The sequence below is a fragment of the Neoarius graeffei genome, chromosome 1 (genome assembly GCF_027579695.1).
Source record: "Neoarius graeffei isolate fNeoGra1 chromosome 1, fNeoGra1.pri, whole genome shotgun sequence".
Taxonomy (NCBI): Eukaryota; Metazoa; Chordata; class Actinopteri; order Siluriformes; family Ariidae; genus Neoarius; species Neoarius graeffei.
The window spans coordinates 10,344,398-10,599,990 of record NC_083569.1 but is presented as its reverse complement, the minus strand read 5'-3'; the positions used below and the strand labels follow the sequence as shown (position 1 = coordinate 10,599,990).

The 255,593-nt window shown below is 43.1% G+C and overlaps 5 protein-coding genes across 8 annotated transcripts; 1 reads left to right on the top strand and 4 right to left on the bottom strand.

The window, feature by feature from the left end:
• Window positions 1–29,882: 29,882 nt before the first annotated feature.
• Window positions 29,883–42,745, bottom strand: otomp (otolith matrix protein). The gene is made up of 9 exons (XM_060921673.1): window positions 42,670–42,745; window positions 38,491–38,627; window positions 37,998–38,100; window positions 36,122–36,307; window positions 35,011–35,185; window positions 34,795–34,862; window positions 33,101–33,285; window positions 32,036–32,207; window positions 29,883–30,026 (listed from the first exon to the last, which is right to left on the bottom strand). Exons 1-9 carry the CDS (start codon window positions 42,743–42,745, stop codon window positions 30,016–30,018), a joined length of 1,113 nt encoding a protein of 370 aa, XP_060777656.1. The 3' UTR covers window positions 29,883–30,015.
• Window positions 42,746–46,428: 3,683 nt separating this feature from the next.
• Window positions 46,429–79,399, top strand: acvr1l (activin A receptor, type 1 like). Of its 2 annotated transcripts, none has more exons than XM_060929556.1 (11): window positions 46,429–46,500; window positions 47,167–47,244; window positions 68,871–68,950; window positions 69,409–69,660; window positions 70,935–71,146; window positions 71,316–71,415; window positions 74,662–74,808; window positions 75,042–75,317; window positions 75,411–75,608; window positions 75,802–75,932; window positions 78,967–79,399. In XM_060929556.1, the coding sequence occupies exons 3-11, from the start codon at window positions 68,884–68,886 to the stop codon at window positions 79,099–79,101; spliced, it is 1,518 nt and encodes a 505-aa protein (XP_060785539.1). In that variant the 5' UTR covers window positions 46,429–46,500; window positions 47,167–47,244; window positions 68,871–68,883; the 3' UTR covers window positions 79,102–79,399. The 2 variants fall into 2 exon arrangements, with proteins under 2 accessions (XP_060785539.1, XP_060785527.1); XM_060929544.1 differs by lacking the exon at window positions 46,429–46,500 and adding an exon at window positions 46,940–47,055.
• Window positions 79,400–84,105: 4,706 nt separating this feature from the next.
• On the bottom strand, window positions 84,106–109,817 carry d2hgdh (D-2-hydroxyglutarate dehydrogenase). The gene is made up of 11 exons (XM_060929532.1): window positions 109,721–109,817; window positions 101,754–101,858; window positions 100,693–100,860; window positions 100,338–100,395; window positions 98,039–98,178; window positions 97,688–97,881; window positions 97,424–97,592; window positions 86,647–86,790; window positions 86,029–86,171; window positions 84,652–84,817; window positions 84,106–84,571 (listed from the first exon to the last, which is right to left on the bottom strand). The coding sequence occupies exons 2-11, from the start codon at window positions 101,854–101,856 to the stop codon at window positions 84,309–84,311; spliced, it is 1,548 nt and encodes a 515-aa protein (XP_060785515.1). The 5' UTR covers window positions 101,857–101,858; window positions 109,721–109,817; the 3' UTR covers window positions 84,106–84,308.
• A 5,418-nt stretch (window positions 109,818–115,235) lies between these two features.
• znf622 (zinc finger protein 622) lies at window positions 115,236–122,879 on the bottom strand. Of its 2 annotated transcripts, none has more exons than XM_060929508.1 (7): window positions 122,794–122,879; window positions 119,375–119,950; window positions 119,000–119,254; window positions 118,602–118,764; window positions 118,183–118,298; window positions 117,894–118,037; window positions 115,236–115,721 (listed from the first exon to the last, which is right to left on the bottom strand). In XM_060929508.1, the coding sequence occupies exons 2-7, from the start codon at window positions 119,943–119,945 to the stop codon at window positions 115,588–115,590; spliced, it is 1,383 nt and encodes a 460-aa protein (XP_060785491.1). In that variant the 5' UTR covers window positions 119,946–119,950; window positions 122,794–122,879; the 3' UTR covers window positions 115,236–115,587. The 2 variants fall into 2 exon arrangements, with proteins under 2 accessions (XP_060785491.1, XP_060785501.1); XM_060929518.1 differs by having other exon boundaries at window positions 119,000–119,251.
• A 12,137-nt stretch (window positions 122,880–135,016) lies between these two features.
• On the bottom strand, window positions 135,017–218,267 carry zgc:110158 (uncharacterized protein LOC553590 homolog). 2 transcript variants are annotated; one of them, XM_060929485.1, is made up of 18 exons: window positions 218,057–218,265; window positions 205,522–205,594; window positions 203,787–203,848; window positions 195,836–195,920; window positions 162,096–162,185; window positions 151,444–151,527; window positions 149,810–149,869; window positions 145,729–145,795; window positions 145,544–145,611; window positions 145,267–145,331; window positions 145,078–145,123; window positions 141,715–141,750; window positions 141,325–141,379; window positions 140,733–140,803; window positions 140,162–140,240; window positions 140,004–140,032; window positions 137,320–137,421; window positions 135,017–136,253 (listed from the first exon to the last, which is right to left on the bottom strand). In XM_060929485.1, exons 1-18 carry the CDS (start codon window positions 218,110–218,112, stop codon window positions 136,224–136,226), a joined length of 1,158 nt encoding a protein of 385 aa, XP_060785468.1. In that variant the 5' UTR covers window positions 218,113–218,265; the 3' UTR covers window positions 135,017–136,223. The 2 variants fall into 2 exon arrangements, with proteins under 2 accessions (XP_060785468.1, XP_060785477.1); XM_060929494.1 differs by lacking the exon at window positions 151,444–151,527 and having other exon boundaries at window positions 218,057–218,267.
• Window positions 218,268–255,593: the final 37,326 nt, after the last annotated feature.

Here is a 255,593-nt window from a genome sequence, read left to right as displayed (position 1 = left end):
TTCAAGAATTCTACAGCGCCGTGATATATTACTTATACTGTACACTCACCAGCAACTTTAATAGGAACTTGTTCTTGATTCTAGATTCCTGTTCTTGGCTGCAGGAGTGGAACCCAATGTGGTCTTCTGCTGTTGCATGCTGAGATGCTTTTCTGCTCACCATGGTTGTAAAGAGTGATTATATGAGTTATTGTATCCTTCCTGGCAGTTCGAACTGCTCAATCTTGGCAATTTCCTCTGACCTCTCTTATCAACAAGGCATTTGTTTCCACCCACAGAACTGTCCCTCACTCAACTTTTTTGTTTTTCGCACCATTCTATGTAAACTCCAGAGACTGTTGTGTGTGAAAACCTCAGGAGATCAGCAGTTTCTGAAATACTCAAACCAGTCCATCTGGCTCAAACCAACACCCATGCCACAGTGACAGTCACACTTTGAGATCACAATTTTTCCCGTTCTTATGTTTGAAGTGAACATTAACTGAAGCTCTTGATTTGTATCTGCATGATATGATGCACTGTGCTTCTGTCAAGGGATTGGCTGATTAGACAACTGCATAAAACAGCAGGTGGATGGATGTTCCTAATAAAGTGGCCGTGAGTGTATGTATGTGGCAGCGGGGGCATGGTCGAGCATCAGTTGTGGGCAGCGATGAGTCAGGTTGAGCCAGCAGGTAGCGTGATGAGTTTCACCTGCGTTTGTTGACTGGCAATTTACTTTTGTGTGCTTTATGTGTCTGTGTGGGTTTCCTCCGGGTGCTCCGGTTTCCCCCACAGTTGAAAGTCATGCGGTTAGGTTAGCATAGGGCAGCCTTGGGCTGAAGTGCCCTTGAGCAAGGCACCTAACCCCCAACTGCTCCCTGGGCGCTGTAGTATAGCTGCCCACTGCTCTGGGTATGTGTGTGTGCTCATTACTCACTTGTGTGTGTTTGCATGCGTGTGTTCACTGCTTCAGAGGAGTTAAATGCAGAGGACAAATTTCACTGTGCTTGAGTGTGACAAATAAAGGCTTCTTCCTCTTCTTCTTCTTCTTCTTTCAGGGAGAAGCCAATAATCAGAGAGAGAGAGAGAGAGAGAGAGAGAGAGAGATGAGCTTCCCAGCACCGTGTGTGTGTGAAGAGAAAATAAATCAAAGTCACTGAAAAGTGAAATTAGGAAAAACAAAAATGCACCTTGAGTTGTCAAGCCTGTCTTCCTGTTCCTCATTCCCTAACCTGTGAGAGTGTTACTTTATCATAGCATCTTTTATCTTTTTTTTTCCTATAAATAATTTATTATGCAGATCTGTATTGGCATGATTTTCCACATCATCTCATACTGTATGCCTATCCACAAAATTTAACTATACGGTGTGTTAATACCAAGCTAAAAGATCATGATGTTCCCCTCTAAGCTAGAACAAGAAGCTGAAATAACCATCAAGCCTGTTACTTAGAGGGAGCAAGTCTCTATACAGCTCTATAACACCATGTATTCTTGCAAATTACAGGATATCTTTGTCCAATAGCAAACACTCTCACACACACACATGCACTCCATCTTGAAGTCTCATTCACTCTCACTCACTTTAAGGCATGTGTCAGCTTCCTTCTTCACCCCATTTACACTCATCACACACACATCACTCTTCTGTGATCTCCCCAAGAGACGATCAGAGCTCAGTGTGTGTGTGTGTGTGTGTGTGTGCATGAATCGACTCGGGTTCACAAACATATCCAAACTGAGAGCAATGGTCCAGAGATGCATGCCTCCCATCTCTTTATTTATTTATTTGTTTATTTATTTTTATAATGAGCCAAAACAAATAGCTTTTAATAATGACTGATATGAAAATTCAATAAAATGGCCGATATACTTTAAACTATTTTTAATTAAATAATATATTAATTGTTTTCGGGCGGCACGGTGGTGTAGTGGTTAGCGCTGTCGCCTCACAGCAAGAAGGTCTGGGTTCGAGCCCCGTGGCCAGCAAGGGCCTTTCTGTGCGGAGTTTGCATGTTCTCCCCGTGTCCGCGTGGGTTTCCTCCGGGTGCTCCGGTTTCCCCCACAGTCCAAAGACATGCAGGTTAGGTTAACTGGTGACTCTAAATTGACCGTAGGTGTGAGTGTGAATGGTTGTCTGTGTCTATGTGTCAGCCCTGTGATGACCTGGCGACTTGTCCAGGGTGTACCCCGCCTTTCACCCGTAGTCAGCTGGGATAGGCTCCAGCTTGCCTGCGACCCTGTAGAACAGGATAAAGCGGCTAGAGATAATGAGATGAGATGAGATTTCTACACATCCTTACACGCATGTGCTTTGAAGAATCTGCTTGTGAGGCCACAATTTGATTGAAAACCGATTCATATTTGTTCATACTGTCTCTCTTGGTGGTGCGTGCTGTCAGGCTGAGTAGTGATGAGTCATGATTACTGTGTGTGTGTGTGTGTGTGTGTGTGTGTGTGCGTGCATCGCATCCCACTGCCCAAGTGGTAATGGGTTCTGGTAATGAGAATGCAACACAAATCCTTGTACACCTAACTAAATGGGGGGAATGCAAAAAGAAAGAAAGAAAATGATGAGACAAACAAAAGGTGACACGTACTAAGCAATTATACATGGTTTAACAGAGTTCAACTGAGGTCCAGCAATCTGCTTGTGAATCAGAGCAACGAGATAAATAAGGATTCTGTTTCTCAATCAACAAAGGAGCTCACTGAATGTGTGTGTGTGTGTGTGTGTGTGTGTGTGTGTGTGTGTGTGTGAGAGAGAGAGAGAGATAGAGAGAGACCTAGTAATTAGATCAGATTCAAGGAAATAAACAACAGATCTATATATTTTTTTTTTAGTTCCAAATGCACTTGAGCTGGTTAAAGCCATAACATATTCATCATATCATACCTGCTCTTCAATAGTCATTTTTTAAATACCAGTTATACAGCTAAACAGTGGTTATCAGTTAAATAATAGCATGGACTAACTTGTTTAGTCGACATTCCACAACATTAACTGCAAATGTGAATAGACAAAAAAAAAAAAAATGCAATTGTGTCGATGTTGCTGGTAGTGTTGTAGTCAAGACCACCAAGACCAACAGCCAGTTGTATGGACACCAAGACAAGACCAAGACTTTGAGTGGTTGAGATGAAGTCAAGATCTCAGACCAAGACCAAGGCAGGGCGAGACCAGAACCAGACCAGTGTGTGTGAAGGTGGGCGGGGGAGGGGTGACATCCATTAACAGTAATGAAAATTTCAAATTCGCAATCAGTCAGGTTATTGGTTGCACTTGAAGCAGGAAATTTTATCTCCAATTACAGTAACAATGTTAACAAATAAATCAGACAATGCACAGGCAATTTAGTGAAATCCCCACAGTTGTGGTCTTGACCGGTTTTGAAATAAAATCCCAAGTCCTCTATCACTACGTTCACACTGCAGGCTGAAGTGACTCAAATCCGATTTTTTCGCCCATATGTGGCCTGTATCCGATCTTTTATTGACAATATGAATGACACAGATCCGATTTTTTCAAATCCGACCCAGGCCGTTTGGATATGTGGTCCTAATTCCGATTCCTATCCGATCTTTTCATATGCGACTTCAGTCTGAACCACCAGGTCGCATTCATCCGACTTACACGTCATCAACAAGCCACAAACGTCACTATTCTGCGCTGAAGTAGGCGGCGGGTCTCTCAAAAAAAGTTACAACAACATGGCGCATGACATCAATGCGACTCCGCACCCACACGTTCCTTTGAACGGAGGTTGCAGTCACTACCCCGCAGAACGCCTGAGCCAAAACCCTTGCCCTCTTCCTTCTCAACCTCCTCCTTAACATCAGGCTATTGTGCATGTTCTGGCTCCGTCGCAACAACAACTGCATCATCGCCAGGTACTCCATGCTGGCTACTGTCATACACAGGAAACTTTAGGTTACTTCCGTAAACACTGGCCATGTTCACTGCGTGTGACGTCGTCGTATCCTGCAATGCGCATGCGGAACACTTTTAGGTTGCTTTTCGTTCATACTGAGGATCACATACAAGTCGCATATATTTGTTAATGTGAACGACCTCACAAAAAAATCGGATTTCACAAAAAAATCGGAATTGAGCATTAAGCCTTGCAGTGTGAACGTAGTGTATGTCTGAGACCGAGACAAGTAAAAACATGGTCAATTCCGAGATGAGACCAAGACCTTCAAAAAGTGGTCTTGAGAGCGATCATGAAACCAAGACTGTTGTATTCTCGAATTTGACTACATCAGTTGGCATTAAAGCTATACGGCCTTTCGATTTCATAAAATCTGTGAAATTTATTTCCCTCTGAAATTTGGTCATTGTGATACATGTTTATTTCTGCAATATCTAAAAAAAAAAACAGGCCATTCTGTGGCTGGGAAGTTATTTAATTTGAGGGGATTCCCAAGCAAATAATGTGCATGAAATTGCTTGCCTCACGCAGTCAAGCAGACAGAGGAAGTCCATGTGCGCATGTGCAGGTTTACCTTCTTCTTCTGTTGGGTTTTACAGCAGCTGGCATCCACAGTGTTGCATTACTGCCATCTACAGGTTTACCTTTGACCATGCACTGACAGTTACATCGTTCTGTCGCTAAATGAACAGCTGATTACACCGAGGTGCTCTCTGACCACCAATATTTATTAGTTTGGTTTTGCGTTTCCTTTCCTTCGCAACATAGCATCTTTTCTTCTCGCTTTCCGTTACTGTAGTTGGTCTTTCATGTTTTGTTCGCATCCTCCATTTTTCTCTCCTGTTTCAAATTTGTATCCCACAATGCTTTGCATGCACATGGAAAGCCCACCATGTGATGCATGACATAGTATCTTGAATTGGGTCATGGTGAAGCAGGAAAAAATAGCGGAGAATTTAGGGCCATATGGCCCTAAATTCATTACGTGTTCTATTTTAAAAATAAATAAAAAAACTAATAAAATTGGAAGTCTGTGATTCAAATTCAGTAGCTTTCGGTCCACTAAACAAAAATAATTAGGTGTCAGGGAAGATTCTTTTTATGACCTAAACTTGAAAAATATGAAAGGTAGTCTACCTTTAATACACTAGTTTTAATATGTAGCATCGATTACAAAAGGACTTGGATGGTGGACATTCCACATATAATGTACTGATAATGTAAAAATCATGTGTAATCATTGAGATGGTGAAGTTGATCACTAAGGAGGGATTTATTTGGTATTTTTGAAGGAGTCTCCAGTGTCAGCATTTTGGAACATTTGTACAAGCTGTAACTTTGAATTGTCCAACATAGGCAAGATTTCACGATAGAGGAGTTTGTCTTGCAGTGTCTTGGTAACAAGACAAATTGTGTTTTTATCTTATTGATGAAATAAATAAAGAATACCAGTGGACATCAATGTGTTTTATTCCTTACTTCAAGCACATACTTTTGGTTAATTATATTTTACAGGGCCTGAGTCCTTTATGGTTCATGTGGTCTTTATGCTTTGAAACCTCAGAGGGATACTTCTAGGGTTGATCCTGAGTGCAAGATGTTGATTATGTGTGCGGAGATCAGCAATGTGTTGACTAGAAAGCATCTAGCTGATCTGTGTGAGATTCAAGAGAGAATGTTTGGGTACAGTTTCGGGTTAACAAAAGTACATTCCCTGCAAACTCACCAAACACATTTATATTATTCAGGTCCTACTGGGCTGTCTGATGGAGCTGCTAGGATTGGTGTCTTTGGTTATGTGTCACAATTAAGTATAAATTAAGTATATTAAAGTAGAAATAAATTTCTTGCATATTGGCAGTGCATTTAAATAGGAACAGTTATGTCCTGAAGAACCTCAGCTTGAATTGCGCAATAGTGGGTGATATGGCATCACTAACTGAAATGTATCCCTGAGACATTTTCTGTATTAGCTTGGACTTGTCTTGGTACATATGGTTTAACCAAGAGTTAGTAAAGGCAAAATGTTCATGGTGTCTTTTCCTTTCTGATGCAAAAGTTTAACAATAATTAATTGATTCCTTCTTCTAGAAAATATAACCTAATTATTGACACAATGCACAAATGAAGTCAACTAGCTAAATTAAAGGCTTGGCTTCAAAAATGATTGGATGGTGCTCAGTCTCAATCCTGACTTGGCCTTGACCCCATAAGACTTGGTCTTGACTCATTCTCAGTCTCTATCCTGACTTGGCCTTGACCCCATAAGACTTGGTCTTGACTCATTCTCAGTCTCAATCCTGACTTGGCCTTGACCCCCATACAACTTGGTCTTGACTTATTGTCAGTCTCAATCCTTACTTGGCCTTGCCCCCCGTAAGACTTGGTCCTAACTCAATCTCAGCTAGTCCTGGTCTTGGATTTGTCATGGACTTGCCAATGGCAGGCTTGACTACAGGCCTACTCTGAAGATTTAGTTTCAGAACTAGCCTCAGCATTGTTTGGTGGCTAATGGGACCAGTTGAAGGGGGTAGTGATACTTGACAGTGACCTGAAGTTGGAGTTAGTCTCTGATTTGAATTTTGTGAAGTTAAAAGTTTGATAAAGCCTTGTTGTAGGGCCCTTTTAAACTCCACCATGGGCCACTGGTTGGCCAAAGTATTGCCAAACAAGAGCACAAACAAACTACAGAGTGGACATTGATGAAATATGTTACTGAAACCAGCAATACTTTTCTAAAGTGCTCCTAAGCATGATGACAGAAGATCTTTCCAGGTCAGATGCCTCAGTGGAGAAGCAAGGTGAAGAAGAGGTCAGGATATGAGCAGCAAAAATGAGTGTTGGACAAGAGCAGGGTCAGATATGACCTAGGATTAAGGCTTCTGCGATGATCGATGAATTAACTTAATAACTTTCAGAGGAGTGGAATACTCAGAGGGAAAGCCAGAGTGTGCTGGAGCTTTGCTAAAAACAAAGTGGCAAATGAACCCCTTCCAGGTTGTTTGTCTTCCGACTCTGGCAGGCTGCAGCTCCCAGCACACTACAAGGTCATCTGTAATGAAAGCAGCAAGCGAAAGGGGAGTTAGGTTGTAAGGTTGTAAGACAGTCTCAGGAGGTACCAAGGTAGATTGAGGGATGAGGATCCTATTAGGTGGACTCTTCTTCTTCTGACTGTTCCCTATTTGCAGCTTAACAAACAATGGGTCTTATATATCAGTCTTTTAGTAAAGTAGTCTCCTGGTCAGATTTATAAATGTTTCTGTAATATTGATTTTCTTTATGCTCACATGCATATGTTGATAAATGGCAAGTTTTTAAAGAGCAGGAGCATGACATACTGATTTATATACACTTCCATTCAAAAGTTTGGGGTCACTTTGAAATTTACTTATTTTTGAAAGAAAAGCACTGTTCTTTTCAATGAAGATCACTTTAAACTAATCAGAAATACATTCTATACATTGCTAATGTGGTAAATGACTATTCTAGCTAAATTCTACTAAATGTCTGGTTTTTGGTGCAATATCTCCATAGGTGTATAGAGGCCCATTTCCAGCAACTATCACTCCAGTGTTCTAATGGTACAATGTGTTTGCTCATTGCCTCAGAAGGCTAATGGATGATTAGAAAACCCTTGTACAATCATGTTAGCACAGCTGAAAACAGTTTAGCTCTTTAGAGAAGCTATAAAACTGACCTTCCTTTGAGCAGATTGAGTTTCTGGAGCATCACATTTGTGGGGTCGATTAAATGCTCAAAATGGCCAGAAAAATGTCTTGACTATATTTTCTATTCATTTGACAACTTATGGTGGTAAATAAAAGTGTGACTTTTCATGGAAAACACAAAATTGTCTGGGTGACCCCAAACTTTTGAACGGTAGTGTATAGTGATGCCCATAAAGCTATGTAAGACAAAACTCAGAGCTACAATAGACAAAATAGGAAAGGTTGTTTTGATTGCTTTCTTTCAAGTCAGCAAGTAATATGAAATGACTGACTTTCACAAAATGTGTGTAATTTTAAATAAATAAGCTCAGTAATCTAAATTAAAGTTCACATGAGTGAATCTACTTTTATGTAAATTTACACAAACTCAGGAGCTCTTGTTGTTGCGAATCTCCCATCTTTAAAATGGGTTTATCTGCTGTCTTTTCTCTATTTACTCTAGATTCTCAGAGCTTGCTTCTAATTCCTTCATGAATCACTTATCACGTTGTAAGGGGGCCACTTACACACTGCTAGAACTGCCCCTGATTCTGTCTTAAGATTCTGTGCATACATTTGCATACCCTTAGGACAGGATCAGGGATGATTTTACATGAGGAGGGCTATTATATTTTAAGTGGGCCAAGCATGACCACCCATTCTGGAACTGCTTCTGTTTCTGTCCAAAGGGTGTGCAGACTTCTGCACTTGACTCCATGTGTGCCAAATATGCAAACAGAAAGGAGAAGGATAAATAAACCTGCTATTTACAGTAGTAATGAGTGCTTTTCCCATGCTTTTTAGCCTGATGCTATTGTTTGCTTCCTCTTATTGATAAATGCCAATCAATTCTAATATAGTAAATAAATAAAGTGCAGTAGATGGAAAACAACTGAAATGGGATTGATGAATATAGTTACAGTAAGTCAGGTTGTGCTTCATTAATTCGAAAATATGCATTGACTGAGTTTCCTAGAATGCCATGAAGAAAGATTGCATAACTTCATGCTTCCTGAGGCCCAATGCAGCTGTGAACTGGCTAACACTAAATTACAGGACTGTGGTAATTGGGTGCATCCGAGATCGTGGAATAACAGTGGAAATTTCCATTGTTAATGATTTAATCCTTGGTGTGTGATAATGATGGTCATTTCAGTGCTTCAAAGTCTGATTGATTGTCTCATTTGGCCTGAGCATGTCATATAGTGAAGATGCAAACAAGCACACATAGTGAATTAGTCTTCTCATTGGACTGAATATTGGGTTCGTGTGTGTGTGTGTGTGTGTGTGTGTGTGTGTGTGTGTGTGTGTGTGTGTGTGTGTGTGAGAGAGAGAGAGAGAGAGAGAGAGAGAGTGTCATCAAAACTGGGACTAGTTCAGGCCTGTCTGGTTGGTTCTATCCCAGCTCTAATGCCCAACACAAAGACTCTCAGTCTCACACATGGTTTGCCAGCTAGCACATAAGCAGAAACATAAAACTAAAAAAAATTGCAAGCTTAATTCAGAATAAATCACACACCATATGTGGGCCTTAATGTCCTGGCTTGCACTTGCACACTCCAACACACACACACACACACACACACACACACACACTGGCTCCCGTGTAATAATCAGTGATGTATCCACCTGTCCAAATCTCTTCTCCAGTCCCATCAGTGTTTCTTTGTCTCCTCAGGCAACATCATATATATTTATATACTAGTACGTGAACATGACATGAATCTCTGGTGTCCTTTTTATTTCTTGTAAGGACACCAGAACTAATGAACAGAAAAGCAGTAGGCTGTAAGTTTTTTTAATTAGAGGTGATACATCAGCAAACGTATGACATGTAAGAGCTTTAAGATCCCACTGAGCCACACCACTGACTTCAGCCTCTTCAGTATTACCATCCAGTGTGTGTGTGTGTGTGTGTGTGAGAGAGAGAGAGAGAGAGAGAGCGAGAGAGAGAGAGAGACAGAGAGAGAGAGATAAGCTAGCAGCCAATGAAGTGAGATTGCCAGGCTTGGTGTGAGCTCTCGAGGAAGTATGGCAAACTAGTGCCATCTAGTGAGAAACCATTCATTGGGTACTCCTGTTTGATGACATGTTCTTTTTTCTAATATTCAGTCACGATTCTGTTTCTCTACTTGTGATATTTACTGATAAATATTTCAACAGAAGCTTCAAATATTAAAGTCGTGACCATTTTATGACTAGCATGATCTCTGTTTCTTTTTTATAGCTTTTCCTGATTGGGGTTGTGGCAATCAGGTAACAGGCTGAGAAAGTCAGCCCAGACTTTTCTACTTTTCCAAACATCCAGCGAAGGGATCCCGAGACATTCCTAAGCTAAATGTGAGATATAATTACTCCAAGATCCTGTGTCTTCCTCAGGGTCTCCATCCTGTCAGACATGCTTGATACAGCTCTACCAGGACCCCATTAGCTGACTATGGGCACCCCATGTAGAGTGCCCAAACCATCTTAACTGGCTCCTCTCAATTCAGAAAAGCAGACACTCTACTCCAAGATTCTCTCATATTGTTAGGTCTGCATCTGAACACTGAGTATAAGCCCAGTGACCTTGCTGAGGAGTATTATTTCTGTAGCCTATACTGGGAATGACATTGCCAGAGTTCCAGTACAACAAGTTGGAAAATCAATACCAGCAATTAGCAATACCAGATGATAACAACACATTACACGGTATTTTGTACATACAAATACCATAGCAACATGTCCACAGATAGAAGTTGGACAGTACTGCATGTATGACTGATTTAATGAAACACAAATAAGGAAGAAACAGGATATTACTACAGCTTTCACTATTCTTGATGAGTGGAGCAGCCAGCTTGGATTTTGAAGTTGAGGTTGTTGAGGTTCCGCCAACTTTCCAAGTCGGAAATCCGACTTCAGGGGCATTCTAGTTCACATTTCCAACTGGGACCTCAAAAATCCCGACTTCCCAGTAGAAATGGAATGCATCATTAGAGCCTAAGGTACTTTAACGCCACCATCAAGGGCACTCTTCTAATATGAAGGGAGCATCCAACTCTATAAATGTCACCATATGTACTATTCAGATGGGATTTCTGGACATTATGTCTATCAAGTAATGTTGCTCAAGGACTACTGGAGTAATTGTTATTCATTTGCACTGGATCAGCAATCTTTCTATGGTAACTCTCAGAGATGGGAGTGTCGTTATGATATACAAATGGTTGTCATGCTAAAAATCCCATGTGTAGTACAGCACATGCACTTGATTATTAATAGGTCACACATTGGTAGTTGATCAATCTGAATATTTGTCTCATTGTTTGCTTAGTTCGTAGAATCCTGCATGTTCCATTAGGTCTTTGTCATTTCAATGTAGAGAATATGGTGCTGTTAATTCTGTCAATCACCGAGTTTGGACTACACACACACACACACACACATACATACATACTTCTCAGTAATACGGCATGATGAGCACAGCACATGTATGAGTGTGAAGCTTGTTATTGTGACTTGAAATGTTCCAAAGAGAACATAAGTTCCCATCTTAATGAGAAAAATTCCTGTATCTCCTTTCTCATTAAGAGCACGGCCAGATGCTTGCTTGAGGCCTTCCAGCTCTGGATAGCACATGGGACAGCAGGAGCTCAAATATAAATGCCAGGGCTTGACAATGTCTCACATTAGCACCATAGTGAAATATTTCTATTCAAGAAAAGTTTGATGTTTCCCTGAATGAGGCAGTTGCCTGAGTAGCCATATCCAGGTGAGATTAGCCACTGAAGCAAGGGTAAGACCTGGGAATTTTTCATCAAATTAAATCCTTTAATTTGTCCATGTGGGATCCTTGAATTTGTCTCATGATGCTGTCATTTTAGTCAGGCTTCAGAACAGGGTTTCACACAACAGAAGTGTAAAAACCTGGATTATGGTACTCTCATGTGAATGAACGCAAAACTTCTTCAACCCTGGAAACAGAGGTTATAAACTAACTAACCCATGCTGTTGGCAGGTACAGTGGTGCTTGAAAGTTTGTAAACCCTTTAGAATTTTCTATATTTCTGCATAAATATGACCTAAAACATCATCAGATTTTCACACAAGTCCTAAAAGTAGATAAAGAGAACCCAGTTAAACAAATGAGACAAAAATATTATACTTGGTCATTTATTTATTGAGGAAAATGATCCAGTATTACATATCTGTGAGTGGTAAAAGTATGTGAACCTTTGCTTTCAGTATCTGGTGTGACCCCCTTGTGCAGCAATAACTGCAACTAAACGTTTCCAGTAACTGTTGATCAGTCCTGCACACCGGCTTGGAGGAATTTTAGCCCATTCCTCTGTACAGAACAGCTTCAACTCTGGGATGGTGGTTTCCTCACATGAACTGCTCGCTTCAGGTCCTTCCACAACATTTCGATTCAATTGAGATCAGGACTTTGACTTGGCCATTCCAAAACATTAACTTTATTCTTCTTTAACCATTCTTTGGTAGAACGACTTGTGTGCTTAGGGTCGTTGTCTTGCTGCATGACCCACCTTCTCTTGAGATTCAGTTCATGGACAGATGTCCTGACATTTTCCTTTAGAATTCGTTGGTATAATTCAGAATTCATTGTTCCATCAATGATGGCAAGCCGTCCTGGCCCAGATGCAGCAAAACAGGCCCAAACCATGATACTACCACCACCATGTTTCACAGATGGGATAAGGTTCTTATGCTGGAATGCAGTGTTTTCCTTTCTCCAAACATAACGCTTCTCATTTAAACCAAAAAGTTCTATTTTGGACTCATCTGTCCACAAAACATTTTTCCAATAGCCTTCTGGCTTGTCCACGTGATTTTTAGCAAACTGCAGACGAGCAGCAATGTTCTTTTTGGAGAGCAGTGGCTTTCTCCTTGCAACCCTGCCATGCACACCATTGTTGTTCAGTGTTCTCCTGATGGTGGACTCATGAACATTGGCCAATGTGAGAGAGGCCTTCAGTTGCTTAGAAGTTACCCTGGGGTCCTTTGTGACCTCACCAGCTATTCCACGCCTTGCTCTTGGAGCGATCTTTGTTGGTTGACCACTCCTGGGGAGGGTAACAATGGTCTTGAATTTCCTCCATTTGGACACAATCTGTCTGACTGTGGATTGGTGGAGTCCAAACTCTTTAGAGCAGGGGTCTCAAACCTGATCCATAAAGGGCCGTGTGGCTGCAGGTTTTCATTCCAGCCATGCAGCAGCACCCTGATTTGGCTTATTCAATCAACTGACACACCCACCCTTTAATCAAGGGTGGGTGTGGCTGCAAGTATTTGACTGTGTGAAGACAGTTCAGTTGATTGAATGAGCCAAGTCAGGTGTGCTGCTGCATGGCTGGAATGAAAACCTGCAGCCACACGGCCCTTTATGGATCAGGTTTGAGACCCCTGCTTTAGAGATGGTTTCGTAACCTTTTCCAGCCTGATGAGCATCAACAATGCTTTTTCTGAGGTCCTCAGAAATCTCCTTTGTTCGTGCCATGATGCACTTCCACAAACATGTGTTGTGAAGATCAGACTTTGATAGATCCCTGTTCTTTAAATAAAACAGGGTGCCCACTCACACCTGATTGTCATCCCATTGATTGAAAACACCTGACTCTAATTTCACCTTCAAATTAACTGCTAATCCTAGAGGTTCACATACTTTTGCCACCCACAGATATGTAATATTGGATCATTTTCCTCAAGTATCATATTTTTGTCTCATTTGTTTAACTGGGTTCTCTTTATCTACTTTTAGGACTTGTGTGAAAATCTGATGTTGTTTTAGGTCATATTTATGCAGGAATATAGAAAATTCTAAAGGGTTCACAAACTTTCAAGCACCACTGTCGGTGTGTGTGTGTGTGGGGGGGGGGTCTGAAAGCATTGTGCTGCCTACCGCAGCTATCAACCCCCTCAACCAAGCAACTATCTCTTGCTTGGACAAAATGTGATGGATGGTATAACTGCGAAACGTTGTCATCTACCAATTGGCATCTCTGTGAGTGGATAATAGGTTTGAAAGGAGTTTTGTATCCCAACATGTTTTTATACGACACAGCACTATTCATGATATGGTTTGTCACTTTTAGTCAAAACAAATTTACATCATTGGGCTGAAATAGTGTCCTATATTTATTTGTCCCCTGGCAGCATAGTGTCCAATTTGCTCTCCTCAATCTTGTCTTAACTATATAAATGATGACATACACTTTATTTTTGGTTTGGGATGTTGCACTTGGGCCTCAGTTTAATTTTACTGGAATATATTTCCGAACACAGCGGTAATAGTGTCCTACACAATTATTAGCACTGTATATACAAGATCTCATCAGTCGAAACCACTTCTCATTAGCTGACCATGTCTGAGAGCTCATAATTGACAAATGACTGGAATTATAGATGGGGCATTTGCCAAGCCATATGGGATCGCCAGATATTCAAAGTAGCCATGGTGAACACAGTTCCCCCTCTACTTATTTTTCTCTTTGATATGTACAAAGTTGTACACACTCCTCAGGTTGGGTTTAGTGAAAAATTTAACTCCATGCAATTGTTTCTGTGTAATCTGCACCAAAGGTCTAGGTCTTGACACAATCTCTTTTTGTCCTGCTCTTGGACTTGACAATGGCAGTCTTGACTACAGCCCTATAGATAGGATCTCATCATGCAGAGAGTTTTTCACTGTCTCCAGATCTAGTGCAGTTATGACGTTAATTATGTTTCATTGTCATAATGTCACCTGGTTTCGTCTTTGGTAATGGATACAGAGTCCTTCATCCCTTTTTCTCCATGTAGAAGCAGCAGTCTGTTTGAGAAAAGGTTGATGTGAGCATCCCCCTAGTAAAAGGTCTATGGCACAATGTCAAGGCCAATGTTGTGGGAGTGTGCTTGCTGTAAACCTTTGCCAGCTTATAGTATTCAGTGCAGACACTCCTCTCTTTTGCCTTACTTGCTGGCATTTCAAGGGAAGTGGACCTAAACTAGATCTGGAGATAATTAAAAGCTCTCTGCACAATGAGATCCTATTTATAGGGCTGTAGTCAAGACTGCTATTGTCAAGTCCAAGACCAGGACTAGAAGAGGTCAAGTCAAGAACCAGACCGAAAGAGGTTGCGGACAAGTCATGACTGCATCCCAATGAACAGTCAAGATCTGGTTCAGGTTCAGCATGCCTTAGCCCTTAAAAGCCCATAGGTGCTTTACTTGATGGCCATAGAAACTAAAACCTAAAATAGTGAAAGCGGCTTCACTCCACAATTGACTTGAAGGAGTTGCTGGATGGCAGTCATTGGCTCTCCAGAGCAGACACCCTTTAGATGGATCTTGGATTTATTTCTATCAGGGTGTCCAGCCACCCTCCTCACCATACTCCAAGGAATCAGTGGGGGGAGACAGTTTAGTCACCGACAGCCCAACCCTGCAGCAGGTAGTATGGGATTACAGGATACCAGTAGCATGTAAATCCTGACCTGACCTGACTCTAGAGTCAAGATAGAGACTAAAATTTTTAATTCAACTAGTTGGCATTCGTGCACTGTGCCAATGATTCATCTGTTTTCTATAGATAGATTATTTCTTGTCAAGCTTTGTGCCTGTGAAAATGAAGATTAAGCCTATTCTATCTCATTCAAGACCAAGACTATATTTGGCGACATGCCCAAGAGCAATCCCCAAGACCAAGACAAGTCCAAGAAAACATCTCAAGACCAGACTTTCTCACTCTAAGACTGAATATAATAATAATAATAATAATAATAATAATAATAATAATAATAATAAATGATGACTTGAATAAATTATTCAAGTCTCATCCACATAGATGGTTGGGACTTTTTGTTGGCTTTGTGGGGTTTCAGTCGTGTTACATGAACGGATCAGAATTAAGCCTCTTGCTCAGAGTTAGGTTTCTGTGCTATCAGAGAGACATTGATTAATGAGATCTTGGTGTCTAGACAGATAGCTTGTCACACTGCTATGCTTGCATTCTCTGTCATTGTCACTGAGTTACTACTCCTGTGCAACAGCTTGCTATATATGTCTTTATTTGGAGTTGCAGTTTGGCCTTGTTTTGGGAGTGAGTGACGATCATTTTTCAGGCCACAAAGCATTTGCAACTCCAAATATTTGCTGCATTTATTATGTCTTGATTTTATGAATTCACTAGTGATATTGTAAATATTTCCATCCATCCATCCATCCATCCATCCATCCATTATCTGTAACCACTTATCCTGTACAGGGTTGCAGGCAAGCTGGAGCCTATCCCAGATGACTAAGGGCAAGACTTGTACACCCTGGACAAGTCGCCAGGTCATCGCAGGGCTGATACATAGAGACAAACAACCATTCACACTCACATTCATACCTACGGTCAGTTTAGACCCACTAATTAGCCTAACCTGCGTGTCTTTGGACTGTGGGGGGAAACCGGAGCACCCAGAGGAAACCCACGCAGACACGGGGAGAACATGCAAACTCCACACAGAAAGGCCCTTGTCAGCCACTGGGCTCAAACCCAAGACCTTCTTGCTGTAAGGCAACAGTGCTAACCACTACACCACCATGCTGCCCACTGCAAATATTTTATCATGGAAAACTATGTACAAAAACCTCAGCCTAGCATTAGTGGATCATCTCATCTGCATACTGTAGATTTGCATCTATAAACTACTTCTATAATCATAAGGACTGTTCTGTTTTCATCCCAGGAATCTTATTCACAATCTGCTCATTATGATCATCCTTTCAACACTGAGTCTTTACTGTATGTCTTTACTTGTATAGTTTAATAATATATAATCCAACTATTCAGTGTCACCCAAAAGAGCACTGGTTCCAGTCCCCAGGTTTCTTCCTTATATTGTGTCAGGGAGATTTTCCTGAACACCTGCCCCCCCGTCTGTCCCTCTGAGTTACATGTCAATCCTGAGACACCAGTAAGATACATTACTGCTCCTCAGACCTGCCTGATCCATCCTGATGCCCTACGTCTGGCTGGAGTCTCATCACATCGCTCCTGTGGAGGAAGGCCCCATACAGACAGACAAAAATCACACTTGGAAGATGGCTCTGGGCACTTACAGTAATAAATTTATGTCTGAGGACTACAGTTGACTTACTAACTTTAGGACTGCAGTTGTTATGAACAGTTTTGCACTCAGGTTTCTACCAGTGAACAGTTTATAACTTCAACAAAACAGACTTCATGTTAAAACTATAATGATTTTCCTGTTTTCACAGTTATACTTTGTGACTCTATAGGACACAGTTATAGAAGCGAGTTATTTATAATCATGCTATCTGTTATCACCCAGATGAGGATGGGTTCCTTTTTGAGTCTGGTTCCTCTCAAGGTTTCTTCCTCATGTCGTCTGAGGGAGTTTTTCCTTGTCACCGTCACCACAGGCTTGCTCATTGGGGATAAATTAGGGATAAAATTAGCTCATGTTTAAAGCTTTTAATTTTCTGTAAAGCTGCTTTATGACAATGTCTATTGTTAAAAGCGCTATACAAATAAACTTGACTTGACTGGCTTGCTCATTAAGGATCTCTATCTACATGTGAATTTCTGTAAAGCTCTTTAATGAAATGTCTATCATTAAAAGGTTTATACAAATCAAATTGAATTGACTTGGTATGTTAGATGGTATGTATTGCTCTCCTGTAATAATGAACCATCACTGGTGATGTCAGCTGTCATGTGTGTATGTCATGTGTGTATTTGTGCGTTAGGCAGCTTCTACTGTCCATCAGAGCCTCAGCAGCAGTTCCTGTCACAATGCTGTCAAAAATGTGATCATTATAATGGCTCTGTCTCTCACCGTTCAACCTATGAAAAATAATCTCATGACAAAATCATGACAAGTGCCATATGTTCTGTGGACACAAAGACAAAATAACTGACTTGAATGCATTAGTGAGCTATGCCATTTGCAAACATCTTTATTATTGTTGTCATATTTATGTATCTTTGCCAAAAGCCAAGAAATTCACACCTTCCTGAGCATCTGGGTTACATCCCCAGATAAACTGTGGCCTGTTCACTATTTAGTGCACTAGTGTGCGCATCCAGTGCATTCATTTAGGGAATTCCACAACACAGTTCAGTTAGTACAATGGTTTTGTTACATTCCAACTTCCAGGTAGTTTACTGGGCACATGACACTCATAGTTCTGAAGCATACCCATCCATTATCCATAACTGCTTATCCTGTGCAGGGTCATGGGCAAGCTAGAGCCTATCCCAGCTGACTATGGGCGAGAGGCGGGGTACACCCTGGACAAGTCGCCAGATCATCGCAGGGCTGACACATAGAGACACACAACCATTCACACTCACATTCACACCTACGGTCAATTTAGAGCCACCAATTAGCCTAGCCTGGATGTCTTTGGACTGTGGGGGAAACCGGAGTACCTGGAGGAAACCCATGCAGACATGGGGAGAACATGCAAACTCCACACAGAAAGACCCCCCTCTGCCACTGGGCTCAAACCCAGAATCTTCTTGCTGTGAGGTGACATTGTTAACCATTACACCACCGTGCCACCCCAGTCCTGAAGTACTGTATATGTGTATGTAAAAACTTGATAATACAAAAGTTCTCCAATATTACTAAGATTCTACAGATGATTGTGTCTTTCACCTCAGCAAAATGGCACATCTTGTCTGCTTTAATCCATTCATCTGTGATGTTTCTACCTCAAAGTGAAAATACATGTTAGTGTTTCTTCAAATTGCACTAGTGAAGCCTAAAAGTCAATTTGAGGACCAAGCTTACATGAGCAAATTAGTACGACCAGGGGGCAGGTGTTAAATTTGCAGCAGTCAGATTCCATTGGTAAAAACAAAGTTATACTATTGATATAATAATACACTCACCAGCCACTTTAATAGTGTAGCGGTTCAGTGTTGGTGGGTGGAGCACAGAGGACGGCAGGACAGAGATCAGGTTCGACAATCGCAATTATTGCTATACTTTTCAGTTTAACAATCTTTTCAAATAGACACACACACGACTGGCATCTTGTTCGGGGATGAGCTCTCCTCTGCTCTCTGCTCTCCCTCTTTAAATAGGGCGCGGTCACTGGGAAGACACACACAAACACAGGTTAACTGACGTCAGGTGTAGTGATTCTGCCACTTACCTTCCCTGACTCCGCCCTCCTGTCACAGACCGGCGCTTGACCACGCCCCCGCTGCCACAAATAGGAACTTGTTTTTGATTCTCAGATTCCTGTTCTTAGCTGCAGGAGTGGAACCCAATGTGGTCTTCTGCTGTTGCATGCTGAGATGCTTTTCTGATCACCACGGTTGTAAAGAGTTGCTATGAGTTGCTAAATACTTTGTGGCAGCAGGGGCGTGGTCAAGCGCCGGTCTGTGACCGGAGGGCAGAGTCAGGGAAGGTACGTGGCAGAATCACTACACCTGATGTTAATTAATCTGTGTTTGTGTGTCTTCCCAGTGACCGCGCCCTATATAAAGAGAGAGAGCAGAGGAAGAGAGCTCTCTCCTGAACCCGACGACTTGTGTGTGTGTGTGTGTGTGTGTGTGTGTGTGTGTGTGTGTGTGTGTGTGTGTGCGCGCATGGAAGAGAGCGAGTTTTGCTTCTGAAAAGAGTAAAATAAACAAATGATTGAACTTTGTTCTGGCCTGCCGTCTTTTGGTGCTCCTTCCCCTTCTATGAACTGCTACAGTGGTGCCGAAACCCGGGAATCAAGCACAGGAAAAGAACAGCCCCATGGAGTCCTCCCCCTTTGCAGACCTGGTCCATGCCCTCGTCACAGCCCAGCAGAGCCAGCACCAGGCGCTAGTCACCCTCCAGCAGGAGCAAGAGCACCGGTTCGAGGCCCTGGTGCTGGCGCAGCAGGAAGATCGACAGACGTTCCAGCACCTCCTCGCGTCGGTGGGGTCCACCATCTCCACCGCCGCGGGCCCTTCTTCCCTCACCCTAACTAAGATGGGCCTGCATGATGGCCCCGAGGCCTTCCTCACACTCTTCGAGCAGGCAGCAGAGGCCTCGGGCTGGCCAGTGGAACAGTGCACGGCGCACCTCCTCCCCCTGCTAACGGGCAAGGTGCAGCTAGCCGCGCTACAGCTCCCCGCCGACCGCCGGCTGGCCTACGCGGACCTTAGCCGGGCCATCCTCCAGCGGGTGGGGCGCACCCCTGAACAACAGTGACAGCGCTTCCGCGCTCTGCATCTGGAGGAAGTCGGCCGGCCATTCGCGTTTGGCCAGCAGCTCCGGGACGCCTGCTGGCAGTGGTTGAGGGCCGACAACCGCGATGCCAAGGGAATCATCGATCAGGTGGTGCTGGAGCAGTTCATCGCCCGCCTACCAGAGGGAACCACGGAGTGGGTCCAGTGCCACCGCCCAGCATCACTGGATCAGGTCAGTGAGTTGGTGGGGGACCATTTGGCGGCTGTTCCAATGGCAGGACAGCGGACATCCTCTTCTCTCCTCTCCTCTCTCTCTCTCCCCCTCTCTCCTCCTGTGTCTCGTCCTCACCCTGTTCCCCCACCGCGGAGGCGGGGGCCGGCCCCACTCCAGCCGGCCCGTCGCACCCGTGGTGCCCTCCCGTTTTTCCCTTCTGTGTCTGTCTCTTCCCCCCCTCAGGTGAGTGAGCCCCAGAGCACCGGTGCAGAGAGGAAGCCCGGGCCGGTTTGGTGGCGCTGCGGGGAGCCAGGCCACCTCCAACAGCAGTGCTCAGCAATGGAAGTGGGCATGGTGGTTCGGATCCCCAACATGCCAGGAGCCGCCCTCGATGGGGCTGGAGCGTATCGCATACTGGTGAGTATCCAAGGGGATACATATCAGGCGTTGGTGGACTCTGGCTGTAATCAGACCTCAATTCACCAAAGCCTGGTGCAAGACGAGGCATTGGGGGGAGCACAGGGGGTGAAGGTGTTGTGTGTACACGGGGATGTTCACAGCTACCCTTTAGTGTCAGTCCACTTTTTTTCAGAGGGGAAAAATTTTAAGTAAAGGCGGTGGTTAATCCTTTCCTCACCCACTTGATAATTTTGGGGACTGATTGGCCAGGATTCGGGGAGTTAATGAGTCATTTAGTGAAGAGTGGGTCCTGCTGTAGTTCAGCAGGGGGAGGTCCCGGTGTTGCATTGGCAGGAGCAGCTGTCACAGAGCCGTCTACGTCATCTCCACGTCAGAGTGAGGAGCCGCAGGCTCCTCCTCCCTCTCTCGGGGAATCCCTTGCGGATTTCCTGTTAGAGCAGGCGCGAGACGAGACTCTGCGACATGTGTTTGACCAAGTGAGAGTAATCGATGGTCAAACGCTCCAGCCAAACGCCACCCCGTCCTTCCCCTATTTTTCTATTATGAAGGATAGATTATACCGAGTGACGCAGGACACTCAGACTAAAGAGCAAGTCACACAGCTTTTGATTCCAAAGAGACGCCGGGAATTGGTATTCCAGGCAGCTCACTTTAATCCCATGGCTGGACACTTGGGGCAGGATAAGACACTAGCCCGGCTAATGGCCCGGTTCTATTGGCCAGGGATTCGCGGCGATGTCCGTAGGTGGTGTACGGCGTGCAGCGAATGCCAGTTAGTAAATCCAGCGGCCATTCCAAAAGCGCCTTTGCGCCCTCTCCCATTAATCGAGACCCCGTTCGAACGAATTGGGATGGATCTCGTCGGGCCATTAGATCGGTCAACACGAGGGTACCGCTTTATTTTAGTTCTGGTGGACTATGCAATGCGATACCCAGAAGCAGTGCCTCTTCGCAATATCTCAGCACGCAGTATTGTGGAAGCGCTCTTCCGCGTCATCTCCCGAGTTGGAATCCTGAAAGAGATTCTGACTGGCCAAGGCACCTCGTTTATGTCACGTACACTGAACAAACTGTATGGATTATTAGGTATTAAGCTGATCCGCACCAGCATGCATCACCCACAAACGGACGGTTTAGTTGAACGGTTCAATCACACCCTCAAGAATATAATTTAAAAATTCATAAGTGAGGACGCACGTAATTGGGATAAATGGCTCGAACCCTTGTTATTTGCAGTGCGAGAGGTCCCCCAAGCCTCCACGAGGTTCTCCCCGTTCAAATTATTATATGGGCGTAAGCCACGCGGCATTCTAGATGTGCTGTGAGAAAATTGGGAGGAGGGACCTTCACCAAGTAAAAACAAAATTCAATATGTTATTGACCTGCGCGCAAAACTCCACACACTCACACACCTAACCCAGGAGAATTTGCAGCAGGCCCAAGAACAGCAAACCCGCCTGTACGACAGGGGTACGCGCCTTAGGGAGTTCGCACCAGGAGATAAAGTACTTGTACTGTTGCCCACATTGAGCTCCAAATTGATCGCCAAGTGGCAAGGACCCTTTGAGGTCACACGGCGAGTCGGGGACGTCGACTACAAGGTGAGGCAAACGGACAGGGGTGGGGCGCTACAGATTTACCACCTCAATCTGCTCAAACTCTGGAATGAGGAGGTCCCCATGGCATTGGTGTCGGTGGTTCCGGAGAAGGCGGAGCTGGGGCCGGAGGTTCAAAAAGGAGCATTGGCATCGCGTACCTCTCCGGTCCCCTGTGGAGACCACCTCTCCCCAACCCAACTCGCAGAGGTTGCCCAGTTGCAGACCGAGTTTTCGGACGTGTTCTCGCCCCTGCCCGGCCGCACCGACCTCATAGAGCACCACATTGAGACGCCCCCAGGGGTGGTAGTGCATAGCCGCCCTTACAGGCTTCCCGAACACAAGAAAAAAGTGGTTCAGGAAGAACTCAAGGCCATGCTCAAAATGGGCATTGTCGAGGAGTCCCACAGCGACTGGAGCATGGCTCACTTTTACTCGACACTGGATTTGACAAAGGGTTATTGGCAGATCCCCTTGACTCCATTATCCCGAGAAAAAACGGCTTTTTCCACACCGTTCGGCTTACACCAGTTTGTCACACTTCCTTTTGGGCTGTTTGGGGCACCCGCTATGTTCCAGCGGCTGATGGATAGGGTCCTCCGCCCCCATGCCACCTATGCAGTCGCATACCTCGACGACATCATTATTTATAGTAATGACTGGCCGCAGCACCTACAACACCTGAGGGCCATCCTTAGGTTGCTGAGGTGAGCGGGTCTCACAGCCAACCCGAAGAAGTGTGCGATTGGGCAGGTGGAAGTACGGTATCTGGGCTTCCACTTGGGCAATGGGCAGGTGCATTCCCAAATTAACAAGACAGCAGCAATTGCGGCCTGCCCGAGGCCCAAGACCAAAACGGGGGTGAGACAGTTCCTGGGGCTGGCTGGCTACTATTGTAGGTTTATACCTAATTATTCGGAAGTCACCAGCCCACTGACTGATCTCACTAAAAAGGGGGCACCAGATCTGGTCCAGTGGACGGAGCAATGCCAGCGGACTTTCTCTGAGGTGAAGGCTGCACTGTGTGGGGGGCCACTGTTACACTCCCCTGACTTTTCTCTCCCTTTTATGTTACAGACGGATGCGTTGGACAGAGGGCTGGGGGCCGTTTTGTCCCAGGAGGTGGAGGGGGAAGACCGTCCAGTGCTGTACATCAGCAGAAAGCTGTCGGTATGCTAGGGGCACTGCAGCACCATCGAAAAGGAGTGCCTCGTGATCAAGTGGGCGGTCCTCGCCCTCTGCTACTACCTGCTGGGACGCCCTTTCACCCTCTGTTCGGACCACACGCCCCTCCAGTGGCTCCACCGCATGAAGGATGCCAACATGCGGATCACCCATTGGTATCTGGCACTCCAACCCTTTAATTTCAAGGTGATCCACAGGCCGGGGGCACAGATGGTTGTGGCGGACTTTCTCTCCCGCCAAGGGGGGGGGAGTCGTCTGCAGGCCTGAGTCGGGTGGTGGGGGTATGTGGCAGCGGGGGCGTGGTCAGGTGCCGGTCTGTGACCGGAGGGCGGAGTCAGGGAAGGGAAGGGAAGTGGCAGAATCACTACACCTGATGTCAATTAACCTGTGTTTGTGTGTCTTCCCAGTGACTGCGCCCTATATAAAGAGAGAGAGAGCAGAGGAAGAGAGCTTTCTCCTGAACCCGACGACTTGTGTGTGTGTGTGCGTGCGTGCGTGCATGCACATGGAAGAGAGCGAGTTTTGCTTCTGAAAAGAGCAAAATAAACAAATGATTGTACTTTATTCTGGCCTGCCGTCTTTCTGTGCTCCTCCCCCTCCTATGAACTGCTACATACTTCCTGGCAGCTCTGCCATTTTCCTCTGACTGCTCTTATCAACAAGGCATTTGTTTCCACACACAGAACTGTTACTCCCTCAACTCAATGTTTTTTGTTTTTCGCACCATTCTGTGTAAACTCTAGAGACTGTTGTGTGTGAAAACCCCAGGAGATCAGCAGTTTCTGAAATACTCAAACCAACACCTATGCCACAAATGAAAGTCACACTTTGAGATTGCAATGTTTCCCATTCTGATGTTTGAAGTAAACATGAACTGAAGTTCTTGATTTGTATCTGCATGATTGTATTCAGGGGCGGCACGGTGGTGTAGTGGTTAGCACCGGCACCTCACAGCAAAAAGGTCCTGGGTTCGAGCCCAGTGGCCAACAGGGGCCTTGCTGTGTGGAGTTTGCATATTCTCCCTGTGTCTGTGTGGGTTTCTTCCAGGTGTTCCGGTTTCCCCCACAGTCCAAAGACATGCAGGTTAGGCTAATTGGTGGCTCTAAATTGACCATAGGTGTGAATGGTCGTTTGTCTCTATGTATCAGCCCTGTGATGACCTGGCGACTTGTCCAGGGTGTACCCCGCCTCTCGCCCATAGTCAGCTGGGATAGGCTCCAGTTTGCCTGCGACCTTGTACAGGATAAGCAGTTATGGATAATGGATGGATGATTGTGTTCATTGTTAAGGGATTGGCGAGTTAGAGAACTGCATAAAACAGTAGGGAGCAGCATGGTGGTGTAGTGGTTAGGATTGTCGCTTCATAGCAAGAAGGTTCTAGGTTCAAGCCCAGTGGTCGATGAAGGTCTTTCTGTGTGGAGTTTGCATGTTCTCCCCGTGTCTGTGTGTGTTTCCTCCGGGTGCTCCGGTTTTCCCCACAGTCCAAAGACATGCAGGTTAGGCTAATTGGTGGCTCTAAATTGACCATAGGTGTGAGTGTGAATGGTTGTTTGTCTCTATGTGTCAGCCCTGAGATGACCTGGTGACTTGTCCAGGGCGTACTCCGCCTCTTGCCCATAGTCAGCTGGGATAGGCTCCAACTTGCCTGCAACCCTGCACAGGATAAGCGGTTATGGATAATGGATGGATGGATGGATAAAACAGCAGGTGGATGGGTGGCCATTGACTATACATATATCACAGTCGAAATAACAAGTAAACAAGCTAAATTACCTAAATTATGCCATGTCAGGGCCATGATTTGCTGTGCTATATGAAGATGTGCACATTAAGCACCTCTAATGGTTTGTGAACTGATGTTAGCAAACGTTTGTGATGGCTTTTACCAAACAGAATGAGGCTGTACCTTCATAGTAAGATAGTAAGTTACTTGACTCATGGCTACTCTGATTCTCCAGTGTATAAAACACAGCACTATATAGTATAGCCAGAAAAGAAAGTGGGAAAATCTTGAATACAAGCCTCCCAAACGTGGGTCATATGAGCTTTGGATGGTTCCAGTGGGACTGCTCAATCCCACAGCGCTTTGTGCCATGCTTGAGTGCCTACACCCTTCTCTGTATACATGTATTGTGCTAGTTTGACCTACCATGACCCCAATAAGTCAGTGCAATGCGATCATGGGGAGTGAAAGGGACCCGAGTCAGTGTTTGTGCCATCCAAGAAGCTGTGCAGGATCAGAAGAGGAAAGATTATATCAAGGTATAGCAGGTTCTGCCAGGACCTCAATCCCTCTACTTGTGCAGTTGCCAGCTGGCTCAGTGGACCGAGGCAACTCTTATAGGTAGCGCGGCACACACTCTTTGTGTGTGGTGTGTGTCTCAGAGAGGATTCTAAGGATTACTGCATGTTTTATTTATCTCAAAGGCCATAGGTTGATCATAATTACAAGTAGATAGATACCATATAAAGAGGTCTGATTATGCTTATGAATAAAAAGCCATCCATTCTTTTAACTGTAGAAAAATAAATCAGATATACACTCACCAGCCACTTTATTAGGAATCTGCTGTTTTTATGCAGTTATCTAATCAGCCAATCCCTTGATAGCAGCACAATGCATAAAATAATGCAGATACAAATCAAGAGCTTCAGTTCATGTTCGCAATGTTCAAACATCAGAATGGGAAAAATTGTAATCTCAGAGCGTGACTTTAACTGTGGCATGGGTGTTGGCTTGAGCCAGATGGACTGGTTTGAGTATTTCAGAAACTGCTGACCTCCTGGGGTTTTCACACACACCAGTCTCTAGAGTTTACACAGAATGGTGTGAAAAACAAAAAACACTGCGTGAGTGAGAGGTCTGTGGAGAGAGGTCAGAGGAAAATGGCCAGAGTGGTTCAGGCTTTTTTGCCAGGAAGGATATAGTAACTCATAATATAATCACTCTTTACAACCGTGGTGAGCAGAAAAGCATCTCAGCATGCAACAGCAGAACAACACATTGGGTTCCACTCTTGCCAGCCAAGAACAGGAACTTAAGAATCAAGAGCAAGTTCCGATTAAAGTGGCTGGAGAATGTATGATTTATTGTCATTGTGATTGTGTAATTTAAAGAATTGACTAAATGTGAACTTTTATTTTGTTTTTTTCTTGTTGTCATTTTTTGCTCCCCAATGTGGGCGTCTGTTCCTGTGCTGCATTCAACTCAACTCAGATGTTATGAAGACTGAACTTGGAATTATCTTATGGCATGTTTGAGCTCCAAAGTGGGAAAACACAGCACATGGAGACCTCAGTGAAAGCTGGCATTAGTGATCATAGGTTAATGATGTGTTTATGATCTCAAAACGGTGAACTGTCCAGTCATTGTTATAGATTGAACCAACTAAAGTGTCGATGTTGAGTGCTCGAAAGTAAACACTGTTATAACCTCTTTTAAAGCAGTAAAGTGTTATTTTACTGTTGATGATGCAAGCAGCCATGTCAACATAGTGTCATATGCTGAACTTCTCAACTTTCTATGTAGGAATTCCAAGTTGAGGGGGTGTTTTCTTTGGGTTTTGGTTGGGAATTGTTGAACACAGCATTAGTTTTGTTTTTATACCCACCTGTTTGTAGAGTTTATCCTGAGCTGTTACTTATTTCCTTTTCCGTGCACATTCCAGCCACCTATTCATTAACTCTGATCAAGGACTGTCCTGTTATGATATCGCCTTCATGTTCATGTTTCATGTTTATTGACCCCTGCTATCGGTTTGTGATGATGATTATTGGTTTACCCTTAATAAAAAATAAAAAAATGCTGAGTTTACGCAATTGCATCGTGCTTCATCAGCAAATTATTTTATTCAATTTATAACACGGCAATTTGTCAAGGAATACAATTTGTCATTTATTAATAGAATGTTGTACTTTTTATCCATTTGTAGTTACGTTTAATGTTGATAAAGTTCCTGTTATCACTTACTTACTTACAGTGGCTATAAACATTCATTCGCTCACCAGTCTCTATTTTTATCCCCCACCCAAACAAAGTTTGGTGGGGGATATAGAAACGGGTTCCGTCCATCCGTCCAGCTGTCCGTCCGGTCACGTTTTCGTTTCTGAGCCATATCTTTAAAACTACTGAAGATATCTTCATGAAACTTTGCTTCCATATCAAGCAACATGTGAACTGGTGCCTTTTGCTATTTTGGATTTTTGAAAAATAAGTATTTTTCAAATTTTTACATAAAAAATAGATTTTGACTTAATTTCTAAGAACAATGTTCGTTTCCGGAGCATATATCCAAAACTATTTATGATACGGATTTGAAACTCGGTATACATGTTAACAAGATGATGTAGATATGCCTTTTCATACTAGGCAATTTGAGAAATTTTAATTTTTCATGTTTCCATGGAAACAATTTCAGACTTAGTCTCTCAGGTTAGTCTTAGGGATAGGTTTTGTTTCCGGAGCAGAACTTGAAAATTATAAGTGGTATGGTCTTGAAAGTTGGTATATGTGTTGATTAAGTAATGTATATGTGCCTTTTGATACTAAGAAATGTGAGAAATTAAAATTTTTAGCTCACCTGGACCAAAGGACCTGTGGGCTTATGCCATGGGCTGCTGAGGTCAGTGTAAAGAGGTAGGGTTGGTTTCCTGCAGCAGAACTTGAAAATCTCATCTCATCTCATCTCATCTCATCTCATCTCATCTCATTATCTCTAACCGCTTTATCCTGTTCTACAAGGTCGCAGACAAGCTGGAGCCTATCCCAGCTGACTACGGGCGAAAGGCAGGGTACACCCTGGACAAGTCGCCAGGTCATCACAGGGCTGACACATAGACACAGAAAACCATTCACACTCACATTCACACCTATGGTCAATCTAGAGTCACCAGTTAACCTAACCTGCATGTCTTTGGACTGTGGGGGAAACCGGAGCACCCGGAGGAAACCCACGCGGACACGGGGAGAACATGCAAACTCCGCACAGAAAGGACCTCGCCAGCCACGGGGCTCGAACCCGGACCTTCTTGCTGTGAGGCGACAGCGCTAACCACTACACCACCGTAGCTGCCCAACTTGAAAATTGTGACAAATAATATCTTGAAACTTGGTATATAGTTGGTATATAGGGTGGGGGATATAGATGACTCTGTCTTCTTGTTCTCTCTCATTTTGGTCTTAATAAGTCTTGCATCAACACAAAACAAGCACTTCATGACATGATTTTGTTTCTTTCTCCATCTTTGTCCTCAAACTGTTCCCTAATGTGTGCACCTGTTCTTAGTCCTGTTCCTTTGTCTTGTCATGAAGTCTCTGTTATAGAAAACTGATTCACACCACCTTCTGTCAGTCAGAATCAATAACTTATCAGCACTGTAGTGTAATGGCATTTTACAGTCCACACTCTCAATAGAGGTTAAGGCTCAGATGAATAAAGCCTTACAGAATTAAGGCTACCCATTTACGTTTTCCCTTTTTGTTCCAAGTACTCTGCCATCTTTTGATTAGTTTTCACAAAGCATAACTGAATCCAGTAGTGTTTAACATGGCCTTTCATTTAAAAAGCAATACACTTATGACATCTCAGAGGGGAAAAGGTTAATTACAATTTCCCAAAATGTCGCACAATGGCACATAATTAATGTTAAACTGTGAAAAATAGGCCGCTCAAGAAAGTACATGGTCGAATGATAATTAGATATGTGTGCTGTCGACATCAAGGTCATTAGGCTGCGTGTGCCCAACAAATGCTTAATTAGCTCAGAATCAAAATCGCTAATGTTCATTAGCTGTGTTGCCATGTTGAAAACGATCCATTAGGACCCTATATTAGATGTCATTATCATTTATAATACATTTGTGTTGTCACGGCAAAGCATCTCATGAATAAGCTACGCTCATCCGTGCTAGAGATTTATTAATGCTGCACTGCTGTGTAAAACTCACAAAAAAAGTATTAACTGAAGTGCAAAAGAGTAAACAGGGCTTATCACTTTTTCGTCGCATGTTTCTTTTTTATTGATAATAGGTTATTCATGTAAATCTGTTCTACAAATTAAAGAAACAAAAGACTATTTACATGGGATATTGTTCAAGTCCTGAAGACAGCGTTATATGAGCACCTGTGTTGAGATCCTTCCAAAATGGGTTGAGTATTTGTGACCAGAGAACATTTTCCAGGAGAACAAGATTTGGTAACAGTTTTTGATAAAAGATTCTCTAGAAGATTGTCTATGAGAGATAACTCTGTTGCTATCAGACCATCAAACATGGCATACAGGATCAAATGACAATTAATGTCTAAGTTTTTCATTATTACCGCTTTAAGCACTTTTTTTTTTCAGCTGTTGCTAGTATACAAACAACCTGGGCTAATAGTGGCATGCTAGACCAATGGAGTCCAGATCATGTTGGGTTCTTTTTTTCCCCCTAGACTCTAAAATCATAAGGTGACTTAACCTCTGGCAATGAAGCCATGGATGGTAAAGGGCAACTCCACTAAGCAGACCCCATTAGCCCAGGGTATGTATCGAATTGCATGGATTTAACACAGTATAGGCTCAATAGAATGAATCCCTTCACAGCATGAGGCAACCTCATCGGCCTTCATCCTCAGTGAGATCGCAGATTGAATAGCGAGAGGTGTGAGGCAAGTCGCCGATGGAGGAAAGAAGAGAGGAGGAAAAGCATGAAGCTTGGGAATGAGAAGGCACTTGGCAAAAGTGTGGAGGGATAGGAATATTTGAGAGAAGAAAGGATAGGTGGAGGGTGAGAAAGAGAAAGAGTGAGTGAGAGAGAGAAGTCTTAATCCCATCAGCACAAACCTGTGGATGAGAAGGAGAAGGTCAGCACTGTGATTTGTTCATTTTGTATGTACTTCCTAGCATAAGGAATGTAAGTCTGGAATTGAAATAAACCGTATACTGTAATAATATCATGAATATGGAATGAAATACTTTAGTGGCATGCTGTTCCAGGAAAATAATCAATGATGATACAACGACTGATACAAGGAAGAATGACTTTTACCAACAACCCGACATCGATTTCCTGAAATGGTTTATTCCTCTTGTAACTAGGGTGACCAGATTTCCCTAGTCTGAAACCGGGACACTTTTGTGCGCAACCATGCTCGTGCACGCACACCTTTTTTTTACGTAAACATGACACTCAGAGAGGTGCTCTTATCATTTTGTTGAAGCTCACATTTATCAACATCTCACATGAACTAATACAAACAGGCATTTTGTTATCTAGTAGCATAGTGGTATACAGATCAGTTAAATTATGGTCAGACAACAGATTTTGTAATGGCTGAGAATAGGCCAGGCTATGTCCATAGGCCAAATTTAAACTGATTTATTTCACCTGTTTGTGAGAACACCAAGAAGAATGCATATGCACATGTAGGCTATATCTCTAAAATTGTATGCACTATAGCATGAACTTAAAAAGTAGATATGTGACCTCAACATAGCCTAGGTCAGAATCAACCTTACTAACCATTCCCCACAACTGAATGAATAAAGTAAGAAGATGTGTACAAAAGTGAACACTTTAATGGAAGCTGCAACAAGCTGTTCAACACAGCAATATGGCCAAACTGTCAGAATGGTATGTTAAACAAAAACAAAAAAGAGACAAGTGATTTGAGAATATATACTCAAACAAAACAGCAGTAAAGGAGGAGAGGGGCGACAGCCTGAGGAAAGCCCCCACAGGAGCGCACAGCATTTGCAACATAGGCTACCCAACTCCATACAAGAACAAAACACAGGAACAAAGCTAAGGCGACTGTCAATCCACCCACCCGAAACAAAATGCATTAGCCTATGTATATTTACAAGAAGAGTGAATCTTTTCCAGTTTTAATGTGATCCTGTATATCGGCGTTACCACCGTGGGCTACGGAGAAGGAACACTTACAGTGTGTGCAGTAGGCTTCGTGCGCATTGTTCTGCACCTCTCGGAGGAAGGGGTAGGTGCCCTGTAAATCTTTGGAAAAGGTACATTTTCTTTTCGGCATAATTGCTGCGGCATTACTGCTGCTAGCTGCTAGACAAAGAACATTCGTGCCAGTTAATGTTTATTTTATTGTTGCATGGCAACACGTTCTGTTGTCTGGAATAATGTGGCTAAATAAACACCCATGCCACAGGGCCAGGGGGCAGTAACCAGGAAAGTTTGCGATTCCTGTCAAAATAGTAAATGCAGACATTTCTCCGCTAATGATTCCCACGCTGCTCAGTCGCAAACGTCGCGAGTGGTGAAAACCGGGACATATCCGTGTCCCGACAGACTTTTGTCGGGACTCGGGACACACAACCCCAAATCAGGACTGTCCCGGTAAAACCGGGACGTCTGGTCACCCTACTTATAACACAATATTTTGCCAACAATTTTTTTATTATTTAAAAAAAAGATGTCAAAATGAACTTTTTATCCATTTACAATTACGTTTAAAGTTGTAGAAATTAGTTTCCAACAATGAAGTTGGATTTATGTTCATCGCTATAAACATTTGCTGTCTCATCAGCCTCTTCAGCTACAGCTTTATTTCTCACACTGGAGACTCCTTCCATGAGTCAAATGTTGAATAAACATCTCCACAAAGCCCTGATATTTAAATTAGCACGTGATTGTTGCATCATATCGGCACTCACATGTCTTTGGGTTTTATCTAACTTCTCACTTGTGCACATCGGTCATTTTGGCATCACACTCAAATACATGATCTCTATGCCACTGTCATTTACAATTCAAACCCTGAACCATAGCATGACATGACATGACAATCTTACTCAGTTATTTAGAGTGCAGACAGAGTTTTTACCTTCACACTCGAATGCCTGAAGCATAGTGGTGTAACTGTGTCCCAGCCATGATCGGTAAGTTCCCATCACCCTCATCAGCTTCACGGTCGAGTCACTGAACATGACGTCAGGCTGTCCGTACCCCATCGAGCTAAAGAGTGAGAAGCCCTGTGTGGCATTGGTAAATGTATTCTGGAGGAAAGAGCACAAACAGAGTAAAAATGCTGAGCAACGTAACGCAATCAACAATATAAATCTATATAAACCTATCAAACTACTGTTCGAGATGATTTTGATATGTGCTACACTTTCTTACGACATCTTTTAATGGTCATTATTCATTATAAGGGCCATTTTCACAGCTAATTAGGTTCAAAAGTAATGCCAATGTTTACATGTAGAAAGTTATTCAGAGTTGGGTTACACAGCCACTTAGGTCAACTTTCTACGTCCACCATTTAGATTATGCAAATTTTTAATCTTTCTGAGATTTACAGATATTTTCTTCAATAGAAGCATCCAAGATGGTGTTTCTCATTAGTGTCTAGAGCACCATAGTTAAATGTGCATTAAAAAAATGGAATAGAAAATACAGACTAAAGAAGGAAATAGTGTTTTACTTCTTTGTTGTCAAATGGAGAACAATGTAAAATGAAATCAAAAAAGAACAATCAGAAAAACACTAATATGATCATTTGAATGTGAATGAGAAGATGGTAAGCATTGGGATAAACATCTAATAACAATTTCGTATATACAGTACATTGGAAATAAAATAGTACTTACTTGTTGTAATTATTTGTTTATGAATGAGAACACAGTTCATCACAGGCCTGTTTGTCAAGTTAATATGTACACTCTATATTTGTTATCACCTATAGACAGGAGATGATTATGTCTTCCATCATCTGGTGTGTAATGGATCGTGATTTTTTTTTTTTTTGCAATAGATAGATACATTAAAGATAACGTCAAGCGTTTTAATTATCCTTCTCCGAAATCATCTGAAATTTTTCCATGGAAAAATACCAGTACTTTTCCTCCCACTGAATACGAGTGTGTGCCAGATGGCACAAAACACTGACCTGAAGCCGTTCCAGGAACTTGTAAACGCGGCATTTATCCTCCAGGCGCACCACCACAGCGTTGGCGGGCACCAGAGCCAGGTGGCATCGCTCGTGTTCAGAGGGAGGCGCTTCAGTTCCATCTGGGCAGAGTAGCTTCAGGTCCTCCATCTCTATGTCTAGAGCCCATGATTCCTGGTTCTTACCTTAGACATGGATACAAGCCTTGGATCATGAGTTCTTAAGACGCACTTTCGCGAGCATGCCCGACATATTTCGGAGATTATATTTAACGCTAAATTTGTGTGTATCCTGTTTGTTGTCTAACAAATCAACTTGGGTGTCAGACATCAAGCTGTGCTAACACTGCAAAAACATCTTTCAGAAATGACACCTTTTTTTAATGTTACTGGGCTTAGTTCTGGTGAATGAGTTGTTACTATAGAAACTATAACCTATTAGAACAAGCACATTAATATCAATAATATGAAAATGAAACTCGTTTGAATAAGAGCAGCAACACCACAAAAAGTGATGTTTCAACATTATTATTATTATTATTATTATTATTATTATTATTATTATTATTATGATTATAGTTCTTTGTATTCCTGCAAGAGGTGACTTCTACAGCTTGAAATATGTTCATTATGATTTGCATGACAAATCTACCTTGTAAATATCGAACTACCATGTGACTCTGCTCCAAAACATGAGTCAGATCAGAATTCACACCATGGATGATGCTTGAAATAGGCAGGCATGGTTTAGTCAGACACCTGGACTTGTTTTTTTTTCTCAGGATCGAGAGCTACAATGTTATAAAACACTGCCCCCTGCTGGAGACATTTTGGGTTGATAGAACATATTCCTGGACATCTTTCTGTTTTAGTCAGCATTAACTTTTTCAGCAGTTTGTGCTACAGGAGCTCTTCTGTTCTTCTGGACTGGGCCATATGGGCAAGCTTTCATGCCCCGTTTGAATCAATGAGCCTTCGACACCCATGACCCTGTCACCGGTTCACCGGTTGTCCTTTGGATCCTTGGGCCACTTGTTTTTGTAGGTACTAACCACTGCATACCAGGAACACCTTACAAGATGTGCCATTTTGGAGATGCTCGGTCAGACCCAGTCATCTAGCCATCACAATTTGGCCCTTGTAAAAAAAAAAAAAGTCGCTCAGATCCTTATGCTTGCCCATTTTTCCTACTTCCAACACATCAACTTCAAGAACTGACTGTTCTCTTTCTTGCTGCCTCATATATCCCACCCCTTGACAATGAGATAATCAATGTTATTCACTTCACCTGTCGGTGTTTTTAATGCTATGGCTGATCAGTGTAGGTTGACAACAGCTAGGATGCTAGACACTCAGATAAACCTGACCGGAAGAACAGGTTCAGGTCCTACAACATTCATTCAAGCCAGTTACCTGACCCCATCCACCCTTATGAAATAATCGGAATATTCCAAAAATCGACAGGATGTTGGATCATCCAAATTTCTTGATGATCATGCAAAGAAGAAATGTAAGTACTGTAATCAGAATCTCTTCATGACTTTAGTATGGATGCTAGTTCATGATATGCTTTAAAAAACCCTTTCTATGATTAATTTCAGAACAATCTTCATATATAATAGAATCATGATACAACAGGAACATAATTTTTTTTTTTAATTTGGATCAGAAGAAGTGTTAAACAAACCAACATACCATTGAGGTTGTCAAAGACAGTGGTGTGTTTCACAAAGGCCACATCCCCGAGGTTCTCTGCCACGCATCTGCAAATCACAGAGCGCTAAGCAAATTGTATTCATCCAGGCCATGTCTTGTAGTGCTGTAACTTGTACCTTTGAAATACATCTCACCATCATCCCTAATACTTCCTGCAACTCTAAAAAAAAAAAAACCCAGAAACCCACACTGTACCTGAGAGCTCCTGCTTCGCCGTAGTGCCGTTCCCTAGGATTATTGGCGCAGATGTGCCGATCGTTCTCATCACCTATGCAGGCCTCACAAAGGTTTCTGGGATTGTTTCCTTTGGGGTCATGTTCCTTGTCTTTTACCCCTGGAACACAGCTATACCCGAAGAAATCTCCCACCGCTATGTGAGAAGGAACATAAAAAAAAACCCACACATACAGAGTTGTAAATCTGTCTCTGTTGTGTATTTTATTTGTATTAGTGAAGCTCAGTAATGCTACACCTACACCGAATCCTAATCCTAACCATAACCTTATTTACCAAACAGGAAGCTTTTGTCTTTTTCAGGTTTTCACATCTTGGAACTTGAAAATCAACCATCTATGTCTTTATGAAACATTTTCTACGAATGTATTTGAGTTAGTTTGGATTATTTTTCAGCTACAAGCGAAAGAAAGAAGTCGCTCAGTTTGGGTATCATACTGAGTTAATGTTGTATTGGAAAGTGTACATTATCCTTAGCATGAAAAATGTAAGTAATTACAGTATCAATTCATTTTGCACTTTTCATGAAAAAATATCAAACTACCAAGTATCAAATACCCAGAAAACACAATACAAGAACAAACGGAAATTTTGTTCATCAGTTATTTTTCCACATTTTTTTCTTATTATCGTCTCTTTTCCTAGCAATTTTAAAAAAAATCTAAACCCGAAACTGTTTTCGTCCCGTGCATTATCTGAAATTTAGCAACTTTGTCCAAGCTCCGACCAGTTCACAATCACATCATGTCATAGTACAGTATGTACTCGTGAAAAGCTTCTCAGTTTATGTGTCTTTATCATGTGCAACGTCAATCGATCTCTTTTATAAACCATGATAACACATGCATTTGTGTTTATTTGAAATGAATTTTCCTCAAAATCGTTTTCCCAAGTAAAAATCTCAGTTTCTAGACCACCTCCGTTCATGAAAGGTTATATGTTCTTAGTTAGAAGTTAATTACAGAAGGATTTCCTGAAATGTTCATTATTGTTGGATTAACATGAGATTTTATACTGAAAATGGTATTTTTTTAAAATGTTTACCTTCAGTGTTTAATGTTCTGCCACTCACCATGAGGGAAGTTGCACTGCTCGCCCACGCTGATCTGTGACGTGTTGACCAGGAAGCCGATCGGCACCGTCCAGCCCACGGTGGTGCGGATTCCAGGGTGGCATGAACTGCGCTCGTGCATCTCCAGCAGGGACAGGTCGCCAGAGGACCTGCGTGCCAACGCCACCACGTAGTAATTAATGCCATCTGAGGGAACAAGCAGACATCGATCAGACACTCAAAGTGTATTAGCATTAAACTGGGTTTCAAATCAAATTTCTGGGTTAGAAGCGAATTATTAAAAAATGATCTAAATGATTATATTCGGCTTCAAGCCGAGACAAGAATTTCATCAAGAATGAAAAGGTAATAGAATTTTGTCCAGTTTATTTAAGAAAGTAAAAGTATATTATACACAACTAGATTGATCAGTCATAAACACTTTTGTGATATCATTTTTAAAAATGTATGACAAACATTAATTAAACATGATATTCAGATACATTTATTCTCATCAAGACTATTGTTATTATCATACTACTGATAATGATACTGAATAGCAATAAAAAAAAATTTAATGTATTGATTTCCAATTTGTCAGTTCACTCAGATTTCGAAGTGTGGGTCTAGTTTACAATTTAGTTACAAATTTGTAATTCAGTTTACAAACAAATTTGAATAAATTATATATATATAAAATTTATTCAAATTTGTTTATTTGTTTGTAAACTGAATTACAAGTTCAAAGAGGAAGGCTGTTTGTGTGTGCAGGGCAAAATTATCTGGACGACCGCCAGCATCGGATGAGACGGTCGAGCGGGTTCACGAATATTGAAAATTTGTGAAATCATTCATGGAATCCACATACCTTTGAACTTCTCATTCAAATTTGGAAGAATAAATCTTATATTGCTCAACATTAAGCCTGTTCAGTTTCATTTGCCTGGACTATGTAGTTTCTGGGATATTTACATCTCAAATAATATCAAATTTTTTGAAACACCCTGCATATTATAATTATTATTTTTAAATGCATATTGGTTTTCAATAATTCATTAGTTAAAAACAAAACTGCCAGTTCACACAAATTTCTGAACCCTGCTTGAATAGGGTACAGAGTACAAAAGTTTGTATTATGGTTATTAAATCTGAGAGAGAGAGAGAGAGAGAGAGAGAGAGAGAGAGAGAGAGAGAGAGAGAGAGGCTGTATTTTACAATTTGGCTACAAAATATTTTTTTTTCTGACAACCAAATAGAAATCTATAAATGAATAAAACAATACAAAATAAATCAGCTATGAAGAAAGGAAGGAAGGAAGGAAGGAAGGAAGGAAGGAAGGAAGGAAGGAAGGCACAAGATAACAATCCAAAACCTAACATAGAATGAACCAAAAAGATATTTTGACCCTCCTGTTTTCTAAACTTTACAACAGATACGTCAGGGGAAAAATATTAAGATCGAAAGAACACCAAAAAGCTGCACAGAAAACAGAACACAAGTTAAACATAGTTATTTAAGGCTAAAGTACGTGAAAAACTACACATTCTTGGAGGACATTTATGCAAACTTTTAAATTTTGAGGGTTTCCTTGTTACTTGTCGTAGTGAAGAACCATCTCAAGAACCCAACACTCAAAAAAAAAAGTCCTAGGGGTGTACAAACTTTTGAATTTTGAGGTTTTCCTTGTTATTTGTAGTAGTGAAGAAGCATCTCAAGAACCCAACACTCAAAAAAAAAAGCCCTGGGGTGTACAAACTTTTGAATTTTGAGGTTTTCCTTGTTATTTGTAGTAGTGAAGAAGAATCTCAAGAACCCAAGACTCAAAAAAAAAAGTTTTAAGAGCGTAGAAACTTTTGCACTCAACTGTATGTTTTAATGACTGTGAAATAGTGCTAACCAATTCCGTTGTGTGATTCTCCTGCTGCGACGTCTAACCCGAAACAAACGCCAGCGGTGTAGATCTCATCAGGAAACATGGAGGCAGCGTCGGCTGTGCCATTCTGTTTAAAGAAAAAAAACAACAGCAGCAGCAACAACATTTGTTTTCCAGTTTGTTTCCCTTTAAAAATAGATTAGGCACTTATTTGGATGTGAAAATGACTTTCATTCACACTTCAACTGATTACTTGTTTTGTAGACGTTCCACAACATTGAAAGCAACTACTGTATAAATGGATTAAAAAAAAAACCTGGTATGATTACATATTTATCATAAATTGACAAATTCCTGTGGTATATAATGAGGAATAAAATACTTTAGAATATGCAGTTACAGGAAAACAATCAACTTCAGGGTGATAACAGGAAGTCTGCCTCATTATCAAGCTATATCACACCATCCCGTCCTTAATCATTTTTCCAATAAGAGCAAAATAACTACACTTTCTCACCTTAATTTTCTGCATGCAGTCTGTAGCACTGTGACCCAGCACACACTGCAGCTTCCCACGGAAGCTCTGGCCCGTCATGTTACTGGCCAGATCCAAACATTTCTGCTCTTCGAGCTCGGTAACTGCACACCAAGTGACTGTGCAAAAACAAGCCAAGCAAATTTACTGCAGAATTCAAATACATATGGATATGAATCCATTTTTTTTTTTTGCCAACACTTATTTGTTTATTATGGAAACAATTTCCGATAGATTCTCAGCATATTGCATTTGACAGCACATTGAAAATCATATTCAAAGCTGCCAGTTTGGGACAGAAATATGAACCTAGAAGGACTTTCGAGTTATTATGAACTAGTCAGTTAGTTGTACTGAATGTAAATACTAAATGTAGAGAACCAGCTGTTACAGAATGTCAAATGTGCCCCAACATCATGACAAAACCTTTCATTTTTCATTAAACTTAGAGTTAAACTCAGGATTTTAGCTCTCATGGACAGTCTTGAACGTTCTCATTCTTAAATAATACATTTAATTACTGCTCACACTCTTAACCTAGTTTTTATTCTCTGTATTTCAGCTAAACTTTAACATTTTAATTGTTGTTCTATTTTTTTTTCACTTTTCTTTTTGAAATATTTGCTCAATTTATTTGTAAAGTATCTCAAATTGCTTGCATTACCTTGCTTCCTTTACCTTCACTTACCATGCCTTACTTAGTAAATAATACTCTGAGTAAATAATACTTTTCACATTTTACATTCAATTGACAAAAAAAATTAGTCTTCATTATTATTATTCTCATCTCATTATCTCTAGCCGCTTTATCCTGTTCTAATTATTAGTATTCCCCCACAGCACTTTGTATACCTGTTATGAAACAGAGTTACTGCAAAGCGGATAGTAGATACTCAGCAATTTTATACTTTTCCATACCGGATTTTAACACACATAGTATGTAAAAACTGCTAGTCTTGCAACAACTACTGAGAATTTAATAAGTAATAATAAAGTACTTAATAAATAATACCCTGTGTACACTTTTCAGGATAAATACCGGTATGTTTTAAAAAAAAAAAAAAAACAAGGTAAGTAACTTCTGGTACATGCTGTACATTGATTTTGGTCATTTGTGTGAAAACTTCAAGGTTTTGGACAACAGTGCTTCAAGCCACAATGCCCTAATTCCTTAACTTAATACATATTAATGTAGTACTTAATATAGTAAATAATACTTGCTGGTATATACTTTGCAATTTGACTATTTAAGTAAACAATAAGCAACTTGAAAAATGCAATGTATTTTTCAACTCATTACCCTCAGAAGTAACATAAAAGTAATAAGTACTACCAAACTCAACCTGTAAGCGAGGATATCAATGAACATGAGAGGGAAAAAAGTGTAATTGTAGTGTTATATAATTATTAAACATTCACACAAAATATTTTTGCAGCACTTTATACTTCTCATATTGTAAAATATCGTAGTTACAACAAATAGTTAACTACTATGTAAGTAATTACATACATTTCCGTATTGGATTTTCAAAAAACACATATAAAGTGTACATTATCTGAAAACTATTATTATTTTTACCCCCCAGCACTTTGTATACCTGTTATGAGACAGAGTTGCTGCAAAGCAGTTAGTAGATACTCAGCAATTTTATACTTTTCCATAATGGATTTTAACACATATAGTATGTAAAAACCGCTAGTCTTACAACAACTACTGAGAATTTAATAAGTAATAATAAAGTACTTAGTAAATAATACTTTGTGTACACGTTTCAGGATAAATATGTAAAAAAAACAAATAATAAAATAACAAATATGGAAAAACACAAGATATACTACAACACATAATGTATAACCAAAGTACTTCCACAAGGAAGTATATAAGTATAGGTAAAACATCATTTTAATGTTACATAATTATTCAAAATTCACTTGAAAGAAATTAATGATAGTCACTATCCAGTTTTGCAGCACTTTATACCTACCATACTGTAAAATCTCATATTTACTAGGTAAGTAATTTCTGGTACATGGTGTACATTGATTTTGGTCATTTGTGTGAAAACTTCAAGGTTTTGGACAACAGTGCTTCGAGCCACAATGCCCTAATTCCTTAACTTAATATGTATTAATGTAGTACTTAATATAGTAAATAATACTTGTTGGTGTATACTTTGCAAGTTGACTATTTAAGTAAACAATAAGCAACTTGAAAAATGCTATGTATTTTTCAACTCATTATCCTCAGAAGTAACATAAAAGTAATAAGTACTACCAAACTCAACCTGTAAGGGAGTATATCAGTGAACATAAGGATGAAAAAAGTGTAATTGTGTTATATAATTATTAAACATTCACACAAAATATTTTTGCAGCACTTTATACTTATCATATTGTAAAATATCGTAGTTATAACACATAGTTAACTACTATATGTAAGTAATTACATACGTTTCCGTATTGGATTTTCAAAAAGCATATATTAAATGTACATTATATAAAAACTGTCAGTCTTTAGGACTTACAGACGCAATGCAGTAATTACTGAAAATTTCACCAGTGGAAAAAAAATGTAGTATTTGGGGCAAACTTTGCAATTTGAAACTCTAAGTTAAAAAAATGTAATACAAAAATTATTCGGTATACTTCAACATAAAAGTAACAAGTACTCCTTCTGTAATAATCTGCTTCTGTAATAGAGTATGTAAGCAAAGTTGTTAACAAATGTCTGATTATCACTATATATAATTATTCAGCACTCAACTGAAAGAAACTGCTTGCTATTTTTTCCCTCAGCACTTTATAATTACTTTCATGTAAAATATTGTACTCAGGTGCGAAGATAGTATTTACCGTGTAAATCCTTTCTGGTACATATTCTACATTTGCATTCTATATTTGATTTTGATCATTTGTCTCAAAACTGCAAGGTTTTGGACAACAGTATTTGGATCTTTGATGCAATCGCTACTGAATTTAATAGATAATAATGTAGTACTGTACTACATAAACAATACATTGTAAAAAAAACTTTTTTTATGTTGAATATGTACAGTAAGTGAAATATTTTTGAACAGTACAGTCGTAAATACGGCCAAACTGCTTCTGCGAGTAATGGGATTTTTAGTCAGGATTAAATTTGCAGCACTTTGTACTACAAAATATAGTCTTCTGGTATATTTGTGGTTTGTGCAATACATATTTTGTTGGTAATTTGTATCAAAATTGCAAGGTTTTGGAGCCACTTTGCAGTAACTACTGAGAATTTAACTGGTAATAGCTAGCTAGAAAGAAGAACTTAGTATAAAGTAGTGCTTTAATAGGTAGCTAATAAAGTAGTACTTAGTAAATACAGTAATACTTTCCAAGTAGAATATGTAAGTAGAAAAAAAACAACAAATATGGGAAAATTGCAAGTAATAATGCTTCAAAATAAGACTCAAATAACAGACTTCCATGAGGTAGTACATAAGTAACATTAAAATGTGTTACTGTACTGAGTTATTCAAAGGAAAGAATGAAATTCAAATGAAAGAAAACAAAGGTAATGTCCTGCCTAAATGTGGCTCTTATAAGACACACCACACTAATCGCTAATAATGGATCGTGTCTAATATTTGTACATGTGTGTAAACTGGCTTGCATGCCAATCTGTTGAAGAATGAAAACAAAACAGTGATTTAATTTAATAAGAATACGAAGCTACAGTGGATACAGGCTCACAGGCCATTAAAGATCGGGGGGGGGGACATAGCCTGGTCTTCTTCCTGTCCGGTTTGAGTGAACCTGTGCCCGCTGGAGCCTCAGATTCATGTTTTGGCTGACAGGATGTGGTCTTCTGCTCAAGGTTTGATGTGTTGTATGTTCGGAGATGCTTTTCTGCTCATCACGGTTGTAAAGAGTGTTTATTTAATTTACTGTAGCCTTCCTGTCAGGCTGAACCAGTCTGGCTATTCTTTCCTCAAAACATAAGAATGACATATTTCTACGACATATTTATCCAACAAGGTCTAAGTAATTACTACTCTGTAGCCCTTGTACGTACTTATAGGTTCCAACCGATGTTATTGTTATTTAATAGATTAAATAGTTATGTAGGTATGTACTACCAGTACCAGTACTACCAATTATTTTATTTACACTGATTTATTGAATACTCACTGCTTTGGATGGTGGCACCATTGACCATTGCGACCAGGAGGAAAGCCAAAACCAAGCGCCCTGCTGTTTGTTCCATCTTGCCTTTGAGCAGTAGAGTCTCTGAAATGCTCACAGAAGTATTGTGGGAAGTAACATAGATATTTTTTGAGAGACACTGAGAGAGAGAGAGCTCTGAAGGCTCACATTGCTGCTTTCTCCCACCACCTAGAAAGCTGAAGCAGGAGCGAGACAAGAGGCGAGCTGTTCCATTAGTTAACACTGGGTGGTCATTTTCCACTTAGTGGTCTAGTGTTTCTCTTTCAATCCTCTGAGACCTGATGGCATGCAGCATTTTTGCACACTTCACCTCCCCTGGTCAGGTCATAGCAGGGGTTATAATTAAGCTCGGCACAATGGCTTTTTGTGGATGGTCACTAAAGCCTTCTGGGGATTAGAAGTCTGGCTCTGGAGCGAGCCAGGTTTGATTGAGAATACTGATACAGAGGAGAGGCACAGCAGATTCTTTTGTCCAAGCAACAAGGCTGCTTGAAGAAGCATGTAGGCCACTTGACACCAGATCTACTTCCTAATTCCCTTGTTGCCTACCCTTTAATCAATGCGCTATTGAAAGAGACACAAGTTGTAGGAGATTGTTGTTGGTTTTTTGTTGTTGTTGTTGTTGTTGTTGTTTTGAGGGGGGGCTGACCACTGGGAAACAGGGGGAATATATTATATTATGTTATATGATATTATACCCTCAACAGTACAACATATATTTCCAAATATGGCCAACTCTAGAGATTGTGCCTTCTTTTTTCTTTTTTTTTAGAATGTATGCAGGTTTTTTCTGCCATCACTTATGCCTTTTTAACTTAGCTAGCCCGTAGCATGAGTGACAATATCACCGATGACAATCCGCTCATATCTTAAACATAAAGCAGCTAGCAATGTGACAGCTCTGTAATGTTAGTGTCACCTCTGATGCACTAGCTGCATGTTTATTTCATCAAATGATCAAAGTGTGATATCCAAATTATGCTAACATGCAGCAGAATGTTCACACATTTTTCTACACTTTTAAACATTTTATGTCCATATTGTTGGGGCCATATAGATGCAAAATAAGACATATAATGAGTTTATACGCTGATTATGTATAAGAGAAAAGAAGAAAAGCCAACAGATGCAAAAGGTTCAGATAAAGAAGTGAAAAGAAGAAGAAAAAGAACCAAGAAGAGAAATGATAACAAGAAGGCGGCATGGTGGCGTAGTGGTTAGCGCTGTTGCCTCACAGCAAGAAGGTTCTGGGTTCCTTTCTGTGTGGACCGTAGGTGTTAGCAGCCGAGAGGGTTGTTAGGGTGATCATTGAGTGCAATTGAATACATATCCACACCAAGACTCAGCTGACTTTAATGGCTCACATGATGGCAGAGAGAGCATCATCATCATAGTTTCCCGTCCGGCGCATTTCCGGCCTTGGAGCGCTTCTGAATGGATGGAGGTGGAAATCTGACATCCATCAGTCGGAGGAGGGCTGCCTTTTCCATCATGGCTTTTCTTGCCTGTTGGGCATCAACTCCCAGTAGCTTTTCAACATTCGTCCATGCTCTCCGAGACGTTCTTACATCAAAGAGTGCCTGTTTTTGCAGGGCATCATTGTCAAGTTGGCAGATATGGCCAATATACTTCAAATGTTGGCGGTAGCAGAACTTGCAGATAGGTAGTGTGTTGGTGATCTCCCGCAGGCATTGGTTTGAGATTGTAAATCTCCAATCTATCTCTTCTTCAAGCTGGACATTACTCTGTTCTTTAATGCTTGGGGCGTTTTTACACTGGTATCCACCTTTCACCATTTTTAGAGCCGACAGACCCACAGATCACCCTAACGACCCTCTAGGTTTCTAACACCGTTCACACCCGGCCTCCAGTGACCCTAACAACCTACAGGATGATTGAGAAGGTCAACGACCCATGTGACCTCAACAACTCTCTTTAGGGTTGCTTTTGGTCCTGGAACTCCCCACTAGTCAGACAGAACTGAAGAAGCCTTTCGGATGAGAGCTGAAACGTCTTCAAGGATTTCAAGCAAGTCCAGTTGCCTTCTTTAGCACCTACGGTTTACGATGACCTGGGTGACTGAGAACCTTCACGGACATATTTCTGTATGGAGTTTGCATGTTCTCCCCATGTCTGTGTGGGTTTCTTCTGGGTGCTCTGGTTTCCCCCACAGTCCAAAGACATGCACTTAGGTTAACTGGCTACTCTAAATTGCCCATAGGTGTGAAAGTGTGTGTGAGTAGTTAAGAGGAGAAACCCTCTATAATAATCCAGTAGAAGGCAACAGGAAACCACGACTGTAATGTTCCCTGGAAAGAAGAAGATAACAAGAACTGATCTGTGTCGTGGATGTTTGAAAATATTAAATGTAACTATAAATTGATCAAAAAGTATGTCATTCATTAATACAATTTAATTGCTGTGGTAAAAGTGGAATAAAACACTTTGGGTCATGCTGTTAGAGAAAAATAATCGCACCACTAATCACGCCACCAATAATCGTTGGTTATTTTACTTTAATAGCACGCCCACATATTTTGTTTTTATGCCTCCGCCACTGTAAGGTGCAGGAGGCATTATGTTTTCGTGTTGTCCATCTGTCCGTGCGTGCGTGCGTCTGTCCCGAGACCTTGTGAACGCGATACCTCAAAGGCAGATGAACGGAATTTCACCAAACTTTCACCATTTGTGCAGTTAGGGACAAAGATAAACTGATTAGATTTTGAGATCAAAAGGTCTAAGGTCAAGGTCACTGTGAGGTCAAATGTCTGTCCGAAAACCTTGTGAACACAATATCTCCAAGGCAAATGAAAGGAATTTCACCAAACTTTCACCATTTGTGCATTTGGGGACAAAGATAAACTGATTAGATTTTGAGATCAAAAGGTCTAAGGTCAAGGTCACTGTGAGGTCAGATGTCTGTCCGAAAACCTTGTGAACACAATATCTCCAAGGCGAATGAAAGGAATTTCACCAAACTTTCACCATTTGTGCAGTTAGGGACAAAGATAAACTGATTAGATTTTGAGATCAAAAGTTCAAGGTCACTGTGAGGTCAAATGTCTTTCCCCAAATCACAACTTAATAAGGCGTGTAGTCTACCGGGCGGAGGCATCTCATCTCATCTCATTATCTCTAGCCGCTTTATCCTTCTACAGGGTCACAGGCAAGCTGGAGCCTATCCCAGCTGACTACGGGCGAAAGGCGGGGTACACCCTGGACAAGTCGCCAGGTCATCACAGGGCTGACACATAGACACAGACAACCATTCACACTCACATTTACACCTACGGTCAATTTAGAGTCACCAGTTAACCTAACCTGCATGTCTTTGGACTGTGGGGGAAACCGGAGCACCCGGAGGAAACCCATGCGGACACGGGGAGAACATGCAAACTCCGCACAGAAAGGCCCTCGCCGGCCACGGGGCTCGAACCCAGGACCTTCTTGCTGTGAGGCGACAGCGCTAACCACTACACCACCATGGGCGGAGGCATCTATCTAGTTAAATTTTTCTAATAACTCTTACACTAGAAACTACACTACATGCGATTCAACTCTCATTGATCACCCAAAAGATCCGATTCAAAGAACCGACTCTGTTAAAAAAACCCGGTCCAGATATGTGAGTCGACTCTCACGAGTCACTTAAAAGAGTCGACTCCGAGAGCCGACTCGTGCAAGAATGACATGGGGAAGTTGTAATTCTGTGAGTGGCCAGCAGGGGAGTTTGTATTCTGTTTCACACCGGGTGGGTGGCGCTCCATCTGCTATGTTGTGTTTGCCAACAGCCAAGTAAGAGCTAACAACCTTTTTCAAAAAAAAAAGAGAGCGCAGAATTTGAAATTTAACTACGAATATATTAATTCTGCTGTTGAGGTAACAGCAAAATAAATATATTGTTTTTTTAATTAGATAGTCCGCTTGCGAAGCGTGCATATAGCAATGTAGGGCGCAACGTTGGTTGGATCCCAAATGATTGTCTGCTTAGTGATCAAGTGAACTACATAGGAGATGAAATAACGATGTACAAAGCGAGTGTGTAGTGCACTACATAGTGCGCAGGGAGTGATTTGGTATCCAACCATAGGTTGGTTTAGTTAATGTTGCTAGCAATGGATTGTTTTATCTGTTATGTTTTTTTTAATTATTGTTTCTTTATTTTTTCCAATACTAACGGGTTATTATCGTAATATGATAGTTAATAAAATTATTTTAGCGAGCAAACCATAAATAGTACAATATATACGCGGTTTGTTTTTAGCCAGCTAAGTTAGCATAACTTAGCTAAGCATTTGGATGTTATCTGGCTAGTTAGCATGTTTATTAAAACCACAATGTTGTTGTGAGGTGAAATATTTGTAATATATAATTTATTTCAGCATTTGTTACCACAGATAGCAAGTTAGCCTTAGCCAGTAAAGGGCAAAATCAAATCTGTTTTTTCCTCCTGTTTTTCAGGAAGATGTCTGCTCTGGAGAGATGACTGGCTATGCAAGGGTTTAAAGACTGTTAAGAATCATATCAGGATTTGTGCAAGTAAGTCGACTTTATTATTATTTAGTTCGCAATATAACTACAGACTTGCACCTTTTTCTTCCTCAGGAAAAAAAAACAACTTCAAAATCAGATACAAGAATAAAAATGTCATCTGCATGATGACTCAGAAATGGCTCATGTACCACAAAATTCACTTTGGCTACGTTCACACTGCAGGCTGAAGTGACTCAAATCCGATCTTTTCGCCCATATGTGACCTGTATCCGATCTTTTATTGACAATATGAACGACACAGATCCGATTTTTTCAAATCCGACCCAGGCCGTTTGGATATGTGGTCCTAATTCCGATTCCTATCCGCTCTTTTCATATGCGACTTCAGTCTGAACCGCCAGGTCGCATTCATCCGACTTACACGTCATCAACAAGCCACAAACGTCACTATTCTGCGCTGAAGTAGGCGGCGGGTCTCTCAAAAAAGTTACAACAACATGGCGCATAATCACGGGCGCAGATAGAGGGTGGGACGAGTCAGATTTAAATTCACCTCGTTCGGTCCCCCCCACTTATAGGGAGGAAAAAACGTCTATGCTGTCTTTCTTTGCATAAGGCAAACCTCACGGAAAAATCAAAAGACTAATTACCATTCGGTTTATTGAGGTGCACAGCAGTGTATACATAGTTGCAACAACTCACATAAAACAAAACAAAGACTGATATTCGGTTGGTTGAGCTGTGCAGACTGTACAGGTTGCGAGCTCGAGCTTGGTTGCTATGGTTACTAACAACAAGTTTGACAGGCATATCGGGGTTGGGGTTGGTTTGCTGGCAGCTTTGTCCCCCCCAGTTTTTTGTCCCTCCCAGTTCAAAAAACGTATCTGCGCCCCTGCGCATGACATCAATGCGAGGGACGCTTCGGGCTGTGAAGGTTCTGAATCTTCTCAATGGAAGGACGCAGAGGTTAGGGAGCTGATTTCCATTTGGGGGGATGCAGCTATTCAAGCTAGATTGGATGAGTCATACCGCAACCGGGCGGTTTTACTTCTGTAAACACTGGCCATGCTCACTGCGTGTGACGTCGTCGTATCCTGCAATGCGCACGCGGAACACTTTTAGGTCGCTTTTCGTTCATACTGAGGATCACATACAAGTCGCATATATTTGTTAATGTGAACGACCTCACAAAAAAATCGGATTTCACAAAAAAATCGGAATTGAGCATTAAGCCTTGCAGTGTGAACGTAGCGTTTGAGGTCATAATCCGGATATTTTAGTTTGCGTTTACATTTCCAAACAATTCGGATTTTCTTTTTCTTTCTTCTCCACCTCAGACTTCTGCTCCGTTATTGTTGTGTACATGGAAACAGCTCGGGGATGGTTTTTCCCACGTCCGATACGGGTCATTATTCACATTACATGGTTTTCCCCAAAGCGTTTTAGTGTGTCGGGCCCGATATGCTTGCTCTGCCTGCCGATACACTTATACCCTGTCCACACTAGGGATTTTGTACCGATACGAAACTACTTTCGTACCGCAACACCTGTCCACACTAGCAACTATAGACCCCTTTCACATGACGTCACCGCGCCGCAAGATTTTGTTAGGCGCCATATTGGAAGACCAAGTACATGCACTCACAATATTAAACAAAGTACGAGCGAGAGTAAAGTGACACGATGGCTGATAATTCTGGTTATGTGAGTACATTACCAGCTGCAGAAAGGGCACGGTATGTGGAGAAACTGGCTGTGATTGATGGGTTTGACCCATATGATAAGACTCGCGGCACGGGAGAATGGAAACATAAGGAGGACCGGACACCAATTCTGCCATCTGTTTGCTACCCAGACATTGTAAACTATTTGTTGTTTACACCCAGTGCCTACACTCAGTGTTCGAACTATGCCGATATTTTCGGGGGGGTCTCTTTTTTTTCCCTGGGGGGGCGCTTGCGCTTGTCTCGGAGCGCGGATCTCCAAACGCATGAGAAGCCTATCTTACGCACATATCACGCGGACTACACACCTCCACACACGCATCGCGTCTGAAGTCATAACTCATCAGGGGAAATCGTGTCCGCATTGGCATGTTCAAAAAACAACCTCGCGTCAACAATGATACCACACGCGAGAAAAAAAAAAAACAGTCAGGCTACTCAACAACCAACCTGGCAGCAGCAAGCAAGCCCCAAACCATCCTAAATTATTATTATTATTATTATTATTATTATTATTATTATTAAATTGTAGAAGTCTGGGAGGCTTGCTCCTCATACAGTTATCAACTTGGGGCCAATTTAGCATGTTTTAAATCTGAATTTCTTGCGTTTGCTTACCTCAAAGTGTCCGCAGATCATGCACAGACATCCATTATATCCACAGTTTTTTGCCAAGTCTCACACAGGTTTCTTTCAAGTCTACTGTTGGGCCAATAAATCATAAATAAAACAGCTCAGATTTGTTTAAGTCGTTTGCCACTCCACTTTATTCTCGTGGGTTCACATACCGCTGCTGTTATTTCCCCCTAATCACAAGTTTGTTGGTCTTCCAAAATGGCGCAGGGTCTGTTTACTTCCGGTTTCGGGTGACGTCAGTGAGAAGGGTCTATACCGGTACTGTAGCGGTATAACTGTATCGGTACGAAACCCACAAACGTATGGGTTTCGTACCGGTACTGTAGCGCTTCGATGTAGTGTGGACAGATGAAGCGGCTCTGTATCGATACAAATATAATGCGCATGCACAAAGTCACACACCTCAATCGATGTCTTCGCTGAATAAAATAGTGAAGAACGGAGATTCGTTTTCTTTGTTTCTTTCTCAACTGCCTCGCGCGTTTTATACGATTCGACTGAATAAATGACCACCAGAAATACAGACTGTACATTGACAACAAAAAGCACACACACATTGTTTCATCCGCCATATTCTCGGAAGGAAGTTACTCGGTAACCACGGAAACATTTCGCGCACGCGCATTTCAACTACCGTGAAAGAAAACCGCAAACATTTCTCGCTAGTGTGGACAGATGCACTAAACTGTACCGGTATACTTTGTATCGATACAGTTATACCACTTTCGTACCGGTATAAGTGTGAACACAGCATTAGTCGCTTTAGATAAAATCCGATACGTTTAGATTTCCTACCCACAAGTAACTAGATACATAGGAGAGCAAATAACAGCTCCATTTACATATTGATTGATATTTGTGTCAAACAAGCGGTCTTTTTTTTCCCAATGTTTGTGTTGATTCTGTCAAAGTAATATGTCCGCGTGGTATGATGTAAACAAACTAACCTGTTGGCTGTGTCAAGATCACGTGTTCAAACCGTCCAATAAAAATATCGAAAGAAACCGTCAGACATCCTGGAAGTTTCTGATTCATTATAAGCGATCTCATTGGCTACCGATGTTGTCCCCGACCAGACGGACAAAGCCGACTGATTTTAATCACAAAAGTTTGACCTAGTCTATTATAGTCTAGTCTCTGATACCCCTTTTCCACCAAATCAGTTCCAGGGCTGGTTCGGGGCCAGTGCTGGCTCACAACTCGTTCAACTTGCGAGCCAGCTGAGAACCAGTTTGCTTTTCCATAGCTCGCGGTGCTAAGGGAAGCCACGTCATTACGTCGCTGTATACGTCAGTTACGTTGCTACGTTTGCATAAACCTTGGCGCGAATATCGAAGCAAAAACAACACGGAAGAAGCAGCAGCAACAACAATAATAATAATAATGGATGACTTCGCGTTTGTACAGCTGCTGCTTCTCGTTGCTTAAAAATGGCGATCTTTCGCGGTCTTGTTGTTGGCCTTAACAACTCCGCCCCCCCGCTGACGTAAGCGGTTCTTTCCTCTGGCCCAGCAGAGAGCTGGTGCTAGCCTGGAACCGGTTTTTCTGGCCCCAGAGCCAGTTCTTTGTCAGTGGAAACAGAAAACCCGGTTCAAAACTAAGCACTGGCCCCGAACCAGCCCTGGAACTGATTTGGTGGAAAAGGGGCATGAGATTAACCACAGGTGCCCCTAAAATCACTGAACCATTGAAATTGAAAAGGATACCTCCACCGGCACTCTCAGGTGATCATGTCAGGGCAAAACTGGCCTTTGGTTATTTACTCTTTACATTAATGTTATAGACAGGGTTTTTTCTAGAAAAATTTAGTGCGAGGGAGCGAAGCGGGGGGGGGGATGGTGCCGGTTGTGTCCCCCCCCGCCGTGCAAAGCCTTTGAAAAATGCTCCAATGGGACATTCTGAGGCTGTCTGAGAGGGAAATTGTAACAAATTGTCTGTCAACATTGAAAAAGAAAGAAGTAATCTTCTTCTGCCCCGGACAGTCTTTGGCTTTCTTCCGCTTCGTGCCGTGGGATGACATCTTTAAATGCCAAAGTGTCAACAAAAACAACTCGCGAACTACTTCTGTCAAAAGCTCCCGCGCCGGTGGGTGAAAGGTCATTCAGTCTCGAGAAATCTCGCTGTACAAGTCAGCTGACCTTGTATGTAACCCATGTCAAATCTCGCGAGAGCAGCCGCGACAAGTAAACAACTAAACAACATGGCGCCTCAGTCTGGAAAACGCCAATTCGGATTGTTTTTGCACCGTCTGGCGGTGTATCTACTATGATTGGAATATTTTTGGAGCAATTATAACGTATTTGATGATCAGACACATTGTCACGTAGTGTTGCTGGGATGTTTTCACGGAGTCGGTAAGGGGGCGCACGCCGAGAGTAAGAGGGCGCAGCGCCCCTGTTCCCCCGTTTAGACGAAAGCCTGATAGAAAACATATTGCTCTCAGTGGTGCATTTTGCCCATGTTCAGGGTGGAAAATAAAATAGAAAGATTCGAGTAAGACAAGACAAATTGGTGTTTTTAAAAAGAAGGGATCATGGAGAATAAAGAAAAAAATATTTTAAAAATCTGCGCACATTCCCACAAGGTGTTACGGTGCTCTGAAAATGACATCCAAAATGATTTGTCAGACTTGAGGTCTTCTGTTCAAACACCGATAGAGTTTCCTTTCTGTTTATTGCTTTTTTTGAGTGTGTTTCTATTTCTCTCAATAAGGGAAAAAAATCAAGTGTCTATGTTGAGTAAAAATATGTCTTCTGAAGGCCTAAACAGAGCACAGCCAAAAACTCCAATAAAATTTTGATCATCTTTGAGGGAGTGCGATGACCATGCAGGATCATCCAGACCCAAAATGACAGTTTTGCTACATACTATTCGTATTTATGTACCAGCATGCAAAATTTGAGCCTCCTACATGGTTTTGTTCTTGAGCTATGGGCTTGTGAACTTTGACAAAAAAAAGCGTGAACAAAATTGGCACCCCCCTCCCCCAGTAAAACTGGCTGTAACATGGAAAGTATACGGTACATCTTACATTCAAATAAATTTACAGTGTTTCTCCTAGGTAACATGGGTACATCTGGTGATTTTTTTTTTTTTTCAGAATTTTTTGAGACCCAAGTGCGCGGGCCCCGGTTGAATTGACGTGGGATGACCCTATTTAGGTCAGAAATCATTGAAACAGTGGTAAAATCTATCCTATAATCATGTATCTAAAACATCTCGGAGACCCTGAAAATGCACCTGAGAGCATCTATTTTCAAAAAAAAATTTTCCGGGGGACATCCCCCCGGACCCCCCCAGTTTCATTTTGCGCTGTTGGCGCTCAATTGTCTGTGTATTATCATGCCAGAATTTAGGGCTTTAATTTTTTTCTGGGGAAAACACTGCATTACTCAAGATAAGTCTCGAGTCCCCGGTGTTCGCCATTAAAAAAAATTGAGTCGAGTCCGAGAACAAAGCTCCAACCGCACCATTTGACGGTGGCTGTTTTAGCGCCATGAACATTAGTTTGTTCCTGAACATGACGTATGAACAGGTGAATGTGCATTCTCTTTATCAGGGAGTGTGAAGTATTCTGTCAGAGATGGTTGGGAGACGGATGTCAGTGCAGAAGGTGTGTTTATTAATACAAGTGAAGGCAGGCCAATAATCCAGAACGGCAGGCAAAATCATAAAACGGTGAAACAAGCAATAGGTCGAGCAAGGCACAAACAGGCTATCGTAGACTCAGCAGAAAATCAAAGACGAGAAACAGGTAATCAGGAAACCAAACATGTAAATAAGGCTTGGTAATGTGTCAGCAATGCGACTCAATACTTCGCAAAGTAAGTGCATTTTCACGGTTTTTATATCAGCGCGCTGATTGCGCCTTAATCCTGTGCAGGTGCGAGTCGTTTACGGTGCACGTGTGAGAATTCATTTGGCACGAGTACAAAATGAATATAGATATAAATATCTTATGCCAAATTATTATGGTATGTTACAAAAAATAAAGACAAAATAAGAGTCCTCGTCTCCAGTTTACGAGTCCGAATGCAGTTAATACACGAGTCCTTAAAATTAGGGCACGAGTTGGACTCGAGTATGACAAGCCTGGCCTGAAATCACTCAAAACTTACAACATAAGAATGAAAAACAATGGGCTAATGAATAAATGTTACACCAGTGCCTCATAGGATAACAGTAAAATTAAGTCAACTGAAGCACAATTCTGATTTTTGCGCAGATTGGATTTGAAAAGATTGGATTTGGGTGTGTACACAGTCCTGAGGGAGAAAAAAACAAACATCTTGGTCTCGTCGAGGCCAAAAAGCTTATCTGTACCCTGGGGGGCAAGTGGGGGTTAATTTCCCACTTGCACCCACCCCAATATTATCACTTTCTCCCTATTTTGCGAATACTACCATTTTATTTTTATATATATATATATATATATATATATATATATATATATATATATATATTTATTTATTTATTTTAATAAAGGAAAACCATAGAATAGTTGTGAATTGCAACATAAAATGAAGATTGCACATTGAATTGAAGTTTGGTTATTGATTAAGTTTATTATTAAGTTTGGTTATTGGTTACTTTTTACTTGTAATGGACAATAACAATTTTATGCAAAATAGTTTTTCCTGCCTTAGTCGATTTATTTCCATTTCACATGCATGCAGCTGTTGTAAAGTTCAGTGTGTTTGTGGAGAACTCTCTGACTGTAGGCTCATTACTCGATAATGTGGAAATCATAAAAGAGAAATCTCTAACAAAGTTAGTATGAAGAAAACAATAGGGTGCCAAAACTTTTGAACAGTACTGTGTTTGAGAATATTTAGATTTTTTTTTTTAAATCATCCACCTCTAGGTTTAAAAAAAAAAAAAAACTGTGCTGCATCATGACAGACAAGATAATGTTTGAGTTTAAAATTTTGTTTAGTGTGTAGGTTGTGGGTGTTTTTATACAGACCTGGCAGCCTGTAAATGAATCAGTGCAGCCGGTCTGTCATGACGCAGCGCGGGACAGGGTTTTTTCTAGAAAAATTTAGTATGAGGGCGCTCACCATGGCGAGGGAGCGAAGCGATGGGGGGATGGTGCCGGTTGTCCGCCCGCCGCACGAAGCCTTTGAAAAATTGAGGCTACAATGGGACATTCTGAGGCTATCTGACAGGGAAATTGTAACAAATTGTCTGTCAACATTGAAAAAGAAAGAAGTAATCTTGTTCTGTCCCGGACAGTCTTTGGCTTTCTTCCGTTTCGTGCCTCAGGATGACATCTTGAAATGCCCAAGTGTCAACAAAAACAACTCGCGAACTACTTCTGTCAAAAGCTCCCGCACCGGTGGGTGAAAGGTCATTCAGTCTCGAGAAATCTCGCTCTACAAGTCAGCTGACCTTGTATGTAACCCATGCCAAATCTCGCAAGAGCAGCCGCGACAAGTAAACAACTAAACAACATGGCGCCTCAGTCTGGAAAACGCCAATTTGGATTGTTTTTGCACCGTCTGGCGGTGTATCTACTATGATTGGAATATTTTTGGAGCAATTATAACGTATTTGATGATCAGACACATTGTCACGTAGTGTTGCTGGGATGTTTTCATGGAGAAAAGATCGTTTTGAGAAAGATTGCATGTTGTGCAGTAGCATATAGCCTAAGTGCATGGCCTAAGTGTGACTTGGGGTTCAATCGGCATTTCGGTAAGAGGGCGCAGCGCCCCTGTTCCCCGGTTTAGACGAAAGCCTGCGGGATATTTTGTTTTTTTTGTTTTGTTTTTTACCTATATAGACTGGTACCAAAATTTAAAAAAGTGCTTATTTAAGGAGTTAAAGGCATTTTTGAGACAAAGTCGGCAAACAGTCTTATTTTGTCAATTTGGGTGTGCCGAATTCAAATCTGCAATATGCCGAGCTCTATCTGACCTCTGTTGACCTCTAGAGGTCATTGAACTTTGGGCCTGTAAACGTCTCAGCTGAACCCAGTTTCTCAGCTTTCTAAGGAATGAAATGTACTAAAATGATTAATGAAGTTAGCAAATGGCCTTGTTTGTTAAATGTTTGGGTGCTGAATTCATTTTTCATTTGTAAAACGACATATGACCTCTGATAACCTCAAGGTCATTAAACTTGGCCTGTAGGCCTATGCATTTAACGGCATTTTTAAACTGACTTTACTCCCCCAAAAAGAATAGGAACAGACAAAAAACAAATAGAAAGGAACAAATACAACATTAAATGCCAGTCCATGTACATGTGACTTACTTTTCACAATGAGAATGCCTAGGCGATTCTCACCTTACATAACATTGCATTACATTTAGCGGTTATTGTTTATACAAAGCTACTGAAAAAAGGACAGATTCAGCAGCATACAAAATGTGGGGGCATACAGGGTATTGAGGTATTTCATCCACGTGACCAAGTCATGTGATGCTGCCATATTGGACGGCACGGCTCGAATCAGTTTGAACGCGAGGAAGGCGACAAACGAAAAACATAAAAGAAAAAGGAGCGAGATGCAGAAAACACCTTCACTATCCAGCGACGTAGGGCATTTACAGGGCGAGCAGAAGGAGAGGTATTTGCAAAAATTGAGGTTAGCAGGCGTAGAGAACGACGTTTACCTGCTTCCACCAGGATTGTTCACTGACGTACGGAAGTACACGAAGCCCTCGTCTTTACCTGACTTCGGCCCACATGATCTGTATACCTATGTCGTTAAAAACCCATCGCCATACACAGGTATTGATCTGAAAGCGTATAAGAGTTTGGATGCCTACAAATATTTTGTGTCAGGCTGGGTAACATGCCTACATCAGCGGGTCGTCCCTGGAGCCGGTGGTCGCCATCTTATTACAGCTAAGGTTTGTTCACATTTTCATTTACTTTCGGTCCTCAGGATAAACAAAATGTTATTAAACGCCATTGAAATAACTTCTTAGTCTGTTGAGACATGGCAAGTTATAAATTTGCTGTTACCAGACAATGACCAAGAACTGTATTATTAGGGTCGGTGTCTGTGTTGTAGCAGTGTATTAGCAGCTAGCTGTTAGCACTAGCTAATGTCAACAACATCATAGCTGGTATGTTACTGTAGCAATGTTTACGTTCAGTCATTTGGATGACTGTTAAAACCTTTCAGTCTCAAGTTTTTCCTTTACTGGATTTACTAGTTTACTGAGCTAGCGCGCGCTAGCCGGCCGGCGCGCGCTAGCTCAGTAAACTAGTAAATCCAGTCAAGGAAAAACTTGAGACTGAAAGGTTTTAACAGTCATCCAAATGACTGAACGTAAACATTGCTACAGTAACATACCAGCTACTGTTGTTGACATTAGCTAGCTTGACGTTCAAAATGGCGGACACCGGGGCGTCACGTGACCCTGTGACGTCAGGTGAAATACCTCAATACAGGTTAATCAGGGTTAGTATATATGAGTTTTTTTCTTTTTTTTTTGTAAAGGCTTTACCCCGTTTAAAACAAAACAAACAACAAAGAAAAAAACTCTCATATATACTAACCCTGATTAACCTGTATACCCTGTATGCCCCCACATTTTGTATGCTGCTGAATCTGTCCTTTTTTCAGTAGCTTTGTATAAACAATAACCGCTAAATGTAATGCAATGTTATGTAAGGTGATCGCCTAGGCATTCTCATTGTGAAAAGTAAGTCACGTACATGGACTGGCATTTAATGTTGTATTTGTTCCTTTCTATTTGTTTTTTGTCTGTTCATATTCTTTTTGGGAGAGTAAAGTCAGTTTAAAAATGCCGTTAAATGCATAGGCCTATAGAGATCTTGCAGTCACGTGACCTGAAAGTACACAGCCGCCATCTTGTCAGTAAAAAACACCGCTGAATACTGCTGCACTCGTGTACAGAATGGATCAATTTCAACCGACGGACTACACGGCTCATTTTTCTAATGAACAGATAACTAGATATATGTCTAAAATGATCTACAGATTAGTGACCCTTATGGCTTACCGGACGTAGTTTTCACGACCGTGTCAGTGGATTTTGAACTGCCAGCGGAATACCCAGACGTGTATAATTACCTCATTAACTTTCCCTCGCTGTTCAGTGGTGAAGCACTGCGTGCTTATAAATCTCTGGACAGTTGTCTTTACAGAAATTCAGGATTTGTCAGCGACTCAGATGTGTCGTCTTGTAAACAAGAAAATAACAATCCTCATTGGATGGGTAAGTCACTTAAGTATTGAGTATAGCACTGACCAGCCGATTATAGAATAGAATAAGGTAATTCCAGCTGTAATTCCAAATCGTCCGTCTTGTTTACCATGGATCTGGCGTTGGAGAGATAGAGGCTTAGCAGTGGAGATTTGAGTGGCTGTTTTCTGAGCTTAGTCAACAGGCTGGCTCTGCAGCCTCGCTTTTGCTTCCGCTCCCGACGCCGCCTCCTTCGCTTTGCTTCCGATAACAATCCACGGAGACCCTGCTGGTCTCGCTATCTCGTCCGGAATGTTGTGCATGCGATGGAAATCGCTACAAACCGTCATTTTCTGCTGGAAACCAATGTCCAGTAAGTCCATACGGTTGTAGTGGATATTGAAGTCCGGTACAGACGAACAACACGCAAAAATACACACAAAAAACGTGCACAGGTAGGGAGAGCTTGTAGCCGCAGCCGTTGTAGTAGAATTGTATATAGTAGGGTTTTCCATAAGAAAAGGTAGAAGCAGAATGAAGTAGAAGGCGGAAATATGGCGTTTGACCGACAAGATGGCGTCTGTCACAATCTGGATTGGCTGTGACGTCACATGCAAGTGCTCCATAGGCCAAGTTTAACGACCTTGAGGTTATCAGAGGTCATATGTCGTTTTACAAATGAAAAATGAATTCAGCACCCAAACATTTAACAAACAAGGCCATTTGCTAACTTCATTAATCATTTTAGTACATTTCATTCCTTAGAAAGCTGAGAAACTGGGTTCAGCTGAGACGTTTACAGGCCCAAAGTTCAATGACCTCTAGAGGTCAACAGAGGTCAGATAGAGCTCGGCATATTGCAGATTTGAATTCGGCACACCCAAATTGACAAAATAAGACTGTTTGCTGACTTTGTCTCAAAAATGCCTTTGGGTGTCACAATTCTGGATTTTGGTACCAGTCTAATAGGTGGATGATATAACAAAAAAAAAAATGATATATATAAATATTTTTCACAGGACTGTGTTCCTCTGATAACGGAAACAAAGCTCCAGCTCTCTCTGCTCTTAATCTGTTCTGTTCTTTCAGGATATATTGCACATGTCACTCCTTGTTGAGTTTTTTTTTTTTTTTTAAGGCCCGAGTTGTTTGAAACCAATCTGGGTTTTCTGTGTCGAATAAGGAAGCGGCTTCAACTGTAAGAAAATCAGACGCTTTCATGAAGGAGCAGAAAAAAAATAAAATGAGATTCTTAAGCAAACTATTCCATACTCACTTCCAGCTTTGTTTTTGTAAAATACATTTTAAACACAATCGTGAATTTCTCTGGAATTTTCAGGCTGAGCTCCTCTCGTATTCTTCTTTCACCATTCATTTCCTCGTTGTTCTTGAAGCATTGACTTCTGAGCAATTCCAGCGTTATGGACGTGACACTTGAACTCAAAATGGCAACAAATGACCCAGTGCATGTTTTATTGTCTCCCAGTATTTAAACAGGTGTTGCATATTTTTAGGCTGTACCATACTGGAGAAGTGATAGAACAAGAACAATTCCCATAGTACATCTAGGGCATGCCAGAAAATGCCAATAAAAGATGCGTTATGGATGTGACAGAAAAAGTATCACTTTTCTTGGGTGACTGTACATTTTTATCAAACTCTGTGAAATTGTAAACCTAATGTCGAAATGGAGATATCCATTTGATAGAGGGGTCCAAGGTGAATATTAAAAAATCTTTGTTTAAAATATTTTGTATTTCATGCAGAGTTTCGGAAGGAAAAGTCAGCGTTATGGATGTGACGAAATTCCGTTATGGATGTGACGCGTCTGAAATAGACATGGCATATGTTTAGAAAAATCAGCAATTTAACCACCATAACCCTTTGAAAAACTCTCTAAATATCAGCTAAAACTATCAAAGTTCTTAAATAATATTTAGGATGGCTATTGTTTTGCTGTTTTGTGGATTTTAGCATACATTTCTGTGGCTTGTGGGAATAATATAGAATTGTACATGATCAAAGTTGATTTTAGCTTGGGGTTTACATTATAAGAAAGAAAGACTGACAGTGACATATTAGGTTGGTTACAAATTGGTTCAACTTATTCACATCTGTAAAATACAGGCCTAGGTGAGATCTCTGGGAGTGGTTTTGATGTATTACATGTTGCTTTATTTTTGCATGGTGAGGTTGACATTTACATGGAATTGCCCTTCTATTTGTTAACATTTTTCTTGATAGCGGGCGACAGTAATGCCTTTTATCTATTTCTCTGTTTGAACAAGCAAAAACAGCGCAAAAATTAACCATATTGAAGACAGATTAAGCCTTGCTTGCATGAAAGACAGTGTCTGTCTGACCCCAGCTGTAATTATCACGTGAAGCGTGACGTCATGCACAAGGGGTCCATAAACAGTACGCGTACCATACTACAACAGCAAGGGTATATAAAATAACTTGCAAAGCAGTAAATGAAACCGAGCCTAAGAAAACAGCCAAGACATAATGGTGGATACGTAGTGAGGAATGCTTTTTAGGAACTGAAATAAAAGATCAAAAAGCCTAATTTTTGTCGTGCTAGTTCGTAATATATGCTCATTCCAACTTGCCCGGTTGGGCATGTCGGGGACATACACTACCGTTCAAAAGTTTGGGGTCACTTTGAAATGTCCTTATTTTTGAAAGAAAAGCACTGTTCTTTTCAATGAAGATCACTTTAAACTAATCAGAAATCCACACTATACATTGCTAATGTGGTAAATGACTATTCTAGCTGCAAATGTGTGGTTTTTGATGCAATATCTCCATAGGTGTATAGAGGCCCATTTCCAGCAACTCTCACTCCAGTGTTCTAATGGTACAATGTGTTTGCTCATTGCCTCAGAAGGCTAATGGATGATTAGAAAACCCTTGTACAATCATGTTAGCACAGCTGAAAACAGTTTAGCTCTTTAGAGAAGCTATAAAACTGACCTTCCTTTGAGCAGATTGAGTTTCTGGAGCATCACATTTGTGGGGTCGATTAAATGCTCAAAATGGCCAGAAAAATGTCTTGACTATATTTTCTATTCATTTTACAACTTATGGTGGTAAATAAAAGTGTGACTTTTCATGGAAAACACAAAATTGTCTGGGTGACCCCAAACTTTTGAACGGTAGTGTATCTCACTTGCTCGGATGCATGTTTCACTTGCCCCGGGTAATCGGGCAGTCCTTAATGTCGAGCCCTGTGTACACAAACATGTCTTGCATCAAAATGCACACAGCTGATTTTTTTTCTGTTAAAGGTTCAGTAGTCTGTATTTTTCTTTTCTTACTAATGCAAATATGAACAATTACATAGAAATAACCAAACTTAATAGGTTACGCTGTTGTCTCAGAAAACGTGTGTTACATAGCTTAAAAAAACCTGCTTGTAAACCTGCCTGCAGGTCCAGTATCCATCCATCCATCCATCCATCCATCCATCCATCCATCCATCCATACATACAGTGGTGGGCAAAAGTTTGCATACCCCAACAGAATGTTTTGTTTCTTGGCTATTTCTAAGAGAAATTGAATGATAATACACAAAAACCTTTATTTCACTTGTGGTTAATGGTTGGCTGAAGCCATTTATTGTCAAGAAAATGTTAACTCTTTTTAAACCATCATGACAACAAAAAAACTACACAAATGACCCTGATCAAAAGTTTACATACCCCAATCCTTAATACTGTGTATTTCCCCCTTTAACATCAATAACAGCTTGAAGTCTTTTGTGATAGTTGTCAATGAGTCTCTTTATCTTTTCAGATGGTAAAGCTGCCCATTCTTCTTGGCAAAAAGCCTCCAGTTCCTGTAAAGTCTGGGGCTGTCTTGCATGGACTGCACGTTTGAGGTCTCCCCAGAGTGGCTCAATAATGTTGAGGTCAGGAGACTGAGATGGCCACTCTAAGACCTTCGCTTTATGCTGTTGTAGCCACTGACAAGTTGATTTGGCCTTGTGTTTTGGATCATTGTCGTGCTGGAATGTCCAAGTTCGTCCTTCCGGGCTGAGGCGTGTAGCTTTTCCTCCAGTATTTTTTGATAAGTGACTGCATTCATCCTGCCATCAACTCTTACCAAATTTCCAGTGCCTTTGTAGTTCACACATCCCCAAAACATCAGAGATCCACCACCATGTTTCACTGTGGGAATGGTGTACTTTTCATCATAGGCCTTGTTGATTCCTCGCCAGATGTAGCGTTTAGTGTTGTGCCCAAAAAGTTCAATTTTGGTCTCATCACTCCACACAACTTTTTGCCAGAAGGTTTGGGGTGTGTCTCTGTGCAGTCTGGCATATCGTAGACGGGCTTCTTTGTGGCATTTGCGTAGAAGGGGCTTTCTTCTGGCAACTCTCCCATGCGGCCCATTTCTTCTCAAGAGTCTCCTAATTGTACTCTTTGAAACATCCACATCAACTTGTTTCAGAGAATCTCGAAGTTCACCAGATGTTATTTGGGGCTTCTTCTTTACATCACGCACAATTCTTCTAGCAGTGGTGGGTGAAATTTTTCTTGGTCTACCTGAACGGGCTTTGGTGTCTACAGAGCCCCTGACTTTCCACTTCTTGATTATTGTTTGAACAGTGCTGACTGACATTTTTAATTGCTTTGATATTTTCTTCTATCCCTTCCCTGATTTATAAAGTTCAACTACCTTTTCACGCAGGTCCTTTGACAATTCCTTTGATTTTCCCATGGCTCAATCTCAGAGATGACGTGCAGCGCTGGATGAGGGATAAAAGGTTCTCTCAAAAGTCCAGCAATTTACTGACTTTTTTATTTTCACCCACTAATTAGAAGAAAACAGATCACAGGTGAAGGTAGTTGCCTTTAATTGCCATTCAGTCCTGTTTATGTCAAATTGTGTACAGGTTTTCAGGCCAATTCACAGGGGTATGTAAACTTTTGATCAGGGTCATTTAGGTAGTTTTTGTTGTTTTCATGGTTTTCAAAGAGTAAACGCAGTAATGAATGCAATAAATAGCTTCAGCCGACCATTAACCACAAGTGAAATAAAGGTTTTTGTGTATTATCATTCAATTTCTCTTAGAAATAGGCAAGAAACGAAACATTCTGTTGGGGTATGTAAACTTTTGCCCACCACTGTATGTGTTTGTATTTAGTCCTCTTGTCAGTCATTTTATAGACACGCCCCGAACACCTCTTTTATATCCTCACTAATCGTTACAAGAACCAAACTCTTGCATGTTTAGAGTTGAGAAGAAAGGAGAACCACCACCACCAATGCCCTCCCTCCTCGAATGCCTGGAATGTCAAGCATCACTCTGTTCGTGAAAGCAGGCGAACGTCCGGTGAAATCACTGGCAAGAGTGAACACGACCCTCCTAGACCCGGCCCGTGACTGGGAAATGCAGGTCAACCTTGACCATAAACGTGTCTTTCTGACACCGATAGTAACAACTACTCTCAGGCCAGACCTCGTCCTGTGGTCAACTTCCCAGAAAATTCTATACATCCTGGAACTGACGGTACCATGGGAAGCTGCTGTTGAAGAGGCATACGAGCGGAAAAGCCTGAAGTATGCTGAAATAGCAGCCCAGGCAGAACGACGCAACTGGCATACCAAGGTGTTCCCAGTAGAAGTTGGGTGTAGAGGGTTTGTTGCCAAGACTACAACTAGGCTCCTGAACAGAATGGGAGTGAAATCACTCTCGGAGGCTGCGGAGCGAAGCAGCAGCTGGCTGTGGATCAAGAGGAAGGACTCCAGCTGGGCTGTGAGATGATCATTGAGGGGTAAAAACAGAGGGGGGCACACCCGGGACGCCAGGTGTCGCCGTTGAGCCCTCTGGAGGTGTCGTGGGCCTAAATCAATGAAACGTCAAGGAAGGAGGGTGCCCACCTGATGATCCCAATGAAGTTTTACCGCTCTCTCACTCAAGACAACAGGCAAGAAGCAGTGCTGATTATTCAAGGGATTGTACTATCAAGTCCTACTGTAACTCAGCAGTTGAATGTCCTGATCATCCTTGCCGATAACATTGCTAATTGAAATGGCATAAGTGTTGTGGGCAGAGCTTTGTGCTGAAGAATGTGTGGAAATGTGAGTGCGGGCTCAAAAAGTAATCTATTTAACCGTTAAATACTTTTTTTTTCTTCCCCTGCCCACAAATCTTACCTTTTACTAATGTACCTTTTAATTCTGAAGTTAATGTGTTTTTTAAATATTCAGTGACTGGCTAGACCAAAATTCATCATTTCAAGCACGGAGACACATCATCATGGAGGGACGTCATGATGAGTCAGAGCATAGCGGGATTACAACCATGCTTAGGCTTGAGTGATAATTAATTTGTTCTCTGTTCACATTTAACATCGTCACGAAAAACCTTTTAGGCTATGGTCACACAACAGCTCGCGATGGGTTTGCGATGAAAAATTAGTAGCATCGCCACCAATCACAACGCACGGCGAATGTTCTTCGGGATGGGTTTGGGAATACTTCCTGAAGCTCAAGGAAGCGTCGCCACCAAACACCTCATTTTCATCACTAACTCATCGCAAGCTGTAGTGTGACCGTAGCTTTCCATACCTGTTGACTCGAGCCCACAGTGCTGATCTTGTTCTCTTCCAATCAAAGTGTTTGAACAGGTCTGAGCAGCACAGGCGAGCAAAAAAAAACCCGTCCTGTAGCATATGCCCTGAGTGTATATATAATTTTTTGACTGGTGACTCAGACTAACATTCTCAAGTGTTAAACTTCCATGCTTCTTAGCAAAATGTGTCAAGGTTGGCAGATCTGGTTATGTAATATATTTGGAGTAAACATATAGATGTCTACAAGGCAGTGGCGGCTGGTAGTCTTTCAGACAGGGGAGGCTGGTCGGTTACGATATTTCCAGATTTTAAAAGAAAAAAACACATCAATTTTGCCCATACTCTTGCCTCTGATCTGTCTGATTGTTGGCAGCGTCACAAACTGTGAAATAACAGGTTCTTTTGGCCCGTTAGCCTACTGTCCAATATACATGATGGCGGTGTTGGGGGGGAGGGGTATATTTTAACATTTTATATTTTAAAACTGTGGCATGTTGTTTAAAAATTGATCATTATTGAAAGCAGCTCTTTGTCAGGAACCTCAGCAGTAACAGCAGAGTGTTCTGGAATAGGCACAAGCACTGACCTTGGGGAGCCAAACATAGAGCTGGGTGCCACACATTTCATTCAATGACACTTTCCCTATATCTTACTTATTTTGACTGAGAAATGTTTCACTGACAATTTTGATAACCCTTCACTTTTAATCCAGGTCTGTAGTGTGAAATGTTCTCGGCTGTGTTTTTGTTTAAAAATGTTTTCCAAATTGTAGCTGTGTTTAATTCATATCCAGAGAAAAATATATTCCAATATAATATACTCAGCATAAACATTTTAAATAGATTCCATATTTTTGGTCCATCCATGACATATTACTAAAGTAGCCTATTTACTGTTGTTGATGTGGGTCACTTGCTGTTAGCCAATTCACTTTCTCGTACCAGGAGAGCTGAAAGGAACGAGTATTATTCCCTAGTCTGGCTAACGCGACTTCAAAGCTCTGCAAGCATTGGTCTGGCATAGATATTAAGCCCAACTGTTTCCCAAAGTGCGTGGTTGACCCGCCTCCCTGAAATGCCTCAGTTTGCTACTGGTCGAAGCCAGAAAAGGCTGTGACAAAGCTTAAACCAATCACATCATTCTTTCCTCTGACGTATGTGACGCAACGGAAACTGCTTGAGTAACAGGAAGAAGAAGGAGGAGCTGAAGAGGACGGTAATAGCGCGATCAAAGGCGAGACGACCACAACGATAGGATTCTCGCTGAGCCCCATTGATTTGGGTACCAGCCGGGCTAACTGGTAGATTAAACTCTTACCGAAGCCGGTCGGGAGCAAGGCGAAAACGTCCTTCCTTTCAATAAATACCTCCAGGGCTGCTCTTTGCTCCGTTTTCAATGAGAACTTCCCGTTGAATGCTTTCAATACAGCATCTACCGCTGTGTCAAAGGCTTGCCGCTGCTCCATGTTCGTAATGTTTCTAGTGAATGAAGCGCTTCCGGCATAGATTCTGTAAACAATCTATGGCTTCCGGTCGCAGTTCTACTACGTCACTGCCTTGAACACGCCTCTACCCAGGGCCGTTGGAGATGCTCAAAGTTGATTGGGTACCGATTTTTCGGGAGCTTGGAAGAGCTGGAGATAGCTTGCCTTGCCAGACTAAGTTCGCAACAGCCCCCCCGTGTTGCGTCACACTTAGGATGGGCGGGCCCAGGCTAATTATTCCCTACCTTTTTCACCAAGTCAATTTGAGGCGTTGGTCTACCCTGCTCTTAATTTTAATTTTTTCCTCGAAAGGAAGACTGGCAAATGGCTTCGCCAAAATTAAATCAGCAATGCTTGGCATCCGTGTGCAGCTTTCTTGCTAGCTAACTAGCCCCCTCAAGTTCAAGTTCAGTCACTCAAATAAACGAAATTTCTGGAACTAAGATAGCAAACTTGACAACACTATATTTACAATGAAAATATATACAAACTAAAAAAGCTGGTAGAAACCGTATGTAATGAATGAAATCGAAATGTAAGCTGATCTCTTACAATACACCACAGCACTTGCGAATCCGCATGGGACTGAACTGAAATTCACCGCTGCCTGTCTATATTTGAAACGAGCTGTCAATCAAAGAAAATATCCAGCCGCTTTCACCAATCACCAGTCTCCTCACGGAAACTGCCATGTCCCTCGCACTGTGAGGCTCGGAGTCCGTGGGCGGGCATTTTCGCAGTATTTGTCCAATAATCGTCTTGCATTTTGATATTGAAAAGCGCAGAGCTCCCAAATGCCATTGAAGTCCACTGAGGCTGGGCTGCATCGCGCTGTCACGAGGGGGAAAAACTCACGCACATATTAGGCGAACTGGGGAAAGTTATAACGGAATGATTTCGCACTGTAGTTGGGTTGAGCACATATATTTCTATGATTCTGGATCTGAAATAGCAACGTTATAAGGTCGGCTATAACATAAGCCTCGCGCAATTCATCCTACACGATGTTCGTCATTTTTAGAGGAGGCTGAGCCTCCCTCGTTGTCTTAGAGCAATCGCCCGTGCTACAAGGACACCTCTTAGTCCAGTCTGGCTCCAAAGCCAGCGGTTAAATGAAAAGCTTTGACGCTAAAGATCACAATCATTCATCCTTTCTGCTAATATAGTGATGCTGCTGGTAAAACCAGCAGAACGCATGCAACCAGGAGGCACAGCATGGCAGAATTGTGCACTTTGGGGTGTTTTTCCCTTTTCTTATTTTATTTTATTTATTTATTAAATCTGATGTTCTGTTCCAGTCACTTCAACCTTTCCTGGTTGCCATGGAGACATCGCCAGAGTGCGTCAGCATGTCTGCGTGTGTCCAAATAACTCCAAACCACTGTGTAAACATCTACAATCAGTCTTATTGAAAAATGATCAACTCCTGGTCACACCACCCCACCCCACCCCACCCCATCACTGATTATTTTCCTGTGACTGCTGATGATACTAAGAGGTGACTGTACTGAGATGGTACTTGTGCCATCTTCACTTCTTCAGAGGCTCCACTCAGCGTAATCAGAGGAGTAGAGTCTGTAAATACAACCAGTATTGACTAAAACGGATCATACCTTTTTTTTTTTTTTTCTTGACCCGTACACAGGGCTCAAAATTAACTTTTTTTTCTTTGTGTCCCCCAGTGGTCCCGAATTCTGTGTTGTATTGTCCCGAATGGAAGCAATAGTGTCCCCATTTTTTTCCTCTCTGAAATAACCAGTGGTTAATATCATATGAAGTTACTATTATATTTGTAACTATACGATTTTGAACCCTTTATATCATTTTTACAATAAGTCACAAAACACAAGTGACACATGTCCAATACATCATCTACTTCAAAATTACAGTTATAACAGATATCTGTTGGCATATATAAGGCCAACTTATCATTTTCACCATTACCGTTATCCATTTTTATGTAATATACCTGTTGCCCCATTCAGAGATGCTTTGAAAGCCATCAGCCATACCATCAATGGATGAAATGCACACCCATGTTGCAAGCAGTACAATAGAAGGTTTGACCCAAAAAACGAAATATTTTAATCCAGTCTACAGTGTAAAATAAAGGAAAAACGCCATCCAATCATTTCGAGGTACCACCTCAAAATGATTGGATACTGACACGTCAATCAGACTGAAGCCCGCGAGCAGCCCGGCCCTTCTGTGTGTGTGTGTGTGTGAGAGCGAGCAGAGTGTCACACAGAGCGCAGGATTCTCTCAGTGCGCTCCTTCCAAACAACGGGGATTTACACGAAAACGGAAGGAGATATTCACAAAATTCTTTCACAGTGAGCGCCACAAGGCTTTCCTGAACACACGGATGTAATTTTTTTTGTCTGTTGTGTAAAAAATGAGGTCACTAGAGCGAGTTAAAAACGAGTGACTTTTCTGCCACGTTTATAATGGGAGTCTATGAGGCTGCGCGGCTGTGCTCTCCTTACTTTCAGGCTTCTCATTCAAAAACTGTAAATCCTATCGCTCAGGTAGACACATTGTGTGAATCAGGACAAGTGTGGATACTACTTTTGAGAAAATTATGTGTGTGGAGTGAAAATTGGGGCTGAAAACACAGTTTAAATGAGAAAGTTTGAGCTGTTTTTCCAAGCTCTTTACACTCTAACTTAACGAGCTCCACTAGTGTGTAACGCAATAGACACCCATTATAAAGCCGGAATTTCTCAGGCTTTATAAGGGGGAGGAGGGGTGGAGACGCGGGGGTGGGAGTGTTTCTTGTCAAAATATGGCTTGCGGGAACCGTTATTCCAAAATCTTGTACTGCACCTTTAATGTAGAACTTTTTTTCTAGATCTATTTTTTTTCCCATTGTCCCGGGATTGTCCCAGATATGATAATTTTGTGTCCCGATGACATTTTTTATGGTCCCCGGGACGTCGGGACACCGTTAGTTTCGAGCGCTGCCCGTACATGGACTCCACAAGCACGTCTCTAAAGGAAGGCTTTCCCTCGCTCATGCCTCAGTCTCCGATGGGCCCACAGTTCAGATCATCTCTAACTCTGCATCTCTCTTTTTCAGTGCAGTGAACCAAATGGGTCACCGCTGCGCCCGGGTCCTTTTCCTCGTGCTGCTCTTGGCGTTGCAGACGTTAGCTGAAGGTACCCACATTTCCACATTGATGTCAACTAAATACTGCATTCTGAGGCTGAGAGTTGTGTTTTTGTCACTTGATAGATTGGATTTTACATCGATTTGCATTCGAGTTTTAATTTGGCAGGGCGCTGTTATCTAAGGAAGAGTCCAACCAGGCAGTTTAAAGAAATATTTCAGACAAAACCAGAAGAAAGATTTTCTGTTTGATTCAAATCTATTCAGTCACGGAGACGTAAGAGCTCCTAGAAGAACAGACACGGAGGCAACATTTTTTTTTTAAATCTATTTTGTCTGGAAAACTAGTGACTGATGCTGATATTTTGATCAAGCTTGTAAAAATGAAATAAGAAACTAAAAGCTGATTTTAGTCTTTGCATTTGCACACTGGGGTTATCTCCCAGGAAAGGATTTAGAGAGAAGTATTATATCGTTCCATTCAAATTCATTTCCTGTCTGTGTCCAGATGTCTCCATCGAGTGTGTGTGCATGGGCAGTAACTGCATGGCACAGCAGTGTAAAGGCGATCAGTGCTATTCCTCCGTGACCGTCAGAGATGGCGTGCGCTCATTCCAGCGCGGCTGCCTGATTGGCCCCGACAGCAGGAGCTTGACCTGCTCGGCTTCTCCTTCGACCAGTCACGTGATCGAATGCTGCGCTCGGCCCATGTGCAACGCCAACGCCTCACAGGACTCGCTCGTTCAGCTGTTGCTCAGAAGTAAGGAGGATATATCGCATAATTATAACACAGTGCTATAGTCAACAGTGATGTGTAAGAAGTACAGAAACTAGGGCTGTAACGATACACCCAACTCACGATTCGATTCGTATCGCGATTTTTGACCTACGATTCGATACACCCACGATTTTTTAAAAATGTATTTTTAAAGTCGTAAATTTGACTTATTAACATTTACTTACTTACATTAACTATTTAATAACAAATAATTCAGACCACTGCAGAGAATGAGTAATATGTATGCAAAAATGAACAAATGTATATCCAAAGATTGTTTTATTTCTCAAAATAATACTGTTGAGCCGGAAGCTCTGGTTTTTTCGGTTCTGAAAAAGTCATTTTTCCAAATCGTGTAAATCCGTTAAGATTTTTTTTGGGGGGGTGGCTCTCTCACTGTCTCACTCTCATAGGGCCAATGATTTTCTGTGATCGCGGAAAACAGATGGAAATTACGGAATTTTTATGGTGAAACATTGCTCGCGTGTCAAACTGTAACTACTGCAGAAAGCTTCCGCCCAAGCAGACATGCCTTCAGTGTTGCCAGATATTGCTAACGTTTTCCACCCCAAAATATGTTCAAAACCAGCCAAAAAGCACCTAAACCCGCCCAATCTGGCAACACTACATGCCTTTCCGGTCAAGTGATTGTGGTTGGCTTGTGGCACACCTAGCCAGCCAATGAGCTGCTTGTTTACAGATTCGCTCCCCGCGTCGCAACCAGAATGGCGACCGCTTAAAAGAAATGAATGCTCTGCCAGTGGCGAGTGTGGACGTTGCGTGACTCGCAGAAGATTGTCGCAGGTCGGGAAAAAAAACGACTTACTAATAGATATAAAAAATAAAAGTAATTTAAGTAAGTTTAAAATGTAATTTAAATAAAAAGTAAAGTATTCGTAAATTGAAGTTTGGAAGCGCCTCTGTTTTTGGGCTGAGAAGTTTGAAAGGGTGTACCGCGATTCTGCCTTCTTGTATTGCGACATGGATCGTGGCTCTGCGTATCGCGATTTCGATTTCAATACGCATATTGTTACAGCCCTAACAGAAACTAAATCGCACACGTTGCAACATTATTAGGAGTATTTAAAAAAAAAAACATAATGAAGGAGGAGCAGCATCCAGTTGCACAAAATCAGTCCGGGAACTATTTTTAAAAACTTTAATAATTGAATGTTATACAGTCATTTTCAGGTGGCAATAATTTTGTTGGTGGTAGTAAATAAGTTAAAACCAATGTTCTTTTGTTCCCGGTGCAGATCCAGAAGGAGAACCCATGCGGTACAATGTGGAGACCCTGGTACTGTTGGTCCTGGTTCCTTTTGCTGTGTTGGCACTGCTCGCCCTGCTGGCTGTGCCCGTGTGCCGGCGCCTGCACCCACGCCAACTGGAGCGACTGCACGAGTTCGACACGGAGCAGGGAGCCATTGACGGCCTCATCGCCTCCAACGTGGGCGACAGCACCCTGGCGGTACGGACTCTGACTGCTATAACAGTAACTTAATGGTCATGGTTAAGTGTTAACCTCTTAGCAGAGGCAGCCGTATTAAGCCTGATTGAGTTCTGTCCAGGGATGCCAGAAGGTTTTATGATGACATCCCTGCGATACTATTAAAATGTCTGGCTCCTCTGTTGCGCAGGACCTCCTGGATCATTCCTGCACGTCAGGCAGTGGCTCAGGTCTGCCGTTCCTGGTGCAGAGGACAGTAGCGCGGCAGATCAGCCTGGTGGAATGTGTTGGTAAGGTCACAGATAAAACGCAGCTTGTTAGCTGGTGTTCCAGGAACACACGCAGCCGAGCCAAAGCCGCTTTTCCAGCGGTTTGTTTCGCACACCTTTGGATATCAAGATTTGTAAGATTTCTCCACAGAAAAATTACATTTTAATGCAAATCACTTCATCAGATCTGAGACGCTTCTTAGGCAAATATAACCCCTCATGAAGCATTGTACCAAAGCACACGGTGCAAGAATGCACTTTCAGGGAAATTATGTCGCAGCGACTTGCTTCCGTCCGTCTGTCCAGGGAAGGGTGCTCACCTTCTGAAATCGACTCCTCTCTCAATTTTTGGAGGAATTTCAAGAAACTTGACTGGATTTTTTTATATGTCGGTAATACGCATATTGTAATTTTGTTAAATCCGGTCACATTTTACCAGAGTTACAGCCCTTGATTAACAAAATTATAATTTGACAATTTCATAAGAGTGTGTTTTCCTTATGAAATCAACTCCTTTTGGAGGAATTTCGCCAAACTTGGCAAAAGGCATTGTTGTATGTCGGTAGTACGCATACGGTATTGTTCAATTCGGTCGCATTTTACCAGAGTTACAGCCCTTGATTAACAACCTTGTATTTTCACAATTTCATGAAGGTATGCTTGCCTTCTGACATCAACAATTTTTGGATGAATTTCTCGAAGCTTGGCAAAAGGCCTTGTTATCTGACGGTAATGCACCTATTTAATTTCGTTTGTGAAAATTTCACCAGAGTTTTGATGCTTGATTAAATAACTTGTATTTTGACAATTTCATGAGGGTGTACATTTTTCTGAAATCAGCTCCTCTCACGATTTTTGGAGGAATTTCACTAAACTTGGCAAAAGGCTTTGTTACATGACAGTTATACACAGGTTGAAATTTCATTTAATTTGGGCAAATTTTTACCAGAGTTAGTCAAGCCGGAAAGTCTGCACACCCCTTTCACCTTCTCGACATTTTATTACGCTTCAGACTTATTCTACAATAGATTGAGTTAATTTTTGTCACAAAATTCTACACAAAATAGCCCATAATGATAAAGTGAAAGCAGGTTTTTAGAAAACATGCAATTTTATTTAACTGACAAAAATAGGTTATTTAGGGGTTACATATCTGTACACACCCTTGGCCTAATACGTGGCTGATGCACCTTTGGCAGCAATTACAGCTTCAAGGCGTCTTGGGAAAGAAGCCATGAACTTGGCACACTTGTTTCTGGACATTTTTGCCCATTTCTCTTGGCATATCCTTGCAAGCTCCATCAGGTTGGATGGGGCGCATCGGTACACAGCCATTTTCAGCTCCTTCCACAGATGTTCAATTGGATTCAGGTCTGGGCTCTGGCTGGGCCATTCAAGGACATTCGCAGACTTTCTCCAAAGCCACTCCTTTGTTCTCTTGGCTGTGTGCTTCGGGTCGTTGTCATGTTGGAAAGTAAACCTTCGCCTCAGTATGAGGTCCAGAACACTCTGGAGCAGGTTTTCTTCAAGGATCTCTGTGTACTTAGCTGCATTCATCTTTCCCTCTATCAGGACTAGTCACCCTGTTCCCACTGCTGAGAAACATCCCCACGTCATGATACTGCCACCGCCATGCTTCACTGTAGGGATGGCATTAGCCAGGTGATGAGTGGTGCCTGGTTTCCTCCAGACATGATGCTTGGTATTCAGGCCAAAAAGTTCAATTTTGGTTTCGTCAGACCAGAGAATCTTGTTTCTCATGGTTTGAGAGTCCTCTAGGTACCTTTTGACAAACTACAAGCGGGCTGTCATGTGCCTTTTACTGAGGAGTGGCTTCCGTCTGGCCACTCTACCATAAAGGCCTGATTTGTGGAGTGCTGCCTGGATCTTCTGAAAGGCTCTGTCAGAGTGACCCTCGGGTTCCTGGTCACCTCCCTGGCCAAGGCCTGTCTTCCCCGATCGCTCAGTTTGGCCGGGTGGCTAGGTCTAGGAAGATTCTTGGTGGTTCCAAACTTCTTCCATTTACGAATGATGGTGGCCACTGTGCTCTTTGGGACCTGTAAAGCTGCAGCAATTTTTCTGTACGCTTCTCCAGATCTATGCCTTGACACAATCCTGTTTCTGAGGTCTGCAGATAATTCCTTTGACCCCATGGCTTGGAGTTTGCTCTGACATGCACGGTCAACCGTGGGACCTTATATAGGCAGGTGTTGGCAATGTCCAATCAATTAAATTTACCATAGGTAGACTCCAATTAAAGTTATAGAAACATCTCAAGCAGTATCAGTGGAAACAAAATGCATCTCAGCTCACTTTTAGGTGTCCTATTAAAGGGTGTGCACACTTGTGTACGGATGATATTTTACGTTTTGATTTGTAATAAATTGGCACAAATGTCTAAAAACCTGCTTTCGCTTTGTCATTATGGGCTATTTTGTGACAAAAAATGAACTCAATCTATTGTAGAATAGGTCTGTAACGTAATAAAACGTGGAGATGGTGAAAGGGGTGTGCAGACTTTCCGGCTTGACTGTATGCCCTTGATTATTACCAAAGTTGTACTTTGGCAATTTTATTACGGTGTGTTTGGGAGGAGCTTGGAGTAGAGCCGCTGCTCCTCCACATCGAGAGGAATCAGCTGAGGTGGCTCAGGCATCTCTTTCAGATGCCTCCTGGATGCCTCCCTGGGGAGGTGTTCCAGGCATGTCCCCCCGGGAAGAGGCCCCGGGGAAGACCCAGGACATGCTGGAGGGACTGTCTCTCTTGGATGGCCTGGGAACACCTTGGTGTTCTTCCCGAGGAGCTGGCCGAGGTGTCTGGGGAAAGGGAAGTTTAGGCTTCCATGCTCAGACTGCTGCCTCCGCGACCCGGCCCCGGATAAGCGGAAGAAGACGAGACGAGACAAGTGTTTGCTTTCTGAAATCCCCTTCCCTCACAGTTTTTATCCCCCGCTGGCCGAAAGGGGATTATGTCGTGGCAACAACACAAGAAGGGAGATGTCAGCTGTTCTGAGATGGTTTGATTGTAGTCTGAACTGGATATGTAGTGAAACAACTTTTAAAATCATTTTGGAGTGTAAATGCAGCCTTGCATTAGACATTTGAGAACATGCCAGAGTTACACAGCTAACATGACTATGGAAAATAAAATAGCTCACATTTTACTAAGGGAGCTTTATCGGCTCCTTTCAAATAGAATTTGGGCCGAGTTGCTGTGCTTTCTGATGAATGTTATCCAGAGATCTATACAGATACGTTTCTCCACCAGGGAAAGGACGGTATGGAGAGGTGTGGAGAGGACAGTGGCAGGGAGAGAATGTCGCCGTGAAAATTTTCTCCTCCAGGGATGAGAAGTCCTGGTTTCGGGAAACAGAAATCTACAACACGGTTCTGTTACGGCACGAAAATATATTAGGTGAGTGAGGGATACCCTCCCGCCGTGTATCTCTATCAGTTGCTGTGTAAGTAGTGTATGCAAGTTCAACGGTGTTGGTTTCTGCACTGTCCAATAAAAAGAATTTGTATTGTGCCAATGAAGGTAGAATCCAACCCAAGCAATCCTTAAAGCTTCAGATGGCGCTTTTAAAATATTGAATCGGACTTGTCGGGTGTAGCTTGAAGTCCAAGATGGTGATCATGTCTTTTCAGGGTTCATGGCATCAGACATGACGTCACGCAACTCGAGCACACAGCTGTGGTTGATCACGCACTACCACGAGCACGGCTCGCTGTACGATTACCTGCAGCGCACCGCAGTGTCCGCGTCCGACGCCCTGAACATGGCCGCCTCGGTGGCCAGTGGCCTGGTGCACCTGCACGCCGAGATCCTGGGCACTGAGGGCAAGCCAGCCATCGCCCACCGGGACCTCAAGAGCAAAAACATCCTGGTGAAAAAGGACATGCACTGCTGCATTGCTGACCTTGGTATTATTAAGATGCAAGATTATTATGAATTCTATAAGTTTTAAATTTGATCTGAAGTTTCAGTTTTGTTTCCGGCCTTTTTTTTTCCCCCAGGTCTGGCAGTCACTCACACACAAGCAGACAATCAGCTTGATGTAGGTAACAACCCCAAAGTGGGCACTAAGCGCTACATGGCCCCCGAGGTGCTGGATGAGACGATTCAGATGGACTGCTTTGATGCCTATAAGAGAGTGGATATCTGGGCGTTTGGCTTGGTGCTCTGGGAGGTCGCCCGACGCACCTACAGTAACGGTCAGCCCCATCAAAAACACACATTCTTTCGAAGACTATATTTTTAAAACCCCTGTTGATTATAATTCTTTATATAGCGATTATACGTGGTGCTAATTCCGTCCACTTTAACACTGCCTTGAAATTGTGTGGCAGTCTGGGTAAACCCATCAGGCGGAATTTGATCTTTTTGTTTGTTGTTGACTGGCTGCAGGGATCGTGGAGGACTACAAGCCTCCGTTCTACGACCTGGTACCGAACGACCCCAGCTTTGAGGACATGCGCAAAGTGGTGTGTGTGGAACAGCAAAGACCCTTCATCCCCAATCGCTGGTTCTCTGATCCGGTATGTACTAGCGCCACACGCTCAGCATCAAACAGTAAATGGGGGAGAATTTGTAAGTGAGGAACTGAAGAAATATTGGTTGGAATTTTGACCCAATCCTAATCATGTGTATTTACTGAGTAATTCTTAGTTTGCATGTTACTTGCAAAAATGAATGCAGAGTTAACTGCCTGTTAATGTACCTGACTGTCCTTGCTGCAGAACCAAAAGTCCAGAAGGTGGAGTCGGATCACTGATCTCTACGTAAAAAAATCTGGATGGCTCCTTGGCCATTCCCCGGTGTCCAGACGAATAAAGCCGTCTGGCTGCCGTATTACCACGCACATCACGAATATTTGATTTGTCTTTAACTGTCGTATCCGATCAAATTTTCCCCCCCAATTTATGTCATTTCCCAGTCAATGAAATAAGCCATTGATGAGGAAATATGACCAATCCTGATTTAAGAGTACTTCTCAATATAATTGCACTCAATTTAACCGTCTGAGGGTATTCTCTGGCACTCTAATGATTGTCAATTTCAACAAATCTGAGCAGTATTTTCAAAGTCATATGATTCCTTTTTTTTTTTTGCATTCAGCACAAGTTCAGCTACAGTAATATGTCATGATTGTACTTTTAAAAAAACAAAAATGAAGGTGTTGGAACATGTGAAAAAACATGACCTTATCCATTCTGTCAAACCGTTTTGGTCACTTGAGGTGATTCTGTTCAGTCTTAGGAATGCATCAAACACAAAAACTTAAATCTGCACCATTGATTTGGACAATTAACTGGCCATCAAAAAATTGTCCCCTCTTGTTTTGGGATAAAGGGTTGGCAGTGGGAGGGGTATTCTGAGAAGAGTAAAAAATTCCATTCCATTCAATGAGAAGAGTGAAAACCCTTCATCCCATCAGGTCAAGTAATCAAAACATAGGGCTGTGCTCGTTTGCCATCAGTTGCTCACGATATCGTACCATATATATCGAGTTAATCAATGAGTCTCGAGACGAGGCCATGGAGACATGGGGGACATAATTAGCGGCTTGCAGCATCTGTAGCAGAGCGCCTAATTTCTAGTGTGCATGCCCTGAGTAACTGGAAGCGCCATTTGTAAATAAAAACGTTTTTGGTTGGAACAGGTTGCAAGCATGAATTTCTGTCGATTTCTGGCATGAAACATGCTTTAAATCAAGTGAAAATTGATGACAACTTGCTACAGAACCGGGAGATATGCATGAAATATGTCATATATGGGATTTTCAAGTGAGTAAACGATATCGTATCGTACCCCCGAAAATCGTGCATCACGAGCTGTGAACACAGCCCTATCAAAACAACATTTATCTGGTATTTGACTTTCTTTTTTTTTTCCCCAGTGTGTCTTGAAATTAACTCTTGTACTATTTTACTCTCTTTGAGGAAAAATCGCTCAGTCATTTTTCCTGTCTATGCACTACAGCGCACGCGTATCAACCAATCTGCTTGTAATAAATAGAAGAAATATTTACACTTACTCAAGTTGATCTTTGGCTGAATCGAATCGCTGTCCTGAATCATCCGAAGCGCATAAAATCTTGCGTGCCACCCCGCAACAAGTTTTACATTTCATCTCATTTAGAAAACGTAGTACTATTTGGCAGTGGGCACAGATGAAAGTGTAACAACGTTTATCATGCTTGTATGATAAAAACGTTAAGATATTTATCTAAATACATGAGCTTCGCCAGTGAAGCTCTCAGCCCCAGAGGGTTAAACTAAAATCATGCCCATTTTGTCAACTGTGCTTAGCCTTCGGTAGATGGAAAATAACTAGTGCTGTCAAGCGATTAAAATATTTAATCGCGATTAATGTCGCGACTGTCATAGTTAACTCGCGATTAATCGCAATTTAATCGCACATTTTTGTCACATGAAAAACCATTGTAATTCTCTTATCAGCATAAAAAAGTGAATGTGCTTGCTTTGTACCAATGTTTTTTTTATTGCAAAGCATAACACGTCTTGACACAGCCACTGCAAAGTGAAACCTAAGCCAAGCACCGGTGCTAGCAAAAGAACCATGAGTGAAGTGATCTACTGCTTGAGTTAGTCTACAACTCTAATCAGAGAGACAGGTTACACAGTGACGGTAGGCTTGACATGCTTGATTATAATATAAAGTACACTATTAACTTTAAGTTGTTCGTTGATAAATATTGCATTGAATCTGATCTTTACTGTTTCAGCTCACTTAACACACTTTCTGCCTGTTGATGCGTCGCGCTGTCCAATCAGAGGCGGCCAAATTTGCATATTACAGGAAGGATTTCTGGGATAGCATTAAGTTTACAGTTCAGAGGGATCTGGCTTCTTTAGACGCTGTCTTCTTAAAACTGAATAAATATTTAAAAAGAGCCAGAATGAGCCAGTCTTTTGAACGGCTCTTTTCAAAGAACGACTCACAAAGATGCGGATCCCATCAAAGAGCCATAAATCCCATCTCTACTAGCGCGCCCTGCCCGCGCTGGTTCTTTTGGGGGGGGCACTCTGGCTGTCCGGGGCGTGGCATTACAGTCTAGCTGCTATCGTTTTTCTAAGCGAAGTCTCTGTTCCAAGTTCCTGGCAGTTTCAAAAGCTTATGAAAAACCTACATCATGTCACAGAGCGTTAATCTCACGATAAAAAAATTATCGCCGTTAAAATTGAGTCAAGTTAACGCGTTAATAACGCGACATTTTTGACAGCACTAAAAATAACATCTCTCTCTTTGTATCCCTCAGTTATTTCTGCCTAAGGCTATGATCCTTCTTTCATTGAGGCTAATTTACTGAGTTCATTTTTCTGTTTGAATTTGAGCCCTCACATTCAATATCAAACATGTCTAAACTTTTGATCCAATCTGCGACATTTCCATTGAAAATCTGACACAGTCAGTGTTCATCCCACGTATCAATGAGATGTATTTTTTCCGCTCTGATGTGCGTGGTAATATGGCAGGCAGATAGCTTCTAACTGCTGACACACTCCATGGACTTTTTGCGGTACGAGTTACTTTTCTTTGTCCCCCCAGACACTCTCAGCCCTGGTGAAGCTGATGAAGGAGTGCTGGTACCAGAACCCATCGGCCCGCCTGACAGTGCTACGCATTAAAAAGACTCTGGATAAAATTCTCAGCTCGTTAGAAAAGGGAAAACCGGAGTGCTGAGCCCAGACTTTGGAGCATCGTCGTTATTCTGGACCCGATTTGGGATCATCTCCCTCGAAACATGTTCTGTGGAGCCCAGGGCTTTCACACTTCTGCTCCAGCTTCCTGGGAAGGATTCAAGAGGAAACGTGAGAAGTTGTTCGTCCCTTGTACTGAAGCAGCTGCATAGTTATCGGGGAGTGGAGCTGATCCTAGATCTGTTTTTAAAAACTGGAAAGACAGACAGCCTCGTCATAGGAGTGTGAAACGCAACGCTGGATAAATGCTACCGACTTGAGCAGCTTTTTTTTTTTTTTTTTAGAAAGCGAACCAGTGACTAGATTTCTTCTTCCCTATGCCTGCATGATAGAAGCCATCGGAACGCTTGCGCATCTTGCAGCAGCCTGTCTCTCTTACTCTCAGTTGACAATCACGCACTGCTCAATTGCTCCTGCACTATTAGACAGCTTTTTTTTTTTTTTTTTTACACGAGTGCTGTGTCCTGATGTTACGAGCGCTCCTCTTCACCATTTGTGGCACGTACGTGATACTTTAATGTTCCCGGTTAAGCGTGAAGCTTATAATTTGTACGATGCCGCATAAGCGTTTTTAGGAACAATGCCTCATAAAGCTCTAGAATAGTACAGCACTAAGTAAATCATCTTCAATGGCTTGTACAGACTGCGCTTTATTTTTCTATCGGAGCTTTATGTGGCGAGTTTACTGAATCTGGACAGAGTTATCAGATAGAAAAGTTAGATTGTGAGAATCAAGGCAAAGACGTAGGACTACCACTACACATCCTAAACTGTGACTGAATGTAATAGGAATACTAAGAGTAGGACATGACCTGCTTTGGTTTTGCTGCATTTCCTCAACACTACTTCCCCTTATCAGCATTGCTTGGTGGGGGGGACCCCAGCCCCCAATCAATACCTTAAAGGGATAGTTCGGGATTTTTGACATGAATCTGTATGGCATCCCCATCAATAGTGTCGTGCAAACACACTGACTTACCCCTGACAGCATCCTGTGAGTCCAGTTCTTGTCCAGTTTTGGTCCAGACGAAAGTAGTCCGGCAAGTTTGTTGGGGTCACGAAAGTAAAACGTTTTTCGTCTCAAAACAGTGATATATTTGCATCACAAAACCGTTGCCAACTAAAAAGTCAGACCTCGAAATCGCTTGGCGCTATTTTCTCTCCCTTCTTATCACTGCGCGCTGCTGCCAGGTGACAGCCACGGCTGTTTCATTCATTGTTTACTAGTGATGGGAATTTCGGCTCTTTTTCGGGAGCCGGCTCTTTTGGCTCTTCTTACTATAAGGAGCCGGCTCTTTCGGCTCCCAAACGGCTCCTGAGATTTTATTTTTGATTTAAAGGAGTACGCCACCCCCAGATGAAATTGAGTCAGTCCCTGCAGTCCCTAGAGTTGGATGAGTGAGCCAAAGCGTTTTGTAGCCGACCCAGCCATTGTCCTGATCTATAAACGCCCAGGTTAGCTTAGCTTAGCGTAGTCGCTGTAATCCGGCGTGTCCAGCTAGCATTGTCGTTGCAAAAGTGAATTAAATAACTCAAGATTTTTTTATAATTATTTCTCATGACTTGTACATTCACATCGAGTACACATATCAATGCAAATTAACACGAAGGGATTTACTAGACCAATTTATATCTGGAACTATTTTCAGCCACAGCACAGGCAAAGCACCGCTGCAGGCGCAAAGACACCACGCAGCGCCTGAAAACCCGTTTTCAGGCGCTGCGCGGTGTCTTTGCGCCTTCCTTTTCCTACCTATTCCTTTAATTGCTGCAATTAACTAGTTAATTCTGATTCTATTTCTCCTCTCAGTTATAATCTGTCCTGCTTTTGAAAAGATCCTCTCTGGGGGGACAGATGCTGCCACTATACACATCCTCCGTGCCATCACGTGTGTAAGCCGTGGATAGAGTGCAGCCTTGGTCTCCCACCAGCTTAGTGGGTCTGCGTTTCGCTGTCACCTGGCGGCAGCGCGCAGTGATAAGAAGGGAGAGAAAATAGCGCCAAGCGATTTCGAGGTCTGACTTTTTATTTGGCAACGGTTTTGTGATGCAAATATATCACTGTTTTGAGACGAAAAACGTTTTACTTTCGTGACCCCAACAAACTTGCCGGACTACTTTCGTCTGGACCAAAACTGGACTCTACAGGATGCTGTCAGGGGTAAGTCAGTGTGTTTGCACGACACTATTGATGGGGATGCCATACAGATTCATGTCAAAAATCCCGAACTATCCCTTTAAAGGACATGGGACATGGATTTTTTTCTGGGTATAATTATGTATAAACGACATAAGAAATGCCATCTAAATCACTGCAGGGTGTCAAAAATGTGAAAATCATCACATTATTCAACTTTTTTATACATCAGCGTAAAACAATGATTCGTTAATGAGCTAGGTGGTCACGTGACGTCACAAAAACTTTCCAAGGAGCCAGCGCTTGGGAATCTAATGTAAACAGGTTACCGAAATGGACACCATTGACGGTGACATTCCCGATGTTTCACAGAGATGTGAAGTTAGACCGATAGCTGGAAATTCACATGAACATGGATCTTGTCTTTACTCTGACGGGTCAGATGATTCTGAGAGTGAGAGTTCATTCAATCCCCATGAAACTGAAAGCGGTCGGCTCGATAACACTTCCTGGTAAGTTAAAAACAATTCTGCTCAAAGGCTAATGATCTGTTGAAAGAAGTATTATTTTTGTATCATACATTGAAAGTTCATCATAGATCTAGCTAAAGTCCGTTGCAAGCTAGGTTTTTTTTGCTGATATTTTTCGAGATTGATTGAGATACAATGCTTCCAGAGTCCGAGATGAAAACATTCAAAATGGTGAAACGCCATTTGGCGAAAGAGATGAAAATTAAGAAAAGTTAAACAAACTTACCAACATAACATTTATTTAAAGGGCTGATGACACGAACATGACTCTATGCAATTTCTTAAATAAACTATACAACATGGCAAACATGTTAGATTTCTGTTATAATTACATGAAAAGAAGCTGTTATGCGAATATCCAACTTTTAATTGCACAGCGCAAGAAAACTGGGTCCGTGGCTCGCGGCCATGTTGTGAAGAACACGCTGCGGTTCACTGGCTGTTCTACTCTGGTTCTACTCAATGGAAATGGCGCATGAAAACGACGGTGAACTCTCTAGTGCTAGCTCTTCCTCTTCTGGGAGTCTAGAATTGTGTTGATCTCTTCCGAATAGAATCTATGATAGCCTACCCTCTTTACCCTTTGCCTCTCGTTGCTAGGCGGCAGTTACATGAAAGCCGCAAGCTTTCACAAGCAAATATATGACTGATATCACGCCGACTTTATGATTACATTTATGATTATCATGTAGAATCTATAGCTCTACGTACCTTTATCTTATGTCGTTTCACAACACATGTTCTGACAGGAGGACTGTCTTTGGATCCGGCATAGCTACTAGTAGACCCCCTCCGGAATACTGGCAGTGTTGCCAGATTGGGAGGAATCCCGCCCAGTTGGGCGGTTTCAAGTGCCTTTTGGTGGGTTTTGAACATATTTTGGGCTGGAAAACTTCAGCAGTGATACTGCTGAAGTTTTCCAGCCCAAAATATGTTCAAAACCCACCAAAAGGCACTTGAAACCTCCCAATCTGGCAACACTGTGTAGGCACTGCTGATGGTAGTAACATGTTTGTGCTGAACTGAACACCCAAGAGATTCTTTTAAGCTGGGAAGGGTGTCAAAACAATCCAAATCGAAGTGTTCAGAGCACAGGACGGATGTTGGTGAGGGCTCCCACTTGTCACGAGTGCGCCTGACTTGCTTCACCCACTTCGCATGCAGCTCGGGATCTCTGGGAAACTTGAATAAACTTACCCCATCCTTGGGGGTTTTGGAGCAAAAGCCGGCAACACAACGCGAAGGCATAATAACTAATATATATAATGACAAACTGAACACCTGTCGCATCAACAACAAACTGGTAAGTGAGGAGGAAGGTTCTTTCGCTGACGTCATATAGCTCCTCCTCCTCTTTCGTCTCCTGGGTGCTGCAGCCCCGTCAAATTTGCCCAAATAGCCGCGTTTATCATAACTTGTAAAATAGGCGTCTTCGTGAATTAATATATGGATCATCGGGAATTACTTTTTATGTTATAAAACATCGCCAAAGATGTCAAAAACGTGTCATCAGCACTTTAAATGTCCATTAATGTTACAGGATTTCTTGACTGTCTCTACAGTTGTAGGAATGTTAGGCCCTGTATATTATGGCGCTATCACTGCCTCCATGAACCCGGCTATACGGCCTCTTAAATTTGGCTTGGCAATTAATATCGCTCAGTACCTGAGTATTAATGTTGAAAGAATCCTCAGTGAAATGGTCCGAACACAGTTTGTGGGAAACAGTAGGTGCAAAGTTTTTTCTACGGCAGTAGTGAGCCCACACTTTCCTCAGCTTCGGGTCCTTGGGGAATGCAAAAAAAACTTACTCCAGGGCATTTCCCATTGGAATTATTGCAACCATAAGCAGCACAATACACCATGATGTTCAATGTACGTTAAAGACTATAAAAACAATTTTCTTGTCATTCACTTCTCCATATTCATCTACCCGCTTGTGCTGTGCCCGAAAGTTTTTGTGACGTATGATCACGTGACAGCGGCTCTTCCGGTTGTAAAATATGCATATCAGAGCTCGAGCAGAAATGCCATATAATCATCACGAATATAACGATTTTGCTGAATTTAATAGATAATTTTGTATTTGTTGATGCAATTAATTCATATTTTTAATGGAAAGAAACTGATATAGCGTGCATTTACGTCCCATGTCCTTTAATTGTGTCCTAAATGAAGTTAGCACAGGACATACCCTAGCTGCGTCTTCAAGTGAAACCCTCTCGCTGAGCAGCAGCATCCTCCTTCTACAGGATTTTAGAAGGGAACACTGATGGATTTTTTTTAAAGGATGTGTGAATTCATTATGAAAGAAATCCTCCACAATAATTCCCTTTATTGCCTAAAAAGTTCCTTGGTAAGAAAGACACAATCCATTGTATTTACATAAGTTACAATAAAATCTCACGCTGGGTTTAAAACAGCTTAGTAGTGCTTTCTGGTTCTCCCGTCCTTACAATTTGTACAGTAAATTACTGCAGTGGTGGCTTTTGGTCCGGTTAGGCTCATTCTGAGATTTGTACATCAGCGGACCTCATCAGGAAGTGTCTTATATGGATTGAGAATCCCTTTGGGGTCCAGCATGTTCTTAAAGTCCCTCATGAGGCGTACAGTTTCCTGAGATTTACTGTAGTAGATGTAGTTTCTCTTCTTGAGCCCGAGGCCGTGCTCGGCGCTGATGCTTCCCTGCCATTTCCGTGTCCACTCGTACACGTATGGCTCGATGGCTGCCAGAAGTGCTGCGTCTTTACAGGGAGACACGACGTTCAAATGAAGGTTGCCGTCACCTGAAAGAAGTAATCCGAGATTATAGATTGAAACGTTGGCATGAGATCATTTAAGGTCCGAGTTAATACAGGGATCCTACCGACATGGCCGTAGCCCACTACGTTCTTTGCTCGGTTTCCGAGGTGCGCTCTCATGTCGGTGACGAGATCGTAGATTTTCTCCAAGGGAAGAGAGATGTCGTATTTGTACGTGTATCCATCGTGCCTTAGAGCCTCGGTGATCCTCTCTCTTATAGACCAAAGCGCCTGTAGATATATAAAATATACTATCTGCTATTAGGCCATTATTAAAAAATGTTCTGTTTCCGGTCCACCGGCCGGGTGAGTGCCGTTTGTGCGGGTGAAATTTTTTTTTCGGGTTCGTAAATCTAAAATCGAACTTGACATTTCCGCTTTCCACTAATGCTCATACTAGCCAGCCATGACAAATAAGTAGCCAGCCGGGGGGGGGGGGACACAAAATAAACTCCTGTGCACGCAGTTCCCAGGATTAAGTGCATTTTCCACAGACCATTTATTTATTCACTTTACTCACATACAAAGTAAAATGGCAGTAAATCTTCTTTCTTTTCTTGCGTATTGCATCATGAGGCGTTCCTGGCTTGTAAATCTCTTATTTTCGGTGCATGACACATTCACGGAACTGAGCATGCGGTGTCGGGGCGCGGATGAGTTCCTCTCCCTTGATCAACGGTTCAGTTTGACATTATTGTCAGTCCGTTAGATAAACATTTAATTTTCGATTTTAATAAAATTAATATTTAGAGCCTGTGGGCTACAAAAATAGTCATTAAAGTAGCCAGCTGGACTTAATTGTGTGGCCGGCGCTTGTGGAAAGCCCTGTCGAATCAGCTCTGCGCATGCGCCGTGCGGCACAAAAAAATAGCAGCCACCATGAAGGAAGCAGATCCGGAGTTTTCAAACATTTGCTTAAGTGTGAAGTCGCAAAATGGTATTCTAGCGAACAACAAAATAGTAAAGATTCAGAAAAACAAATCATTCAGTGATCATTTTAATAGTGTAATCTCATCCGAACTAGGCCTAACGCTCGATTTAGAACTACAAAAAGTCCGTGTGTCGGACATTTTAAGTACCTTTGTAAAAGTTTTGCAAATGTTGCAGTCAGCATTTAAAATGCTAACTTAGTTTTTGTACAAGTTTCAGTTGATTTAACGGTCATATATTTTATTAAATGTGTCTGCTTTTGTAATAAAAAAAGTACTGAAAGAAAAAGCAAACACAGCATTGCGATTTCTTATCCATCCATATATAATAAAAAAATAAAAAAAAAATCCCTCCCTCCCGACTGAAATTTTTTTTTTTTTCCCACCCGGTGGACAGGAAACGAATTTTTTTTTAAGGATGGCCTTATTCCACAGCGCTCTTAACCAATCAGATTCAAGAGTTTTGTTTTAAGTGAAATTGATGGACAGTTACTAAAACTGTGAATCAGCTACCTTTATTTTAGCCTCCTCTGTTACAACGGTACCATCTGCAACCAGTGAAGACGCCGTGACCTTTTCTAGGAAGTCGTGCAGTTTCTCCGCATCGTGTGCCGCGTTGGATCCAGCCGTCTCTAGGACGATGTAGAAAGGGCTCTCTGAGAAATTAAACGAAGAAAGCTGTTCTCAGATAGCGATCAGATATTTGGAGCATCACATTAGGATGACATTTCTGGTAAGCAAAAATACACATTTATACATGCAGTGTAATCCATCAGCTATGTTTGGTGTCTGATTATCGAAAACTATTAGCACTAGAGTTATAGTCAAGATGTAATAAATATCACTTACCCTATTTTTTTTTTCCTTTCTATAAATCTAAGCCATGATCTGCTTCCACGTTAATGTAATATGGATTGAGAGACAATATGATAAACTTGAATAAAACTTGATTGGTAGTCGTACCATGGGGCAGCCCTCTTGGATGATGAACATTTACACACACAATTCTAGAGGAACCTCTGTTAACACTGTTGAAAGTGGTGTAAATTAACTCTCTTCCCCCAAAATACTCCTTTAAATAAGGATAACTTGGACTAAACAGAATGTTGTGGTAATATTTCACTCCCATACCAGTGATGGGGTTGGCAAGCTTGAGATGTTTCTCCACAAGGCTCATGCAGGAGGCGTCTAGGAACTCAAAAGCCGAGAGGATTTCTCCCAGCATCCTGCAGCAAACCTGAAACGTCTCCAGAAGGTTCTGGAAGCTTGAGCAGCCTGCAGGAACCAGAATATACACACCACAAAACATAGAATGAAGAAGAAATAATGGTGGTCGATTTCAGACTTTCAGTGGAGTACTGAATCACCAGCTACAATTATTAAAGGTCCCATGGCATGGTGGTTTGTTGATGCTTTAAACAGGCTCGTGGAGGCTTCCGGATGTTATATCCGCAGCCTTTCTCGAAATGAACCCTCGGCACGTAAATATAGCCTCCTGGGAGAAAGCCCCATTTCGGCGCTTTTCCCAGTGCGTCGTTTTGCTAATGAGAAGCAGGAGGCGGGGAAGGGTAGAGGGTGGGGCTTGACCAAGCTGCACGCGCACACATACTCGCTGCTAAGACAAAACCCCGTTCTCCCTCGGACTCCTTTCGTAAACTCAACGTGACACAGAGAGTGAGAGTGTTCTGAGTGGTAGTTTACGAACGTATAATACCCTAGGCTTGAACACGCACTCCATAACCAAAGAGGAAAGAAGCAGCAACTTCAGCAACATATCGCTTATCCAACAGAAGACATGCATTGCGGAGCAATAGTCAAACATAAGCTCATAAGTTACAGTCAATTTCCAGACTAAACTCAGTTTAACAGAGCATGCTGCATGCTCTTTAGTTTTGTAGCGCAGATTACCTGGCTAACTGCAGGAAGCGGTTAGCTGCACAGCCAATGTAGCCATTGCTAGGCTAACGCACCGATTTTAAAACACGGCAAAACGACTTAACAGTTACACACTTACTTGTTCGGTGTTTGTTGCTGATGCGGCAGGGATGCTTGGTACGGACCCAGGCTTCAGTGACAGTTGATGTGCAAAACCTGCCCTGTACTGTCCCAAGTTGTGGAAACATTCCTCAGGAAAATGCTTCCGACAAACATACACCGTCTTAGGTAGACTCGACGGCGTATTATTGGAGTAAATAAAATTAAGCCACTGCGTCTTCAGGGGCTCTCCCGTCGGCAGTAAAAACAGACTCTTTTCTGTGTTGTCACATCCATGTACAGCGCAATTTCCATGTTTCGCTCGCTTAGGTGATGCCATGTTGTTGTGTCCTCCCTCTATGGTCTCCTCACTACAACTGGGCAGGCAATCCATAAAGTGGGTGGGAATCCAGAGGGGGGGCGTGGGGATCATCTCCCTTGCTGACGTAGTAAAGGGAAGAGCTTTTTGACGCGCCATTCTCAAATGTTGGGCATAGTTTGGTTTACACATTATGAAATTTCTAGCCACTGGGGTGACTTAAGAAGGTCAGAGGAACTCATTTTAACGTTAAAAAACCTCAGAAAGTGAAAATTTCATGCCATGGGACCTTTAAGTCACTAATCCAGCGATAAACCGCAGTGTAGTCCTTACTATAGATTTCTGTCCAAAAATGTCCTGGATGTTCGGTGTACTTCATTTAAAGTAATACAGACACCTAAATAAATTCCCTCTGACTCCATGATCATTTTCACCCACAATGTGATTTGCGAATAATAAACCTTTGATGATAAAGTGAAGAAGGAACTGCGGTGGCCATGTTGCGACGTAGATCAGGGAGTCTCCGGAAACCAGAAGTGCACGCATATCATCTCAGAGATGCCGACCTTCAGCTTCAATTTTCAAATTTTGGAAATTGGTGCTTTTTTAGGGCCATTCTGAGTGAATACAGGTGACTAAAATGAACTGGGACATGTTGGTTTTGGGGGAGAAAATTGTTGATTTTTTTTTTTTTTTTTTTTCAATTATCAAATAAAACCAAACCACATTCACACAAAGTAAAGACTTCTCTGGTAATTTGTATACAATCAACTTTCAAACAGTGAATATTATTTTCTTAACTTTACTACACAAATGCAGATTACATACCATCAGTATTTATAGATAACATACTGGAACACTCAATTAGCAAATACTCAAATAGTTTACGAAACAAATGCAGATTACATGCCATCAATGTTTATAGATAATATGCTGGAACACTCAAATAGTTGTACTGGAACATGTCTATTTCCTTTTTATTCCCATGATTAATGTCAAGTCACTTTGATTACTTTTAATCTCATCAATATCAAGTCAGATTACTTATTCAGTTCTGATTGATTTACTTCAGAAGACGACTGGTTCAGTTCCAACACCCAGACAACCCCTCAATACCTAGTGACATGGGCTGCTCGACATTCCATCGCGGCATCGATAATTAATTCGCGCATGCGCAGAACGCTTGTCAACAAAGATGGCGGCGCCCATCGAAGCAAACTTTGACCATAAATACAGTCAACATATTGAATTATCAAGCGATAATTGGCTTCAAATGTACCGAACACCGGCAAAATATCGTGAACCCTGATAGATTCACGTGTTTCGAACCGCATCCATGCTAAAATCGTATGAATCCCATATAAACTGAATAGACGGTCGTAGCATCGTAGTGATTGGCATCTCTGTCATCTTTCTGCTTGACACTGTCTAGCAAGCTCCCAGTTCTGCCGTGAAATGCTAAAATGTTGCGTTGTTGGGGGCTGGAGCAACACCCACAAAAGATAGCATTTCACTCTACGAATTTGCGTGAAGAACAAGGAAGGGACTGGATATGGCCGGGGCCACACAATGTCATGTGTTCTGCCCGTTTCAGTAACAAACTATTACTATGATAAAGTCAGGGTTTTAAAAGCTTTCTGTATTATTTTTTTTCCCTGTGATCTTTCCAGACATCCTCTCCTGCAAGAGCAGTCTAAAGAGTATTTGGTAAAGACAATCCCCCACAACACTGGGTCTGGGTAAATTTTCAATGGAAAGATGGATTTTAAATCCAAGAAAGTTGAAAATCACTTTTGAAGACTAATGGCGTATTCACACCTACGTTGTTTGGTCCGGACCTTTTGGTTTGGTCTGAATACAAACCACCGAACTCTGGTCCGGACCAAAGGAACCCTGGTGCGGATCTTTTGGAGGTGTGAAAGCAGACCGGACCTAATCCGACAGTTTTGCTTTTTTGTACCTCGGGAGCTTCCGTCGTTTGTCGAGCATTATGGGAAATAGAGTCTTGACACTCCACCGCAAAGTGCAAACACTGTTTCGGTTGTCAAGGGAACCTTACAACAGTCGTTCATTCATTCAGACCAGTGGTAGGCTAGACTACAAAAAATGAGTAGGGGGCAAACATGGGCCGAGGAAGAAACGCGTACCCTTGTGGATATATGGGCAGATATCCACATATCTGAGCTTTTGGAGAGAACACACAAAAATGCCGACGTGTTTGCTGTATTCAGTGAGAAAATGAAGGAGAAGGGGTTCACGCGCTCCCCAGAACAATGTCGGCTAAAAGTGAAGAAACTCCGTCAGACCTACATTAAAATCAGGGACATTCTTTCAAAAAGTGGAAGTACTAGCGACGCAAAAAAGAAATTCATCTATTGCGTGAAGAGCCAGAACTGTCACAACATGATGTGCGCTCATCAGCGCTATCCTCCGTAGCCGCCTTGCCCTTTGTCGTCGTCGTTGATAAATTACTTGTACAACAGCATAGTAATCGCACAATTGTGAAAACAGTAAAAACTGGAAAAAACATATAGATGACATTAAAAAGAATAACAGCACGGAAAGCCTCCATGACTACTTTTGAACTTAACGCTTTGTGCGCGTGTCGTCTCTGACCATTAGCTGAACGACCTCAGGGCGCGTGGCTTTGTTGACGGATTTTGGTCCGCTTACTAAAATGTACAGTGTGAAAGCGAACCGCACCAAAATGAAAAAATAAAAGAAACATTTGGTTCGGACCAAAGCAAGTGAACTATCGAACTATCCTGGTCTGAATACACCCTAAAGCTCAGTCTATCAAACAAATACCCGCAAATGTTATAGATGTTGAAGTTTTCGGCAGTAAAGGGAATGGATTTTCACTACCAAAATTCAGTACAGTAATTTATGACATCTCAAATTTTGGGGTGGGTATGCTGGCGGCTCCCAGTAAGACGAGCCATGGCCCTATCTGGACTTTTAAACATAATTTTCCATCACTACCAAAAGGAATACAGACAAGCCTAGTCCCATAATAACATGGCAGTTTATTTTGAAATATTATGGTATTGCTGGGTCTCATGTGACATCATGTCCGCCTTATTAGTTATTCAAAACTTTTATCTGATTGTCTACCAAAGCTCAGTTGACAAAGCGTTTGTACGGAGGAGGTGCATTGCTTGCATGAAACTGAGAAGTTTCTTCAGGGTTCCCCATGAACTAATAAAAAAGGGTGAACGAACACAAGATTTCACAAAAAGACATTGAGAAAGCTGGCTTTTGAACCTCTCACTGAAATCGAAGGGAGCAGAGTCAAAGCATGTTTGAGTTTGCATGGATTAAAGCAAAAAAAAAAAAAAGCTCCATGTCGTTGGCCCCTACCACGTCAGCGATGCGTCAAATTTTAAACGCCGTGTTGTCCATTATCCCCTCGGCCCCTACTTATAGTACATTTACATAATTTTAACAAATGACTAAAGCTAAGGCAAGACTTGACCATTGTCATTACTGGCTATTCATGATGAAACATCAAGTTTTCAGCACAAAGTGCAAATTTATTTCAACAATACTTTAGTAATGCACAACAGTGGTTAAGAGAAAAGTGCAAGTGCAGTCGAACTTGAACCATGCTTTCAAAAGAGTGGAACAGAAAGAAAAATAAGAAAATCTGTTGAAATAAAGCCAGGAAACAAGAAAAGTAAAGTGAAAGTTCACTTTTTCTGCTTCTTCGCAGTGAAGCCAAAGGCATCTAGTTTGGCAACACCTGATGCCTGTTTTTGTTTCTTTTTCCTTGGCACAGCAGCAGGAGCTTGCCATTATCGCCCATTTCATTTCGCCAAGCACATCTCCACTTATTCTTTACCGTTTTGTCGATGTCTGACACATCTGTGCCTTCATTTAAAAGAAGCGCGTCCATGCTGGCAAAACCGAAAGTAATTTGACACGCTCTAGTAATGGAAATCGAAGGGCCTGTGTCCGGTGAAATATGGCCTTATACGCAGTACCCGAGTTGAGGGGGGATGTGGGGGGAGGCATCCCCCTTCTGAAATAAAAATCTCAAATCATCCCCATTATAAAAACGGCCATCCCCCCAATCACATCCCTTGTGCCATTTTACCAATTAATGTGGAAATTAGCCTACTATTATTTTAACAAATATTACTACCATTTCAACATTAGAGGCTTTGCGCAGTGATAGCCTACATGTAGCCGGATAAAAAAGACGCATATTTATTTATTCGGTTGCACCGCTCATTCACACCTATACGGAGGTTTCAGTCACTGAAAACAGCTACTTTTGCAAACTCTGGGCAGAGTGGAGATTTCTGAAAACTCCATCTTCAGACACTCGTGTAAATCGGGAAAACAAAGCAACAGTGGGCGAGAGGGCGCGCGCGAATATAATGAGTCGTAGGTGTGAATCTTTCACTGAATGCCAATTGTCTCGGTTCTTCATGAAATCGCACGCGCACGCACAAATTCATTAGGTTAACTTTCAAATAACTGTTCTTGTGCACTTGCGACACCGGAGCCACTTTCCTGAATTTTGAGCTTTGGAGTATTCGCTTCTTTATCTATTTAATCAGTGAATTTGTCACATACATTAAATTACTAATGTAAAACATTAGTAGCCTATTTAAGCAATCGCTGTTTTCTCCACTGTTTTCCGACCTTTTGTGCTTAGTGAATGAGACACTTCATTACACTCCACTGACCGACTTCCAATTCCGGACTTTTTTGAAAATGTAAAATATAGGCCTACGAGATGTTTTTTGGGGACTTAATTCGCGTTGCTCCTTCACTATTAATTTTTGAGACTGACGAGGCACTAAATACTGTGGTATTACTTTCTCCTTACTGTGAAGTTTGGCATCTTAAACAAGTGTCGGGAAATCTTGCAGCCCGACTCTGCAGCCTCCAATGTTTAAGCGAACTGCTGAAACCATAATGTTTAAAGATTAAATCGTAGGCTAATCAAACCAAAGAAAAACACAGCCTTTCCAGAACATTGTCTGCCGAAGCCTGTTTAACCTACAAAAGACTTAATAGCATAAGTCTCGCTGTGGCTTCAACAGGGCTGTTTAGATTTTTCACCTGATCACCTTTCAATAGGCAAATATCATTATTATTATTATTATTACTACTACAATAGGCCTAGTATTAGTAGTAGGACAGATTGTTTCATCAGTGGAGCCGCCGTTAAAAGGAAACTGATGCGGAGCGCTGCGGCTCGCCTCGGGGTGAATCGCGTCCCGAGGCGCGGGGCTGGCCCACCCTGGCAGCGCTAGTTCGTTGGGGAGAGGGCAGAGGTCGCTGGCTGCCAAGTTTGGAGAGGCTGGGACCTCCCCTGGCCGAGTTACGAGCGTGCAAAGTCGGGCTGGAGCCGCCGATAGAAACGAAACTCAAGCCGAGCACCGCGGCTCACTGCCTACGCCCAGCCTCCCTGGGACTAGACAGTAGCGTAGGCTGTATTTATTTATTTATTTATGCCTATCTAGCGCAACAACTTATTCCTTTACATATACTCAAACATAGCACAAGAAAGGGTTCAACAACAGGCAATCACAGCAGCTTGGTGAAGTTCTAAATCACATCGGTGTCAGACCTATGGGCCTACCCCCCCTTTATTTTTCCTCGGATCTGCATCACTCTCATTATTGACCTTTAGCGCTCCCAGTTGACGGAAATCCGTCGTAGCGACGGAAAACTTTAATCCATGAGTTTGCAGTGATCACTTCATGAAAAGTTTGTATTTCCCTCTCAGCTCTGTCCTTAGTGTTTTCCAAGTACTTTTCTTGCTGGGTGTCGTTATTTTATGGTACTTTTTTTTTTTAGTCACGAAGCACTAAAGTCCCCAGCTGTTTCTTTGTTTACTCCTCACAAAATCCATATGCATGAAGGTCTTGACAAAATTCTTCCCCAGCCGTACAGTTACAATGCGCTGTGATCACTTCTCTGTCTCGTTTAACTAAGATCCAGGCCTTTAAAGGGGTTTCTGATGATCTTTGTGAATGATTTACCTGAGCGATAAGAGCCAACACAAGTGAGAATCACTTGTTCGAACGGTTTTGTTTACACTTGCAGCGCTTCGTTGTAAAGACACGACTGAAAAGCTTACACAGGCAAAAACAATACAGGATTCATTCGGCGGCGACTTGATACTGAGGTCCTTTACCCAGCCACGTACAAAAAAGTTGTAAGCCTCCATACTCTTCTACCTGTTTTCCAGTGTAGAAGGACGTCTGCAACACCAGATAGTTCAAGATGTCAGGGAACTCGACTGAAGGGTAGTTTGAGATCGTATGACAAATCCTTCTTTCCCAGACCATAGGGGTCGATTCCATTGCACATAGCAATCTTCTGAATATATCTAAAGCGAGCAGGGGCTTCTAGAATACGAGTATACTCTGATAAGTTATCGCTAGTTGTTTGCACTACACCAGCCGTTTAGACCACCAGCTATTTCACTTCCGGTAAAACCGCCAAGAGAAAAAAAAAAGTCACATGACTGAAACCAAGCAATTTATAGAGTTGACAATACCAAAAAGGTTTTAAAGTAATACGGACACCATTACTCAAGTCTGAAAATATGATACATGCATGAAATTATCTGTTGACCAATATTGTCAGCTGAGGTAAATTAATAGGGCCCCCCCCAATTGTCATTGGTTTTTCATCAGGGATTTAACTTTTCTTTATTTTGGTTCAGTAGTTGGTTGGAAATAATGACGAGTGCTCTGAAAAAACAATATCCCCCGCTGGCAACTGTGCCATAACTCTAGTAAACTGCGACTGAATTGAACGAAATTGCAATATGCATATTACCGACATGTAACAAAGAATCCTGCCAAGTTTCGTGAAATTCCTCAAAAAATTGTGAGAGGAGTTGATTTCAGAAGAAGAGTACCCTTCCTGGGAAGGACAGACATCGCCACGACGTAATCCCCTTTCAGCCAGCGGGAGATAAAAATTGTGAGGGAAGTTGATTTCAGAAAGCAAACGCACTCTGGTAAAATTTGCCCAAATTAAACAAAATTTCAATCTGCGTATGAGTGTCCTATAACAAAGCCTTTTACCATGTTTGGTGAAATTCCTTCACAAATGAAGAGTTGATGTCAGAAGGAAAACACACTCATGAAATTGTCAAAGTATAATTTTGTTAATCAAGGGCTGCAACTCTGGTAAAATGTGACCGAAATTACAATATGCGTCGTACTGACATATAACAAAGAATCCTGCCAAGTTTCGTGAAATTCCTCCAAAAATTGTGAGCGGAGTTGATTTCAGACGGACGGACGGAAGGAAGGAAATCGCCATGACATAATCCCCCTTCAGGCCTTTTGGCCAGCGGGGGATAAAAACAGGCTTGAACAGTGGGTAGGTACTCTTCAATAGCTGGGAAAATATTTGATTTTAGCATTCAGGTAATAAAATAAGTAGAGTAAATCTATACTAGCACTGTTCTGGTACACTGGCTGCAGTCTAGTGACTACTTTCCACTACAGTTCAGGGTTTTTTCTAGAAAAATTTAGTATGAGGGCGCTCACCATGGCGAGGGAGCGAAGCGGGGGGGGGGAGATGGTGCCGGTTGTCTGTCCCCCCCGCCGTGCAAAGCCTTTGAAAAATGCTCCAATGGGACATTCTGAGGCTATCTGAGAGGGAAATTGTCACAAATTGTCTGTCAACATTGAAAAAGAAAGAAGTAATCTTCTTCTGCCCCGGACAGTCTTTGGCTTTCTTCCATTTCGTGCCGCGGGATGACATCTTTAAATGCTCAAGTGTCAACAAAAACAACTCGCGAACTACTTCTGTCAAAAGCTCCCGTGCCGGTGGGTGAAAGGTCATTCAGTCTCGAGAAATCTCGCTCGACAAGTCAGCTGACCTTGCATGTAACCCATGCCAAATCTCGCGAGAGCAGCCGCAACAAGTAAACAACTAAACAACATGGCGCCTCAGTCTGGAAAACGCCAATTCGGATTGTTTTTGCACCGTCTGGCGGTGTATCTACTATGATTGGAATATTTTTGGAGCAATTATAACGTATTTGATGATCAGACACATTGTCACGTAGTGTTGCTGGGATGTTTTCACGGAGTCGGTAAGGGGGCGCATGCCGAGAGTAAGAGAGCGCAGCGCCCCTGTTCCCCCGTTTAGACGAAAGCCTGCAGTTGTCTACACTAAGCGACACACCTCTGTGCCACACTGCGCTTTTGGGAGGTTGGTATTCAGTAGGTGATTGCCGAATTTAAACAAAATTTATTTTATCTTGGCCTGAGGTAAAACTTATTGACAGGAATTACACTAACAATTACTTCAGTAAAAGATTCTAACAGCAGCTGGTGTTGGTAATTATTCATGTAAACAAGAACAGGTGGTCTGTTAGACTCATCCCTCTACCAGGTCCGCTTGCTGAGATCTGAGTGGCGGTCACTCACCTCATTGTGGTCATCAGTGAGACGGTCCTGGTACGGCTCTATCCCGAGCCCTACATCCTCTCTCTCTCCTACCCCATCATACAAGACCACCCACATGTTTTCAGCCATGTTCTGTCGGTGCGCCTTCCAGGCAGGGGTTCACCGACCTGTCTCATTTCCGGTTTGGGCCATTCTCAGAGGAAGGGATGGGAATTCCAGGCATCGCTTCGTGGCGGGAGGTTTAAATATTTCAATTTTGTTGCGTTTTCATCTCCACACCTTGTGATTACATCGAAAATTGAACGTTCGTGTTAAAATCTATAAAGTGACACCGAGGAGACCTGTTCGTGTCGGTATTACTTTAACTTTTATGACGTTTACAATAAGTGTCAATATTTATTCGTATGATATTAATGAATCAATCAGGGTTTTTTCTAGAAAAATTTAGTACGAGGGCGCTCACCATGGCGAGGGAGCGAAGCGACGGGGGGGGGATGGTGCCGGTTGTCCGTCCCCCCCCCGCCGTGCGAAGCCTTTGAAAAATTGAGGCTACAATGGGACATTCTGAGGCTATCCGAGAGGGAAATTGTAACAAATTGTCTGTCAACATTGAAAAAGAAAGAAGTAATCTTCTTCTGTCCCGGACAGTCTTTGGCTTTCTTCCGCTTCGTGCCGCTGGACGACATCTTTAAATGCCCAAGTGTCAACAAAAACAACTCACGAACTACTTCTGTCAAAAGCTCCCGCGCCGGTGGGTGAAAGGTCATTCAGTCTCGAGAAATCTCACTCTACAAGTCAGCTGACCTTGTATGTAACCCATGTCAAATCTCGCGAGAGCAGCCGTGACAAGTAAACAACTAAACAACATGGCGTCTCAGTCTGGAAAACGCCAATTCGGATTGTTTTTGCACCGTCTGGCGGTGTATCTACTATGATTGGAATATTTTTGGAGTAATTATAACGTATTTGATGATCAGACACATTGTCACGTGGTGTTGCTGGGATGTTTTCACGGAGAAAAAAATCGTTTTGAGAAAGATTGCATGTTGTGCAGTAGCATATGTGACTTGGGGTTCAATCGGCATTTCGGTAAGGGGGCGCACGCCGAGAGTAAGAGGGCGCAGCGCCCCTGTTCCCCGGTTTAGACGAAAGCCTGAATCAATTATAAGTTCATCCCCATTTCCAGCAGCACAATAATATTCATTGCAGTGTTCATGAGTACCTAAGAAGGCCACGTTTACAGATTTGGGTTTCCGAGGACAGAGGACGGACACGGCAGTGATCACCCCAAGCGTTCCTTCAGAACCGATGAAGAGCTGCTTCATATCATAGCCCGTGTTGTCTTTCCGCAGTTTTGCCAGACAGTCCAAAACCCTGCCGTCAGCCAGCACCTAGAGGCAGAACACAGTGCGACAAACTTGTGTGAACATCGCAATCACTTTTCTTACTATGCTGGAGCAAGTTTGCGTTCCAGTCTCTCACATACCACTTCCAGGCCCAGAACTGTCCCTCGGAGGGAGCCGTAGCGCAGTAAGCGAAGTCCGCCCGCATTGGTAGACACGTTGCCGCCGATGTGGCAGCTGCCCTTTGCCCCCAAATCCAGAGGCATAATGAAGTCACGCTCTTCCACGTACTGAGACAGGCTCTCCAACACGCAGCCCGCCTGGCAGGTCAAAATCCCTGTTAAAAGAATTTACATTCATTTCGACAAACTTCACAGGAAAATTTGTACCCCAAACAAAGTGGTTTATCGCCTCCATTTCTGGCAAGGTTTTTTTTTTTTTTAAAATAACCATTATTGGCTGCTTTTGACGTGTTAAAACAGCCAGGTTTTTACCCAAGATGCTGTCAAAGGTGAGGACTTGGTTCATAAGTGAAGTGGAGAGGATGATCTCGTCGAACACGGGAACGCTGCCTCCCACCAGCCCTGTGTTTCCACCCTGAGGACTCACAGCCAGGTTCCTCTCATTGCAGTACCTGTGGTCAAGACCATAACAAAGGAAACCATTTATACAGTGAAATTACAATATACAGATGGGTGAGTGTCATCGAACACTTTCACTGCAAATATCAAAAATAAACAAAGAGTGCTTGGAGAGCACAATATCCCACTGGCAACTGTGCCATAACTCTGGTAAAATGCGACTGAATTGAACGAAATTGCAATATGCGTATTACCGACAGAATCCTGTGAAGTTTCATGAAATTCCTCCAAAAATTGTGAGAGGAGTTGATTTCAGAAGGCGAGTACCCTTCCCGGGACAGACGGACATTGCCACGACGTAATCCCCCTTCAGGCCTTTCAGCCAGCGGGGGATAAAAACTGTGAGGGAAGTTGATTTCAGAAAGCAAGCACACCTTGATGAAATTGCCAAAGTACAAGTTTGTTTATAATCAAGGGCAGAACTCTGGTCAAATTTGCCCAAATTTCAGTTTGCATATAACCGTCATATAACAAAGCCTTTTGCCAAGTTTGGTGAAATTCCTCCACAAATCGTGAGAGGAGCTGATTTCAGAAAAATGTACACCCTCATGAAATTGTCAAAGTACAAGTTATTTAATCAAGGGCCAAAACTCTGGGAAACTTTTCACAAACGAAGTTAAATCGCAATATGCGTATCACAGTCATATAATAAGGCCTTTTGCCAAGCTTCGAGAAATTCATCCAAAAATTGTTGATGTCAGAAGGCAAGCACACCTTCATGAAATTGTGAAAGTACAAGGTTGTTAATCAAGGGCTGTAACTCTGGAAAAACGCGACCGAATTGAACAATACCGTATGCGTACTACCGACATACAACAATGCCTTTTGCCAAGTTTGGCGAAATTCCTCCAAAAATTGTGAGAGGAGCTGATTTCAGAAAAATGTACACCCTCATGAAATTGTCAAAGTACAAGTTATTTAATCAAGGATCAAAACTCTGGGAAACTTTTCACAAACAAAGTTAAATCGCAATATGCATATCACAGTCATATAATAAGGTCTTTTGCCAAGCTTCGAGAAATTCATCCAAAAATTATTGATGTCAGAAGGCAAGCACACCTTCATGAAATTGTGAAAGTACAAGGTTGTTAATCAAGGGCTGTAACTCTGAGGGAAAAAATGCGACTGAATTGAATAAAATTACAATATGCGTATTACCGACATGTAACAGTGCTTTTTGCCAAGTTTTGTGAAATTCCTCCAGAAATTGTAAGAGGAGTTGATTTCAGAAGGTGAGTACCCTTAGTTAGGAAGAAAGGTAGGTCAGAAGAAAAACAAGGATGTAAGGAAGGTAGGTCGGAAGGAAACAAACAAGGAAGGAAGTAAGGAAGGTCAGTCGGAAGGAAGTAAGGAAGACCGGTTAGAAGGAAGGAAACAAGGAAGGAATGAAAAACAAGGAAGGTAGGTCTGAAAGAAGGAAGTTCGGAAGGAAACAAACAAGGAAGGAAGGAAGGTAGGTCAGAAGGAAGGAAACAAGGAAGGTAGGAATGAAAAACAAGGAAGGTAGGTCTGAAGGAAGGTCGGAAGGAAACAAACCAGGAAGGTCGGAAGGTAGGTCGGAAGGAAACAAACCAGGAAGGAAGGTGGGTCGGAAGGAAGGAAGGTAGGTCGGAAGGAAACAAACCAGGAAGGAAGGAAGGTAGGTCGGAAGGAAACAAACCAGGAAGGAAGGAAGGTAGGTCGGAAGGAAACAAACCAGGAAGGTAGGTAGGTCGGAAGGAAACAAACCAGGAAGGAAGGAAGGTCGGAAGGAAACAAACAGGAAACAAACAAAAATAAGGAAGGAAGAAAGGAAAGTCGGAAGGAAGGAAATAATCCCCCAATCCCCTTTCGGATATTTTGGCCAGTAAAGGATAAAAATGTATCAGAATTTGGCCAATTTAGAAGGTTTAAACACCCACCATGCATCATGTCTATTCAACTAAGTGTGGTCTGAGCAGGCAGGGTTCATTTCTTGAAGGGGGAAGGGGGGGGGGATTTTATTGCCAATTAAGTGGTCCATCTGCACAATCTCCAGTCTCAACATGATTCAGCATTTTTGGGATGCTGCAAGGAACACAATCTGCTACTTCATAGGTGTACCTAATAATCTGGCACAGAACATCGGGAGTTGTGTGTGCATTAACAAAAACTAATAAGACCGTGTTATTACCTGAGGATCTGAGAGACCTCTTCTGTCGTCTTGGGCCGTAACAGAACCTCACTACTACCTGCACATAAAAAGGTGACCGTTTCTAAGCTTCCAAAGCTTACCAGTTGAGTTACTTAAAAGGATTGAGCAACACATTAGTAAAGATTCATCTCTAACTCTGGACACAGGATCACTGCGGCGAACAGGGCCTGGATACCGTAGTGCACGCTGAGACCTTCTACGAAGTGACCACATTGTTTTATTTGCTATAAATAGAAATAGCATAGCCATCTTCTCCTGGAAGTTTTTTTTTTGCTCATCCTGATTGACATCTGTTTGTTCACAGAAACAGTTACCTGAAAAGCTTTCCATTCACCTTTCACTGCCTTGAGCCAGTCGACGTTACAGGACTCCAACACGTCCGGGTCTGTGATGGTTCTTCCTGGGAGAAGTTCACTGAAGAAGCTGATGTCATCAGGTGTAACTCGGGAGAAAGGTCGCCGAGTCGGAGCAGCATCGTGTGCATGTCGTTGCTGGATCCTTTCTGCCGATCGATAAAATAAAATGGAGCGGGATCCACTCATTAGGGGTGTTCACACGGCACATATTTGCATCGATGCTGCACCGATGTATTTTGTTGCGATATATCTTACACCGGTGTAAATTTTGTGGAGCGTTCAGACGTCACAAACCTGCTTACTAGAGAGAAGCGTGTTAGCACCGGTGCAGCCCCACTTGCGTTCACACGGCAGTTTTTGCGATCGTGCTATACGATAGTAGTAATGCGTGAAAACGTACTTCCTTTTCCCGGTTGTCATGGCATCACCAAGCGCCGGGAAAACAAGTGTTGCCAGATACTGCTGACATTTTCCAGCCCAAAACATGTTCAGATCCGCCAAAATGCACTTAAAACCGCCCAATCTGGCAACACTGGAAGACACGCAGTTCTGTTCTTGTTGATATTCGCCATTTTGGAAGCGCAAAATACCAGGATGCAAATTATGCAATGCCCGTATGTAAATCAACTCTCCTCATGCGTAGCGAGTCTACCCCTGTAGCGTTCAGATGTCCCATTTTATAATCGGTGCTGCCCCGCAAACTAGCATTTACTCCGGAGTAAATTTCTTAAACCACCTCCCGAGCAGGGTTAGATTTGCACCGGTTTAAACAGCTTTCAGGGGCTACACCGGTATAACTTTGTACCGTGTGAACGCTCTACCGGGGCAGCCCCGGTGCTACACCGGAGTAAAAGTTGCTGTGTGAACACCCCTCTTGAAGATTTGAGATATTTTGCTATTCACACGCTGGTCATTTTTCGAGAAATATACAAGATGACGACATAGAAACCAGATTCACTTTGTTTAATATTGTAAGCAGACATGCACAGCCCTGCTATTTTGTCCATGACTGTTGTGTTTGTGAAAACCAATGACTGACCTGGAACAGTTTTGGGTGCGGTCACACTGCAGGTTTGTGGCTTTAGCCACCTGGATACAAACTGCAGTTTGTGGAACGGTTGAACTCTCCGAAACACCACCATAGCTGTTTGGGTAATGGAGGGGGGAAAAAAAAAAAGCACGAGATCACTCACTCATTCATTCATTCGATATTTAACAGTTTTCCACTGGAGATGCCCTAATATTATCTCACCAGAGCCCCATGTGTGGTGTAGTTCCAAGCAGAGGCACTGCTAGAAATATTGCATACATGTCAACCTATACGGAATGTCCGTATTTTATACGGATTTGATTCAATAAACGTAGTATACGGGCGTATAAATAAAGTTATACGGATTCTTTAAAAAAACTTCAATATTTATTTAGAGCTATAATCAATTCCCACGATGATAAAAGAGCGCATAACATTTACAAACGTACTGTACACCACAGACAGCCAGTAAAGAGTCTTATGAAATCGCGTGTTATCTTGTGGTAGCGAGACTTCGTTCCACTTTTGATTATGCGCACACTGCATTGCGAGAATCCCGCCAACCGTGAAGTCCTAGACATATAAACATAGACGCCGCCTTCTGCGTAGAATCATGCGTCATCCTCGCCGCCATATTGGATGTGGCAAAGTGGAGATTCTTCAACCGTCTCTGGTATAGCCGAGAATAAAGATGCCTCATTCATGTGCTGCGTTTAACTGTACCAACAGGTTTACCGTCCAAACGAGATCACATGGGATTACCTTTCACAGGTGAGGCTGGAAAAATACTTTTCATTGTATTTGGTCATTATAACGTAATTTTACGAACAGATTTTCCTGACTTTGTGGCTAATATGAAGTCTCGCGCATAATAGCCGCTCGATGAAACCTGTCTCCAAACAACGAAGTATTTCCTTCGTAACTACGCTGATAACACTGTGTTTTTGTCGAACATTGGAGCTTTGTATTCATTCTGAAGGTTTATCGTTATTAATATTGAATAAAAAGTAACTGGGATATATCATTGTTAATTATCATTCAAATTTTAGGTAAATTATTTTAATTTGCATCTTATACGGATTTTATAAGGGAAATACGGATTTTGGAGGTTGGTTATACAGGTTTGATTGACCAAAGGTTGACATGTATGATATTGGGCCCCTTAATAATAATAATAAATTTGTGATGGTTCCTGTCATTGCAGGGCCACTCGATCAATCCCTGCCCCTGGTTCCAGGATATCCTTTAACACTCGCGCATCTCTCCAATCGAATATTGGCTCTTCCAAGATGGCGGACATAGACTCGCATCTCCTCAGACATGCATTTGCTTGTTAGCGAATCCTACTATTCTGACAAACTGACAAGTCCTACCAAGAATTTCTGCGTGTTTTCTTGTGATAAGGTAGACAAAGAGCACAAGAAACTCCATGGTACTGTTTCATGAAGACCTACAGTACGAAAGTACAGGATATACTTGTTAGAACACTGCATCTCAACTATGGAAGCCGAGAACGGTCATGCATTTTAAATGCCGTTTTCTCGTGAGATATTATATATAATTGATCATTAATTCACGAGAAAACGACATTAAAAATGATTGCAAGCGTGGTCGTTCTCGGCTTCTGTAATCAAGAGATTTGCGCCATCCCTTCAACTCTTGCCCCTTCCACAGGCATCCCAAGTCTCCTGGAAGTTCCGGGAATCTCCTGCATATTGATAGCGGCTCCCTGATGCCCGCAAATGACATACAATCTCACGGAATCTCAAGCAAGCTTCATCCCGAACCGACCAGATGCAAACTTGTGTACTTCACAATAGCAGGCCTGTGGTGTTGCGGCACATGACTGAGTAGGATTAGCACATGGGGCTAATGATTTTTGGCTATTTTTTTTTTTTACCCCCAAACCATTAATTTTATCAGCAAAAATTTGCAATTTATTTGGAAATAAATTCCCCTTCTTGGTGGACTCCCAGGTGAAAATGATTAATATGGTACAAGAGATGACGGGGACGAGGCATCTAGTCTTCTATGTACACTGATGCCATGTACACACGTAGCCGGATATTTTTAAAACCGAACATTTTCCCCCCCTCCGTTTATAAAAATGTTTTATCCACACCACCTCGTCTTCGAAAAAAATCCCTTCCACACATAACCGAACATCTGCGTTTTCAATCACATTCATAAGCATTCCAAACCTGTAGATGGCTATTTCCCCAAATCCTACCCCCTAATCACATCGCCTGTGCTCTTGGAGCAGTAGTTGGGCTTCTAAAATTAAAGATGTAAATAGCACCTGCACAATAATTAACGCTTTCAAGGCACTACTCCGATCCATTACTCTTTAGTTAGCCGCACACTACGCCGATTTTCAGCGTACCGAGCCAACTGAAGTCGCGAGTCAGGCATAAAGACTAGTTTTCGATGGTACCGACTCATCTCACAGCCGATTCGAAAAACTAATCGGGAGCCAGACTGATCGGCGAGAGTCGCTAGCAATAGCCAATCATATCTTTCGCATATAACATGTGACATCATTAAACACAATTTCTAGCGCGAGAAATACGTGTTGGTAGCACCTAATGCAGGTATATACTGTAATTCCATAGACTGAAGCTTTATCCATAGACACAGTGGGCTGGAAAGCCACTCTGCTCAAGTTGTGTGGCTGAATTCCAAATCGCTTTAACTCCCCTATACAAGTGCACTATTTAAGGTTGGGAATAATAGCTCATGCAGCCTAGATAGTGCGCTACATATTCCATGTTGTGTCATTTGTAATTCAGCCTGTAGCATCTTCAAGTGTTGGATTTAACAGTAACTATATCCAATAGCCAATCACAAAGCTATTAAGATGTCACGTGTCGCTTCAATCGCGACTGCACTCGTCAACAGTCGGGGGATATGTGCGTGCCCTGTCGGGAGTCGGCTCGGTACCGCGTGGATCGCCGTGGTGTGCGGCTAGCTTAAGTCCATGCTTAATCTGGCTTCTGCAGTAAACAAAGGTCGCACGTTTGACGTCAGGGCAGATTTGTTGTCATTTTTTTGGCACAGATTGTGACGTTCTAAAACGCAAAACTCCGGTTATCTCTGTCCACACGAAAAGGCATACACGGAGTTTTCAAAAATCTTCACTTTGCCCGGAGTTTTTTTAAATATTCGTTTTTGATGTGTTTTCATGTGGATGACAGGCCAAAACGTAGAAAAATATCTTCGATTTAGCAGATACCCGGCTACGTGTGGACGGGGTCTGAGTAACTTTAAAAACGTACATTGATAAAACTTGCTGAATTCGTGCTGAGTTTATCTCAAGAAGAAAAGAAATATATCACAATGGAAAAATAACTTCGTTCCGCCCGAATAAGTTCCAAATCTGTGCTCAAATCAGAATTTAGGGGAGTTGTACTCAATAACGTACAATATGACTCGGGTAGTCAATGACATGGACAGGCTTTAATTTTCAAACAAATTTTGCATACACTGTACACACACAATCTTGCCTATAAATACCCGGGGGAAATGATGGGAAAATTGTCATTATTGAAGATGCCACGCCTAAAGGGCCCCATACACGTTCAAAAAAGTCGTCAAAATTTTGTATCAAAATTTTGATACAAAGTTTGATCGTGTGTAGGGTGTTTTGATGTCAAAAATTTGATGTCAAAATTTTGAACCCAAATTTTGACATATCAAATCACTTTGATATTTTTTGAAGAGTCGTCAAATTATTGATGCGTGTGTGGGGGGCTTGATGGACAAGCGTTCACTTGGTGGTATAGATGAACGCATCACAGTGTCTTCTTTCAATATCAATGGCTTGACAAGGTCCAATAATTCATCGAAGGATGGGGCATCCATCCTAAAGGGCCCCATACACGTTCAAAAAAGTCGTCAAAATTTTGATATCAAAATTTTGATGTAAAATGTCCACACACGATTCAATGTTTTTTCTATCAAAAATTCAGTATTGTCAAAAACTTTGACATGGACGCAGCAGTGGCTGTAGCACTTGTGTTCGCTTTGGACAATGAACCGCCTCGGCATCGACGGAAATGGTCGAAAGACTGGTTTTTGAAACGGCGAACGTACGGTCACGTCAACCTCCTCAGAGAACTTCGTCTCAAAGAACCAGAGGACTTCCGTAATTTCCTTAGGATGGATGCCCCATCCATCGATGAATTATTGGACCTTGTCAAGCCATTGATATTGAAAGAAGACACTGTGATGCGTTCATCTATACCACCAAGTGAACGCTTGTCCATCAAGCCCCCCACACACGCATCAATAATTTGACGACTCTTCAAAAAATATCAAAGTGATTTGATATGTCAAAATTTGGGTTCAAAATTTTGACATCAAATTTTTGACATCAAAACACCCTACACACGATCAAACTTTGTATCAAAATTTTGACGACTTTTTTGAACGTGTATGGGGCCCTTTAGGAAATTACGGAAGTCCTCTGGTTCTTTGAGACGAAGTTCTCTGAGGAGGTTGACGTGACCGTACGTTCGCCGTTTCAAAAACCAGTCTTTCGACCATTTCCGTCGATGCCGAGGCGGTTCATTGTCCAAAGCGAACACAAGTGCTACAGCCACTGCTGCGTCTAGTGTTGCCACCTGTCCCGGTTTTTCCTGATTGTCCCGGATTTTCATGGTCTGTCCCGGAAAAAAAAAAAAAAAATCCGGGACACTGAATGTCCCGGTTTTTTGTACGATGGGCAAAATGTGTATTTCAACTTGCGAGCCAGCTGAGAACCAGTTTGCTTTTCCAAGCTCGCCGTGCTAAGCGGAGCCACGTCATTACGTCGCTGTATACGTCACTTACGTCGCTGTATACGTCAGTTACGGCGCTACGTTTGCATAAACCTTGGCGCGAATATCAAAGCAAAAACAACACGGAAGAAGCAGCAAAAACAACACGGAAGAAGCAGCAGCAACAACAATAATAATAATAATGGATGACTTCGCGTTTGTAGAGCTGCTGCTTCTCATCGCCTAAAAATGGCGATCTTTCGCGGTCTTTTTTATTGTTGTTGGTCTTAACAACTCCACCCCCCCGCTGACGTAAGCGGTTCTTTCCTCTGGCCCAGCAGAGAGTTGGTGCTAGCCTGGAACCGGTTTTTCTGGCCCCAGAGCCAGTTCTTTGTCAGTGGAAACAGAAAACCCGGTTCCAAACTAAGCACTGGCCCCGAACCAGCCCTGGAACTGCTTTGGTGGAAAAGGGGCAATGGAGGATGCTTGGACTGATAAAAGAAACAGACTCTCTGTTGCAATGGTGAAGGCTGAGCTTCAAGTCAGGCTAAACTTTCAGTTGTCCTGTACTGAGTTCAAGACATTCATTGAAAATCAGCCAGGACTCATAGCAGCAGCAAAGAAAAACACCAAATATAAATGGAAGATTAGGTAAGGTTTTGGTGAATTAAATGAAATAGTGTAGTGTAGTGTAGTACATACTCCTGTATGTGCCCAGTTATATCAGTTATATGTCCTCCTATGTATTTGTTTAGCCAAGAGCAGCAGAGGCACAGGCAAGCACAAGCAAAGCACACACCACACTCTAAGCAATCAGGTAAGCTGTTTGACACTACACCTTACATTGTTACATTCAGGTATTCTTAGATACAATGAAAAATTAGATTATTTATTTTTATTCCACATAAGCAAACAAACAGAATTTAATTACAGTATGTATTCCCCTTTTACCTGTGCCCACTACTGCCCCCAGGTGTCCACAACCAAAAACTGTTGGAAATAAACCAAAATAATGAAGACCTGCTATATTATGTAAAGCAATTAACTAAACAAATAACTAGCAAAAGCGTCATTTTTACTAATTAGAGCAATACAATTTCAGCATAGAAGGGCGATTTTTGTCTTGGGTTAGATGTGCGAAGGGCGCCGTTGCTTACAAGCAAAAAGGTCGATTGGATGGTCGAAATGTCCAGGATTTTTGTCAGACACAGGTGGCAACCCTAGCTGCGTCCATGTCAAAGTTTTTGACAATACTGAATTTTTGATAGAAAAAACGTTGAATCGTGTGTGGACATACAAAATTTTGACGACTTTTTTGAACGTGTATGGGGCCCTTAAGCCAAAATCAACGTGAACAGGCCATCGGGATGTTGCGTGCCGGAAGTACACAGACAGAGGTCGCCCGGCACTTCGGTGTTCATCATTCGACCATTTCCCGTTTGAGTCAGCGTTACAGACAGACAGGGAGCACCAGGGATCGTCCACGCCCTGGTCAGCCTCGAGTCACGACGCCAGTTCAGGATCAGCACATCAGGCTAGCTCACCTCCGTGACAGATTCCTAACCCCCTCAGTCACTGCTGCTGAGACCCCTGGACGACACAGACCCAGAATCTCCAGCATGACGGTCCGAACATAGACCAACTGTCACTTTGAATTTTTTTATTGTGAATTAATTCTTGAGTTTGACAATAAATGTCCTTTAGGCTGCTGGGCCATAGAAGATTCACGCTGCACGCTGCACGTTCACGTGAAGAACCGGACCCTGGGCCATTAAACTTCATGCTTGGATGTTCACGTGTTGCGTCTGTTCTACTTTGACCGAGTAATACAACAATAACCAACAATATGGACTCTTCGGATGACGACGATTGCCTCATTCTGCTTTTACTGAGACAGAGGAAGAGAAAAAGGAACAGAATTTGGAGCCGAGAACACTTCCTTCTGAGAGAAACCCGTGGTGAATTTCACCGAACATTCTATAATCTGCTTGACAATCCCGATGAAGAACTATTTTTCAATTATACCATTCAATTATATTTTTTCTGAAGTTTTCCCCTGAAAGCATAGAGTTATCTCCCTAGACCCGTTCTGATTGGCTGGCGCGGCGGTGACCGCATGCATTGACTGGAATTTCCATCTTCACGCCTAGAAAAAAGTGTGCATGTTCATTTCATGCTTCACGCGTGAAGCGTGCAACGTGAACGCCGTTCTATGGCCCAGAGCAAGTCATGCTACGTTTGTCCACTTTTCTTTACACGCGTGTAGCGTGCAGCATGCAGCGTGCAGCGTGAACCTTCTATGGCCCAGCAGCCTTAGGCAGCTGGGCCATAGAAGGTTCACGCTGCACACTACACGCGTGTAAAGAAAAGTGGACAAACGTAGCATGACTTGCTCTGGGCCATAGAACGGCGTTCACGTTGCACGCTGCACACTTCACGCGTGAAGCGAGAAATGAACATGCACACTTTTTTCTAGGCGTGAAGATGGAAATTCCAGTCAATGCATGCGGTCACCGCCGCGCCAGCCAATCAGAACGGGTCTAGGGAGATAACTCTATGCTTTCAGGGGAAAACTTCAGAAAAAATATAATTGAATGGTATAATTGAAAAATAGTTCTTCATCGGGATTGTCAAGCAGATTATAGAATGTTCGGTGAAATTCACCACGGGTTTCTCTCAGAAGGAAGTGTTCTCGGCTCCAAATTCTGTTCCTTTTTCTCTTCCTCTGTCTCAGTAAAAGCAGAATGAGGCAATCGTCGTCATCCGAAGAGTCCATATTGTTGGTTACTCGGTCAAAGTAGAACAGACGCAACACGTGAACATCCAAGCATGAAGTTTAATGGCCCAGGGTCCGGTTCTTCACGTGAACGTGTAGCGTGCAGCGTGAACCTTCTATGGCCCAGCTGCCTTATCGATGTTTCAAGATGTGTGTGTGCATTACATACAATATCATAAATTTCAAATATACGCATGGATCTAAAGTGATATCGTGTTGAATTCCATTGTGCGTTTTTAAAGTTACTGAGTGTGTATATATATATATATATATCTGTGCTAAAAAGCACCGGCGCATGTTTACATCAAAATGCGTGTGCGTGCACGAGTATCACGGTCACGCGCAAAGTGTCCCGGTTTTAGACTCGGGAAATCCGGTCACCCGGCTGCAGCAAACCGGAAGAAGATAGCCGAGAATTATGTAGAATTAAAAGAGTCACTTACTGCAGGATTTAGCTGCAATTATCCATTAATTTCGACAGGTGATAAACACGTAAACCATAAAGTGATTGACAAACAATCTTCTTCTTCTTCTTTTTAATGGCAGATTATCACAATTTGTGTATACCGCCACCTACTGTACAGGAGTGTGTGAAGGGACTGGACAGATTCTGTCAGATTACTAGTCTACCAAAAAAAAAAAAAAAATTATATTCTTTTCATTAGACCTGTATCATTAAGATAAATGATTAGTGCTTTAATTCTATTTCGCTGTATTCCTTCTTCCTTTAGTCTGAACCTGCTTCAATTGTCTTAGTAGTAAATCCTTATACAACCCCGATTCCAAAAAAGTTGGGACAAATTGTAAATAAAAACGCAGTGCAATGATGTGGAAGTTTCAAAATTCCATATTTTATTCAGAATAGAACATAGATGACATACCAAATGTTTAAACTGAGAAAATGTATCATTTAAAGAGAAAAATTAGGTGATTTTAAATTTCATGACAACAACACATCTCAAAAAAGTTGGGACAAGGCCATGTTTACCACTGTGAGACATCCCCTTTTCTCTTTACAACAGTCTGTAAACATCTGGGGACTGAGGAGACAAGTTGCTCGAGTTTAGGGATAGGAATGTTAACCCATTCTTGTCTAATGTAGGATTCTAGTTGCTCAACTGTCTTAGGTCTCAATTGATGCAGTATGTGGTTTGGCATTGTCATGTTGGAAAATGCAAGGTCTTCCCTGAAAGAGACGTCGTCTGGATGGGAGCATATGTTGCTCTAGAACCTGGATATACCTTTCAGCATTGATGGTGTCTTTCCAGATGTGTAAGCTGCCCATGCCACACGCACTAATGCAACCCCATACCATCAGAGATGCAGGCTTCTGAACTGAGCGCTGATAACAACTTGGGTCATCCTTCTCCTCTTTAGTCCGAATGACACGGCGTCCCTGATTTCCATAAAGAACTTCAAATTTTGATTCGTTTGACCACAGAACAGTTTTCCACTTTGCCACAGTCCATTTTAAATGAGCCTTGGCCCAGAGAAGACGTCTGCACTTCTGGATCATGTTTAGATATGGCTTCTTCTTTGAACTATAGAGTTTTAGCTGGCAACGGCGGATGGCACAGTGAATTGTGTTCACAGACAATGTTCTCTGGAAATATTCCTGAGCCCATTTTGTGATTTCCAATACAGAAGCATGCCTGTATGTGATGCAGTGCCGTCTAAGGGCCCGAAGATTACGGGCACCCAGTATGGTTTTCCGGCCTTGACCCTTACGCACAGAGATTCTTCCAGATTCTCTGAATCTTTTGATGATATTATGCACTGTAGATGATGATATGTTCAAACTCTTTACAATTTTACACTGTCGAACTCCTTTCTGATATTGCTCCACTATTTGTCGGCGCAGAATTAGGGGGATTGGTGATCCTCTTCCCATCTTTACTTCTGAGAGCCTCTGCCACTCCAAGATGCTCTTTTTATACCCAGTCATGTTAATGACCTATTGCCAATTGACCTAATGAGTTGTAATTTGGTCCTCCAGCTGTTCCTTTTTTGTACCTTTAACTTTTCCAGCCTCTTATTGCCCCTGTCCCAACTTTTTTTGAGATGTGTTGCTGTCATGAAATTTCAAAATGTCTCACTTTCGACATTTGATATGTTGTCTATGTTCTATTGTGAATACAATATCAGTTTTTGAGATTTGTAAATTATTGCATTCCGTTTTTATTTACAATTTGTACTTTGTCCCAACTTTTTTGGAATCGGGGTTGTAAATATAAGGATAAATCCTTATAAGGATTTATAAATAAATATATATGCCATGTATGATTTACTCCTGAAAGTGGCCCCTTTTGCATTTTCCTCATACAAATTTTTTATGAAAATCTAGTATGTATGAAGTGAACATTGTGCATGGTTTTTACAGATAATGTGTATGATGAATTACACTGTCTTTGTATGCTTCATGTAATGTTTGTAGTTTTAAATTATATTTTACAGTTTAAAATGTATATGCCTTTTATATGTAAATCCACACAAACATATATGTTTTTGTTTGAATTGTGGATGTATCGTAAAGGTATTCTATGATGGCTCTCTATGTTTTTTTATATGTCAACCTACTGAAAAAGACAGGTTTATTGTATGACTTCTTTAGGTTTATAGATGTTTTTATATGTCGATCAATTACTATAAATGTAAAAATAGAGGGTTTTTTGTATGAATTGTTCAGGTTTATCTATGTTTTTAAAATGTCAACCAATTACTGTCAATGTAATGTTGACACATAAAAAACATCATAGAATACCTTTACGATACATCCACAATTCAAACAAAAACATATGTTTGTGTGGATTTACATATAAAAGGCATATACATTTTAAACTGTAAAATATAATTTAAAACTACAAACATTACATGAAGCATACAAAGACGGTGTAATTCATCATACACATTATCTGTAAAAACCATGCACAATGTTCACTTCATACATACTAGATTTTCATAAATTTGTATGAGGAAAATGCAAAAGGGGCCACTTTCAGGAGTAAATCATACATGGCATATATATATATTTATTTATATATATTTATAAGGATTTACTACTAAGACAGTGGTAAATTCTTATAAGTTCTTTACTGTTTTTTTTCGTATGGGGCAAGCTCCAACCATTTCTGTCTTTGATAACTGTATTTACTACAATGAAATAAAACATGCTCAACATCTTCCTTAACTCTACATCCTTGACAAAGACCATCACTTTTACCTAATATCTGTAATGTTGCGTTAAGACCTGTGTGTCCCAGTCTTAATCTTGTATATACTACCTCCTCATTTCTGTTAAATCCCATTGACGTTATTCTTTTCCCCCATACCTGACTCTGCATATTAAAGTATTGTCTACCTTTGGGTTCTGATTCCCACTCTTTTTGCCATCTTTTCATAATCTCTGTTTTAATTAAGGCTTTAGCTTCTCCTTTTCCCAGTGGAATATGAATGTCTATCTGTTCTTTATCAGTGGATTCTTTGGCTATGTGGTCTGCTATTTCATTGCCTTTAATTCCTATATGGGCTGGTATCCAACAAAACTCAATAGTAAGTCCCATATTCCTTATGTGAGCTAAGAGATGTTTAACTTCAATTACTAAGTCTTCCCTTGTTGAGTTACCTGATAAAAAACTTTTGTAAAACTGACATTGAATCTGTACATATAACTGACTTGAGTGGTTTGACAAACATTGACACGACCTCGCCTGTTTTCCTTTTTCGTGGCCTGTGTCGATTATATACAAACAGCACCACCTACCGGCCTGGAGGAAACACCTAGCTTAACACCATTCATTATAGCACAAACATTACAGTTGAAAAACACCTAAAAAAAAAAAACAGACTGTCATGTAACAGAAAACATTCTCACTTGTTTTGCAAAAAACTTTTAAAAATGAGACTTTATTATAATTATTAACTAACTATTCATTTTTCCGTACTGTAAAAGCGTCGACTCCAGGAAGTCAATTTTTTTTGCATTTGGCCCTTTCCTGTTTCCCTGCGTAAAACTACAACCCTGATTCCAAAAAAGTTGCGACAAGGCCATGTGAGACATCCCCTTTTCTCTTTACAGCAGTCTGGGGACTGAGGAGACAAGTTGCTCGAGTTTAGGGATAGGAATGTTAACCCATTCTTGTCTAATGTAGGATTCGAGTTGCTCAACTGTCTTAGATCTTAATTGATGCAGTATGTGGTTTGGCATTGTCATGTTGGAAAATGCAAGGTCTTCCCTGAAAGAGACGTCATCTGGATGGGAGCATATGTTGCTCTAGAACCTGGATATACCTTTCAGCATTGATGGTGTCTTTCCAGATGTGTAAGCTGCCCATGCCACACGCACTAATGCAACCCCATACCATCAGAGATGCAGGCTTCTGAACTGAGCGCCGATAACAACTTGGGTCGTCCTTCTCCTCTTTAGTCTGAATGACACGGCGTCCCTGATTTCCATAAAGAACTTCAAATTTTGATTCGTCTGACCACAGAACAGGTTTCCACTTCGCCACAGTCCATTTTAAATGAGCCTTGGCCCAGAGAAGACGTCTGGGCTTCTGGATCGTGTTTAGATACGGCTTCTTCTTTGAACTATAGAGTTTTAGCTGGCAACGGCGGATGGCACGGTGAATTGTGTTCACAGATAATGTTCTCTGGAAATATTCCTGAGCCCATTTTGTGATTTCCAATACAGAAGCATGCCTGTATGTGATGCAGTGCCATTTAAGGGCCCGAAGATCACGGGCACCCAGTATGGTTTTCCGGCCTTGACCCTTACGCACAGGGATTCTTCCAGATTCTCTGAATCTTTTGATGATATTATGGACTGTAGATGATATGTTCAAACTCTTTACAATTTTACACTGTCGAACTCCTTTCTGATATTGCTCCACTATTTGTCGGTGCAGAATTAGGGGGATTGGTGATCCTCTTCCCATCTTTATTTCTGAGAGCCGCTGCCACTCCAAGATGCTCTTTTTATACCCAGTCATGTTAATGACCTATTGCCAATTGACCTAATGAGTTGCAATTTGGTCCTCCAGCTGTTCCTTTTTTGTACCTTTAACTTTTTCCAGCCTCTTATTGCCCCTGTCCCAACTTTGAGATGTGTTGCTGTCGTGAAATTTCAAAGTGTCTCACTTTCGACATTTGATATGTTGTCTATGTTCTTTTGTGAATACAATATCAGTTTTTGAGATTTGTAAATTATTGCATTCCGCTTTTATTTACAATTTGTACTTTGTCCCAACTTTTTTGGAACCGGGGTTGTAAGTGGTTGTACAAACTTTTAGCACAATTAAAGTCAGACTTAAAAGGGGGAGAAAAGAGGAAAAAAGGAATTACAACAAGAACAAAAATGTTCAACACACTATACTGTGGGCGGCGTGGTGGTGTAGTGGTTAGCACCGTCACCTCACAGCAAGAAGGTTCCGGGTTCGAGCCCAGGGGCCGGCGAGGGCCTTTCTGTGTGGAGCTTGCATGTTGTCGGCGTGGGTTTCCTCTGGGTGCTCCGGTTTCCCCCACAATCCAAAGACATGCAGTTAGGTTGACGTGGGGTGGCCTTGGGCTGAGGTGCCCTTGAGCAAGGTACCTGACCCATGACTGCTCCCCGGGCGCTCTGGTGTGGCTGCTCACTGCTCCGAGTGTGCGCACGCATGTGTTCACTGCTTCCGATGGGTTAAATGCAGAGGATGAATTTCACTGTGCTTGAAGTGTGCATGTGACAAATAAAGGTTTCTTCTTCTTCACTACACCATGCACTTTCTTTTCCAACCTCATTTCAGGAAGAGGCTTCACAGAGTATTAACTGTACAGTGGTGCCAATAATAATAATAATAATAATAATAAGCGGCACTAGTTACAAAGAAAGTGTTAAAACTACAATTCAGACATGGCCAGTTTATATACTCAGGATGCCAATACATTTGGAGTTGTTTCTACAAAATAATATTGTCTCACAAATTTTGAAGTCATCCAACAAAAATATTTTATTTTATAACTTGGTGTGCAGAAAAGATTTACAGTTCTCTCCAGAGTTGTGATATTAACGTATTCTATAGTACAACAACAACTTAGCTGATTTTTAAATCATAAAAACTTCCCAGCCATCTGGGTTTTAGTGAGCCGATATATTTATAACTGGTGAGTTAAACTAAGTAAGTGTTTTTAAGCACTTATGGACATCCTGTTCATGTCATCAATGCATTTAATTTGTTCAGAAAGTCCAGGTGGTCATTAAACGGAACCAAACTTCTGCAGGACCACAGTGTCACCGAGGATCCGAAACTCATCAAGGAATCATTCGAAACAGGGTTTAGAATATGACCTGGGCCCTGAAGTGGGGCTGCTTGGTCAGGTTGTTGCTCATTCCTGTTGTCAACATCCACTTTGCCTTCATCCTCTGGACATACTGCATGTCCTTCTGCTGCTGGACTACCGAGCCTTTACCTGGAGAAAAAAAAAAAAAAACAGCATATGCAAATACCAGCCACATCTGTAAGCAATGATAAGTCAGGAACAAGACTCCTGGGAGCACGTTGTTATCAGAAAAATAATCAATGACTGGGAAGTGGTGTCATTTTTTTTTCATGAAGATTTGACCCAATTTGTAGGAGGAGTGGCCTAGAGCCCTGCACTCCCGCGGGACTCGCGGCAAAGCAGTGCGGCGTGGGACAAATTTTGAAAGCTCATTGCAGGCGCGGGCGGGACCGGGAGTGCACATATGCGGGAGCGGGAGTGCACATATGCGGGCGTGGGCGGGAGCGGTGATAAGCTGCAGTCCCGCTAACTAAAAACGTGTTTAAAATAAAATTTATAAATTATTAATTTATGTTTATCATATATAATTTGTGCTGGATATTTTATTTGGCATTAATAAAAACATTTTAAGATGCCTAAATTTGCAGAGAGAGTCAGACTGAGTGAGGAATGGCATCTTAAATTTGCCATTGATCACCCTAACGGGAAATCCTTTGTTCACTCTAATGACTCGCCGTTCACACCCAGCCTCCAGTTACCCACACTAACATGATGCCTTAGGCCAAGTTTACATTAGACCGTATCTGTCTCGTTTTCTTCGCGGATGCACTGTCCGTTTACATTAAAACGCCTGGAAACGCCGGGAAACGGGAATCCGCCAGAGCCCACATATTCAATCCAGATCGTGTCTGGTCCGGTGCTGTGTAAACATTGAGAATACGCGGATACGCTGTGCTGAGCTCTAGCTGGCGTCGTCATTGGACAACGTCACTGTGACATCCACCTTCCTGATTCGCTGGTGTTGGTCATGTGACGCGACTGCTGAAAAACGGCGCGGACTTCCGCCTTGTATCACCTTTCATTAAAGAGTATAAAAGTATGAAAATACTGCAAATACTGATGCAAATACTGCCCATTGTGTAGTTATGATTGTCTTTAGGCTTGCCAACCTTCCACTTGCAAGTGGTAAGTGACGCGCATGCCCGACATGCACTGAGAGCATACACACAGCGGCTCAGTCCCGAATCACTGCTCGTGCGCTTCACTCGCGCGCTCTGTGAGCTACGCAGGGCCGGAGTGCGCACCCTCCAGAGGGCACTCGCTGTTCAGGGCGGAGTGATTTGGAGTGCAGGATGCCTGTGGAGGCGAGCGTATCCGTGTATTGGCGTTGCTGTGTGCACGCGAATCGTGTATTGGCGTTGCTGCGTGCACGCTAATCGTTTTAAAAACGTTAATCTGATGATCCGCTGATACGGTCTAATGTAAACCCAATGACACCTTAGATGAGCTGGTCATCAGAATTCTGATTCTGATCCAGGAGAGGATAAATAACTCTTGTACATTTCTGATTCCTTTCCTCTTCCTTGTTTGAGATCTCCGATCATGGCAGAAGAGCAGAGCTCCTTTACTGAAGCTCACAGTGCTTCAAAAGTAAGTGCTGCTTACTTTTTTTATCGCGTGATTAACGCTCTGTGACATGATGTAGGTTTTTCATAAGCTTTTGAAACTGCCAGGAATTTGGAACAGAGACTTTGCTTAGAAAAACGATAGCAGCTAGACTGTAAAGAGTACGATCCATCTCTCCTTTCACACTAATTATTCATAGGAGACGCACCACGGGAGAGCGCATACTTAAATGATTAGCCTACTTAAATTATTATTATTATTAGGTCTACATGCTGCCATTTCAACATTCCGAATTCAGAAACAGGTAAATAATAACAAACGTGAACGTGAGCTGTAGACATTTATGCTCAAATCCATTCAAAGTAGGGAGCGGGGCACCATCACGCTGTGTCAAGACAAGAACTTTCCTGAGAAATCACGCGAACGTCTGCATCATGCGGGATTTGCAGGCGGGAGCAGGACAAAATATGGCAGGCGCGGGCGGGAGCGGGACTGAAAATCATAATTCTTTGCGGGTGGGCGTGGGACTGCACAATGCGGGCGCGGGCGGGGGCGGGACTGAAAAATCCGACCCGCACAGACCTCTAGAGTGGCCAAAAAAAAAAAGTCCATATTATACAAATTGAAGCGGGCAGAGCTTAGTGGTGGATTACATCATAAGTGGTGCATTACAGCAGTTTGTGCTTGGACCAATAATAATAATAATAATAATAATAATAATAATAAGTTCCTCACCAGATTCTCCACCCCAGCCCAGAGCCCGGTACTGCTTCAGCACTCGCCCCACCGCACGCTGGTTGTGTACGGGTACCAGCTCCCTCTGTGTCCCGAAACGTTGCCTATAGTAACGCATCAGCGAGCGGTGACCAATCTTCGCCCCTGCAGCGGCACAAACACAAGCATCAAACACAAGCAGGACAAACAGTGCTGCAGTAAATGTCTCCTCGGTATATTTGTTTTTATGGATGTCCGTGAAATAAAGACATCACTGAGCTCCTCTCTCTCATAGTGACATCATACGCACCGGACGGCAGCGTGAGCTCGAAAGTATCGTCGTCAAAATCCACCGTCCTCTCATCGGGAAGCTCTCCGTCCTTCATTTCTACATCAGTTCCATCGTGAGCGTCTGGGTAGCTACTCCTGATATACACACACAACTCTTAGTACAGCATTGCTCTCTTAAGTTTAAAAAAAAAAAATCTTCACGATATCAATGATTTTTTTTTCTCTGTTCAAAAACAAGAAGTTCGTAATTCTGTTTATTATTAGTCTTAGGTTCAGTGGTGCGATTTTAACGTTACTACGGAAACGAACCAGGATTACTGTCAAAGCTGCCGACCAATGAGAATTGAGAACGCAGCAGCAGTGTTATAAAAAGCCAAATGATCTGTATTGTAACGGGACAAAACCGCAGTTACCTCAACGACACAAGAGAAACCGTACCTGAAGTCGTAGAAGTCGGCAAACTCGAGCGCTGCGTCTCCGTCGGTGTAGAGTTTGCAGTGGCTCTTGTCGTTCATGTGCGCCTGCACCGCTTCAGTAGAGTAGAACGACTTCCCTTTTTCGTTACACCATAAGCACACTTTGCCGAACCCAACCTTCTCTCCTGTAGGATAGTGAGAGAAAAGTAAACGGACATCGGCGAATAAAGGCGAGTTGAAACAGTCGGTCGTTCACTCAGTCTTGAAGTCGTGTTATTGAGAAACCATGAGGACTCTCATGGTGCAAAACTGACTGTTTACCAAAAAAAAAAAAAAAACATCACGTAAGCTGTTACTATGGAAACAAGAATGCTACATTCTCCTACGATCTGTTAAAGAATATCAACCAATCAGACTCACCCAGGTACGCAAGGAGTCCTCTTAGATCCACCAAGTACTCGATGTCGGGGATGAAGAAGCTGTGCTCTTTGGTCATGTGGGCCACGTTTTTGCTCAGAGTGTGTGAGTGGTGCGAACAGAACAGACAGTTGGTCACAGGGATGGAGCCTGCAGCAGGAGTGGGCGTGGCCACACTGCCCTCCTCCATCTGCTCCTCTTCATCAGCCTCCATATCATCATCATCATCATCATCAATATCAACGTCTTCCCATTCTTCTTGAAAAGTTGTCAGTACATACATAGCTTGTCATAGTGTTGCATTCGTATTGACCCCCATAAACATTTCCACATTTTGTTTGTTTAATTTGTATTTAAAAAAAAAATCAAATCACCTACCTTCATCTGCTTCTTCTTCTTCCTCCTCCTCTTCAGTCTCGATCTTCCTTGCTTGCCGCTCAAACCACTCCAGCCTTGGCGCTTTATCCGGCTTCTTCCTAACCTGCCTGTCTGTGGGCGTGGCTTCTGAATGGGCGTGTCTCTGTTTCTGCCTCAGCCCCTCCCTCATCGCTTTCTGAATCGCCTCGTTCTGAGCGTCCTTATCCAGCTCAGCTCCTTTCTCCAGGTTCTTCTCGTTCATGCGCTGCACCGCCTCCTGGGCGGCAGCCATGGCTTTCTTCTCAGCTTGCTGGTGCTTGTGCGACTGCAGATGGTTGTTGTAGGCGTTGGCACTCGAAAACTTCTTGTTGCAGGTGTCGCAGGTGGTGAGGCTGTGCGCATCCGCCAGCTGCTGTTCGGCAGCTGCTCGCTGGGCCAGCACACGCTCCTGGAAGTTCTCAGCGGTGACCGGGGGCATGCTGGCTACCTTGCGCTTCAGGTTGTAGCGGTGCCAGTCGGTCTTGTAGTGCGCACGCTGGACGTCAGCGTCGGCAAACTGCACACGGCAGCTGATACAGGTGTATGCGGACATCACGGCTGCCAAGAGACACAAAGTTTTATTTCTATATCTGTGAGAGATCATCTGCTGGTAATCAAGGGTTTTAGTCTTCAGTAATTCCAATATGGAATAACGTTCAACCGAGTCATTTTTTGTCAACCTTTTTTTTTTTTTTTCTTTAATGGCTTGAGTCTTTAGGACCCACTTCCCATTCACACACCAAATATCCTATGGTCATATTTCTGTGAGAAGTTCCTCACATTCATTCCTGGTCAAAAAAGGACCCATAGTACTCTTAGTACCTCAAGGATTAGAAGTACGAACACAGTGGCCTTGTTTCATCCATAATGACTCTTTTCTGTCATGTCTGCATCCTGTATAGGATGTAGAACAGGGGTCATCAAACTGCGGGCCAATTCCGGCCCGCCACCCAGCCCCTCTGCCCCCCCACCACTTGAACCGGCCCTATGAGGCAATCCCCAAAAGTGGTCATGGCCTATTTTTTTTAATTGCTTTTTGGCAAATAATAACATGTCTGCATCTTGTATTTTGTTGATTTTTATCAATTAAAATTGATATTTAGTTATAAAATGAACTATTCATATTTTCCGAATTTTCGTCATATGCTCGCGATCAAGCAGTGACAGGCAGCGCATGCGCAGAGAACTGTCAGTGTTCAGGACAGCAAAATGGCTAGCAGTCAGCGAAAAGCTGACAGAGAGTGCAGAGTTTTTAAAGAACACTGGACCACCGATTATTTTTTCGTTCAGTGTAAGGACCGTGCAGTTTGTCTTGTATGTAAAGAAAGCGTGTCAGTTTTCAAAGAATATAATCTGCGTCGTCACTACGAAACCCGCCACAAAGAGTATGCTAGTTTGCAAGGGCAAACAAGAGAAGACAGGATTCGGAGGATGAAATGCGGACTGGCTGCACAACAGAATGTATTCCTTCACCAAACCCAAATCAACCAGGCTGCTGTCCGAGCTAGCTATAAGGTAGCTCACCTACTAGCTACCCATGGAAAGCCGTTTACTGATGGGGACTTTGTTAAAGTATGCATGCTTGCTGTGGCCGAGGAGGTGTGTCCCGACAAGAGGTACAAATCAACAAGTACAAATCCAGCTCACCTACATATACTACTGATTTTGATTCCCATTATTCTGTATTATGCTTTAGTTTTGACCTGTAAATGGCCGACTGCTCATTTCATTTTCACCTTGACCTAAAAAACGTTTACTGAACATGCTCAAATGGATAGGCATAAGAGCTGGCTAGTTGATCTATTGCTCATATTATTATAATTTCACTGGTTTTTTTAAATGTATTTATTTTCTAGGCCTATTTATTTGACCTTTATTAAGTGCTGCACACAATTATTAATAATATCAACAGGCCTACCTACAATTTATAATTTTCCACTCACCTTTGCCAGTGTCAATCACCTCAACTAGACAGATGTTTCTTACCTTGACAGCTTTGATGTTATTTTTATTAGAAAAGAAATACATTGAATATCTGTGGTATTTCAAATTAAAACAAAGTGTGAAGACTCGATTACTCATTCGTTACGTGTAGCCGCTTTATCCTGTTCTACAGGGTCGCAGGCAAGCTGGAGCCTATCCCAGCTGACTACGGGCGAAAGGCGGGGTACACCCTGGACAAGTCGCCAGGTCATCACAGGGCTGACACATAGACACAGACAACCATTCACACTCACATTCACACCTACGGTCAATTTAGAGTCACCAGTTAACCTAACCTGCATGTCTTTGGACTGTGGGGGAAACCGGAGCACCCGAAGGAAACCCATGGGGACACGGGGAGAACATGCAAACTCCGCACAGAAAGGCCCTCGCCGGCCACGGGGCTCGAACCCGGATCTTCTTGCTGTGAGGCGGATTACTACTTTTGCAAACCACTAGTAAAGATAAACAAATATATGCCAGGAATCAAGTATTGATATAGTAGTGGGGATGGCTGTGCCAGGCTAGTAATCTCTACTACACAACGAGGCCTGCTGGTGGTCAGAATTGTCTGGGTCATACAATTCTATGTTATATATCTGACCCGACCCCCCATCACAGTCAGGAACGACAATGTGGCCCCCAGAGAAAAAAGTTTGGTGACCCCTGATGTGAACATCTTTCTTCTCTTTACTTCACTCAGGAGATGATTATTTTTCTCTAACAGAACAGAAAAAGGAACCACAACAATTCAACACAACTCCATATCTATGCAAACTACACTACCGTTCAAAAGTTTGGGGTCACTTTGAAATGTCCTTATTTTTGAAAGAAAAGCACTGTTCTTTTCAATGAAGATGACTTTAAACTAATCAGAAATACACTCTATACATTGCTAATGTAGTAAATGACTATTCTAGCTGCAAATGTCTGGTTTTTGGTGCAATATCTCCATAGGTGTATAGAGGCCCATTTCCAGCAACTCTCACTCCAGTGTTCTAATGGTACAATGTGTTTGCTCATTGCCTCAGAAGGCTAATGGATGATTAGAAAACCCTTGTACAATCATGTTAGCACAGCTGAAAACAGTTGAGCTCTTTAGAGAAGCTATAAAACTGACCTTCCTTTGAGCAGATTGAGTTTCTGGAGCATCACATTTGTGGGGTCGATTAAATGCTCAAAATGGCCAGAAAAATGTCTTGACTATATTTTCTATTCATTTGACAACTTATGTTGGTAAATAAAAGTGTGACTTTTCATGGAAAACACAAAATTGTCTGGGTGACCCCAAACTTTTGAACGGTAGTGTAGATTCTGTAATTTCTTTAATATCCAGTTAACAGCACCACTAATTCACAACACACATATAAATATATTAAACAAATAAATACATATTTTAGGACTAAATCCTGTCTCACCTGGGTTCTAGGTATCCACTGTTTAAACTCGAGTTAAATCCACGTTCTTACATGACCAAGGAAAAGCAAGTGTAACCTTTGAACCGGAAATAAGAATCCGGAACTCATATCCGGCGCGATGTGTGGTTTCTGTCGCCATCTTGTGGTGAAGTAAAGCAGTGGTTCAAAGGGCGTCACTCAACATAAACATATCAATTATAATGTAATAAAAATTCGATGTTTTTTATTTTTTTTCCTACATTGTAAATTAATACTGAAGTCATTCAGACTATGTAGCAACACGTAATCGTTTAGTAAACTTTAAAATATTAATCAAACCAAAATATATATGTTTTAGATTCTTCAAAGTAGGCACCTTTTGCTTTGATTACAGCTTTACACACTCCTGACATTCTCTCAATCAGCTTCAAATGGTTTTCCGACAGTCTTGAAGGAGTTCCCAGAGGTGCTGAGCACGCGTTGGCTGCTTGGCCTTCACTCTGCGGTCCAACTCATCCCAAACCATCTCAATTGGGTTTAGATCAGGTGATTGTGGAGGCCACGTCATCTGACGAAGCACTCAATCGCCCTCTTTCTTGGTCAAATAGCCCTTACGTAGCCTAGAGGTGTGTTTTGGGTCATTGTCCTGTTGAAAGACAAATGATGGGCCCACTAAGCGCAAACCAGATGGGATGGCATGTCGCTGCAGAACGCTGTGGTAGCCATGCTGGTTAAGTGTGCCTTCGATTTTGAATAAATCGCCAACAGTGTGACCAGCAAAGCACCCCCATACCATCACATTTCCTCCTCCATACTTCACTGTTGGAACCACACGTGTAGGAACCATCCACTCACCTTTTCTGCATCTTACAAAGACATGGCGATTGGAACCAAAAATCTCAAATTTGGACTCATCAGACCAAAGGAGAGATTTCCACTGGTCTAATGTCCATTCCTTGTGTTCCTTGGCCCAAGCTATTCTCTTCCTCTTGTTGTTCTTCCTTAGAAGTGGCTTCTTTGCAGCAATTCGACCATAAAGTTCAGATTCACGCAGTCTTTTCTGAACAGTTGACGTTGAGATGTGTGTGCTACTTGAACTCTGTGAAGCATTTAGGTGGGCTCTTATCTGGGGTGCTGTTAACTTGCGGTTTCTGAGACTGGTAACTCCGATGAACTTATCCTATGCAACAGAGGTAATCCTAGGTCTTCCTTTCCTGGGGCGGTCCTGATGAGAGCCAGTTTCATCATAACGTTTGATGGTCTTTGTGACCGCACCTGGGGATACTTTCAAAGTTCTTGAAATTTTTCAGACTGACTGACCTCCATTTCGGGCGGCACGGTGGTGTAGTGGTTAGCACTGTTGCCTCTAATTCCATATATATTTCTTCATAATGTCAATGACTTTAGTATTAATCTACAATTCAGAAAATTTTAAAATAATGAAAAACCACTGAGGGTGGCACAGTGGTAGTGGTTAGCGCTGTCACCTCACAGCAAGAAGGTCCGGGTTCGAGCCCCGTGGCCGGTGAGGGTCTTTCTGTGCGGAGTTTGCATGTTCTCCCCGTGTCTGCGTGGGTTTCCTCTGGGTGTTCCGGTTTCCCCCACAGTCCAAAGACATGCAGGTTAGGTTAACTGGTGACTCTAAATTGACCGTAGGTGTGAATGTGAATGGTTGTCTGTGTCTATGTGTCAGCCCTGTGATGACCTGGCGACTTGTCCAGGGTGTACCCCGCCTTTCGCCCGTAGTCAGCTGGGATAGGCTCCAGCTTGCCTGCGACCCTGTAGAAGGATAAAGCGGCTAGAGATAATGAGATGAGAAAAACCACTGAATTAGAGGGCGTTTCCAAACTTTTGACTGGTACTATATATACCCCATTTCCCTTCAAAACTAAGCATTTAAAATACACAAATATTCATCAAAAGGAATGAAATTCCTAAATGCTTCCTAATACCTGAAAAAGTTCATCATACAGGTTGAAGTTGAAATGTGCTACATGACAGGGATTACCAAAAAAAAAAAAAACCCAATATCGAATTCATAATACAGTATTTAGATTTTTATCCAAGTATTACTAATATGAATGATTAGTATTCACTGTTTCCAGCGTCCCAAAAAGCTCTGAATGTGCACTACAAATCCCTCAAACATGATCATCTAGTTTTAACTCTTTCAGACTTAAAGCTAGACGGCCTTTCTATTTCATAAAATCGGTGAAATTTAGTTCCCTCTGAAATGTGGTCATTGTGATAAATGTTTATTTCTGTAATATCTCACAAAATATCAGGTCATTCTGTGGCTGGGAAGTTATTTAATTTGAGGGGATTAAAACAAATAATGTGCATAAAATCGCTCGCTTTGTGCAGTCAAGCAGACAGAGGAAGTGTGTGTGTGTGTATATATATATATATATATATATATATATATATACACAGTATATATATTACACACAGTGTATATATATATATATATATATATATATATATATATATATATATATACACACACATACATACACACACACACAGTGTATATATATATATATATATATATATATATATATATATATATATATATATATACACACACACAGGTTTACCTTTGACCGTGCATTGACAGTTCCATCATTCTGTCGCTAAATGAACAGCTGATCACACCGAGGTGCTCACTGAGCGCCGATATTTATTAGTTTGGTCCTGCGTTTCCTTTCCTTCGTATATAACAATGTCTTTTCTTCTCGCTTTCCGTTACTGTAGTCGGTTTTTCACGTTTCATTCGCACACTGACGTCCTCCATTTTTTTCTCCTGTTTCAAATTTGTATCCCACAATGCCTTGCGTGAACAGGGAAAGCCTACTACATGATGCATGACATAGTATCTTGAATTGGGTCATGGTGAAGCAGGAAAAAATAACTGAGAATTTAGGGCCATGTGGGTCCGTGTACTTTTTCGTTCATTCATTATTCTATTTTGGAATGAAAGATGAAATTTAAAAAAGGGTGCAGCTTGGTGTTTTATTTGAAACAATGCAAGCAGAAATGGCTCTATTTTGTTTTCGAAATGTATTGCCATCATCAAATAGTAGTATTAGAAAAGTGGACAACATTTCTGATCGTTTTCTTATTTTGTAATATTCATTTATTGAATTTCATATGCCTCCATATGCGGCTAGCCCCGCGCCTCGGGACGAAGAACCACGGTGCTCGGCTTCAGTTTCGTTTTTCCATCGGCAGCTCCAGCCCGACTTTGGACGCTCGTCACTCGGGCAGGGGAGGTCCCAGCCTCCCCAAACTTGCCAGCCAGTGTCCTCTGCCCTCTCCCCAATGAGCCAGCGCTGCCAGGGCGCGCTAGCCCCGTGCCTCGGGACGTAATTCACCCCGAGGCGAAACCTAAGCAGAGCGCAGCAGCTCGTTTCTATCGGAGGCTCCAGCCCGACTGTGGACGCTCGTAGCTCGGGCAGGGGAGGTCCCAGCCTCCCCAAACTTGCCAGCCAGAGACCTCTGCCCTCTCCCCCAATGAACCAGCGCTGCCAGGGCCGGCTAGCCCCGTGCCTCGGGCTGTAATTCGCCCCGAGGCGAGCCGTGGCGCTCCGCTTAGGTTTCGGTTCTTTCAGTGGCTCCAGCCCGACTTTGGACGCTCGTAGCTCAGGCAGGGGAGATCCCAGCCTCCCCAAACATGCCAGCCAGAGACCACCGCCCTCTACCCCAACGAAGCTGCGCTGCCAGGGCCCGTCAGCTCCCAGCCAGGGGACGTTATTTCCCCCCGAGGTGAACTCCGCTCCGTGCCTTAACAAGAGCCACTGATGCAGGGAGTATTCAATTAAATAAATAAATGACTCACTCCCACCCACGGCACGCTCTCCCTTGACCCCGCAGCGACTTCCGCTCCACCCCGCTTGGGACCCTAACCTGGCGCACCAGTAGGGCATGGGCACCCACACTTAAGGCCACCCCAACCCAGGGGCGGATTAAAAACCTTCTGCCTCGCGGGCCTCCGAGTCGCGCTGGCCCCTGGTAAAACTGAAAGTTGGGACTTTGCCGTTTTAACGCCTGATGGCCATGGTAACACTAGGCAGTGGGACTTTGCCATTTTTCCGCCCTGACGCCCATGGTAAAACTGAGCAGTGGGACTTTGCCATTTTTTTCTGAACCATGGGAATATGCCTCCAAAGGCACCACGTCATCCGGATGAGAATAAACAAACCATAACGCTCCCAACCCGCCCACAAGCTTAGGCTTCCAGGTCACCCAAAACCTAAGTTCTAAATAAACTAAAACGCAATTCAGAACGGCATTTTTCAAAATTGCTTTTTCCCTTTTTCTGCTGTTCAATGACTCATTTTCAATAACTAAAAATACATCAAAACATGGCTCTGGATTCCATTTCACAAGTCATACACAAGTGTAAAAATTCATAAACGAGTCCTTTTTCATTTCTCATGTGACTTCCAAAATAGAATAATGAATGAACGAAAAAGTACACGGACCCATGTGGCCCTAAATTTTTAATTGTTCGATTTAAAAAATAAAAATAAAAAATAAAATTGGAAGTCTGTGATTCGAATTCAGTAGCTTTCAGTCCACTAAACAAAAATAATTTGGTGTCAGGGAAAATTCTTTTTATGACCTACACTTGAAACATCTGAAAGGCAGTCTAACTTCAAGTTTAAAATACACCATTGAGACCGGGCTGTACCCAAAAAAAAAAAATTAAGAAAGAAGCTGAATTAAATGTATGTATTTTCAGAGGTGGACAAAGTACCCAACTTCATTACTTAAGTCAAAGTACAGATCCCGCTGGTTAAATGTTACTCCGATACAAGTGAAAGTTGTCCAGTCAAATTTTTACTTAAGTTAAAGTGCTTGCTTTTAAAAATACTTAAGTATTAAAAGTACATTTTCTGTCAACACATTGTCGTATTATTGTCACAACACTTACAAAACCTCGTGCCTTTGAAGCAACCTACTGGATTATTTTGTGAATTCACAAAACGAACACATGCTGTGCCATCATGGCGGTTTAACGTTAAGCTAGCTAGTCAATGACGCTCCAACTGACATGCTAGCAAACTCTTTTCAAAGTCATATTGGGTATCTAACATTACTAGAAAAGAAATATTTCTACATTGTTTATTTGGCAAGATTATGCTAAAACATTTCTGAAAGTACTTCAGATAAGTTGACGTTATTCAGGTTAGCGTAACTCCGTTTTTACATGCTAACTAACAGTGTCCAAGTTAACTAGCTATGTGTAAATGTTAGCTGGGGACAAGGCGATGGTTACTTGGCAGGCAAATCCATAGAAAGTCATTTGACTAACCAGACTGCATAGCGATTGCAATGTTATCGCTAGCTCTAAAAGCACAGACAACTTCGATGCAAGCTTTCTCTTGGAATAAAATGTTTATATACCTCAATATGCTTCCACAGGTCGGATGGTGAGATTTTGTAGGCCGTGATGTGGTTTGTTTTTGACAAACAAAGCAAACGTTTAAAATGAAACAAATCTTTAATCCTTTCAGAAAACTGAAACATGGGTTCTAGCTATAGCCATGGGTGCATTCATTCCCCAGAAGAACCGCCTCCGTCCATTCTGCCATCAACTGATCGTGTTCAAATAATGCTGCTGAGAAATCACTGAACTTGATTTTATCCAGTCTATGGATGTGACGTGACCCTAGTGATTACTGATCGGCTGTCTCAGTGTCACCTGCGAAAAAATCAATCGCATTTTAGAAAAGAAAAGGAAAAAACATCCACTTTCAAAGCCGCTTCATAGTAACGAGTAACGAGGACCCTGACAGAAATGTAGTGGAGTGAAAAGTACGATATTTGTCTTCCAAATGTAGTGAAGTTAGTCATAAGTTTAAAAAAATACTCAAGTAAAGATACTTTGGTGGATGAATCCATCAAATCCCGAAAATCCCTACTGTCTGTTAACAATATCGATATCAAAAACGTAAGGGAATTTAGGTACCTTGGTCATCTAATTACTGATACGGAGAAGTCAGCTGCTGCTCTACATTCTCAAATAGCATCTGCGTTTCAAAAATGGGACGAGCTGAAACAGTTTCTGACCGATAAAGAAATCTACATAAGTACTCGTATGAAAATTCTTCAGGCGTGTGTTAGGTCACGGCTTCTCTATGGTATCCAAACTCACGAGCTATCTTCAACTGAACTTCAAAAGATTGACACTATCTGGAATGGCTTCTTAAGGAAAATGGTCACGGGGATATTCCAGAAAAAACACACCAGCCCGTTCTAAGCGAAAAAAAGGGATAGATCCAGCAACCCAAGTCGATGGAGAACTTGACTGGTCGTTTCGAATCTCGAATGAGCAACTATGGAAAATTACCAAATCTTGCTCAATAAGGGACTTTTACCTTGCTCAATCTCTCAAATACATGGGACATGTTTGCAGGATGGAAAACAGTTCACTACAAAAACGGGTGCTGTTTGATATCAATACATCCAAGAAGACCTGGACTAATGTGGAGAAGATATTAGGCACAGATGTCTCCCAGGCACGGAGAACACTAATAAGCAAATCGGAGCTGAACCGACTCCTAAATATAAGACTCAACCTACAGTCGGTGCCCTAAGGCCAAGCTTGGCCAATAGGGAAAACGTGATGACGACTCAAGAAGTGTACTTAAGTACAGTACTCGAGTAAATGTACTTTGTTACTGTCCACCTCTGTCTATTTTTGAATTTTTTTTTATTACTGTTTTCATTTATTCTCCCCCAGGATAGGACACACCACCATTCACCTCTAAAAAGTCAATTTACCATCATCCATTTACCGGAACGTTTTTGGATGGTAGAAGGAAACTGGAAAACTCAGAGTAAGCCAAGCAAGGATACAAGTGCAACGTTTGAAGAGACTTCACACACCAAGCTGAGGATTGAACCCGGGGACCGTGGCACTGTTGCCCCTTTTCCACCAAATCAGTTCCAGGGCTGGTTCGGGGCCAGTGCTTAGTTTGGAACCGGGTTTTCTGTTTCCACTGACAAAGAACTGGCTCTGGGGCCAGAAAAACAGGTTCCAGGCTAGCACCAGCTCTTTGCTGGGCCAGAGGAAAGAACCGCTTACATCAGCGGGGGGCGGAGTTGTTAAGACCAACAACAATAGCAAGACCGCCAAAGCCAACATAACACCGGCTAACATTAGCTCATAGCAAAGGCTAACATAACCATCTCACATTCAGTGTAAGTAAGAGTCGGTAAGGTTATTACCTGTCTCCTAGAACGTAATCGCTGTCCACTCAAAACCTGTCGATCAACACAAACACATTGGATCTGCCATTTTCTGATCCCAATGAAGCACCGTAAAGCCAGAAGCAGCAGCTGTACAAACGCGAAGTCATCCATTATTGTTGTTGTTGCGTCGATGTTCAAGCCAAGGTTTATGCAAACGCAGCGACGTAACTGACATATACAGTGACGTAATGACATGGCTTCCCTTAGCACCCCGAGCTATGGAAAAGCAAACTGGTTCTCAGCTGGTTCGCAAGTTGAACGAGTTGTGAACCAGCACCAGCACTGGCCCCAAACCAGCCCTGGAACTGATTTAGTGGAAAAGTGGTATGTGAGGAAGAAACATGACCCACTTCACAGAAAATTATTTTTTTCTGATAGTTTTTACTCAAGATTTATAGAATAGCATTGCTGCTGTTTACTTAAGACTGGAAAATCTATCATGGCAGCACTTAAGGTTACATCCAGTATGTAACCACCATCGTTGATGCCTTCTGAGACTCACCTGGATGTCTGTGTGTGCATGTGCACCAATGTCGAGTCCTGTCAAGTTACAAAAAGACACACTATGGTGTTTCAAATATATAAATACACGCTAAAACACCGCCATCTTTCCCTTTCTTTTGGACCAAATGTACACCATCTCCTCTTACACAGCCATCAGTAGTTCACCAGTTCTCTCTCCAAACTTAAGTGGCTGTTGGTCAATAAATGTCATTCATCTCTCATTTCCCAAATATCTGTGCGTGTGTGTTTTGGTACAATGCCAGTTACAGTGGAATTCAGGATTCCTCAGCGTAAGGGATTTATTAACACCGTGCCACCAGATTTTAAGTGAATAAAAAATTAGATTATTTGTTGGGGTTTTTTTTTTGTTGTTGTTTACAAATTTGAACATTTCTGCTCTACTTCCGTCAAATTTATAAAATTTCATTTACAAAACTGTAGGTACTAAAAAAGACAACTGGGCTTGTTTGAAATCCTTGAAGACGTTTCACCTCTCATCCGAAAGGCTTCTTCAGTTCTGTCTGACTGGTGGGGAGGTTCCAGGTACGTACAGTATTTATCCTCTAGTGGACCAAAAGCAACCCTAAGGAGAGTCGTTGAGGTCACATGGGTCGTTGCGTGATCCTGTAGGATGTTAGGGTCACTGGAAGCCGCGTGTGAACGGTGTTAGCAGCCTAGAGGGTCGTTGGCTCTTTCTGCCATCATGCGAGTCAGTCAGTGCGTTTACATGCACATAGAGAAAATTGAATTTCTGCCGTAGCTCGACTGAAATCGAAGTTCTAAATGGCATGGAAACACCTTAGCTCGGCTGAAATCGAACCGAACTGGATTTCTCGTAATCGAGCTACGCGACCTAGATTATGCGATTGTAGCCGAGCTACTTAGTGCATGTAAACCCTATCGAGCTACGTAGTCGAGCTACTTACTTCAGCACTGCCCCTTCCAAAGTGACGAGACCACAAGCGGGAAACACAACAGCCTCGGTCGGCATGACAACAGTAGTAGTAGCGAGCAGCAGAAGAGGTCAGGAGGAACAACATCTCTCGATGTTGCTGTCCTCGTCGTCGTTCTTCTTGTGAACACGGAACTGATAACTTTGTTTATACTCTTGAATAGCTCTTCTTCATGATGACAACCGGAAGTGTACCAACACGATGGGGCGTGTAGCGCCACCTGTGGCTCGGGTGCACAATGTACCTCACACAATAGCTCGATTTCCTTGTGTGCATGTAGGATTGGATTTCTCTGGCACCCCTGCTGGGACCCTTAGCTCGATTACCGACAGTAGCTCGATTTGGATGTGCATGTAAACGCACTGATTGAAGTCAGCTGAGTTTTGGTGTGGATGTGTATTCAGTTTTCTGGGAAGTGTGCCAAGGACTGCATTGTAGGTGGCTGATAAGTGGTGTCTCAGACCACCTCCTGTGTTCAGTGATGATCGTTCCAGGTTGACGAAGATGGGTTCTTTTACTCCTCTGGCTAGAATGCGTACATTGCAGTCCTGAAACGAGTGTCCTTTGGTATTGAGATGGAGCTAGGCTGCAGAGTCCTGGCCTGAGGAACTGGCTCTCCTGTGTTGAGCCATGCGCTCGTGAAGTGGTCGTTTCATTTCCCCGATGTACAGGTCAGTGTATTGCATTGAATTGCGTACACTACCTTGTCCTGTTTGTGTCTGGGTATTCTGTCCTTAGGGTGGACCAATTTCTACCCCAGTGTGTTACTGGGTCTGTAATGTACAGCAGTGTACTTTTTTATTTTTAAGTACCTACAGTTTACTATGACCTGGATGATTGAGAATTTTCACAGACGCTTCATTTACAAAATGAATTTCACATTCAAAGTTTGGAGATATGACTAGCTTCAATATCAAATCAGTAAATAGTAATAATAAGTTCCTGTTTTTAACGAGCTTGACTTGTCTATTGAGCAAATATTTCTTGAACTAAAATTCAGAAGCATGAACGTGAACTTTATACAGCTGATTATCCTCGATCGAGTATTTAAAGTCAATATTTGGCTTCCAAGTCGAGCTCGGTTACTCTCCACCCGAAGTGCAGACAGTTTTTGGAACTGGATTTTGAAATCAATTGCAATATTTGGTGTGCGATTTTAATATCAAGTTAAAAACAGTTGCATTTGACTTTATTTTGCAAATCAAATCAAATCGCGGTGGCACAAGCAAGACATCCACGACTTCCTAGTGAAGGGGTGCGGAGTTAACATTGGGGTAAAGGAACCGTCACCTCTGTTGGAGTGGTTGTGAAGTTGACTTTGATGGGAAACTCAACCCCGAGTTGATCAAGAGGAATAAATCCAATTGGAGAAAAGTTCGTTTTGGAACGATCTTTAAAAGTACGTTAAGATACTAAGCAGGATTTAAACAAGACAAGGTTGATGTAAGAATGCTGAAAATACTATGTGTCACACAGTCTGTCAGTGAAGTTAAAGATTTACGTTTTATCCAAATGTTAGAATGATTTCGATGACAGATTTTTAAGACAAAGAAAAGGCAAGAATGCAACTTGTTTAATGAACAAAAAGCAGGCGAAGCAGGAGGCCTTGGTAAAAGGGATTACGTTATTTTTTTATTAGTCTTAAATTTGTATCTACAACGAAGGGACACGAGCAAAAATAAGTGACGACTCCATGGAAAAAAAAAGAAAAGAATTACATTTATTATTGATGCATTTTTTTTCCTTTTTTTTTTTAGGTAAACGACTTTTTTTTTTCCTTTTCAGTCTAAAGAAATTTTTTACAATAGAAAGAAACATTAACTACACGAGACACAGAAAAAGTCCCTAGAAGACAAGGAGCCAGTCTAGTCTAATGTGAAATCCAAAGCAAAAATCGAAGGAGGTCGCTGCTTCATACTCAATACTGCTTGTTCCGTTTCTCGGGGAAAAAAAAGAACCGAGGAACGACGAAGCTCCCTTCCGTTTCTCCTTAATGTTACATTATTATACAGCGTCACAACAGTAGTACAGAAATGGTCAATGGGACAGACTTTAGATGGCAAACAGGGCGAAGACAATGGCTGAATCCCAAACTGCTCCCTACTCCCTAGGTAAGTGCACAAACAAACAACTACATGGGGGTAAAAAAAATGTACATCACACCCCGAGTAGTGTCCACTTTGGGATCTGACCCTAGAAAATCTTTTGACACAGAAGAAATGCCTCCCCCCCCCATCACGTCTTAAATTTTTTTTTTTAATTTTTTTTTACACATTTTTTATTTTAAATAGATAAAAACCCTTCATCACAAAGTCTGCTTGTATCTCTGGTCCCTTGACATTTCTGATTTGAGCCTTGAAACGTTCTCATTTTTCTAGAAAAGGACACAAGTGGCCGCCCTGCCCGTCTCCGCCTGTCTGTCTGGGGCACGTGAAAGCCAAAAAAGGGATCCTGAGCACTCGGTCAAGTTTTAAAACAGAAGGAGTGTGTTAGGACTGCTACAGAACTGCCTCGTCATTCATTTAACCTGTGGATTAATCAATCAGTGCAATAGGACGCGTTCTTTCCTTTTCACCGATCGTCGAAAAGCTTCTTGCGGTTTTTGTTTGTCCCCCCCCTCCCTCCCTCAGCGGGAACAGAGCTTCAGCTTGAAAGGTTGTTTTCTTTACACTTCCCCCCCGTCCCCCTCCAGTGCTGTGTTCATTTGTCGGGACTGGAATATCAAAAAACATGTCAATGATATCAAAATGCATTTTACAGTATTTACAAGAAGCAAAGGATAGAGAAAGGAAGAAGAGAGTGACATCGTGTACACGGCGGTGTGGTGGGATTAGAGTGTGGGAGGCAGGTTAGCATTTGGAAACCCTTAATTAGTTCACAAATTAAATAGCAGTGGCTGATGGGGAAACATCCAGAATGGAGCCCCCCAAACAAAAAAAAAAAAAACCACAGTTCAACAAAATATATATATTTTAACCAAAAAAAAAAACCCACTGGTGAATCCTGCTCCGTAGGCTGCTATGGAAGTTAAAGATGAACCTCCGTGTTGTAGGACTCCACTGAGACACCGTCTCGGCTTTCATAATCTCATGGTGCGAAGCTCCATCGGGAACGTCTCCGTGCCGTTTCCAAAAAGCCCAACAAGCAGCGTTCGCCCAGGGTTCAAGACGAGGCTTCTTTCCGACTCGTCTTGGTGCGCGGTTACGTGGGAACAGAATTCGACGTGGTGCTTCACGTCACCCGGTGTGCTGAAGAAGAAAGGTGTTTGAGAAGCCGACGCCTTTTCCGTGGGAAACGAGAACGCACGGGAGCGTGTCTCGACGGACGGTTGTTCCCCCTCCGCCCTGTTTCAGGAACATGCAGGCGGCACAGGGCTCGATTCAGCAGGAGGTATCTTTCGACTGGCGTTATTTACATGTTTACAATGTCCTGAAGCAAGCTGCGTGTTGCAAGACATACACATGTGAAGGAGGGTGGGGAGGCAGGAAAATAAATTTATAAAAAAAAAAAAAAAAAAAAACATGAGCCAAGCTGAGAATATTTAGTACCACAATTTAAAACAGAAAAAAACAGGGTTTTTCGACTACAAGAGGAAATGATTCTTGTCCCCCCCCCCCCGTCTTCACCGACGAGTGAAATGATGACATGCGGCACAAAACGCTGTTGGCTTTCGAACTGTACTTGCTGGACAGAGAGCATAATAACACAGCAACAGCAAAGAGCTCAATCATGGAGTGAAGTTTACTAATATAAACGCTCTACGCCTGGTTGTGGAGCTTTGGGTCAAATGGCTACATTGTGTAAAGGGGAATAAAAACGTCACGCAAAAGCCATGAGGAAGAAAAAAATAATAATAATAAAATAAAATAATAATAATAATAATCCCAAGCTCAAAATTTCCCGAAAAAACATTAAAATAAAAAACAGACTAATTCACAAAATAATAATAATAATAATAATAATAATAATAATAAATCAAAGTTTCCACTGGGTATGGTGAATATGTGCTTACTCTGACGATTTGATGGTTACTGAGATACATGTGCCCTTCGGAGAAAAAAAAAAAACTCAATCAATCATTACAATATTAATACAAAAAAAAAGAACAATAATTATTAATAATACAATACATACACAGAAATAATGGGAACGTTCATAGCCCGTCACATCTTCATGAGTGTTTAAAAATGTACACGTTAAAATGGAGGGGAGGGGGGGAAAAAAAAAAAAAAAAGGGATCACGTGTCCCAGAGTGAAATCTAGCACAATAATAAGGAGTAAGGGGAAAAAAAAAAAAAAAAAACACTTAGAAGAGATGATGATGATGATGATGATGATGGAGTTAAAAAGAGCTGAGCCAAGGACGCGCGTTCCTGTACTGTCCAGTCCATCTGTGTGTCTTCTTAAAGCCCCTGCTTTCAAATGTCCTGAGCCAGAGAGGAAGGCAGAGCAAGACAGTCAGCAGGCTCTTCCTGTGGCTCGGGGGGCTGCTTCCTGTCGCCGGCGGCCATTTTGGCGCAAGTCCCGCGAGGCTGCACGGCCCGGCACGGCCCAAAGCTCCGTGAGGCATGTCTGGGGTGTGGTGTGGTGTCAAAAAGAGTGCGGGGTAAGGAAAATAAACAATAATAATAATAATTATTATTATTATTATTATTATTATAATAAAAAAAAGAGAGAGGGGAGAGGAAGAGAGAGGACGGGAGGAAAAAGAAAAATATAAAGGAAAAAATAAAATCACACGCTCATCGTCATGTTGGGTGAATACTGGAACGAGAAAAAGGGAGCAGGGGGGAAAAAAATTACGTGAGAAGACGAATAACGGTCATGGTATTATTAGTTCAGGAAAATACAGGCTCGGGTTTGCATTGAGGCAAAAACCAAACGCGTGTCAGGAAATGCTGCTCCATCACAAGGCGAGCCATTTTTAAAATCATAAGGCCAAATAAAAAAAAAAAAATAGTGTGTTTCCGGTAAACCGACCGATCGAGAATTTCCGCGTCGAAATTGCCGACCGTAAAGTTTTTATTACAAATTTCCCTCGATATTTTAGTGTAAGCGGCGTTAGTTTGTCATAATTTTTTGTTTCAACGCATTCAAGTTGTGAAAGAAACGATAAAAAGTAAAATGTTTCGCCACTTCTATCAGCCCTCCTGCATAAACATGGAAGCGCACTTGTATACTGAAGGAGGAAGGAAAACTGAGCCGAGCCGCCATTTTGAATCCTCGTTCACAGCTGTAATGCAAATTGCTTCCTTTTCAGTATACAAGTGCACTTCCATGGCAGGGAAAAACACTACGTTTTGCCGCCTATGTAGTCCCCTATTTATACAAATAGGAGTCATTCAGGATTCAGCCATGTTTTTGCTCGGTGTTTTTGCTCGACCCAAGTTCTACAGTAGGCTAGGCTAGGCCGTCTGCTTTTAATGGAAGTAGCCTAGCCTAGGACGTTATTTTCACGTTATTTCTTGATGAGGTGTTTTCACGTTATTACATGAAAATATCATGAAATATCGCTTCCGTAGATCATAACTCGAACTCTCGCGATATTTTTTTTTATTCGTTTAAAGATTTAAAACACTTATTTTATTATGATGTGTGGTATAAAGGATTCTGTGCCAAAATACTATTTTGTAAGATGTTTACCTGTGTTAATTTTTTCGAACAAAATAAAAAAAAATTAAGAAAAAAAAAAAAATTTCCTACCTACCGACCTTATTTTAGTATTTCATGTTACCGGAAACACACTATTTTTTTCTTTTTTGGCCTAACGCTGACAAAAGTCACTGATCTGGTTTTATCCTTTGTCCCCCCCCCCCCACCAGCTACTCACACTTTCGCTTTGGAACGGGTTTAGGAAGTTGCCGCCCATCTCGCCATCGTCTCGCGGTGTGCCCGGCGGGTTATTCATGCCTGCCATGTTGCTGGGTGAGTTCTGTGGGAGGGAAGGACTTATAGATAAATAAACAAATAAATGCAGCATGTTACCATTGTGTTAACAAGCGTGTCGGGGTCACGGTGCATCACTCGCTCCTTTACACCTGGGGCAATTTAAACGGGAGCGCCAATCTACTCCATTTCATAACATCAATAACGATTCTTCTTTCCTTGTGCCAATTTAGAGTCGTGAGCGTATCTGGTCTTTCTTTTCCCTCCTTTCTTCCTTCTAACAATCGCCAATATATTCAATCATCTTTATTAAAAAAAAAAAAAAAAAACTTCTTTAGACTATACAGGCACACAAGTATACTTTCTTTTTCCTTTCAGTTTAATGAATTATTTTGTAGATTTTTTTTCTTTCATTCCCCCCCCATTCTCTTTCTTCTTTCCTCCCAGCACCTGGTTACGAATACAGTCGTATTTAACAATATTTTTAAAAAGAGAAACTCGGTTCCTTTCATCCTAATTCCTCCTTTCTTCCTCTGTCGCTCCCAGCAATCGAGTTGCCTAGACACTCATGGATAATATATAACCTATAAAACAAAACGTTCTTTCTTTCCTTCTTTTTCTTGCGATTGACGTGCACCATTTAATAAAATAAATAAATAAATAAATAAATATTATTTTTCCCTTTGCTTACTTTTCCTTTCTTTGTGTCCTTCCTTCCTTTACTGGTAATCGTTGTTTATATACAGTGGTGCTTGAAAGTTTGTGAACCCTTTAGAATTTTCTATATTTCTGCATAAATATGACCTAAAACATCGTCAGATTTTCACACAAGTCCTACAAATAGATAAAGAGAACCCAGTTAAACAAATGAGACAAAAATATTATACTTGGCCATTTATTTATTGAGGAAAATGATCCAATATTACATAACTGTGAGTGGCAAAAGTATGTGAACCTTTGCTTTCAGTATCTGGTGTGACCCCCTTGTGCAGCAATAACTGCAACTAAACGTTTGCGGTAACTGTTGATCAGTCCTGCACACCGGCTTGAAGGAACTTTAGCCCATTCCTCCATACACAACAGCTTCAACTCTGGGATGATGGTGGGTTTCCTCACATGAACTGCTCACTTCAGGTCTTTCCACAACATTTTGTTTGGATTAAGGTCAGGACTTTGACTTGGCTATTCCAAAAACATTAACTTTATTATTCTTCAACCATTCTTTGGTAGAACAACTTGTGTGCTTAGGGTCGTTGTCTTGCTGCATGACCCACCTTCTCTTGAGATTCAGTTCATGGACAGATGTTCTGACATTTTCCTTTAGAATTCACTGGTATAATTCAGAATTCATTGTTCCATCAATGATGGCAAGCTGTCCTGGCCCAGATGCAGCAAAACAGGCCCAGACCATGATACTACCACCACCATGTTTCACAGATGGGATAAGGTTCTTATGCTGGAATGCAGTGTTTTCCTTTCTCCAAACGTAACGCTTCTCATTTAAACCAAAAAGTTCTATTTTGGTCTCATCCATCCACGAAACATTTTTCCAATAGCCTTCTGGCTTGTCCACATGATCTTTAGCAAACTGCAGACAAACAGCAAATGTTCTTTTTGGAGAGCAGTGGCTTTCTCCTTGCAACCCTGCCATGCACACCATTGTTCAGTGTTCTCCTGATGGTGGACTCATGAACATTAACATTAGCCAATGTGAGAGAGGCCTTCAGTTGCTTAGAAGTTATCCTGGGGTCCTTTGTGACCTTGCTGACTATTACATGCCTTGCTCTTGGAGTGATCTTTGTTGGTTGACCACTCCTGGGGAGGGTAACAATGGTCTTGAATTTCCTCCATTTGTACACAATCTGTCTGACTGTGGATTGGTGGAGTCCAAACTCTTTTGAGATGGTTTTGTAACCTTTTCCAGTCTGATGAGCATCAACAACGCTTTTTCTGAGGTCCTCAGAAATCTCCTTTGTTCATGCCACGATACACTTCCACAAACATGTGTTGTGAAGATCAGACTTTGATAGATCCCTGTTCTTTAAATAAAACAGGGTGCCCACTCACACCTGATTGTCATCCCATTGATTGAAAACACCTGACTCTAATTTCACCTTCAAATTAACTGCTAATCCTAGAGGTTCACATACTTTTGCCACTCACAGATATGTAATATTGGATCATTTTCCTCAATAAATAAATGACCAAGTATAATATTTTTGTCTCATTTGTTTAACTGGGTTCTCTTTATCTACTTTTAGGACTTGTGTGAAAATCTGATGATGTTTTATGTCACATTTATGCAGAAATATAGAAAATTCGAAAGGGTTCACAAACAAAAATTTAATTTCTTTCTTCCTTCCTTCCTTCCGACTCTCAGCAATTTGAGTTGCCAATATCATTTCAGAACATTTAATTACACCCCCCCCCCCCCCCCCAAAAAAAAAAACAACCTCATGCTTCCATCGTGTGAGCTGCTCGATACAAGATAACGAGCGGGACTCGAACCGTCCTCCCTGCTGATGGTTTGTCTCGGCTGATCAGTGTGTATGAAAAATAATTTACACTACCGCATGACGGATTGTAGGCAAGTGATAGACATGTTAACGAAAGCTTGAAGTTATTCACCTTTGGCAACCCATCCATGTCACCGGACCCTACAAATCACAAAAAAAAAAAGAAGTTGAGAGAGAGAGAGAGAGAGACATGACACAACCAACAGGGGGCGCTTTAATACAGCGAATGAATGTTTGACGTGCTGGATGATGCCATGGTCGCGTGCTCACCTAATGATCCGTTCATATGATGAGGCTCCATGGAGCCCATTCCTCCCATCGGACCGTCAGGGCCCGGGCCCATCGGGAACTGCGAACACACAAACGTACGTTTAAGCAGCGGCCACCTGCTACAGCTGGAACATTTTAAAACGTGACAGGAGGAGAAGTAGTAGACGGCTTCATTAGCGCGTGAGGGGAAATTAAATTCAAATCAAGCTCAGCTGATCAAACGCTTCAAGCTAAAAGCGTGGAAATTAATCCAAAGTATCCTTCCATCGTTATAAGGACCACTGAGTGCCTGTTGGGCCGTGAGGTCTTTCCTGCTGCTCCAGCTTACTTTCATGGTCAGATTGCGAACATCATAATCGATGAATATCAACCATTTTTGAACCTTTAGTATTCACGCAACACCGTAACAGCAAAAGTGCTCATGAAGGTGAGTTTATACCAGAACTGGGTCGAGATCGATGCCAGTCCTCTATTCGGAAATGTCCTGGAGCGTTCTAGTGCTCATTAACTCGTTAAGAAAAGTTTTTTTTTTTTTTTAAATCCAGTCCACAGTTTTAGCGAGAGCACTCACGTTGGGTCTGTTGCCTCCAGGGCCGATGGGGTTCATCATTGTGTAAATGTTTTCGCTCGAGTTCGTTGAATCTGCAGAAGACAGACAAGACAAAGCTCAGTTGGGTTTTTTTTTGGAGGGGAAAAGAAAAAAAAAAAAAGATACAAACAAATGAAACTGCAAATGCATCTACGAACTCATCCCACAGGTCAATTCCACCTAATATAGTCTCGCTTATATAATAACTGATCGATATGAAGCTCAGCCAAAGCTTAGCTTGATGCCCGCGCTGTGCTTCTTTAAACATTCACAAGCCGGTGAAGATGGCCATAATGTCCGATCCCAGGAAGCAGGTTAGGATTACATCATTCTGAATGGGGGATGGGAGGAAATGTAGTGTGTGTGCGTGCGCGTGTGTTTTTCCGCTCTCTGTGCTGAACCACAAAGGCAGTGCAGCAACCTTGCCGTGACATTGGCTGCCGAGACCGAGGGCGAGTGGGAAGCGCTGAGCATCATTCAGTGCGACTGGGAGATTATCAGGTTCGGCTGATCGCAGGAGCAGGTCAATGTGTGTGTGTGTGTGTGTGTGTGTGTGTGTGTTGATTTTACACACCTCCTGGACTTGGCATGATGGGAGTTCCTGGAGGACCGCCTCCCCCTGGAGGACCCTGAGAAAGACAAGCGCACACACACGGCGTTCATTTTTAGGAATGCTCTATAACGCTATTCTCAGCTCCAGAAAGGCCGGAGGAGAATTTTTTTTTTTTTAAACAAAGTTGCAGTAGACACAGGGGAGATATTATGGCAGTATGATTAATGCCCACATATTCTGCTTGTCCTAATACAACGCCTGGAGCAAAACAGAAGAATATTGTAATTGCTCAAGAAAAATCAATATGTTTAGAGAGTTAAATATGTGCTTAGGCAGACTTTTTGTTTCCGGAGGAAAGCATTAACTTGCGTTCGTACTATAGGCCCACAAAGTGGTGTGACTGTTGCTTACCACATAGTTGCCCGGAGATGAAGAGGAGTACGCTATCTGTGAGTAGAGAGAAGAAGGAAAAGCAAAGATTAGCTCAAGTTTTAATGTCAAAAGAAAAATAGAAACCCGGATGTCGGCCATGTTGGTGGATATACAAATGCGGGGTCAAGCGACATTCCATGTGTGCACGACTCTCTTTTGCCGCTTTTCCACTACCAACGCGGCTGAGTTGGGCTGAGCCGTGCCGTGCTGAGTTGGGCTGAGTGGGGCTGTTGGAGTTGCATTTCGACTACAACCGCGCTGAACCGTGCTGGCTGGAAGTGGGTGGACACATTGGGTGGAGTTAGCGAAAGTGGGTGACCGTCACGTGATGTCGTTAGGCGGCGCAAACAGTGACATCAGTGACCTTTTAAGCGGTAGTCTCACGACCCGGATAGTAAACAATAAACATGGAGGACATGGAGTCGTTAGTGCTGCTGGTCTTGGTGCTGTGGCTTGTTGTCACCGACAACGCCAACAGATACTGGCAAGAGCGTATAGATGAGGGGAGGCGCATAAGGCTTCAGAAATTCTCGCAATTCTTCTTCTTCTGGGTTTACGGTATTTACAGATCCCAGCGTGCTCGCGGGGCGTGTGTGGGCATGTGAGGACACTCCTCCTCACCAATCAGTGCACAGGGGAGTGTCTCCTCACGCCCCTAGCCCCACTCGGCTCGGTTTGGCTCGCTTCAGCCCTACTCCAAAACCGTGCGAGTTTTGGGTGCTGAGTAGGGCTGAAGCAAGCTGAGTCGTGCTGCTCTGAGGTAGTCGAAACGCGAGCCGTGTCGGGCTGAAGTGAGCTGAAAAAGGGTAGTGGAAAAGGGCCATTTGTTTTCCCACTGCTTTAAGCATTCTTTTCAGTTGTGGTCAAAAGTTTACGTACAGTGACATGAATGTCATGGCTTTTTTGGGCTTTCAATGGTTTCTCTGAACTGTTCAGAACGCCACGGGGGGGGCACACCTAGAATCTGGTGCACAATTTTCTGCAACAGAGTGGAAAAATTTACATACACTCACTTAGATTATTTATTCAGAGGTGCTGAAACTTCCAAAACGTCTCTTATCTTGCCAAGGCCGAGGTCTCGTAACTTCTTGTTAGTGACCATGATTGACTACAGCTGGTAGCTTCTCTGTGCCTTCATAAAAAGGGTTTGTTTGCAGCGCTCATTGGATTGACCAACACACAGTAAAATGGGAAAGTCCAAGGAGCTCGGTGCAGATCTGAGAAAGAGGATCGCAGATGTGCACAACTCCGGAATGTCTCTTGGAGCCATTTCTAAACAACTGCAGATCCCAAGATCAGTTCAAACAAAATGCATGCAAGTTATTGTGAGGTGTAGTCACTTTGCCAAGCCACTTTGCTTCAAGAAAACCCAAACTGTCACCCTCAGCTGAAAGGAACTTTGTTCGGATGCTCAGGAACAACCTGGGAACCACCATGGCACAGCCCTGGAAGCTGATGGATCACTGTCTACAGGTCAGTGAGTTTTAGATCACCATGGACTAAGAGGTTGCTATCCAAGAAATAACCCCCCGCTCTAAAATTGGCACCTTCAAGCTTAACTAAAGTTTGAAGCTGAACACACAGAAAGAGGAAAAAAAAGCCTTCTGGAGGATAGCTGTATGGTCAGATGAAACAGATATTGAGTTGTTTGGCCACAATGACCACCATGTACAGAGAGACACTGTACCAGGTAGTGGTGGTGGTAGGATCATCATGCTCTGGGGCTGTTTTACTGCCAGTGGAACTGGTTCATTGTACAAAGTGGATGGAATAATACCTCAGAATTCTTCAACCTAACCTCAAACTACTGAAAACTTGAACATGACTGGGGGTTACAACAGGACAATGAACCCAAACACGCATCAGAGCTGGTTGTGGAGGATAAAGCAGGCTAACATTAAGCTTAAAACAAGTCCTGACTTCAACCCTATTGAAAATATATAGACCATGCTTATAAGTCGAGTCCATGGCAAGAAGAAAAAGAAAGAAAGAAAAAAAATGAATACATTACTTGAACTCTACCAGTTCTACCATGAAAAGTCTTGAAATATCCAACCAGAATTCTACCAGAAGCTTGTTCATGGTAAACAAAAAATGTTTGGTCAAGGTGACTCTTACGAAGAGACATTTTACGCAAATATTAGGTGTGCTGTATGTAAATTTTTGACCATGTATGTATACTGATTTCAGAAAACCCAAAGAAACTTGTGCAAATATTGCCATGACATTCATGTCACTTTTTTAGAATTCCGTCCGTGATTCGGAAAGAGGGCGAGGAAACTCTGAGGCTTAGTACGGACAGGAGACGAGCGCGGCTGAACAGCATCGGCAGGGCTGATCTAACAGAGGCTAAAACCAAAACAGCTCGTGTTTGCAGTAATCATTTTATCTCAGGCGAGATTCAAAAGCTTTCTCGATAATATCATGGAAGAATCTTATTTCGTGTTGCTAGAATTTTGCTATAAAATGAGCGCTCTCTCTTGTCGTGGTTCACTCGGTCGTTGTTATAATTTTAACGCGTTACCATTTCGCTTCTAGGAGCGCCAACAAAATTATACGATAGAAACAATCCAGACTGGGCGCCCACTCAGAACATGGGCTATGCTTCATCCAAGGTCAGGCTTGATTCTTCAGCAGCCGAACCAGATAGGAGCGTCTCGTCTTCATTCACCCGTTCAAACCGTGGCAATACTGAGAAAATTCAGCATTGTTTAGACGCGTTTCCTGGTTGCTTTGTATATCTACCATCATGGCGGACGCTCACGACGTAGCACATTCTGATCGCGTGGTTGCAAGTCATCGATCATTGGATAGGATTTATGTTACAAGACAAGATGGTGCACGTCACTCAATAGCATGACGACCTTAGTTCACCAGATCATGTGCATCATTTTAGTCCGCCTGATGATGTGAATCGCTTTTGTCGGTTTGAGGATACGAGTCACTTGACATGGTGCACTTCGGTTCGCTTAACGACACGAAATCACTGAACCGTTTTATTAAACTTAATGACGCGAAAGACTGGTATACGTGATGAAATGAAAATCACTTTGATTCACTTCAGGAAGTCTAGTAAAACGCTCTGGTTCACTTGATGAATTGAATCGCTTGAAACTTTGTTTTTACTAGACTCCAAGATGAAGAATCACTTTGAACTTTGTTTTTACTAGACTCGAAGATGAAGTGAATCACTTTGATTCATTTGAAGAAAATCACTCAAGTTTGTTTTACTCGACTTGATTGCATCCTTCACTTTGGTTCATGAGACAAGGTGAACCACCTTGAACGACAGAAAAGGTTCTGTAGAAATGCAGATGGGTTGCGGGGGATGGTCAAACTTACCGAGTTAGTGTTGGGATTCGGCCAGGGACCCCGTCCTCCTGGACCCCTGAGAGAAAAAAATAAATAAACGGATGAGTGGGAGGAGGAAAGGCTAAGTCGACCGACACCATAAACTAGCTTGTCCGACATGTGTTTTGCCCAAAGCAACGACGCCGATGACGATGATGGAGGTTTGTGGTTGCTACTCACATGTTCATTCCTGGCATGCCTGGCCCACCCAGAGAGTTCGGAGGTGGCCTCATTGCACCATAGTTCTACAAAGAGGTGAAGGTTTATCCTTTATTAAAACGCATAAACTGGCAGCAATCGTTGAAAGAGCAGAGTTGGGATGAATTAAGGTACACATTAATAAAAAGCAAGCAGATACTAGCTTTCATACTTCGTATCACTTTGGAGTGATAAAGTACCGCTTGAACTGAAAAATAAGAGGACATCAGGGTCTACACACACACAAACACAGACACACCTGTGGACCCATGCTGCCCATCCCTCTAGGCGGATTCATCCTCATTGGGCCGCCCATGCTGGGGTGTCCTGAATAGGGGGGGAAGCCAAACAAGCAAACTTAGGATTATTAAAATCTGACAAAATGCTTAAAACACGATCACTTTGTGGGTCCTGTTTATATGTGTGGCTCATCCAGAGTAATACCTTGCGGTCTGGTGGGGTCCAGATTGTTTGGCAAGAGTGGCTGTGACCCAGGAACCCCGACAGGAGGCTGTGGGCCAAGAAAAGGGGGAGGAAAGAAAAAAAAAAAAAAAAAAAAAAACACACACACACACACACACACAAGGAAATAAGAAAAATGAAACCAAGACAAGCCGAGTGAAAAACATGGTGCTGTTGTGAATTAATCTGGAATCTGCTTTGACTTGTCTGCTTAATCTCAGACAAAAAGGTGTGTTCTCAAATTGTGTCTTCATACTCTTGGTAACATTTCATAAACGCAATATTACTAATTTCTTTCCATTTTGGGGCATTTTATATGAGCACACTCCCACCAACAAGTGTATCTGATGCCCCTTTTCCACCAAAGCAGTTCCAGGGCTGGTTCGGGGCCAGTGCTTAGTTTGGAACCGGGTTTTCTGTTTCCACTGACAAAGAACTGGCTCTGGGGCCAGAAAAACCGGTTCCAGGCTAGCACCAACTCTCTGCTGGGCCAGAGGAAAGAACCGCTTACGTCAGCGGGGGGGCGGAGTTGTTAAGACCAACAACAAGACCGCGAAAGATTGCCATTTTTAAGCGACGAGAAGCAGCAGCTGTACAAACGCAAAGTCATCCATTATCATTATTGTTGTTGCTGCTGCTGCTTCTTCCGTGTTGTTTTTGCTTCGATATTCGCACCAAGGTTTATGCAAACGTAGCGATGTAACTGACGTATACAGCGACGTAACTGACGTATACAGCGACGTAACGACGTGGCTTCCCTTAGCACCGCGAGCTATGGAAAAGCAAACTGGTTCTCAGCTGGCTCGCAAGTTGAACGAGTTGTGAACCAGCACTGGCCCCGAACCAGCCCTGGAACTGATTTGGTGGAAAAGGGGTATGTATAGACTCCAATCCATCAAATCTCAGCCTGTGATGCTCCACCCACAGGTCAGTGTCTCACGTTTGTTGTACACTTTTCTGGCCACAAGGTTCAGAATACTCCCTCTCTCTCTTTTGCTCCAGAGAGAGAAAGATATTGTGACTGGCCTGAAGGTATTCACTGAACACAAGTTATAAAAGAATTTTGCTTGAAGCAAATAAAATAATCAAGAAAACGGCTTTCTTTGGTCCTCTGCCACGTCCGTTAACCCTCTGGGGTCTGAGGGTATTTTGTTGTCAATTTCAACAAATCTAAGCAGTATTTTCAGTCATATGACTTTTGTGTGTGTTCAGCACAAGTCCAGCGACAATAATATCTCTGTGGTCATGATTGTACTTCTTAAAAAAAATAACAAATGAAGATGTTGTAAAAAGTAGGGTGTTGGAACGTGTGAAAAACAAAACAAAACATGACCTTACCCATTGTGTCAAACCGTTTTGATCACTTGAGGTGATTCTGGTCAGTCTTAGGAATGCATCAAGCACAAAAACTTAAATCTGCTCCATTGATTTGGACAATTAACTCGCCATCAAAAAATTTATGTCCTATTGTTTTGGGTTGGCAGTGGGGGGGGGTATTCAATGAAAAGAGTAAAAAATTCCATTCCATTCAATGAGAAGAGTGAAAACTCATCCCATTGCCAACTCTTCATCCCATCAGGTCAAGTCACAATGGGTAAGGTCATGGGGTCCCCCCCACACACACATTCCAACACGGTTCTAAAACTGCTTTTTACAACAGCTTCATTTATCTGGCATTTGACTCTATTCAGTGGATCTTGAAATTAACTCGTACTCAGTTCAGAGTCACAACCAACTCTGTAATTTTGCTCTCTAAACTCAAAATCAAGTAAAATTAACTATTTTTGAGGAAAATATACTCAACAAAAATAAAAACTTTACACTCGTTTCAAAGTCAATAATTTGAACATTTTGGAAAATAGGTTTGAAATAACGATTGTATTCAATTATCTTGTCATTAAAGATGCTATAGCATACAGATCATGTTTGTCATGGAATCGGTTCCACCGGAAATGCGACGACAATGTCCATGATCAAAAACTGTGAGTCACAACTTAATGAAATCATGTCAATATCGGGTGTGTCCTCCATGGGCGTTCACAACTGAGATACAACGTCTCCTCATGGATTGGATGATGCGTCTGAACACAGCTTGGGGAATGCGCCGCCATATTTGTACCAACATGGCACCAAGCTCCTGCAAGTTCTGTGGAGGGTTCCAGTGGTTCCTGTGGTGCCAGTTTGATGGAGACGTGTCTGGAGATTATGGATGGTCTGTCGACTGCATCCCATAACCCTCGCAACGTCAGTGACGGATGTTCCCGTATTCAGCATGCCAATGGCACGTTCACGCTGAATGTTTGACAGTCGTGGCATTGCAAATTAACGAATAATTAACCATAAAACCTTGTTTTTCTGAGATGACACTCTACTCTGCTACCGTGAGATCAATTGCACGTGTATCAATAGGTCACATCACTTGTGTCACGTGGAAACGTGATTTTAGCGTGCAGTGCTCTTGCACGTGCTACGTAGGCCCGACCAGTAGAATGAATGTGTGACGTAATGCCCTTGACAATGCATTTAACCATAATCACAACAAGAACTCTTTCAAGAAAAGTTTCTAAACACTATTTGAAAAATAATGAGTGTCAAGTTTTTATTTTTGCTGAGTATACTTTTAACTCTGGGAAAAACTGCTCAGTCATTTTTCCTGTGTATGCACTACAGTGCGCGCATATCAACCGATCTGCTCATCAAAAATACAAGAAATATTTACACTTACTCGAGTTGATCTTTGGCTGGATCAAGTCGAAGTTTAAAAAGAAAAAAAAAGGGGCGCCGCGTCGCAGTTCTCAAGATTGAATCGAATCGCTATCCTGAATCATCCGAAGCACATAAAACCCGCGTGCCATCTCGCAACAAGTTTTACCTCCAAATAGCCTACACTATGGCTGACAGATTTTGTCCTGTTTACGGTGGGCGTTCCCACCGCAAAAGAGAAACCAAAAGAGTGAAAGTGATTATCTTGCTGTTACCATGTGAACAATCTTTTATGAATGCGCAAGTGCGCGCTCAGTGCGCCGAGTCCGGTGTGACTGAGTAAGGTGACAAGTTTTACGTTACGTCTAATTTAGGTAATTTTAAAACTAGTATTATTTGGCAGTGGGCACATAGGAAAGTATAAACTTTCTGTCGATATGTTTATCATGTTTTTATAATGATAAACCCGCAAAAGATATTTATCTAAATATGTAACCTACTCATTCTAAACCTGTCGAGCTTCGTCGGCGAAGCATTCTGTGAAAGCAAGTCGTTCTTGGCAACGTTTGCTGACGAAATCTCAGACTCTCTAGTGGTGATGTTCGAAGTCTAGCTTGCTACACGAGGCTTTCATGATCCCAGACAGGACAAAAGCCGAAGGAAAGCACAAGTACCAGGATATGAACACGTGTATGAGAGAGAGAGAGAGAGAGATCAGGAACCCTGGGTTTTGTCCAGGGGATTTGACACCAATCTGCAACACTTTTTTTTTTTTAAATACTGGCCACTTCTGACATATACTCATTTCTGTGTTTAGGAAACATGAAAAAAACTGTCCTGTCAGATTACCCGTCAATTATTCACAATGTTTGATTTTTATCCAATGACTGGCTGAAATACTGCGCTGACATTCAGCAAGACTGACATCCTGGAAAGCTTTCGCTGGCCGTTTAATACTTTGTGTTCATTATTTCTCTATATTACGTCCGTCAAAGCGCACAAAAAACATGCCAAGCCACTGACAAGAAGGCTTAACTGAAGTGGTGGCGGGGGGGGAGACGTGATTACATCACACTAAAGACGAATTTTAACCAAATATCATCGAAGTCAGATAAAACTACATAAAACAGCATTCCTGTCTCGTCAAGACAACTTTATTGTTGCTCGAGTAGGTTTTTGAACGAGTCGCAAATATTTACTGGTGGAACGTAAACATGCTTTCCCTCGGGCATCAACTGGAAGTGAATTTTCATTTTCTGTCACCAGGAAACGTGACCGATTTACTGCTGGCGGTCATCACGTATCCATGCCGAAATACCAGAACGTCGTCTAGACATGCGGACACAACTGGAATCCGTACCTGGTTTGGCATGCGGAGGGACGGCCGAGGTCCACCCGGGTACCGCGGAGACATGAAAGGCTAGGGACAAGGACAGAGGAGAGAGAGAGAGAGAGAGAGAGAAAAAGAGAGCATGGTTTTTCTTCCTTGTTGTTAGCACCACACGGCTGTCTACAGTGACACAGTGCAAAATAAAAAGGTGCGGCTAAATGAATGGCAGCAGCGAGGCCAGCTGGAGCAGGTGGAATGCAGGCAGGCAGGCAGGCAGGCAGATGTACCGAGCGACAATGGGGATGGCACCAAATGCGACATATAAATAAAATACATTTTAAAAAAAAAAACATCCAGCCTTCTGACTGCTGCTCTCACGTTCCACTCACACAACACACACACACTTTTCAGGACAGTCTGATATTGACCACCATGTCGAGATTTTCTATACAGACGGAACAACGGGTCATAATCAGACCACACCAAGACCACAACAGGCTCGTTCCGATACCCGAAACCGGCTGGACGGAACACGAGCCACTCCTGTGGTCCGGGATTCTGGCTAAGAGCTCCGTCAGGCAGGTAAAAATGACAGTGTAGAGAAAGAGAGAAAGAGACAGCCACAAAGGCTGGAATGTGTGTGGACCAGTAAAAAGAGCCGGACAGGGCAAAGTGAGCGCGCGCGTGTGTGTGTGTGTATGTGTACTGATTCGCACGTTTCTACAGATGTTCCTCGGTCCTCATGTGTACGAGGATATAAAACAAAACAAATCGATATTTTCCACTCATGTGCAGCCAATTATCCAAGACAAGTTTTGACAAGCCGTGAAAGAGAACGCCCACCAATTAGCATGATGCCAACGCAGCAAAATCGCAGCGCAAGCCGTGATACTAACGGGGGGGGAGGAAAAAAAAAAAAACCTCCATGAGCCATTAAGATAGCATGGAACAGCTGTAAAATACCGACGAAAGCTTCAGAGTCCATGTTTTTTTGCAGTGCGACAAAAACTGAATCAAATTCCAGTTGTTTGTTTGTTTGTTTTTTTTACCCCCTCCACTGCGTCCAGAAATTCTCTAATCCAAACTAGTTTTATGGAAATTAGATTTTGGCATTCGAGTGACATCATGCTAACTGGCAGACATTTCTTTTCAGCTCCAGCGCAATTCTAAAAAAAGATCTGACTTCTCGTCTGACTATTCCTTTAGAGACTGTGTGCGTGTGTATATGTGTGTGTGTGTGTGAGGGCATTCTACAGCATCGGGCTGTGCAATATTAATGTGCTATTGATGGTGGGTGGGAGCGAAGAAGCCTTTCCAGCAGCGGGGAGGACCGTGAATAATTCATCCCGCTCTAGGGGCGCTGACTCTGGGCATGGAGACACTGGGTGTGGGCTCCGAAGAAGGAAATATGGAGACGGGGGAAAAAAAAAAAAAAAAAGGAGGTGCAAAAATAACGTCCTCGTCCGATACGCTTAATGTGGTGACGTTTCGATGATTAACCGGTCAGGTGTGTGTGAATTTGAGGGCCGATTTGGGATTTCCAACGAATGCATTAATTTCGTGTGCCTTCATAGGGCCAATTCAAAAGAGAAAGAAAGAATGTGTGTGTGTGAGAGAGAGACAGAGAGAAAGCGTGTGCGTGTGTGCGTGTGTACGTGTCTTACCTGGCCGTGGGGTCCCATCATGGGGTTGCTGGGGTTGTGTGGGGGAGGCTGTGCGTGGGGAGACGGCTGCGACCCGGGAGGGCCCTTTAAGAGAGAAGAGGCAGGTGAGACATGAAACGGGGGGCGCGCTGCCGAGGCCTGCTGCTGCTCCGCCGACACACACACACACACACACACACACACACACACACACACACACACACACGAGGTAGAACCTGCTGTAATTCCTTCACTAGCAAGAGTCTGATGAACTTTCATAGTCAACAGGCGTTTCTTTCTCTGTCCGTCCTCGTATTTAAACCTGCCGTGGGCGTTGAAGAGGAAACGGCAAGAGGACGTGGGTTCGATTTCCCAAAAAAAAAAAAAAGCGTGTTTTAAAGCCTTATTTAAAAGCACCGTGACCCTGACTAGGCAGCTCCTAAGGATGGATGTACAATGAACGATGTAAACGTAGCTCAAATGTGGACTTTGCCCTCGGACAGCATGTATGAAATCCTAAATCATAATAAAAATCACCTGTATTCGGTTACATTCCTGCAGCATCAGCTATCTTGCTGTGGGTGTTCTCTGCATTCAAATATATTAAACATACTGTACATCAAGAGTAAAACAAAAAAAAAATCCAGGAACCTCCAAACTGACCGCTACGACTTTAAGAAGTCCGAACACCGCAGACTTGAACACCGAAACATCCTGTTTCAGCTCTAGCATGACAACCCCTCCACCCCCCACCCCATCAAGTCGCCTATATCTCTCAATGAGAAGCATATGGCCTTCCAGGGATCTCCACAACCAGAGGAAACTCACCACTGGGCTCTGAATCCACTCTCAAAAACACTCTTCTCACACCGTCCCATTCTAATATCCAGCGACTTCATGTCAGGCTTTATTCGTAATTCAGATGATCTGCATGCACATGCTGCAATGGCGAGGCTGTGTCACTTGGGGGCACTGTTGTCAAGAAAGAAAACGAGGCCGGAGGTTTTTTTTTTTTTTGGTGCAGCCATCCTTCAGGTAGCAGGCAAAAAGAAAATGAGCCATGGAACTGATTAAGGAAGAAAAAAAAAATGCGCCGAATGACGCAACACAGCGGCAAATCAAACGGCTTCGTTTACGAGATCATCAGAATTGCGAAATCGCGATATTTATAGAATGAGGACGTTTCCAAAGCCAATAATCGCTCTGAGGTGTCAACAGAACCCCAACGCGTAACCGTAACCCTAACGCCCTTAACCACAACCCGAGTGTTTTTATTTGTTCGTAACAACGTGATGTCGTCATTAAAGATGACCGACCACGCAGCTATGGACGGACAGCCGGAAAGGAAAAAAAGCCTTCATGAATTCATTTTTTTTATTGAACACTATTCCTGAAAACGTGAAGATAGTTTCTCGTTGTGCTTAATCTACGGCATCAAAACTGAATTACAAATAAATTCGTGAGCTGAACTTCAGCACTTATTGGCCGTATTTCTCAGAAATAAACACACCAGGTAGGTATACGAAAACTATAACTGACCGTAGCCACACATCTGGTCCCAAGTTATGTGCTAGCGTAACCATGACAACAAGAAGCGCCCGAGTCCGGTTACCGCACTGGGTGTTTTTAAATCGCGCTGCTTGTTTTACTAAATTGCGAATTGTTTCCATCTCAGAAAAAAATAAATAAAATACAAACGTAAAACGTACAAGTAATCTATTGGTAAGTAGTATCGACCCTGACCGGCCACTTTAACAGGAACTCGTTCTTGGCCGGCATGAAGTGGAACCCGATGTGGTCTTCTGCTGCTGCAGATGCTTTTCTGCTCACCACAGTTGTAAAGAGTGATTACATTATGAGTCACTATATCCTTCCTGGCAACAAAGCCCGAACCGATCTGTCCGAGGCGTTTGTGTCCGCCTCACTCAACTCAGTGTTTTTTGTTTTTCCGCACCATTCTGTGTTGAGACCTGTGTGTGTGTGTGAAAACCCCTAGGAGATCAAACCAAAAACACCCATGCCACAGAGAAAGAAAGAAAAAGAAAGACACGCTTTCAGATCACAATTTTCCCCAGAACTGCATCAAATAAAACAGCAGGTGGATGGATGGGTGTTCCTAATAAGAGTGTGTCAGACAATGAGTGTACGACACCTCGACTCATCTTTGAACATTAACGTCAATTTATACGTTTTTGGAAAGAGACCGAATTCGGGGTTCCTTTTCCTCCTAATCAAACCTCACGATTATTCTCAGCAGATTCGACGGACCGGGACTCGAACGCTCACTCACGCCGATCCTGAAAGCGAAAGTAATCCGACGCAAAGGCTTTCGCGAGCGTTGTTCTTCGATTCGGCAGCTCTTTAAAAAGACAGTCGCCACGAATGGAACTGGAAGGCGTGTACGTGAACGTTATCGGGCGGCATGCCAAATGGACTCGGAGCGCAGATGAAGCTGTAGGATCGGCAGCGGACGCGTTCGGAGACGAGAACTTGGAAGCGTGTGGCGTTAGGAGTCTGATTGCAGAGAAGTGGGAGTGTGCTGAGAAGGTATGTTGTGGAGCCGAGTTCAGATTTAGCCCTGACCTGTCTACGACCTCGCAGAGAGAGAGAGAGAGAGAGAGAGAGAGAGAGAGAGAGAGAGAGAGAGATATCTGCAGGGTCTGATGCTCAAGCTGTTCCACTGGCTGTCCCAGAAACAGCACAGATACTACAGCTGTGTGTGTGTGTAGCCTACGTTACTCAGAATAAGGCTTGGAGGAGTGTGCCGGTACTCAAGGCCTCTAAATTTTTCGCAGCAACGAGGTCACAGCCGTTCATTACACCTCATCACGCAAACACACACTTCCATCTCTCCATCTGCTCAAATGCCACACATCTCTCTCTCTCTCTCGCTCTCTGTACTACAATTCAATATATTACTCATTATCTCTCCTTCACATGTCGGCCTGTTTGTCCGTTATACCTTCGTATTCGTAAACCATCATCAGGGTTTTTTCTAGAAAAATTTAGTATGAGGGCACTCACCATGGCGAGGGAGCGGAGCGGGGGGGGTGCCAGTTGTCCTCCCCCCCCCCGTCGTGCAAAGCCTTTGAAAAATGCTCCAATGGGACATTCTGAGGCTATCTGAGAGGGAAATTGTAACAAACTGTCTGTCAACATTGAAAAAGAAAGAAGTAATCATCTTCTGCCCCGGACAGTCTTTGGCTTTCTTCCGCTTCGTGCCGCGGGACGACATCTTTAAATGCCCAAGTGTCAACAAAAACAACTCGCGAACTACTTCTGTCAAAAGCTCCCGCGCCGGTGGGTGAAAGGTCATTCAGTCTCGAGAAATCTCGCTCTACAAGTCAGCTGACCTTGTATGTAACCCATGTCAAATCTCGCGAGAGCAGACGCGACAAGTAAACAACATGGCGCCTCAGTCTGGAAAACGCCAATTCGGATTGTTTTTGCACCGTCTGGCGGTGTATCTACTATGATTGGAATATTTTTGGAGCAATTATAACGTATTTGATGATCAGACACATTGTCACGTAGTGTTGCTGGGATGTTTTCACGGAGTCGGTAAGAGGGCGCAGCGCCCCTGTTCCCCCGTTTAGACGAAAGCCTGATCATCATAATCAAATCACCGCGAGCGGCAAAGTACAAATCCTTAAATTCGGCTGCTTTGTAAGCAGGTGCACTGGAAGTGTGTGTGTGTGTGGCCTCTGCCATTTCCTCTCTCTCACATCTCACCTCTACCTTATCACAAACAGAGCCAAATGCCAGGCCTATCTGTCACTGGGCAGAGGAACCAGTCAGGATGGCAAACACTCTCTCTCTCTCTCTCTCTCTCTCTCTCTCTCTCTCACACACACACACACGAACGTTTGTCATGCTACCCTTACGAGAACTTTCCACTGAAATCCGTCCTCATGCAGCTATTCAATGCTCCACCAAACCTCACCCTAACCCTGTCCCTACAAGGTCAAACCTCTCAGACTTTCCCGAATCCTTATGGGGACACGCAGGTCCTCACTAAGACAGAAAAAAAACCCCACACACTATTATTATTTAAAAAAAAAAAAAAAAAAAGGGTAGCTGCTGCGAATCACGAGTCACGGGATTGGTCAGGTATGTGCATGGGCATGTTTGGCGCACACACGTGTGTGTGAGAGACAGACAGAGAGAGAGAGAGCACACGAGTGAAACGTGCTGCTGGAACAGAAGACGCAATTCGGTGTTCGAAAAGAATTAAAGCTCGGTAAGAAAACCGGTTTAAATCCAGGAACAGGTAGCTTTTCATGCCAAATCCTGAGCATGAACCTGAACCAGTGTGTTGTTATAGATTTATCATCACCACCACCACCGTCATTATCCATGGTGGACAAATCCTCAGTATATTAGCGAGAGCACCGGGAAAGTAAAAACATCAATGTTTGTTTGCCTGGAAACCTGACTAGGATTTAAGCGTACACCCACGCTCTCGCTCATACCAGAACGCAAGCGGTCGAAGGACTAGGACGCTTATTGTGAATGCTGACTTCAACGAATAACGAACCCTGAAACAAGCAAGTAAAACGCAGTATTCTCCCCAGGGATTTCAAATCGCATCCGGGTAAACCGTCATTTTGAAATGGCGTCAAAATCCACCCTGTAAATGCGTTCAGTCGGTTAAACAGGAAGTCGACGTGCGACAGACTTGAAAACGGGACAGAACCCCAAGCTGAAGTTTGGTACCGAGCGGCTCTGATTTGTGCTTGCGGAGGAAAAAGGGCGTTTCGGATGGACTGACGGACCAGCATAACCCCCTTCGGAAAGAGGGTGTTTATATTAAAAAAAAAAAAAAAAAAAGTCGTGTGAAACGTACAACCCCGATTCCAAAAAAGTTGGGACAAAGTACAAATTGTAAATAAAAATGGAATGCAATAATTTACAAATCTCAAAAACTGATATTGTATTCACAATAGAACACAGACAACATATCAAATGTTGAAAGTGAGACATTTTGAAGTTTTATGCCAAATATTGGCTCATTTGAAATTTCATGACAGCAACACATCTCAAAAAAGTTGGGACAGGGGCAATAAGAGGCTGGAAAAGTTAAAGGTACAAAAAAGGAACAGCTGGAGGACCAAATTGCAACTCATTAGGTCAATTGGCAATAGGTCATTAACATGACTGGGTATAAAAAGAGCATCTTGGAGTGGCAGCGGCTCTCAGAAGTAAAGATGGGAAGAGGATCACCAATCCCCCTAATTCTGCGCCGACAAATAGTGGAGCAATATCAGAAAGGAGTTCGACAGTGTAAAACTGCAAAGAGTTTGAACATATCATCATCTACAGTGCATATCATCATCAAAAGATTCAGAGAATCTGGAAGAATCTCTGTGGGTAAGGGTCAAGGCCGGAAAACCATACTGGGTGCCCGTGATCTTCGGGCCCTTAGACGGCACTGCATCACATACAGGCATGCTTCTGTATTGGAAATCGCAAAATGGGCTCAGGAATATTTCCAGAGAACATTATCTGTGAACACAATTCACCGTGCCATCCGTCGTTGCCAGCTAAAACTCTATAGTTCAAAGAAGAAGCCGTATCTAAACATGATCCAGAAGCGCAGACGTCTTCTCTGGGCCAAGGCTCATTTAAAATGGACTGTGGCAAAGTGGAAAACTGTTCTCTGGTCAGACGAATCAAAATTTGAAGTTCTTTATGGAAATCAGGGACGCCGTGTCATTCGGACTAAAGAGGAGAAGGACGACCCGAGTTGTTATCAGCGCTCAGTTCGGAAGCCTGCATCTCTGATGGTATGGGGTTGCATTAGTGCGTGTGGCATGGGCAGCTTACACATCTGGAAAGACACCATCAATGCTGAAAGGTATATCCAGGTTCTAGAGCAACATATGCTCCCATCCAGACGACGTCTCTTTCAGGGAAGACCTTGCATTTTCCAACATGACAATGCCAAACCACATACTGCATCAATTACAGCATCATGGCTGCGTAGAAGAAGGGTCCGGGTACTGAACTGGCCAGCCTGCAGTCCACATCTTTCACCCATAGAAAACATTTGGCGCATCATAAAACGGAAGATACGACAAAAAAGACCTAAGACAGTTGAGCAAATAGAATCCTACATTAGACAAGAATGGGTTAACATTCCTATCCCTAAACTTGAGCAACTTGTCTCCTCAGTCCCCAGACGTTTACAGACTGTTGTAAAGAGAAAAGGGGATGTCTCACAGTGGTAAACATGGCCTTGTCCCAACTTTTTTGAGATGTGTTGTTGTCATGAAATTTAAAAATCACCTAATTTTTCTCTTTAAATGATACATTTTCTCAGTTTAAACATTTGATCTGTCACCTATGTTCTATTCTGAATAAAATATGGAATTTTGAAACTTCCACATCATTGCATTCCGTTTTTATTTACAATTTGTACTTTGTCCCAACTTTTTTGGAATTGGGGTTGTAATAACATGTAGTTAGCTAGTTAAACTGCAGTAATACAGACTAACAACAACAAACGCACATAAAAACACATGACTGAGGTAAATTATTCAATGTTGTAATTTTTCTCTTTAGAGTATAGGTCAGCTTTTGAGATTTGGAACAAAGAAATAACACAAGTGCTCTGAGAGCGCAATATCCCCAGCTGGCCATAACTCTGGTAAAATGCGACTGAACTGAACGAAATTACAATAGATGTATTACCGACATAGAACAAAGAATCCTACCGAGTTTCATGAAATTCCTCCACAAATTGTGAGAAGAGTTGATTTCAGAAGGTGAGTACCCTTCCCGGGACGTCGCCACGACATAATCCCTCTTCGTTCCTTTCAGCCAGCGGGGGAAAATCGTGAGGGAAGTTGATTTCAGAAAGCAAGCACGCCTTGATGAAATTGCCAAAGTTTGTTAATAATCAAGGGCAGAACTCTGGTAAAAATTTTGCCCAAATTAAATGAAATTTTAATCTGCGTATAACCGTCGTATAACGAAGCCTTTTGCCAAGTTTGGAGAAATTCCTCCACAAATTGTCAGAGGAGCTGATTTCAGAAGAACCGACACCCTCATGAAACTGCCAAAGTTATTTAATCAAGGGTCAAAACTCTGGTGAAATTTTCACAAACGAAATTGAAGTTGAACTGAAGTCATTTTTAAACTTGCTTTATTTCTTAATTAACGTGTTATTCAATTACGTTTTCAAATTCAAATACGAAGTATTGCACAAAAACGAGTTTAAAGGACGATTACTGCCTACTTTCTTCAAACTTTCCTGACCGCCATCAAAACAAACACAACTTCCGGCTTGATGATGTCAGCATTCGAAAGAGGGCGAGCACGCGTCTTTTGACAACGTTGGCAGATGTTGGTCGCTTTGATTTCCGCTGTACGATTTACTTCCGTCCTACGACGTCTCGACCAATCTCGTTTACGGCCGTCGCTTTGACATATGGACTGATATATTACGTAGCGTATTTCAAACACTTATAACTTGCTATAGCAGCGACAAAATGGCGATCAAAAATGCAGTCCTACATTTAATAACATAAGAAACAGAATTTCAAGAATAATAATTTAAAAAAAAATTGCCTTCAATTCTCCTGTAAATCGTAATATGCGTATTACCGTCATATAACAAGGCTTTGTGCCAAGCTTCGAGAAATTCGTCCAAAAGTTGTGAGAGGAGCTGATTTCAGAAGGTGAGCACCCACCCTTCCACGGACGGACATCGCCACGACATGATCCCCCTTCGGGCCTTCAGGCCAGCGGGGGATAATAAACTAACTGCTGACGCGAAATGTGATGACGCTAACCGTTTAGCACAAATTAATTAATTAAGTGTAACGCACGGGAGTCGTTTGGCTGTATTACTGTCGCAACGACACGTCTCGAAGACTGCGTTCAACTCAAACTCCTAACCTTGGGAAAACCGCTGCCACAACCTACTCGCAAAGTCTCAGCTGCTGCTGTATTCGCTCGCTCAATCGATACCGCTGACTGGACAGATCCTGTCACTCATCGGCTTGATTTTCCCCACATCCACACAACCGGCCTAAAACGTTTTAAAGCATTCACAGCATCCAGCAGTCTCTGGAGAGTCTAGAGAGGTTCGATGCCCAACCGATCACACCACAGCACATACAGTGGTGCTTGAAAGTTTGTGAACCCTTTAGAATTTTCAATATTTCTGCATAAATAGGACCTAAAACATCATCAGATTTTCACACAAGTCCTAAAAGTAGATAAAGAGAACCCAGTTAAACAAATGAGACAAAAATATTATACTTGATCATTTATTTATTGAGGAAAATGATCCAATATTACATATCTGTGAGTGGCAAAAGTACGTGAACCTCTAGGATTAGCAGTTTATTTGAAGGTGAAATTAGAGTCAGGTGTTTTCAATCAATGGGATGACAATCAGGTGTGAGTGGGCACCCTGTTTTATTTAAAGAACAGGGATCTATCAAAGTCTGATCTTCACAACACATGTTTGTGGAAGTGTATCATGGCATGAACAAAGGAGATTTCTGAGGACCTCAGAAAAAGCGTTGTTGATGCTCATCAGACTGGAAAAGGTTACAAAACCATCTCTAAAGAGTTTGGACTCCACCAGTCCACAGTCAGACAGATTGTGTACAAGTGGAGGAAATTCAAGACCATTGTTACCCTCCCCAGGAGTGGTCAACCAACAAAGATCACTCCAAGAGCAAGGCGTGTAATAGTCAGCGAGGTCACAAAGGACCCCAGGGTAACTTCTAAGCAACTGAAGGCCTCTCTCACATTAGCCAATGTTAACGTTCATGAGTCCACCATCAGGAGAACACTGAACAACAATGGTGTGCATGGCAGGGTTGCAAGGAGAAAGCCACTGCTCTCCAGAAAGAACATTAGCAAACTGCAGACAAGTAGCAAAGATCACGTGAACAAGCCAGAAGGCTATTGGAAAAATGTTTTGTGGATGGATGAGACCAAAATAGAACTTTTTGGTTTAAATGAGAAGTGTTATGTTTGGAGAAAGGAAAACACTGCATTCCGGCATAAGAACCTTATCCCATCTGTGAAACATGGTGGTGGTGGCATCATGGTTTGGGCCTGTTTCGCTGCATCTGGGCCAGGACGGCTTGCCATCATTGATGGAACAATGAATTCTGAATTATACCAGCGAATTCTAAAGGAAAATGTCAGGACATCTGTCCATGAACTGAATCTCAAGAGAAGGTGGGTCATGCAGCAAGACAATGACCCTAAGCACACAAGTCGTTCTACCAAAGAATGGTTAAAGAAGAATAAAGTTAATGTTTTGGAATGGCCAAGTCAAAGTCCTGACCTTAATCCAATCGAAATGTTGTGGAAGGACCTGAAGCGAGCAGTTCATGTGAGGAAACCCACCAACATCCCAGAGTTGAAGCTGTTCTGTACGGAGGAATGGGCTAAAATTCCTCCAAGCCGGTGTGCAGGACTGATCAACAGTTACCGCAAACATTTAGTTGCAGTTATTGCTGCACAAGGGGGTCACACCAGATACTGAAAGCAAAGGTTCACATACTTTTGCCACTCACAGATATGTAATATTGGGGCATTTTCCTCAATAAATAAATGACCAAGGATAATATTTTTCTCTCATTTGTTTAACCGGGTTCTCTTTATCTACTTTTAGGACTTGTGTGAAAACCTGATGATGTTTTAGGTCATATTTATGCAGAAATATAGAAAATTCTAAAGGGTTCACAAACTTTCAAGCACCACTGTAATTATCCCTGACTTCTGTATGGACAAGGTGGCAATCAATCAGGAGCGACAGCAGCCAAACGAAGAATTGGCACTAAAAAAAAAAAAAAAAAAAAAAAAAAAAAGAAGTGATAGAAAAGACTAGCATCTTGTCTCGATGGCTACACTTCGCTTCCTGCTCGCACTAACGCTTCTAATCCCTGCAAATCAACTTTGTTTTTCCTGGTGCTTGGCCCCCTGATGTCGCTTCCCACTACGGCACGTTCGTCTTCGCCAAATGGACGGCTCTGTGGCATAGTGCAGACCGAGCGCACGCTGAAAAAGTGACAACAGTGATGGTGCACGATGCAGAGCGTAAAGACACAAAGCATCGTGCGTACTAGACGGAAAAAGTGCACAAAGAGGGACTGCTTGCTCGGGGGAACTTAACGAAGAGAGCTCTCTCTCTCTCTCACACACACACACACACACACACACACACACACACACACTCAGGAGTTTAATCTCCATACACTAATGGCAAGCAAAGGTTCCTGAGAAACCAGCTGTCCATCTTTACCTTCTCTAGTTTCATGTACTGATCAGGAAAAGGTGCCAAAAAAAAAAAAAGGAGAAGAAGAAGGAGAAGAAGAAGCAGCAGCGTGCATACTGAACAGTTTTCCATGATGCAGGTGGCCTTGTGTTCACTGAGAGCATTCCTATCAGAGCAGCACACACAGCGACAGCAGCCAGACCCAGCCACAGAGAGACACTGATAGTTATAGGAAAAGAGAGGGAGAGGGAAAGAGAGAGACAGAGAGAGAGAGAGAGAGAGAAGCATGAGGATGAGTGGGAGGCATGAACGAATGCAGATCTGCGGCGGGAGGCCATGAACAGGACAGATGTATAAAATAGACAGAGAGAGAGAGAGAGAGAGAAAGAAAAAGGGGGTGGTGGTGGGGTAGCTGCAGCTCTCTTACCTGAAAGAAGCCAGGGGGCATGGGTCCACCAGGCATGCCATCATTAGGGGGCATGTTCCCCATTACAGGGCTGGGCGCCGCTGCTGCACTCTGGAAGACAGAAAGCAAGACGGGTCAACACACACACACACACTTCGGAATCACATCCAACGAATGCCCATGCTTCATCATCTCCCTGGTCATTTTGCCACCTGGTCATATCCCCCCCCGTCCGTCTGGACCGCGGTAACTTCCGTCTTCTGCCGAGCTCGTTCGCGACTTTATCGGACATCATGACATGACTGACCACAACTAAACCAAAACAGATCGGACTTTTTTTTGGGGGGGGGGGGGGGGGGTGGTGTTACTCAGCGCACCACCTCGGCTTCCTTCACGGCTTCTCACTCTCTCGCTCTCTATTATATCCATTATGACTTGCCTGCAGGTTCAAGGTTGCCAGTTTTGATTATTTTCTTTCACAAGAACAAAAGCAGCATCGTGAGCCATTTTTGGATCAAGGTGATTAACAGTAACCCCAGCCACAGGAGGCAGAACCTGACCGAGCCCCACACACACACACACACACACACACACACACACACGCGGTGCTGTTGGGTCTGTGTGAAGTGGCGCAGGAGGAGAGCGGACCGGTTTCTAATTATGACCCACACCAGTCCAGTCCAGTCCAGTCCACCAAAAGTTCCTGGTGTTAGAACTGACCAGAATGGTACTGGAAGCACGAGGCCACTGACTAATTAACGTCATCGTTTATCTGCAAGTGCGTGCGCGTGCGCAAAAAGGACCGAGAGGAGAGAAAGGGAGAAAAGCGGAGCAGAGAAGAAAGGAGAGAAGGAGAAAGGAAGACAGGACAAAAAAAGATGAGAACAAAGAAGAGAAGAAACGAGAAAAGTGGAGAGGGGGAGAGAAAAAAAAAAAAAGAAGAGAAAAAGAAAGCAGAGAAAACTGGAAAGTAGAGGAGGGGGGGGGAGGAAAAAAAAAAAAAAACCAACAATCATTGTGTCCCACATAAAAATATATAGCTGTGTGTGTTCAGGCACACATAACCCTGCTCCTGGAAGTAAGACTCCGCTCAGATGCAGGAACATGGATGGAGGGAGAGAGAAGGGGGGTGGGGGGGGCCTCCATCGCCTTGTTGCCATGACAACCCCGACCTCAGCTCTCCCTCTCTAGTGCCATTAAAACCCTCAGGCCGTCAATCATCCGTCGTGCGCGCGCGTGCGTGTGTGTACGCGCGCATTGAGAGAGAGAGAGAGAGAGAGAGAGCGCGTGAGCGAGTGAGCGAGAGAGCACCGTGGTTTTTCAGATCTCGTCGTATACCACACTGATTACTGCCATCATCTCATCAAGCCATTAAACAGCACCTCTATTCACTACAGTTCCCCTATAAAGCCTGCTCAATAACGCTTAATACATGCCGTGCGCGCAATTATAAACACGCCCGCTGCCAAAACGCAAACACACACACCGGCAACACATTCAACGCTCACTCGTGTTAATGTAAACAAATATTAGAGCACTCTTATATACGCACACACACACTTTTATGAGGAGGGGAAAAGAGCTACGTAACTAATCTGTCGTAATAAACGGGATACATCATCTGACTCGAGGATGTTCAAAACAAAACGGCAAAAAATAAAACATTTTAAATTAATAACCAAAGCAGCCATTAGAGGGCAATGTCAGCCCATGTGAGTGTTGAGGTCAAAAATGATTCAATCAAATTTACAATAGTGCAGGAAAGGATCTTCACTTTATCACAACGCTGAATTGTGAACGGTGATTTCGGGCTGATTAACTCGGAAGACGTAGCACATATAGGGTGAACGCCGTATAAAGAATCATTCGCTCGGATTTGTGATGGTCCTGTTTTTGGGGCTGCACCACCGGGGCGATTATTCATCCCGAGCAATAAGCGTGACACAAACGTAGGCAGAGATTGTGTGTAATAAACAGAGATTGTGTGTTTAGTGCCCTTTTTTTTTTTTTTTTTAAATAGTTGTTGGGTAAACACCCAGCCATGCAAGATGAACCTGTGGAACCGGTACTGAAACAAGGGGACTGAAAAGTAACTTTATTTGGTCGAAATTTTGAAAGATTTTTCAGTATTCCAGCACTGAGCCGACCTCAAAGGTTCGCGTGTTCACCAAGGGAAAGGACAACGTGTGTGCAGCTTCTCTCCATCTCTCACACACACACACGGATCATCACGACAAACAATAGCACTACTGTTGAATCCAGCCAAAAGCGATGCCACGAGGAAGAGGTTTAAAATGAAAGTGGGGTGTGGTTTTTGCTTTTTTGTTGTTTTTTTGGCCAAGCATCATCTCAGCACAAAAAAAAAAAAATCTGAATTAAATCAATAATAATAATAATAATAATCCAGTTAGCGTGAAAGACCAGCAAAAAATAGTTGGGAAAGAATGTTTAATTTAATTAAAAAAAAAAAATCAATCAAAATCAGGTCAGGGTGAAAGACGTGCAAAAAAAAAAAAAAAAAAGTTGGAAAAAATTGTTTAATTTACCAAAAAAAAAATTTTTAAATAATAAATAACCCACACCCCAACCCACACTTCAATTATTTAAAAAAAAAAAAAAGGGAGGTGGTAACACCATCAAAACAGAAAGGGGAAAAAAAAAAGCCAAGCAAATAAATAAGAGAAGATTCCAAGTGGATTTGACATGTTCTTGACTTGTGCCATCTCTGATTTACGTTAAAAAGCACATAAAAGGTGGTTATCCGTAATAACATCACTAATGATCGGGATTACAGGGATCACCGCCACCTCCGCTTTAACACTAATATCAACATTTAAAAACCAAAACGAAGCTTCTGGTTTGCGAATTTCAAAGTGTGGTCCACTAAATAGCGTCAACTTTTTTCCTGCCTTAGCTACTTAACTGTGTAGCAGTGGGCGGGGTTAAAAAAAATTTATAATAATAAAATAAGTTTCCATAAATCAATTTAACTCGAAGATCAGTCGTCTCAGATTCGCTCAGTAATACATCGTGTCGCAAAGAAGAAAAACGTCTTTGCGTTGAATTTATGCAAAAAAAAAACCTCAAGTCGTGTCGATAACGGTAAACTCGTACTAGCAAGTAATTCATTGCTGGTATCGCGTTTTGGTTGCGTCAGATATATAGTAGTACATGATGGGAACAAATTTACATGGGGAAAAAAAAAAAAGTTCGACTCCACCTCCTTCTTTAGTGCTCAAAATCACTGCATGCCACTTTGTTTAGCGAAACAAAGTAACGCTTTCTATATAAAACAGAAAACCTTCATGCGTAGGTTGTTTCTAATGCTATGATGATGATGATGCCGGCAAGACAGCTAGTTGGGTTAAGCCAGTATCTCACTGGGCTGCGACAGCCTGCGACTAGTTGGAGACAACAATTGCGATAAAATATGCGAATTAGCGACAATTTTCACTTGGGATCACACTGAATTGATATTCGCATATTTTACCGCAAGTGTGTCTCCAACTAGTCGCAGGCTGTCGCAACCCAGTGAGATACTGGCTCGCACTTCCTGTCTCACGGAAACTGACTTGAGAAGGGTTCGTGACGGCTTTGCGACACCAGCGACGCATTTGCGGCTATTTTGAGAGAAGTTTTGTCACACTAATTTTTTGAACGTGTTCAAAATTTCAGCGACGAAGGAGCGACACTTTACAACTCATGCGAGGAAATTGAGAAGCCCTGCGAATGTTTCAAGACACTTTTGAAACTCTTTCGCGAATGACGTTCGCAATTTGTCGCAAACTATCGCAGCCCAGTGAGATACTAGCCTTAGCTAGCTCTGCTTTGGCACCAACCAAGTTCTGTTAAAACTATTTGTCGTAAGAACGATAAAAATGACTTGGATTTTGTCGCTGTGCCTTGGGTTTCTTTAGGCTGCGAGTTATCCCCGAATTGACTACTTTCGCATTAACCATAATGCTTTGTGCCTGGGGCGGGGGGATGGAAAGATGGACGGACAAACTAAAACACAGCGTTGCACACTGACCGTAATCATTCAACTTTAAAATCTCCCTAAAACCTTCAAAGAAGCGTCAAAACTAACTAAACCAAAGTTTGAAGAAATCCGCAAAGCCTTTTCTGTGGACTTTGAGAAACCAATCGGTAAAAAAAAAAAAGCGCTTGTAAATATCGTATCGAATGCTTTGAACATCTCTACTCCAGGTGACAGTGAATCAGCAGCCTTCTTTGTCTGTCGACACGGGTGTTCCGACAATTACTGACCTGCAGAAGTTAAAAGATTGTCAGAAGAGCTTCGAAACAAAAAGGACAACACTGATCATAGAAGAATTCACAGTGAAATGGGTTTTGCTGGGCGCTGGTTACGACGAAAAAGTCGTAAGAAGATACAAAACGCTTCGTGCATGGGAACACAAGCAAGGAATTCACTCAGTCAAGTCAGTACTGCAAACACAGCAGAACTGCCAGATTCATTTTAAAGTTGATCGAGTTCCTTCACTCTGATTTGAGCTCATACGCTACCAGATTACGACAATCTTTGGGCTGTTACAGGAAGCTGTTAGGACTACAGGGTCAAAACGCTACATTCGATCTCCCTCCATAAACACTAAAAGGGGAAGGACGCGTAAGCTTACTGACACTGCATCGTTTGCGCTTTGTTTTGGGAGTTGATCCTTCAATAAACTTGTCCTTGTTTTTCACACTTTTTATGACTAAACCCAAAGACAGGAGGGGTTTGTAGGCTCCGTGACTTGGATCATCAGACTCCACTCCATCACTGAGGTGTGCAGAACACAGTCGCGTGTTGTCTGTCGGTGTAAAAGTTTGACGGCGTAAAAGTTTGATGGCGAATTCTGTCTAACCACGCTTTTCGATGCTTAGCCTCTTTAGGTATTCGATAAAACAGGAAAAGTCGTTACCCCCCCCCCCCCCCACGTGAATTCAAAGAAATGACTGAGGTTCTCGGACTTCGTAAAATATATATAGCGCCTGGTTACCCCCCCAAAATCCACCAATGACCCCGTTCATACCGTAACAAACCCTAAAAAAGATCAACATGGTGGCTCCAAGTCAAGTGATCTACAGCGTTATACTCCAATCAGCAGGAATACATTCACACGTTAGTTTTGGGAAACTGGAACTCAGTCTTGCGTGGGCCTTTTTGAAACCCTTCTCACCGACATCTAAATTAGAAATTCTGCCAGCCTCCACCAAGTGATTGATTTTTCAAAATTTCTACCTCATCCCAATTCCCCGTCTCCCTTTCACTCAAGTTCTTGAGTCTATAAAGATTAGCAGCGAAGACCTGCATGCATAATCAGGCTGCCCGTCTGTTCAGTCAGTACGAGAGGCCTGGACTTGCTACAGCGCTCATGTGACCACTCCCATCAACGTCCACATCGTGGAGACTCCATAGCTGGTGAAATCAGACCAGGCTGTGGGCTTCAGCTTGCTCGACAAGACGTGGTCCAAAAGGATAAAGGTTTCACGATTTTTACGAGGCACTAAAACCTGCACAAGGTTGAAGAGGATACTGCATCGAGAGATGGTTGTTTTGCAGCATGCAAGATGTTTTGTGAAGTTCCTTACATCTTCGTAAGGCTGACTGGTTCACACCCCTCACCTCCAGCCAAGAAGTGCAAGCGTCAGAATTCAATTTCAAAAGAAAGCCGACTACAAATCTTCTGCACTTGGTTTAGATCAGCGGTTAAGGTCAAGGTTAGCGTATATATGCAGGACTGATCCCTGTATTACTGGCAGCTCGCATGCTGCATGGAGTTCCTCCACGTTCTGGTACAGCCGGAGCATTCAGGACTCAATTTTCACCTTGAGAATGTGAGCGAGCCTCATTCTTTTCAATCTCCTTATCTCCGGCCATCAAAGGTCAGTATTAGCATTCATCAGCCGCCTCTGAATTTTCGTTATACGACACCTTTAGTGAAGGAACGGCTTCGGGTTGTCTGTGGAGCAGCTCCAGACCGAACTCGGTACATTCGTGTTGCTCTGGTAAAACACGTTTTGTGTTAATCTGATAAGTGGCCTAGGGTGAAAGCAGGGAGTGTGCATTACCCAGAGAGTTAGTTAGATCTGCTTAGTCAGTGCCCTGAAGCCATTCCAACCCAAACAGGCCACTGTTCTGATGTCTGTACACACAAGCCTGGCAGGCCGCGCTCGCTGAACAGCCGGTGTCCGCTTGCTGTCACCTGAAGCGAGCCTGAGACATGGCAAGGGCTCTCTCTCTCTCTCTCTCTCACACACACACACCCTTCTTTACTCACTCCTACTAACATAGAGCAAGAAAGAGAGGAAAAAGGGCGAAAGCCTAGCCTGGTTGCCTTTCATTAGGCCAGCGACAGTCCCACAGGGAGAGTAGCGTGTCACGGAGCTCCGTGAAACAAAAGGAACGCGGGACATGAACGGCTGCCAAGACCACGCTGCTAATTGGAGATAATTAATGCCATTAATTAGGCACCAGGAGGAGAAGGGGGATATGCTAAAGAGAAAGGGGAGACAGATGGGGACGAGGCCGAGGAGGACACGGACAGATTTGGTGTGTAGCCACAGTATCCGATTCTTGTCCATGTTCAGGGCCTCAATCCTGGAAGGCTCTTCTGGGATAGGCTTGGCGCAAGTAGGGAATGCACAGTATGAGAAATCTACCGGTGACCAGCCATGAGCTTATCACACACCAGTGCACCTTCAAAAATGATACCATCAAGCAGACAATGAGGAGAAAATTTGGACCAATCATTATTATCTCATGGCTAAGTCGCCAGAGCAGTACTACTTGAAAATCTATACACCAGAGCTCTTAAACCCAGAGAACCAGAGCAAGACATCCACCAAATTTGGGACTTTTGCCAGAAGAGTTATCCTCTCCGACTAAGAGGTTACCATGGACTACTAATACTCCTTTTTGACCAACAGGGAACGGGTTCTGTTTTGATTCACACACCAAATTTTAAACCATTTCGAGCATTTCAACCAAGAATAAATTGGTTCCCGAACTGTCGCGGGTTTTTCCCGGCATGAACCCTGAATAACATCATTGGCCGTGGCATTACTTTGGAAAGGAACCCGAGCACAGCAATGGAGAATGCAACAGGGAAAAAGAGTACATCTTGAGGAAAAAAATGGAATGAAAACATCTGCAATAACAAAAACACTTGGCGGTAATCAGTCAATCAATGCACTCCGCCATCTTGCTGCTACTGTTTACTCTCGTTGTGCATTGTGTTGCAACACCCTCTGTTCATGACGCATCCTTGATTACAACAGTTCCTCTCAAAACTGGCGAAAACATGGGCTGGCACCAAGTTTCAAAGAATCCTGAACAGAACCGGTTCAACAACCCATTCCCTGTTGGTCAAAGAGGGGTATCAGAGGCAACCAGCAAATAAATAACCAACAATGTCGTAAACATTTCCTCCCCCCCCCCGCAAGTAAGGAAACCTCTCAAGATCTGCCGCGTACCTCGTCGAGTTCCCTTCAGCGACGGCTGAAATCATTCCAGCGGTACACGACATGAGGTTTTGCTTCTACCACAAACCTCCACCTGACTCGTGTCAAACAGTTAGTGTCTGATCTAATACGGTGGAGGAGAAAGTCTGATTTAAACCCGGTAATAAAGGTTCAGCGAGTGGATGCTAGGACAGATCTGGGGTTTGTAGGTTTTCCGTGCCAAGCGCTGCTCTAATGCGGATAAGTCTCTGCGTCTCTACTTTGACCGACGGATTTAGCTAATCAAATCTTCTGTCAGGACACGACCTTCCATGGAGTTAATTAAAAGTGAAGAGCATTTCTGGTAAGTTACACTCAAAAGATTATACGAGAGTAAATATAAACAAATTATATACACAAAGTGTTTGAAAAAAAAAGGGGGGAGAGACATTCTCTTCGTCGATCCTTTCCAACCGTCTCTCGCTTTGTTTACTAACGAGCTGTACAGTGCCTCAGAGGATCACCATTCATATTCAAAACCTCTGGTGGAGAACTTTGCTGATTTCTGTTGACAGGGAAGGCGACAAACAGACAGACAGACAGACAGACAGAGAGAGAGAGAGAGATTGTGTTGTATGCAAGTGAGAAGGGAGATAAACTCCCGTGTCAACTCGTGACTCCGCAGCCTGACAAGACGATGACTTTTCCACATCCATATCAGTCTCATTTATTCGCCAAACTTGTTATAAACAGCTACATGAAATAAAAAGCTGTCTGAACCAGTCGCTCGCAAACTCGAAGGCACATTGGCAGCAGATCTGCTTCAAAAACTACAAGTTACAATGAGGATCAAAAATCACTCCACCCTGAACAAACGAATCTTGATAATTAACACGTGATCTTCAGCGGTAACGCAAGTCTGAGTTTCACCGACACGACGGTTTCTATTCCATTTTCGCTTCGATCGTCAACGCCGTGACGGCGACGGGCTGAGATTTCGACCTTTAGAAAGACAACGATGCAGCGACGCTTTAGTCCTTTCGCCTGTTCAGCGCTCTTAGGTGGTGTTTACATTAGACCGTATCAGCGGATCATCAGATTAACGTTTTTAAAACGATTCGCGTGCACACAGCAACGCCAATACACGGATACGCTAATCACATGACTAATTAGACGGCACGTAAGTTGAAATGTGTCAATGCGGCTCAGCGCTTCCGCTCCAAATCACTCCGCCCTGAACAGCGAGTGCCCTCTGGAGTGAAGCGCACGAGCAGTGATTCGGGACTGAGGCGCTGTGTGTGCGATCCCAGTGCATATCGGGCATGCGCAAGTCACTCACCACTTGCAAGTGGAAGGATGGCAAGCCTAAAGACAATCATAACTACACAATGGGCAGTATTTGCATCTTACCATGAACAACATTAAGAATGACAAAGCAAAGCATTATATTCATACTTTTATACTCTTTAATGAAAAACAAAAAGGTGATACAAGGCGGAAACAATAGCAGGAAGTGAAGTCCGCGCCGTTTTTCAGCAGTCGCGTCACATGACCAACGTGGCATGAACAACGCCAGCGAATCAGGAAGGTGGATGTCACAGTGACGTTGTCCAATGACGATGTCAGCTAGAGCTCAGCACTGCGTTTCCTCGTATCTCAATGTTTACACAGCACCGGATCAGATACGAACTGGGTTGAATACGTGGGCCCTGGCGGATTCAAGTTGTTCCGCCTGTGGAGGCGTTTCCCGGCGTTTTAATGTGAACGGATAGTGCATCCGCGACGAAAACGAGACAGATACGGTCTAATGTAAACACCACCTTAACTCATCGGTTTTCAAACTTCCGGCTAATACAGCAGCACGTCGCAAATATTTACGCGGAAATGCACGTGGGAGTTTTCCTTCACGACTTGCCACTTGGCCAAATTAAAAAACAAGTAGCAAATGACGCATACACAGACGCGTCTATATGCAAATGAGAGAGAGCTCATTTGATTTGGTTTGATACGATTTGACATTTACGCTCGAGGAAAAGCGGATATGCCAGCACTTGACCTCTTGTGGCGAAGCCGCTCGGATCCAAATGAGAGGAGTGAAATTTCAGCATATACACACACGATAATAATCAAACGCCATTCAACTTAAAGAACACGAGAGCAGCTGGTCCAACTTTCCTCTGCATGATGATGATGGCGGCAACGTCCCTTAATCCGTTCTCAGCCAGGTGACGAGCCCCTTTATGAGCGCTGGGCACAAAGAACGCTTGCCGAGTTGCTACGCTGCTGAAGTTGGGGTCGAGGAAGAGTTCCTTCTCTTTCTCCGCTCGCGTTTGTGACTCGAAGAATGCCCGATCCGTGTTCAATTAGCTAAAAGCTTCTCCTGGAAGCCGGTCGGTTCTGATGAGGCACAACTTTTGATAGTTTGACAAATGCTCAAGCGTGTAGGGCGTCTCATTAGGAATCGCATTATCCAATATTCAGTTGGCAGACATGGAAATAACGAGCGTTGAACTATGATTCACTGCCTACGGCTGTAATTCGCTACTCTGGAGGAGTTGGGGTACGGCGTGGGCTGGGATGCAAAGGCGCGCTGGTCTTTGGGGTCTAGCACCGGCATTTCCATGAATAAATAAACAAGGCACCTTGAAATACTGCTTGGGCCCCTTTTGCCACACTCCCAATGTCATGGAATTTCACCCTACCCCCTCTTCTCTCTTTCTCCCTCTCTTGCAACAGAAAGAGGAGTCATGGAAGCGGGACACGGGTATTAACCGGGTGTGTTCAACCCCCCGTTCGCTTGGCTTTTTTTTCCCCTCCTCTACAAGACTTTCCAACTCCCGAAAACCATTTCGCCCCTGCCCCCACTTTTTTTCTCTTACAGCCCAGCTTCTGGATTTGATTTGGGGTGTGGGGCCCGTCTAGGGTAGTAGACATGTTTGCATGAGCTCCTGATGTTTACACACACACACTCCCAGAACACTGCCATACACACTCACTTCACTTGTTATGCAACATGGTTACAACACACTTCAACAATCAACAAATCAAACATGGCGAAAGTGTCGGGTTAAAAACGACCAAAACAATTAAACTCCCGCTCAATTCTGTTTGACACACACACAAACACACACACACACATACGCAAGTCACGTGATGCTAAAAACAAAACACGACAATGACTGTGCAGTACATTAGGCAAGTCGCTGACCTAGAACAAGGAGATTGTTTAGGACCCTGGGGAAGTCCTAGTCCCTCACCTCTCGCTTTCCTTCACATACATACACACACACACAACCCAAGCCCTCCCCCCTCTCGCTGTATGCTAATTCTGCACGCAAACGCACAGGCCACTGAGTCCCAGGAGGAGAAATCGTGTGGCCTGTGTGTGTGTGTGTGTCTCTCTCTCTCTCTCTCTCTCTCTCTCCTTCCCCCTCCCTTGCCAATAAGGGATGGGTGTCAGCAGCCTGCAGAAGCTGTTGCCATGGAGACGGGTCCTGTCTGCACTCTGTCCCCCAGGCATCCCGGATCAAGACGAGAGAGAGAAAAGCTGCAGCAAATGATGGCTAGGATATGAGACAGCAAAACATCAACCCCACACACGGAGAAAGAATAGCAAGTATATACCCCGTTCTCCTCTTCCCTCGCGCTCTGATCCAGCGAGTATCAAACGTCTTCACGCACCAAACAGTCTGTCCTGACACCCCATACCTACACTATATCTCGTACCATCGTCTTCATCGAGCCCAGTGTCTTACCGCTAGGTAGCGCGAGCCGAGATCCAGCGCCAGTCAAGAGGGCTTTCCTTTGCTCTACCTTAAGAGAACAATGTGTCAAAGTGAGAAACGAGAGACGTCACGTTCACGCGTACGTAGGTGCGTGCGCGGGACAAGGTTTGGCCTGGGGAATAATAACAGATGTCTTTCTAGACCATCGTTTTGACGGTCATTACTTAAACTGCAATTCTCAAACCAGCGGCCCTTAAGGGGACAGCGAGACACGTTATTTAGGAGAAAGCCGTACACATCACGGACTTGTGGTGTGTGTGTGTTGGGTATGGACTAATCGGGACCTCTGCTCCACAGTCACCTTCTCCAACACCATGGAAGGAAGGAAGGAGGGAGGGAGGGAGGGAGAGAGAGAGAGAGAATTCCCTCTGCGTCTGGGCCAGATTAAACTGGCTTGGTAATCTGCTTGGTTTTCACCCTCTTGTCCTCAGCTCCGTGTGTGTTGAGAGAAAGCAAGTGCTACACTTGTGTCGGGGTCACTGACCCGCACAACTGATGCAGGTGATGAGTTGACAAAGCGAGTGCTCCAGACCAGAGCAGGATTGAAACAGAAGGGGAGGCTGGATTGAAACACGAAGGCAGGTGGAACTGTGTGTGTGTGTGTGAGAAAAGGTGGCAGGAGGAGGGGAGGAGCCGGACAAACTCGTCCATTCAGCCTTAAATAAGCTAATCACGCCGACTAAGCCAACAATTCCAGACAGACAGACAAGGCTTTTCCGTGTGCCGTCCAAAATGGCCACCGATTCAGCGCAGAGTCTCATCGAACACACACACACACACACACCTGGCTCTAATATTCATACACCACCGTCCTAAATACCACGCTCACGTCTCAAGGCCAATTTATGCTGACAACCCAGTCCTCGCAGACGGCGTCGCGGACAGTGTCTGCGTAGCCCCCCCCACCTTCGCAGACACTCTGCGCGCACCTCCCAAAAATTGTGACCACTGCAGAAGCCTCGCAGACAGCGTTGCAGACAAGAGGGCTCTGACTGGTCCACTCTACATCTGCTGTACACGCACTTCCGCTTCCCTACTTTCCCGGTTTGGTTTGTTTTCACGACCGGCATTTTTAAAAACACGAGCGAAGATGGAGCAGCACGAAGAGCGGTTGATCGAGGAAGTGAGGAAGTACGTACATCTATTGGCCCTTTTCCACTACCCTTTTTCAGCTCGCTTCAGCTCATTTCAGCTCACTTCAGCCCGACACGGCTCGCGTTTCGACTACCAAAAAACAGCACGACTCGGCTCGCTTCAGCCCTGCTTAGCCCCTAAAACTCGCACGGTTTTGGAGTGGGGCTGAAGCGAGCCAAGCCGTGCCGAGTGAGGTTGGGGGCGTGAGCAGACACTCCCCTGTGCACTGATTGGTGAGGAGGAGTGTCCTCACATGCCCACACACGCCCCGCGAGCACGCTGGGATCTGTAAACACCGTAAACCCGGAAGAAGAATAATTACGAATTACGAGAATTTCTGAAGCCTTATGCGCCTCGCCTCATCTATACGCTCTTGCCAGTATCTGTTGGCGTTGTCGGTGACAACAAGCCACAGCACCAAGACCAGCAACACTAACGACTCCATGTCCTCCATGTTTATTGTTTACTATCCGGGTCGTGAGACTACCGCTTAAAAGATCACTGATGTCACTGTTTGCGCTGCTTAACGACATCACGTGATGTCCACCCACTTTCGCTAACTCCACCCAATGTGTCCACCCACTTCCAGCCAGCACGGTTCAGCGCGGTTGTAGTCGAAATGCAACTCCAACAGCCCCGCTCAGCTCGACTCAGCTCGACTCAGCACGGCACGGCTCAGCCGCGTTTGTAGTGGAAAAGCGGCATATACGACTCCAGTTCTAGTCATTATAAGTAACCGGAGGATAAACACTCCACTAACCACACCCACCAACTACTCCTAGCGACTTCGCGCCCCCTTGCGTTGTGCCGGTGAATAACATCGCGTACGCCTATACTCCCCGCTCAACAATAAATTACAACTGTCTGCGAAAAGCTATCTGCGAAAGCCTTGTCGCACGAGGATGCAGAGGCCTTCAGCCGGGCATCGTTGTACGCCGAACTGCAAACTTTCTTTCCGATCCGCTGCATTAAACGTTTAACCGCGTAACGTGTCGGGAATTGAAAAACGTCAAATATTCACGACGCAGCGAGAACATGGAAACGTCCGAATAGCGTTTGGCATGTTACGTCATTTAAACAGGCTTGACAGCGCCGCCGCTGCTGCTCTGACGACCCTCGCGTACTACGTTTGTACAGCAGATTTTCGTTTGGCCTTCAGGAAACATTTCAAAGCGTTTCCATAACACTAGTGTCGATTCAAGAACAAAACGACACATACGGAACATATCGTTAAATTTTGCGCAGGTGTTGCGATGAGCTTTTACTTTAAGCGTCTTTTCACGCCATCTTGGGTTATTCGTCACCGGCCCACATGTTTCGTTCTTGCTTCCTTCCAGCTCGCTCACTGTTCGTTCAATCAGCTTGAAACTCGTGATTCCCACCTAGTGGTCGACGCGCTCGTGTTTACTTGTTTTTCCAAATCAATGACGTCTCTAAGTTTTTTTTTGTTTGTTTTAATGGAGAAAAAATGAGGTGGTGGAGAAATATCAGCCATACTGTTTTGAAGAGAATTAACAAAAGGTTGAGCCTCTTATACACAGCGCATACGAGCACCACCATCATTAGTCATGCTCGGTGTCTATGATTTAAAGTGAACATACCCGCTAAAGTCTGGCTTTTAATGTTTAAACGCAAAGGATGGACCAGTTTCATTGATGCGTTACTTTTAAGCCTTCTAGGTGCAGAATTGTGATCGACAAGAAGAAGAAGAAGAAGAAGCCGCCTTTATTTGTAATTCTTACCCTAATACTCAGACTTCTAAATCTCTTTATTTTTGTATTTTTGGTTTATTAATTTCTGATGGAGGTTTTTTTCCTCATGAATGGAAAAATGGAAATAAAAAAAAACCCTGGATTTTCACGTTCATAACTTTCACTCTCTTTAATTTGATACGTTACACAGCACTATGACAACTACTTAAAAAAAAAAAAAAGGGGCCCATCGCTGCTCATTTAAAGCAAAAATATTTGTCGAACCAACCAATTCGTTCCCTTGCTTTAGTTAAATAGTGACCATGCAGGTTCCGGACTGTCCGTACCATCAGATACGGATGTTTTCAGTGGTCTAAAGGAGAGCCGATGCATTAACAAAGAGCAGGCCGTGCTATTCAGGACGAATTAGTAAAACACGGTCACGATATACTGGATTTTCTTTGGGGTTGGTTTGATTTTGGATGTATTCCATAAACTAGTCTTCCTGATCGACTAAACAACTTAAAAATAACAAGGTTGTGTCATTCAGGAGTTAGCAATTGTTATGAAATCATCCAAATTGATTATCTCTTGCCACTTTATCCTGTTCTACAGGGTCGCAGGAAAGCTGGAGCCTATCCCAGCTGACTACGGGCGAAAGGCGGGGTACACCCTGGACAAGTCGCCAGGTCATCACAGGGCTGACACATAGACACAGACAACCATTCACACTCACATTCACACCTACGGTCAATTTAGAGCCACCAGTTAACCTAACCTGCATGTCTTTGGACTGTGGGGGAAACCGGAGCACCCGGAGGAAACCCACGCGGACACGGGGAGAACATGCAAACTCCGCACAGAAAGGCCCTCGCCGGCCACGGGGCTCGAATCCGGACCTTCTTGCTGTGAGGCGAGAGCGCTAACCACTACACCACCGTGCAGCCCCTATTTATTTACTTATTTAGCAGCTAGCTGTCACCGTCACTTCTCTGAATAAAAGTATACATCAGTGAACATCATTTGGTTAGTACTGGAGCTGACCTGCAGTCATGTGCAAAAGTCTTAAAGTGCCATTCCAACATTGGATGTATTCTTTGGCATAAAATACGACAACATATATAAACAGTATCACTAGATAGTAGGGCTGTAACGATATGCGTATCGAAATCGAAATCGCGATACGCAGAGCCACGATCCGTATCGCGATACAAGAAGGCAGAATCGCGGTACACCCTTTCAAACTTCTCCTCAGCCCAAAAACAGAGGCGCTTCCAAACTTCAATTTATGAATACTTTACTTTTTATTTAAATTACATTTTAAACTTACTTAAATTACTTTTTTTTAATATCTATTAGTAAGTCGTTTTTTCGCCGACCTGCGACAATCTTCTGCGAGTCACGCAACGTCCACACTCGCCACTGGCAGAGCATTCATTTCTTTTAAGCGGTCGCCATTCTGGTTGCAACGCGGGGAGCGAATCTGTAAACAAGCAGCTCATTGGCTGGCTAGGTGTGCCACAAGCCAACCACAATCACTTGACCGGAAAGGCATGCAGTGTTGCCAGATTGGGCAGGTTTAGGTGCTTTTTGGCTGGTTTTGAATATACTTTGAGGTGGAAAACGTTAGCAATATCTGGCAACACTGAAGGCATGTCTGCTTGGGTGGAAGCTTTCTGCGGCAGTTACATTTTGACACGCGAGCAATGTTTCACCATAAAAATTCCGTAATTTCCATCTGTTTTCCGCGATCACAGAAAATCATTGGCCCTATGAGAGTGAGACAGTGAGAGAGCCACCCCCCAAAAAAAATCTTAACGGATTTACACGATTTGGAAAAATGACTTTTTCAGAACCGAAAAAAACAGAGCTTCCGGCTCAACAGTATTATTTTGAGAAATAAAACAATCTTTGGATATACATTTGTTCATTTTTGCATACATATTACTCATTCTCTGCAGTGGTCTGAATTATTTGTTATTAAATAGTTAATGTAAGTAAGTAAATGTTAAGTCAAATTTACTACTTTAAAAAAACATTTAAAAAAAAAATCGTGGGCGTATCGAATCGTGGGTCAAAAATCGCGATACGAATCGAATCGTGAGTTGGGGGTATCGTTACAGCCCTAATAGATAGAGAAATCTTTTAGCTTCAAAATGATATATCAAACATAATTTTTTGACAACGACAAGTATATTAATTTTGCGACCAAAGTCACCTACCCTTTTAATTTCCGCGCGGTAGTGAAACGTGATGTCATCGGCAGGTTCCCCTTCTTGTGTACCACGTGACGTATCCTACCTCTTGGATTTGTCCTACCAAGCCTACTGCGCGTGCGCAAAATCGCCTACTGCGCATGCGCGAAATCCAGGAGGGTAGGAAAATTTAACAGTAGTAGTGATGGGAACTTCGGCTCTTTTTCGGGAGCCGGCTCTTTTGGCTCTTCTTACTATAAGGAGCTGGCTCTTTCGGCTCCCAAACGGCTCCTGAGATTTTATTTTTGATTTAATTGCTGCAATTAACTAGTTAATTAATTACATTATTATTTATAATTTATCACTAGGATGTTTTCCATTTTAGTTTTTTAGTTTTTGTAGCCATTGTAAAGCTTTGTAAAGTATAGCAGTATAACAATGTTCAGTGTAACAATGTCGCAAAATTAATATACTTGTCGTTGTCAAAAAATTATGTTTGATATATAATTTTGAAGCTAAAAGATTTCTCTATTTAGTGATACCGTTTATATATGTTGTCGTATTTTATGCCAAAGAATACATCCAATGGTGGAATGGCACTTTAAGCACACGTAAAGAAGGGCTGCAAACCAAAAATGGCTTTTAAAAACAAAAAAACCCACAAACGGTAATCAGTAAGCTGTAATAAATGAAACAAAGTCAATATTTGGTGTGGAATAAAATTCTCTTTGCTTTAAAAAAAAAAGTCTCGGATACAATGAGTGCAGTTTTATGCGGAAATGATCTGTAGGTTTTACTGCGTATCTTGCAGAACCAGCCACAGTGACACAGTCTGGACACTTGGACTGTCACACTTGCTTCCTCATTTTGCACCGAAACCCAGCAGCCTTCTTTACGTTTTCTTTTTAATCTGAAAAGAGTGCTCGCTTATGGAACATGCTGCTCAGATACAAACATTTGTCTGTCCCCCCCGTACCGTTTAATTTTGTGCTGGGGAGAAAAGAAACACAGGACATTTGGAACTCTAAAATGTTTCTGTACTGACTTGATAATGTAGAAGTCATAAAATAGAAATCTATAACAAATTCTGTATGGGGGGGGGGGGGGGGGCAATACTTTTGCACAATACTTTATATAATCATCTTATGGAAGAGGGGGGAGGCAAAAAAAACCACCGTCTACAACAGGACGCTGCGGTTACGCTGTGTGCGTGTCTACACCTTGGTCAGCTTCAGGGGTCAAATGTCGATGTACAGGACCTTGGGGTCTAGAAGACGTGACTGGCTCCTCACCTCATTAACGAGCAACTGGCACCTGGCCACTACTGACCCTGTGGCACGCACTGTGGAGCAACGTGTAGGTGAACACACACACACACACCATCTTGTATAACTATTCTTCCTGCAGCTGATTAATACAACTCACCTAAACACCTACGAAGACTCGAGTGCGATCCGGACGTAGTCTGGCTAACGCGACTTCAAAGCTCTGCAAGCATTGGTCTGGCAAAGATATTAAGCCCAACCGTTTCCCAAAGCGCGTGGTTGACCCGCCTCCCTGAAATGCCTCAGTTTGCTACTGGTCGAAGCCAGAAAAGGCTGTGACGAAGCTTAAACCAATCACATCGCTCTTTCCTCTGACGTATGTGACGCGACGGAAACTGCTTGAGTAACAGGAAGAAGATAAATACCTCCAGGGCTGCTCTTTGCTCCGTTTTCAATGAGAACTTCCCGCTGAATGCTTTCAATACAGCATCTACCGCTGTGTCAAAGGCTTGCCGCTGCTCCATGTTCGTAATGTTTCTAGTGAATGAAGCGCTTCCGGCATAGATTCTGTAAACAATCTATGGCTTCCGGTCGCAGTTCTACTACGTCACTGCCTTGAACACGCCTCTACCCAGGGCCGTTGGAGATGCTCAAAGTTGACTGGCTCCCGATTTTTCGGGAGCTTGGAAGAGCTGGAGATAGCTTGCCTTGCCAGACTAAGCTCGCAACAGGCCCTCGTGTTGCGTCACACTTAGGATGGGCGGGCCCAGGCTAATCCGGACGTGGAATCGACATCAAACAGGAATACCCCTTTTCCACCAAATCAGTTCCAGGGCTGGTTCACAACTCGTTCAACTTGCGAGCCAGCTGAGAACCGGTTTGCTTTTCCATAGCTCGCGGTGCTAAGGGAAGCCACGTCATTACGTCGCTACGTTTCTATAAACCTTGGCGCGAATATCGAAGCAAAAACAACACGGAAGAAGCAGCAGCAGCAACAATAATAATGGATGACTTCGCGTTTGTACAGCTGCTGCTTCTCGTCACTTAAAAATGGCGATCTTTCGTGGTCTTGTTGTTGGTCTTAATAACTCCGCCCCCCCCGCTGACATAAGCGGTTCTTTCCTCTGGCCCAGCAGAGAGTTGGTGCTAGCCTGGAACCGGTTTTTCTGGCCCCAGAGCCAGTTCTTTGTCAGTGGAAACAGAAAACCCGGTTCCAAACTAAGCACTGGCCCCGAACCAGCCCTGGAACTACTTTGGTGGAAAAGGGGCAGAAGAGAATCTCAGCGATTTGTTGCGTTACTTCTGCGAAATCCGAAGCTAAAGCACAAGGGACAAACGGAAACAAAGGACCGAGCTGCAGTACTGCAAAAATACCACGTGTTCAGTGGGACAAATAATAAAAAAAAATTTGAAAAAAAAAAAAAAAGGCATCCCGAACTGCTGAATACGACTCACTAAACGTCTGAATCCGGCCGATGTACTGACTTTGAGCTCGTATTTATTTCAGATTTCTTAAACATTTTTGTTTTCTGTATTTCTGGCCAGAGTAAGAGCTTGCTATTCGCTTTGTGCACTTAAATAAACTAAAAGCGGGTGTGTGTGTGTGTGTGTCAGAAAAGGAGCAGAGCTGAAAACAAACAAGAAATTTCTCTTTTTATTTATTTAACTGATTAACAAAAAACCTTTATCATCATGGGAACGTCCCAATAATGTCAAAACGGTCATCGTTTTGTCCCCACCAAAGTGCTAAAAACCTGTGGCCGTCACGTGGCCATGAATAATTAAAACGTACAATGAAGACAAATGTTATGCGCGTGCGGTCAATAACACGGCTGGATGGCTCGCATTCAGCGCCGCTGATCAGCGATACAAGCTCGATAGTCATTTCAGAAACGCAAATGGCTTTGATCAATGCTACTTAAAAGATTATCGATCACGGGCCTGGACGCTTTTTCCCCCCCTTTAAAGACGACATAGACGTCTGGCGGAGTCGACCTGTGAAAGAAAAAGGACAGGCCTTGAAAACGCTAACGAAGGAGCATTTATAGGGATCGGCTGGCGCAGTCAGGTGTCTAACACAACAGCTTTCACTCGTTGTTAGCATCAGGTGGGCGGCGCTGGGCCGCTCAGCTCGGCCCTGTTCTTCACGCGTCTATCCGACTTTTATTAGAAGCGTGCTCGTTTACTGACTCGCTCGCAGGTTTAAACTAAAGCTGGTGTTAAAATCGAGAGTACTCAGGACTTTCGGGTAACCGAAATGACTTCCAGATCAGTGTTTATGACCGACGGCGCAAAAGATTTAGGTTTTAATTAAATTTCACTTCCACACCTTCCCGTATTTCCCACAATACCGTATTCATAGCAGCGGACAGACAGAGGTAAACCAGTAACGGGTATTATAACAGCTCGTTTCGTTTTAAATTGTTTGCCTGAAACGAACCACATCATCACGGCCTTCGAAAACTCGCCGTCCGACCTGCGGGAACATATTGAGGTATGTAAACGTTTTATTCCAAGAGGACGCTTGCAATGAAGTTGTTTGTACTTTAGAGCTAGCGATAACGTTTGCAAACGTAGCTACGCAGTCTGGTTAATCAAATGACTTTCTATGGGTTTGCCCGCCAAGTTGCCACAACCTTGTCCACGGGTAACGTTTACACAGTGTAAAAACGGACTTGCGCCAACACGAATAACGTTAACTTATACAGAAATATGTTTTAGCGTAATCTTGCCAAATAAACAGAACGTAGAAATTTTTTTTCTAGTAACGTTAGCTACCCAATATGATTTCGAGTTTGAAGAGAGCTTGCTAGCATGTCGGCTGCAGCCTCGCTGACTAGCTAGCTTAACGTTAAACCACCATGACGGCGCAGCATGCGTTCATTCTGTGAATTCACATTTCTGTCTTTGGTAACGTCAAAGTGACCTTGCATAATTACTATAGCTACGACGTCGCCAAAGAAAAAAACTAGCTAGTATTTTATTGACGATTCCGCTCGGTTGTAAGTTGCGTTTCATTTTGCAACATTCTACCCGGTGTTTATTCGACAGGTTGTACAAGCTAGTCAGTTGCTTCAGAGGCGTTAGGTTTTGTAAGCGCTGTGGCAATAATACAACAACGCGTTGACAGAAAATGTACTTTTAATACTTACGCAAGTACTTCAGTACTTGCGTAAAAATTTGAAAGCTTCCAAAGCTTTCACGCCAACCCTGCTCGTTATTTCATATCGATTGCTAATGGTGCGTTCCAGTTGAACTGGAAAGCCTGAATTTCTGCGTTCCCAGTCCGGAATTCCGATTCGCAAAGTCGTTAGAACCGACCAACCCTGACCTCCAAGTCCAAGATGGCTGCTCCACGGGACAGCTAGCAAAGCCTCCGCGGCACTGCATTCTGGGAATTCGAGTCCGTCCATCATTCTGACGAAAAAGTTTACGTCGGGCTTCTTATGTTTTCTGAAGCCGGCTGTAACCCATGCCGATCGAGGTCGCACAAATATAGCGCTGCGCAAGAAATTAGCGCCGGGATGGCAACCATTTCGGCGTACACATATTTACTGTGCTTCAGGGTGGAGATTCTCTTAAAAGACAGCTCTCCTTATTCATCTGCTCTCAGGGGAGTAACTGCTGCCAAACATTCTTGCCTACCCATGGAGCCTCCTCCAGAATGGAACATGAGGGTTGTGCAATATGGTGAGGTGTCCGTGTTGACAATACTGCACGCTCAAGATTTCGCAAAACATCCAAAACTGATTATGAGGACGTGCTTAATGAAAACACGACTCCCATGTACAGCCATCTCAAATACAATCCAAGCGCGCACACATACACGCTGCCCTTTCTCCGTCGTTCGACCCAGCCAGTAAATCCGAGACTTTAATGCAGTCGCTCAGACACAACCTGGGGCGCATGTGTGTGTCCGCAGGATACGGAAAAATTTCAAGAAACACACTTTGAGAGAACATTAAACCAGAAGGAACAAGGACAAAAAACACGCAAGGGCAAGGTTTGCGATATGCACATTTGTGTATAACCATGTACGTGTAGTCTTTATGACTACGAAGGCTGAGGTCACGAAAGAAACATATCCATGTTGATCTTTGATCTGCACAGAGACGACGAGAAGGAAAAAACGGACCAAACCATTACATCATTTGTTTGCCTGTCTCTATAAATAGCCGTTATTTTAGATTGCATGCTCAGACTCACGTATGAAGGAGTGGGGTCAAATTCCTTTCATAAGAATAAGAACAACAACAACAACAACGGTAATAGCAAAAAGAGTCAAGTGATAATTTCTGGATTGTTTTATTATAATTTCAGACAACGCTTCGTCTTTACTTTTTTTTTTAAATCAAACAAAACCAGAAAAAGGGAATCTTTTTAATCAAAAACGCTGACTATCTGTGAACAAATAAATAATCTGAAAAAGTTCTCTCTCTCTTTTTTTTTTTTCCCCTCTTGGCTCAGCTTCATCTCCAAATCTCAGGCTACCCTGATCGACTTTACGGACGGAATTTGCTCTGGAAACCCAAACACCCAGCTCTGAAACAACGGGAAATCTACGCCGCAACCGAAAGCTACGCTGCTTTCAAGTGCTGATATGAAAGTGACTCATATTTATGAATCACGAATCAATGGAACGACTCCCTTTCTAAGAGCATCCTCGTATCGAGGGCATTGAGATTCCCAGCTCCGCGCTGAACAGGAGCTGGGCTTCTGCAAAACATGACACCATGTCTGCTGGCAGTCTGAGGAGAACCGTTCTATCGATATAGAAACTGACTCATGCGGCGCGGCGTGCTGCTTGCAGACTGGTTATACCGATTATGACTGGACGAGCTGCGCTGGGAAGCTCTTCTCCAATCCACGGGTCAAATTTTTACACAAGTTCAGACGAATAGTTCACGAAATTGTATTTGATATAACTCAGTCATGCTGAAAAGTTCCGGGCTGGAAATTACGATGAAACGTCATTCAAAGTCAGCGTTATATTTAACAGTTATTCCATGAAATCCAGTCGTACATGAGCTGATCGCCAATGAGGCACGTAGCACCTGTTTTAACTGTTTTATTCTATCCACGTTTAAACTGGATTTTGAGTGAAGGCACTGTTTTTTTCCCCTCGCAAATTCGATACATAAAAACTTCACACAAAACGTCCGGCAAAATCATTTCCGCTTAGAACGTAAACAAACCGGCGAAATGACGGTAGCAATTTGTGAAAAATAAGATACGTTCTTAACATCAAATACTTTCATTCCATGTTGGTTCAGCAATACGCGCCGCCATTTTGTTTTTCTCTACTCACGGAATATAAGCTGATTGGCTACTCTACTAGTAGGCTATCAGAGCGCACGATTGCTCATATCCAGTGAACGAAGACAGAATAAACATACAGCGATGCTTGAAAGTTTGTGAACCCTTTAGAATTTTCTATATTTCTGCATAAATATGACCTAAAACATCATCAGATTTTCACACAAGTCCTAAAAGTAGATAAAGAGAATCCAGTTAAACAAATGAGACAAAAATATTATACTTGGTCATTTATTTATTGAGGAAAATGATCCAAAATTACATATCTGTAGGTAGCAAAACTATGTGAACCTTTTGCTTACAGAACAGCTTCAGCTCTGGGATGTTGGTGGGTTTCCTCACATGAACTGCTCGCTTCAGGTCCTTCCACAACATTTCAATTGGATTAAGGTCAGGACTTTGACTTGGCCATTCCAAAACATTAACTTTATTCTTCTTTAACCGTTCTTTGGTAGAACGACTTGTGTGCTTAGGGTCGTTGTCTTGCTGCATGACCCACCTTCTCTTGAGATTCAGTTCATGGACAGATGTCCTGACATTTTCCTTTAGAATTCGCTGGTATAATTCAGAATTCATTGTTCCATCAGTGATGGCAAGCCGTCCTGGCCCAGATGCAGCAGAACAGGCCCAAACCATGATACTACCACCACCATGTTTCAAAGATGGGATAAGGTTCTTATACTGGAATGCAGTGTTTTCCTTTCTCCAAACATAACGCTTCTCATTTAAACCAAAAAGTTCTATTTTGGTTTTATCAGTCCACAAAACATTTTTCCAATAGCCTTCTGGCTTGTCCACGTGATCTTTAGCAAACTGCAGACGAGCAGCAATGTTCTTTTTGGAGAGCAGTGGCTTTCTCCTTGCAACCCTGCCATGCACACCATTGTTGTTCAGTGTTCTCCTGATGGTGGACTCATGAACATTAACATTAGCCAATGTGAGAGAGGCCTTCAGTTGCTTAGAAGTTACCCTGGGGTCCTTTGTGACCTCGCCGACTATTACACGCCTTGCTCTTGAAGTGATATCTGTTGGTCGACCACTTCTGGGGAGGGTAACAATGGTCCTGAATTTCCTCCATTTGTACACAATCTGTCTGACTGTGGATTGGTGGAGTCCAAACTCTTTAGAGATGGTTTTGTAACCTTTTCCAGCCTGATGAGCATCAACAATGCTTTTTCTGAGGTCCTCAGAAATGTCCTTTGCTTGTGCCATGATACACTTCCACAAACACGTGTTGTGAAGATCAGACTTTGATAGAGCCCTGTTCTTTAAATAAAACAGGGTGCCCACTCGCACCTGATTGTCATCCCATTGATTGAAAACACCTGACTCTAGTTTCACCTTCAAATTAACTGCTAACCCTAGAGGTTCACATACTTTTGCCACCTCACAGATGTGTAATATTGGATCATTTTCCTCAGTAAATAAATGACAGAGTATAATATTTTTGTCTCATTTGTTTAACTGGGTTCTCTTTATCTACTTTTAGGACTCGTGTGAAAATCTGATGTTGTTTTAGGTCATATTTATGCAGAAATATTGAAAATTCTAAAGGGTTCACAAACTTTCAAGCACTACTGTTAATTAAAACCTGTATACACTATAGCCACTTCAAAACAAGAGAGTCATCAGGAGATGACGTATCCCCCTGGCCCCGACATGAAACCCCTACTCCAAATTTTTCTAAGTTGAATGGCTGCCATGGAAATATGGAAAAACAAAAAATCACAGAGATCCCAAAATGTCAAGTCACTTAACATAACCGTCAGGTTTTGTGAAAGAATTCCTAATAGTTTTTAGAGTTATGCTCCGGAAACTAAAATGTTTACAGACCCGAGCGATAGCGATATGCCTTCCTCACTATAGGCTGGGGCTGGATAATGAAAAAAATCATTTATGGTAACATGAAATACACATAGCGGATGAACGCTCGGTCAGCTTATCCTTCAAACGGAGAACTACGACAAAACAGACTTAAGGGTCAACCATCAAGAGAGACCATCCCGCCGCGACCCAAATACGAATAGCTAAAGCTAGCTAAACGAGTGGTGAGCTTAGCGAGCCACGTTGACATTGAACAATCTATTAAATCTCGTTAGCATAGTGGTGCTGCCGAGGGCCGTCCACCCAGACAGGGGTAGAGCGGATCTGACCAGCGCGGCTCATCTCCTCACGACGGATGTTACAGGAAGACCGCTTTCATTCAAGTCAGAGAGATTCTCGACGTTAGCATCGACTGGTATGGAAGATCCAAAGCAATCCAGGCATTCAAATGGTTAAGATGTTGGGATTTGGATTCATGAGCTTTTGGACATGGGGTCCAACGTCGTAACTGTTGAACTTCCACCTTTCAGTTGGCTTTTTCAGCACGACGTCTGTTTTTCCTTCATTACAAACGTTTGCACTTTGACAAAAGGCAGAGTTTGTGGCTTCAACTGAAAGAGGTCCAGGTGTTCTTTTTCTGTTGCTCTCTCTCACACACACACACACACACACACCAGGTGGTGGCGTGGTCAGTAGGGAAGCTGTAAGAAGTCGCAGGGATAAAAAATAGTAATTAGGGAGCAGGAGCATATATGAGAGAGTGTGTGTGTACACCAATTTCCCTGTTTGATTACCACTTTGATTGATCCAATATTTACATATATTTCACACTGGAACGTTAAGAAGGCTCTCCCTTTAGCTTGAACTTTGCCCAAACGTTTTTACAAATCACTCAGTACAACCGTGGTGAGCAGAAAAGCATCCCAGATTGCACACGCTGATTTATTAGCCCTCGAATACACACTCGGATTTCAAATAAATTGAGATCATTTTCAGCCAAGAGGAACGAACACATTCTCTGCTCGCATCATTTACGTCCTTGTTATTACAACACTTGCTTACTTTACAAGCCATTACGCGAGATCAGAAACGTCTATTCGCCTCGGAAATTACTTCCTTTTACTCGTCCCCCCCCCCCCCCAGGTTGCAAAAGTATCTGCGACTCAAATGTAAAACATGGCGCTTCATCTTTTTTGCTCGTAGACTTATCGTTTTGGCAAGAGAAGGTGGTTTCTTCACACGTTAGCGAAGTGTGTGAATGTGGTAAACGTTAATTCCATATTAATTCGCCTCCCCAACCCGCACGATATTCAGCTTCAGGAAAGCGAGCCCAGGTAGAAGGCGACGGATTTGCTCGGAAAGAGCAAGGGGCGCGCTGGTTTTGGGGACGAGAACGTGATGAACGTTTCGAGTGTGTCTGAACGCGTCGAGTGGGGTGGGAACAGATGTAGAGTGTTTGCCTCTCATCTCCGCCGAGCAGCCTGGCACGGGCCGTGTGGCCAAACACACGCATATGCGAGAGTGCGCGTGTTTGTGTGGAGACACGCAAGCGAGCAAACAAGAGCGCGAACACACTCGCACACAAACACAAACACACAATCTTTCAAAGGGCAGCTTTTTTTTTGGGGGGGGGGGAGGTTGGATGGGCAGCTGGTACTTGAGACTGATGTACTTGCACTCTCCTCCTCCTCCTCCTCCTCCACGATCCTCCCCCCCCCCCCCTCGCTAGAATTGGCCAAGATGCTAGAACAGCACCAGACGCAGACAGAGCCAAGGGTCTAGTGCCAATGCTGCCTGCCAACACACGACGAGAGAAGGAGTTTTGGAAAGGCAGAGCGAAGCGGTCGCCACAGACGGAAAACGGGAACGAATCTGCAAGATGCAACAAATCTTGTGCCCTGGTTGTCCAGCCTTTTCTTTTGCCTCCCTGTGGAATATCGGACCTCTCGAGGGTCCTGGTTTAGCTGAACAAAAACATCATCTGGAGACGTCCCAACCTCCCGATTGTGAGTTTCTTCCAACACGGTGCAGATCTCAAGGCCTCGCTCGTCATTGCCAATGTGATCCTGGTTGTCTGAAGACAAGTTCACTTTCATAATGAGCTGCTAACTCGCTACCGTTATCTACAATCCTGTCTCTGGTTTTGCCGCATTACTCGCCTTGTTAGCAAATCCAAAAATTATGCCTTACAGCCCTTGGTCAACTCTGATACACTTTCTTGACCTTTACTGGTGGCCTTTTACCCAAACGGCACGGAGTTATATTTTACTGGAGGCGGCACAGTGGTGTAGTGGTTAGCACTGTCGCCTCACAGCAAGAAGGTTCCAGAGCCCAGTGGCTGACGGGGACCTTTCTGTGCAGAGTTTGCATGTTCTCCCCGTGTCTGCGTGGGTTTCCTCCGGGTGCTCCGGTTTCCCCCACAGTCCAAAGACATGCAGGTTAGGCTGATAGGTGGCTCTAAATTGACCGCAAATGGATGTTTGTCTCTATATGTTGGCCCTGCGATGACCTGGTGACTTGTCCAGGGTGTACCCTGCCTCTCACCCATAGTCAGCAGCTCTAGCTTGCCCGTGACCCTGCACAGGATAAGCGGTTACGGATAATGGATGGATGGATATCTTACTGGCCACACCCTTTTATTTTCCTTCTGAGCGAGCCAGCACACCTCTCCCACACCCTTCCAAAGCCACAAGAGAAACCATCCTCAAATCAGGGATGGGTACAGGGTACGACAGTACGTTGCACGCGTGATCCGTACAGTCATGGTTAGATAAATCGTAGCGCCCGATTAGATCGTTCATACACGTTTCAGCGATTCGTAGAAATCTCGCAACCAGTTCCTCTGGACTCGCATACATTCTACAGCAACCTCCGCTTCTCCAGACAAGACTGTTTATAGCTCCTAAGCGATGACGGGAACTCACGGTTTTTTGGAGACTGCTGGTTGAAGCACAAGACGAGTTCGAGTTATGTTTTGTAACAGATGTAGATGCAACGGAAAGGATGGGAATACTCGTGCTTTCTCTTCAGCGTATCAACACACACACACACACACACACACAGAGCACAGACTCATCCACTGGATCAAATATTAACCATACATCTGCAGTGAACATGCTCGGAGGGCCCCGGAGAAGCAAACAGCATTTTAACCCTGTGATTGCCACACAAAAATTGTTTTGCTGTTTGGTTAAACTTGGGATCATTATCGTTAGGATTTTTTTTTTTTTTTTATTCCAAGAAGCAGTAGAATTAGTGGAACTTGATTGATGATGGCCACCATCTCCATCTTCCGTTTCCTCCACCCAGGATATTATCATGCTGGCCGCGCTTCTCTGTTTCCCCGGAGCACGCAAGCGAGTGAGCATGCATCATGGAGAAAGAGCGAGATTACCCTATCAATCTTCTTCAGGGAGAGAGAGAGAGGTGTATGCGTGAGAAAGCGAGAGAAGCACAGGGTGAAAATCCGGCACAGTCGAGCTCCTGGTCCGTACACGGCCCGCCTTATCACAGCCATCGGTTTGGGCGATGGTGTGATTGACGTCATGCTGGCTGATTACTCGAATGACTGAATAAACATCGCTGCGCACTTTCTACTCCACACCATAACCAAAATATTTACACTGGTACAAAGACAAGCAGTGGGCCGCAGAGGGATTTAAACCTGGCTACAGCACTATCGGGATGATTGGTGCAATCTGGGAGCCAGAGGTTTTTTCTGACTGGCCAGAAAGTGACAAGGTGTTCACGTGGGCTCACATCGTAGTAATCATCTCCTTTTCTCAGGAGGCTTTCTGGAAGGAGTCTCCAGTGTCAACATTCTGGAACTTTCCACTACAATAAGGCCTAAATATGTTCGAACGTTTACACGTGTTTCGTGGACATTCCGCAACATTGAGTAGTTCCTCGGTAACATGCTCAGACCAAAATGTGTGTTTTTTTTTTTTTTAGTTGCAGTACTCAAGATAATAGTATTAAATAAACATTTCACGCCGTATGGGGTATCTTTTGACCCTGCCTCAAAAAATTGGCTGTGTTTAACTCTGAACGCAAAATATTTTACGAGGAAAGAAAAAAAAAAGTCAGTAACGGAATTACGTCAGGAAAATTCATGAATTTAGAGCCACGTGGCCACACTATTTTTTCCTGCTTCACCATGACGCAATACAAGATACTACGTCATGCCACCATCACGTGGTGGGCTTTCCCCGTTCGCGCAAGGCGTTGTGGGATACGAATTTGAAAACAGGAGAGAAAAACGGAGGACGCGAGTGTGCGAATGAAACGTGAAAGGCCGACGACAGTAACGGAAAGAAAGCGAGAAGACGACGTTATGTTATATACGAAGGAAAGGAAACAAACGCAGGACCAAACATCGGCGTTTGCGAGCACCTCGGTGCGATCAGCTGTTCGTGTCCGTGCACGGTCAAAGGTAAACCTGCGTGTGTGGACTTCTTGTCTGCACGAAGCGAGCGATTTCATGCACATTAAATAAATTAAATAACTTCCCAGCCACAGAATGGCCTGATATTTTGTGAGAGATTACAGAAATAAGCATCATCACAATGACCACATTTCAGAGAGAACTAAATTTCACCGATTTTATGAAATCGAAGGTTTTTAAAGGGGAACAGAGGGCAATATATAGAGTAAATAGAACAATAAAACACACATTAACGAACCTTATTCAAGACTTACAAAAGTTTTTTGTTCTAAGGTTGGAAAGTTATAGTGTTTTGAAAGTAGCTCGAGCAAACTATTTCCGCAGTTTGAACAGCCCGCCATGATATTAATTTTATCCAATCAGAACGCACGTTCATTTTCTCTGCGTGACGTATGTACGTGCCCAGTTGTGTTGGCTCGTTGAGGTTGGGAATAGCACGTGTGAAATACCTGTTTCTGCCTCTTGCGACGATTTCGCAAGTCCACGGGTGGCGCCTATCTCATTGCAGCAAATAAATTCTGCTGGACTCGTGAGCAACTCCACGTTACATTTTCCGCACGAACACCACGCCGTGTCACCTGCACGCAGACGCTCTGCCCCACGCTTGCCATGCCCATGGTCAGCATCAGTCTCATCCTCGCCGTCATCCGAGCTTTCTTCTCTTCTTTCATCGCCGGAGTCGAGAGTACCTCTCCTAGCTATTTTAAGTTCGTTTCTTAAGACAAGGATTTTTTAAGATGTTCCCTTGTTGACAGTTTCGGCGAGAATCTTCCGCCTTCTTCAAAACAGTCACCAGATGTGTCCTGGGGGAGCGACCTGACAGCAGGAGGCGTGAACTACCTGTCAAATTGGGCGGGGCGGGACGTTCACGCCTCCGTAGCGTAACATCAGCTGATAAGGCACGTCACCACTCGACATCTGGTGACTGTTTTGAAGAAGGCGGAAGATTCTCGCCGAAACCGTCAACAAGGTAACATCTTAAAGAATCCTTGTCTTAAGAAACGAACTTAAAACAGCTTTAATAGTTAGACATAATGAACTTCCACTACATAGTACCTCTCCTAGGTTCAAACTGGTACCCTTCTAAGCCATAGCCTGCTTGCAGTGTGTCTTGCGGGATCTCTTCGTATGATTCGACAGAGCTGTCGCTTTCACTTGATGCGCCCGACGCCATGATTACACGCTTCTCTCCTCTATTTCGGAGAGTTCCGCTAGCGCAGTGGGTAGCGCTGACGTCACGGTCTTTTAAAAATGGCGACTCTTGTGCGGTTTAGCGTATAAAGTATTATATTTACAATTACCAAGATATATTTCGTTGTTTTCTAGTATATACATTTGATAGAATACGTTACTTTGTCACATCAGCAACTGTATATATTATATTCGGTACCCCTTTAAGTTATTAAAGCCTTGCCATTTAAAAACCCTTCGTCGCTGATAACTTTCCTCGAGCAGCGTGCCTTCGCACGGTTAATTCCGCTCACTAGAATCAGGTGCTTGTGACCGAAGTCGAGTCTTCGCTCCCGTGTCTGAAACTTCGGCGGCGGCGGAAACGCAAAGCGAGTTAACGAAAACGATAATCGATTAAAATCAACGAGACCAATGTAACGAAGGCAGAACAAACGCACGAGCGGGTGGAATTCTAGTTAATGCTTCCCAACAAATGGTTTGTGCAAGAACAAGCTATACTTTTCTCTATGTAGCAGACACGAAACTTGGTTTTGTTTCAGCCGAATCGATACGACGCACCATACCGCCTTTTTTTTTTTTTTTTTAAATTCCATCCGGATGATATCCGCCGAAGCAGAGTGCTCAGAGCGTACAAGAGATTTTGACAAGCGCACCGTTTCGTCCTGGTTATAACTATAAGAAAATAACGAGGAAGTAGAGAGAGAGAAAAAAAAAAAAGAGATGGAAAGGAAAGCATGTGTTTGTGTGTCTTTCTGTCTCTCCGTCTCTCTTTCCAAACAGAAAGACAACAGAGCCAGATGGAGACACGGGCCCAACGCAAACAACTCCGCAGACAGACCTCTCCATCTTCAAACTGAAGGAAAAGGTACGAAAGCTCACACACACACGGTGGAGCCACGCCAGACTATAACCAGCCAGACCCCCCTTTAGAAAGAAGCGCAGCTTTAATCTGAACAAAACGCCGCACCAAAACACTCGCTACTGAATCTTTTGTTCTTTTAAGAGGCCCTGTAAGGATTTACGAGCACGGCGTCTTGGGAACAGCGAGCCAAAACGAGGCCTCGGTTCGGAGCGCGAGCCGTGGTGGAGCGGCGAGATGAGAAAGGCGACCCCTCATAGATCGAGCGCCTGCTCCAGGACAGCTGTGATAAATGGCGCACAGTCCGATCAATGCTCATTATGGCGGGGACGCGGAGAAACCAGGCACCTCTGGCGTTCGGCCAGGCCTCCAATCCCACCAAATCCCCTCGGCTTAGCCCCTCAACTGCTCCCGGGATTAGGAGATTAGAGCACTGTAGTCCATTATCTCCCCAGAAGGCTGGGAGGACAGAGTGGGAGACGGTGATGGCGAGAGCGACGGCCGGGATGAACCGCACACACAAACAAACACACACCTGCACAAAGCAACTGGCCGGGGTGGGGGGAAGGAGGGGAAAAAAAAAAAAAAAAAAGGCAGAGGGTTAAACACATCATAAATCACCTGAGTCAAGGACACGCTAGTGGACCTTGCTGAGCGCCATGGCTCTCGAAATACACGCGGGAAAACAGACGCTTTAAAGAGATAAAGGAAAAAATCCTCAGAGACTTTTACTAGAAAACACACACAACTCCTCTCTGTTGTGATTAGAGCATTTAAGGCGATGCTTTGGGAAAAAAAATAAAATAATAATAATCAGAACCTCTGGCGATGAAAGCAGCGCTTAGCCTATATTAATCGAATTTGACCGGCGTTCACCAAATAAACGCTCAGCTCATTACCACTGTCTGGCCCTGATGATTAGAGAACGAAAGCTGTTTCAAGCCGCGATCACAGAAGAAGAAATTTCTCTTCGTTCGGCGAGTGCGTCCGTCATCATTACATCACATTCTTACGCACACTCTTTAGCTTTAAACGAGGCGCAGTGACGCAAGCGCTCGGGCAATCTATTTATCTATCGATGAAATTAAAAAGACGGGACGTATGATAACCAGTGTTGGGCACGTTACTTTAAAAAAAGTAATTAGTTATAGTTACTAGTTACTTTTCCCAAAAAGTAACTGAGTTAGTAACGGAGTTACTTTGTCATAAAAGTAACTAATTACCAGAGAAAGTAATTATTCCGTTACATTTTGTTCCCCCTCAAAAAAAAAATCAAATTCAATTAGTGTAATCATAATAAAAGTGAATGTTAAATGTGTTTAATGACTGAAATGGACACTTAACAGAACCGATTAGTAATGTTATCTACACTATATTAATATTTTTGTGGGACAATGTGAGATAAGACATCTATCAAATGTAATATATTTTTGTAGTTATTAAAATTATGTTACTAATTACTGGCCACTGACGAGGACAAACGCTTTGTTCCTCGACATAATGTGCATTGCACGTAAACACTCTTGCCTTTTATTTCAAGTAATGAAAAGTAATGGCTGTATTTCCAGTGTGAAAGCGCAGTGCTGGGCTGACCGCTCGCCATCGCTGTGTCTTCCGATTGAAAGAGCGCGCAGTCGTGCAGTAGGCGTGGCCTACCTACGTATGTTGTCCAAATCTACTCTGATTGGCTTACTGTGCCGTTGTCTCGTGTCTCCCCGCCCCACACGAAAGCAGAGTAAAGAAAGGCTGAGCGAGCAGCGTGCCAGATGAGAGCAGCTTTAATAAAGTAACGCATAGTATTTTATTGTAAGTAACGGGAACGGCGTTATAACGATGTAAAAAGTAATTAGTTAGATTACTCGTTACTAAAAAAAGGAACGCCGTTAATTTCTAACGCCGTTATTCCCATCACTGATGATAACGCTAAACCCGAACGCCAGCAAATCAGCCGAGACGTTTGGTTACGACGAGGCACGGGCTACGAAAAAGACACACTGAAAATGGTACACGCGGTATCGAACCCCAAGCTGAAGTTTGGTACCAAGTGGCTATGATTTGTGGTTGCTGAGAAGGAAAAAAAAAAAGTCTCGGATGGACGGAAGTATGGACGATACTGCGTGCCCCCCCTCCCTCCCTCCCTCCTTCCTTTCGGGAGCGAGGGTAGAACTACGGCACGGCACGTAGCCGAGTTGGGATTTTTGCTCGCATTTATGCTCCACAAGTTCATGCTGAAAGTCAGAGAATGCCACAAAGCAGCGCAGATGGAGTGTGTGACCTGCACACCAACCAACATCCCTGTTCCTCGCTGCGCATTCGCTCGCTGTGTATTTGTTTATCAGAAGTCCATCTAGACGAGGTCCCTGTGGTCGGAAAAGCGCTGACCTTCACGAGGACGACTGAAACGTGTCGGAGGATGTTTATGAAACCGCTGAGCACATCAGCCCAGAAGGTGGCACTAGTGTGTGTGTGTGTGTGTGTAAGAGAAAGAGTGCGAGTGAGTGATGGGCTACGCTGAACCCCGATCTCTCCAGAACGACAGCCCTCTCCACAACGGCATCCCTGAGCCTCAGGGCTCTAGCTCCGCCCACTGACGCAGAAGCAGCTTGGCACTTACGTAATCATGGAAGGCCTTGGCCTCGCTGGAATGCTCGCAGGTCTCGCGTCTGTCCGGGGCGGCGCAGTACAGATCCCAGAACACGCTGCAACGACAGATTTTATTTCACATTAAGGAACTCAAAACACAAATCCAGACCAGATCTTTGAAGAAGTAGAAGAAAAATAAATAATAAATAAGACATGAAAGATGACTGATGTGACATAAAGGGAAGGGGGCGGGGTTTCCACGAGGTGCCCGTTCACCATCCGTCAGGATCCGGGAAGCGCACGCACCGTTTTGCGCCTGATTAAAAAGGGGGGGGCGATAAATGATGCGCGGCTCGCAGATTCTCCGGCGAGCCTCTGTCCGCTTGGCACGAGCGGCGGGTTACGGATCAATTAAGCCAGGGATTTCCTCAATTAAGTCCACTCAGGTCCTCCAGGGCCGCCGAGGGGGAGCGCAAGGGTTCCTTCCAAATGGCATTTTAATTACTGCGCTGTAACTAAGTACCTGTTTAAGACATCCAAATTAGATCACTCTCGGCCTTTAGACATCGATTTAACAGATAACCAATAAAGCTACTGGGGGTGAGAAGGAGGGAAAAAAAAAAAAAAAGAGGGAGGCGAAACATGACGAATCGGTTGACGAGATTCGCGAGATGACTCCGAACCACCGACGTCATCACGAATCGTGGTTTCTCGGGGTCAGGATTGCGTCTCGGGTGCGTCGAGCACTTTTTTTCTCCCCCCTTCCACGTTGAATGTTTACTGGGATAAGGAACATTCCATAAAAAAATGGCAGGAAAATAAGAGCAGGCGAACCGGACTGTGTGTGTGTGGGGAGGGGTGGGGGCCATTAACGAGGAGCAGAAACCAAAAACAGACGGAAAAAAAAAAAAGATTCCATCTATACAGATCGAGGAAAAGCTTGGTGGAGGTTGAAAAAAGAAAAAAAAAAAAGCCCAACGGACCTGTACTTTTCGCTGCCTTAAAAACAAGCATTTTGACGAAGACGTGATCGAAAGCCGTGACTTCCTGCGTCGAACTAGATTTCTGAACGAAAAGCCGTTTCGGAGAAGCAGGAAATAAGGACGTTTGACGAAGCTTCACGGGTGAAACGATGTTTGGTTGAGAGGCCGCAAAACTTCGTGTTAAGAACCGACACCTTCGCCCGAGGTATCGAAAGGGCAGGAACTTGGAATCCGCTAATCGACTGCAGGGATGAGACCTGTTAAAAAGGTCTCAATGAATTTTAAAAAAAAATCCATCACGATGCTGGCTTCGCGCAGAGGAAGCTGGGAAACACTCCCTCGATGACGTCTTTCGAGATTTAACGACGCTAATTGTAAGGAGCTGCGTTTTCAGGTCAATTACGATTCTTTGAGGACTTGGCTACACCTGGCGGCATCGAGGCCGTCTTCTGCGGGCAGGAAACGGCAGGGAGGAGGGGCGGGGGTGGGGGTAATAAGAGCAGGCTGACGTCCCACACGTTTCCCTTTTCTGTGGGGTTTACGGCCGTCTTTTGCACGCGGCAGTCCGAAACACAGTTCGTTAAAGGGGAACTGAAGTCATTTTTAAAACTTGCTTTATTTCTTAATTAACGTGTTACTCAATTACATTTTCGGTTTTCGCAATTAAATATTATACCAATCGGCCTATTCGGTTTTTAGCCACGTTGAATTTAGCTCGTTTGGTTCACGGCAGGCGTCGCTTATCCGTGCGATCGTCACGAGACTTGCGCGAGACTTCGAAACGTCAAGTGTCAGCACCGCCATTTTGAAAACTGTTTTCCAAACGAAGTATTGCACAGAAACGAGTTTAAATGGCGATGACTGCCTACTTTCTTCAAACTTTCCTGATTGCTATCAAAACAAACAAAACTTCCGGCTTGATGACGTCAGCATTCGAAAGAGGGCGCGCGCGTCTTTTGACAGCGTCGGCAGATGCTGGTCGCTTTTGTCCTACGACGTCTCGACCAATCTCGTTTACGGCCGTTGCTTTGACATATAGACTGATATATTATTTCAAAACTCTCAACCTGCTATAGCAGTGACGAAATAGCTATCAAAAATGCATTTCTATAGCTAATAAAATGAGATTAATAGAATTTTATGGATGTTCACACGGCACATATTTGCATCGATGCTGCACCGGTGTATTTTGTTGCGATATATCTTACACCGGTGTAAATTTTGTGGAGCGTTCGCACGTCACAAACCTGCTTACTATGTAGAGAGAAGCGTGTTAGCACCGGTGCAGCCCCACTTGCGTTTACACGGCAGTTTTTGCGACCGTGCTATACGATAGTAGTAATGCGTGAAAATGTACTTCCTTGTCCCGGTTGTCATGGCATCACCAAGCGCCCGGAAAACAACGTAGATGAAGACACCAGTGTTGCCAGATACTGCTGACGTTTTCCAGCCCAAAATATGTTCAAATCCGCCAAAATGCACTTAAAACCGCCCAATCTGGCAACACTGGAAGACACGCAGTTCTGTTGTTGTTGATATTCGCCATTTTGGACGCGCAAAATACCAGGATGCAAATTATGCAATGCCCGTATGTAATCAACTCTCCTCACGCGTAGCGAGTCTACCCCGTAGCGTTCAGACGTCCCATTTTATATCGGTGCTGCCCCGCAAACTAGCATTTACTCCGGAGTAAATTTCTTAAACCACCTCCCGAGCAGGGTTAGATTTGCACCGGTTTAAGCAGCTTTCAGGGGCTACACCGGTATAACTTTGTACCGTGTGAACGCTCTACCGGGGCAGCCCCGGTGCTACACCGGAGTAAAAGTTGCCGTGTGAACACCCCTTTTGATTAAAAAAAAAAAAAAACTGCCTTCAGTTCTCCTTTAAAACTTTACTTGTCTGATGTTCAAGTTCGCGTTTGGATACCGAGATTTAAGAGTCTGTTGGCACGAGCGTGGGGTCGGAAGTGAACGACAAAGCGTACGACTGATCGAGACGCGTCCTCTTTGAGCGTTCACTGCTCGAACGGAAGTCTAAACGAAATGAAGGATCGTGTGCGTTGTGCGACAGTGGACAAACGTCATTATGCTACAATAAATAAAACAAACACTGCTACTCAATTTGGCTTTCAGATGTATATTTTTTTTCCCTCTTCATGTCCTCCTTTGTATAAAATCAAGCTCTTTTTCTCTTTCTTTTTTTTTTTAAATACTGGTGCTGTATTGTGTGTGCGCATTTTGCTTTTTACATTTTGTCTCTTTCTGTTACAAAAAAAAAAAGACTCCACGGATCTGCGTGGTGCATCTAGTCACGAAATCTCTAATGATTCCTACATTTTTAAGTAATAAGAAGGATATTCTCTTTCTCTCTCTCTCTCTCTCTCACACACACGCAGCTCTTTACTACAGATAATTTTTTTCAGATTTTTAGACTTGGGTATTACGATTGTAAAACGAGTTGGATGATATGACGGAAATATCGTATCACGATGCTTACGCGATACGATAAACGATACGCATCATGATACGTCTGTAGTAGGATCTGCCGCCGTCTATTTTTCACGGGGTAACAAAAAAATATTTTTGTTTACATAACTGAGCAGCGTGAAAGTTTTATTCAACTAAATAATAGCCAGATGCTAACACGTCCGTAAGAAATCGAGGCAGCCGTTATGCTGTAACCAAGATGTCGTCTGATTGGCTGACGAGGTGTTGACAAATGTTTCGTGTGGCTAGCAATGGCGACTAAGAAGCGAAGCAGAGCGGCACGTTAGATGCCTGGTTTTCAAAAAAGGCCTCGATAAGTCTGTAATTTTAGCCGCCGCTACGATTACCGAGTGAAATACGTCTGTGTACGGGTCCGTGGATAAATGCTGGTCGGCTAAATATTAAATTAAATTATCGATATCGATCGCTGTCCCATTATTGTATACGGCCTGTTTTGGGTCAAACCCGCCCACTCGGCACGGTTTACGTTTTGACTTGTGACGGAATGCAACGTATCCTTGTAGGGCAGACTTGACATCCATCATGCAGTTAATCTCATCTCATCTCATCTCATTATCTCTAGCCGCTTTATCCTGTTCTACAGGGTCGCAGGCAAGCTGGAGCCTATCCCAGCTGACTACGGGCAAAAGGCGGGGTACACCCTGGACAAGTCGCCAGGTCATCACAGGGCTGACACATAGACACAGACAACCATTCACACTTACGGTCAATTTAGAGTCACCGGTTAACCTAACCTGCATGTCTTTGGACTGTGGGGGAAACCGGAGCACCCGGAGGAAACCCATGCGGACACGGGGAGAACATGCAAACTCCGCACAGAAAGGCCCTCGCCGGCCACGGGGCTCGAACCCGGACCTTCTTGCTGTGAGGCGACAGCGCTAACCACTACACCACCGTGCCGCCCATGCAGTTAATGTTAACGGTCATCGTTAAAATTATAAATACATACGAGTTTACACACGTTTGGTTTTGTATGGTTGCAAGAACCGTCACTCGTTATCACATGAATATAGATTCACTTATTATAAAACAGTGCAATGCCAATTATATACACACACACAGTGGATATAAAAAGTCTACACACCCCGTTAAAATGATCGGTTTTTCTGATGTAAAAAACTGAGACCACGATAAATCATTTCAAAACTTTTCCCAACTTTAACGTGACCTATAACCTGTACAATTCAATTGAAAAAAAAAAAATACTTAGCTGAAACACCTTTTGATTTAATTACAGCATTAAGACTTTTTGGGTTCAGACCCGCCATCAATTGACTCTGATTAACCCCTAATGAAGTTCAGACGTTTACTCAGTTGCGTCCTCCAGCAAAAGCCAGGGTTCTCAGTGTTGAAAGGTATCAGTCAGGAGAAGGGTGCAAAAACATTTCCACGGCATTACCATGATGAGGACAGTCGTCAAGAAGTCGTCAAGAACGTTACCGAGAACTAGACGTCCATCCAAAATTGATGAAAAGACGAGACGAAAACTGGTCAGCGAGGCTGCCGAGAGGCCTACAGCAACACTGAAGGAGCTGCAGGAATTTCTGGCGAGTACTGGTTGTGTACTACACGTGACAACAATCTCCCGTATTCTCAATATGTCTGGACTATGAGGTAGGGTCAAAGAAAACCATCCAGGCCCGGCTAAATTTTGCATAAATAAATAAATAAACTCTCCCAAAAGCATGTGGGGAAACGTGTCATGGTCTGATGAAACCAAGGTTGAACTTTTTGGCCACGGTTCCAAAAGGTATGCTTGACGCAAAAACACCACTGCGCATCACCAAAAGAACACCATCCCCACGGTGAAGCATGGTGGTGGCAGCATGTTTTGAGGTTGTTTTTCTTCAGCTGGAACAGGAGCTTTAGTCAAGGTGGAGGGAATTACGAACAGTCAGTTTTGGCCCAAAATCTTCAGGTGTCTGCTAGAAAGCTGAAGATGAAGAGGAATTTCACCTTTCAGCCCAAAAAAGTTTTGGAACGGCCCGGCCAGAGCCCAGACCTAAATCCAGCTGAAAATCCGTGGGGTGACGTGAAGACGGCTGTGCACAAGAGACGCCCTCGCAATCTGACCGATTTTGCAAGGAAGAGTGGGCAAATATTGCCAAGTCTAGACGTGGCAGACTGATAGACTCCGACCCAAAAAGACCGAATGCTGTAATTAAATCGAAAGGTGCTTCAACAAAGTATTAGTTTAAGGGTGTGCACACTTAGGGCCTCTGCATGCTCTTGCGACAAGGCTTTCGCAGATAGCTTTTCGCAGACAGGTGTAATTTATCGTTGAGCGGGGAGTAATAGGCGTGCGCGATGTTATTCACTGCCACAACGCAAGGGGGCGCGAAATCGCTAGGAGTAGTTGGTGGGTGTGGTTAGTGGAGTGTTTATCCTCCGGTTACTTATAATGACTAGAACTGGAGTCGTATAGATGTACGTACTTCCTCACTTCCTCGATCAACCGCTCTTCGTGCTGCTCCATCTTCGCTCGTGTTTTTAAAAATGCCGGTCGTGAAAACAAACCAAACCAGGAAAGTAGGGAAGCGGAAGTGCGTGTACAGCGGATGTAGAGTGGACCAATCAGAGCCCTCTTGCCTGCGACGCTGTCTGCGAGGCTTCTGCGGTGGTCACAATTTTTGGGAGGTGCGCGCAGAGCGTCTGCGAAGGTGGGGGGGCTACGCAGACGCCGTCTGCGACGCCATCTGCGAGGACTGGGTTGTCAGCATAAATTGGCCTTTACGCAAGCAGCTTATTTTTGTTTCACATTTGAATTATACGGGTTATAGGTCATATTAAAGGTGGGGAAGTTTTGAAATTATTTATCGTGGTCTCTTTTTTTTTTACATCACGAAAAAAAAACCCTATCGTTTTAACGGGGTGTGTACGCTTTTTATATCCACTTTAGAACCTGAATCTGGTTCAGTACCCGATATCACTACAGACACTGTTATGGAAGCTTTAGGATTAGATCAATACTCAGATTGTTCAGAAATTGAATAACGAATCAAAAAAAAATTTTTTTGACTATACGAAACTTGTATGTTTGAGGTTTACAAAATCAAGTTCTCTTAACTGTTACTTGATTTGTCAACATCAAAAACAAAAAAGTTTCGCATTGTCAGATTTCTTTTTGATTCTTTACTGGATGGCGGTTCTATTAAAATTTTTTCGGATTGATTACCATCAGGGCGGCACAGTGGTGTAGTGGTTAGCGCTGTCGCCTCACAGCAAGAAGGTCCGGGTTCGAGCCCCGTGGCCGGCGAGGGCCTTTCTGTGTGGAGTTTGCATGTTCTCCCCGTGTCTGCGTGGGTTTCCTCCGGGTGCTCCGGTTTCCCCCACAGTCCAAAGACATGCAGGTTAGGTTAACTGGTGACTCTAAATTGACCGTAGGTGTGAATGTGAGTGTGAATGGTTGTCTGTGTCTATGTGTCAGCCCTGTGATGACCTGGTGACTTGTCCAGGGTGTACCCCGCCTTTCGCCCGTAGTCAGCTGGGATAGGCTCCAGCTCGCCTGGGACCCTGTAGAAGGATAAAGCGGCTAGAGATAATGAGATGAGATGAGATGATTACCATCACTTCAGACTCTCATTTGCTGTTTACAATAAATTGGAAATTCCTCCTCAAAACCTTGAAACTGTGTTTCGGATAACCCCGGTTTCCTCACCTGTGCTTCACGGTGAAGGGCTTCAACCTTTTTCGTTGCACCCTCCTATTCTCTGCCTCGTACCCTTTTATTACCCTGAATTTCGAGACCGCTGAAACTGCTTTTTCTTGTTGTGATTATTTTTTTTTTACCTCGTGACGCAGTTTATCACGATTTCTCGGTGGTACATGATATCGTCGAGCGCTTCCCAGTACGTTTAAACAATCTTTTGATGAACCTTTCCTGAAGTCCATCAGCGAGCGAATCAGGAGGTGATCAATTAGTCCCAATCCTTTAATTAAGCTGAAAGAAATAAAGGTTAAGTGAGCGGGCATCAATAGTCGGGTGAACAAACGATTAGGAGGGGAGAACTGAGGAGGTGGCGGGTCGTTTTAATCATCCCTTCTTGGTGAACTCGGGAAACCTCGAGGCTGTTGACCCTGTGGCCTGCCCCCAACGACAGCAGAGAAGGCGAGGATATTTAAAAAAAAAAAAAAAAAAAGACAGCGGGGAGGTGGGGATTTGGTCATCGTGCACAAAGGAGAGTGGTATGCAAAGAGTTAATCCGCTCTCTCGGGGTTGGGGGGGACAAAAGGACACAGCCAGAGACAAAGGTTGGCGGTGGGGGTAAGAGCGAGGGCGTGTCCTGTCTTCACTCCACCATCTGGGGCTTTTGTTTTCTGTCGGTGGGCGGAGTCAGTGAGGACAGGGCTGAGGGTCACGGCAGAACACGTAGGCCACCTTCTGACGCGAGTTATCATGAACTGGGAGAAATACCATTCCCCTGGGGTTGAGGGATGAACAATATTGATGGTGATCAACAAACAAACAACAAGAGAAGGAAATCCGACGTACCACCACCACGAATGCAGGAATCCTGGGGGCTCTCCTAGCGTAATGTTCTTCTCCCACCGGATCTGCAACAACACACACACAAAGATAAATGTGAGGTGCTCCAAAAGACGCTTCCCATTGCACCATATTTAAGACACCTATTTCTGGCTCCGACGCAGACAAAAACGAATCGTCTCATTCTTTCTCCTAATGGACCACCGAGCATCTGATCTCTATCTGTACACGACGCTGGCGGCTTCCAATACGTCTCTCGGCCATTAAGCCCGTAAATATTTCTCCCACTTACAGGGAGTCGCTTTGATTGGCGTATTTCCCACACAGAGACGGAGCTGTGCTTTTCAGATTTGTATCACGCTCGGTGAGGTTTCTGAGAAGCGCAGAAAACACGACTGTCGCACCGAGATGCTGCTGGTTCGCGCAAGTTGGGACCGAGCTCAGGTTTAGAACTTTCTCAGGAATCATTCATCCTTCGACGATCAAAGAAAAAACAAAAAACCCACACGCAACAGCGCATGCTCTCAGAGGAAAATAACCCAAGACGTGTTGATTATTTTCCCATAGCTGCACGTGAAGAAGCTTTTCATTCCTGTTATACGTCATCTACATGCGAACAAATGTTTCGAAGATTTTTAAAAATCAACCAAAAACAAAATTAACCATTTATAGTTACTTTTACGACTTAAGGCCTCTGCATGCTCTTGCGACAAGGCTTTCGCAGATAGCTTTTCGCAGACAGTTGTAATTTATCGTTGAGCGGGGAGTAATAGGTGTGCGCGATGTTATTCACCGCCACAACGCAAGGGGGCGCGAAGTCGCGAAATCGCTAGGAGTAGTTGGTGGGTGTGGTTAGTGGAGTGTTTATCCTCCGGTTACTTATAATGACTAGAACTGGAGTCGTATAGATGTACGTACTTCCTCGATCAACTGCTGTTCGTGCTGCTCCATCTTCGCTCGTGTTTTTAAAAATGGCGGTCGTGAAAACAAACCAAACCGGGAAAGTAGGGAAGCGGAAGTGCGTGTACAGCGGATGTAGAGTGGACCAATCAGAGCCCTCTTGTCTGCGACGCTGTCTGCAAGGCTTCTGCGGTGGTCACAATTTTTGGGAGGTGCGCGCAGAGCGTCTGCGAAGGTGGGGGGGCTACGCAGACGCTATCTGCGACGCCATCTGCGAGGACTGGGTTGTCAGCATAAATTGGCCTTTACTTGAGCAGCTATAAACACCGGCCTCTGTTTTGTTTTGTACTGTAAACTAAACGTCTTGTTACAGAACGTTTCGTTTCTCTTTGTCAATATGGTTTACGCCATGTGGTCAGAACCCCTGTATACGCTGTTGCTATAGAAATGATGACGTGCATGGCTGACCAATCAGGTTCGAGAACTCGAACAGTGCCGTGTCGTTCGAACACGGATTTATAGCTTTCGTTCCTGGACCGTTTAAAAGCAAGCGATTTATGATGTACGTAATTATGACATCCTATCAAATTTTTGCCCCACTACAGGCAAGAAGCACTGATGCGGTGATCGGGCAAAGTTGAGTTAATTAATTTCACCCCCAATTAATTACGGTTTTCACACACCGCTCTGTCTACAGGGGTTTGTTTACCGTTTAAAACGAGCTATCTGGGAGCGTGATGGACTGCGTAAGTGTTCTTGACCCAAGGGTTCAACTGCCATTGCGATGCTTTTTGCTCGCTGGGATTTACAAATGCACACACGCTCTCACACACACACTCACCTCAGACAAGAAGGTCTGTGCAGATTTCTGAGCACCAACATGTAGCAGGTATTCATACACGTATAAAGCCAACCTGGGAAGCAAAAAAGAAGAGTGACTGCTTAGTTAATATAGGCTCCTTGTACTCCTCCTTCTTCTTCTTGTACCAGTAATCTTTCCAACAATTAACGATACGTCCACGTTCAAGACGGCTATGAAGGTTCTTTCGGAATACGTTTCTTCAGTAGTTACTTAATTAACCAACGGATCAGGATGAAGAAGTCGAAGAGTCATTCATCAGAATAAACAGATACATTTCACACAATAGGGAAAAAGGAAGGGAAAAAAACCCCGGAAGGCCTCATCAAGCCTCAACGGCAGGTATTGCACGAATTCCTGATTTGCCTAAACAGAAATATTTTAGCGAGTTAGGTCCATTTGGGCGGCACGGTGGTGTAGTGGTTAGCGCTGTCGCCTCACAGCAAGAAGGTCCGGGTTCGAGCCCCGTGCCCGACGAGGGCCTTTCTGTGCGGAGTTTGCATGTTCTCCCCGTGTCCGCGTGGGTTTCCTCCGGGTGCTCCGGTTTCCCCCACAGTCCAAAGACATGCAGGTTAGGTTAACTGGTGACTCTAAATTGACCGTAGGTGTGAATGTGAGTGTGAATGATTGTCTGTGTCTATGTGTCAGCCCTGTGATGACCTGGCGACTTGTCCAGGGTGTACCCCGCCTTTCGCCCGTAGTCAGCTGGGATAGGCTCCAGCTTGCCTGCGACCCTGTAGAAGGATAAAGCGGCTAGAGATAATGAGATGAGATGAGGTCCATTTGGGCGGCATGGTGGTGTAGTGGTTAGCGCTGTCGCCTCACAGCAAGAAGGTCCGGGTTCGAGCCCCGTGCCCGACGAGGGCCTTTCTGTGCGGAGTTTGCATGTTCTCCCCGTGTCCGCGTGGGTTTCCTCCGGGTGCTCCGGTTTCCCCCACAGTCCAAAGACATGCAGGTTAGGTTAACTGGTGACTCTAAATTGACCGTGAGTGTGAATGGTTGTCTGTGTCTATGTGTCAACCCTGTGATGACCTGGCGACTTGTCCAGGGTGTACCCCGCCTTTCGCCCGTAGTCAGCTGGGATAGGCTCCAGCTTGCCTGCAACCCTGTAGAACAGGATAAAGCGGCTAGAGATAATGAGAATAAGGTCTTTAAGCACAAAAATGATCTTCGAGTGAGTACAAGACAAAAAACAAGCCGTATTAACCAGCATCCTCGCCTCCTCTGTGATCGCCGTTTTGGTTTTTTCTTCCCGATTTGCAATGCCGATTCCGACTGGCTCGCTTTTGTGCTTTTTATCACTACGAGTGGTCGCTGGTGCCCTCTACGTTTTCCCGGGTTGACTTCAGAACGTTCGCATATATGTAAAAAAAAAAAAAGCTAGTGGTAAGTCCAGTAAACCGCACTATAAAGGTTGTTTGGTTTCCGTCTAAACGCAACGGCAAACTGAACGATAAGACAGCACTGCAGGACATACTCCTGTTCCGTTATTCAGTTTTGCAATATTGCTAGTCAGTGTGTTTTGTGTCCTAAACTCTATATAAAAAGACGTATTTATGTACTCGTACCGTACGCAAGTCTTAGATACAAGATATCCATTTACGTTTCGTGTTTTCAGGCCTGTCTTGTTCGTCTGTTGCAAAAAATAAAGGTTGTTTTAAAAAAAAAAAGTATTTTTTAAAACATGTACTTTCGTCTAAACACCTCAGTTATACCTCTAGAAAACATATCAGTATTGCCTCGAGCCGTGTACTTAAAAACTTGCCGAAATACCGCAAAATTTTAGGGCAAAAGGAAATTCAAGAAATTCTTTGAGGCCATTTAAGGTGTCAAAAGTTAACGTTGAGGCCTGCTCATGTTAACAGCTTACTGCAATTTGTTTTGTTGTTTTATACTAATAAAAGACTGGACAAACTAGCTCAACACATTATTCTATCTACATTCACTGGATATGAGCAATTGCACGCTCTGACTGGCTACTCTACTACTAGGCTATCAGCTCATATACCATGAGTAGAGGAAAAACAAAATGGCGGCGCGTGTTGCTGAAGCAACAGAGGACGAAGAAAAAAACTAGTCGATAAAAAAAAAGCAACAAAACATGAAATGAAATTATTTGATGGCAAGGATGCGGGGTTTTTTTTTCAAGAATTATCATTGCATTTTTCACCAATTGCTCCGGTCATTTCGCCGGTTTGTTTACATTGTTCATTTTTAAGCATTACGATTTCTTGATTTTTTTTTTAGACTGGTTCAAAACCTCAAAAAAGTTTGAAAGTTACAGAACTGAAATGGCCAAGAAATAATTAAATAAATGTCTAAAGATGTTCTATATCTCGGCACGACAGCAAGACGGCACTTTATACAAAGATCCGACAAAACGTCCAACAGAAATGATTCTGTTGGACGTTTTGTATAACGTTTTTATTTATCGAATTTGCAAAAAATAAAAATGCTCGCTCAAAATTCAGTGAATGTGGTTAGAATAAAATAATTATTCCACTCAATCTCATCGTACCTGACTCGTCGGCTATCAGCTTACGTACGACTCGATTTTGTGGTTGTAATAATTGTTAAATAGCTAGCTGACTACATAATGCCTCGGTCACAACCGGCCGTACGTGCTCCTACGGCCGGTCTACGTGCAAAAAACGCAAGAAACGCACAGAGGGCGCGCGTGTGACGTGCTGATTTTCGAGCCGTAGACTGGCTGCAGACCGGCCGCAGAGGTTCTTTGTCATGTCAAACAAACTCTACGGGAGCTTACGTTTTTTTCAGGTTGCAAGACAAACTTACGGCCAACGTGCGTCTTTCTCCATGAACAAAAAAAAAACGCAGCGATTTGGGAAACGCCAAAAATCGCACGGCCAAAAAATGGTTGTGACCTCGGCTTAAATGGACACTCAGGTAGCCATGTTTTGATTACCTGGAAACTAAAACATGGTAGCTAATGTAACGTAAGGTAATGTAATGCACACTAAGCTAGTTAGCGAACATCGACAAATGCTTAAACGACTATAATAGTCTTTTTACAGTTAACGTTTCGAATACAGAACATCGTGTTTTCAAGATTCGGCTCAGCTCCGAGACGTCGTCATGTCCAGTCCTTGTGTTGGACATAAAAGTTTTTATTCAAGTCCGGCTAATGGTTTCGTTCTCTCTCGACACGTTTAACCTGAGGCAACCACATGATTAGCAAGAACGCTATATGACAACGTTGACTTATTTTAGGTGAAAACTTCCTGATCCTGAAACAGATCTCCTCAGCTGATGGGTGGAGTGAATGGAGTATGGGGTCAGATTTGGAACGAGGTGTCCAGCTATAGTTACTGAGACGTATCGAGTGTTTAATACACGTGAAGTGCAAGTCGGCAGACCTTGGTTGTTGAGGCGACTTGTCGGAATGAACAAAATCTGCCCGTAACGGGTTACTGATTTATCCACCTCGGTACAAGAAACAAAACCAGTGACAATGAATTAACCACAGTGCCAGGATATAGTTACAAATTGCAAGGACATTGAGACTTTTCTATGTTACGAAGAAAGAATTAAAAACTGATAGTCTTCATAACACACAAGAAAAGCAACAGATCCTATTCAACCCTTTGACCAATGCCTGATGAGTCCTGGTTTTTCTTATTTTCTCTCATCCATCGATTCCGTCATTTGTGCATTCACACTGGCAATTAACCAGCAACCAGAGTGCCACAGCTAAAGCTTCCATTCAATGTGGCTTTCCTCCGTCCTCTCTACTTCCATATACCCACAAAGAAAATAGCCCCTGGCTCGCTTGGCCAAATTGCTGTGTTGTTTTTGTGTTTGCTTATTTGTTTGTTTGGTCCTTCTATATCTTTGGAGCAACACCACTTTTCATCTACCTGTTCACAGTCGACCGAGAAGGAAACTCTGTGGGAGGGCGCAGCTCTGTATCCGAGGTCCCCAGACTGCATTTAGAAGTCCGAATAGGCCTTTGCGAGGATCACTAAGGGCATCCGAATCTACAGACATACTTGCGTATTATGACTCGAGGTCACGTGCAACTAAAGAATGAAAAAATGTTTACTACTTTAAACGCCACTTTAACCATTAAAATTTACAGAGATGCCGAGTTCTGCGGGTTTTCCGTGATGACCCACCATGATGATGGCAGATCATAAATAACTAGGGAAAATCCTCTGATCATGAAATGCCTTTTCACCGGCTGTGTGATAAGCTCCAAGACAACAGACAGGAAGGAGACTTAGACATACACACAAGCTTAGCAAAGGCGCGAGAGAGTGAGGAGAATGGGAAACGCCTCCTGCTGAGAGATGTGGGAACGGGGGGGGGGGGGGGGGGGGACTCAACGACAGCCATAAACACAAGGATGAGGGTTTCAAACAAAACCCAAAACCTCTTTTGAAAACCTCCTGTTGTTAGTGAGCGGCTACTGCAGTTGGGAGAAGCGGCTTTTTAAAAGACCGTCGCGTGGCAAACGCACAAGGTCTGACTAGCAGCTTTAAGCACGTGAGTTAAAAAGACTACAGGTAATCTTTGTTGTGCATATGCAGCCTCGAGCAGTAAAGATCTGGATTGAAACATCAGGGCAGCACGGTGGTGTAGCGGTTAGCACTGTCGCCTCACAACAGGAAGGTTCTGGGTTTGAGCCCAGTGGCCAACGTGGGCCTTTCTGTTGCCCCTTTTCCACCAAAGCAGTTCCAGGGCTGGTTCGGGGCCAGTGCTTAGTTTGGAACCGGGTTTTCTGTTTCCACTGACAAAGAACTGACTCTGGGGCCAGAAAAACCGGTTCCAGGCTAGCACCAACTCTCTGCTGGGCCAGAGGAAAGAACCGCTTACGTCAGCGGGGGGGCCGAGTTGTTAAGACCAACAACAATAACAAGACCGCGAAAGATCGCCATTTTTAAGCGACGAGAAGCAGCGGCTGTACAAACGCGAAGTCATTTATTATTATTATTGTTGTTGTTGCTGCTGCTGCTTCTTCCGTGTTGTTTTTGCTTCGATATTCGCGCCAAGGTTTAAGCAAACGTAGCAACGTAACTGACGTATACAGCGACGTAATGACGTATACAGCGATGTAATGACGTGGCACCGCGAGCGATGGAAAAGCAAACTGGTTCTCAGCTGGCTCGCAAGTTGAACGAGTTGTGAACCAGCACCAGCACTGGCCCCGAACCAGCCCTGGAACTGATTTGGTGGAAAAGGGGTGTGTGTGGAGTTTGCATGTTCTCCTCGTGGGTTTCCTCTGGGTGCTCCGGCTTCCCCCACAGCTCAAAGACATGCGGTTAGGTTAACACGGGGCCAAGCAAGGCACCTAACCCCCAACTGCTCCCTGGGTGCTGTAGCATAGCTGCCCACTGCTCTGGATGTGTGTGTATGTATGTGTGCTCACTGCTTCAGATAGGTTAAACGCAGATGACGAATTTCACTGTATAAAGGCTTCTTCTTCTAAATTGTTGGACACAACAGCAGAAGCACAACCACTTGGGGCCCACGCCCACCAGGAATCTGAGGCAAGGGTAAAGGAGAGTGGTTTCACCAAAAGTGGCCAGTTTTTAGTGCTTCCTGTGCCCACTGTAGCTTCAGATTCACGTTCTTAGCTGACAGAAATGGAACCCAATGTGGTCTTCAACTGCTGAAGCACAACCGCCTTCCAGGTTCAACGTGTTGTACATTCTGAGATGCTTTTCTGCTTGCCCTGGTTGTAAAGAGTGGTCATTTACATGACCAAAGCCTTCCTGTCAGTTTGAACCAGTTTGGAAATTCTCCCCTGGGCGTTTCCGCCTACAGAACTATCGCATACTGGGTTCCCCCCGCACCATTTGGTGTACTCTACATAATGATGTTGAAATCAAGACTTTCTGAAATGCACAAACCAACTCGTCACCAACAACTACCCCACACCACAGTCTGATATTTGATCTGACCATCAACTGAAGCTCTCGACCTGGATCTGCAAGAGTCTATGAAGTACACTTATGCCACAAAGTTGGCTAATTGGATAACAGCATGCTGGCTTGGGCAAAAGATGTGACCAGGCAGAAGACTGATCAAGAGAGCCCGAGATGTATAACATATATAAACAAATGGTTCTTGCAATAATCCTGTCATAAGAGATGTGCATCAGGACTGGGATCCAACAGGATCCCAAAAAACAAAGTCATGGCTGCAAGACAGTTTTACTCAGAAACTAAAGAAACAGAAGAGGGTTAGGAGTGTGCATAGTCTGCTACGGCCAACACATCATCACACACCTCTTTTTTTTTTTTTAATTGCCTCACATTTCGAAAGTTCTCACAGCTTAAACACACTTCACCCGAACTGAAGCTGAAATGGAGCTGGTTTCTGGTCAAGCTAAATTTCATGCACCAAAAACCAATTGACTTTTCCTGCAGCAGAATTTGGAGACACTTAGAGGTTCGAGCCTGATTTCCAAGCCAAGTGAAATGGTGTGGCTTAAACTATTGATTTTCAAGAGACAGTGATAAAAATTTAACTGCTGGGACAGCCATCCATGTGTGTGGATGTGGGAGGGGTGGGAGGGATAGGGCAGCTTAGCGTCGAGATGAAAAAGGAGAGAGGGGGAGAAAAAAAAAGACAGATGCAGAATAAGAAGGTGCTGGACTGAAGTCAGTTACCTGGTTGAGACTCAGTCCGTGTTTTAAATACCTTATTTTTAAAAAAGAAACGTTTTCATGGCAAGCCACAATTATTTTAAACAGGATCATATATCAAGTGCCTAAACAATGGCACAAAAATGCTGTTTTGTAAAGGAATATTAAATCAGAAACCACCACGAAGATTAGCACCATCTTGAAACATATTCGTATACCCAAAGAATTTTGAAAAAACTGTAGAATGCCATGTCCATTCAAATTCTCATATTCAAACTAAAAACTAACCCTATTCAAATCAGTTTAAAAAAAAAAAAAAAGGCATTCTCTGTCTATGCTCAGCTCCGTCTCCAATTCAAATGGCCGCATCCCGATAGTAAAGTATGCAAATCTGAAACAGCGTGGTACTCTCAGAGGTGAAGAAGAGGCGGCAACGATGACGAGGAATTCTTGCTGACACAAAACTTGGCTTTCTTGCTTCTTGAAAAACCTGAAAAGAGGCTTGCTCGAGGGAATGCTAGGGGGGACAAATCCATCACAACTCCTCATTGCCTCCCTTCTTCCCTCCCTCTCCCCCCTCTCCCTTGGCTGCCTTAGTGCCTTTGCCCCAGACAGCCATGCCAAGCTGAATGTAGAGGGCTGACTGGAGAGCTGATTGGGACTTGCAGGTCTAACAGGCTTCGAAGCTCAAGGGTTCATTGTAAGTAAGATGGTACAGGAGGGAGTAACGGGACATTAGACTCCCTATTAAGTGAGAGAAGGTGGTACAGGAAGGAGTGACAGGACGCGAGACTCCCTATTAGCCCCTGTTGGAGAACGGCTTCACTGGGACACCTTGTTTCTCTGCAGGGAGTCTTGTACACAAGGGGAAGATTAAACACAGGTCAGGATGCTTGGCTGGCCATGTAATGCCAGGTGCAATACTTGCGAACCGGTGTTCTCTTATCCCCCCCTACACAGAGCCTGATGCTTGCACTATATGGTACCACGTATAACAAAACAGATGAAAAATCTTTCATTTATTAATTTGAATTAGATCGCGTTAAAAGAAATCGGAGAACGTCTGGGATGACAGAGTCCTGCGGCGTAACTGCACTAATCAACGTGGTGCATGCACTGAAATGGGGACCCCATGCTGATTCTTCAATGTCAACTTTAAAAAAAAAAAAATCCGACACACTGAGCACACCTGACATGTCGCCCGAGGCCCTTGAACAAAAGGCCGTCTTAAAACATGGATGAAGCTAGGCTGCGTGTAAGCGCCCTTCAAAGGGACGGTTAGGAAAATCGTGTTTCCAACCATCCTGTCAATAATTCAGCAAGGATGCCTGGATAAGAGAGCATCCCTGATCAGTGGTTCTCACCCCTGGTCCTGGGGTACCTCAGCTCACGTTAGTCCATGCACCAAATGCAATTCGTCAGCTAATTGGGAATTCTCTGAGTGATTTTTCAGCAAGGAAATCTGTTAAATGTACAAGGCTCGGGAAAACAAGCGTGACACCCGAGCTTGTCAAGCACAAGTCATTGTCTTCAAGGCTTTTTTTGGGGGCCTCTCATTGGAAAACTCCCAAAGTTTTCACCCCATGATGGCAAACCAAGACTCTTAGCACTGACTTGAGACACCAATCTGCATTTGACAGCATCAACCAAATTCTGTTTCCTCTCAAGGGAGAAATGTTACAGAAAAGGATTACAACACACGAGCCACATGCAAATCACAAACGCTCAGTTAAAACCCATCTTAAGCTAAATAAACATGAATGTGTGGTTGGCTGGGCATCATGCTCATTCACAATTCGTGAGCTAACTTGTGAACCAGCTTCCTGACTGTATGTCAATCTACTGATGAAACTGATGTGGCAAAGAGGGCTCAGAGTTTGTATTCGTTAGATGAGCTGCAGTTTAAAGTTCTGGCTACGTTACTCAAAGTGTCCGTAAAACTTTGCAAACGAGAGACCTGAACTCACCCTGGCATGCACAGACCTGCAAAGTGAGAATAGGTGCTTTCACACAGGAGGAACTTTTTCTTAGTTCTTAGGAAGTACGAATCATAGCTGGAAGAAGCTCCTCCTGTATGTGTGTGGGTCCACATTGCAGGAACTGAGAATAATCGGTTCTTAGAATACCATTTTGAGGGACTTTTTTTAAGCTCCGACTTCAGGATGGGTTCTCTCCCAGCACAAGAGGAACCATGTGTGACACAAGTGTGTTGATTGGTTGAACATGAGTCAAGCACAAGATACTTCAAGCCATTATCCCTTTCAAACCCTCCAAGAGCCATGTTTATAGTTTAACAAAAGGTTTGTTTGGGCATCTCATTCGAAAACTCCCAACTAAGTACAAAGTTTGCACCCATTATGGCAAAGCAAGACTCTTAGCAATGACTTGTTTAGCCGTGTAACCAACGATTCTTAAACGTTAGCGTTAAAAAATGGGCAGGAGAGACACACACACACACACACACACACACACACACGAACAAATGGACTGACGGCAAAGTCCAGGCTTTCTTGAGTGGATATATGCAACAGAGGAAATAATGCATGATCTCATAATGCATCACATCAAAATATAAACATCATCTAAAATTTCCTGGTAACGTCATGCTAGCAAGCGGGCTTCAGCGTTCCTACTGGTAGTGTGATTGCAAATGTAAATGGGGTGAACGAGGTACATAGTTCCTGGAGAGCTTCCCAGTTGGTCCTACTCCGATCAGTCCCTGGAACTGTTTAGTCTAAAGATTTGTCAGGTAACCTTTCCGTGGTGTAACAATTTACTCATTATTATCCCCCGCAGGCCGAAAGACCCAAATGGGGATTGTCGTGGCGATGTCCGTCCGTCCGGGGAAGGATACTCACCTTCTGAAATCAACTCCTCTCAATTTTTGGAGGAATTTCACGAAACTTGGCAGGATTCTGTGTTCTACGTCAGTAATACACTTATAGCAATTCCATCGCATTTTACCAGAGTTACAGCCCTTGATTACCAAACTTGTACTTCGACAATTTCATGAGGGTGTATTAAGCATTTATAGCATAGATATAGCTGCCAGCGGGGGATATTGTGCTCTCAGAGCACTCTTGTTATTGCATACATGACGTCACATGAACCTTCATAGACTTATGTTTGGTTCAGATGACTGAGCAAAATCTCGACTTCTAGAGAAATCACATGGTTATAGAGTTAACATTTGTTCAAAAATACTCAAACTAAAAGGAAAGACAGGAACGTTTTGGTCCAAACGGAATCACTCAACCATTTAAAAAAAAAAGTTATCATCGTACAAAAACTAGTCACTCCCGCCCCAATGCCATTAGGGGAGGCAATACAGGTTAATTAATCCAGGATAATGATGCTAATAACCAATCATCAACTCCACCCACCAGCAACACCATGCTACACACATCCAACTCCAAGATAGCTCCCTGACAACAACTTCCAAAGACAGTGGAAAGACCTGAACCACTGTGGGGTGGATTCTCAGTGAAAACATTCCCACGCAGTTTTTATTTTCCACATTGGTCAAAAAATAACTCTTCAGTATCAGCTTTGTTTGATTCTTATAACAGTGCAAACCCAACAAGCCTCGATGATGAAGCTGGATACAAATAGATTACTTCGTAAATTGTTCGTAGGAACCTTTATACGAGAAATGCGGCATTTGGGGGAGGGGAAGGGGGATGTGGCTAGATCGTATTAAAAATTGTATAAATGGCAGCGAGTTACTGCACATCTTTAAAAATACGGAGTACGCTACGAACATGTACGAATTTAACGGAAACGTGGTACAATTGTAATTTCACACGAACGACTTTAAGACCAAACGGCTAAGATTAGCCGTTTGGTAAGGACAAACGTAATGACGCCCTAGCTGAGTTGCACTACCGGAATATTCAACGTTTATTCATTTCAACGCGTGCATGTTTTGACGTTTCGTCGCCATTTAATTTGAAGCTCTCTGCAAGCCTTCCTTTTTATGGACTTTTTGTGGGCGGGTCTACAAGTAAATCAGCTGTGATGTGAGCATGCTTAAAAGAATTGGCACTGAGAAAAAAGCGTCAGCCTTAGGTGAAACTTTTGGAAATCTGGCAGGAAGTGCCCGTCCTGTTGAGTCTGATGAAAAGTTAAGACGTGATCACGATACCGACACCTGCTACAGTTCTGAGGGAGCGGAGGCAGTGGGAACACTATCAGTAAAGCAAGAGATTGTGTAAACATTCGAAGCTGAGACTTGAGCACACACGGCAGGGCAAAGCCGACGCTGTCTCGATGAGGAGCGTATGCTCTGGCTCGAAGACTTCTGGGAAACGAGGAACTTTGTGGAAAAAAAAAGTTTCAAAGAAGAAGTGCGACATTCGCACCGGACTGGACAGGTCAAGGACAGGATGCTGTAATGACGCTTTAAGATCATAATTTGGAAAAGGGGTGTACGCAGACAAAGCCCCCCCCTGCAAAAAAAAAAAAACAGGCTTCACTCTGTGCACTTGACCATAACACCATCATCCATCCATCATCTGTAGCTGCTTATCCTGTCCTACAGGGTCACGGACAAGCTGGAGCCTATCCCAGTTGACTATGGGCGAGAGGCAGGGTACACCCTGGACAAGTCGCCAGGTCATCGCAGGTCAATTTAGAGCCACCAATTAGCCTAACCTGCATGCCTTTGGACTGGAGGGGAAACTGGAGCACCCGGAGAGCATGCAAACTCCACACAGAAAGGCCCTCGTCAGCGGCTGGGCTCGAACCCAGGACCTTCTTGCTGTAAGGTGACAGTGCTAACCATGACACCACTGATAACACGATCATACTACCGGGAAAGCCAACAACCTTGGTGTGTATGGTGTTACCATTTATGAAAACGTGCATACTCATTCATCTCATTATGTCTGTGAAGATTCTCAGTCATCCAGGTCATAGTAAACTGTGGGTGGTAAAAGAGAGCAACTGGACTTGCTTGAAGACGTTTCACCTCTCATCCGAAAGGCTTCTTCAGTTCTCAAAACTGAAGAAGCCTTTCTTCAAGCAAGTCCAGTTGCTCTCTTTTACCACCCACAGCTCATCTCATTATCTCTAGCCGCTTTATCCTGTTCTACAGGGTCGCAGGCAAGCTGACTACGGGCAAAACACAGACAACCATTCACAGTCAATTTAGAGTCACCTGCATGTGGGGGAAACCGGAGCACCCGGAGGAAACCCACCCGGACAACATGCACAGAAAGGCCCTCGCCGGCTACGGGGCTCGAACCCGGACCTTCTTGCTGTGAGGCGACAGCACTAACCACTACACCACCGTGCCGCCAACGTGCATACTTTGTACGTATATCGTATTAATGCCTGAAAGAGCCGTGCATGAACCGACCCTCAACTTCTTCACTCATGCATGGAAGAAGAAGAAGAAAGTCCAGAATCCGCTTCAGAACTTTGCAAACTTTCGAAAATAGGATGCAAATTAATCTTGTACAGGTTTTAATGCCTGCACGTGCCTTTTAAACGTTCCTAGACACGTTGCAGCCACATGCATTTGGACCCGAACTCTCCCCGGTGCGCAGTTCTGCAGAACATCTGCACGAGCGCCAAGTTCACTTCAATAAGCGCGCGAGACGCGTCTCGAGCAGCTCACGAGCTGTAAACAGTAACAACAAAAAAGGGGGAAAAAGAAACAGTGTTTCTTTTTCACTTGGCAGCGCGCGCGAGCGCTTTAAACCAAGCAGACTAAACAAAAGCGAGAAAAACCAGACAAAACAACAACAACAAGCACTCTACAGAAATCACAACCTGAAGAACAGCGTCAGTCGAAACACAACCAAAGTTTGAACAAGTTCTTGAACTAGGCGCCCGTGCAGGTAAGTTCGCGTCAACGTTTAACGTTAACGGTTTCCGTGACAACGCACAAATTTTGAACTTACTTCTCTCGCGCTTGGCTATCGGACGGCACCACGGCTCCTTTCCCTTTGGCGTACATGTTGGACTCCGTTTTTGAAAGATTTTTAAGCCCCTACTCGACGCCTGTCAAAGAAAGCGGCCAGGAAAAGGCTCCATCTCCATAGCTACCCCGGGTAGTGTGTGGTTTTCTTCCTCCTCCTGTTTTTTTTTTTTTTTTACATCTCCAACATCGGCCACAAATCAGGCACAGTTTCTACCGGGGGGGACTTGAAACAGTCCGCCGCGAGAGCTGCTTTTTTTTTTCTTTTTTTTTTCTTTTTTTCTTTTTTTCAATCGCTGTTCCGGGAGTTTACTCACCCTCCCCCTGCTGTGGAGAAAGGAGGGGCTTCTTAAAGGGGAACACACACCAAAAATTACCTGCCACACGCCACAACTTTTTCAACTCATTCCGTCAAGTCAAATTGATTTGTATAGCGTCGGTACATTTTTAAAATATTTTATTTTACAACTAGATAGAACTCGGCGTCGATGGGGACGCCTACGCCTGGTAGACTACACGCCTTATTAAGTTGTGATTTGGGGATGGACATTTGACCTCACAGTAATCTTGACCTGTGACCTTTTAACCTCAAAATCTAATCAGGTCATGTTTGTCCCCCAAATGCACAAATGGTGAAAGTTTGGTGAAATTCCTTTCATTCGCCTTGGAGATATTGTGTTCACAAGGTTTTCGGACAGACATTTGACCTCACAGTGACCTTGACCTTAGACCTTTTGATCTCAAAATCTAATCATTTCATCTTTGTCCCCAAATGCACAAATGGTGAAAGTTTGGTGAAATTCCTTTCATTTGCCTTGGAGATATTGGGTTCACAAGGTTTTTGGACAGACATTTGACCTCACAGTGACCTTGACCTTAGACCTTTTGATCTCAAAATCTAATCACTTTATCTTTGTCCCCAAATGCACAAATGGTGAAAGTTTGGTGAAATTTCTTTCATTTGCCTTGGAGATATTGTGTTCAAAAGGTTTTCGGACAGATATTTGACCTCACAGTGACCTTGACCTTAGACCTTTTGATCTCAAAATCTAATCAGTTTATAATTGTCGCCAAATGCACAAATGATGAAAGTTTGGTGAAATTCCTTTCATTTTGCCTTGGAGATATTGTGTTCACAAGGTTTTCGGACAGACATTTGACCTCACAGTGACCTCGACCTTAGACCTTTTGATCTCAAAATCTAATCATTTCATCTTTGTCCCAAAGTGCATAAATGGTGAACGTTTGGTGAAATTTCTCCCATTAGTCTTTGAGATATGGTGTTCACAAAGTTTGGGGATGGATATTTGACCTCACAGTAATCTTGACCTGTAACCTTTTAACCTCAAAATCTAATCAGGTCATGTTTGTCCCCAAATGCACAAATGGTGAAAGTTTGGTGAAATTCCTTTCATTTGCCTTGGAGATATTGCGTTCACGAGGTTTCCGGACGGACGCACAGACGGACGCGCGGACGGACGCACAGACGGACGCACGGACAGACGGACAACCCGAAAACATAATGCCTCCTGCACCTTAAGGTGGCGGAGGCATAAAAAGCATGGGGCGGCACAGTGGTGTAGTGGTTAGCGCTGTCGCCTCACAGCAAGAAGGTCCGGGTTTGAGCCCCGTGGCTGGCGAGGGCCTTTCTGTATGAAGTTTGCATGTTCTCCCCGTGTCCGCATGGATTTCCTCCGGATGCTCCGGTTTCCCCCACAGTCCAAAGACATGCAGGTTAGGTTAGGTTAACTTTCGACTCTAAATTGACTGTGAGTGTGAATGGTTGTCTGTGTCTATGTGTCAGCCCTGTGATGACCTGGCGACTTGTCCAGGGTGTACCCCTCCTTTCGCCTGTAGTCAGCTGGGATAGGCTCCAGCTTGCCTGCAATCCTGTAGAACAGGATAAAGCGGCTAGAGATAATGAGATGAGATCTATCCCCAATGAGCACGCCTGTGGCAAGGGTGGCAAGGAAAAACTCCCTCAGATGACATGAGGAAGAAACCTCGAGATGGACCAGACTCAAAAGGGAACCCATCCCCATCCGGGCAACAACAGACAACACAACTATAACATTAACATTGATTTTTAAAGGGTGCTTTCAGTTGTGTGTCATTTCATTTAGTCCTTTTATATCAAATCCTGGTCTTTTTTTTTTTACACAGCAATCATCACACCACCATCATGTTCTTGTCCTTTATCCAGCACTGCTACCAGGTCGGGGTCCATGTGGACCCTATTGAGCCGGATGCAGCATAGCTTTAATCACTGGCGAGTGGCCAAGTGGTTAGCGTGTCTGCTTCCCGATTGGGAGCTCGCGAGTTCTACTCACGGTCGGGTCATACCAAAGACCATCATAAAAATGGTGCTTGCAATCATCACACCATCATCATATTCTTGTCCTTTATCCAGCATTGTTGCCAGGTCAGGGTCCATGTGGACCCTATTGAGCCACATGTCATATTAATTGCAGCATAGTTTTAATCACTCGTGAGTGGCCAAGTGATGAGCGTGTCCACCTCTCGATCGTGAGTTCTACTCACGGTCAGGTCATACCAAAGACCATCATAAAAATGGTGTCTGCTGCAATACAGATACAGTGGTATGCAAAAGTTTGGGCACCCCTGGTCAAAATTGCTGTTACTGGGAACAGTTAAGCAAGTTGAAGATGAAATGATCTCCAAAAGGCATAAAGTTAAAGATAACTCATTCCCTTTATATTTTAAGCAAAAACAATTTTTTATTTTCATCTTTTACATTTTCAAAATGACAAAAAAGGAAAAAGGCCCAAAGCAAAAGTTTGGGCACCCTGCATGGTTAGTACCTAGTAACATCCCCTTTGGCAAGTATCACAGCTTGTAAACACTTTTTGTAGCCAGCTAATAATCTTTCAGTTCTTACCTGGGGGATTTTTGCACATTCGTCCTTGCAAAAGGCTTCCAGTTCTACAAGTTTCTTATTGGGCTGTCTTGCATGCACTGCTCTTTTGAAATCTATCCACAGATTTTCAATTATGTTTAGGTCAGGGGACTGTGAGACTCATGGCAAAACCTTCAGCTTGTGCCTCCTGAGGTATTCCATTGTAGATTATGAGGTGTGTTTTGGATCATCGTCTTATTGTAGGACCCATCCTCTTTTTAACTTCAACTTTTTTACAGATGGTGTGATGTTTGCTTCCAGAATTTGCTGGTATTTATTCGAATCCATGCTTCCCTCGACCAATGAAATGTGCCCTGTGCCACTGGCTGCAACACAACCCCAAAGCATGATCGATCCACACCCATGCTTCAGAGTTGGAGAGGTGTTCGTTTCCTGGAATTTGGCACCCTTTTGTTTCCAAAATGCATCAGGCTTATTTAGATGTTCATTTACAAACTTCAGACGCTGAATTTTGTGGCTAGGACGCAGGAACGGTTTTCTTCTGATGACTCTCCCATGAAGGTCATATTTGTTCAGGTGTTGCTGCATAGTAGAACAGTGCACCACCACTCCAGGGTCTGCTAAATCTTTCTGAAGGTCTTTTGCAGTCAAACAGGGGTTTTTATTTGCCTTTCTAGCAATCCAACAAGCAGTTCTTTCAGAAAGTTTTCTTCATCTTCCAGACCTCACCTTGATCTCCACTGTTTCTGTTAACTGCCATTTCTTGATAACATTACAGTCTGAGGAAACAGCTACCTGAAAACACTTTGCTACATTCTTGTAGCCTTCTCCTGCTTTGTGAACGTCAATTATTTTATTATTCAGAATGCAAGGGAGTTGCTTAGAGGAGCCCATGGCTGTTGATTTTAGGGACAAGTTTGAGGAGTCAGAGAATTTATACAGCTTTGAAATCTGCATCATCTGACTTTTCCTAACGAAGAATTTGAACAAGCCACAGCTCAATAAGCTAATTAAGATCTGGAACCTTGGTAAAAGTTACCTGAGAACTCAAATGTATTGGGGTGCCTAAACTTTCGCATGGTGTTCCTTTTCTTTTTTCACTCTCCAATTGTACAAAACAAAAATAATACACAAATCTTGCAGAAAACGCTGAAAAGAAATGTGTACGAAACAGAGATCGGTGCCGCCAAATGCGCCATGAATGGTGCGGGAAGGACTTTGATATTTTTATGCCGGATGCCCTTCCTGTGAAACACATATTCACACGATGGACAATTTAGAGTCGCCAATGACCCGAACCCATAACTACATCATCACTTGTTTACCGCAATGCATTATGGACGATTCCCGGGGTTAGCTCCACCATATTGTTTATTTTTGCCTTTGTTAAACACTGCATTGTTCTGTCTGACCGGTTTTAACCATGCCTAAAGTGAATTGCTGTGTGCCTTACTGTGTCTCCACAACAAAGAGAACACCTGATTTGAGCTTTTATCAGCTGCCAGTCAAGAAGAAGAGAAGAAAGAAATTGATAAGTTTAATCCACAACGAAAACCTTCGAACCGAATCAAAATGGATAAGTGTTTGTAGCTTACATTTCTCTGGTGGGAAAGAGACGTACTTAAACTGTGACCCCGCAATATTTCCATGGTCTGCGGAATGGCCTTTGGTTATAGAAGATTATAACAATCGACAGTGTTCATCATCTGAAACTAGCAATATTCCAAAGCCTGTAAAACAAAGAAGCATTCTTGAGCTTTTGCCTCTCAACATGCTGAAGCACTCGGCAGCCGAACGAGCCTGTCAGAGTGATAAAACTCCCAAACCACGAAGTGTTGTCTTTCGGGTCTGTATAATGTTCAGTGCACCTCACTAGCGGCATTTATTGAAGAAAATACATTTATACTGAACATGACACAGCAGATCAGCGGGTTTCCAAAGTTGTTTTTTTTTTGTAATGTTTCCTGATGTCAAGTTTTATTTAACTACTCACTCATTTGCAAATGTTTTGATGCTGTTCATCTGGGCCCGGGATCACGAAGCAATCTGAGATGTAATGTACGTAACTTCACCATGAACACTATAGATATTGCAGCCAATTTCAGAGAGGCTACATACAATTCCCGATATTCAGATAGATTTGTTTTCTCAATAAAGTTTAGCTGGTGCAATATACGCCCTCAGAAGTAAGACATTCTGAGATTTGATGTTGTTGTTGTACAGTGTGGTAGACTCAGTCTAGACTCTTACCTTCTCACCAAGCTTGATTTGGATTCCGATTTTCCTGCTGTAAACCCTCAACATGTTATCCACCTCTTTAAATCACCAATTTCATCGTCTTCCACGGCAGAGCACTGCAAAATCTCTCCTCTCACATCACTCTCACGTAAAATTAATCTGACATCAATCATATCGCTCAGCTACCAACCCTGGCTATCCCCCATAATGTATTGTGGAAAACAAGTGATGACATATGGCCCTTTTCCACTACCCTTTTTCAGCTCACTTCAGCTCGCTTCAGCTCACTTCAGCCCGACACGGCTCGCGTTTCGACTACCAAAAACCAGCACGACTCAGCTCGCTTCAGCCCTGCTTAGCCTCTAAAACTCGCACCGTTTTGGAGTGGGGCTGAAGCGAGCCAAAGCGAGCCGAGTGAGGCTGGGGGCGTGAGCAGACACTCCCCTGTGCACTGATTGGTGAGGAGGAGTGTCCTCACATGCCCACACACGCCCCGCGAGCGCGCTGGGATCTGTAAACACTGTAAACCCGGAAGAAGAAGAATTACGAGAATTTCTGAAGCCTTATGCGCCTCGCCTCATCTATACGCTCTTGCCAGTATCTGTCCGCGTTGTCGGTGACAACAAGCCACAGCACCAAGACCAGCAACACTAACGACTCCATGTCCTCCATGTTTATTGTTTACTATCCGGGTCGTGAGACTACCGCTTAAAAGGTCACTGATGTCACTGTTTGCGCTGCTTAACGACATCACCTGACGTCCACCCACTTTCGCTAACTCCACCCAATGTGTCCACCCACTTCCAGCCAGCACGGTTCAGCGCGGTTGTAGTCGAAATGCAACTCCAACAGCCCCGCTCAGCCTGACTCAGCACGGCACGGCTCAGCCCGACTCAGCCGCGTTTGTAGTGGAAAAGCGGCAAAAGTTATGCTTGGGGGCTGTTAGCATGTCTTTGGATTGTATGGGAAACCAGAGCACCCGAAAGAAACCCACTCAGACACGGGGAGAACATGCAAACTCCACACAGAAAGGCCCCCGTCGGCCTTGTGAGGCGACAGTGCTAACCATGACACCCCCGTCCTGCCAATCATCACACCAGTCTGAGGAACAAAACAATCGGTCCACGAGCGAGCGTCTGAGCGAGGTGGTCTCAATCCGGTTCCAGATTACCCTGACCATGTGTGGTTCAATTCAATCAAGACTCTGAATCAATCAATCCAACTAACCAACCGAGCCTTGTATTTTGGGTTCCAGATGTCAGACTTTGTCGTGAAGGACAAGCGAAACACCATGTGTGCTGGAAATTTATCCTGATGAACAAAAAAGTGAAAATAACACTTGATCCAACACATAAGCCTAGTGATTTTAATTGTTGTGTAAATTTCTGCTCACTTATTTGCCACCGACTCTGTGTTCTCGATGCTTTTTGAGCTTTCTAAGCCAAAGGACTCTTGTAACAACCAAATCAAACGTTGTGTATTTTCTATTGCGGCCAGCGTTTTCTTGTCCACATGAGCTGCTAAACTCATCCAAAGGACAGTTCTACAGAAATGTCATGTGTCCTGGAGATTTGGACCAACTAGCGAAAAGAGAAAGTAAATGTTTAACCCTTTTTTCCAGTGATGTATTTCCGACGAAAGAAATTTAAAAACGTTTTACGAATAACTTTTCAGCCTGAAGCACCCCTCAACCAACATTTAATTTTTTTTTTAATTTCATTTAAATACCTGCAACGCAAAGTCAAGCCAAAACAAATAGCAAAGCAAAAGTATGAATTTTCACTCTGATTTAGACTGGCAAACAGGGGAATACTTGGGAAAGGCTGCTGAAAACAACCGACAGTTAAACACAATCCAATCCATGTGAGGACAATTTAGGTGACGCTCCCAATTTAGAGGTAGACTCTAAATCAGACTGCTGTGCTGTAGTTTATACAAAGCTGACATGGGTCTACTACTCCCACCTGATCCAGCTTCATGAAGGATGTTACCATTAGCTGGCGAGCTGGACTGTGTGTGTTTGGAGAAGGAAAAGATTGTAACTGTTCCAGAGCTGTCAGTCCTAAATCCTGCTTGAAATACTTGTGGTGGGTCATCTTACTTCATCCTTCTCAAGAGTAGATTGGCAATCACAGAGGGTTTTTTCTGGTTGGTGGTGGTGGTGGATCCAATTTCAGTCAACAAAATAAAAGGCTTTCAAGTTAACCTCTGCCTGGAATTACAATGAAGGTAAACATTTGTGATATTTGCATAGCCAATAATACGACCAACAGTTAGACACAAGCCAGTCCAGACGAGGACAATGTGAGTAACTCTACCAGTTTGGACGTAAATTGTAAATCAGACTGCTGTATTTTGAACACAATGTACAGTGGTGCTTGAAAGTTTGTGAACCCTTTAGAATTTTCTATATTTCTGCATAAATATGACCTAAAACATCATCAGATTTTCACACAAGTCCTAAAAGTAGATAAAGAGAACCCAGTTAAACAAATGAGACAAAAATATTATACTTGGTCATTTATTTATTGAGGAAAATGATCCAATAGTACATATCTGTGAGTGGCAAAAGTATGTGAACCTCTAGGATTAGCAGTTCATTTGAAGGTGAAGTTAGAGTCAGGTGTTTTCAATCAATGGGATGACAATCAGGTGTGAGTGGGCACCCTGTTTTATTTAAAGAACAGGGATCTACCAAAGTCTGATCTTCACAACACATGTTTGTGGAAGTGTATCATGGCACGAACAAAGGAGATTTCTGAGGACCTCAGAAAAAGCATTGTTGATGCTCATCAGGCTGGAAAAGGTTACAAAACCATCTCTGAAGGGTTTGGACTCCACCAATCCACAGTCAGACAGATTGTGTACAAATGGAGGAAATTCAAGACCATTGTTACCCTCCCCAGGAGTGGTCGACCAACAAAGGTCACTTCAAGAGCAAGGTGTGTAATATTTGACGAGGTCACAAAGGACCCCAGGGTAACTTCTAAGCAACTGAAGGCCTCTCTCACATTGGCTAATGTTAATGTTCATGAGTCCACTATCAGGAGAACCTGAACAACAATGGTGTGCATGGCAGGGTTGCAAGGAGAAAGCCACTGCTCTCCAAAAAGAACATTGCTGCTCATCTGCAGTTTGCTAAAGATCATGTGGACAAGCCAGAAGGCTATTGGAAAAAGGTTTTGTGGATGGATGAGACCAAAGTAGAACTTTTTGGTTTAAATGAGAAGCGTTATGTTTGGAGAAAGGAAAACACTGCATTCCAGCAGAAGAACCTTATCTCATCTGTGAAACATGGTGGTAGTAGTATCATGGTTTGGGCCCGTTTTGCTGCATCTGGGCCAGGACGGCTTGCCATCATTGATGGAACAATGAATTCTGAATTATACCAGATAATTCTAAAGGAAAATGTCAGGAAATCTGTCCATGAACTGAATCTCAAGAGAAGGTGGGTCATGCAGCAAGACAATGACCCTAAGCACACAAGTCGTTCTACCAAAGAATGGTTAAAGAAGAATAAAGTTAATGTTTTGGAATGGCCAAGTCAAAGTCCTGACCTTAATCCAATGGAAATGTTGTGGAAGGACCTGAAGCGAGCAGTTCATGTGAGGAAACCCAACAACATCCCAGAGTTGAAGCTGTTCTGTACGGAGGAATGGGCTAAAATTCCTCCAAGCCGGTGTGCAGGACTGATCAACAGTTACCGGAAACGTTTAGTTGCAGTTATTGCTGCACAAGGGGGTCACACCAGATACTGAAAGCAAAGGTTCACATACTTTTGCCACTCACAGTTATGTAATATTGGATTATTTTCCTCAAAAAATAAATGACCAAATATAATATTTTTGTCTCATTTGTTTACCTGGGTGCTCTTTATCTACTTTTAGGATGTGTGTGAAAATCTGATGATGTTTTAGGTCATATTTATGCAGAAATATAGAAAATTCTAAAGGATTCACAAACTTTCAAGCACCACTGTACATCCAATCTACAGTGCCTTGCAAAAGTATTGGTGTTTGTCCTGTTTTGTTGCATTACAAGCTGGAATTAAAATGGATTTTTGGAGGGTTAGCACCATTTGATTTACACAACATGCCTACCACTTTAAAGGTGCAAACTGTTGTTTCATTTCAGATATCTGGAGTGTGAACAGGTATTCACCCCCTTTCATATGAAACCCCTTAATAAGAGCGGGTCCAACCAATTCACTTCATAAGTCACATAATTAGTTGATTAAGATCCACCTGTATGCAATCAAAGTGTCACACGATCTGTCACATGATGTCTGTATAAATAAACCTGTTCTGGAAGGACCCTTACTCGGTAACACGACTAAGCAAGCAACATGAAAACCAAGGAGCACTCCAAACAGGTCAGAGACAAAGTTGTGAAAAAGTGTAGATCAGGGTTGGGTTATAGAAAATATCACAAAGTTTGAATATCCCAGGGAGCACCATTAAATCCATTATAGCAAGACAGAAAGAATATGGCACCAATACAAACCTGACAAGAGAAGGCCGTCCATCAAAACTCACAGACCGGGCAAGGAGGGCATTAATCAGAGATGAAACAAAGACACCAAAGTTAACACTGAAGGAGCTGCAAAGATCCATAGCAGAGATGGGAGTATCTGTCCATAGGATCACTTTAAGCCATACACTCCTCAGAGTGGGACTCTGGATGGAAGAGTGGCCAGAAAAAAGTAATTGCTTAAGAAAACACGTTTGGAGTTTGCCCAAGAACATGTGGCAGACTCCCCAAACACATGGAAGAAGATTCTCTGGTTAGATGAGACTAAAATTGATCTTTTTGGTCATCACGGGAAATGCCATGTGTGGCGCAAACCCAACATCCTGAGAACACCATTCCTACAGTGAAGCATGCTGGTGGCAGCATCATGCTCTGGGGATATTTTTCATCTGCAGGGACAGGAAAGCTGGTCAGGACTGAAGGAAAGATGGATGGCACTAAATACAGGGCAATTCTGGAGGAAAACATGTTTGAGTCAGCCAGAGGTTTGAGACTGGGATGAAGGTTCACATTCCAGCAGGACAATGACCCTCAACATACTGCTAAAGCTACACTGGAGTGGTTTAAAGGGAAACATTGAAATGTCTTGGAATGGCCTAATCAAAGCCCAGACCTCAATCCAATTGAGAATCTGTGGCATAACTTAAAGATTGCTGTACACCAACGCAACCCATCTAACTTGAAGGAGTTGGAGCAGTTTTGCCTTGAGGAATGGGCAAAAATCCCAGTGGCTAGATGTGCTAAGCTAATAGAGACTTACTTAGAGACCCCAAGAGCTGTAATTGCAGCAAAAGGTGGCTCTACAAAGTATTGACTTTGGGGGGAGTGATATTTATGCACACTCCAGATTTTCTGTTTTGTCATCTTAATTATTGTTTGTGTCACAAAAAAATTGTACCTTTAAAGTGGTAGGCATGTTGTGTAAATCAAGTGGTGCTAACCTCCCAAAAATCCATTTTAGTTCCAGCTTGTAATGCGACACAACAGGACAAACACCAAGGGGGATGAGTACTTTTGCAAGACACTGTATGTGGCCAACACTCGCAATGTATAGTCAAGTCAGTTTATTTGTATTGCGCTTTTAACAACAGACATTGTCGCAAAGCAGCTTTACAGAAAATTAAAGACTTTCAACATATGAGCTAATTTTATCCCAACACGAGGAAGAAACCTTGAGAGGAACCAGACTCAAAAAGGAACCCATCCTCATCTGGGTGATAACAGATAGCATGATTATAAATAACTCGCTTCTATAATTGTATCCTATATAGTCACAAAGTACAACGGTGTAACCAGGAAATTAATTATCGTTTTAGCATAAAGTCTATTTTGTTGAAATTATAAACTATTCATTGATGGATACTTGAGTGTAGGTAAAGCATTGCATATTGCCAATAGGGATTTAACTTTTAATTCTATAACGTACTCAGAAATAAGACTGAATGTTTATAACCATCAAAAGATTTGCATATTTCACCAAGTTCACAAAGATGCTTCAGTAGATCTGTGACACCTGGCTTATGATTGTAGCTGCCACTGTGAGTGCAGTAGGGGGACAATACTGACATCCTGACGCACACACGGAATGATCTGCAATGCAAACTGGAAGTGCTGGTGGAACAAGCTGCGGTAGCAGCACTTGAGATCAACTTAAAGAAGACAAAAATGCTGCTGATGGGGCAACAGGACATTGGACAACGGCTAATTGTGAATTGTGTAGAAAATGTAAACAAGTTTGAGTAGCTTGGTAGCCTAATCACATGGAACGGTGACTGCAGCAAGGAAATTCACCAGAGTATTGGGAAGGCATATGGTGTGTTGGCTGCCCTTACAGAAAAACCACATGAACTTCACATGTGATTTCTCACATGTGAAATATGTGGAAAATGTGTTTTGCACATGGGAAACATGTTATTTGCACATGGGAAACATGTGGTTTTGGCCCAATTTTATGTGAATCACATGTGGGAATGTTTTACACATGTGGTAACGTTTTCCACATGTGCTGTACATGGTAACACATGTTACAAAATCTGATACCATGTATTCCACATGTGGTAACGTGATCACATGTGAAATACATGGGAAATTCATGTGTTTTTTTCTGTAAGGGTGGCTTCAACAAGTTGTGGAATGCTGGTGAACTGAGTCTACGGATGACGCTATAACTGCTACGTGTTTGTGTTTTCAGTGTGCTGCTGTATACCCCTGAAACTTGGATGTACGATGAGCGGAAACTGAAAGCATTCGAGATGAAGTGTTATTGAAGGTTACTCGATGTGAAGTGGTTCCATTATGTGACGAATGAAGAGATCAGACAGCGTGATGTTGTCACGGCCATCAAGAGAAGGAATGTTCGGCTGTTTGGGTACATGCGTAGAATGAAGGATGACTGGTTGTTGAAGATAATCATGCTTGGTATGGTTGATGGAAGCAACAGAAAGGGGCGGCATAGACAGGTGAGGATTGATGACATCACAGAATGGACAGACATGACTCTTCACCAGATGACAGAGACTGCACAGGATCGAAAACAGTGGTAAACGTCAGAAATTGAAGGGATGAGGGATGGCATAAACCCCAATAATCCAGAGTTATCTTTTTTTTTTTAAATTCTTGCAAGGATCTGGATCATAACCGGAGATTTTTTGATCGGATGCCATGATTGAAGAGTATCCAACGTGGATTTCATCAGATTACATGGGTCATGGTTTGAAACGGACTAAACCTTGAGTCCGAGTCCAGTCTTGAGTCCCCAGTGTTCAAGTCCGAGTCAAGTCCAAGTCATTAAAGAAAATTTCGAGTCGAGTCCGATTCGAATCCAAGTCGAGTCCAAGAAGCAGACTCCAATTGCACCATTTGACGGTGGCTGTTTCTGTCTTTATGTGAAACTGTCTCTGCTACTGTGTTGGACTAACGTTACTGCTTGACTGCTCCATTTTAATTAATAGGCGACAGATAAAAAGCTTCTTCATCACTCAGCAAGCTCCGCTATCAACAGAGCAAATAACATGAGAGAGGGTTAACACTAGCTAGTTCATTGTTCAGCAAGCAAGCCCCACTATCAACAGAGCAATGAACATAGTGTGTCACTTCTTTATCTGGGTGGAGTCTTGACAATTGACAATTGAAGTTCGAGGATGCCCCCGTCATCTCCTTGATAGTTCTTCTACATATGGAACACATAGCAGTGCATTTTTTCCCACTGCACGAGAAGTCTCTATAAGCAAAGCGGACAATCCTAGGGGCGTTCTCTCCAGGCATTTTAGTGACATTAACATTAATTTGTTGCAGAACATGACGTATGAACAGGTAAATGTGCATCCTCTTGCATGAAAATAGTATAAAAATTAATGTAGATATAAATATCTTAGGGCGGCACGGTGGTGTAGTGGTTAGCGCTGTCGCCTCACAGCAAGAAGGTCCGGGTTCGAGCCCCGTGGCCGGCGAGGGCCTTTCTGTGTGGAGTTTGCATGTTCTCCCCGTGTCCGCGTGGGTTTCCTCCAGGTGCTCCGGTTTCCCCCACAGTCCAAAGACATAGGTTAGGTTAACTGGTGACTCTAAATTGACCATAGGTGTGAATGTGAGTGTGAATGGTTGTCTGTGTCTATGTGTCAGCCCTGTGATGACCTGGCGACTTGTCCAGGGTGTACCCCGCCTTTCGCCCGTAGTCAGCTGGGATAGGCTCCAAGCTTGCCTGCGACCCTGTAGAACAGGATAAAGCGGCTAGAGATAATGAGATGAGATGAGATAAATATCTTATGGCAAATTATTATGGCATGTTACAAAAAATAAAGAAAAAATCTGAGTCCTCGTCTCCAATTTACAAGTCCGACTGCAGTTAATGCACGAGTCCAAGTTCGAGTCATCAGTGCTCAAGTCCAAGTCAAGTCATGAATCCTTAAAGTTAGGGCACGAGTCGGACTTGAGTCCAAGTCCTGGACTTGAGTACTACAAGCTTGATTTGAAATATCCTGGCAAAGCTATCTCCAGATTCCTGGGTATTTTGTGTGGTGTGGATTTCCCAGCATCCTTTGCAAAAGAACTCTATAGAATGGCAGAAACTTAATAGTATTCTTAGACCCTGACCTATATTCTCTAGCATATGGACGGGGATATGTTTTTGATGGAGATTACCAAACACTTCAAATGGTTATTTGTTGAATCAAAAAATTTAATTCTAATATATTGGTGAAAAAAACAACAACAATATTTAATTTATAAAGTGCCTTTCACCAACCCAAGGATGCTTTACAAAGTAATGGCATTACAGAAAGAGAAGACAGTTTAAAAAAAAACCCTGACAGATAGGAGACACAGAAAACAAAATGACAATTTACATAAGCATAAAGATAACAGACTGACTCGAAACACTGACAAAGATAGAACAGTCAGTGATCAGGAGAGGAAATATCAGAAGGAGGGATGGCAGATAGAGAAGAGGTGATTCAGATTTGAGATGGTTTTTGAATTTGGGAAGAGATGTACAGTCCTGAAGACACTGAGGGAAAGAATTCCACAGCTTGGGGGCTGCAAACCTAAATGCCCAGGAACCCATGGTGGATAGTTGAAATTTGGGGACGGACAACAGACCAGACGATGAAGATCAGAGGCTGTGAATGTGAGAGTAGGGTTGAAGAACTCCATTAGATATTGAGAAACATGGCTCCTTGATGTGAATAGAATAATTTCAAGTACATGAAAAAGTTGCACTTACCATGATTATGGTTGTTAGCATAAACAGTGGGGTGGGCGGAGTTAGCGTCAAAGTCTGAAGGTGCTGTCGGTTTGATAAGTAAGAAATAAACCAGTTGTGTGCATTATTAGGAAAACAATCAAGGGCCGGGTGGTATGATACAGCCCAATGCACAGGATAGTTGATTATGTTCCAATAACAATGCATTCAGAAGTGTCTTATTCCACTTTTATTCCACAGCAGTCTATTAATGGATTTTAATGTTTACGAGACAGGTTATAGCAGCTATAAACAGTCATTTCCTCACTGGCCTTGCATTTCTCTCTCTCTTCAAGTCAATGACAAAAATTGCAGCTTGTCATATTACCAAGAATGCTCTGACACTGGGGGCTCCTTCCATAAATATTCATCTTACACAAAACATCACCATATCAACAATATACATAGTTACTGTATATATAGTTTATATGCGCACAGTTACAGTGTCTTGCAAAAGTATTCATCCCCCTTGGTGTTTGTCCTGTTTTGTCTCATTACAAGATGGAATTAAAATTGATTTTGGGGGGGTTAGCACAATTTGATTTACACAACATGCCTACCACTTTAAAGGTGCAAACCGTTTTTTGTTTTTATTATGACACAAACAATAATTAAGATGAAAAAAAAAACAGAAATCTGGAGTGTGCATAGGTATTCACCCCCCAAAGTCAATACTTTGTAGAGCCACCTTGTGCTGCAATTACAGCTGCAAGTTTCTTGGGGTATGTCTCTATTAGCCTAGCACATCTAGCCACTGGGATTTTTGCCCATTCCTCAAGGCAAAACTGCTCCAACTCCTTCAAGTTAGATGGGCTGTGTTGCTTTACAGCAATCTTTAAGTTATGCCACAGATTCTCAATTGGATTGAGGTTTGGGTTTTGATTAGGCCATTCCAAGACATTTCAATGTTTCCCTTTAAACCACTCCAGTGTAGCTTTACAAGTATGTTTAGGGTCATTGTCCTGCTGGAATGTGAACCTTCATCCCAGTCTCAAACCTCTGGCTGACTCAAACAGGTTTTCCTCCAGAATTGCCCTGTATTTTAGTGCCATCCATCTTTCCTTCAGTCCTGACCAGCTTTCCTGTCCCTGCAGCTGAAAAATATCGCCAGAGCATGATGCTGCCACCACCATGCTTCACTGTAGGAATGGTGTTCTCAGGATGTTGGGTTTGCGTCACACACGGCATTTCCCATAATGGCAAAAAGCTTAATTTTAGTCAATGGCTTAATTAGTTTAATTAAGTTTAATTAAACAATGGCTTTTTTTCTGGCCATTCTTCCATAAAGCCCCGCTCTGTGGAGTGTACAGCTTAAAGTGGTCCTATGGACAGATACTCCCATCTCCACTGTGGATCTTTGCAGCTCCTTCAGTGTTATCTTTGGTGTCTTTGTTGCATCTCTGATTAATGCCCTCCTTGCCCGGTCTGTGAGTTTTGGTGGGCGGCCTTCTCTTGTCAGGGTTGTAGTGGTGCCATATTCTTTCCGTTTTGCTATAATGGATTTAATGGTACTCCGTGGGATATTCAAAGTTTGGGATATTTTCTGTAACCCAACCCTGATCTATACTTCTCCACAACTTTGTCTCTGACCTGTTTGGAGTGCTCCTTGGTTTTCATGTTGCTTGCTTAGTCGTGTTGCAGAGTCAGGGTCCTTCCAGAACAGGTTGATTTATACAAACATCATGTGACAGATCATATGACACTTTGATTGCATACAGGTGGATCTTAATCAACTAATTATGTGACTTATGAAGTGAATTGGTTGGACTTGCTCTTATTTAGGGGTTTCATACAAAAGGGGGTGAATACCTACGCACACTCCAGATATCTGTTTTTTTCATCTTAATTATTGGTTGTGTCACAATAAAAAACAATGTGCACCTTTAAAGTGGTAGGCATGTTGTGTAAATCAAATGGTGCTAACCCTCGAAAAATCCATTTTAATTCCAGCTTGTAATGTGACAAAACAGGACAAACACCAAGGGGGATGAATACTTTTGCAGATACTGTGTATAACCCTGTGAATTGGTTTACTGCCAGAAGACATTGTTATAGAAAAATAGTCAATAACTTCTGACCAGTCAGAATTGAGAATCAGTATAATCAGTGTTAAGCCTTGGACAACTGTGTATACTTATTTTTATGCACATTTGAAGATTTTGAATGCAGTGTTCTGAATTTGCGAAGACTACTATCGACTTTAGAAAAGCTGTTGGTATTTGTATTAACTTCTGTCAAATCTTTGTGTACGTACATGCCAGTATACCAGTGTGCAGATTGTACACAGTCATTCCTGTGCTGTACCCAACCCCCTCGACAAAGCATCTAAGCGACGCCCATGCTCACAGGAGGGGCCCTGTTTGTGGTACACAACAACCAAAGACTACAGACATCTTGGAAAGTACAGGCATTGCTTTCTGTAGGACGTTGTGGTTGACCACAGCCCTACACACGTTAGTGTTTTTCCTCTTCTCACACACCCAATTTAGCTCATGAAAGCTGAGGTAATTAGTTGATGACTTGAATCAAGTGGCCCTCTAAGACTGGAGCCTGACACGTATCTGAAATATGAAAATTATTCAGAAAGGATTTGAAAAGGTCCCAGCCTTTTTGTTAAGATTTCCTTTGCTTGTTGGTCTTAGCTGATTTTCAGCCTTAGTCTTGTACAATACCTACAAAATTGAGACTTTTGAGGTTAGTGTTTGCTTCCTGTGTTGCACACATAACTACATTTATAAATGAACTCAAGAACCGGTCGTATGATTCATCCTTAGTCAGGCTGAGCTATTTACACTAGTTCAGCCTTGTAATTTACTGACAAACAAACAAACAAACAATTCTATGAATTTCATCAAGCCCCACAAAAAAAGTCATGGATTTGTACTGCTTGTTCAATCTTATCACATGTAAAGCGAGGTATAGTCAAGCAACTTGCTGCTGGTGAGAGAAGGATGCCTGTGGAACAAGTTCATTTTGCTTGCAGTAGCTCATTAGCTTGACCACACATGCTGGGTTTGCTCCTGTTTATCCAAAACATCCTGCGGTCTCTCCTGGCCTCCCTTCCGGCCAAACTCACTCTGAGTCACGGCTACAGGAACTACCTCAGGAACTGCCTCGCCTTATGCCTCATAAGATATTATCAGACTTGCTGTGAAGAATCACCATGAGCCTTTAATTCTGAGAAGTTGTCTTTGTGTTCCACACACTCAAGGTGATGATACACGGGGCAACGTTTTGGGCAGCGTTGCCAGGCAATGTTGCTGGGCAGTTGTGCTTCGACACTTTCCCATTGAGATTGGGCAACATAATTTCTATCTGAACGATTTTGATCATTTTGGGCAACGTTTTAAGATCATCCAATCAGAGTGCTAGCAGCAAATCACATGAGCTTCTGAAATTTTCAACAAAGATGGTGGTGTTTCAACAGTAGTGGAAGAAAGAAAAAGAGAGACAACATCTCATCTCATTATCTCTAGCCGCTTTATCCTGTTCTACAGGGTTGCAGGCAAGCTGGAGCCTATCCCAGCTGACTACAGGCGAAAGGCAGGGTACACCCTGGACAAGTTGCCAGGTCATCACAGGGCTGACACATAGACACAGACAACCATTCACACTCACATTCACACCTACGGTCAATTTAGAGTCACCAGTTAACCTAACCTGCATGTCTTTGGACTGTGGGGGAAACCGGAGCACCTGGAGGAAACCCACGCGGACACGGGGAGAACATGCAAACTCCGCACAGAAAGGCCCTCGGCGGCCATAGGGCTCGAACCCGGACCTTCTTGCTGTGAGGCGACAGCGCTAACCACTACACCACCGTGCCGCCCGAGAGACAACATATCTTTTTATATCCTTTTCCTCTGTGTATTACGCCACTGTACCCAATGGAGAATGAGTGTGCAATATTGTAACAATATTGCACATTGTCAAGATAATACGACGTCACACATCAGAGCTCATGTGAAGATCCAATGACAAAACTCTTCTGCTGCGCATGCGCAGAATCATTTCTTTGTCCGCTGAGAAAGAGAGAACATGAGGCTAATCCAGTGCTACTGCTAGGATTAGCTTTGCTATAATTAAGCACTAAATAAATAAACTAAAAACTGAAACCAAAGCTGCGCTGAACACCCGAAAGGCTACCAAAACTTCATTATATATTCTTTACCTATATTTACAAGAGAAAAACATATCAACGGATATCGAAAAGCTGGAAAAGAGACACTTTGGAGATGTAAATCTTCCGTGCTAGTGAGTGACTGTGACAGTTTGTAAACAAACGTGGCCACAAGGTTTGCTTTGTTAAAAGCCGAAGATTTTGAGAGAATTTTGGCTGCCAGGTTGCTCTCTTGTGTGTAGCTGTCGATGTCGATTTTAAAAGTAACTAAGTAAATTACACAGGGAAAATAATAATAATATTTGGCATGACTGTGCTAGCATTGGCCTCTGCCAACACTACACTGGTTAGAAAGTAACTGGACTGCCGTGCTAACAGCACCAACTCACAGGTAAGCTCGCGTTGTCCTTCACTAATACTACTGCTCAATGCTACACCAGCTAGAAAATAACTGGACTGCCACGCTAACAGCACCAAGTCGCAGGTCAGCTCTCATTGGCCTTTGAGAATGCTGATATGAAGAGAGTGTGTATGTATAGTAATAATAATATCGGCTGGCTTTTTTTCATGGTACATTAGATATATTCCATTCAGCTACTCGTTTTCGACTCATTCAGTATCATGCTAGCTGAATGGAATATATCTGATATACCACTCAAAACCAGCCAATATTATTTATTATTCTACATACAGGCCACTTTTTCCATAGAATAAAAACATGTATTGTATTCCCTTCTAGAGGGTTTATTGATGTCATGCAATACAGTCATCATATCGCTTATCTTCCATGTATTACGCCACTTTCCCCAATGGAGAATGAGCGTGCAATATTGTTATAATATTGCATGTTGTCAAGACAACACGACATTACATGCAAAGATCCAATGACAAAACTTTTCTGCTGCGCATGCACATAATTATTTCTTTGTCGGCCAGGAAAGAGAGAAGACAGGGTTAATTCAGTGCTCGGTTTAAGCGCTAAATAAATAAACTGAAACTAAAGATGCGCCGAACACCCGAAAGGCTACCAAAACTTCATTATATATTCTTCACACATATTTACAAGAGAAAAACATACCAACAGACATCAAAAAAACGGAAAAGAGACACATCAGAGATGTAAAACTTCCGTGCTAGTGAGTGACCGTGACAGTTTACAAACATGGCCGCGAGGTTTGCTTCGTTAAAAGCTGAAGATTTAAAGAGAAAAGACGCGCTGAACACCCGAAAGACTACCAAAACTTCACCAGATATTCTTCACGCATTTAATCTTCCGCATTAAATATATGGAAAAACTGGAAAAGACACATGTCGGAGATGTAAAACTTCCGCACTCGCGAGTGACTAAGGTGGGGTTTACATTAGACCGTATCAGCGGATCATCAGATTAACGTTTTTAAAAATGATTAGCGTGCACACAGCAACGCCAATACACGATTTGCGTGCACACAGCAATGCCAATACACGGATACGCTAATCACATGACTAGACGGCACATAAGTTGAAATGTGTAATGTGTAAATTTCTACTCAGCGCCTCGGCTCCGCAGGCATCCTGCGCTCCAAATCACTCCGCCCTGAACAGCGAGTGCCCTCTGGAGGGTGCGCACTCCGGCCCTGCGCAGCTCACAGAGCACGCGAGTGAAGCGCACGAGCAGTGATTCGGGACTGAGCCGCTGTGTGTGTGATCCCAGTGCATATCGGGCATGCGCAAGTCACTCACCACTTGCAAGTGGAAGGATGGCAAGCCTAAAGACAATCATAACTACACAGTGGGCAGTATTTGCATCAGTATTTGCAGTATTTTCATACTTTTATACTCTTTAATGAAAGGTGATACAAGGCGGAAGTCCGCGCCGTTTTTCAGCAGTCGCGTCACATGACCAAAGCCAGCGAATCAGGAAGGTGGATGTCACAGTGACGTTGTCCAATGACGACGTCAGCTAGAGCTCAGCACAGCGTATCCGCGTATCCTCAATGTTTACACAGCACCGGACAAGACACGAACTGGGTTGAATACGTGGGCCCTGGTGGATTCCCATTTCCCGGTGTTTTAATGTGAACGGACAGTGCATCCGCGAAGAAAACAAGACAGATACGGTCTAATGTAAACTTGGCCTAACAGTTTGTAAACAAAAATGGCCGCAAGGTTTGCTTCATTCAAAGCAGAAGATTTAAAGAAACAGACGCGCTGAACATCCGAAAGGCTACAAAAACTTCACTGGATGGTTTTCACGCATATTTACAAGAGAAAAACATACCAACGGACATCGAAAAACTGGAAAAGAGAGCAACAGCCGAAATATAAAGTTCTACTTGGAGGTGAAGAAAAGTGACGGAGACTTTTACAAGAGGACTTCACTCGTGGTCTTCACTCAGCAAAGCCCTTTTGTTTTGAACAACTGCAATGGAACAATTAACTACGACCAAAAGTAACTTTGAAGCTTAACTGTCAACCTGGATATAGCTTGTATACAAGTTGGGTTGCTGTTCAGGCTTTTTGGACTTATCCCATTTTTATTGTTAGAAATTTGTACATGCACATTGGATTGACAGAACATTGAATTACATTCGATCAGAATCAGCATTCAATATTGGTAAGTTACACCCCTGTTCTTAACTTTTTGTAAAATCTATAATTGTTTCATTGAATGTGTACATATAATAATAATAATAATAATAATATTGGTTGGCTTTTTTCGTGGTATATCGAATATATTCCATTCAGCTACTCGTCTTCGACTTATTCAATATCATGCTAGCTGAATGGAATACATCTCATATACCACTCAACACCAGCCAATATTATTTAAATATTCATTATTAAATAATTAAAAGACAGTAATTTCAAGAGCCAATCAAAATAAAGCCTGATAAAAGTCTACACCTCAGGTACCAAATGCTGAGGGAGCATCGTCTGAGAGAGTGAGACAGATGAGCATCCCTGTTATCTCCAGTTCATCAAGTCTTTTCAGCTTTAATGCATCACAGCTCGGCTTCCAACCTGCAGAACATGTGCAGTTAATCCATTAGTTAACATGCAGCTGATAACAGAAGCGGTATTCACTTCAGCATAGTTTACCTGGTTAGAACTGCAGACATTAAAAAAAATAGGATGTTTTGTCCATCCGTGCATTATCTATACTGCTTATCCGTCAGGGTCATAGGTGAAAGCTGGAGCCAATCCCAGCTGACTTCAGGCAACAGGCGTAGCACATCACCAAACCGTATCAAACAAAGTAGGTATCAAAGACCTTCCCATGCCACAAGACACACTGGGTGATACCAATCTCTGTTTCTATAGCTCTCTGCCTCTCACATAGCTAGGGTTACTGTAGGGAGCGAGTCATCTGGTAACCACAAGAGTTTGACTCCCTACTCATACAGTTAGGTCCATAAATATTTGGACAGAGACAACATTTTTCTAATTTTGGTTCTGTACATGACCTGGCGACTTGTCCAGGGTGTACCCCGCCTTTCGCCCGTAGTCAGCTGGGATAGGCTCCAGCTTGCCTGCGACCCTGTAGAAGGATAAAGCGGCTAGAGATAATGTGATGTGAATGTGTGATGTGGTTCTGTACATTACCACAATGAATTTTGAACAAAACAATTCAGATGCAGTTGAAGTTCAGACTTTCAGCTTTAATTCAGTGGGTTGAACAAAATGATTGCATAAAAATGTGAGGAACTAAAGCATTTTTTAAACACAATCCCTTCATTTCAGGGGCTCAAAAGTAATTGGACAAATTAAATAATTGTAAATAAAATGTTCATTTCTAATACTTGGTTGAAAACCCTTTGTTGGCAATGACTGCCTGAAGTCTTGAACTCATGGACATCACCAGACGCTGTGTTTCCTCCTTTTTAATGCTCTGCCAGGCCTTTAATGCAGCGGTTTTCAGTTGCTGTCTGTTTGTGGGCCTTTCTGTCTGAAGCTTAGTCTTTAACAAGTGAAATGCATGCTCAATTGGGTTGAGATCAGGTGACTGACTTGGCCATTCAAAAATATTCCACTTCTTTGCTTTAATAAACTCCTGGGTTGCTTTGGCTTTATGTTTTGGGTCATTGTCCATCTGTATTATGAAACGCCGACCAATCAGTTTGGCTGCATTTGGCTGGATTTGAGCACACAGTATGTCTCTGAATGCCTCAGAATTCATCCGGCTGCTTCTGTCCTGTGTCACATCATCAATAAACACTAGTGACCCAGTGCCACTGGCAGCCATGCATGCCCAAGCCATCACACTGTCTCCGCCGTGTTTTACAGATGATGTGGTATGCTTTGGATCATGAGCTGTACCACGCCTTCACCATACTTTTTTCTTTCCATCATTCTGGTAGAGGTTGATCTTGGTTTCATCTGTCCAAAGAATGTTCTTGCAGAACTGTGCTGGCTTTTTTAGATGTTTTTTAGCAAAGTCCAATCTAGCCTTTTTATTCTTGAGGCTTACGAGTGGCTTGCACCATGCAGTGAACCCTCTGTATTTACTTTCATACAGTCTTCTCTTTATGGTAGATTTGGATATTGATACGCCTACCTCCTGGAGAGTGTTGTTCACTTGGTTGGCTGTTGTGAAGGGGTTTCTCTTCACCATGGAAATTATTCTGCGATCATCCACCACTGTTGTCTTCTGTGGGCGTCCAGGTCTTTTTGCATTGATGAGTTCAACAGTGCTTTCTTTCTTTCTCAGGATGTACCAAACTGTAGATTTTGCCACTCCTAATATTGTAGCAATTTCTCAGATGGTTTTTTCTGTTTTTGCAGCTTAAGGATGGCTTGTTTCACCTGCATGGAGAGCTCCTTTGACCGCATGTTTTCTTCACAGCAAAATCTTCCAAATGCAAGCACCACACCTCAGATCAACTCCAGGCCTTTTCTCATCTCATCTCATTATCTCTAGCCGCTTTATCCTGTTCTACAGGGTCGCAGGCAAGCTGGAGCCTATCCCAGCTGACTACGGGTGAAAGGCGGGGTACACCCTGGACAAGTCACCAGGTCATCACAGGGCTGACACATAGACACAGACAACCATTCACACTCACATTCACACCTACGGTCAATTTAGAGTCATCAGTTAACCTAACCTGCATGTCTTTGGACTGTGGGGGAAACCGGAGCACCCGGAGGAAACCCACGCGGACACGGGGAGAACATGCAAACTCCACACAAAAAGGCCCTCGCCAGCCACGGGGCTCGAACCCAGACCTTCTTGCTGTGAGGCGACAGCGCTAACCACTACACCACCGTGCCGCCCGCTCCAGGCCTTTTATCTGCTTAATTGAGAATGACATAATGAAGGAATTGCCCACACCTGCCCATGAAATAGCCTTTGAGTCAATTGTCCAATTACTTTTGGTCCCTTTAAAAACAGGGTGGCACATGTTAAGGAGCTGAAACTCCTAAACCCTTCATCCAATTTTAATGTGGATACCCTCAAATGAAAGCTGAAAGTCTGCACTTTATGTCCATGTCCATTATATAACTATAACCTGAATATGTTTCAGTAAACAGGTAAAAAAACAAAATTTGTGTCAGTGTCCAAATATATATGGACCTAACTGTATCTATATTGCAGCGTTCCTTGCCAGATGGCAGTAGGTACCATTTTTATGATAGTCTTTGGTATGATCCGACCACGAGTAGAACTTACGATTTCCTGGTCGAAAGGCAGACACACCAACCACCAGGCCAACTCACTGTAAAATAGTTATGAAAGCACCCCAACTTTCTGATGAACCATGAGAACAGATGAACCATGAGTAAATGGCATTGCATCCTCTTTATTCCCAGTCAATGGGTACCTCAACAATATGTAAATATTCGGATAGCTCAAAGTTTCTCAATATGACAGAACCCGTGGGTCTTCTGTTAGTAATTTACCCATACATCTGAGGCAAATTTCATGTTCTCAAACTTTATGCTTCTGACATGACAATGTCCAGAAAATCATTTGGCCGTGTGCTAGCTAGCTTTTGCTAGCCGCACAACTTTAGCCATGTGGCCCATGCATTGAGTTCAAATCTGGACAGTGCCACAACCTGGGAGTCCAAGAGAGAAAAATTGTCTGTCTTTTCTGGGTGGGATGGAATGATGTTTCGCTATCCTCTGTCAATCACAGCAGCACTAGCCAATCTAATTTTTTATTGAGCTCATGTATGTGGAAGAGGGCAGATAGTGCTTTTCTGCTCTGTAATACTGCTAGTTGGCATCATGTATCCCGTAAGAAGCATGTTATCCCTCAAACTCCCCAGTTAGAAAATGTCATGTGATAGAAGAGAGCTGGCTAGTAAGTAGGAATTGTTAGACAACATTGTATTTGAATGCAGATAAGCAGATCCATCAAGCATTAATTTTGCAACACACATTCCCTGTCATGAGGTAAAGCAAAGCGTATGTAGGGTGTCGTAAATCCATATGACAAATAACATGAAAATGGGACGATGCAGATTGTTTATTTCACTGCATGTTATGGGACTATTTCATTTTATTTTTTAAGTCACGTATAACTTTAGCCCTGTGATGACCTGGCGACTTGTCCAGGGTGTACCCCGCCTTTCGCCCGTAGTCAGCTGGGATAGGCTCCAGCTTGCCTGCGACCCTGTAGAAGGATAAAGCGGCTACAGATAATGAGATGAGATGAGATGTATAACTTTATGTACCCATTACGTACAACGATAATATCGTTACATTATCAATAATTTAACTTGTTTCATATTAGCCGTATATTAGTAATACAATATCATAATATTTAACAGTTATTCCACAAAATCAAGTCGTACATGAGCTGATAGCCGACGAGATACGTAGCATCGAGTCGGCTATAATCCATGTACGACGAGATTGAATAGAATAACTGTTTTATTCTATGTACATTCACTGGATTTTGAGAAACAGCATTTTTATTTTCTGCAAATTCGATAAATAAAAACTTTATAAAAAACATCCAACAAAATAATTTCCGCTTAGAATTTAAACAAACCGATGAAATTACAGTAACAATTTGTGAAAAATGCTATAATAATAATAATCCTTGAAAAATAAAAAAAAGATAAGTTCTTACCATCAAATACTTTTATTCCATATTTTGTTGTTTTGGGGTTTTGTTTTCGAGTACAGTTTGTATTTCGTCCTCAGTTGGTTCAGCGACACACTTTGCCGTTTTCTTCTTCTTTAGGGTTTTTTGGCAAACCAATTTAAAGGTGCATTACCGCCACTGACTAGGCTGGAATGTGGAACAGGAGATACTGGGGGGAAAAACTCTATTTTTTTTAGCCATTTCTGTTTCTTTTAAATACTTGATAAAGCATTTAAATCTGACTTGATGCGCTCCGTCATTTTGTTTTTCTCTACTCATGGTATATGAGCTGATATCCTAGTAGTAGAGTAGCCAATCAGAGTGCGTGACTGCTCATATCCAGTGAATGCGGATAGAATAATCGCTTGATATTATTAATAAGTGACAGAATGACTGTTTATATTAATTGGAAATGGATTCCTGTTGAGAAGAGTCCAAAAGAAAAACAGACCAAGACCTATAAAATATCAAATAAAATAAGCAAAAATGATGTCACATTGTCTGTTTTTCTTCAGGCACAATTATATCAGCTGGTATCAGTCAGTTCTTCTTTCAAATTTTGCAATTTTTCTTTCTTTTTTTTTTTTTTAAGTTGGCAGCGTACAATCGGCCTAAGAGGCAGAGGTACCAAGGTAGGACATAGAGGCCATGTTTTTATGTATTTCATGCATTATTTTCAGTGGAGCCCTGCATATATAGATCTTTTTTTTTTCGTGCTCTGCTTCTTCCAGAAAAAAGCCCGAAAATTTCATATCGACGCTTATAATCCGGAGCTATCTCCCAATGAGCGAGCGAGAAAGAGAGAGAGTGAGTGAGATGGAGGAAGAGAGGACGAGGGAGATAGTGAGGGATGGAGAGAGACTTGACGAGACACTCCGAGAATAGTAAATACTTGCTTTTTTTTTTTCCAACCACTGCTGCACAACCAAGAAATCTTCTCCACTGTACCGTTAGGATTATATATGTGTGTGAGGAAAAAAAACAAACTGTGCACTGCAAACAAGTTGTGGTGAATTGCATCATGGTACAAACATGCACCAAACCTCAAAAATTCACTCTTTTCAACCCTGGCAAATTCATACGGAGCATACATCTCTCTCTCTCTCTCTCTCTCTCTCTCTCTCTATCATGTCAACCTCAGAGGTGCTGAAGTAGATCTAGCTCGAGACCACAAACTTTATCTCTGCATTATTACATCGTCCATATCATTCCCCTTCCCTTTGTCATTCCGAAACAAATCCACATCAAAATGAACACAGATGTTCGAATGTGTTCAATATGGAATGACATATTGAAGTCACTCCCCTTTAACGCAGGACCGTACATGTATAATGTACGTGTATTTCTAGTTCCCCTGTTGAATTATATCGGTGGAGGCAGGCTTCGAGGAAAAAAAAATATCTCATTATTAGTGCCAGGAAGAAATCCTCTTTGCTCTGGGCTGCATGTTGTGGGTGTTGGAGCAGTGGGGGGTGGGGGTTGAATAGAGCGTAGAGCTGTGTGTGGGGGGGGTGGATGGAAATGCAGAGAGGACTGCGAGAGAGATACTGGAGTCAGTCAACCTGATCTCCAACAATTTCAGTAGGAAAGAAATCGGAAGCAAAGCTACGACAGAGCGAGAGCTCCATCCCCTCGTGTTCAGCATAAGGATTCGGAATTCTTCTGAATTTGCAATCGTGACACTATTTTGAGTAAGCATTCACTGACCGCTTTAATAGGAACATCTGTACCACTGGTTGTTCGTGCAGTTATCCAATCAAGCCAATCACACGGCGGCGGCGGCAGCAGCACCATGTGTAAAATCGTGCAGGTCAAGAGCTTCAGATAATGTTCACAAATGTGATTTTGGCTATGGATGTGTACTGGATTTAACACAACACACAAATGCACACTATGATGTGAAAAAAACAAAGAAGCATCCTGAATTACAGGCCAAAACAGCTTGTAAGATGAGAGAGGTAGACAGGTTCAAGCTGGTAGCAAGTCAACCACTCTTTACAACCATGGTGAGCAGAAAAGCATCTCATACATCGAATTTGAAGACAGCAGAGGACCACACTCCTTGTGTTCCACTCCTGGGATAGTCTGGCTAACGCGACTGCAAAGCTCTACGAGCTATTGGTCTGGCCAAGATATTAAGCCCAACCGTTTCCCAGAGCCCGTGGTTGACCCGCCTCCCTGAAATGCCTCAGTTTGCTACTGGTCGAAGCCAGAAAAGGCTGTGACGAAGCTTAAACCAATCACATCACTCTTTCCTCTGACGTATGTGACGCGACGGGGCTAACTGGTAGATTAAACTCTTACCGAAGCCGGTCGGGAGCAAGGCGAAAACGTCCTTCCTTTCAATAAATACCTCCAGGGCTGCTCTTTGCTCCATTTTCAATGAGAACTTCCCGTTGAATGCTTTCAATACAGCATCTATGCGTAATAGATGCGGAAGAGTGAATGAAGCGCTTCTGGCATAGATTCTGTAAACAATCTATGGCTTCCGGTCGCAGTTCTACTATGTCAGTGCCTTGAACACGCCTCTACCCAGGGCCGTTGGAGATGCTCAAAGTTGATTGGTTCCCAATTTTTCGGGAGCTTGGAAGAGCTGTAGATAGCTTGCCTGGCCAGACTAAGCTCGCAACAGGCCCTCATGTTGCGTCACGCTTAGGATGGGCGGGCCCAGGCTACTCCTGGGAGCACTTTCTGCATCTCATAATAAATAATAATAATAACCAGTTGAATGTATATAGCGCCTTTCTCATACACAAGGTCGCTTTACACTTAGGGGAAAAAAAAGTCCAGCAAAAGAAGGTCAGGATGTCATTCCAATGGTGTAGCTGCCACAGTCCCACACCGCCTGCACAGCCGCCGCGACGCTGCCGGGCAACATCACTCAGAACACCACGCCATGGATCCACAAAGCGAGCAAAGAAGCACCGCCATGCAGAGCGCTGGTATGTCCCAAACCACCTGCACAGCCACCGCAACGCCACCGAGCAACATTGCTTGGAACCAAGCACGAAAGCACCGCCGCACAGAGCGCCGGACAACCACGATGTTAAAAGAGCAACGAGCTCACTGCAGTCCATAGTGAGGAGCACAGGCATCACCCACAGCGAACCAAGGCCTGAAGGGAACCAACACCCAAAACTGGGTCCGGAGCTACACCACAACTAGTGGACAAAACACTCAAACAAAAAACAAACAAACAAAAAAGAAAAATAAAATAAAAAACTCCGAGAAGCAGCAGTCAGAATGCGCACAGCGTACTCTCAACCAGAAACGGAAATCCGTGATGTTGCATGCCTACCATATTCATCATCAACATATGGCTTTAATCCATTGGTGGAAAAAAAACAACTTCCATTTCACTTTTTTATTTACTCCTACTATCCACTTTACGCCAGTTTGCTTGATCACAATGCCACCTTTCTCTGTCTACATATTCAAACGCGAAAATGGTGCCTGAGCTCCAAGCAAGGACTAACAAGGAGGCCGTGGAGACGGGAAGCAACACCGTGACCTATGCATCCACATTTCTCCTAATTACCATACCGGCATCTATGCATCACGACCCTTTGTTTATTTTAATCCATGTCTCCACTCGCTCAGCGCCCCGGTTTTTCATTTGCCTATCAGGAGATGCCCTTTCGCTTGATTTATACCACCGCTAGCCATAGCTGGCTCACTCGCTCAGAAAGAGGGGTAATTATTTAATTAAACTGGAGCTGGGTGGGCCTCTCAGGATGCTCATTTAGGGAAAGGGGTCCAGGTTGTGTCAGTAAACCACCAAGGTTAAACAGCTTTTTCGTGTCCCCCCCCCCCCCCCCCCCCCCCCCGATATCCAATATACCATGATAGGGTATGGAATTGGATGTGTTTGTCTTTGGCGTCTCATTTGGATTTACAGCTGACCCTACGTGACCATGAAGTGAATGATGTCATTTCCGCTCACCCTTTGACAGATAATCAGCAAATTCTTCCACAGTCGTGAAAACTGTAAACTCCAAAGCACATTCTGGATGGACAGTCAGGCCCGGATAACGTTGCTATAAATAAAAGAGAAATGCTTTGTATTGGGAATTGGACTACGCTGCGAGTTTGTGTGAGGGCTCGACTTGCCGCAGTCGCAGTGGCATTTCTTTCTCATTCCCTATTTTCCTCTCTCCGAGGCTTTTTCGCTTTCGCACCAGCCAAGCTCAGGATGGCCATTAATCACTGGCTAAAATGATAGATGTTCCTCATGGAATGAGTAGATGCACCATGCATACAGAAATAACCTGCTGTGCTGGCTCAAGAAACACACACAAACACACACACGCTACACTCTCCAGCCCTTGTTCCCTTCTATCTCCATCTTTTTTTTTTCTATACCCACCAAAATATCTGCTCTTATCTTATCTTATCTTATCCGATTTCGCATTGTATTCGTTTATTATGTTCGATTCGTGAAAAAAAGCAGGTTCCTGAGACAAACTTGGCTTTCTCAATTTTACCTTGAACATCCCTGAAGCACCTGCAAATTAGCCTAGAAAACAAGCCTCGATGTTCCAGATGGATCTGCATCTCAGTGCTGAGTAATCAGACTTCTTCCAGGTATGATTGCACCTCAACATAACAGACCTAGGTAATCATTAACAAAGTGCATCAGCTGTTTTTTTTTTACATTTACGTTCCTAATCAGACATCTTCATATTTCAGATGGCATTTTGTCCCGAACCTCCAGTCAGTTTCCGAATCTCAGATCTCCGGCTGTGACACACAACCTCTCCAGCCACCATTTTTTTCTCTGGTTCTTTTTAATTGAATGTGGTCCCAGGCACCTAGGATGGAAAAAGACACTTTTTTTTTTTCCTAGAGCAAGCGCTGTTGCATCCAATTACAGATGGGGAGAGGAGGGGGGCTAGCTAAAGCCCAGGAAGAGTTTATGACCCTTTCCACACATCTGGGATGAAAAGCAGGCTGTTTTTTTTTTTTGAGCTCAAGGAGAGGCATAGGCATGTCTGCGAGAAAAGAAGTAGAGAAAACAGCTTTTTTTTCAAGGCTTGCTGGGCTGTCTTGACGGCGGCGAAGCAAGTTAACGACATGCAAATGAAATGCGAGCACACCATATCTTCACTCCACGGCCTAATGAGAAATTCCGGGATTTTTCCAGCACACAAACAGAGGAAACTCCCCCCCCCCCAACACCACCACACACACCATAACTACAAAACGTCTGGATGTCTGTAGGTAAGAATTATCTAGGTGACACAAGCAGCAAATCCACTGATAAGGTCTCCATTTTTCAATCGACAGCAGACACAAGAGGAAACATGGACATTTTTTTTTTTTGTGCACCAAAATGTCCCTTTTCGATCAAGAGTATGATTTATGGGCTACAAATATTCTGCAACCTGACTGGAAAATTTTAAATATCTTTAAATCCAAAACATTCCTCACCATTATGAATGGATCAATAAATCTTCAAAAACAAATAAAATTAGTTTGCCTATTGCAAAACACAGAACAATTCTTCTTAAATCCGATTTTAGTGCAATCACATTTGAACAGGTTACTCCACAGGAAGTCTGCTTTGGTGGGTTCCTCATTAACAGCAGGTTAATTAGCATAACTAATAGGGTTTCTAGAGGAGGGGCGTCATTAATTAGAGATTAAACACACCTTCAGCTGGTGGCTGTCGTCTACTGGATTTATTAACGTGGTACAGTTTTAATTGTTTCTGGCCCACACAAACCTCCAGCTCCTTCATCATAGACTAAAGGGGTCATGGTCACTGTGTGGTCAGTTACACTGACCTGCACCTCAGACACCCTAATTCTATTCAAAACGCTCACTTAATTAACTAACTATTGTGTGTTTTGTCAAAATATGCAACAGAAGGAAATGGAGGTTGAGGAAATGTCATGAAATGCAAATGAAATTGCAGTACGGACACTACAAAACAACGTTAAAAAAAACCTGAAAAAGATTAATTCCATACTAATATAATTCATTCAATTAATCATTTCTTTTCTTCAATGCCCAGACTTTGATCTTGTCTTTTTCTCCACATTTTAGGGTGCCTTAAAAAACACCATTTGCCTGCAACAAGCCGATTTGGAACAGTGCCACCGATAAAAATGTGTCTTGCCAGACCAGACCCATAAAAAGAGACATTTAAATTCTCCTGAGGTTACGTATTGGGCATAAATGAGCAACTCCAGTCCACAGTAATCAGTTCCACAGGCTCAGGCTGCATTAGAAGATTCAGTGAGGTCATCGAGTGTGTAACGCGGCTGGCGAGCGCCGTGCATCTTTGCAAATGTGACCACAATGAGTCAGGGCGAAGCAGCAGCGGAGAAAACGTGGACCTGGAATCTGGAACGAAAAAGAGAAGAAAATAAAGCAGGATGGTGATGATGATGATGATGGGGGGTTTACAAGGGTTAGAGAGAGAAGGAGGCGAGGAGGGAAGGGGTGTGTGTGTGTGTGTGTGTAAAGAGGCCAGTGTGAGATTAAAAACGAAGCCTAAAGACCCGAACTGGCCTGACTGCAGGAAGTGATCGATACAGTAAAGGTGTGTAATATTTCAATATAATAAATTCCATCTTCAGTTTGAACACATGACATACAAAATGTCAAACTTTCATTCTCATGTCACATCACCATAAACAGTAATTTCTTGAAGGTACGTCAGCCGGACCTGAAGAAAGGATCAGACAGACGTGTCCGTCCCCCCCCCCCCGACTCCAGTTGTGTTTTCCATAGCTGAGTGGAACATGAGGTGATAAATACCAACCCAGTGTATTTCTTTTCTTGAGTCTTCCTGCAGTTCTGCTTTTGTCTGAGTGATGGAGGCATATATTGTTGACAGTCGTGCCCCGGGCCAAGCCTGCAGAGCCTCTCATGTCTCTTTGCGGGGCCTCCGTGATCTCCCCCGCCCCCATTCCTTTACGTGCACACACACACACACACACACACACACACACACACACACACACACACACACACACACAGCATGTGTACAAACTACAGACACAGGGAGGTACAAAGGGCCAGGGCTTCGTTCTTGAGTCTTTCTCTTTAGTGGAGAAGCATGGCTTCCATTATTCTCCCCCCACCAACCAGAAAGACCTTTCATTTCTCTCTCCCTCTGTATGTGTGTGTATTATTTCATTCATAAATCCTGCTTTTCTACATACACACAAACCATTTTTTCCATCGAAGAAATATCTCAAACTCTTTGGCGCTTGCACACAAAGTCATTAGAACACTCGCTCACCAGTTATTCCATTGGCAAATCTGTGCTATCAACTTCAGGCCTTTTTTTTTTTAAAGTCCCTCTGCCCGATGCTGTCAACGGCTAACCAAATCTTGCCACGGATCCATGCAAATTGTGCATCAAGGGGTGTCTCGGTTTACCGAGTAAAACAGTGGTGTATTAAGAGTGTGCCTTGCGTGTGTTAAGAGGCGTACTCTCAATGGAATGTGGAAGGGAAAGGAGCCATTGAGAAGAAAAGCGAGACGTCTCTGTGAGAGAGAGAGAGAGAGAGAGAGAGAGAGAGAGAGAGAGAAAGGGCATGGATAAACCAAACTCTCTGCTCTTGTACGTAGATGATGTTAACTCCACTTACAAAGTCTCGCCTGATCTGTATAAAGATGTCCAGGAATAATAAGATTTAGCCCAATTAGAAAACATGTTGTGGTGAGTGAGAGAGACAGAGAGATTAAGAGAGAACGAGAGCATGGGAAATCAAACAGATCTCATCATCTAGACTGTGTTAATCTCAGACATAAAGTCCTGCTTGATCTGTTTTAAGATGTGCAGTCTTGCATATAGCGACAGTGCCATTAGCCTGGCGAGGAATAATGAGATTTAGCTCAATTAGAAGACATTATAAGGTGTAGCGAGAGACAGAGAGAGAGAAAGTGAAGGATAGCAAGTGAGTAAGAGAATAGATATGTTTTCGTCCAAATGTTTTGCAAATTTTAAGCAAATTTCTGGAAAGGCTGGCAAGAATCGTTGCACTTCCATGAATTACTGGTTAATGGAAGCGAGCCCGAAAAGGTGACGTAATAAAAAGAGCAACAGAAAAACACGTGTATGGAGAAACATGGAGAATGTTCCCTCATGCAAGTATTATGGACAGTATAATGTGTGTTGTAAGTGCTTTGGTGTTTCCGTGGTGGGACAGGAATTCTAAATTCACATAAATCACGTCGAGGGAAACCATACTAACACAAGAGGAACTTGGACAACCCAGGACCTTGGCTGATCCTTCACCTGAACACACCTGATGGCATTTGACAGGCACCATCTGACAAACAACAGGTTCCTTCAGGATCATGGAAGGCGCTTTGCTGATACCACCCACAAAGCAGGAACTGTGGTCCCCACCACTGGGTTAAATGCAGGCGCTACGCTGAGTCAAGGGGAAAAAAAACAAGCTCCCTTGAGCACCCAAGAAGAAATGTCTTTACAAATTGATTTATGTTTTACCAACCTCGCCAGTGGCCTCTGAACCATCCATTAAGATACCACACACTGCAGCCGCTAAGCCAACAGAACAGGAGAAGAAACCTTTCAGTGGTGGGGGGACAGCTAGGGGAAGCAGTAGAGAAAGCTTAGCTTGCCATTTCAAATCCACATCTCTCGATCTCTGGATGACTAAAACTATAAAATTAGATCTGTTTCCAAGTGGTGCAAGAGAAACGCATTCACCCTATTGTCAGGAGATCACTGATGCTGCATCCATGTCTGCGAATCCAAGACAGCAAAATTGGCCGTGCTGTCTGAGTAGGAGTGATGACATATACTCTTCGCTGTCAATCAGAGCAACATGAACCATTCTTGGGTGTCTGTGTGGTTTAGAGGGCAGTTCGCGCTGTCCTCCAAGTGTGTAAAGCCACCCTGTGACATAACATGAGTAATAGTTCAAAAAAGATGGAGGGAGGAAGAAGGATGAGGAAGCACTTTACACTTTACCCTCACTGGTTGGTAGCTGTTGTGGGAATTGGCAAATGACCAAATGGGAAGAAAATGGAGTAAAACGAGTTAAGAGAGAGAGAGAGAGAATGGAACCATATTCAGTAAAAAAAAAACTAATTTGAACTAGTTCAAGTTTTATTCCATACTATCCAACAAATCAAACTAGCTTTCTGTATCAAAGCACTCAGCTTTGCTGTGTCTCCCTCTGTTTGAGAAGCGGAGTGCATGAATACTGCGGATAAGTTCAGAACCAGTTCTGCATACAAAGAACCCTCATAATTGAGAGAGAGAGAGAGAGAGCATAGTCTCATGAATGCAAATTTGTAATAACTCACAATAGCGTCAAAGTTACAGTTAGGATTGGAGTCATTTCAACCTCCCAGTTTTGGACACCTTTCTGGCCACAAGCTTCAGACTCTTGAGAGTTACATTCTGCTTGTTTCTTTCAGTTTCTAGCATGAAAACACTGCAGCACAATAAGCTTTTCAAAGCAAAATATAAAGACTGGACTGAAAAATTTTCTCATCTTTAAACAAGTTGTGAAGTTTCAAGCAGTTACTGATGAGCACACTCCTAGACAAGAAAGTGGGACAAACCCCAATCGAAAAACATTTCAAGTTTTTTTTTTTTGCCCAGGAGTGTACACAAGATAATTTAGTGTATTTGCTAACAGGCTATGAGAGAAGGTCTGTGCTTGGTCAGTTGCCATGTCAGTGAAATTGTGTCTTTCTGCGAAAGTAGATGATTCTTGGCCACATTCATTGACCATACTCTCTAAGTAGAAATCTGGCTTGTGAGACTAAAGTAAGGGTGAGTGGAGGAACTTAGCAGTCATAGCCTTTATTACAAACTTAATTTGATTAAGCGCATGCTCTGTTTAATTGCATCCTTATTAAAGCTATCACATAACTAATAAACAGAATGTCAACAATATAAGACTGGCTATTGAAGAAAGTGAAGGAAACCACAATGTCCTTTAGCTAGAAATCTGAACAAGACCACATACCTACGTGGCACCAGCACACCCGAGAAAACAAAGAAAAAAGAAGAAAGAAATGGCTGAGTGCAAAGTGAACCCAGAAGTACTGGATCATCAAATCAAACCTTTGCCCCGTAAGCCCTATAGCTTTACTGGGTTCTTCTGCCAAGGCAGAGGTCTTGGTTTGGGACTCCACACTGACTCCACATATGATGCTTATTAAGGCCCAGTTGGAGCCCGTGGCTCTTAACCAAATGGTGTGGGGAATTCTGGAAACACAGGGCTGACTTAAGTGTTAATAAAGACCGTTCCAGCACCGGCAGCAGCATTCCAAAGTGGGCGTATCCATCACAAAGTGACAATCAAGGGGCTGGAGGGTTCCTTCAAGTTATAGAAGAAGCAGCATATGCTATCTTTGAAAAACATCATTAAGAATTCCTTTATTTTTTTAATGTTTCTTTCACAAAACTGTTTCTTCTTCGTGTGATCTTGAGGAGTCCTTCCTTGCTGGCTGAACATGGACCTTTGCAGCCGTGATGTGATACAGTTCACTGGAAATAGCTCTGAAGAACATAAAATTGATTTGAATTGAGCCGAGCCATGGTGTAGCCTCTGAAATTTCCTTACTGTCTGTGAGCTTGGCATACAGTTAAGTTGAAAAATTCCCTTTGAAAATATTGTTAATATACAGATGACTGATGTCTTAATAAGGTGTCGGGACACAACAAGCAACCCGAACAGCTTCAGTGCACCTTATGAACGTCGTTCTTCTAAAAAGATTGGTGTTTTGATGATGGTCGTGGAGAGCACTGTATTACAGATCAGTCCAAAATCTTCCATCGGTATTCAGCTGGGTTGAGATCTGGTAAGGGGGAAGGCTATATGATTTACATCATTTTCATCCTGATAAAAAAAAATTCGCTGAGCCATCATGCACTTGCAGATGGGGGGGGAGTCATCCCCCAAGAGGTCATATCCATCAAGATAGAAATGTTTCACTAGAGGATAAAAATAATCAAAAAAAGAAGTTTGTGTTGATTTACACTGACACTTCCCTTTAAGAGGACAAGAGGACCCAAATCATGCCAGCCAAATAAATTTACATTTAAAGGTGCTGACTGCAAAGTTGAATTCTGGGCAAAATGTTCTATCTCTATTGCTGTTGAAGTTTCAAGATGTTTCGCTGAATGTTTTGCCGAGATAAAAAGTGTCCCGTATTTTACAATTCCGGAGATTGCTGAAGCAAGTGAGCAACTGTGACTACTGTGGGGCATGTTTGACCTACTTTTAACCAAAACAAGATGGCAAGGGCAAACATGGCAGACTCTGCTCTCCTGCTAGCTAAAAGCCAGCAGAAAAGAAAAGGAAAGCCTGCCTGGTGAATGCAACTCCATGATAGAGCAAAGTTAGATGACGTGCCATTTTTCTGGACAGATAACTAAATCCTTCTAGCTAGCGCTTAGCTATCTTCACCTTAGAATGCATGGGCTTGACTCCACGGTAGCAAGTATGGAGTTACACACCTAATATTTTGATCTTACAGAGAAAGAAACGATAACACAAAAGCAATAACAGAGAAAAGATATATTTGTCTTTTGTTTCACAGAGCTATTCGCATATGACACCCACAAACTACATTCCTGCGACTCAAAACTCTTTGAGGTCAATGCAGAGTCACGATGTTTTCGTCGCCATCTTGGTGTGATGCAGTTCCATGGTTATGCTAATTAGTTAAAGCTCTTTACATTCGGCTATTTCCATAGAGCCATACTGTTTACCTCAAAAGGTAGGAAAACAGTCCCAAAATGGAGAAAAGCAACCCTCAGCACATCAAAACGATCGCATCTCGTCTGCCTGATATTGTTCTTGCGAGACATAGAAAAATGCCATAGACAATAAAAAAGTGAAAATTTCAGATGACTTTGCAGTCAGCACCTTTAAATAAATTCAGTACGAGTGAGTTGAGGAGTTAAGGAACGTGAACACTGCTGAATAGAAAAGACATT

Coding starts and splice junctions, on each gene's coding strand:
- zgc:110158 (XM_060929485.1), bottom strand. CDS start 218,112: ATGTACGCCAAAGGGAAAGGAGCCGTGGTGCCGTCCGATAGCCAAGCG. Junction 137,422..140,003: donor ACATGGATGGGTTGCCAAAG/GTGAATAACTTC, acceptor TCCCTCCCACAG/AACTCACCCAGCAACATGGC. Junction 136,254..137,319: donor ACCCGTTCCAAAGCGAAAGT/GTGAGTAGCTGG, acceptor TTCTCGTTCCAG/TATTCACCCAACATGACGAT.
- acvr1l (XM_060929556.1), top strand. CDS start 68,884: ATGGGTCACCGCTGCGCCCGGGTCCTTTTCCTCGTGCTGCTCTTGGCG. Junction 71,147..71,315: donor TGGGCGACAGCACCCTGGCG/GTACGGACTCTG, acceptor TCTGTTGCGCAG/GACCTCCTGGATCATTCCTG. Junction 75,933..78,966: donor ATCGCTGGTTCTCTGATCCG/GTATGTACTAGC, acceptor TTGTCCCCCCAG/ACACTCTCAGCCCTGGTGAA.
- znf622 (XM_060929508.1), bottom strand. CDS start 119,945: ATGTCCGCATACACCTGTATCAGCTGCCGTGTGCAGTTTGCCGACGCT. Junction 118,765..118,999: donor AGGACTCCTTGCGTACCTGG/GTGAGTCTGATT, acceptor ACTATCCTACAG/GAGAGAAGGTTGGGTTCGGC. Junction 118,038..118,182: donor CGAGCTCACGCTGCCGTCCG/GTGCGTATGATG, acceptor GTGCCGCTGCAG/GGGCGAAGATTGGTCACCGC.
- d2hgdh (XM_060929532.1), bottom strand. CDS start 101,856: ATGGTGGTGTTTCGGAGAGTTCAACCGTTCCACAAACTGCAGTTTGTA. Junction 100,396..100,692: donor CTGGCTCAAGGCAGTGAAAG/GTGAATGGAAAG, acceptor TTTTATGTGCAG/GTAGTAGTGAGGTTCTGTTA. Junction 86,172..86,646: donor GCTTGCCAACCCCATCACTG/GTATGGGAGTGA, acceptor TTAATTTCTCAG/AGAGCCCTTTCTACATCGTC.
- otomp (XM_060921673.1), bottom strand. CDS start 42,745: ATGGAACAAACAGCAGGGCGCTTGGTTTTGGCTTTCCTCCTGGTCGCA. Junction 38,101..38,490: donor ACTGCATGCAGAAAATTAAG/GTGAGAAAGTGT, acceptor TTCTTTAAACAG/AATGGCACAGCCGACGCTGC. Junction 34,863..35,010: donor GGCGAAGCAGGAGCTCTCAG/GTACAGTGTGGG, acceptor TGTGATTTGCAG/ATGCGTGGCAGAGAACCTCG.